Here is a 211,430-nt window from a genome sequence, read left to right as displayed (position 1 = left end):
CGCTCAGGAAATCTCCTCTGGAAGAGTTGAGAGAAGCTGGAGCAGAGGCTGCCACCCAACCTCTCCTTAAAAGGCTCCAGGGAAGGAGAGTTAGTCCACCACCTCCCGAGGAAGTCCGTTCCACTGTGGAACAGCTCTTATCGTCAGAAAGTTCTTCCTGATGTTGAGTTGGAATCTCCTTTCTTGTAACTTGAAGCCATGGGTTCGAGTTCTACCCTCCGGAGGAAGAGAAAACAAGCCTGCTCCCTCCTCCATGGGACAGTCCTATGAGTCTTCTCTGTTCCAGGCTAAACAGACCCAATTCCCTCAATGGGTATTGTTCCAGGAACGCCAAGATGTGCCCAACATTGGGGGGAGGGGCCAACCATCGCTCATGCATGACATCACACACACAATGCCATCTCGCCCTGCTGGCCACCCCCCCCCCAGCAGCCTTACCTTTTGGGAAATGATGCTCGGGGCGAAGCATCTTCACTCTGCGCATCCCTGATAGAGATCTCCAGAGCACCTTCCAGGAGGGCGTTCTGGCCATCTTCCAAGAGATGCACAGGGCCCTCCACTCGTCCCACCCTCACCTGTCTCCTGGGCACTCACCTGGTGACAGCAGGGGATGGCAGCCCTTTCAATACTGGGAGGTCCTCAGCCCCCTGCACACCAATACTGAGGGGCCTGAAGCACCTTCTGCCCCCTATATTTGGCACCCCTGCCTGGGACTCTGGGGCCACTGGTGCTGCTGGCACCCTGGGCAGGCCCCTCCCCCGTGTCCCTGATCTGAAGATCCCTCGTCACCCACAGGCCTCATTAGTGGATCCTGTTCTTCTGGCTCTGCCTGAAACTGGCTGTGACAGGCTCCCCGAGATCCCGGGGGTGGCTGTGGAGCAGTGACACATTGGCCAGCCTTCTTCCTCAAGAAGCCAGCCCTGGGGTAGATGGGTCAAATGTCGCTGTTTTGAAAACCTCCGGGAGGCCTGAGGGCAGGTGTCAGCCTTGATCCTGGGCATGTCTAGACTTAACACTGTTTTCGGGTGGGATCCAGTCACATACCAGCAGATCCGGGTTGTGCAACGGAAGCGGATTTGCAGCTCTTGTGCCCCAGAGCCCCTCCCTTGAAAGAGCAGGCTCTCTTTTTTTTGCCACAAGGACTGTGATGGGGAAATGCCCTGGGAAGTGCGGGGTGTGTGCCAAGGTCATCTGGCCTGCATAGCCCAAAGGCCAGCTTGGGCAGGGGGCTGACCTGGGCTGAGGCAAGCGAGTGGTTGGCACCATCTGCATTGGCACCATCCTTGGCGAGCCACAGCTGCCAGCCAGCCAGCCAGCCAGCCAGCCAGTTCTTCCTGGGCCAGCTTGGCACTCTGGCGCACAAAGCCGGGCTGAGCCAATCACAAGGCAAAGGGAGGCCTCAGGCAGCAGGATCCACAGGAGCAGCAGATCCTGAGGTAGAAGATCGTCATTCCTCCTTTGCTCCTGAGGTAGATCTTCCTCTGCCCGTCTTCAGCAGAGGGATTCGGTTTGCCAGAGTGGAAGCAGCAGCCTCTCGGCCAGGGCCGTCCTCTGGCTTGCGTGGGGAACCGGTTGTGCTTCCATGCTGGGGGAAGAGGGTGGGGCAACCTACATACCAGCCAAACACGTCCCTCCCAGAGCCAGCTGGGCAGAGCGGGAGCCATCATCCAGGGCTGCTGTGTCCCAGAATAAGAAGCAAAGCACATCAGAAGAGTCTGCAGGATCAGGCCAATGGCCTGTTCTCACAGAGGCCAACCAGATGCCCGGAGGGGAAACCAGAAAGCAGGATTTGAGCACAAGAGCAGCTCTCTTTCCTCCTGCCGTTTCCAGCACTGGGGATCCAGACCCTTTGCTGCTTCCAGCCACGGAGGCCAAGGTGGCTGTCCCTGCTAGTAGCCGCTGGCCGCCTTGTCTCCTGCCCTTTTAGAGTCACGCGTGTCGGTGGCCCTTCTTCTCTGCCCCTTCAGGGCAGGCAGTCTTTGCAGAGAGGGAAAGGGATCCCATGTCCCACTTGGCTGTGCTGTCTCACTCCCCCCCCCCCTCCAGAGCCCCACGTTGTTTGTCTCTTCCATGAGCCGCAGAAGGAGGAACTGGGATTTCCTGTTTTGACAGCGATAGTCCCAGCTTTCCCTCTGTTATCGAGAGAGGGAGATAAAACCCAGGCCAGTCTGGAGACTCCATCCCGGAGGAAATTCCATTCCTCACCTGCCGGCCTCTTGGCGGCTGCTCTGCTCCCCTGAGAGTCGCTTGTGGGGCAGAGGCAGGGCAGCAGAGAGCAAGCAGCCAGCTCTGAGATGGGGAACTGAGCTCAGGGCTGGCCATGGGGCAGGAGGCCAAGGCCCGGCTGCAAGCGCCACCAGCGAAATGGGTCAAGGGCCGAGGGCTGCCTGTGGAGGAGAAGGCAGCGGGGGCTTTGGGAAGAGAGCCTGGCAACTGGCATTGGCACCAGCCTGGCACAGCTCTGCCTTGATGGTGGCATTGGTGCTGGCTGGCGATGGGCATCCTTCTGTCTTCTGGTTGCTGCCTGTGAAGATGGCCATGATCCTAGACCCCGCCCCAAGCTGTGAGGCTGCCTCCTCTTCCTCTGAAGAAGTGGTATCTGAAGAAGTGTGCATGCACACGAAAGCTCATACCAAGAACTGACTTAGTTGGTCTTTAAGGTGCTACTGGAAGGAATTTTTTTTGTTTGACTATGGCAGACCAACACGGCTACCTATCTGTAACTACTCCTCTTCCTCTGTAAGGCTCAGTCTGGGGTTGTACATATCCCATCCACGCGAGAAGCTAAGATGAGCCTGCTAGAGACCATCAGGTCCAGCCTCCTCTTCTCACAGGGGCCACAGCAGGATTCGAACACAAGAGGACTGCCCCGCCTGCGGTTTCCAGCAGCTGGGATTCAGAAGCGTTTCTGCTTCCAGCCGGGGAGGCAGAGCAGCCCCCCATAGCCACTCCTCCTCCGTGAATCTCCCTAGTCCTCTTTCAAAGCAAGCCAAGCTGGTGGCCATCCCTGTCTCCTGTGGGAGGGAGTTCCACAGGTCACATCAAGGGTATCTGAGGAAGCTTCTCAGGCAAGAGACCCCCCAGTTCAAGGAGCTCCTTCTGCTCAGATCCTGCCCTTGGCAGCATTTCTGCAGGGGCTTTCTGGGGTGAGGGGGGAAACTGAGCTTCCCAGCTGCCTGCCCAGGACATCTCGGCTGAAGCTGCCAGGGTTGGCTTTGTCCCCCCCCCCCCCCGAGGAAGGGGGCTCATTCCTTTTGCTGCAGGTCAAGGCAGGGAGGGAGGCAAAAGGTCAATGGAGCCAGCAGGAGGAGGAAGAGGAGAAGCAAGCTTGCTTAACAGGATCATCACCAGAGAACAATTAACTCTGGAGGATCAAGGCCGAAGCTCATTACCCTTCCCAGGTGCCAAATTTAGCTCTGAGCTGCCTCAGGAACCCCAAGGCAGAAGAGAGGCTCTCCTGGAAGAGGGTTTTGCCCAGGGAGGGGCTGGAGCAGGCAAGAATATTCCCAGGGGGGAGAAAGCGGGCAGGGGGGGGTTTCCTTCCTCTCTTGTCACCCCCCCAAGGGAGATTCAGGACAGGCCAAAGGGAGGAACTTGTTCCCAGCTGAGAGGGGGAGGAAGGGGGCACTGGCTTCCAGACTTAGGGATGGGAGACATTCTTGGAAGAGGAAAGTCCATCAGAGTTGGTATGGAGCCTCCGTGGCCAGAGGCACTCTATCACTGAGAACCAAATACCCCCCCCCCCGAGCATCAGGGGGCAGCTCTTGCCTTTAGGCGCCTGACCAGCAGCTGCCACTTGGGACCACTAGATGTGCAGATGAGGAGCTTTAGCCTGACCCTGTGAGACGGCTTCTCCTCTCCTTCACCCTCACCCCCCATGGCTTGTCTTGGCCTTCTGCTCCCTGCTAAGCCAAGGGGCTGGCTGAGGGTGCTCCTTCCGCCAGGGGTTCTCGCCTTGCCTGCCAGGCTGCATGGGGGCCACGTTATGCAAACTCCTCCTCTGCTCCCCCCCTGCTGTGTCACATCCACGCATCCCAGGAAGGCTAAGGAGATCAGGGGACTTAAAGGCGCTTTGTGGCAATGGATGCAAAAGGCCAGTCAGGCCCTCTTCTGCCCAGCTCACAGGGTGGCTGGGGGCAGAGGGTGTTTCTGCCTCGCAGGTGGCAGAAGGTGGCACCTGCTTGCCAGCCGGACATCAGAAGCATGGTGTTGGCAAGCTGCCAGGCACATTGATTCCTGTCCCCCATCGCAGCCCACGGACTCCTGCCTGTGACTCAGGGCTGCTTCAGGTGTTGTGTTTTTCTGCCCAGAAGTGGAAAACACTGGGTTTTTCAAAATGGGTTTCTGGGTGAGAGAGGTGCCAGCTGGGTCTGAGTGGGGTTCCAGTGTCATGTTCCCTGCGTGGAATCTTTTTGCATGGAATAACTGCAGCACCAAAAGCGACTCCAAGATTCTGATAGGTCCCCCCCCCCCCGGATGTCCCTATCTGCCCCATCTTCCCTCCTCCTGACACCAATTCTCTGTTTACTCAGGAAACTCCCTTTTAGTCTTGTGTTGCACATTCCAGAACTGGAGTCACCAGCCGTGTGTCCTACTTAAGAGAGGCTGCTCGGTGATTTGAAGGGACACAATCCCCTCTGCTAGGGGGAGATGTATTTAAATTGCAGCCGCTCTTTCTGAATCTGTAACTCTGCATGCAAATAGAGACTTGCAAATATTACGTAAGTCCTTGTCTGTTTCCCCTCTGGCCATCTGTCCTTGCCATCCCTCTCCAGAGCCCTCTGACCTCCCCCACCTCCCCACCAAGGCCAGGTCAGCACCTGCTTCCCCATCACATCGCCATGAATTTTCCTAATCCTGCCTTAAAGCCATCCAAGCCTTCACTGCCTCCTGAGGGAGGGAGTTCCATAGGTTAACTCCGTGCTGCACGAAGGAGGACCTTCTTTCCTCTGTCCTGAATCTTGAGTGGCTCTTTTGGGATCTCGCACTGTAAGAGAGGGAGAAGCAGGCGCTTCTCACAGCGGCATCGTAAGAGAGTTTGTTACAGAAGACTGGAAGGATTTCGTCTCAAATCACACTCAGTCATGGGTTTTGGAGTCAGAAAAGTACACACACGGTTTGCCACTCCCCCCCCCCCCTTCATCAGGCTCACCCTGGCATTGGGGGAAGAATGTTGCACGGTTTTTATTTTTGGCAAATGTCCGTAACATGTCTGTCACTTACAGGGATGTTGCATGATGAGGCTGCGCTTCAGATTTTCTCCTCTGAGGATCCTTAGCTACAGTAGCTGCCCCCAATAAGCCTCCCAGGTGTAGATTTTCATCCAGACGTTATCTGCATTAGACTAGGTATTGTATTTATACATATTTTCATAGCTGGGATAAGCTCCCGGATGTTTCATAGAACCCAATTCACGAAGGAAAATAAATAAATAAAATTGCTCCTAGTTATATTTGCTCCCTATTTATACCCCACATGTTCATCGAAGGTGCTTGAAGCACTGACCTCCCCCCCCCCCCTTTCAGCTTCTCCCGCTGCCTCCAGCCATCAAAACCCCACTCCAGTCCATTTGTTTTGGAAATTAGTTGTTTTTCCTGAAGGGGGAATCAACCACTTAGAGATATTTTGTTGCTCTGCTTTTTCATCCTGCTTTGTTTTTCATTTATTGCTGGTTCGTTTCAGCTTGTATTATATTGTGTGTGTTTTAGCTTGTGATTCTGAAATTCATATGAAAAAGCGGCTTATTGCTGCCTAATGCAAGAAGGTCCTGAGCCAGGAAGGGAAGTCTCGGCCTGAAAGAGCAGCTGTCTCTTGTGGGAAGGGGGTGTCCAAAGGAGCCCCCATCTCCCTCCCTTGTCCCTCCCCCTCCTTCCCTCCCTTTCAGTGCCTTGTGGCACCTGAAAGATGAGCGCATTTATTTTTATGTGCAAATGTTCCTGCTCAGTCTTGAATGTGCTGCAAGATGGCAAAGGTGTGACTATTGGAAGGGTTTCTTTAAGGCAGGCATGGGGAGCCTCCATCTTGCCCCCCCCAACCCAAATGGCCCCACTGGCCTCTTCAGGCAGCAGCCCACCCTCCCTGCCATCAGGAGGCTCCAATGTTCACCCAGCCCCCATCGCAGTGTCCTTTGGAGAGGAGGGGGAGAAGCCATGTTGTGGGGCAGGTCAGTGCCTTTCCAGCCTGGCAGGGAGGGGGCTGAGGGCCCCCCCAACAGCTGGGCCAGGGTGCAGATGCAAATCCTCCCTCTCAGCTGAGGAGGCCGGAGGGTGTGAGAGAAAGATCCTCTCTCTGGGTGTTGGGTCTGGGTGTCCTGCCAGTCTCTCTCTTCCCCTGCTTCTAAGGGTCTTTGGGGTCATGGGGGGGGGGGCGGGACCATTCCTCTCTTTCCTGCAGCTCAGCACTTCGCCCAAAGCTGCCCTTGCCAGGCTGTTGCCCTGATTCTCCCCACAGCCCCCCAGAGCCCTGGCCCCTTCCGGGGTCCTTCAGCGGAAAAGGCTTTCCTGCCAGGGGGTCCCTGAATTGTGCTCTTGTCCAGCCAGGGACCCCCTCCCTCCTCCGCTCCAGCACTCGGCTGCAGTGACACTCGACTGACCTCAGGGACAAGCGCTGCCGCTGCTGCTGGCTGGCTTTGTTCCTATTTTTATCTCATCTTTATCTGTTTCTTGTAGGTCTCACCCCTAAATCCCTCCTCCTGCTCCTGCTCTCAGCCGCTCTGACGCTGGCGAAAGCACAAGCTCAGCCTGCACGTTAGGAGCCCCCCCTCGCGCCCCCCAGGCCTTGCGGAGGTCAGAAATGTCCCAGGAGTCTTATTCCTCTGAGAAGGAGAGCTGTTATTTAGGCAATGCTGTGTCCTGCACACATAAATGTGACGGAAGCAAAACACAAATATGTGTGAAGGCAGCACTGGAGAAAAGTATTCTGGAAAACCAAAGAAGGGATCCTTCTTTGGGTGGCATATAAATAAAACACCAAGAACAACTCTATGGGAAGAGCTTGCCAGGACGGTTCTCTGAGCCCCAGGCTGCCTCTGCAAGAGGAGGAGGGAAGCCCAGGGAAGACGCTCCCAGGGGGGTCGGAAGAGCAGGGGGCCCATCTAGTCCAGCCCCCTCTTTTCAGGGTGGGCAGCCTGGTGCCCCAAGAAGTCCAACAGGGGCACCGAAGCCACACAGCTGCCCTCTTCCTCCTGCACATCCCAGTGACGCCTCTCCCAGGGGAGGCAGAGCATGGCCTGCAGAGCTGGCAGCCTCCTCCAGCCCTCTCCTCCTCCTCCTCCTCCTCCTCCTCCCGGAATTTGTCACCATCCCTGCCTCCTGTGGAAGGAAGTTCCGTAGATTAACTCTGTGCTGCATGAAGGACTTTCTTTCATCTGTCCTGAATTGCCCAACATTCAGCTTCACAGGATCACAGAATCCTGGCATTGTAGAGCTGGAAGGGACCTGTGGGTCATCTAGTCCAACCCCCTGCAAAGCAGGAACAGGCAGCTGCTCCAGATGGGGATCGAACCTGCAACCTTTGTGTGCACCACGCTCCAACCCACTGAGCTACGCCCACAAATTGTTATGAGAGAAAAAATCCTTTTCTCTCTCCACTTTCTCCTTGCCAGGGTTGATTTTATCAAGTTGTCTCATGTCGCCTCTTACTTGTGTTTCCTCTAAACTGAAAAATCCTCAACACATGGAATCCGTTCCTCAGAGGGGGGTTGCCCTGGATCACTGGGGGGGGGGGCTCTTCTGAAGCTTTCCCAGCTCTGCAATATCCTTTTAGAGGCAACCAGAACTGAACGCAGTATTCCCAGAGTGGTTTCACCACAGATTTGCATAGCATTTGCAGCTTTGGTTTCTGTCCCTGCTTCCAGGGCCTGGGCGACGCTCCCTCCCAGCTGCTCTGCCCCCCCTCCTCCCCAGCCAGCAGCCTCTGCTTCCAGGGTCAGCCTTCGGCTCTGACGACAGCCGTGTCCTTTCTCTGCCTTCCAAGGCTTCTCCGAGGCGGGAGCACCGAGAAAGATGCCAGGCAGGCCTGATTCCAAAGGAGGGAGCTGGGCTCGCGCTTCCTTCCTCTACTGTCCTCCCTTTGTTCAATCCGGAAATGTAAACCAGGGAGCTTAGGCGTAACCCCCTGGCCAGTTCAAAGTGGGCGGGCTGGACTGGTGCCCGGTTGCCCCGTGTCTGCTTCATTCGGAGTCAGGGTCCTCAGTCCAGGGAGCCCAGGATGGCCTGTGCCAGCCTTGCCCAGTCTAATGCCCTACAGATGTTCAGACAATTCACATCAGCCTCTGGGGTCAGGGAGTCCAACTCCTTTGGAGCTTTGTTTGGGTGCAGGTGGAAAATGGCTCCCTTACACCCACGGCTTCTCCAGAGAAACTCTATTCAGCAGCCAGCCCTGATTCACTTGCATGAAGCTTGTGAGATGGTCAGACAAGCTCCTGTCTTTGCTGAGTCTTCTTTGGTCAGACATTTGTCCCAAGTTGCTTATGGGCTGATTATATGTCTCCCCATTAAGTCTTCATTCCTCCCACACTTTCAATGCATTCCCCTCCCACTTTCCTAACTGCAAAAAGTCATTTTTAAAAAAGTGGATATGTAGTGTTGGGGCGGCAGGGGGCTTCGATCCCCTTTAAATGTGTCAGCCTAAATTTCTGGGAGAGAGAGTTGAACAGACACAAAAATCCCTACTTCCAGTCATGTTTTATTACATATGCAACATTGATAGAACATGGTCATAGGCCATGGGAGAGGGAGATGCTGGAATCCGCCTGCTGCCTCCATCACTGTAGTTCTCCCTGACACCTTCTGTGGACCTTGGAAAGCCTGCTGGGGGGGGGGAGGCCCTTCCTGGCTAAGAAGAGCCCCTTCTTGTGATGTGGAAGGGGGGGGGGTGATAACCAGCCTCAAATAACCAACATGCTTAAGTCTAATTAATGCATGAAAGAGTTAAGGCCATAGAGTCAGCTGTCCTGACAGGCTTAGCTCACCTTCGCCTCCAGTCTCCCTGATGAATTCAACATGCAAAGAGGCTAAGCTGGTTGCTCCAGCTCAGACCACATGGCTCTCACAAGCCACTCTTAAGTTCCCATACCAATAATTTCGGGACTTTTACCACTTTGAAAGTAAGCCAAGTGTTCCTGCCTGTGCAACCTTTCCTGAAGAACATGAGCCTGACTCTTAACTTACCAGACGTGGGGTCTTTTCCTGTGCTAGAGGAAGAGGGAAGCTTGGAACCTCCCTGGAAAGGGCATGTTTTCAAGATCTATCAATCTCTATCTCCACATTTTGCTTCACTATATAGTTTTTGACTTCAAATCTCTGCTGGAATTCTCTCACTGAAGAATACTCATTCATTTGTTTTATTAAATTTCCATACTGCCCGTCATCCGGGGATCACGGGGTGTGTGTGTGTTACAATATAAAAACACAAAAATACATAACATAGTAACAAACAAAAACAATATTCCCCTCCCCCACATAATTTTATGTTGTTTCCTTGCCCCAGAATTGGATCTTGATATCGAGGAATTCTCTTCATGTATCTCTTTTTCCCCTTGAATTAATGGTGGCGGGGAATATACACACAGCATCCAGCATGGGAAATAGTCCGGTGTGACTCGGAGATTGTTGAAAGGACACTTGCAGCTGCGTCAGGACACTGCCCCCCCGCCTTTGTCATTTGGACACGGATGCCAGGACACCCCTCTTGCATTTGAGACCTTCCCTACCCGCCAGAAATCTTCTTTCTCCCTTTGAGCAGCCAGCCTGCAAATAGATCTCTCCTGGGCCCCACCGTGAAATTGGCCACATGCACATATACACACTGCAAACTGGATTTCAGCCCTGCAAATCTGACCCGGTTTGGAACCCGCAGCCTGCCTGCTTGGAGTCCCAGGAACAGACCATATGGGCTCAGCAGTCCTGCAGCTGCCGCCATCCGTCCGTCCAAACAGATCAGATTTCCTTGCTGGAATGAGACTGTCTGAGGAGGGCGAGAGAGACACCTTCTCCCCCACCTGAGCTGCCTGCAGGGAACCAGGGTGCTTGCAAGGGGGGGGGGTGGAGAGAGAGGGGGCCTTTCGGGGGGAAAGGTGCAGGTTTTCAGTGCTTCTGCAAAACCAAGACACTTGCAAACTCTCCCCTTCCTTGTCCTGCACCTGCAAGGCCTCATCCTGCCTGGCACAGAAGACTCCATGGGGCCCCTTCAAAGGAGTCCCCCAGGGGCAGACATGAAACTATGAAACTGAGCACCCAGCCATGTGCTCAGGGTGAGCATGGCACCTGAGGCAGCCACACTCTCTGCTCAACACCAGCCAGGCCAGGGCAGAGGGGCTGCCAGCAGGGGCTGGGAGAGGCACTCGGATGTGGGGCCTCAGTGGGGCACCCTTCACACTGTGGGAATCATCGTGTTCCCCACATCTGTCTCCTGCCTCCCCCTTGAGCTCCTCTCTGTCTCTGTCTCAGGGGTTTCTCCTCTGAAGCAGCTGTGCTCCTGATCCTTGAAACACCCAGGAAGCGCTTGCAGGATCAGCCCAGAGAGCCCCTCAAGGCCAGCATCCTCCCAGTGCCCCTGGGAGGATTTGAACCCAAGAGCCCTCTCTCTCCCCCTCCTGTGGCTTCCAGAAATTGGGATTCAGAAGAAGCCGTGAATCTGCCTAATCCTCTTTTGAAAGCCATGCAGGTTGCAGAAGGAGAAATGTCTGTGTGTCTGTCTTTCCTGCCTGGGCTGCTTCCTGACTCCTTCCAGAGGGGTTTCCTGTGAGCAGGTCCAGATCTGCCCCCCCCTCCTCCCTCCTCCTGGCCCAGCAGCTGCATTCTTGACTGGAAGAACATCTTGTTTTTGTTTTGAAAGGGCAGGGCGGGATCCTGCGCCCGCCTGGGAGGCAGCAGCAGCACCGTCATCCCGAATGCTCCCCAGCAGCCCTTTCCAGCTGCAGGGCCAAAGCTCTCCGGTTTCACAGGGCCAGGAGGTGGACCTGCTAGCAAGCCCATTCAGATGCCGCCTGCTGTTTTGCCTCTGGCGGATCCTGGGGGGGAGGAGGGCGAAGAGGAGCTCTGGGTCCCAGCACCCCCCTTCCTGCATCTGCTCCTAAGGCGGAGGAGATGCCTCCTTGGATCACAGCACCGTAGAGTTGGAAGGGAACCCCAAGGCCATCCAGTCTGACCCCTGCAATGCAGGAATCACGGCCACCACCTCTCGTGGGAGACCCTTCCCCTGTCAAACAGCTCTTACCGTCTGAAAGATCTTCCAGGTGTTGAATCGGATTCTCCTTTCTGGTCAGTTGAAGCCCTGGGTTCGGGTCCTACCCTCCGGATCAGGAGAAAACAAGCTTGCTCCCTCTTCTTTCCCATTTGGGGCAGGGGGTGGGGCTCCTGCATTGCTGGGAGGGGGCTAAATGGCCCTTTCGGTCTCTTCCAGCTCCACCATTCTAGGATTCCGCCATCCTTTGGGGAAGTTGTGGAGGGGCTGGGAAGATCAGGCCGTGTTCCTGGAAAGGGGATGACAATGGCTGTGGGCGCACGTTTCAGACACTGGGACTGGTCTTCCCTCAAGGTGACAGGAGGACTCCACAGGGTGACGGTTTTCTCAGGGGCCAGCCAAAACCATTTCCCCATTTCCCCTGCTCCAGGAAGAAGCACCAAGGAGGGCCGGTAAGCCCTTGCACAAGTGAGAAAGAGGAGTTGGCTGTGCATAGGGGTGACTGGCAGGCATCAGAGAGGCCACTAACTCCCCAATTCCCAATGCAGGTTTTGTCTTGAAAAAATAAGTTTAGGATTTTTTAGTAATATAGAAACAAACAGATGGATGGGTGCACATAAAGGGTTTTTTTCCCCAAAGGGGGGGGGGGCAAGACTGGCAGATGAGCTTCTGCCACCACAAGTGCCTGCCATTTTTCTGGGGAAGCAGCTAATGACTCTGCAGAGAGCGCTCCTTTGATTCCTGCATCTGCAACCACCCAGTTGGAAAACCGCAAACGTGTAGCTGGACAACTTGAAAAGAGAATTAGACAGATTCGTGGAGGAGAGGGCTACTGACAGCTACTAGCCCCCAAGGCTGTGCTGTGACTCCCCCCTTGAAGGCAGCAATGCCTCTGCCAATTGCAGGAGGGGAGAGGGGGCTCTTGGGCCCAGGACCTCATGGGGGGCTTCCCAGAGGCCACTGTGCGAAGATGCTGGACTAGATGGGCCATTGGCCGGATCCAGCAGATGTTCCTCTTATGCGCCACTTGCCTTAACTTCCTCCCTCAGCTAAAATGAGAGCTGGCCCTCTTAAAAATGGACCGTGAGGAGGAGGAGGAGGAAGGAAGGACCTGCCCAGAGGCCCCCTGCCTTGTTTGTGCTCCTTCCTTGGCCAAATTTAACTCCCTCGCCATCTCCCCAAGGAGGATTTCATCATCTCCAGAGCCTGGACTTGAGTGACACTTGTGGGCTGGCTTGTTTTCAGACGGGGCTTGCACACCCTTGCTCAACTTAGAACTCCTTAAAATAGAGGCCATGGTTATAAATGAAAGGCCAGACAGACAAAATGCAGGTTTTTAATTCTGTCCTGGAGGGGGGCCTTCAGATGAACCAACGGGGAAGAGCAGAAGCAGCGTCTGCCGGATCAGGCCAACAATATTGTTCTGGGGCTCAGAAAGGACTGCGACTGAGAAACGGTTTTCTGTTGGACTTAGAAGGGTTTAATAACACTTTTGGGTGGCATGCATATTTGTGGTATGACAAGCTCATAAAGCTTTCAAAAATCATATTGTCAGGAAAGCATTGTATAACGTCTGGATTAAATATAAAGATTTGTTGGAAAACAAAACTCCCAGGTGGTTATCCCCAATGGAGGCGAAGGCCGTGAAAAAACTTAACATGGAGTCGAAATGGCTGAAATATTGGGAAATAGTGGAACAAGAGGGGGATAAATTGAAATTGCAGAGTTATGAGAAATTGAAAGATAAAGTGCGAGATTGGCTTCACTATTATCAAATAATGGAGGTTTTTAAGGCTGATAGGAAAAAGGGTTTTCAGGTGGAAAAATCGAAATTGGAGACAGAACTGTTAAGAGTCCAAAACTAAGAACTTGTCAAAAATGTATAACTTGCTGTTGGAATGGAATACACAGGATGAAACTGTCAAATCAGCTATGATTAAGTGGGCACAAGATATTGAGAAAAGAATAATTTGGGACGCAAGTAAAGCCGTGATGCGAGGTTTCCTAATACAACAGAATTCATTAAAGAGGAAGAAACAAAATGAGAAGAAAGATAAGATATTGGAAAAGATGAAAGAAGGAGAAAAGAAACTGAGGGCAAAACCAAAGTCTCATGAGATTCTGAGAGAAATTAAGTTTTATCAGATGCAATATATGGAACTGATGAATCAAGAGATAGAATGGAAAATTAAGCGAATGAGACAAAGGACATGTGAATCAGCAGACAAATGTGGGGAACTTCTGGCATGGCAATTGAAGAAGAGACAAAAACTGAATACAACAGTTACAAGCCTGGAGGTAGAAGGAAGGAATATTTATAAACCAAATGAGATCAGTAATTGTTTTCAGAGTTATTTCAGAAGACTATATGCACGAGGGCCGGAGAACGAAGGAGAAATAGACGATTTTCTTAAGAAATATGGATTACAAAAAATTTCACAACAAAGTACAATGATCTTGAATGAGAAAATAACAGAGCAAGAAATAGAGGGTGCCATTCAAAATATGCAATTAGGGAAATCTCCAGGACCAGATGGACTGACCTCCAGATACTACAAAGCTTTGAAGGAATGGCTAGTACAACCGCTGAAGGAGGTCTGGAATGAAATTTTAGAGGGGAAAAAGGCGCCCGAATCGTGGAAAGAAGCATTTATCACACTTATACCAAAAACTGAGACTGAAAAGAACCAGATTAAGAACTACCGCCCTATATCATTACTTAATGTGGATTACAAAATATTTGCTGACATTTTGGCAAAAAGACTAAAGAAGGTGTTGGTGGAGGAGATTCACAAGGACCAGGCCGGCTTTCTCCCAGGGAGACATATGTCAGATAATGTTAGAAACATAATTGATATTATGGAATTGCTAGAAGTTAATATTAATACGAAGGCTGTATTAATATTTGTGGACGTGGAGAAAGCCTTTGATAATATTTCTTGGAGTTTTATGAAGAAGAATCTCCATGTCATGGGGGTAGGCCAAAGGTTTGAAAATGGTATAGGTGCAATATATTCTGAACAAAAAGCAAAGTTAATTGTAAATAACGTGGTTACTGAAGAACTTTCATTGGAAAAAGGGACATGACAGGGGTGCCCAATATCCCCACTACTTTTTATATCTGTCTTGGAGGTATTGTTAAATATGATTAGGGGGGACCAGCTGGACAAAGGAATCCAGGTCGGAGCCAAACAATATAAACTGAGGGCCTTTGCAGATGACCTAGTTTTGACTTTACAACAGCCAGACACTAGTACGAAAAGAGTTTTAGAACTAATTCAAGTTTTTGGTCAGGTAGCAGGATTTAAGTTGAATAAGCAAAAAACTAAAGTTTTGGAGAAGAATTTAACAAATAATGAAAAAGAGAGGTTTCAAAGTGAAACTGGATTAATGGTGGCAAAGAAGGTGAAATACTTGGGGATTAATATGACATCTAAGAATGTGAACCTATTTAAAGACAAATGTTGGGCAGAGGTAAAGAAAGACCTAGAAATATGGTCAAATTTGAAACTTTCCTTGTTAGGCCGAATTGCTGCAATTAAGATGAATGTATTGCCTAGAATGCTATTTTTGTTTCAGACATTACAGATTGTGGACAAGGTGGACTGTTTCAAGAAGTGGCAGAAAGATATATCCAAATTTGTCTGGCAGGGCAAAAAGCCCAGAATAAAATTTAAGATATTAACTGATGCAAAAGACAGAGGGGGGTTTGCCCTGCCGGACTTAAGACTGTACTATGAAAGACTGGCTACTTCTTGAGAATACAGACATTTTGGACTTGGAAGGATTTGATAATAGATTCGGTTGGCATGCATATATCTGGTATGACAAGGTAAAAACCCATAAAGGATTTAAAAACCATATTGTCAGGAAAGCATTATATAATGTTTGGATTCGATATAAGGATTTGTTGGAAAATAAAACCCCCAGGTGGTTGTCACCAATGGAAGCTAAGGAGGTGAAAAGACCTAATATGGAATCCAAATGGCCAAAATATTGTGAAATCCTAGAGCAAGAGAGTGGAAAAATTAAATTACAGAGTTTTGAGAAAATAAAGTCTAAGGTACGAGATTGGCTTCATTACCATCAAATAATGGAGGTGTTTAAACAAGACAGGAAAATTGGCTTCCAGATGGAGAGATCTAAACTAGAAACAGAACTGTTAGAACCCAATACTAAGAACTTATCAAGAATGTACAACTTGCTGCTGAAATGGAACACACTAGATGAGACCGTCAAATCAGCTATGATTAAGTGGGCACAAGATATTGGTCATGACATGTTTGCGGATTGGGAACAGTTATGGACCACCGGTATAAAATTTACGGCATGTAATGCCTTAAGAGAAAATATTATGAAAATGATTTACAGGTGGTACATGACCCCAACCAAACTCGCAAAAATCTATCATTTGCCCAGTAATAAATGCTGGAAATGTAATGAGACTGAAGGTACCTTCTATCACCTTTGGTGGACCTGCCCGAAGATTAAGGCCTTCTGGGAAATGATCTATAATGAAATTAAGAAAGTACTTAAATGTACTTTTCATAAGAAACCAGAGGCATTTCTCTTGGGCATGGTCGGCCAATTGGTGTTAAAGAAGGATAGGACGTTTTTATGTATGCTACCACAGCAGCAAGGATCCTTTTAGCAAAGTATTGGAAGACACAAGAACTACCCACACTGGAAGAATGGCAGACAAAGGTGATTGATTATATGGGATTGGCGGAGATGACCGGCAGAATCCGGGACCAAGAAAAAGAGACGGTGGAAGAAGACTGGAAGAAATTTAAAGTTTATCTCAAAAATTGTTGTAAAATTGATGAGTGCTAAAATGTCAAAGGAAAGGAAAATATAGAATTACAGCTGTAAATGATTATGTATGAGAAGAAGCGTAAAAAGAAAATAAGTGATTAATTAATGGGTGTGAAGAGTTGCTGAAGAAATTTAAAACAGGGATGCAGAAAAGGGGAGGTAAGGGGAAGTCCGAGAAATAAGGTTTAGGAAAAAGAGTTTTTGAAATTATACATGTTTATATGTTTTTGTTTGTTTATGTATGTGTGTTGTTTTGTCTCTAATTTGTGTTGGAAAATTAATAAAAAATATTTTTTTAAAAAAGATATTGGTCATAACATCATGTTTGAAGACTGGGAATGGTTATGGACCACCGGTATAAAATTTATGGCATGTAATGCCTTAAAAGAAAATATTATGAAAATGATTTATAGGTGGTACATGACCCCAGTCAAGCTTGCAAAAATTTACCATTTGCCTGATAATAAGTGTTGGAAATGTAAAGAGACTGAAGGTACATTCTTTCACCTTTGGTGGACGTGCTCAAAGATTAAGGCTTTTTGGGAGAAGATTTATAATGAAATAAAAAAGGTATTTAAATATACCTTTCTGAAGAAACCAGAGGCCTTTCTCTTGGGTATGGTCGGCCAATTGGTGTTAAAGAAGGACAGAACATTTTTTATGTATGCTACAACAGCAGCAAGAATACTTATTGCAAAGTATTGGAAGACAGAAGAACTATCCACCATGGAAGAATGGCAGATGAAAGTTATAGACTATATGGGACTGGCAGAGATGACCAGCAGAATCCGAGACCAGGGGAAGAAGATTGCGGAAGAGGATTGGAAGAAATTTAAAGACTATCTTAAGAAATACTGTAAAATTGTTGAATGCTAAGACGATGTTGATTTTGAAATTAAGGGGTTGCTAGCTGTAACATTTATGTGAATATGGAAAGTAAGCTTAAAAATCTAATAGAAATTAAGGGAAGGATTTGTTGAAGAGACTTAATTAGAGAATGGAATACAGTAAGGAGAGGTATGAGGAGGTTGGGAAAGTAAGTTTCATGCATATAAGGGAATGAAGTTATACATGTGGTTTTTTTTCCCCTTGTATGTATTTTTGTTTTTCTTTTTTGTGTCTTTTTTGTGATTTTTATGTTTTATAAAATTTGTGAAATTGCCAATAAATATCTTTTTTTTAAAAAAGAGAAACGGTTTTCTGTCTTGCAAGTCTTAGTTATCTTAAGAATCTGAATTCTGAATTCAGAATCTTGTAATTCTGAATTGCTGCAGGGTGCCCTGCGTGGTGCAGAAGTGCCAGCAGAGCAAGGCAGAAATCTGGATATAAAAATGAATCTTTAAGCTGCGATTCCTGCATTGCAGGGGGTTGGACTAGATGACCCTTGGGGTCCCTTCCAATTCTGCAGTTCAGATGTCAAGGAAATAAACAACTATCTGACTTTTAGAAGACATCTGAAGGCAGCCCTGTTTAGGGATGTTTTTAATGTTTGAAGTTTTATTCTGTTTTTAGTGTTCTGTTGGGAGCAGGCCAGAGTGGCTGGGGAAACCCAGCAAGATGGGTGAAGTATAATAATAATAATAATAATAATAATAATAATAATAATAATACCACAATTGAAACACGCTGGGAGTTGTGGGTATCAAGAGGCAGAGAGCAGTGTAGAGTGTGGAAGGAAAACCTCCCTTTCTGCACAGGCTGCCTGGGCAGAGGAGGGTGACCGGGTGGCCTCCTTTATGGAGGAGTCTCCTCTACCCGAAGGGCCACCTAGTTGAAAGGGGGAGGCCACCAGAAAGGAGTGGCTCTGCCATGGCTGGGGGGAGGCCCTTGAAGTTGCCCACCCTCCTTGGGCAGCCCCTGGCCAAGGGGGATTCCACTTCATTTGGCTCCCCCCTCCATGGGGGCTTCATTCGCACGCTTTCCGTGGCCTCCTGGGTGTTCCCCACAAGGAAGCACTTTGCCCACCACTCCCCCCCCCCTTGGCTTTTTCTCTGGCTTAAAAGATGGGTCAGAGGCAGTTGGGGGCAGAGGCTTTGCTCATATGCACAGACAGATAAATCCTAAAAAGAAGCACACCGAGATTAAGAGGGGATAATCTCTTGGCCATCTCAGAGAAAGGGATCAGGAAGGGAGCCCAGCCCTGGTTTGGCTCCTCTGGCTGGCACCAGCCCCCCAAGGCACCAAGAGGAGGGCACAATGCCCCACCTACGAAGAGGCCTCTGGATCAGAGCAATGGCTTATCTGCCCCAGCATCCTGTTCTCCCAGGGGCCGAACGGATGCCCAGCCGGGGAAACCTGCAAGGGGGATGCGAGTGCAAGAGCCAGCTCTCCCCTGCCTAGGACTGCGGTGAAATCTCTGCAAGAGCTTTACAACAAATAATAAAATGTTTCCCCTACCTCACAGGGTTGTTGGGAAGATGAGCACCAGAGGAGAGGGGGATTTAAATGGAAATAAGAGCAGATTCCCTGCAGCCCCCAGCTGGCTTCCCCTTGAACCCCTGTGAGCCTCCCCCCCCCCCCCAGGCCCTTCCTGGGAGCAACAAGGGAGCTGCCTCTGCCAGCCCCCTGCCTCTGAGGCTTCCCCTGTGCAGGCAACAGACAAGGCAGGGCCATCGCTCGCTTCCTTGGAGGCAGGAAGAAGAAAGGCAGGCACTTGTTCCAGCTTCCCTCCCGCAGTGGAGGAAACTTGCCACCTACTGAATGGGCCCACCTTGCTCAATACTGGCTACACTGACTGGCAGCAGGGGATCTCTAGGATTGCAGTCAGGAGTGCTCTGCAGGGAGATGTCCACAGGAGTTGAGGCTGGGACCTTCTCAGCTCTGCCCCAGAGCGACAGCCGTTCCCTGGGTGCCAAGTGGACTCACTCTGGTGACACAGGCCTTGTGGCTGCCTCCTCTTGCTTTTCCTCCAAGAGGCACTCCTGGCTCTCAGAGGCTTAGGAAGTAGTTTCTTGCTGGTGGCCTGGGAGAAGCCCAGGTGAGCTGATGAACTAGCCCTGCTCACGAGGAGGCTCACCACACATAACCTGCTGATGGAGTCTTTGCCACATGCAGGCAAGAGCAGAAGACTCTGTGAGGTGAGTGGGGCTGAGAGACTTCAAAGAAGTGGGACTGGCCCAAGGTCACCCAGCAGCTGCAGGTGGAGGAGCGGAGACGCGAACCCCGTTCACCAGATTACGAGTCCACCGCTCTGGACCACTACACCACACTAATATTTAGTTTGAATCACTGGTGGAAGGCAGAACTACAAGGATGGAATTTCCATGCCCTGCTCCCTGATGCACCCCTGCTCCCCACTTCTGCTCCCTGATGAGAGGCAACGAAGCAGCCCAAGCTCTTGGGGGGGGGGCAAAGAGGGAGGGAGGAAAGTGCCTCTCGGGCAGGTGCCAAAAGAGGCAGGGGGAAAGAGCTGCCCTTTCTCTACCGGCTCACCAGCCCCATGGGATCCCTGCAACCCCCCTCCCTTGCCTGGTATATTATAGCTGAGGAATCTGCTTGGCAGAGGGGGAGAAAGGGGCCCCTCTTCCCACTAAGGGATCTGTTATATTGGGGGGGGGGTGCTCCACAAACCCTGATGCCTGATGATCGTCTTCCAAAGCAACTACTCTATTCCGAACTTACAAATGGAAAGCGTAATGCTGGTGGTCAACAAGAGAGGTTCAAAGATTGTCTCAAGGCAAATCTAAAAAAATGTAGTATACACACTGACAGTTGGGGAACACTGGCCTGTGAGTGCTCCAGTTGGAGAACAGCCTTTCCCAAAAGTGTCATAGGCCGCGATCAACTCCCGCCCGGAAACCAATGTCCCCACTGTGGAAGGATGTGTGGATCCAGAATTGGCCTCCACAGTCACTTATGGACTCACTGTTAAAACCGTGTTTATGGAAGACAATCTGACTTGGCTACGAGGGATCACCAAAGAAGAATAATCTTTGGGGGGGGTGCTCCACAAACAGCCCCTCCTGCCTGCTGCTGTCCCCCTTGTTGCACTTTGAACATGTTCCTGCCAGAGCTTTGAGGCGGCAGCCGTAATCCCACAAGACTGGGATCTTGAATTAATCATGGGCTTTTGTCACCGGAGCGGCTTTGCCTGCCAAGGGAGCATTTCTCGCTTCAGGTGACTTTCTGAGCTACTTTCGTATGAAATTCAAAACTTTCAGCTCCTAATTCTGCACTCCTCCTGCCGTTTAGGGCCTGAACCCTGGAGGCTGTGTGCTGGGGAGGAAGTGGCCTTCTATGGGGGAGGCCTGGGCTCAAAGCCCACCCCCACCCTCTCTCTTGGGAGTGGAGAGGGCCTTGCAGGACATCCTTCCCAGGGACTCTGTGCAATGGAGGCTGTCAGCTGCCCAGGTTGGGCCTGAAGAGGTCTGGCAAGGGAGAGGCCACGGCTCTCCCTATTTCGCTTGCTCTTACGCTTGCAGAGTTGATCACTCTTCTCCTGCAAAGGAAGCCCCCCAGGCCTGGCCCAGCATTCTGCTTCTGCAACAAAAGCAAGCCAGGGAAACCACCTCTCCGCCTGGTCTTCCTCACACGGTTGTTGTGAGAACAAAATGGGGTGGAGGCGAAAACCCTGCATGTGACCCTCAGCTCCGTGGAAGATGATGGCAGAATAGGAGCGCAAGAGAGGGAATAAATCAGTCCCAGCTGTTGCTTGAGCTGCAGCCCAAATGACCCTCACTTGGAACCAGACCATTTCTGGGCTGCAAAATCAGACGGAACCAGGCCTGGTGGAGGAGAGGGCAGGGCTGGGAGAGGGGAGCAGCCAGGCTGCCCAAGAGCCCAGCGGTGGCAGGGGGGAGGCGGTGACGCCATTCCCAGGGGGCCAAAATGTGGGGCACCTCATGAACTCTTTCGTGTAGCATCACAGAGGAGGCAGCAAAAGCAACAACAATGGTGAGGTAGGCAGGGATGCCAATGAGCAGCCAGGAAGCCCCAGGGCCCTGTGCAGAGCTGCTGCCCTGGCCTGGCTGGGCAGAGAGTGCCTTGAGCATGTGCAAAGGTGCTCTGCTGCTCCAGAAGGCAGCTGGGAGGGCCAGTGCGGGCACCCACTGCTGCAAACAGGTTGCTTAGCAAATGGGTGGGGAGCCATGCGGCTAAACCCTGCCCTCTAACCACGTCCCCTACTGAACCCAGCCACCCCTGTCAGCTGCTGTTCAACCAGCTGAGGGAGGGGCAGGTAAAATCCTGGCACCTGTTGCTCTCTGCCAGCACCAAGAGGAGGCTTCTCATCCCTCCTAGTGCAGTTACAAGCACAGAAACCCACCTGCTTTTGAATGTCAAGAGAAGGGTGCTGGGGGGGGGGGCAGTGGTGAATCTCCCCATCCAGTTGGGCCCAGAGATCCTTGCTTGGCTGGATATTGGAAGGTGGGGAGGGCTGAGCCATAAAGAGCCCCTTACCACATTTTCCCCCCAGGATACCAAAGAATGTCAAGCAGCTCCAGCCAGAGAAGATGTGACTGGGCGGGGGGGGGCACAGGCCTGGGGGAGAGCCATGGGGGCAGCACAAAGGCAGGCATCCTCCTGCTCAGCCGGCAGCAGCAACTTCCTCTGTGAGCATCCCCAAATACGGGGAGCAAACCCAACCAAGGAGGCCAGGCTCCTGCTCCAGAAATTAAGAAAAATAACAACAGCAACTAAATGTATTAGATATACATTTGTGTTTTCCATGGGTTGAAGTGAACATCCACATGTACAGTTTCCTTTTGCACAGCAAAAGATATAATAATAATTATAATAATATATCTATACATATCTATAGAAACACTGAGACTGGAGAAGAAAATGGATTTGTGGAGAATAAAAATAATATTCGCCAAACCTCATAATTAAAAAAAAAAACACCCCAAAAAGGTCTCCATGATCTTCACCACAGTGCAAAAGAAAGAAAAACAAAACCAAAAAAATCTCTTAACACAACATGGAATGGAAGGAACCATGGAGGGAGACACACGTTTTTTCAAAAAAGGAGGAAGGGTAGAAGGAGAGTCAGGCAGGGAAGGAGGGATGAAGACCCCCCCTCCCCCCTTGGGGATCTGTAAACAAGACACACCCCTCCCCCACCCCCAGGGTTACGGAAAAGCATTTGGCAAGTCTGGGGGTCCCGAGAAGCTGGGGCGTCATCACCCCATTCGGGAGCGGGGTGGTCCTACCGGCGAGCGGGCGGCCGGCCGGGGCTCCTTCTCTGAAGACCGGCCGCCGGGCCCAGGAGGAAATGCGCCGGGGCTTTTCTGCCTGGAGGGGGAGTCTCGCGTGGTGGCCCGGGGGGGGGGCAAAAGAGGGTCCCACCTGGAGGGCGCCGGCAAGCGTGGCCCGTCGTCCCTGCGCCTTGGCGGAGCCTCCCCTGCCTCCCGCCCCTCCGACGGCTCCGTCAGCCGCTGTCTCCTCCGGGCTCGGGGCTGTCCGGTCCGCGGCACGGCTGGAGGGGCGGCGGCGGGGACCCTCCGTCGTGGCCGTTGCTCTCGATGGACGACTCGCTGCCGGTGCTCTCGCCCGAGAGGAGCCGGGTGACGCGCAGGTCGGCGCGCAGCAGCGCCACGTCGTTGCCGATGGCCAGCTCGCCCAGGTCGCAGATGAGCTGCCCCAGGCTGGGCGCCGCGTCCGCCCCGTCGTCGTCCTCGTCCTCGCCCAGCGGCGCCAGCAGCTCGTCGTCGTCGCAGTCGCCCTCCTCCTCGTCCTCGCCGTCGGGGCCGCCTCCGTTGGCCAGGCCGGCGGCGCGCTCCTCCAGCTCCTCGCCCAGCGCGTCCTCGGTGATGGAGCCCAGCTTGGGCGCGCTGCGGCTGCGCTCGACGGGCGGCTTGTAGCAGCAGCCGGGGCCGTGCAGGAGCAGCTTGCGCAGCGGCACCAGCGGGATGGCGCCGTCGGCCGCCGCCGCGCCCGCCTGCTGCAGCTGCTGGTGCCGCGCGTCGGCGCGCTTCTTCAGGCGGCGGAACTCGGCCAGCGCCGCCGCCGACGTCTGGTAGAGGAGCAGCGCCATGGCGCGCGCCTTCTCGGCCTTGGAGACCAGCACGGCGTGGCAGCGCAGCAGCACGGCCTTGTGCTTCACCTCGTGCCGGTAGATCCAGGCGAAGAGGCGCGGCAGGCGCGGGTCAGCCACGCAGTAGGTGACGCGGTGCAGCAGGTAGAGGTGGCCCGGGCGAGAGGCCGCCTCGGAGGGCGCGGCGGGCGCCATGCGGATGCCCTGCGGCCCGATGGTCAGCTTCATCTTGGTGCCGTGGCGCCCGGCCTCGCTCTTGGCCCAGATCTTGCCCACCGCCACGTCCGTGCAGCCCTCGCCCTTGGCCTGCAGCGTGGTGGCGTTGCCCAGGTAGAGCACCGTGTAGGTGGGCGCCTCGCTGCTCACGCGGAACTTCTTGCGCTTGCAGCGGAACAGGTTGCCCATCCTGCTGAGGGCGCCCTCGGGCGGGCACGCGCGAGCCAAAGAGCCCAGCGCCGCCGAGCAGGGCAGGCTCCCCGCGCCCGCCGCGCAGCAGCTGCCCTTGCCCTTCCCCGACGGCGCGCTTGGCGGAGGAGGCGGCGGAGGAGGAGGCGGAGGATGCCGCCGGTGCTTCTGCTGCGTCTTCTTGTGCTGCTGCTGCTGCGTCAGCTGCTCGTCGTCCACGGCCAGCAGCTCGAACTTGTGCCTCTTCCAGGGCAGCATGGCGTCGCCGCCCGACGGCGCGGCCGGCCCGGGGCGCTGCTGCTGCGGCTGCTGCTCCTCAGCTGGAGGCGCCCGCCGCAGCCCCGGCCGCCCGCGCATCCCGAGGGCGCCCGAGGGGGACAGCCGGGCACGGGCCCCCCGCCTGCCACCGCCGCATCGGCGCGCGCGCCCGCCGCCCCTCGCCGCGCCGCCGCCGCTGCCCGACCCGCCGCCGCTCCGTCTCCATCGCCGCCGCTGCAGCGCGCTTCACATCCCGTCCGCGGCCGCTGCTCGGGGCTCCGCGCGGGCGGCCGCGCCGCTAAATATAGGCCGGCGGCGCCCAGAAGCCCCGCCGGGGAGGAGCGGAGGCGGCGCCGACGGAAGCGGAGGGAGGGACCGAGCCGAGGCAGGAGGAGCCCGGCGCCGCCGCCCTCCCCTTTCCCGGCCGGGGAGCGCGCTCGGCGGGGAGATGCGCGTGCGGCCCCGGATCGACGCCGCGGCTGAAAACGGGGAGCTCAAGGCGGAGGGAGCGAGAACCGGGGGGCGGGCGGAGGGGGAGGCTTGGCTGGCGTTCCCGGCTGCGTTTGCGCGCTGCTGCCTCTCCGCCCACCGCCGGTCGCATCCTCTGCTGGGCAGCCGGAGAAGCGGCAAGGACGGGGCGCAGCGGGGAAGCAGAGGCACAAAAGAACCGCGTCGCAAAAGGGCGAATTCGGGCCAGATCCCGGCGGGGGAGGGCGAGCCGGAGGACGGGGCGCAATACGGAAACGGGGAGAAACGGGATAGCAAACAGAACTCCTCATCTCTAACCATCTTAGGAAACGGAGCTCCCGGGTCCTGTTTTCTGTTTCTTTCTTTCCATGTTTCTGCATTTATGTCCCAGTCCCCCCCCCCCCAAGGAGCTCAAGGTCCAGGGGTCTCTCTCTCTCTCTCTCTCTCTCTCTCTCTCTCTCTCTCTTCCCGTTTTATCCTCACAACACCAGCCCTGGGAGGGGGCTTAGGCTGAGAGGCAGCGACGGGCTCCCAAGGTCAGGCAGGAGAGTTTCATGGATGAAGTGACCACTTGAACCCGGGTCCCCCAAATCCCCCTAGTCTGTCACTGTAACCACTATTCCACACTGTCTTTTCACGCCTTTGATGTGAGAAGAAGAATGCTGCATCTCCCTGGCCAAAGGCTCCATCCAGGGAACATCCCAGCATCTTGACTCTGACAAGGTGGCTTTTCCGTCTCCCACAAGCAGATGCCCCTCTGGCAGCTGCTCCCCTTGCCAGGGCTGGCTGAGGGGTAGACTGCTTTGGAATATGGAGGTTGCACCGAGCTGCCACAATGATTACTGCCCCTCCCCTTCTAAGCCACCAGGGCTAATGGTCAGGAGAGCATTGTCTAGTACGGCTTCACATTTAGGTGGTGTGTCAAGGAGCATTTTCTTCCGTTAGGTCTGCTGGCTTCACGTTTAGGTGATGTGTCAAGGAGCTGTTAGGTCTGCTGGCAAGGGCCGTGGCTCAGTGGCAGAGCACCTGCTTGGCATGCAGAAGGGCAGTGGTTCCATCCCTGGCAGCCTCCTGAGGGAGGGCTTGAAAAAGACTCCTGCCTGCCTGAAACCTTGAGAAGCTGCTGCATGTCAGGGTAGTGCAGGCAGTACTAGGCTGGAAGTGAAAAGCAGAGCTTCCTGTTTTCCGCTCAGTCAAATGAGAATATTCCCAGCACGGATTCCAGCTGCTTCCCCCAGTGCCTTGGCTTCACGGATTTCTCCCCACAGCCCAAGATCCCTCTCCCGGTCAGCTGCTGCCAACGCGGACCCTATCTGTGCACATCTGAGATCAGGATTCTTTGCCTCCATGGGCATCACTTGAGACATCATTTCTTAAATATGTATCCTGGCCTTCATCCGAAGATCTCGGGGTTAGGGCACAGCAAAAAGACACAGAAATAAAACCACAAAGTACATAATGAAAACAAGGATGAAAGCAAAGCAAACCAAGAACCCGCCCAGCCTTGGACATGTTGCTGCCCAGTCACCCAGTTTGGAGAACTCCTTACAATCTGCTCAAGTTTTTGCTGCCCCAAATGCTGAGTTTTCCCCTTATACCATCCTGGCTCGGGCAGTGCAGAAAGAATCCCCAATATAATTTGGTGTTATGCAGATGTGAGCAGCAGGCCTTTGTAATGTGCCATTACTCACTTCCCTCCATTGTTCAGGGCCTGTTTACTCCTCCTCCCTTTCTCTCTCTGCCTCCGGTTGTTTAACTGACAACAGTCCCCAAGAGTTCCTGTCTGTCTTTGTCTGCCACGACTGCTGAGTTTTCCCTGGAGGCCGAGGTGCAGTGGAGTTGGAAGAGGGTTCAGAAAAGGGCAACCAAAGAGTCCCCTACAAATAAAATCTGCAGCATTTGGGACATTTTCGTTGAGAGAGGCCCAGCCACACTTCCCCTTAAGCCCATACCTCTTTGCCCCATTTTCCATTAGGTCTGGGCACAGTGATTCCGCTTGTGTTTTTTGCCTCAGACCCCCAAAGCCCCATGTTTTCCTGTTCATACTTCCTATAATCAATAGTCTGCTTTTTGTGTTGTCTCTACCTTCAGCTCTCCCCCTCCCCCATGGCAGAGAGCCAGAGAATCAGAAACCCAGAAAATCAGATTATCAGAAAACCAGCTTTTCAGAAACCTGAATAATCAGACAATCATTCAACATATACAAAAGGAGATTCTCCCAATACATGTTTTGGGCATACAGTATACTGTTTGCTTGCGATTTCTGTAAGAATGGTAAGGAGAGAAAAGTAAAATAAAATTTAAAAATTAAGCATGCTGAGAAAACTGGGAGTGCTGCTGGAGAGAAGCTGCAGAGACAACTGGAAAAATTATCCTGCCAGGGTAGGCAGGGAGAGAAGGAGAGAAAGTGGGAGCCGACTGCCCCCAACATCACTTCCAGGAAAGCACAGGAAATCTCATTCAGGAGCTATTTTAGGACCACTTCAGAAGAGGGACAAGTGTCCCTTTGGGTTTTTCACAGCTTGATGTTTGTTCCAATTCAGCAGTAAACACAGGGCTTTTCCAGGGAAAGTGGTGGGCCCAAAAGACAAAAACCAAACCATCTTGGACCCCTAATAACATATCAATACAGAATACTAGAAGGGCTTGAGGGTTCATTTTGCACCTTGGTTTCCTTCCTTGAAGACTGCGTTGAGGTATAATCTTGATAGCCATCGTGGAGCGTATTAGTCTGTAATCTGTCCAGCAGTCGTCCGCAGCGATGATTCTTCAACATCAACTTCGTTGGACTGGTCATGTTGTTTGGATGCCTGATTATCGTCTTCCAAAGCAACTACTCTATTCCCAACTCAAGATTGGAAAGCAAAATACCGGTGGACAACAAAAGAAGTTCAAAGACTCTCTCAAGGCAAATCTAAAAAAATGTAGTATAAACACCAACAATTGGGAAACACTGGCCTGCGAGCGCTCCAGTTGGAGAACAGCCTTGACCAAAGGTGTCCTGGGCTTTGAAGAACTCAGGATGCAAGGGAGAAATATGCTAAGAGGAAGGCATGCTTGGCAAACCCTCACCATGATCAGCTCCTGCCCAGAAACCAATGTCCCCTCTGTGGAAGGACATGTGGATCCAGAACTGGCCTCTACAGTCACTTACGGACTCATGGTTAAAACCGTGTTTATGGAAGACAATCTTACTTGGCTACAAAGAATCATCAAAGAAGAAGATCAGAATACTAGCAGTCATAGGACAAGCAGTAGTTATGGCTTTGCCCTGAAGGTGATGTGATAGAAGTTTATAAAATTATGCCTGGCAGAGAGAAAGTGGATGGGGAGAAGTCTCTTCCTCTCTTCTGACAGTAGAATTTGTGGGCATCCAATGAAGATGAACCTGGCAAGATTCAGGACAGCACAGGGCAAAAACCCCAATTGGTAAAAGTAAACAAGAAGAGTTAAATACTTTACAGGATAGCAATGTTTAAAAGTCTGAGAAAACTAAAGGTCTCCTGGCAGCACAAGGATAACAAAGCAGGTGCCCAGCGAGCTTCCCGGGATGTTGGGAAGGGTGTTCCATGTGCAGGAGACACCACCAAAAAGGCTCCACCTGTTTGCCACCTGCTGTCCTGTCAGTGGCCAGGATTATTGCCGCAGGTGCCAACCTCAGGAATAAGTGGGGGAAAGGATACGGGACAACACTAGAATCAGGGCAAAAAGTGGGCAATTGCCTGGTTCTCAGCAGCCCACTTCTGAGATCTCTTTGGAGAAGTAAATGAGTTGTTACTAAAGTGTTCTCGTTTATTTGTTTAGTCGTTTAGTCGTGTCCTCCTCTTCGTGACCCCACGGACCAGAGCACGCCAGGCACTTCTGTCTTCCACTGCCTCCCGCAGTTTGGTCAAACTTATGCTGGCAGCTTCCAGAACACTGTCCCACCATCTCGTCCTCTGTCGTCCCCTTCTCCTTGTGCCCTCCATCTTTCCCAACATCAGGGTCTTTTCCAGGGAGTCTTCTCTTCTCACGAGGTGGCCAAAGTCTTGGAGCCTCAGCTTCAGGATCTGTCCTTCCAGTGAGCACTCAGGGCTGATTTCCTTTAATTCTTTAATTCTTTAATTCCTCCTCACTTTCTGCCATCAAGGTTGTGTCATCTGCATATCTGAGGTTGTTGATATTTCTTCTGGCGATCTTAATTCCGGCTTGGGATTCATCCAGCCCAGCCTTTCGCATGATGAATTCTGCATATAAGTTAAAAAGCAGGGAGACAATATACAGCCTTGCCGTACTCCTTTCTCAATTTTGAACCAATCAGTTGTTCTCGTTGATACTATACTGTAAAAAAAAAGTATTAAAATTCTTTATTATTATCATTCTCATCATCTTCATTTCAATTCATCTGTTGCCTGAGGAAGGCCCCATGCAACTTACCCACAATAATTAATTTTTTTAAAACCTATAAAATGTTGTCATGTCCCAGTCATCCACTGAAGAGACAGATTTTTGTAACACTGTGCATGTATTTGTAAGGAGAGTCTGAGATGGAAAGGAGAGTCTGCCTTGGAAAGAGGTGGACTCTCCTTTGTTGAGTTTGCTCAGCAGAGGTCAGGTGGCCATCCATCAGGGAAGCTTCAGCTGGGCTTCCTGCATTGCAGGGGTTGGGCTAGATGACCTCTGGTGACCCTTGCGACTCTAATTCTGTTTCACATAGGAGATATTTATGAATGGCCTGGTGTCCATCTGGACAGACATGGCTATTGATTCAATTTGTCATTTGTCCCCAGAACTTCCTCTCTTGTTACTTCCATCTAACCCAAAACAAACACGGTGGCCAGTGTGAGTTTCTGAAGACGATCTTTCACAGTTAAGACCAATGTAAATGATTAAGTCAGCTTCTCTGCACCCTTTGTGGAAAACATTTCCAGTAATCTGTTCATTCTTTTGTCACCTTAACAGTCTAATCATCCTCCTTCCTTGTTGCCTTCCTGCTTCTGATTTTTTTTCTTTCTTTTCAAAACACTTGTATTGTTTTTAGTGATACCCAGCTCAGTGTTTTCTTTTGGCCAGAGGATGTGCTCACTTTGTTCCTCTCATTCTGGTTAGATTTCCAGTTTGCAAGGAAAGCCTTTGGGTGGTCACTGTAAAAGCAGGACTTTGAAGTATACTTATCTTTTACAGCTTCCCTGACTCTGCTGACATCCACTTGGAGTTGAGGATGCCTTTTCTAACCTGTGGTCTGCGTTCTCAAACTGAGTGAAGGGGCAGCAGGCCAATGGGGGCCCAGCCGGTTCATCCTCCTGTTCTCCCAGCAGCAAAGCAGACGCCCCAGAGGGAAACCCGCAAGCAGGATTCGAACACAAGAGCAACTCCCCCCTCCTGTGGCTTCTGGGAACTGGCCTTCAGAAGCATCTCTGCCTCTGACTAAAGTCTAATCTCTTTTAAAGTCATTCAAAAGAAAACCATTTCCTTGATCATTTGGGTTGCCCTCTTCTGAATCTTTCTGAAGCCCACAGTATCTTTTGGGGGTGAGGAGACCAGAACAGGACACAGCATTCGAAACGCAGAGGCACCATCAATTTGTTTAATGGCCCCACGATGACCGGCAGTTTTGTTTTCGGAATTCTAGATAATATATGAAAAAAAAAGTTTAGAAGCCCAGATCTCAATATAGGAACAATCCCCCCCCCCCCCCGGCATCTGGTCAGCCACTGTGAGAACAGGGACTAGAGGAGCCACTGCGATTTTAAATAGCCTCCAACTGTCCTGAAGAGATTGTGTGATCTTCTCTGCTTTCCCTTTCATCTTCCTTTCATCTAATACTGTCATCATGAGATGTTTCCTCTTTTGTAGCAAACGTGGTGTCCAGACTGGGCTATTCAATATATGGTCCAATTAGTTATCTAGCACAGGAATAACTTTGTAATGGGAAGAGCCGTTCAACGGAGGAACAGGCTCCTGTGGAAGATGATGGGCTCTCTTGCACTAGAGGTTTTGAAGCGGATGTTGGATGGCTGTCTGTCAGGGAGTCCCTAGCCAGGACTCTGGCATTGCAGGGGGTGGGTAAGACCTCGGGGGTCCCTTCCAACTCTGCAGCTTTTGTCCAGCTGCTTTGATTACATCTTGCACTAGATTCAGAGGGGATCTCTGGCAACCTCTGCTCTAGTCAGTTTCGTGGCTCTCTGTTCTAAGGCAGCCTCATTTAGGGGATCTGCCTAGTTGGCTCTGTTGCAAGGGCACTGCTCAGGCAATCGGGGGAAGTCAGAGTCACCAAGTATTGCAGCACTTGGTTCCTGGGCTCGCTCGCTCTCTCTCTCTCTCCCCCCCCCCCCCAGTTTCATTTATATTTGCAGAAGTTTTCATGGCCTATTTTCAGAGCCCCCTTTGCCAGGTGCACAAAGTGTTCTTCTCGCTTGGTGGCAGCATGTAAATGAACCCGCCCAAAGATACAGCCAGTGCTGGATTTACATATAAGCTAAACAAGCTCTAGCTTAGGGCCCCACTCTCTTGGGGGCCCCCCAAAAAACAACTAGATGTACATTTCAAAAATATAAGATAAAAAAATGAAATAAAACCTACATCCAGCAACAGTGTTTTGTATTGTGTAGGCTCCTATGATGTAAGTCATGGGCCCCGCCTGCTAGCCTGTTCCCTCAAAGAGCCCTGGTTTGCTCATTTCTATATATAGGGTGCCTACATTCTGCATGGCCTTTGCATTCTGCATGGACTTCTCAACAATTACTTTGATAAAATACATATTTTGTTATGTGCAAATGGCTTTAGATACCTATTATGTCCATAAATTACCATAGAGCATATATTCAACACAAAAAACCAGCGACAATTTGTTGTTGACAAAGGACAGCTGGACATATAAATGGCCCCATTACCTTCAGTAGCTTAGGATCTTATCAAACCTAAATTTGGCCCTGGAAGCAGCCCTGACGAGGGGGCTCTGCATCATGTCCCTTTCTGTTGCCTTGAGACGCTGCGCATCACTGAGCTGCTCTGTAGTGTGCTCAAGGCCAAACAACACGTGTCACTGAGAAGTTGTACAAAACTTTTTGCAGCTGCAAACAGAAGTTGTGTGTGTCTGTTACCAAGACTGGAGTCACTGTGTGAGAGAAGGGGCGTGGGCCTTTATTTCCTCCTCCATCCTGAAGAAAATCTGTCTGTAATTCTTGCTCCAAAAAAAAGGAAGGCACATTCATTGAAGTAATTTACTAAACCCCACATGCAATGCTCTGACACATGATGTGGTTCTGTGCTAGAATCTCAGTCTTTGGCCCGAGGTCAATATGGCTTTGGAAACTTTAATAATAATAATAATGATAATGATAATAATTATTATTTATATGCCACCTGTCTGACTGGGTTGTCCCAGCAACTCTGGGCAGCTCCCCACAAAAAAATACTAAAAACGCAATACATCAGACACTAAAAACATCCCTGGGCAGGGCTGCCTTCAGATTTCTTTTAAAAAACACAATGTTTATCTGTTGACATCTGCTGGGAGGGCGTTCCACGGGGCAGGCATGACTACAGAAATTGGTATTTACAGGTGTTGATGTTGTACTGAGTTATTCACCCATCTTTTAGAACCTGGCAGAGGAACAATTTGACTGGCTTCTAAGGAAACACAGTGGCTACATTCTCAATTCATTGGTTCTCAAAGTGGGTGGTTTTGCCCCCTGAGGGTTGTGGTGGCATCACCGGGGGGTGGGGTGGGTGGGTGCTGAGGTAGGGGTGTGTGTGCAGGAGAGCACTGGAGGTATAAATAACTACCAGACTTTGAAAAGCTCATATTACTGGATCAAGATCATCAGTTTTGTTGAACTAACTGAATAGAACTGAATAGTTTAAACTGGATATATATATATATTTTTTGGGGGGGGAGTGCAATTAATTGTTACTGTTCTGACTTTTACTTAGTGGCCATGCAAACCACTATTCTGGATATTGCTTTCTATAGGGTGGGGGCACTTTAATAACCGGATGCACAAATATAGAATGGGGGACACCTGGCCTACTAGCAAGATATATGAAAAGGATCTCAGAATCTTAGTAGACCACAAACTGAACATGAGTCCACAGTGTGATGCAGCAGCAAAAAAAGTTAATGCTATTCTAGGCTGCATCAGCAGTCTAGCCGCCCAGAGTGGCTGGGGAAACCCAAGCAGATGGGCAGGGAACAGATAATAATAAAAATAATTAATAATTATAATAATTATAATTATAGTGTCTAGATCAAGGGAAGTCATAGTCCCACTCTATTCTGCCTTGGCCAGACCATACTTTAAACACTGTTCAGTTCTGGGCACCACAATTTAAGAAGGATGTTCATAAACTGGAACATGTTCAGAGGAGGGCAAACAACATGATCCAGGGTCTGGAAACTTTTATGAAGAATGATTGAAGGAGCTGGATATGTTTAGCCTGAAAAAGAGGAGACTGAGAGGAGATAAGATATCTCACCATTAGAGGTTATGAGTGTAAAAAAAGTAAATATGAGAGGTAAATGGATCACATACGGTAAAATGATAATTAAAGAAGGAGGAAAATGGAAACTAAAACCATATGAACAAGTTAAAGAACATGTATATGATTGGTTGCACTATTTCCAGGTAAACGAAATGTTTTAAAAAGATATTAAAGAAAGGGGTCATGTTGAAAAAGACTCAAAGTTTCAGACAGATGTGATAAATAATAATTGTAAAATTTTGTCAAAAATGTCTAAAATATTGTTGGAATGGAATACCAAAGATGAGGAAGTCAAATCGGTAATGATACAATGGGCCAGAGATTTCAGTTATAATATCCAGTTTGAGGACTGGGAAAAACTGTGGAAAGAGAATTTAAGATTTACTGCATGTACAGTACTTAAAGAAAATGTCATGAAAATGTTTTACAGATGGTATATTACTCCGGTAAAATTATCAAAAATGTATAAGACGTGCAACAAATGTTGGAAATGTAAAGAAAAAGAAGGTACGTTTTATCATATGTGGTGGGAATGTAAGAAAGTGAAGGGTTTCTGGGAGATGATCTATAACGAAATGAAAAAGATGTTAAAATATACATTTGTAAAGAAACCAGAGATCTTTCTTTTAGGAATTACAGGGAATGAGATTAGAAGAAAAGACTGTAAACTTTTTCAATATGCAGCCACAGCAGCAAGAATATTACTAGCCCAGAAATGGAAACAAGAGGAGATACTGACAATAGAAGAATGGAGACTGAAGCTGACTGACTATGCAGAATTGGACAGATTAACCGGAAAAATTAGTATCTTCAAGACCAAAAGTTCATCGAGGACTGGGGGAAATTTGTTGAATATCTGAAAAGAACATGTGATGTACAAGCAACACTGGTGGGATTTCAAGAAGCACTGTGAAAACAGAGATATATTGTTAAAAAAACAAATAGGAGTGGGAGGGAAGTTCAATGGCAATATAAACAGAGAAATGCGTAAACTGAGAAATAATTATGGATGATTGTCAGAGAAGCCGAAGGAAGTCTAAATAGAATCAAATTTGTGAGAATTTGACATAATTGTATTTTTGTGTTGGAAAATAATAAAAATTATTTATTTTAAAAAAGAGAGGAGATAAGATATCCATCTTCAAATATCTCAAGGGCTGCTACATGGAGGAGGGAGCAAGCTTTTCTCCTGCTCTAGAGCATAGGTCAGTAAAAGTAAAGGAACCCCTGGACAGTTAAGGCCACTCACAGACAACTCTGGGGTTGCGGCGCTCATCTCGCTTTACTGGCCGAGGGAGCCGGCGTACAGCTTCCAGGTCATGTGGCCAGCAGGACTAAGCCACTTCTGGCGAACCAGAGCAGCGCACGGAAACGCCGTTTACCTTCCCGCCGGAGGGGTATCTATTTATCTACTTGCACTTTGACGTGCTTTCGAACTGCTAGGTTGGCAGGAGCAGGGACCGAGCAACGGGAGCTCAGCCTGTCGCGGGGATTCCATCCGCCGCCCTTTCAATCAGCAAGCCCAAGAGCAGGGGTAGGCAACCTAAGGTCCGGGGGCCGGATGCGGCCCAATCACTTTCTAAATGCAGCTCGCAGACGGTCCGGGAATCAGCATGTTTTTACATGAGTAGAATGTGTGCTTTGATTGAAACTGCATCTCTGGGTTCTTTGTGGGGCACAGGAATTCGCTCATATTTTTTCCTTCAAAATCTCGTCCGGCCCCCGCAAGTCCTGAGGGACGTGGACCGGCCCCCGGCTGGAAAAGAGGCTGAGTGGTCTAGTGGGAGGCGGGTGGTGCTGGGGGACAGGGGAGGGGCTGGCCCCCTGTCCTGCCTTGCAGGGGCTGGACTAGATGCCCTCGGGGGTCCCTTCCCCTCCCACCGGGCGACTCGCCCCATGCGCGGCCCCGACCAGGCCCGGGAGGAGGTCACGTGGCCCCTGGCCCTCCCCGCCGCCGCCTTTTCCCCGCGGCTCGGACGCCCCCTGGCGGCGCGCGGAGGAAGCCGCCCGGAACCGCAGGTCGCCGCCGGAGGTTCCCGCCGGAGCCTCCTCCGCGACGCGCCCGGCCGCGCCCTCCTACTGGCTCAGCCCGGCCACGTGACGCGGAAGGAGTCCCGCCGATCGCAGTCCCCTTCCGGTTGGTGGCCGAGGGGCCCCGAGCACAGGCGGCATCATGGGCAAGAAGAAGGCGGCGGCGGCGGCCGGGCTGGGTCGGGCGCTCATGCGGGAGCGCAGCGGGGGCCGCGGGGGCCGCCGGGCGGCAGAGGGATGGGTGAGTGGCGGGAGGGGGCTCGACTAGATGGCTCTGGGGGACCCTTTCCAGCTCTAGAGGGTCTGGGACTCCCGGCGAGGTGGGCTGAGGCTGCCCTGGGTCGGGCAGGGAGGCTCCGGTGGGTGTGACCGCCCACCTCCCCGGAAGCTCCCCTGCACTAGGAGCCTATACAAAGCCTGTGTAAAAGAACATTGTCAAAACGTGAATCGGTTGGCAGGTATTGATTGAGCTGCTGTATGCAAATAGGATAATTTTATAAAACATGAAGTTAAATAATATGGAGAAAATGAAGTGAGGTGCGTATTCAAGAAATCCAATTTGAGAACATAATGGGAAGATCAGAGGTCATGTCAGAAATAGCTGCAGAATGATGTACAAAGCAAATACAGTATCAATTTAGGAACAAATGATTGTTTATTTTGTATTCTTTATTTTGTTTTTAACAATTACTGCTTATTTCTTTTATACAACTTTTCAACTAATTGTTGAAAGATTTGTTGTTGTTTAGTCGTTTAGCCGTGTCCGCCTCTTCGTGACCCCATGAACCAGAACACGCCAGGCCCTCCTGTCTTCCGCTGCCTCCCACAGTTTGGTCAAACTCATGCTGGTAGCTTCGAGAACACTGTCCCACCATCTCGTCCTCTGTCGTCCCCTTCTCCTTGCGCCCTCCATCTTTCCCAACATCAGGGTCTTTTCCAGGGAGTCTTCTCTTCTCATGAGGTGGCCAAAGTCTTGGAGCCTCAGCTTCAGGATCTGTCCTTCCAGTGAGCACTCAGGGCTGATTTCCTTCAGAATGGAGTGGTTTGATCTTCTTGCGGTCCATGGGACTCTCCAGAGTCTCCTCCAGCACCAGAATTCAAAAGCATCAATTCTTCGGCGATCAGCCTTCTTGATGGTCCAGCTCTCACTTCCATACATCACTACTGGGAAAACCATAGCTTTAACTATACGGACCTTTGTTGGCAAGGTGACGTCTCTGCTTTTTAGGATGCTGTCTAGGTTTGTTGTTGCTTTTCTCCCAAGAAGCAGGCATCTTTTAATTTCGTGACTGCTGTCACCATCTGCAGTGATCATGGAGCCCAAGAAAGTAAAATCTCTCACTGCCTCCATTTCTTCTCCTTCTATTTGCCAGGAGGTGATGGGACCAGTGGCCATGATCTTCGTTTTTTGGATGTTGAGCTTCAGACCATATTTTGCGCTCTCCTCTTTCACCCTCCTTAAATGGTTCTTTTATTCCTCCTCACTTTCTGCCATCAAGGTTGTGTCATCTGCATATCTGAGGTTGTTGATATTTCTTCTGGCGATCTTAATTCCGGCTTGGGATTCATCCAGCCCAGCCTTTCGCATGATGAATTCTGCATATAAGTTAAATAAGCAGGGAGACAATATACAGCCTTGCCGTACTCCTTTCCCAATTTTGAACCAGTCAGTTGTTCCATATCCAGTTCTAACTGTAGCTTCTTGTCCCACATAGAGATTTCTCAGGAGACAGATGAGGTGATCAGGCACTCCCATTTCTTTATGAACTTGCCATAGTTTGTTGTGGTCGACACAGTCAAAGGCTTTTAGATAGTCAATGAAGCACAAGTAGATGTCTTTCTGGAACTCTCTAGCTTTCTCCATAATCCAGCGCATCTTTGCAATTTGGTCTCTGGTTCCTCTACTCCTTCGAAATCCAGCTTGCACTTCTGGGAGTTCTCGGTTCACATACTGCTTAAGCCTGCCTTGTAGAATTTTAAGCATAACCTTGCTAGCGTGTGAAATGAGTGCAGTTGTGCGGTAGTTGGAGCATTCTTTGGCACTTCCCTTCTTTGGGATTGGGATGTAGACTGATCTTCTCCAATCTTCTGGCCACTGCTGAGTTTTCCAAACTTGCTGGCATATTGAGTGTAGCACCTTAACAGCATCATCTTTTAAAATTTTAAATAGTTCAGCTGGAATACCATCACTTCCACTGGCCTTGTTATTAGCAGTGCTTTCTAAGGCCCATTTGACTTCACTCTCCAGGATGTCTGGCTCAAGATCAGCAACCACACTACCTGGGGTGTACGAGACATCCATATCTTTCTGGTATAGTTCCTCTGTGTATTCTTGCCACCTCTTCTTGATGTCTTCTGCTTCTGTTAGGTCCGTTCCCCTTTTGTCTTTTATTATGGAGATCTTTGTACGAAATGTTCCTTTCATATCTCCAATTTTCTTGAACAGATCTCTGGTTTTTCCCATTCTATTGTTTTCCTCTATTTCTTTGCATTGCTCATTTAAGAAGGCCTTCTTGTCTCTCTTTGCTATTTTTTGGAAATCTGCATTCAATTTCCTGTATCTTTCACCATCTCCCTCGCATTTTGCTTGCCTTCTCTCCCCCGCTATTTGTAAGGCCTCGTTGGACAGCCACTTTGCTTTCTTGCATTTCCTTTTCATTGGGATGGTTTTAGTTGCTGCCTCCTGTATAATGTTACGAGCCTCCATCCATAGTTCTTCAGGCACTCTGTCCACCAAATCTAAATCCTTAAACCTGTTCCTCACTTCCACTGTGTATTCATAAGGGATTTGACTTAGATTGTATCTTACCAGCCCTGTGGTTTTTCCTACTTTCTTCAGTTTAAGCTTGAATTTTGCTATAAGAAGCTGATGATCTGAGCCACAGTCAGCTCCAGGTCTTATTTTTGCTGTCTGTATAGAGCTTCTCCATCTTTGGCTGCAGAGAATATAATCAATCTGATTTCGATGCTGCCCACCCGGTGATGTCCATGTGTAGAGTCGTCTCTTGTGTTGTTGGAAAAGCGTGTTTGTGATGACCAGCTTGTTCTCTTGACAGAACTCTATTAGCCTTTGCCCTGCTTCGTTTTGAACTCCAAGGCCAAACTTGCCAGTTGTTCCTTTTATCTCTTGACTCCCTATTTTAGCATTCCAATCCCCTATAATGAGAAGAACATCCTTCTTTGGTGTCATTTCTATAAGGTGTTGTAAGTCATCATAGAATTGGTCAATTTCAGTTTCTTCAGCACCAGTAGTTGGTGCATAAACTTGGATTTCTGTGATGTTAAAAGGTCTGCCTTGGATTCGTATTGAGATCATTCTATCATTTTTGAGATTGCATCCCAGTACAGCTTTCGCCACTCTTTTGTTGACTATGAGGGCCACTCCATTTCTTTTACGGGTTTCTTGCCCACAGTAGTAGATATGATGGTCATCCGAACTGAATTCGCCCATTCCCGTCCATTTTAGTTCACTGATGCCCAGGATGTCAATATTTATTCTTGCCATTTCATTTTTGACCACATCCAACTTACCCAGGTTCATGGTTCTTACATTCCAGGTTCCTATGCAATATTTTTCTTTACAGCATTGGACTTTCCTTTCGCTTCCAGGCATATCCTCAACTGAGCGTCCTTTCGGCTTTGGCCCAGCCGCTTCATCAGCTCTGGATTTATTGTACTTGCCCTCCGCTCTTCCCCAGTAGCATGTTGGATGCCTTCCGACCTGAGGGGCTCATCTTCCAGTGTCATAACTTTTATATGCCTGTTGTCTTTGTCCATGGAGTTTTCTTGGCAGGGATACTGGAGTGGCTTGCCGGTTCCTCCTCCAGGTGGATCACGTTTGGTCAAAACTCTCCACTATGACCTGTCCATCTTGGGTGGTCCTGCATGGCATAGCTCATAGCTTCTCTGAGTTATTCAAGCCCCTTCGCCACGGCAAGGCAGTGATCCATGAAGGGGGTTGAAAAATTAGTTGTATAAAAAAGAGATAGTCTTTCTCTCCCCCCCCCTCCCTTCACTTCCTCTGCTCCCTGCAGCTCAGCCATGAGGAGTGGAGGCTTGAGGAGGAGGTGGTGGGGATGCCAGCCCTGTTTGCCCCCCTCACCCCCTGCCACTCCCAGACCCCCTTTTCTGCTCCTGGGCCACGTGGGCCTCCAAGGCTCCGCATGCAGACCGCCCCAGGCTCAGCCCCCAGCAGCATCTCCAGGCAGGGTGGGGAATCACCTGCCCCCCCCCCATCTGAAACACTGGAGAGCTGCTATGTTTGGGAAGCAGCTAAAGCAGAACCTCCTTGTGCCAAGGCAGCACTGGAGAACAGGCGGCGGTAGCCATCTTGCCCTGCCCAGAAGCTTCCTGGAAACATCTGGCCAGGTGTTTCTGGAAACATGAGGCTGGCCTAGGTGGGCCCTGCAGCTGGCCTGGCGAGGGGGTTCAAATGCTCTGCTCTGATGACAACTCAAGGAAGTCCTGGGCTTTTCCCTCACAGCTGCACACCAGCGAATTGAACGACGGGTACGACTGGGGACGGCTAAACCTTCAGTCCGTCACTGAGCAGAACTCACTGGAGGAGTTCTTGGCTACCGCTGAGCTGGCAGGAACCGAATTTGTGGCAGGTGAGTCCTTGGCGAGGATGTTCCTGTGTTCCATATCCTGACACTTTTGCTGCTCTTGACAGCTTCTGTTGCTCTGCAGAGAAGCTGAACATCAAGATTGTTCCTCCTGAGGCTCGGACTGGTTTGTTGACAAAGGAAGAGACCCGGAAGATCCAAGAGTTGCATGAGCAGAACAAGCACTTCTTGTGCATCCCGAGAAGGTGAGTGTCGCAGAGTTCAGGGTGCTGGCGACCTTTCACGTTCTGTGCTGCCACCCACATCCCCTGTGTTATTTGCAGCCTGAGGGTGCTGCCGGTTTAGTAGCATTTCTGTGCCACATAAAACATGAGAGTGGAAAGTCCAAGAACCAGAGAGACACAACCTGTAGTGTGGTTGTAATGGCAAGAGATCTCTCTGGTTTGAAAATGCTGTTTGCAGTCAAAGCTGTAAAAGAGAACATAATATTCATAGCTTTTGATATTTCTGTGCTGATGAGCAGAGTATGGAAATATGAGCTTCATCACTTACTACAAGGAAGTAAAATGTGGCTCGTTAAGCTAAGCTCAGACTTGGTGGGATGACTCCTGTGATTGGGATGTAGGAATTGAATCCTGTGACTTGATCAAAAAGAATGGATGCAATAGAAAGGGAAACAAGGAACGAGTGACTTAATTATCATTTGTTTGTTTATTACCAACCCTTCACTCTTCGGTTGCAGGGTGGGATACAGCTTTATAAACAATATTAAAAAACTTAAAACAATAGAAATAAGTTGTGTCCTGAAAACATGCACCTGTACAGACTTCTGAGAGAGTGAACATGGTAGTTCTGTGGAGAGCAGTTGGCTAAATATAGAAGCAAAAGTAAAAATACACAAAAAATATTGTGTCTGGAGCCTACCACAGACCACCAGACTAGGGTGTGTGTGTGTGTGTCTGTTCTGAAACAAACAGCAGATGCTTTAGGGAAGCAAGAATTTATGGTAACGTGGAATTCCACTATCCTGATATCCGCTGGGAGGCAAGCTCTGCAAAGCATGAAATCTCTATCCCTCCACCACCCCATACTAATAAACCCCCATAATCTGCCTTTGCTGATGACTTCCCCTGTGTCTGGTGAGAGCAGGCCACGTTGGGACAAGCAGACCAGTCCTGAGATGCTGAACCAAGCAGAAAGAGACAGCTTTCTGGAGTGGAGGAGGCGGCTCGCCAGGTAAGTGCCCCCTGCTGCTGCTGCTGCTTCCTCTGGCGGGGCCTGGGCCTCTGGGGGCTTGCATTTCCCCTGACGCCACCTGGGAGCACAACAGCTCAGGTTTTTTTCTGTCAAGGATTTTCACAGGGTGGAGCCATGAGCCAGTGTGGGCAGGGATCAAGAAGCCCACCGGAGCAGCAGCATTATTCAACAGGCGGTTCAGTACGCCTCCCTCTCAAATGCTGTTGCCTCAGTTAGAAAGCTGTTAGTCCGGATCAGAAGCCTCTGACCTGGGGAATCATCCTGGCCTCTAACACTCTCCTGCTTCCTCCTTTCCCGCCTTCCATTCCAGTCTGGAGGAAGAACAGAAACTCCTTTTGACCCCCTTTGAGCGGAACTTGGATTTTTGGCGCCAGCTGTGGCGAGTCCTTGAAAGAAGGTACATCTGGTCCTTGCCCTGTGGCTCTCCCTCGCTTGGAAGCCGCTTGCTGGTGCTGGTGGTGGGAACGGGTTGGAATCCTGTTCCAGAGACATGGGAAAAGCTTAAAGAATATTAGGAAATGATTTATAATGAGTTGCAAAGCATGTTTAAAACAACATTCCCAAAAGGTCCAGAGGCCTTTCTGTTATGAATAGTTCAGACTGAAGTTCCCAGGTGTCAGAAAAAATTATTTATGTATGCAACAATGGCGGCTCAAGTTTTGTTAGCCCAAAGATGGAAAGTGAGGGAGATCCCAAGTATGGAGGACCGGCAGCTTAAGATGATAGAATTTGCAGAATGAGCAGGTTTGAAATATAGAATAAGAGAGCAAGAAGAGCATCTCTTTAAAGAAGAGTGGCAAATCTTTGCTGAGTACTTGGAAAATAACTGTGCACAGCTAAAGATGATGGCAGCATTAAGATAAATTCAACAGTGTGGTTAATGTTCGAATAAAGTAAGTTGCAGAATTGACTAAAATGGTTACAGTAAAATATGCAGGAATGATAGATAAGCAAAATGAACCATGGAAGGAGGAGGAGATGTCATTGGATATATGGTATTATGTAAAATGTTTAGTTTGAGATGTATAAATTGAAATTTTAACTTTAAATAAACTACTGTATTTTTTGCTCTATAGGACGCACCTTTTCCCCTCCAAAAATTAAGGGGAAATGTGTGTGCATCCTATAGAGCGAATGCAGACTGCGCGGCTAAGCCCAAAGCCAGAACAGGGAGACGGAGCACTGCGCAGCGCTACATCTTGCTGTTCTAGCTTGGGGTTAGCTGCGCAAAGCCTCCGTAGGGCAGCGGGGTGCCTTCACCCCGCTGCCCTGCGGAGGCTACAAACGCTGTCCCCGAAGCCTCAAGCCTTTGGAGTGCAGCAGGAACTCGCGCTGCGCTCCAAAGGCTTTGGGTCAGCGAAAGGAACCCGAAGCCTTTGGAGCTCAGCGCGAGGTCCTGCTGCGCTCCAAAAGCTTCAGGGATCTTTGAGGCTGGCGGTGGGGGAAAGCAGCGCTTCCCCCCGCCAGCCCCAAAGAGCAGGTCGAAAGGAACCTGAAGCCTCCGGAGCCCAGCGGGAACTCCCGCCACCCTCCAGAGGCTTCGGGTTGCCTTCACTGAAGCCTGGAGAGCGAGAGGGGTCAGTGCGCACCGACCCCTCTCGCTCTCCAGGCTTCCAAGGTAGCTGCCTGAAGCCTCCAGAGCACAGTGGTAACTCCTGCTGCGCTCCGGAGGCTTTGGGTGAATGCACCTTGAACGCACCTTGTTTTAGAGGGGGAGAACAAGAAACAAATTTTTCCCACCTGCTCTCCCCCTCCTATGGTCCAGTGCGTCCTATTAAAAAGAAAAAGATTCCCATTCCAGAGGCCTCAATGTGAAGGCAGCCAAGATGCCTTTTGGCCGCAAAAGCCCTTGCCAGGGGCTGCTGTGTGAAAGTGCCTGAATTGCTGGAGCTGGGATTCCCCCATCTGAATAGCTACATGCTATTGCTATGGTTGTTTCTCCAACCTGGGCTGCTCCTCCCTGACTGAGGCGAGGGGGGAGCTAGTGGCTAGTGAAGCAGCCGCCCCTTCCCTTTCCTCTTGCAGTGATATTGTGGTTCAGATTGTGGATGCCAGAAACCCCCTTCTCTTCCGATGCCGCGATCTGGTAGGTGAAGCGAGTCGGGGAGCGGGATTTACTGGGCAGCTGTGGGGGGTGGGGTGGGGGGTTGTCCTGTTCCCTGCTCAGTTGGGTCCTTGCTCTGTGCTGCAGCTCCCAGGTTAGATGGCTGATGGCATCTCCCGGGAGGGCTGGGAGAGAGTCCCTTGCCTGGAAGCCTGGAGAGCTGCTGCTGCCAGTCAGTGCGGGCAATACTGAGTCAGATGGACCAGGCGTGTGACTCAGGATGAGGCAGCTTCCTGTGTTGCTGTGTGCCAAGCAAACCCAGACTCTGCCCAGACTCTTCAGGAGCACAGGAGGCTGTTTTATCCTGGGGGAGACCCTTGGTCCATCAATGTCTACACTGGCTGGCAGCAGCGGCTCTCCAGGCTTCCAGTCGGGGCAGTCCCAGTCCTTATACGGAAGTTGGGACCTGGGAACTCCTGGTTGCAAAGCCAGTGCTCTGTCTCTGAGCTCCTGTCCTTCCCCAGCATCTGGGGGAAGGGGAAGGGGAGCATTCTGGACCTGAGAAGCCCATCTAGTCCAGCCCCTCCCCCCCCGGGAAAGGAGAATCTTCCAAACACCCTTAAATAGCGCAAAGCACCCTCCAGGGAGGACAGAGGGGCCCGCCTGTCAGTCGCCGCACGTCCCAAGGATGCCCAGCCAGCTGCTTTGGCCTGCCGTTCTGCATGGACACTCCCTGCATCTCTCCCATGGGCCCAGTTGTTGTGGAGTGTGGGGTGGGTGGGGCTTGGCCATGCAGGGAGGCATCAGGAGGCCCCTGGGACGGAGGTCGCCCCTTGCAGGGAGAGAGGGCCCTCCCCCCCTCCACGGGGCTCTTCTCCCTCTGCTTTTCTTCCCTGAGTCTGGAGGGTGATTCTGCTGCCTCCTCCCAGGAATGCTACGCCAAAGAGATCAGCCCCGAGAAGGAGAACCTCCTCCTGCTCAACAAGGCCGACCTGCTGAGCGAGGAGCAGCGCTGCGCCTGGGCCCGCTTCTTCCAGGACGAAGGGGTCCGTGTGGTCTTCTGGTCCGCCCTGGAGGAGGCCAGACGCCTGGCAGAGGACAGCTCTCAGGTAACAGACGCCTCGGGGGCAGGCGGCCGGGGCGGAGGGAGCAGCTTCCACAGGGGCAGCGCTCAAGGCTTTGGCTTTTCAGAACGTCCCTTTTTCTAAAGAGCCTCCCTCCCCCTGGGCATGCAGGATCCTTTCCTTGCAAATGCTCCCAGGATCAAAACACTTTCTGTGGAAGAGAAGTGCTCAGGCTCTTAGAAAACTCTCTAGACACCCTGCAGCACAAGAGAAGCTCAGCCTTCCATGGGGTTTAAGCAGTGGGGTTCCACTTTAACCTCCATGGGGCATAAGCAGTGAGCCGGTTCTGTCACAGTCGGCCTCCAGCCCAGCAGCCAGAAGATCTGGAGGGCACCAGGATGGGGAGGTGGCTCTGTAGCCCCCCGCTCTTCTCCCTTCCAAGTTGGGCTTCATGTACCTGTGGGTTTTCTTTTGGCCTCCAGAGGGAGGTGATCAGGCAGGCATTACTTGGTATTTCATAGAATCCTAGAGTTAGAAGAGAGGGATCCCAGGAACCATCCTGTCCAGCCCCCTGCAATTCATAAATCTCAGCTGAAGCACCCCTGACAGATGGGCACCTCAGCTCTGCTCAAAAACCTCCAAAGGAGGAAAGTCCGCCACCTCCCCAGGGAGACTGTTCCACTGTCAAACGGCTCTTACGACCAGAAAGGTCTTCCTGATGTTGAGTCGGAATCTCCATTTTTGCCGTTTGAATCCATTGATTTGGGTCCCACCCTCTGGATCCGCAGGAAACAAGCTAGCTCCACCTTCCAGGTAACAGCCATTCTGTGTTTCGTGCTTCTGATAGCCTTTTTGTTGCCGCTGCAAGAGGTGCGATTCTAGACTTGTTTAATGAAAACCAGTGTCAGGGGTGGCTGTGTTCTGCTGAGCCTGCAGGCAGAGGCACCTGCCCTGAATTCTGTCCCATTTACTCAGGGGTCAGAAGCTGCGCAAGAGCCAGGCCTGGACGAGGACCATTCCAGTGAGGAGGAGGTGCAGACCTCAAGCCGCCACGTGGAAAGGGGACCTGGCGCTCTCTCGTGGCCTCCAGGGAACAAAGAGCCCAGCAGCAGCGAAGAGGAAGACAGCGGCGACGTCTATGAGGACTGTGCGGAAGAGGAGGAGGAGGACGCCTGGCTGACCTGCTCTGAAGACGAGGAGAGCAGAGCCCCTGTTGGGTCCGTGGGGCAAAGCAGGACTGATTCCCCCCAGAGCCAGAGGGCAGCAGGACCCCCTCAGGGCCTGCCGCTCAGGAACAGCAGCCACTTAGTGCAAAAGGAGGAACTCCTGGAGATCCTGAGGACGCTTCACTCTGGGAGGAAGGCCAGGGAAGGCGAAGTCACTGTTGGGCTGGTGAGTTGGGGGACCGACTTGGAGCTGGGTTGCTTGTCCCTCCTCTGGTTCTGCGGGGAGGAGCCGGTGCGCCAGGCCTGCCTCTGTGCCAGCCGCTTCCTCCCTTCCTCTCCCTAGGTGGGCTACCCCAACGTTGGGAAGAGTTCGACCATCAACACCATCCTGGGCAAGAAGAAGGTCTCTGTGTCGGCCACGCCGGGTCACACCAAGCACTTCCAGGTACTCCCTGGCTGACCGGCTGTGGAGGGTATGGCTGCTGGTGCTGCTGCTGCTGCCAGGCCGGGAGGGGTAGGGGTGAGGCTGGACCCGCTTCCATGGGAGGAAGTTCTCTGCACCTGCCAGGGCAGCTCCCTCGCCTTTGGGGAAATTCCAGCTGTGGCAGAGTGGACGTGGCCCCAGCCCCATAGACCTCCCCATCTCCTAGGAGCAGGTTAGGGGGGCAGTGGGTGGGGGTGGGGTGGGCCCCAGAGTCTCTGCTCTTGCCTTCTTCCTGGACTCCTGCCCTTGTGCCCCCTCCTGCAAGGAGTCCGGAGTCCTGCCGGCCTCTCATCCTGGCCTTGCCCTCCTCCCAAGGCACCTTCCAGTTTTTGATTTTACCTTAAGAAGCGGAGCAGGAGCTGGAGGGGAGGCCAAGAAGAGCCTCCAGGGAGCAGGGCCGGGAGCTTCCGGCAGCCCCAGCTGCTCTCGCCCTGCCTGGTGCTGGTCCTTCATAGCTGCCTTCTCTGCTCAGCAGAGGCTACTTGGGCTCTAGGGGGCTGGTGCCTGAGGGGAGCCGGAGCTGAGCGCCTCTGCTGTTCCTGCCCCCCTGTAGACGCTGTACGTGGATCCGGCGCTCTGCCTCTGCGACTGCCCTGGCCTGGTGATGCCCTCCTTCGTCTCCACCAAGGCGGAAATGATCTGCAGCGGGATCTTGCCCATCGACCAGATGAGGGACCACGTTCCCCCCGTCTCTCTCATATCCTTTGCTTTTTTCTGGGGGGTCGGTGGGAATAAACTCAGTCAGTTCTCCATCTGCAGAGCAGCCAAGTCTGGCCAGGGGTCCTCAGCTGCAGCCCTGCCCCAGACAGGAGTTGGCTATACAGTGGTGCCTCGCAAGACGAAATTAATTCGTTCCGCAAGTTTTTTTGTCTTGCAAGTTTTTCGTCTTGCGAAGCACGGTTTCCCATAGGAATGCATTGAAAATCAATCAATGCGTTCCTAGGGAAACTGCCTTCAGACCAGGTCCGGGGACAGTCTGTCCCCCGACCTCTTCTGAAGGTTGGGGGGGGGGGGGACAAGGGCTTTTCTTCCCACCCCCAGCATTTTAAAAAACCCCGGGACAGCAGAGGACTTCTCCGCTGTCCCGGGGCAATTTTAAAGCCCCCGGGAAGGCAGGCGGGGGGGAGCAAAGACTTTCGCCCCCCGCCAGCCTTCAGAAGAGGTCCAGGATCTCTTCTGAAGGCCGGCGGGGGGTGAAAGTATTTGCTCCCCCCCGCCTGCCTTCAAAAGCCGTCCGGGATAGCGGGAAGCGCTTCCCTGCTATCCCGGACTGCTTTTAAAATGCTGGCGGTGGGGAGCAAAGCCTTTCGGCCCCCGCCGGCCTTCCTGGACCTCTTCTGAAGGCTGGAGTGGGGGGGAAAGGCTTTGCTCCCCACCGCCAGCATTTAAAAGAGGTCCCCGGAGATTTCTTGCGAAGCAAGCCCATAGGGAAATTCGTCTTGCGAAGCAACTTGCAAACGGAAAACCCTTTCATCTTGCGGGTTTTCCGTCTTGCGGGGCACCACTGTATTGGGGTGGGGGCTTTCTAGTCGCCTTGAGTTCCCCTCAGTTGCCTTTGGGTAGCTTTGCTGGGAAGGGCAGTTGGTCAAACTGAGACGGGCAGGAGATGGGCAGCTGCACCTGCTCCCCTTCACAAAGACAGGGCATCTCCTGATTCGCTGCTGTTTCAGGAAAATGCCCCTCCAGATGCAGCAGAGGGGCAGGGCAGAGAGAGGCAGCCTCAATTGCAAGGGAAAGAGCTGTCTTGGGGGATGAGGAGGGCAGCTGCCGAGGTGGGGGGCCTGGTCTCGCTTTGGGCACCCTTCTCCCCCCTCCCCACCGCTTGCTCCTTCACTGGCCCACGTCTGCCAGCGCATCCCCCGGCCGGTCCTGGAGGCCACCTACGGGATCAACATCATCCGGCCTCGAGAGGATGAGCCGCCCGATCGGCCGCCCACGTCTGAGGAGCTGCTGACGGCCTACGGATGTGAGTTGCCGCTCTGCGAGGGGCTGCGCGCTGGGGTTTGGCCCCCTCCGAGGGGGTTACTCCTCCTTTGGCCCAGGAAGGGCTGACCTGATTATGGATTTAGAAAAGTAACTTCTCTATAGCTTTGTCTCAACAAAACATAAAACAGAACACTAAAGATCCTGTCTGTCTGTCTCATGGGACCAGGGCCCTGCAGGATCTGATTTCTTTCCGCTGGGCCTGTAAGACAGAGTTGTTCCGCCTGGCCTTTGGCTTGGAATCAATTTGATTCCCTCCCCCTCTTTCTTTTTTCCTTTCTCCTTCTGTGTTGGAACTCCTATTTGGGGACTTCCCTGGCTTTTTTCTGGCTCATGTAGGACCAGTCTGGAAAGTTAGCCTTGGTGAAGACTTGACGTTTTTATCCCCAAAAAGTTTTTGAGTTTCCACTGAAATGAGGCTGCATTTTAATGTTTTAATGTTGTATTTTAATCTTGTTTTCTAAGCTGTATTTTATTCAATTGTTTTTATATTTGGTGTTAGCTGCCCTGAGCCCAGTCTTGGCTGGGAAGGGTGGGGTATAAATTATTATTATTATTATTATTATTATTATTATTATTATTATTATTACAAAGTTAAAAGTGGACAACGGGATGTCTTAGCCGCCTGCATAGGCCTGGTGGAAGAGAACCCTTTTCAGCAGCGCTTAGGCGTTGGCACAGAATCCTCTGGCGCAGAGAGCCCTTCTTCTGCCAGAGCTGCTCCGGCTCATTTCTGTGGCAGCCTGCCCTGTCCCCTCCATACAAACATCAGAAGAGCCTGCAGCTGGATCAGGCCCAAGTGAACCCGTCTCTCCCAGCAGCCTCTTCTCCCAGGGGCCACCCAGATGCCCACAGTGGGGAGCCAGGGAGCAGAACGTGAGCACAAGAGTAGCAGCAGCAGCAGCAGCTGGTATTCAGAAGCATGGCTGCCTTCAGCCGTGGACGTGGCACATTACGGCCGTGGCTCGGAGCCTTCAATAGGCATCTCCTCCATGAATTCATGGAATCCTCTTGTAAAGCTGTCCAAGGGGGTGGTCATCGCTGCCTCCTGCAGCAGGGAGTTCCAGGGTTCCACTATGCGCTGTGTGAAGGAGGAGATTGTTTTATCGGTCCTGAACGGTCCTTTCAGTTTCATGGGATGCCCCTGAGTTCTCGTGTCAGGAGAGAGGGAGGAAACCTTTTCTCTATCTGTGTTCTGCATGCCATGCCTCATTTTATAGATTTCTATCATGTCGCCTGATACTTGCCCTTTCTCTAAGCTAAAAAGCTCCTTGTCTCTTTCCTCCCTTCCTTCCGCCTGGACCAAGACATGAGAGGCTTCATGACGGATCATGGACAGCCCGATCAGCCCCGCTCGGCCCGCTATGTGCTGAAGGACTACGTCAGTGTAAGCGCTGAGGACTCCTGAGCCCCCGCCTCAAGGCTCTCGGGAGGCAGGGGGGCGTGCTGGAAATGGAGCAAATAAATGTGTTGGGGGGGGGCTGGAATCCTTACCTTCTCATGTCTTGACTTTCATTTCTCCCTCTCCTGCTGCCTGCCTCTCCCCCCCCCCATTTTCTCACAGGGCAAGCTGCTCTACTGCCACCCGCCTCCTGGCACTGACCCCCAGGACTTCCAGTTGCGTCACGAAAGATGCCCCTTGCAGAGCAAGGCCGGGGGGCTGCGTGAGGCCGGGGGGCTGCCGGGCAGGAGCCCCAGAGCAAAGCAGATTGAGAATGTGGTGGACTCTGCCTTCTTCCACCAGGTCAGGGGCTGTGTGCATGCATGTGGGGGGGGGGGGACAAACCAGGCACCTGCTCTGCTCCGACGCCTGCTTGTGTGAAATATAGTGCACCTGGCCAAATCCTGCTTGGCCTCTTGGGCTGCCCCCTGCCTTTCTCTTTGCCCACACAACTTGGCCTCTTGGCTCCCCAGGTGGGCTTGTGCTCCTCTGGACATTGCTTGTCCGTCCGTCCCCGCCCCCCCCGACACCTGGAGGCTCCCCCTTGACATGGCCTGCCTCTTTCTCCCAGGAGAATGTCCGGGCCCTGACCAGAGGCAGCCAGTGCCTGATGGGCAATCGACTGGGAGGCCCCTCTTCCGCGACCGGCGCTGAGGACGCCCGAGGCAAACCCTGGAAGAAGCACGGCAACAGGAACAAGAAGGAGAAGATCCGCCGCGTCACCAAGCACCTGGAGGCTTGACTCTGTGCGCCTCTGCCCCTCTCTGGGCAGGATCTCACCTCCACCAGAGAAGAGAGGCAAGAAGAGGCGCCCCGCCCCTGTGGCTGAGCCTCCCCATGCAGGGGACTGTCCCTTGGTGGGCCTGACCAAGGAGAGGCGCTCCGGCCCTGTGAGGCTCTCTGGTCAAAGCGCCTGGAAGAGGAGGAGGAGGAGGAGCTGCTGCTTGGCACCCACTTCACCTCGTGGCCCAAGCCCGGAGCAGGAGGCCGTTCTCCACTTGCTGGCAATAAATTTTTCTTACCTTTGCCATCATTGTCTTTCTGCAAGTGTGGCAGGTAGACCGAGATGCACCCCTGTCCTGTCCTGACCATTCAGGTGCACTTTCTGACACCTCCCCCCCCCCCCCCCCGTGGCACCAGACCCCCTCTCAGCCCCTGTTTCCAGAACCCTCGACAAACGCAGTTCCAAGGCTTCTTAGAGGGAAGCTCTGGTTCTGCTTTGCCAGCCTGACAGGGCTCCTTTCTGGGCACTGCCCATTCCCGCCTGGCTTCCTGTTGGGGGTCCCACTCTGCAATTCTGGGGTGATGGGTGCTTTGGGTAGCAGCAAAGGAAGAGGAACGATGCATCTCTCTACGGCTCAAGGAGACTCAGCCCGTCTCCAGCAGGAGAGGGTGCTGAAGGCCGAGGCTTGGGCAGTGGGGGCTTTGGGCGCACAAACAATCCTTGCAGCCCTCCTTGAATTTGTGGGCATCAGGGCCCCACCGTTGATGCTCAGGGGCCAGGAGGGCAGGAGCAGAGACCTGGCTCTCCTTTGCTTCCTCTCCTCCTTGCCAGCCCGGTCGTGACTTGCAAACCTGCCTTGGAAGCCCCCTTCCTTCCTTCCTTCTTTGCTGTGGGGGGGAAATGCCTTCTGCAAGTTCTCTTCTCCTTGGCTACCTGGCATGGGCATGGGATATGGAGGGGCATCAGGGCTTGTGGCAGCAGCTGCTGCTGCTGCTGCTGCTGACAGTTCCTTTCCTTTTTCAGCCTAGTGGGAATTTGTGGGGTGGTTGTGGTGACAACATATTACTGAGGTCCATCAGAGAGGGAAGAGCTTTGTGTTTTTCAAATGAGCAGGGGTTTTTTTTGGAGCTGCTCCCAGTTGCCTTTGCAGGCAAGACTGGCAGGGGGCTTCTCCTGGGAAGCTGGAGGTTCAGTCTGGGTGGGAGTGGAGGAGGGAGCTGGTTCTGGGTTCCCCTCTCCAGGGGGTTACGTACGCCAGGCTATTTGGGGGGCAGTTTTAAGAAGCACTTTTCTGCAAGCGAGGGAGTGGCAGTGCAGAGGGTAGGGGGCCCAAGGAGACGGGGGACTGGGCAGCATTGCCCCCTTTTTAACATGTGCCGGGGGGCATTCTGGGGGGAAACTGATGCTTCCATTTTAAAAAACAGAACAATGTAATAGCAACCTTGGGAATCTCTTCCAGTTTCTCGCTTGTGGGCAATTCTTTGCCTAAATCAGACTTACATTCCTGCTGCAAAAACTGTGGCTGCCTATTTCAGCCACTACGAAGCATCTGTGGTTGTTCCTTATTCACCACACGGGGGCACCTTTATTTAGGTATTAATCAGGAGAGAACTTCAGTGATCTGCAGTGTTAGGGGAATGCTTTGCGAATGAGCCTCAAAGCTAACTTCTGTTAATCGATCTGGAGTAAAAAGATGGGGTTCCAGACCCACCCCCACTTTATGACTGTTAACAGACACCCAGAGCAGGAGGAGTTGGAGGGGGTCCCAGGGGTCATCTAGTCCAACCCCCTGCAGTGCAAGAATCTCGGCTACCAGGATGACTCTGTGCTCCTTCCACGATGTGCCAATGTGGACCGGCTTCTGGGAGTCGCCATCGCAGCCTGTTGTGCTCCAGTTCTGGGCTTTTCCCCTTGGGAGCGTCTGCCTGGACACTAACCAGAGGCTGGACTGGATGAGGTCCTGCTTGGCCCCATCCTGCTGCTGCTGGGCTCTTTTTGGAGGTCCGCTCCCTTCCTCCTCCTCCGCCTCCTCTGCACCCACAGCAGCTGGGTGGGCGAGAAGCCCATTGATCCCTGCCGGATGCCCTCCTGGGAGACCGGGCTGATAAGAGGCCCCTCCAGTCGCACAGCAGAGATGGACGTCCCGGCCAGCGCCTCCCGGCAGCAGCAGCAGCAGCAGCAGCAAGGGCCAGTGGACAATGGAGCAGCCGGGAGCCTCTCTGGAGAGAGGAAGTTCTCCTCCTGAATTGGCTTTTCCTATTGCGATAAGGGAGCGCACAATCCAGCCCGCGTCTCCAGGCAAGGCAGCCTCCGTGGCGGAGCTGTGGGGGGGTCGTCTCTGGAAGGGGCGCAGGTTGAGGGGCGTGGGGGGGAGGCCTTGGGGGAGGACTTTGCTTGCAGCTCAGCAGGATCTTCACGTTGTGCTTCACCTGGGGGCTGTGAAACGGACAGAGCAGCTTGGTGGGTGGCATCCATTTTGCTAGTCATACAATCATGGAGTTGGAAGGGACTCCCAAGGATCATCTAGTCCAACCCCCCGCAATGCAGGAATCTCGGCTCAAGCATCCAGGACAGATGGCCACCCAACCTCGGCTTAAACACCTCCAAGGAAGGAGAGCCCACAACCTCCTGAGGGAGACTGTTTCACAGGTGAAGGCAGAGCTCTTGCTGTCAGAAAGTTGAAAGAAATAAAAAAGTTGTCCAGTAGCACCTTAGAGACCAACTATGTTTGTTCTGGGTATAAGCTGTTGTGTGCATGCACACTTCTTCAGATATGAAAGCTTATACAGTGGTACCTTGGGTTAAGAACTTAATTTGTTCTGGAGGTCTGTTCTTAACCTGAAACTGTTCTTAACCTGAAGCACCACTTTAGCTAATGGCACCTCCTGCTGCTGCCATGCGATTTTTGTTCTCATCCTAAAGCAAAGTTCTTAACCCAAGGTACTACTTCTGGGTTAGCAGAGTCTGTAACCTGAAGCGTCTGTAACCCAAGGTTCCACTGTACCCAGAACAAACTAATTTGGTCTCTAAGGTGCTACTGGACAATTTTTTAATTTATTTCGACTGCGTCAGACCAACACGGCTACCTACCTGCCAGAAAGTTCTTCCTGATGTTTAGTTGGAATCTTCTTGTAACTTGAAGCCATGGGTTCGAGTCCTACCCTCCGGAGCAGGAGAAAACAAGCTTGCTCCCTCTTCCATGTGACAGCTCTTGAGAGATTTGAAGATGCCTCTTCTATCTCCTCTCAGTTTCTTCTTTTCCAGACTAAACATACCCAGTTCCTAGATCACCTTGGTTGCCCTCCTATGCACACCTTCCAACTTTTCAATCTCCTCCTTAAATTGTGGTGCCCAGAACTGGACACAATATTCCAGGTGTGGCCTCACCCCGCAGACTGTTAGTTTCCTTGCTCTGGATACCAGAAGCCTGTGGGTACCGTCTCGGTCATGTGTTCGCTTTTTCGCTGCTGCTTGAATTTCACCTCCTGAAGAACAGGCCTCTGTGCCTCCTGGCTGACCTGGACTCTGAATGTTCCCACTGAAGATGGGAAGAAGTTTCTGAAGCCCCCTTCTGCAGATCCAGGGGCTCCACAATGAAGGCCTGCACCTCGCACTCCCCACTTCCTCCCTCTTCCAGCCGGGGCTCCCCAGGCAGCCTCTGCCCCTGAATGGGGTGTGTGCATGTGCAGAAACTGGTTTGTTCCAGGGGAGCCTGGCTGGGGCAGAGCTCCACACCTGCGCAATGGCAAAACGGAGCTTTGCTGGGTGGGGGTGGGGGTTAGAGTTGGCCCAGAGTGTGCTGGTGCCTGTCATGTGCAATTGGGGAGGTGGACAAGTCAGCCAGCCGCTCTTGCAGGGGGAGGCCAGAAGGGGCCCTCTTCCCCTCCCCAGTCCAGAAGGGCCCCTTTTGATGCTGGACAGCCTGGAAGGATTACATCTCTGATCTCACCGCTGGCCCAGCCACATTGCATCTAGACAGGGGTCTTATCAGCTCTGCAAGGCTGGTGATAACTCACCGCCCCCAAGCCTGTGGCCTCAGGCCATTGTGTCTGCCCACTGGACAATGGGGCCGAGGGAGCCAAGGGAGGGGTCCCTGGTTTGCCCTCTCTGAGAGTCCACACGGCTCCTGCCCAGGGGAGGGGATGCACATGGCCCAGGACAATGAGCAGTTCTGCTGAGAAGTCACATGCTGTGCTGCAGTCCGTTTTGTCTCCCCTTTTGTCCCCCTTTGTGGGGTGGTTTGTTTCCCTCCTGATAAGATACAGGCCTGGGAGCCAGATAATGTTTTCCATGAGACAATGCTCACTCCCCTCTTGTCTTTGCCCTTTGCAGAGTCCAGTGGGGACTTGAGGCTGTTGGGATCCTGAGGCAGGGCTCCTGGCCTGGGGGGTCCCGGTGAGATCCCAGAAAAAAGGAAGGCAAGGAAGCAGCCGGGTGTTCCCCAATTCCCTGAGCAAGAGGAGAGGAGGAATAGATGAGTCCCTGAAGTCCAGTGGCGCAAAAACAAATTGGGAGCTGGGGACAATCTAAGGAAAATACTTGATCAAATTCTCCTAACCCAAAATTATCAGCAGAGTGTTGAATTTGGAGAAAGAGCGACACCTGTCTGTCTGTGAGCAGCCGGTTCCCCCATTGACTACTCCGCTATGGGGCGAGAGGCCCCCCAGCTCTGATATTTGCTCCACTGCAGGAGAAGCTGGCTCTGCATCAGGGCAAGGCAGGCAAAGGGGAGGGATCCACCAGATCCTGGCAGATCCCTTGCGGCACTTGTTAAATGCAGAAACCGGCACTGTCATGCTCTGAAGGATACATGGACCTGTGTGTTATCAATGAGTGAAGCATGAATGGCTACAGATTATTTGTAAAAAGGGGAATAGAAATACATTTCACATCCATGAGCCAACAGTGTGACGCGGCAGCTAAAAAAGCCAATGCAATTCTGGGCTGCATCAATAGGAGTATAGCATCTAGATCAAGGGAAGTAATAGTGCCACTGTATTCTGCTCTGGTCAGACCTCACCTGGAGTACTGTGTCCAGTTCTGGGCACCACAGTTCAAGAAGGACACGGACAAACTGGAACGTGTCCAGAGGAGGGCAACCAAAATGGTCAAAGGCCTGGAAACGATGCCTTATGAGGAACGGCTAAGGGAGCTGGGCATGTTTAGCCTGGAGAAGAGGAGGTTAAGGGGTGATATGATAGCCATGTTCAAATATATAAAAGGATGTCACATAGAGGAGGGAGAAAGGTTGTTTTCTGCTGCTCCAGAGAAGCGGACACGGAGCAATGGTTCCAAACTACAAGAAAGAAGATTCCACCTAAACATTAGGAAGAACTTCCTGACAGTAAGAGCTGTTCGACAGTGGAATTTGCTGCCAAGGAGTGTGGTGGAGTCTCCTTCTTTGGAGGTCTTTAAGCAGAGACTTGACAACCATATGTCAGGAGTGCTCTGATGGTCTTTCCTGCTTGGCAGGGGGTTGGACTCGATGGCCCTTGTGGTCTCTTCCAACTCGATGATTCTATGATTCCACCACCCTTAATTGAGAATGAGACCTGCCTTAGATGCAAGAGCCTCACAGCCTTTGTCAGCTGGGGCCCTGGAGGCTGTGGCAAGAGGGAGCCACCTTGGAAGCCCAGGGCTTGAGGGCATTGGCTTCTTCGCTTTGCCATGGCTTCCTCCTCTGCCTCCCCCTCCCTCCAGCTGCTGCTTCTTTGGGCAGGGGTCTGCTCAGACACAGCAGGCAGTTCCTCAACCAAGCCTGGATCCTGAACCGAGAGCTGCTTAGGAGGAACAATGGCAGAGCGTGTGTCTCTCGCCTGTTCCTGGATCCGTCTGTTGGCAGGTGGCCAGAAAAGACAGTGGGTGGGCAAGGCGGTGGGAGAGCTCCGAGGTGCCATGGTCTGCCTCTCACCTCTGAGAGGAGGGCATCTGACCCTTGGCTGGGAAGTGGCATGGCCCTGAACACCTACAGCAAGGGGCCCAGAGGCAACCGGTGGGCCTGATCCAGCTGCTGCTGCTGTAGGGTCCTCCTTGTCCTCCGGAGCCTCTGGTGCCCCACAGCTTCCATCCTTGTGCCACGGGGCAAGGGGGCAGCAGCTGTCCATCAGCACTGGCAGAAAACCGACCCACTGCTTGCTGTGGCTCCTTCTCCCTTTCCCTCTTGGGGCCAAACTGCGCAGGGAGCAGCCCAGTTGGCAGGGGGGAGTTTGCAGGCCACAGTGCAAGGGAACGTGTGTGAGATGCATCCCTGCTTGGAGTCGCCTTCATTGCAAAGACATTTCGAAGGAGACGTAGCTTAGAATAAGAAAGCCGCTGTTTGTTATTGGAAGTGCGTTCTCGGCTAGGCAAGAGGACCAGGCTGGCTAACGGGTTGGAGAAACAAAGGCCGCTGTGTTTGCCCACTTTGTTCCCCGAGGGAAAGGGATCCAAGGTGACCTCCTTGCCACTGGTGCTCCAGAAGAGAGCAGGAGGCAGAAGGGAGAGAGGATGCCCCTCAGCCGACCAGCCTCCACTTTGCAGGACAGGTCAGCACGGAGACCAAAGGGACAGGAGAGGCAGCTGAGGAATCGGAGTTCCCTCCTCCAGCTGCTATTTCACCCAACCTTCCCCCGCAAGCCAAGTTTGCTTCTCACTTTCAGGAGAAAACCCCTCTTGGGAGGCAGCACCACTTTAATTCTGGAAGGTCGGGTGCAGAAGCACCACTTGTGGACCCAGCGGGAGATTTTCTTGTGTTCTGAGGTCCCTTTTTATTTCCCTGTGAGAAAAAGACAGCATCAAGGAGCCCCTTCACAGGGAGCTTGGAACATCAATTAGCAGCCCAGCAACAAGGACGTCGTTTGTCTAACTCCTCTTTGCCGCTGAAAGACTTTGAGGGGAAGCAAAGAACAGTCCTGGAAAAGGAAATAAACAACCACCCTGGATTTGCTGGTTGCAACACGTCAATGGCCAGAACCATGTGAGTAAATATTGAAGCTCCCCATCAAAAGCAGGCCCTGCAGGGGGCTGGGGGGCACTCACAGCGCACTTGGAGGCCCCGGGGGGAATCCTTCCCGGGGCTTTTTAAAGGGTCCCTGGAGGGATGCCAGGCAAGAGGCCAGAGAGAAAACATGACTCTCCGGAAGACCCCGGGGGGGGGGAGGAGCAGGCAGTGGCTGGAGGGTGGGGAGGTCTTGCTCCAGTGGACAAGAGTCCATCCCGGGAACTGCTGCAATGCTGCAGGCCAACTGGGAGGGATCCAGCCTTAAGCAGCTCAATAGGCAAATTACCGTATTTTTCGCTCTATAAGATGCACCAGACCATAAGATGCACCTAGTTTTTGGAGGAAGGAGGAAAATAAGAAAAAAAATATTCTGAATCTCAGAAGCCAGAATAATGAGGGGTCGCTGCGCAGTGAAAGCAGCAATCCCTCTTGCTGTTCTGGCTTCTGGGATAGCTGCGCAGCCTGCATTCACTCCATAAGATGCACACACATTTCCCCTTACTTTTTAGGAGGGAAAAAGTGAGTATTATAGAGAAAAAAAAAAACGCTAATTCTCCACCGCTGCTTAACCTGCACATCAATTCCCTACACAGTTTTAATTGCACATTACCTTCTTTGCTCTCAGACTGATTCATTTAGGGATTTGTGTATTCTTTATTTAAAAGATTAAGATATCACCCTATCCTATGCATAAGATTGCTTAAAACAATTACCGTATTTTTCGCCCTATAGGACGCACCGCCCCATAAGGCACACCTAGTTTTTTGGGGGGAAATAAAGGGGGGGAATTATTTCCCCCCCAGGTGCGGGGCTGGGGCGGGGGAAGCCCGAGCTTCCCCCGACCCCAGCCCCCAGAACAGGCAACTCTCCGTAAGGCGTGGGAGCCCAGCGCCGGCTCCTGCTGCTTGCGGAGAGGTGTGCAAAGCCTGGACGTGTTGAACTCAGTGTGCGCAGGCTTCAGCATGCAGGCAAATCTCCGCAAGCGGCGGGAGCCCAGTGCCGGGCTCCCACTGCTTGCGGAGAGGTGCGCGAAGCCTGGAGAGTGAGAGGGGTCAGTGCGCACTGACCCCTCTCGCTCTCCAGGCTTCAGCAAAAGCCTGCATTCGCCCCATAGGACACACACACATTTCCCCTTCATTTTTGGAGGGGAAAAAGTGCGTCCTATAGGGCGAAAAATACGGTAAGTTCACAACCAACAGCAGCACTCTCTGCCTTATGCTCATAGTAGCTTTACAGACCCCAGCATCACTTCTGGAGGGAGCATTTGCTGGGGGAAACAGAAAATGCCCAGATCTGCCAGGATATCTCTGGGCAAGTGTGAAGTTTGAACGGAGGCCTCCAGAGGCGAACGTGATCCCTGTCTCCTTGCCTGAATTCCCAGGACGAGAGAAGAAAGGACGGCCTGTTGTCTCTTCTTGCTGGGCATCAGGTTCCCGGAAGAGGAAGCCCCTGATCTTCAGCTGGTGTTCTTCCTGGTTTCAGTGCTTGGAAGCTAATCTGGAGCGAGTCCAGCATCCTGTTCTCACAGGCCCCTGTGGGAGACCAGCAAGCAGGATTTGAACTCAAGAGCAACCGGTTTTTGGAAGCCTTGCTGCCTCCAACTGAGCAGGCAGAGCAGAGCCCTCCTGGCTAGTAGCCCTCTGTAGCCCTCTCTTCCTCCAGGAATCTGTCTAATCCTCTTTTAATGCCATTCCAGTTGGTGCCCATCATTGCCGCCGGTGGGAGGGAGTTCCACAGTTAAACTATGTGCTGTGTGGAAAAGTTCTGTCTTTTATCCTCGCTGAATCTCCTGACATCCAGCTTCATTGGACGTCCGCCAGGTCTCGTGTGTTGAGACTGTGTGGTCCAAGATTTGAAGGTGGAGAGTGGGAATGGGACGGACCGCTTTGTCTTGGCTGCCCTCGGAATTGGCTTGCTGAACCCAATGGCTATTTTCACGGAGCCGCTCTCAACCTGCCTGCCCCAGAAGCCTTGGCAGAAAGAAAGGCGGCCATTGGGAGACGGGCGATGCCCTCCTTCCGACGCCAAGGACATCTGATTAACGGGAAGCGGCTCCCATTCATCAGGCCGGATTCTGTTTCGCCCCAAGGAGAGATCTGAGAGCTAACCTGGTCAAGAGGGGCTGAACCGGGTGAGGAGGAGCCAGCGGTGGGAGAAGACGAAAAGCCTTTGAGACTGGTGCCCCCCCATAAGATGGGTTCCCCCCCCATAACAACCCAGGCTGCCCGATGAGGATGCAGTCAGGCGTCTCTTATAGTCTGGGTTTCTATTGTTAATGGAGAAATCCGAGGGCTCCCTTGGAAAAAAGCAAGGACACCAACCAGGAAAATTGGAGCAAAACAGCAGCCAGTAGGCTTGGTCTTTATTGAAACTGTCGCGACAGGACTCCAACTCACTGCAAGACGAAGCAAGATGGAAGCCCCGAACAAAAGAGCCCCAAACCTTTATTATTTTTTAATCCCCACGTTACACCCCCCCCAAACTACATCCCTAATACATCATGAAAGGGGAGCTCTGGTAGCAGTAATCTGAGCATCCTGGACCCTGCCCCATGGTTCCCCTTGCCCTCCACCAAACACCCATCGAGTGTAACAAAAGAGATATTTACTGTATTTTTTGCTCTATAAGACTCACTTTTTCCCTCCTAAAAAGTAAGTGGAAATGTGTGTGCGTCTTATGGAGTGAATGCAGGCTGCGCAGCTATCCCAGAAGCCAGAACAGCAAGAGGGATTGCTGCTTTCACTGCGCAGCGATCCCTCTTGCTGTTCTGGCTTTTGAGATTCAGAATTATTTTTTATTGTTTTCCAAAAACTAGGTGCTCCTTGTGGTCTGGTGCGTCTTATAGAGCCAAAAATACGGTACATTTCCGTTTCCCAGCCAGGTTCACCACACCCTTTTGTCTTCATCTGGGTTTGTTATTTCTGGAATGGTTACCTGTCTGGCACTCAGGTATCAGGATGCCAGGGATTATCACTCAGGCAGAGCGGCTGCTGAGGAGCTGAGCTCACAGGTCTATAGGAATTTCTGAAGTTTTCTGAGCCAGTATATAGATACATTTATCAGTGAATTCTTACATTTGGTATCGTGGGTTGGTGCAGATCTGCCGCTGGGTGATCCCTGGCAGAGTGAATGCCTGGCCACCCCCAGAGCCCAGAGATCCCCCCCAAGACTCTGCCATGGAGACAGGAGTTTGCAGCTGGCAGGAAGCTGGTTGGGCTCCATGACTCCGGGGTTGGCATCCATTATTCTGCGATTCTGCATACCATGGTTGCTGTTGTGCCAGCGAGAAAAGAAGCATTCCGTGATCCCTTTCCTCTACTCCATAAAACTGCTTATGCAAGGACCTGTTTATGTGACCTGCTTAGCATAAGGACAGTCCGTTCTTCTGGGTCAGACCACAGCAGGCCCTCCCAGCCCATTGTCCCGTTTCCAAGATTCCCGCCGGGCGTCACAAATCTTCACCAGATGCTGCACATGGAGTTCCCTGTTTGGAGAGCACACGGAACCCGCGTGGGATCAGGCCAAGGCAGGTCCACCCAGCCGGGCAGCCTATCGCCTCCCGCCTGATGCTTCCAGGGAGCCTGCAAGGCGGACGAGGCCACAGCGCTTGCCCCGCACATGGCTGGTGTGCAGAGGGACAGGCCGTTCCTGAACATGGAGGATGCACTGGCTCATGGCTGAGAGCTGCCACCTCTACTTCCTCGGGGAGTTTGTCTCATGCCCCTTCCAAGCCCTCCAGGGCATCCTTAGGCCAATATTGCGCGGGGGGGGGGGCAGTGCCGGACAATGACCGATTCACGCAGGAGGCAGCAGCCTTCATGGGAGAGGCCGCCTGTTGTCCGGAGAGGCCACTTCCTGGTTTGTGTGGAGAAGCTGTGGTTGTGTGGAGGCATCTTAAGGATGTAAAAAGGAGTACTTAAATTGTAAAACAGAAAATTTAATTGAGGTAGGTGGCCGTGTTGGTCTGACGCAGTTGAAATGAATAAAAGAATAAGAAAACTGTCTAGTAGCACCTTAGAGACCAACGAAGTTTGTTCTGGGTCTAAACTTTTGTGTGCATGCACACTTCCTCATCAGTCATACCTCATGTTACATTTGCTTCAGGGTGTGCATTTTCAGGTTGTGTCTCACGGCAACCCAGAAGCACTGAAAAGGGTTACTTTTGGATTTCACCACTCGTGCATGTGCGGACATGCAAAATGACGTCACACACATGCGCAGAAGTGGTGAATAGTGACCCACATGTGTGCAGGTTGTCTTCTTTTCAGGTTGCGAACGGGCCTCCAGAACGGATCCCGTTCACAACCAGAGGTTCTACTGTACCCAGAACAAACTTAGTTGGTCTCTATGGTGCTACTGGACAAATTTCTTATTATTTTTAGAATATTTAATAGAAATTACACACACACACACATATATATATACACACACACACACACAGTAATACCTCCGCGAACATCCGCCTTGCCTAACATCCATTCCGGCGAATGTCCGGGGCAAACCTGGAAGTACCGGAATGGGTTACTTCTGGGTTTGCTGCTCATGCATGCACAGAAGCACAAACTGCTCCATGTCTGCGCACAGATGTGGCACTTTGCCCAAGGTCCTTTTCAGCTAGCGGCTGGGGCTCCAGAACGGATCCTGGTTGCAAAACAAGGTATGACTGTGTATGTGTGTGTGTGTGTGTGTGTATATATATATATATATATATATATTTGCTTTCGTAGATTTTCACGGGTACAGGAATGCAGGTTTTGGTGTCCTCGGGTGTCTTCCCGTGTAAAAGTTGGGGTGTCTAGGCGACGTTTCGACGAGGTCTCACTCGTCATCTTCAGGCTGGTGCTTTCGGCTTCTTGTTACTGGAACAGAGCGGGATCTCAATGTTTGAGTTCCTATAAATACTGTAGAGGGGGTGTGGTGTCTAGCCTCCAATGTTCTGGGCAGAGAGGAAGTTCCCAGGCTAGTGTGCCTTTTCTTCTTTTGTTCCTTAATTACTTGAGAGATACCTTGAGTGATTTCTTGAGTGATATCCTGAGTACCACTTAGGTGGGTCATTAGGTGTGGATTAGTTGCTAAAGTCTTTGTGTCTTGACCTCTTGAACTCTGTGAAGAGTTTTCCTGAGAAGATGGCTGTATTGCACTTAGTTGTGCTTTGGCTTGGCTTCGTGTATAGGGGCGAGCTGTGGTTTTGTGGCTTGTGTCAGCCAGATCTGTGTAGGGATTGCAGGGGGGTGCAGCATCCGGAGGTGCCACCATGGATTGGCTACTGGATGGTGTCAGTAATTCACCTCAAAATCTGTAACAAAATCCACCCTGCACTCTGGGACAAATGCAAACAACTAGCCGTCTGGAGAGCTGAAACGGAGACCTCACATAAGACAGACACACACACCAACAAACTCCACAAACTAGAGAAACGCCAGAAGCCCGGCCACCCTCCACAGCAACCCATGAAACAAACAGTACATAACATATCAGACAGGATCCTCACCACAACTGAAACCAAAGTACTCTCCAAAGGTTTCAACTTTGCAGTCGCCCCGAGACGCATCCCCACGGAAAACATCATATGCGGAGTCGAAGCTAGCCTAACCAAATTCAACCCAGATGAAGCCAATAAAATCAGACTTGAAGTCACCAACATCCTCTGCTCCAGCAAACCACCCAGAAGCAATTTACACAAAGAAGAACAGAAAGCACTCACCAACCTGAGGAAAGACAACAACATAATCATTCTCCCAGCAGACAAAGGTAATGCCACAGTGGTGATGAACACATCGGACTACCAAGCAAAACTATCAAAGCTACTCCAAGATCCTGCCTACAAACCTATAAAAACAGATCCCACCACCTATCTGGAAAAAACCACCAAATCCAAAATAAAAGCCTCTCCTATCAGTGAAGAAATCCAGCTAAGAATCATCCCCAGAGAAAAATCATCCAGATGCCCCAAACTCTACGGCCTCCCCAAGATACACAAAGAAGGAACACCACTCAGACCAATAGTCAGCTCCATAGGCTCACCTCTACAAAATCTCGCTAAATTTCTCGCCAAGCAACTTCAGCCCTATGCAGAATCCATCTCTTCACACGTACCAAACTCCTTCCAGTTCATAGAAACAATAAAGAAGCAAAACCTACATCCTAATGACCTACTTGTGAGCTTCGATGTTGTATCTCTCTTCACACAAGTGCCCATTAATGAAGCCTTGACAGCTATTCAAAACAAATACAATCCCCCCGAATACATCTTGGACCTGACCAACCACTGCCTAACCAACACGTACTTCATCCACAATGGACAAAGATACAAACAGATAGAAGGAGCACCTATGGGATCACCCCTCTCACCGGTCATCGCAAACCTGTACATGGAACACTTTGAAACCAATGCTTTAGACAAGTCAGAACACAAACCCAAACTTTGGCTCAGATATGTTGACGACACCTTTGTAATTTGGCCACACGGGAAGGAAAAACTGGATAGCTTCCTCACACATCTCAACAACTTACACCCCAAAATACAATTCACTATGGAAATAGAAGCCAACAACCAACTTCCCTTCCTTGACGTCCTAATCTACAAAAAACCTGATGGCTCCCTAGGACACACTATCTACCAGAAAAAAACACACACCAACCGCTACTTACATGCACAATCACACCACCACCCTGCACAAATAAACTCCGTAGCCAAGACTCTCATCTCCAGAACCAAACGCCTGGCTGACAAAGACCACTTGACAACTGAGTTACAGAATCTCTCAAATGTGTTAATTGCCAATGGATACCAGCAAAACAGGATTACGAAGCTAATCCAAAAGGAAACACCCCCCAAAAACCAAGACACAGAAGAAAACAATGGCATGGCCCTCCTTCCTTATATCAAGGGCACTACAGATAAAATTAGCAAAATCCTCCATAAACACAATATCAAAACAGCCTTTTGCACCAACCAAAAAATAGCCAATATCCTCAGAAACCCCAAGGATAAAATCCAGTTGGAAAACCAAGGGATCTATGAAATACCCTGCAAAGTCTGCCCAGCCACGTACATTGGACAAACAAACAGACGAATAAATGCACGTATCGCAGAACACAAGAATGCCGTCAAAAAAGAAGAAAAAACTTCCTCTCTTTTCCAACACATGAAAGAAACAGGACACGAAATTAATTTTGCAGATTCCAAATTGCTCTTTAACACGGAACATCACCACAAGAGAATAATCATGGAAGCCATCGAGATAGAGAAACACCCTCACAACATGAACAAGCGTGACGACACATCCCGCTTGCCAGACATCTGGAAATTAGCCCTCTCCACAAAAACTGACACCAGATCCAGAGGCACACAGAACGCCAACACCAATCAACCACACCAGACCCAAACCCAGACCCTCTCCACAGATGAATTACTGACACCATCCAGTAGCCAATCCATGGTGGCACCTCCGGATGCTGCACCCCCCTGCAATCCCTACACAGATCTGGCTGACACAAGCCACAAAACCACAGCTCGCCCCTATACACGAAGCCAAGCCAAAGCACAACTAAGTGCAATACAGCCATCTTCTCAGGAAAACTCTTCACAAAGTTCAAGAGGTCAAGACACAAAGACTTTAGCAACTAATCCACACCTAATGACCCACCTAAGTGGTACTCAGGATATCACTCAAGAAATCACTCAAGGTATCTCTCAAGTAATTAAGGAACAAAAGAAGAAAAGGCACACTAGCCTGGGAACTTCCTCTCTGCCCAGAACATTGGAGGCTAGACACCACACCCCCTCTACAGTATTTATAGGAACTCAAACATTGAGATCCCGCTCTGTTCCAGTAACAAGAAGCCGAAAGCACCAGCCTGAAGATGACGAGTGAGACCTCGTCGAAACGTCGCCTAGACACCCCAACTTTTACACGGGAAGACACCCGAGGACACCAAAACCTGCATATATATATATATATATATATACACACATACATACATACATATACACATATATTTATACACCCACACACCCCCACACATGTATATATATATATTGTTGTTTAGTCGTTTAGTCGTGTCCTCCTCTTCGTGACCCCATGGACCAGAGCACGCCAGGCCCTCCTGTCTTCCACTGCCTCCCGCAGTTTGGTCAAACTCATGCTGGTAGCTTCGAGAACACTGTCCCACCATCTCGTCCTCTGTCGTCCCCTTCTCCTTGTGCCCTCCATCTTTCCCAACATCAGGGTTTTTTCCAGGGAGTCTTCTCTTCTCATGAGGAGGCCAAAGTCTTGGAGCCTCAGCTTCAGGATCTGTCCTTCCAGTGAGCACTCAGGGCTGATTTCCTTCAGAATGGAGAAGTTGGATCTTCTTGCAGTCCATGGGACTCTCAAGAGTCTCCTCCAGCACCAGAATTCAAAAGCATCCATTCTTCGGCCATCAGCCTTCTTGATGGTCCAGCTCTCACTTCCATACATCACTACTGGGAAAACCATGGCTTGAACTATACGGACCTTTATCAGCAAGGTGATGTCTCTGCTTTTTTTTTTGCTTTCCCCCCTGCTTTTTAAGATCCTGTCTCTCTCTCTCTATATGTATATACACACACACACACACACACACACACACACAGATATAGATATACAGTGCTAAAGGACCCCTGGCAGTTCAGTCCAGTCGCAGCCGACCCTGGAGCTTGTTCCGCCCCCCCCCCCTTGCGCGCTTTCCCTCGCGCGGGTCCGACTGGATGCCCCCGGGGTTCCCTTCCGGCTCGGCCATTCCGGGGCGGGGCGGGCGTGGGCGTTGCCGGGCAACAGCGAGAGGCCGCGCTCCTCCCCCCCGCCGGCCGGCGAGCGGAAGTGGGCGGGGCCGGGCGACGTCGCATCCGGCGCGGCGGGTTGAGGCGCTTCCGGCGGCCGGGGGCGCAGGCGGAGAGCTGAGGCGAGGCCCCCCCCCGGCCGGTCCCTCCGTCCGTCGCGAAGGGGAGCCAGGAGAGGCGGAGGCCCGGCAGGGACGCGGCGGCGGCGGCGGCGCCTGCGCAGAGGGGACCCGGCCGGCGGCGGGCGTCGCGTGGGAAGCGGCTGACACGTGGAGGCGCCTGGCTCCCCTCCGGGCGGAGGCCGCAGGTGGGTGTCCCGGGGCGGGGGGGTCCCGCGGGGTCTCGGGCGCCGCCTCCGGGGTCCTGGCCGGGGCCCGGGACTTCCCTCCCGGGGGTCTTACCGCTCCCAGTCCGTCCGGGGCGCCTGTCTCGCACGTGGCCCCGCTGGGGGACCTGAGTTCGGACGCCGCGCTTCCTTCCCTCGCCCTTCGTCTCCTCGATCGCTGCCTTGCGAAGCCCCCGGGGGGAAGCGGCTTGGACAGGCGCCCCTCGGGCTCTCCGACTCGGCCGCGTTTCCCTTTGCAGGCGAGGGAATCCAGCCGGAGGCCAGATCGGAAGATGGCTGCGTCTTCCAGTGCCCGGCCTCATCCGCTGTGCTCACGTTCAAGTGCAGCAGAGCAGCAGCAGCTGAACGCGGGGTTTTCTTAGGCGACGACAGCTTGGCGCAGGTGGCAGGAAAATGAATAAATCGATAGATGGATGGATGGAGAACCGGGGAGGAGAGTCTCTCCTGCCCAGAGGACTTTTGAGGGGATGTTTGGCGAGGTCGCCCTGCCCTGGTGTGTTTGCCCCCAGGGCTTTCCCAGAGAGGGCACGGAAGGATATACAACATTGCACAACTTAGCTGGCACAGATCTGCTTCTTTCCCTAGATCTTGCCGTGTTGGGAACTCATAGATCTTCGTATGCAGAGTGGGCACAACGAAATTGCAATTGAACTGCATGATGGTGAGATGTGGGAGCACCAGTGGCTAGAAGCATCTGGGTAGAGAGCCCAGAGTTGTTGTTGCTGCTGGTCTCCTTGAAGGGCCTGCATGGAGGGGGGAACTGTGGTGGCCCTTCAGACGTGGCCAGAGGGCAGCTCCCATCATCCCTAGCCATTGACCACCCTGGCTGGGAGTTGGGAATCCAGCCACACCTCTGAGCGACATATTTCTCTCCCCCCCTGGCTTCAGGGGGAAGGGCGGTAGCTCAGTGGCAGAGCTCCTCCCTGCTCAAGGTGTGAAGGGCGCCAGGCTCCCCGGTATGGCCTGGGGAGACCCCCAGCTGAAAGTCCAGGCACCCCAGAGGTAGCAGGACCAATATAGAAAGAAGGCTCTTTCCTTCTCTCCTTGTGTTTAGATGGGCAGCTGAGGAACCTAGCAGGTCCCCCCAAAGATGGTCTTCCACACCCTGGGTGCCACCAGAGGTTGGCACCGATAATGAAGAGGGCAGTTCCACAACCAAGGTGGGCACTGAAGAGGTCCAAATACTCTGTTTCATCCAGAAACACTTGTGCCCGGGGTGCCACAACAGGCTTGGTCACCTTGATCTAAAGCAGCCTGTTTGGCACCAGACAACCAGAATTCACTGAGGTCCATCCAGAGCAATTCTGGTTTCCCCCACTGCAGGAGGGGGTCTTACTAGGATCCTTCCTGTGGTTTCAGGAAGTGCCCCTTCCCTTAGGGAGGTACTGTCTGCTCCCACCACCCACAAAAGCCAAGGGCACCCATGGCCAGCCTCTCGCCCCCAAGGATTCTGTAGCCGGGCTGCGCAAGAACCTTGACCAGAATCTGTGGTCTTGGTCAACGTGTGCTTGAGCTGCTTTATTTGCAGAGTGTTTGCAGTGGGTCGCAAAGGGGAAGGGCCCCGCCTTGCACACGAAAGGTCCAGTGGTCAGGCCCCAGTGGCAGCATCCCCAGGCAGGGCTGGGAAAAGGCTCCCTGGCTGAAATCCTAGAGAGCTGCTACCAGTCAGTGTAGGCAGTACTGAGCTAGATTGTCAGTGTAGCTGCCTGTGTTGATTTGCAAGAGATTTCAGAAGTATGGTGTGTTTATTTTGCTCTTTATGACACCGTGAGCTGACTCTGGCAGGCCCTGTCCAAAAAGGTGGCAGCATAAATGATTTTGTACATATATAAAACGTTTCTATCAGTGGAGGTGCAGTTTGGATAAAATACCAAGATTCCTCGCAGCTTCGCATGTACGCCTTGGGTGGTTGTCTCAGCGCCAGAATAATCAGCACCAGCCCTCCAAGCAGCCGCTGTGGAAAAAGCTGCTCAGAGAGGCTGTGGAATCTCTTCCTTAACCCCTTCAGAGGCTGGGGGAGAGAGGCTTCAGGATCTTGGGGATTGTGCTCCTGAGCACACAGCTGGTCTAGGTGGGCTCTTGAGTCCCCACAAGAGAAGCGTCCCTCCCTTGGCTCCCACCCTCCCGCCAGGGCTTTCCTTTTCATTTGCTTTCTGCCAAAATGCACTTGCAGCAATTAGAGGTGCTTGTTAGGGGTGGCCGCTGGGATCCTGTCCAACGGGCTCTACTGGGAGCTTGCAGATCCTTGCCAAACTCCCTGGAGATTTTCCTCATTATGGGAGTTAAATTTACAAGGAATGGCAAAATGCAGAGGGAGTGATGACATACTGGGAGCAGGGGCATTCCATTAGGCTCCCCCCCCCCCCCCCCCCGTTGCTAAAAGACCTGCTAGTTCTCAGGGTGGGGGTCAAGTTATTAAATAACTTCTGAAGCCGATCAAAGTTTACTGGATTTCTGTGACTCACAAGTGCTAAGTGCTGCTTGGCCTTGAGTTGAACCTGCCCAGGAATAACAAGGGGTAAAGTGCGGGCTGAGGGACGCTGGTGGCGCTGTGGTCTAAACCACAGAGCCTAGGACATGCCGATCAGAAGGTTGGCGGTTTAACTCCCCGCAATTGGGTGAGCTCCCGTTGCTCGGTCCCTGCTCCTGCCCACCTTGCAGTTCGAAAGCACGTCAAAGTGCAAGTAGATAAATAGGTACTGCTCCGACGGGAAGGTAAACGCCGTTTCCGTGCGCTGCTCTGGTTCGCCAGAAGCGGCTTAGTCATGCTGGCCACGTGACCCGGAGGCTGTCTGCGGACAAATGCTGGCTTCCTCGGCCTATAGAGCGAGATGAGTGCCACAACCCCAGAGTCGTCCGCGACTGGACCTAACGGGCAGGGATACCTTTACCTTTAAAATGCGGGCTGAATGCAAAAGTTTGGGTTGCCTTCCTGTGCAGCATTCACAGTGCTGGACCACAAGTAGTGTTGTTGTTTTTTTAAAAAAGGACCAGACAGATTCATGGAAGAGGAGGGATGTCTGGCCTAGTGGACGCCGTGATGTGATGCCTGCCAGACATCACCGTGGGTGAAGAGGATGTGGCAGCATAAGAGCTTCTGGGGGCATCTGCTTGCTGGAGTTGGATTTGGGGCAGGATGGATCTCCTGGGTCTGTCCAGCAAGGTGGCTGTTGCACAGGTCGGCAAGGCAAGCGCTGGTGCGCCTGTGGGTCACGTGTGGCTAGCAGATGGGGCAGAGGACCCTTCCGTGGTCCCTGGTGTGTAAGTAGAAGGGGGCATTGTGCTGTAGTTATAATTTGCGTGGGAAAACATGGTGAGGACACCCTGCCGGGGCTGTCGAGTCAACCCTTCAGCGGTAAGCAGAGAGGATCTCCTTCGCACATGAGCAATCCCACCCTTGGGTGTGTCATTGTGCGGGAAAAGGTCCAGTCAAAATCTCTGTGTGTTTTTTCTTGGTGTGCCCGTCAGAAGTGAGCCCTGCCAAGTCCGACGAGGACTTGCTTCCAAGTGTCTGCTGGACTGCAGCCGTAACGCGTGACCAAGGATCACAGATCTAGGCACCAGCAGTTCCTGGGATTGTCACAATCTTTGCTTTCAAATCCAGCTCGGTCAACCACCAAATGCGGCATGCTTTTCGCAACAGAACATATATTTATGTAAAGAATCCACTTTTTACGAATGTAAATACCATTTTGGTTTGGTGCTTGCTAGATACAATGGTCTTCCTTAAGCCTAAACTCTGAAACAAAAGCCCGCATTATACCAGAAAGCCCAAGATGGGAAGTGATAAAATGGGCATTGAGAGGAGGGCTTTGTTGAACCGATCTGGTATGCTTGCAAGATTTCCAGGTATTCACTGAGCAGTGATGTCATGCTTATTGTACCAGGTTTGTTAGTGGAGTAAAGTGTGAAGCTTTGTTTGCTGTTCGGCAACTGAGCCATTCTAGCAGCAGAAGTAGTTTCTTGGGAGGAGGGGGGGGGCTTGTCTGTACCAAGGCCAGGCAGAGAGACAGGGAGTATAAAGTTGGACGGGGGTGGGATGGGGGCTGGAAGCCCAGGCTGGGAGCAGCGGCAGCAGTAGCACCTCCAATTTGGCTAGCTAGACTCCAGCTGGAGGAGTCCAAGGCGCTGGGAGGTCACTTCCCCCAGGCATGAGCTCCTTTGCACCTTCTGTCCACAAGAGCCTCTTGCAAAGGGCACTGGAATTAATCTTTGTTCGCAGGTACAAATAGTAACTTTTCAAAGATGTGCTTGTGTGGAAATTCAGTAGTCTCTTTGTATATACTGTACAGGAACAATATTTGACATTTCAGGCAAAGCAGAAATCCCGAATAGCAGCACCTGGAGGCATCAGTTGGGTGATCTGCTTAAACTGGAAAGGTCCACCACCCTTTCCCCTTGTTCCTGCACTCTCAGCATCACGAGGTCTCCTGATGACCTGGGCAGGTGCCTGCTCAGGTGGCCAGGCGTCTTCCCAGGGGGTTTGTCCCCGTGCCTTCCAGCACTCTGGGTGGAGGTGGAGCCGTTGGTTCCTCCTGGAGCGTTCTTTTTGGAGAAGAACCGCAGGAAGAATAATATCTGTTATTACACAGCGAGATGGACAAAGCCTTTTTGGCCAACAGCTAGCATAGCAGAACGAGGGAGGAGGAGGAGAGAGGCACCAGCCGGGTAGAGGGGGCTGGTTCTTGCAGCAAGCCCCATGGCGTGTTTCAGAAAGGCCATCTCCCTTGGTGGCACCGCGTCTCTTCTGTGAGCGGAGCATTGCTGCGTTGGAGCATGACTTGCACACGGATGAAACTTTAGTGGTGTTCAGGGAGCTTGGAGCCAAACTAGCTGTGGAAAAGCAGAACCGAAGATCCAGGCCATATTTCAACTCATCCCCAAAGGGTTCTAGTTGTTTGGCTGGCTGACTGCAGTAGCAGAAAAAGTGCTTATGGAGTTAATCCGGGCTGGACTCTTGATGGAGTTGACCGCCTGAAAGGGATCTGACCAGGGAGCCAGTGGCTGCTCAAGGAGGATAAGGAGATTGTAGAAAAGCTGCATCTGTCTTCACAGCAGAAGATAAAGGGCAGCTCCCAGTTGTGAACTTGCTTTTGCAGGAAGGGAGTTTGAGGAACTGAAGTAGGTGGTGGTTCGGCTAGTGCTGAGCTGGGGAGGACAGGTGTAAAAATTGGGTTTGTGGGGGGAGAAGCCTGCTTCTCGTGTTATAATAACCCACTTGGTGTGTCATTCAGTGAAGCTGAATGTGGGGAGATTCAAAAGAACGGACGCATTCATGCATAGGACCTGGAAGATCACATAGATCACCTGGGGAGAGTCTGCTTGCAGTACTGCACCCCACGAAAGGTCACAGGGTGGTGACCCCAAAATGGTCATTTTGTGCTCTTCCCCATTTTCCTTCCTCTTCCCCGTTGCTTCAAGTGCCTTGTAGAAACAGCTGTTTCCCCCCAGGCCCTGTTTTTATCTGTAGGAATTCCCTGAATTCCTGTTTCTGTCTGCTTTTGCACAACCTCTTTACTGGTTTTGTGTTGTCTTTTTGTTTTATTGGTGATGCTTCCTACTTTTATACTATATACCCCTTAGAGATACTAAGCCATTTAGAAATGTTTTAAGTAAATAAATATAGCACGTAGCTGAACTACCAAGAAGTGTGATGATGTACACTAACTTTAAAGCGCCTTTCGCAGAAGTTTAGACAAGTTCATGAAGAAGGAGGAGGAGGGTATCCATGACTGCCAGTTATGACGACTCCACCTGACCCCCTGCGCCAGAGCCACTTTCTGGGGAGTGAGCAGGATGGAGCTGTTGTTCGGATGTGTTTCCTTGCTGTGGCCTTGGCTTCTGGCTGGTTGTGGTGGGAGATGCAGCGCTGGACCAGTTGGGCCTCCTGGCGTCTGACCCCCTCGCCAGACTCTTGTATCACATCCCTGTTTATGTGACTCCCCGTAACAGTGAGGTCTAGAAAGATTGCAAATTCTAGAGATATTGCAAATGGAGACCCTGGAATCCTCGCGGCTCTCTTCTTTCTCCTGAAAGTCACGAGTCCAGGCCCTCGGTTCAGGTTCCTTGCCTCCGTTGACTCTTGGCCTCTTCCAGGAGGGTTGGTTCTCCAGCACTGACCGTGCGGGGCTTCATATTTATTCCACAGAGCAAATGATAACGGACAGTCGGGCTGACTTCATCTGCGAAGTGCTGGCGCCCGTTTCACCATTTTTGCGTCTTGCATTGTGTGTTTACTCCGGTTCCGAGCACAAAGCTGCCCATTGTGTGAGCGAGGAAGGGTTTGGTCGCCTGCATAATGTCCTCAATGCTTTTGGCGATGGAGATAACATCGGGGCGAATGTGCCGGGGCCGGGGGCTTGGCCCCTCGCGGGCCGTTAGGGCACTTTGAATAGAGGGGGCTGCGCAGACACGTCCTCCACCCCAGCCCCAGACCGCCTTGCAATTGTTGTGGGGGATGTTTTCCTTTTTCCTTTTTCCAAACAACCCTCCAGGGCGAGGGGTGCCAAAGGCGCTCTTGATAAGGCAGCCCAAGCTGCCCTCTGGGTGCTTTCTTATTGAAGGGTTGAGACAAAATAGTTCATTGGCGGGGCTTCCCTTGTAGATAGGGGGCTGGCTGTCAGGAAGGGCTCCACGCAAGCCCCACTGATAAAAGCAGCTGCAGCTCCACTGAGGCCAGTCCTGTCTCCTCTGGCTGCTGGTCCAGCGAGGTGCAGCCGGCCGGCCTGCCTCTGGCCCATCTTCTTTCTCCCTGGCTGGTGCTGTCCAGATGCTGCCCAAGAGAGGAAGGGCCCAGCTGGGGGCAAGAGAGGCAGCCAGGTGTGTGTTGTGTCTTCTAGACCTGGAAGCAGCGGGAAGCGTACCAGCAAACTCGGGGGCTGCCCTGAAGGGGCTGGCCATGCCATGTGCTCTTGCTTCACCTGAAGGTCTCGTGAGGTTTCTCCTGCCTTGTTGTGCAAAGTGCCTGGCTGCTGGCCAACAGCGGCTCCTGGGTTTCTGAGGTCCAAGAGATGGTGGGATTGTCTTCGTTTTTGGGGATGGACTGTTTTCTTCCAGAGCTCAGGCTTATAGGGAAACTTTGTTTTCATTTCTCCCCCTCAGCCTTTCAAGTTCACAATTTCAAAAGTTGGTGCTCTATTTAAGAATACTCAGCGGTGAAGCCCTGTTGCTTATGGGGCAGGTGTAACGTTATTTCAGGAGGAGATTGAAGTATTATTAATTTCCAAGTATTTTCTCTCTTTTCTCTACCAGATGGTGGTGATGATGATGATTTTTAACTTCCTTGTTGCTTTCTGACTTGTCCTCTGCTGGGAGCTTGTCGGTTCTCTTACATTTGAGTGGATCTGGGGAAATGGCTTTCTGGTTACGGGGCAAAGCAGGGCTGGCAACAAGACCCTGTCTTATGGAATTTCCCTGTGCCAGCCAGTGAACTGCGCCCTCCTTCATTCCATTCCTTCTTTTCTGTTTCCCATCCGACAGTCAGCCAGAAATCTGTGGCTCAGCCTTCTTGGGCCGATTTGGGGGCGTTCTTAAAAATAACTTTTGTCCTTCTGCAAACCTTGGGGTTCTCCTACACTCACTGGGGCCTCTTGCTATTCTAGATTCATAAGGCTCAATTGGCACTTATGCCGGAGGCGGACATTGTTGGCCTCGTGTGGCCTGAGGTGGGAGTCTCTGTCTGTTCTTAAGCGCTTTGTCTTTCCTTTTCCGGTTCTCCCCTTTTAAGGGTCAGGTGAACTCATATTCTTCGCTCTTTGTTCCGTTAATGCTCTTGTCAGCCTTTGCAAACAGCTGTTCTGGCTGCGACTGGTGGAACCGCGGCCCAGAGCATCTCTGTCTGGGGGACCAGGCGGGTGAAGGCTGCTTGGGGAATTCTCCGTCCTCCATGCAGTGGAGCTGCTGCTCTCTGGCTGGCTTTAGGGGTGACCTCTGCAGGGGGCAGAGTGAGGCCAGGAGTGCTGCTGCTGCTGCTGCTACCTGTCATTTGTGCGGTTGCAGCGCCTGTGGCTGGCATCCGTGAGAGATGCGGGCTCCTCTTGGGCTCACGATGCCCCAAAGCCTTTCTCCTCCTCTTTCTCCTAGCCAGTGTCAGAAATGAGCCAGATGCCAGGCACGTCTACTGACTGGCGCGGGTCCACTTGCTGCGCCCAGGTGGAGGTCTCTGGATGCCTGGTTGGCAACTGGGGAAGGCCAAAAGTCACTGAGAAATTGCCCTTAAAGCTTTGGAATGGTTGTCTTCTGGATCGTTTGGCTTGATGTTTTCATGTGCTGTAAACCGCTTTGAGATTTCTTCTTTAAAATTGTGCTATTGAAATGAAATGAATAATAATAATAACTCCATCATTCCACTATGGTGACAGCAACCTGGGTTTAAGGTCATTTGGGGATTAGATTATATATCTGAGTTTCTAGCCCTGCTGCTCAGTCCCGTGGCCTCCCCTCGACTGCTGGAAAAGGAGCAGCCGAGCTGTGGCTGGGTGCAGAATAGTTGGTGGGTGAACACTTGGCAGCCGGGAGGGAGGGTGTCTGGTTGGGAGTTTGTGCCCCTCTGGAGGCCTTGCTCTCATTCTCTTGAAGAACTTCTGAGGGTGGGGATGTTCAAAGAGCTGTGGGCAACTTGTGAACGGAAGCGGAGATGCTCTCCTGCCAGCTCTGTGAGTCCTGCAGATGTACTGAGTGAGGTTTGCCCAGGAAGGCACGCAAAGATACCCAGGGATGGAATGGGTTGATTCTAGTGCCCTTCTCTGAGCCGGCTGCTGCAAACTTTGATGTCGCTCTTGATTCTTGAGGCATCTGAAGCCTTTGATTTGCAGAGTGAAGAGAGGGGCATTTGCCTTGGCTGGGCGTTTGAGCCCAAAGGGCGGCAACTCACGCATCCTGTGCAAAAACCCCTTTCATAAATTTAGGGCAGTCAGCAAGATTTATAGAGCTATTTCATCTGGTGGGGAGAGAGGACCGTGTGACCCTTTGATTCCAATGCAAATGCCTGGTTACAAGATGACTTCACTCTCAAAAGGCAAAACCCATGTTGACTACAGAACATAGTACACCCACCCTTTTATAACATCACCTGCAAAGAAACTCTTCACTGTTTTGAAGCTAACAGTTAAACTCTGGAGGCTTCCTTCAAGGGGCGGCACCTTGGTCACTTGAAAACACTCAGCCACAGGTAAGTAAGCACAGGAAGTCAGCTATTTCCCACGGAGGCATTTTTTGCCGTTTGGATCAGCTTGTGGACGCTGTGCCAGGTTTCATTCTGAAAACTCTTGTCTTTCACAGGAGAGGAAGTTGTGGCCTACAATGAAGGCATGGGTGGCCTTAGGCCTGTTCAGCATTTTGTACATATTCTGAGCTTGGTTTTGTGGTGTAGCAGGGATTTCTGAATACTGATGGGGGCTGGTCTGATATATTCGTAAGATAGAAATTCAGCATGCATTGTGGAAAAACTGTATGAAAGCAACTCTCTCTGTCTCTCTCTCCCCCCCCCCCCGCCCCACTTGCAGCTCCAAGTATATGTGGAGCCCAGCTGAGCTCTTGAGATGTTTCCAGAGGGGGGGAGTGAGAACAGGGATTTGGCTGAGTGTCTCTCAGGGCAGTCTCAAGATCTTAATAACTTTATTATTTATAAAGCACCTGAGATTAGGAGGCCCTATACAAGAAATTAAAATACAGCAGCCCCTGCCTGCAGGTTCCTCATTCCCCTCTGTCTGGAAACAGCTTTCTGCTCTTCTGGAAGGGTTGTGCTGCTTAGTGTTAGCTGGTTAGTGATGGGGGTGCATAGTTAAACTCTGGAATTCACTCCCCCAGGACCACCATCTCAGGTGGCTGGAAAAATGTTTTGGCAAATGCATGGAGGATAAGGCTGACAGGCTTCCAGGCCTGGTGGCTGTGCTCTGGCTCCCTAGTCAGGGGCAGATGACTCTTGTGCTCAGTCCTGCTTGCAGGTTTTGCGCACGGTTAGAGCAGGATGCTGGCCTAGGTGGGCCACGGGCTTGATCTAGCCCCAGGGCTCTTCGGATGCTCTTGCGAATATTGCTCATGCAGTGGGGATGCAGAGCTATGCAACGTTTATGGACAGACTGAAAGTAATTCAAGAGGTTATAGGAAATGTTTGCCACAGGTGGAAACATTAAATGAGGTGTTGGTGGGGAATTTGCTAGGCGAGCTGGAATCCACGGTGACAAGAAACAGGAAAAGTCCTGTGAAACCCTCAGCTGAAGAACTCATGCATTAAGATGTGGAGAGTCTGGGTTCTGCTGCATTAGCAGGGTGGTCAAGGCATGTGTGGGTCAAGAAGGAGCATGCTGGCCACTCTTGTGTAACAGCTCTGGGTGGGTGGAGAGGAGGAGAGTTTGAGCTGCTTGGCCTCGTTGGAAACAGCGCTGGCTAATACTTCACCTCTTGGTGTATCTATCTATATATCTATAGACAGATAAAGATATATAGGTATAGAAATATTTGAAGAAATGCTTGTATGTATCATGGGCAAAGCATTACAAGAACACACAGAATACAAGGTATGCTTAGGAGTTTCACTCTCAAATTCTGCTGCATCTGTTCTGTTGGGATCTAGCTATAAACCTCCAGTTCTCCTGCCATGGTTTTTCTTCTGTGTCAGGGCTGCAGTTGGCAGCTGACACTTAAGCAGACTTGTGCACAGAGCTTTCCGTAGTGTGTCACACAAGCGCTCCTCCAGGGTCTGGAAAGGGGTTAGTTTAACCTCTGGTTTGCTCGTAAAACTGAATTACTGTGTTGTGAAATGATTCATGTCTGAAAAGTTTGGGAAGCTGTTCTTGTGCTTGGTGTGCGCCCTTTGGTCTGGGGGGGCGGGCGTCCTTGGCGAAAGTGTCGGCAGTGGCTGCAGGCTCCCCAAATCTTGGTGACATGTGTCTTAAAGGCTTCTTTTCCCCTCTCTTTCTCAGCGCAGGTCCGCTGGTGTCTGATCCCGTCACGCTGAACATGGAGAATGAGGAAAAGCTGGTCAACAAAGGCGAGGAAGATGAAATGGTAATTGGCTTTATGGTTTAGTAGCTTCCTTTTCAAACAGGGAGCGGAGCCTTTCCTTGCTCTCTGGAGTCCTCCTTGTGAGGCGTCTCTGTCTGCAAGCCCAGGACCTATGAGGATAGAAGGGCTTTTCTTCCTTGACTGAGAAGATGCCAGGAGCCCCCCTGCACTGAAGACTGGCTGCCAAGCTGTGGTGTAGTGCTTAAGAGCGGTGGACTCGTAATCTGGTGAACAGGGTTCGCTTCCCCGCTCCTCCACCTGCAGCTGCTGGGTGACCTTGGGCTAGTCACACCTCTGAAGTCTCTCAGCCCCACTCACCCCACAGAGTGTTTGTTGTGGGGGAGGAAGGGAAAGGAGATTGTGAGCTGCTTTGAGACTCCATAAAGGGACTGAAAGGCTGGATATCAATCCAAACTCTCCTTCTCCTTCTCCTTCTCCTCCTGGTTCCCGTCCCCACAGGCTGCCCTCGAGGGTCTGGGGCATGGTGCCTGCAGGATCCTACCCCCTGCCCCTCCCTCCATGGAAAAAAGCCTCTTTTCACCATAGACAACTTTAGCCTGTTTTTGGCATGTGTGGTTTTGGGGGTGGGTGGGGTTATTGGCTGGTGGGGGTGGGGAGGTTGTGGCATGTGTGTGTTAGTGCCCACAACAGTTTCCCTGGTTTGCAAATGTGCCCACGGATCCCACAGGGTTGTTGACCCCTGGTGTGGGGTTTTCGCGGCAGCTTTGCCCACACAGAAGTACTTCCCCTGCCTCTTTCCTCTCCTGACTTTGGTGTTGGGATCTGAAGGATCTGGCCCAGCAAGGAGGGAGGCGATGACAAGGCCAGGGAGGAACCCAGTCAGAAGGCAGCGTATAAGTAACATGGTGTTGTTGTTGTGAGCAGGTGAGAAATGATGTCTTTAGTATGGCTGACCAGGAAAGGGATGGCAATGTCAATCCCAGCTGCAGCAGCCGCGGGAAAGGCAGATTCCATCTCCTGGATCTTTAGGGAAAGGGGCGGGAATCAGCCTGCCAATGTCATAATCCCGTTGTGCGCATCTGTGGTGCGGCCCCCCTTGGAGTGCCATTCATTGTGCCTCAAAAAGGAAACCGTAGAGCCGGAAGAGCTTTTGAGCAGGGCAGCTGAGAGGGGCTGGAGCAGCCGCTCTAGGGGGAAGCTTACGGCACATTGGGCTTTGGGGTGTAGAAAGAAGGAAGGGGGGCCTGGCACAAGTTTATAAAATGAAGCCTGGTATGGAGAAAGTGGGCAGGGGGATTCCCAGGCCGACTTCTGGTCAGTATTGAGGGTTTGCTTTGTCAGGACTGCCCCACCTTTCCCACCCCCTCTGTTGCTGTCGGAGCTCACAGAGCCTCCCTGCAGCTGCTCCGGACAGAGTTCTGGCCCCGATTTCTTTCCATCTTCCTGTGGGCTCCCGCTGCTTCTGTTTCCTCTGCCGTGTGACAGTGGAAAGAACCCTCTGGCCACCCTCCAAGTACCTGCCTGATTGCCTCCCTCCCTTCCCTGCCACTCCCCCCCAGCTCTTCCAGACAGTAAAATTCTGCCCAAGTTGAAGAGAGGAGGGTCAGATTCATTTGCGTCGTCATCTGTTCCCTGGCTGTGTGTTTCATCTCAGCTGGGCCTCATCCAGAAGTTTCAAGTAGGCTCCTCTTCTGAGGCTCAAGGTGGCCAGGCCAAGGCAGCCCCCTCTGTTCTGCCATCCGTCATGGCCTCTTTCTGTGTGGAGGGGTCGGAGGGGTCTGGGAGCTGCTCAGGGCCTCCTCACTGGCTTCCAGTGTCCTTGGATTTTCTGGCAGTGGAGAGCAAACCAGAGATGTGGAATTTAAATACAGAATTGCAGAGTTGGAAGGGAACCCCAAGGGCCATCTAATCCAGCCCCTGGCAGTTACGCCCTGTGCCTTTACTGCATGTATCTCATGTGCAGAAGTGTTTCACTGGCCTGGTGTCACAGCCCTTGGCAGAAGGCTCACTGTCTTCTGCCAGTCAGCCCATCTGTGGGTTTCTGGGGTTGAGTGCACAAGCTGGAGCTTGCGAGTGAGTAGGTGGGTGCTTAGAAACACAGCTGGTGGAGAAATCTTGAGGGTCTTTTCCCCTGGGGAATCAGCAGTACTTGAGCACAAAAGCAAACTCCCTTCTTTTGCCAGAAGAGATTTTCCCAAAATGTTCTCAGTTGCCTCCCAGTAACTGTGCTTTGGAACTCAGGCATAGGCTGGAGAGAACTCACTAGGGACAAGTTCCTGGTCACATTTTGCCGTTGGTGTTTTTCCCCCTGTCACCTGGTCAGCAGCAGGACAGGGTGACATGTGTGGGTTCTTTGTCCTGCTCTCCAGTGGCCAGCAAGAGTCTGATAGGACCTGCAGCTCTTGCAGCAGACAGTGTCTGTGTGTCTCACAGTTGCCCTTTCTCCTTGGCATAGATAGCTGGCTGCCCCTGGGCTCCTGCTGTCAAGCGAGCGACCTCCAGGAACCCCCCTGGTCCTGCCACAGGGAGGGAGAGCAGAGCAGAGGAGAGGAGAGGAGAGGCATCCTGAGGCTGTTCTGCCCACGCTGCCAGCTGTGCCATTGCCTTGGTCTGATTGGTTCCCCTTCTTCCTTGCAGAAGATCTACGGCTACACGTTTTGCCGGTGGAAGATGGTCCTGGTGGCTGTGGGGGTGCTGTGCACGGGCGGCTTCCTCCTCCTCCTCCTCTACTGGATGCCTCAGTGGCGGGTGAAGGCGACGTGCAGGAGGACTTCCCTCCGAGGCAGCAAAGTGGTTCTGCTGCGGACAACAGTGAGTGCCGCCCTCTTTGGCGGGGAGATCCCCAGGGAGGCGTGGAGGACCAGGCTGGCCGTGGCCCCTGGGCAGGACAGGCTTCTCCCACAAAGCTTTCTTTGCATGGCAGGAGGAGCGTCTGATCCAGAGGCTCATCTCCCTGGTTTCTGCCTCCCCGCCCTGGGCTTAAAAACTGGCAGGAACTATTTAATTCTTGTGGAAGCTTCCGAGGGGTCAAGCGGGCTTGCTCTTAAAAGGCTCTGAAAGCCTGGACCTTCAGTAGCCCCAAGGACCCTGGGCTTTGGACTTCCCATGTGATCTGTGCAGAGATCTCCTCAGCTTAGGGACTGAGCACCACCCAGAAATGACCAGTTGCATGTCTGTCCAACTTCGTGCAGTTCTGCAGTCTGGCCAAGCGGTGCCTTCGTGGGCCGTATTCACAGCCTGGAGCTGTCACCTGTTTTTAGAGAAGCGCCGGGTGTTGTAGAAACACAAAGTGGCCTGGCCCTTCCTTGCAGGCTCAAGAGGAGAGGGGCAGACTTTGCTGGGGGAGGTGGGAAAAAAGCAGAAAGTAAATCCTATACAGAAGCCTGCTAGAGGTGCTAAAAGGCATCTCATTATTAAATCTCATAAATCACAGAAATGTAGAGGGGACAGCAAAGGTTGCGCATGTGCAGAATGTCCCTCTCGCTGCCTTCTGCGCGTGTTTGGGTCCCTACAAGGTGTGGAGGAAGCTGGAAGCAAGAGGTCTTGCAGACACTTGGAAAGAAAGGCGAGTCCCTGTGTCTGTATCATAGGGTCTTGGTGAACTCTCAGCGCCTGAGGGCAGTCATCTCCTGAAAGTGCCCCCCCCCCGCTTAGCCCAGTGGTGTCATCCTGCCCCCCCCCTTGAGAGGTGTATTCTGCCCCCCACTTCTGGGCTGGGGCTCCCTTTACACACCTGCCTAGAGTCATGTATAGTTAAGCACCTGCTTTGCAGATATCAAATTGCCAGTGATGTTTGTCAGATCATCCGAAGGCGCAGAAGCTCCCTGTCAGACTTTTGTTCTGAAAGCGCTCCCTCTCCCTCTCTCTCTCTCTCTCTTTTAAAGGATGAATTCCAGACGTGGTTTTGTGCAAAGGTTCGCATTGTGCTATCTTTGGGGCCCAATCTGTTGCAGACTCCAAAATATGCATCGGAGAAGATGACAAATGGCTGCAGTGGTCATTTGGACATCAACCTGGCTGAAGAGGGCGACAATGATTTGAACAGACGTTCCCAGGCTCACCTACAGGAGGTAGGAAAGTTGTGGGATCGTCCTCTGCATGGCAGCCTCCAATGGGCAGCGTTTATCCATGTGCCTTTGCCTCCGCCTGGTGGTTCCTTGGGAAGGGCTGCACAAAGGCAGCTTGGGGGGAGGTGGTGGGGCTCTGGTGCGTGAGCAGACCCTGAAGAGGCCTCCCCCTCCCCCTCCTCTCAGCTGCTCCACCATTCGGGGCTCTGATCCCCCAAAGTGCTTGGAATGCCAGCATGCTGCAAGGGGTAGCAATGAGCCGGTGCCCCAGGCAGGTTTATGGCCACAGGAGTGTGAGGACCTCTGATTTGAGAGCCAATGCAGTGGGCATAATTAGATTATTAAGCAATAAAAGTGGCAGTGTGGGGCAGCTGGGACTGCACACATTTTTTTCATTTGACTTTCAAAATGGTCAGCAGCTCAGTTTGCATTTATGAACAGTCGCTGTCAAGTCACACACTCTGACGGCCTCCTTGTATTTATGTGTCTTCCAGATCCGTTATTTCACCCACCACAGCGTGAAGTATTTCTGGAATGATGCCATGCAGAACTTCAGCTCCATAAAGTAAGAGCCACCGGCTGTTTTTCATGCCTTTGCTGAAAGGACTTTGGCTGGTGACACCTGTTTGTGTGTGTGCTCACGCTCCGTTGGATATTCTCCCTTTCCTTTAGGGGTCTGGATGGTTCCACTTCCTGTTCGGCAATCCATAATGAACACAGCGCAGGGCTGACCAAGGGGATGCGAGATTACAGGTACACTCGAACAGAAAAGTTGGGCGGAGAGGTGCACTGGAGCCTCTCAGGCAGCTATTTCATGAAAATTGAGCAGTTACTCTCAGTAGTGGTTTTGTGTATGGCAGTGCACTGTATTAAGAGCGGTGGACTCATAATCTGGGGAACCGGGTTCGAGTCTCCGCTCCTCCACCTGCAGCTGCTGGGTGACCTTGGGCCAGTCACACTTCTCTGAAGTCTCTCAGCCTCACTCACCTCACAGAGTGTTTGTTGTGGGGGAGGAAGGGAAAGGAGAATGTTAGCCGCTTTGAGACTCCTTAGGGTAGTGATAAAGCAGGATATCAAATCCAAACTCTTCTTCTTCTTGTTTGAAGTGCAAAAGGTGTGTGTGTGTGTGTGTGTGTGTGGAATTTTGCAATTAAATCTCTTCCCCCTGCCCCCGATGCAAGGCCTGCCTCGCCTTGAGCCCCTGGGCCTGGGGGCCTCCCTGCCTGCCCTTCAGCTGGGACTGGGGAGCCATTCTGGGTCGCTGGGTTTTGCAAAACACCAGGCTGCCTTCTCACCATTCTCCCCCCCACCCCAGCCGCTGCCGCCGCTGCCCCCTTCTTAGTAATTTATAGATTGCTGTTCATGTTAGCAAGCAAAACACTTTTGTTTTTTAGAAATATTATTTTTATTTATTTGGCTTCTGTTTTTCATACAGAAAATTATTCTACGGAGTAAATGAAATTGCCGTGAAAGTGCCTTCCGTTTTTAAACTTTTGATTAAGGAGGTAAGAATTGCATGTGTCTTTGTTTGCGAGAGAGAAGGAGAAGGGGGCTCCCACCTGCTGCTCTGTGGGATCTGGCCTGGGGATTAACTGTGCATGAAAGGGTTAAAGGCTATGGAGGGGAAACCTGCCTGGACTTGCAAGTGCACCTCTAGGTTTCACCAGATAGGTTGGAGCAATTGTGGCAGTTTGTCTGCTTTGGGGGGGTGGGGGTGGGGGGGGTGGTCTGTCTGTTTCTGTGCTTTACGTGGGCCCTTCCTTCTCAACTGGCAAGTGTCACGTCCGCTCTCCGTGAGCCACAAGCCTCTTAAGGAAAGCCAAGCAGACAGCAAGGCCTGACATTAGGCCAGGGCATTCAAGTGGCAGATGGTTGTGTGCTGCAGTCTCCAGGCCTTGATGCCACGGAAGATCCAAGGCAGCTGGTGGGGATGGGCAGCGTTGGAGTGGCACCATTTGACCGAGGTGGAAACTCTCTTGGGGCCTCGGAGAGATAGGAACCAGCAGGTGGTGCCAGGGTGCTTAGCCCCTTGCTTAGACCACTCCTGTGCCCCCTCTGTGGCTTGTGGGGCCCACTTCCCCACCCCCCACTCCTCAGTTGGGGACACATTTGAAGGGTAGTCAGAGCCCCGCTTGCACAACGACGCTTCTCCTCCTCCTGTCCCTGTGTGGCTCCCAAATCTGCTCCAGAGGAACCCTCAACCCCTGGAGCGGATTTTGACGGGGCTGCAGGGCAATCGAGGGGGAGGTTCCAGCGCACAAGCGGAACAGCCACGTTGAACGCAGCCTTTCGATCTTTGCATGCACCCAGAGGTGTGTGTGAAAGTCTGATCCAGTCAAATTAGCCTGAACCTCAAAAGAGGGTGTTCCTCTTCCGACTTCCTTCTTCGGTTCTACGTGCTTTTCAAGGGAGAAGCACCACCTGATGGCCAAGGGGAGAGGAAGGGGGCGCAGAGGCTTCTCGGGTGAAGTCCTCAAGGGCACCATTAGCGTCCACTGAGCTGGCCAGCCCTGCCAGGAGAGGAGGGGAGCTCTGAATCCTTGCCATGTGCTCTTCTGGCACACTCTTCACTCCCCTCCCACGCAGACCAGGATGGGTCTGAATTCTAAAAATGTATGTAAGAGGAGGCCCTGAAATTCTTGACCTTCAGCACCAGAGAGAGGAGGGCGGCTCCTTCGTGCAAGAGGCATAATCCGTTGCTTTGTTTTGTTTTCTCTCTCTCCCCAGGTCCTCAATCCTTTTTACATTTTCCAGCTGTTCAGTGTGATCTTGTGGAGCACAGATGAATATTACTACTATGCAGCAGCCATTGTGATAATGTCTCTGATCTCTGTTGTTAGCTCACTGTATACCATCCGGAAGGTGAGTTCCAGGGCTGTTTTTGAGCACCTGCCTGCCTGCTTACCTGTGGCAGGTGAGCTGCTGCCTCGGTACTCCCCTGGGGCTGGCATCCCAGCGTCAAACTTCCGCTTCTGTGGCCTGTTAAGGTTTGCTGCTCTTGAGTGCAACTTGACCCCCAGCGGGTGGGGTTGTAGTTGGATGTTGACTCTTCTCCTTCCCAGCTGAGGGTGCGGCTCTGGAAACGCTTTGCAGCCTGCAGAGCTGAACCAACGTAGCTTGAAATCTCCTCACGTGTTGTGACAGCTGCACATGGCGACTAGCGGAGGGTGGGAGGGGGGGGTCAGAAGGGCAGCCGGGTCTTCTGAAAGATGTGTGACTCTGGTGGTGCAAAGTGCTGGTTGGGGGTGAACTAAGGAGCAGAGGAGGCCTTGCCCAGTTCTGCCTAGCCCTCTCAGAGGGCGGCATCCAGGAAACAAGATCCGTCAGTGCAAGGATATAGGTGGGTGCTGTGGAATGTCCCCCCACTCCTTTCCTGGAGTACCCCTCCCCACGCCTGCCCCAGTCCTGCTCTGGGAGGTTTGGGGAGGAAGAGGAGAGGGAGGAGACGTTCTATGGGGCAGGTGGAAGCCCTTGCACTGATGGAGCTATTCGTTGGGGGCTGCCCAGAGTCCTTTGGGCAGCAGCGGTTGGGAGGAGAGAAGATTCCAGCACACACAAAAATGGTGAAGATACCCACGTTGGCCCTAAGAAAAATGTCAAAATCCATAGCCGGGCAATACATCTGTTAGGGCAACCGAAATAGGGTGGGAGCTTTTGAGGATCCCAGAATGGAGCAGGGGGGAGGGGGAGGCAGGTGCGCCTCGATGGCACCCCGGGCCCTGCAAGCCACTCTGTGACGTTTGGGTTGGCCTAGTGCTGGCAAGGCAGAGGCGAGGGAGCTGGAGACTGAGCCCGCGACTCCTGGAGTTCAGTGCCAGGGCAGGGGGCAGTTCTGCTGCCTGCAGGCTGCTTTCTTGCTCCGGGGCTCCATTTCTCCACGGTGCTTGTGGGGTGGAGGGCAGTGATGCAGCTGGGAGTCACTGGCTCCTCCCCTTAGGGCCCCTTGTGCTGCTGACTAACGCCCCCCCCCTTCTCTCCCCAGCAATACATGATGCTTCATGACTTGGTAGCTGCTCACAGCGTCATCCGGGTGTCGGTCAGCAGAGCAAACCAAGGTAGGTCGGGGGGGGGGGGGGACTGTGCTTATTTGAAAGGGAAAGTGGATCTGCCGCCTTCCTTGTGGGGAGGGGGGCTTCCTTGGAGGGAGGGGCAAGTTCTCTCTGGACCTCTCTCCCAGGGGACTGTCCTGGCTGGGCCCAGGGCTGGGGTCTGGCCATGCTGGGCCTCCAGGAAGCACCAGTGGAGTCCAACAGACTGCAAACCCAGTTCTCCCTGTCTAGGGAAGTTTCTAATGTGTGATGTTTTACTGTGGTTTACAATTTTTTGGAAGCGGCTGGGGCAACCCAGTGGGGGGGGGGGCGGTAAGTAAGTAAGTAAGTAAGTAAGTAAGTAAGTAAGTAAATAAATAAATCTGCAATCAGTTTTACTTGCTGGTAATGCATTGTAATGAATAAGCAGGACTAAGTTAGGTCTGTTAATAGCAGAAGGTCTGTTCCGAGTAATGCTTCCTTGCTCACCGGCCGGGGTCTCCAGGGAGAGGCTCTGCAGTGCCCCCTCCTGCAAAGGTGTTTTCAGTCTGCAGCCACCCTCCAACCATCCTTTCAGACTACAGTCTCTCTCCCTCTCTCTTGCACGGGCCCCTGGGCCCCTCTCTGTCTCTCTGTCTCTCCTGCCCCTTCTCCTGGCTGGGGTGTGTCTTGTGCTCCAACCTTGAATAGCTCTCCCTGTCCCAATCCCTGAGGGATCTCTGTGGGCCAGGGGTCGCTCTCCTAGCAAGTAGCTCCCTTGGAGAGACGCCAGCCATCCAGCCGCTCTGGCCCTCAGCTGAGCAGAAGAGCAGCCAGAGCAGCTGCCGGGCCAGGATCTCACCCTTTGCCTCTCCCCGGCCTCCAGGCGTGGAAGAGATCCTTTCCACGGAGCTGGTGCCTGGGGACGTCATTGTGGTCCCTCTGAACGGGATGATCATGCCTTGCGACGCGGTGCTCCTCAGCGGGACCTGCATCGTGAACGAGAGCATGCTGACAGGTAACGGGGAGGGCCCGGCGGGGCCCCGATCCGCAGCTGGGACCTGGGTGGTGCTTCTGGGGCTTGGGATCTCCGCCCTGTCAGCTGTGCCCTCGTCTCGTTGAAGGCGAAAGCGTTCCCGTCACAAAGACCAACCTGCCGAACCCGACTGAGGAGCCCAAGGGGGGCCTGGCGGACGAGGTGTACAGTCCCGAGGGGCACCGGAGGCACACCTTGTTCTGCGGCACGACCGTCATCCAGACCCGCTTCTACACCGGGGAGCTTGTCAAAGCCATCGTGGTCAGGACAGGTGAGACAAAGTCTTCTGCACAGGCAGCAAGTGTGTGTTCCCCCTCCGTCATGTTCCCCTGGGTATCTCTGCAAATATCCTGCACAGCATCTGTAGGAGGCCATCCTGGGCACGGGGCCCAGCTCTTTATTTGATTGATTTTGGGATTTCTCTCTCTCTCTTGCTAAGCTGTGATGGCTCACGACAGGTTGCAGCATCCGACCTAGTCTAGCTTTGTGCAGTGCTGAGGCTGAGGTGTCCCTCTGGCCTCCTCCCTCCTGCCCCTCCGATGCTGCCCTCAGGGAGTCTCTGCAAACACCAAAGGCAGCCTTTTATTGGCCCATGAGCTCAGGGCTGCCTGCCCTGAACGTAAGAAGGTGCTGCTGGATCAGGCCAACAGTGGCCCATCTAGTCCTGCATCCTGTTCCCACGCTGGCCAGCAGGATCTGACCCTAAGAGGCCTGTCCCCTCCTGCAACCAGTTGGCAGAAGCATCGCTGCCTCCGACCACCCCATGCCCTCTCCTCCATGGAAGCTGGCAGCAGGGTCTCCCCAGGGCTTCAGACTCGGAGGTCTCTTCCAGCCCTACCTGCAGGTGCTATTTGGGGCCAAGGCTGGGACCTTTGCACGCAGAGCAGGGGCGCTGAGCTGCGGCCTTGGGCCTGATCTCTCCAGAGGGCACTTGCTTTCTCCCTCCCTCACCTCCTCACCTGAAGGGTTCACCTTTGGACGATCCGCATGTCTCCATTGATGAAGCCCTTCCTGCTCTGTTGTGGTTCTGAGTGACTTTCTTGTCCTCAAAGGTGGGCTTCTGCTGCCTGGCCAGCCGGCCTCGAGGCGGTCATAAAAAAATGCTGCCTTGGTTTTCTTGGGACTTGTAGGTTTGTGCTTCTGATCCCTCCCGTCTTTGAAAGCCTCCCTGCTTCCTCCTAGGCTTCAGCACTTCTAAAGGGCAGCTGGTCCGCTCCATCCTGTATCCAAAGCCAACGGATTTCAAGCTCTACCGAGATGCCTACATGTTCCTGCTCTGCCTGGTGGGGGTGGCAGGGGTCGGCTTCCTCTACACCATTGTCATCAGCATTCTCCACCAGGTAGGAGGAGTCCCACCCCTTTCGTCTCCTTGCCAGATCCATCACAGGCTGGGAGGGGGGCCGGTTGCTTCAGCCCCCTCCTCCTTCACGGTCTCTAGGCAGAGCCGCATCTGAGCAAACACCAAGTGAAGCTGCCTGGGGACGTGGCTTGTTCTTTCCCCTTGCCCAGTCCCATATGCAGCACACCTGCCTGCCGCGTGGTCTTCTTGACCCAATCCGGAAAGCTCTCTGAGGAAATTGCCGACTCACATAGTTCCCAGTTGGTTGTGTTCAGCATGGATTGTCAGTTGTTAGTTTTGCTAGGGCTTCCTTTTGAAATACGGTGGTACCTTGGTTCCTGAACAAAAACAAAACAGCTCCCAAAGGCTGCAAACCCAGAAGTGTTCTGGTTTGTGAACGTTTTTCAGAAGCTGAACGTCTGACGCAGCTTCCGCTTGAGTGCAGGAAGCTCCTGCAGCCAATCAGAAGTCATGCCTTGCTTTTTGAATGGTTTCGGGAGGTGAATGGACTCCCAGAATGGATTCAGTTCTAGAACCAATGTTCCACTGTACCAGAAAGCAGTGCTACAGCCCCTGGCCCTCGGATGTCTCTGGTGTGTGCAATGCTTGTTGCAAAACCTGCATCTCAGGAGCATGGGAAACAGCCTTCTCCCAGGTTTGCATAGCTGCCTGTCTGCTCCGGCAGATGGTGCTTCCACAGGACCTGTGGCGGGGGGGGGGGGGGCGGCTTTGTGCCAGCAGCTGCCTGGTTCTGGGACATTCCACGCTTAGAGGAATGCTCTCCATCCCAGCTCCCAGTTCCCCTCCTTCCCCTGGTACAAGGTCTTGCCTGGGTGAAACGGTGCTGCAGGTGTCCAAAGGCAAGGCAAAAGCCTTTCTCGGAAATGCCTCTGGCGAAAGAGGTGGGTGGTTCCCACAGCACCTGCGGCAGGAATCTCTCAGCGCAAGCGTTTGGAGGGCTGGCTGAACTGGAGCCAGCCTGGCCTCTGGGCAGCCAGCGGAGAGTGACCCTCTCACTCGTGGGTAGGCAAACTAAGGCCCGGGGGCCGGATCCGGCCCAATTGACTTCTAAATCCAGCCTGCGGATGGTCCGGGAATCAGTGTGTTTTTACATGCGTAGAATGTGTCCTTTTATTTAAAATGCCTCTCTAGGTTATTTGTGGGGCATAGGAATTCATTCTCCCCCCCCCCAAATATAGTCTGGCCCCCCACAAGGTCTGAGGGACAGTGGACCGGCCCCCTCTGCTGGCTCCTGCTCTCACTCATCTTCCTCCTCTCCTCCCGCAGGTCTCGGCCGACATCATCATCATCGAGTCTCTGGACATCATCACCATCACGGTGCCGCCCGCTCTTCCTGCCGCCATGACGGCGGGGATCGTTTACGCACAACGGCGGCTGAGGAAAATTGGCATATTCTGCATCAGCCCTCAGAGGATCAACATTTGCGGCCAGCTGAACCTCGTGTGCTTTGACAAGGTGCAGATCCTTTGCCATTTTCCCTTGAGAAATTCTGAGCTGAGTTCAGGATGAGGCTTCTGAGAGCCTCCTGCCACAGACTTCAAGGGGGGGGGGGGCTCGTGATGCTCAGTTGTGCGGAATAACGCAGACGGGTGTGTTGTCCTGAGCCGAGGCCAGACCCAGGAAGGGGCAAATGTTGAACCTGGCGTTTTTCTCCTTGCTTAGTGCCCCTCGGGAAGGTTCTGGGCAGGAGATTAATTCAGTAAGATACCTGCAAAGAAGCAAGTCACAGAGAGAAGGCACTTGTGTTGGGCGGGGATTAGAAGGGTTTCTTCAGCTTCGTTGCCCAACAGATGTGAAAATCTTTTAATAAGCATCAGGAGAGGGTTGATAACTTTTTGGGAGGCTTGTGCAGAAAGTAGCCAGGGAATTCTGACGTCACCCAGTGAAGAATTCCTTCGTGCATGACTTTGGCCGGGGCCCAGATTCCCTCACAGCCTGTAGATGCCTGGCTTTGCTGAGGTGGGTGTTCTGTGAAGCTGCTGGTGGGCGGGAAAGGCTCTTGCCGTGCCCAGTTGGAAAGGGAGGAAGGAAGGAAGGAGAAGTTGCTGGTCTCTGGTGGAGAGGCCCTGCAGGCCCGTGACTTCCTCTGGGATGGCTGCTGTAGGCGACTGGAGGGGAGGAGCCTAAGCAGAAGAAACAGCCAATAAGAGCCTGAATAGCTGTTGCATGTAGAATGGCAGCGTGGGAAGGGACCCCAAGGGCCATCTAGACTGACCCTCTGCAGCACAAGCGCTCCTTCCCCTGCCTCTGGGGGGGTTGCCACGTATGCAGTCACTCAGAAACAGCCCTCCCCTTTCCCTGGGGCCTGCAGGTGTTTGGCTTCCTCCTCTTCCCCTTTAAGCCCAATCCTTCATTCCGCTTGAGCGCGCAGGCGGAGTGGGAGGAGGACGGAGAGACCACAGAGCCATCTTCCTTTTTGCTGGGGGGAAAGAAGAGCGGAGTTTGAAGTGGCACAGCTTAGAGGGAAAGGTTTTCGGTGCTTTTGTAAAACTCTTTGATGACTCCTCCTCTGAGGCTATTATAGCCACAAAAGCATGGCTTTATTTTTACTTTTTGGTTTTTGTCCAGGGCCCGGTGATCCTGCCCTGCACCCCTTCCCTGCAGGGTCAAAACAAAGCATGAGCAGCCAGGCCCTCTAATCTCTGAATGCCTTGCTTTTTGTTTCTAAAATTGTTTTTCCTCCAGAGCTGATCACAGACCTCCTTTGATTTAGGAAAAAACAACAAAGCGAGCCGAGGGGCAGGAGATGAGGGAGGGTTCACTGGGGGGAACGGGCCTTGGAAAGCAAATCCTGCAGGGAGCTTGAATTCCTCTGGCTCTTCTTACACAAGGCTAATTAATTTTAACGAATTGCACTTGCGTGCTCTGAGGGGCTTAGAGCTGGGCAGGTTGCCTGGGGCGAGTGCGGCGATGTCAAGGAAAGCCTTCCCTTCTGCTCTGCAGAATCTCTCCCTTCCACCCGCTGCTGCTTTAGGGGTGGGAGGGAGGGGCAGGCCTTGCCAGGCTGACACATTCACTGCCCACCGGTGCCAGGCGGCAAGACCTTTGCCGCAGTCCTGCTCTTGGCCTTCTGTAGTTGCACAGGGCCAGCATTTGGAAATGCAGCCACTGCTGTTGGCACAGGGTGATTCCTGGGCATGGAATGTGATCCCTCTAAACTTGACTGGGGCAGAGGGGCGTCTGTCTGGCTCCCTCCCCTCCGAGGGTCCTGGCTAGTAGTTTCACAGCCTTGCAGCGGGTGCGAAAATAATTGAAATGGAGGTGTGAGGAAGGTGAAGAAGTATTTGCAGAAGCTCCCCTCTTCCTTCTCTTTTGGCCTCCCGCTAGGTTAGCGCACAGGGCCAGGGGCTCCCTTCTGGTTTCCAGTCGGCCTGCTCCCTTGGGGTTAGTCCTGTGCCTCTAGACGCATTTTGAGACGGCGCTCCCTGTGCTTAGGCCAGTGGCCAAAGACTTTGCTCAGTATTTCTGGCTCTGCTTTTCACGTGTTCCTTCTCTCCTCCACAGACGGGCACCCTTACCGAAGACGGCCTGGATCTCTGGGGAATCCAGAGGGTTGAAAATGCTCGGTAAGCTGCTTCCATGGAGCGTCGTCCGCCTTGGGGGCTTTCTTACTGTTAAAATAGGGTCATCTGGCCAAACCAAAAGGGACTCCGTGCGCTCTCCTCTTGGCAAGCACCCAGTTCCTCTCCCAGGCTCCTCAGCTGGTCCTGCTCTGCTCTGCCAGGTGCCAGGGCTGCCCATCAGAGGATGCCAGGGGAGCCCCTGTTCGGAGGGGCTTGCAGCCCTCCCTTGAAGTTGCAAGGCAACAAGGCAGTTTGCAACATAAACAAAACAAAACGAATACACAGAATATGTAATGTAGTAACAAAAAAAGCAACACCCCCCCCCCCGGCCAAAAAACCCCACAATTAAAAAGCCATAGATTATTTAACCAGCCCAAGGCCTGGGAGAAGAGAAACATGTTCACCTTGCTCCTAGATATGTAATGAAGACTCCAGGCAAGCCTCCCTGGGGAGGGCATCTCACAAGTGGGGAGCCACTGCAGAAAAGGCCTCCTCTTGCCACCCCATGGCCCCTTGTATCTAAACCAGCGGTGCCCATAGGGGCTGGCAGGACCTCCTGGGGTGGGATTCCCTGGGGGCGCTAAGCGGCTGGAGGTGCAAATGACTCTCAGACCTTGAAAAGCTGGCAACCCTAGATCAAGTTCATCAGTTTGGTTGACTTGATTGAACTGTATAGCTTTAGATGGATTTTGAATAAATGGGCAATTAATTGTTACTGCTACAAATTTTACGGTGTTCATCTCTTCCTTAGTGGGAATCATGCTTTTTATAGGGTAGGGGGCACTGGAGATGAGTCTGTGGAACTGAGGGTGTGGCGGCCCCAGAAATCTTGGCAACTGAACTCCTCTCTAATGCTTGCATTATCAGTTGCTGGAAGCTGCAGGAGGGGAGGGTGCTGCTCCTGTGCTTAAATCCTTCTGCCTGGCCCCTGTGAGAGCAGGATGCCAGAGAATGTGGGCCTCCTTTGCCTGATCCTGCAGGCTCTTCTGGTGGTCTCAAGTTCAGCTGGTGCCCTTGCAAATGTTGGTTCCAGATAGAATTTGTCCAGCTTTTTTGCTGAGTGGAATTTGGCTTTTCTATCGGTCTAGTCTGGAGGCCTAGGGAGAGAATTGGACCTTCCCAGAACCAGCTCACCTGGCTTGTGAATGACGCTGTCTTCCTAATCATCTTCTTTTTCGGCTTCTAGTTTCCTCTTGCCAGAGCAAAGCGCCTGCAGCGAGAGCCTCGTCAAGTCGCCTTTCATTGCCTGCATGGCAACCTGTCACTCCCTGACCAAAATCGATGGAGTCCTTTCAGGAGATCCGCTTGACTTGAAGATGTTTGAAGCCACTGGATGGGTGAGAAGCTGGTAGTTCTCCTCTTGCCTGCAGTTTGGTTTGGGGTTTCAGACTCCGCAGGTGCAAATGAGGCATGGGTTTTCAGTGTATGTCTGTGGCTAAGGGGCAAGATGTAGGTAAAATGAATAAATATGCAGCCAGTTCTCCTTGCGGTCCACTTCTTGGGATGCATGAAGTTTTGCAAGGCAGCAGGGCCACCCAAGCCATTGATTCCACCCCTGAAAGGCCATAGGGTGGGATTCACCTTAAGGAAGTGGGCTCCCACACCTACCTTGGGGGGGGGGGGTCAGAGGAACCCGCCGAGCAGCACACAGTGGGAGGAAGTGGTGGGTTGTTCCATCTGGCAAGAGGAAAGGGACGTTCTGATGGAAAATTCCATTCCACCTTCAGTTGCAGACATGGAACTGTTGCATGTCACATGTCTGTTTACATAGCAGCACAGCTTGCTGGGAACTTCCGTTGTGTGTATAGCTTTTGCTTTTCCCTGTCTCGCTGCAAAGACAAAGAGAGAGATGACATGTTTCTTTGTCCTGATTTATGATGAATAAATCCGTAGTTGTGGTATGCTTCCACAAGCCTCACGCCTGTTCTGCGTGCGCAGTTCGCTCTGCTGGTATAGAGTGCCCTGGCTTTGAAGCCCGGGGCGCTGATTTACATCAGAGCAGAGGCAGATGGGTCTTTGCAGCGGGACGGCTGGAAGGCTAGCCAGCTGGCCTTGTGACCCTCTGCATGCCGACACTTTCTTCACGCAGCACAGAGTTAGACTGTGGAACTCCCTCCCACCGGAGGGAGTGATGCCACCAACTTGGGATGGCTTTAAAAGAGAGAGGATTGGACCATGACACGGAGGAAGGGGATTGCTGGCTCCCAGCCAGGATGGCTCTGCTCTGCCTCCATGGTGCTTTTGAATCCCGGATGCTGGAAACCCCTGCAGGGAGAGAGAGAGAGGCTTTTGGGCTTGGCTTGCTGCTTGCAGGTTTCCCAAAGAGGCACCTGCTGGGCCAGAACAGGATGCTGGCTGGGAGGCGGTTGGGGGTCCCCCCCTGGGGGGCCTGATCTGGCTGGGCTCCTCTCTTATGCTCCTCACACTTGGAAGAGGGCATCTCTCACACATGCGCTTCCTTCCTTCAGAGCCAGTGTGGTGTAGTGGTTAAGAGCGGTAGTCTCGTAATCTGGGGAACCGGGTTCGCTTCCCCACTCCTCCACCTGCAGCTGCTGGGTGACCTTGGGCCAGTCACATTTCTCTGAAGTCTCTCAGCCCCACTCACCTCCCAGAGTCTTTGTTGTGGGGGAGGAAGGGAAAGGAGAATGTGAGCCGCTTTGAGACTCCTTAAAGGGAGTGAAAGGTGGGGTATCAAATCCAAACTCTTCTTCTTCTTCTTCCTTCAGATTCTTGAAGAAGCGACGGAGGAGGAAACCGCCCTCCACAACCGCATCATGCCCACCGTGGTCCAGCCACCCAAGCAGCTTCTTCCCGACCCAAAACCGGCAGCTGACAAGGAAATGGTAGTTCTGCGCAGAGCCTGCCCCCACCTTGCCCCCTCCTCCCTGGAGCCGGAGGCCTGCCTTGGCCAGGGAGCTGCAGTCGCCCAGCAGACCTGTGGTCTGTTGTCACACGGCTGACCAGTCAGGCTGTGGGGGGCGTTGTCAAGGGGGTGGGCCTTTCCCTATAGATGTCTCTCAGAGGAACCCGATGCTTGGAAGATGGGGGGGGGGGAAATGCTGGTTGGGCATTTGGGCAGCTCACAGGAAGCTGTTTTGAGCGTCCAACGCTGGAGAAGCCGAGCTGCCTTCGCATTCTTCTGCAAAGCTGTTGTCCCCTTTAATGTTTAATAGGTTATTGTATTTTAGTGTTTTGTTGGAAGCCGCCCAGAGTGGCTGGGAAACCCAGCCAGATGGGCAGGGTATTATTATTATTATTATTATTATTATTATTATTATTAACATCATAATCATTATTGCAGATAGTAATGATTTTATTTTTTCTGTCCCCTCTCCTCCCACCCCCTTTGCAGGAGCTCTTTGAACTTTCGGTGAGTGTTCTCTCTCCCTCCCCCCCCCCGCTTCCCTTTCTGCCCCCTTCCCTTCCTCTCCCCCCTTGTGCAGGCCCTGACTCCCCCCTTCCTCTCGCTCGGTTAGGCCAGTTACGAGATTGGCATCGTGCGGCAGTTTCCCTTTTCCTCCGCTCTGCAACGGATGTGTGTGGTGGCCAGAGCCCTTGGGCAGAAGAGGATGGATGCCTACGCCAAAGGGGCTCCGGAGGTGGTTGCCGGACTGTGCAAGCAAGAGACAGGTAAAGGGAGAGAGGGCTCCTTCCTCCTTCCCTCCCCCCCCAAACCTTCACTTGAAAGGGGCTTCTTCTGATCCCTTTCCTTCCAATCCCCTTCCAGTGCCGGTGGATTTTGAGAGGGTGTTGGAGGAGTACACCAGGCAGGGCTTCCGTGTCATTGCCCTTGCTCACAGAAGGCTGGAATCCAAGCTGACCTGGCACAAAGTCCAGAATGTCGCCCGGTAAGTTGTCATCCCAGAGCAACGCAGTCCCGCCTGGCAGGAGCGTTGGGAGTGAGCGGGGGCAGGTGCCCATTTGAAGCCGGGTGACTCCCCAGCCCTGTGGTGGGTCACAGGCGGCCTCTTCAAACACTCTTCCTTTGGGCTCTTGGCCCTGGTCCCTCCAGGCCTGGCTCTTCTTCCCCTTTACACCTTCCCAAGCACCTCGTGGGCAGCCTCTGATCCCTGAGATTTCGCTTTTAACCAAAAAGCCACCAACAGAGCTGTTTCCCACCAATTTGTCCAGTTAATTCAGTTTTTGAAAGATGCCTAAGCTAGTCTTGAGTGATTTGTGCCTTTTTCTTGAGCCTGCGGCCCGTGGTGTTGCCTTTCTCAAGAGCCACCACAAGGCTCGGCCTCAGGCATTGGCGGGCAGCACTGCTTTGCATAACGCCCTGCTTGTGGGATTCACACCCCCGGCCCATCCGCTTCTAGGCCAAGTTCAAGGTTTTGGGATTTAGGACGCAAGTCCCTGCGCAGGTTCTTTAAGGGACCTCCTTTTCCCTCAGCCATCGGGTCCCATGGGGGAAGGTCTGTCCTTGAAAGGCCTAATGTGGCAGAGTCCCACTTTGCAGTAGCTGGGAGGGAGGCTTTCCGATGCACCTGCCCCTGGTCTGTGGAACCCTCTTCAGAAACAACGGGAGACATGTTTGTTCTGTCCACCTTGTCTAGCTCATGAAAAGGTCTCTGCCACTTTTGTATTGTTTCTGAGTCTTTAGGGTGGTAATACTACTTTTTAAATTGCCTTTTTATTTTTAACTTTTATGATATGCTTGTAGATCACAATGAGATGCATGTAAAAAATAATTAATTATTATTAATAATAATAATAGTAGTAGTAGTAGTAGTAACAAGTGCAGTTTTACTGCCTTTTCACCCAGTTTGGACGGAGCCTTTGGAGCTGTTTGTGGGCTGCGCAGGATTTTGCTGCCATGAATAATGTGTTGGCCCTTTGCAAAGTGTCCCTGGAGTGACTTCTTCCTTGCAGTGCATCAGGTCCTGGGGGGAACTGTAGTTTTCCTAATGGTGTTTGTCTGCACCCCCCCTTTCTCTCCCCCCCCCCCCGCCGTTTTGCTGCAGCGATGCCATTGAGGGCAACATGGATTTCCTGGGTTTAATTGTCATGCAGAATAAGCTCAAGCAAGAAACCCCAGCTGTGCTTGAAGTTCTGCACAAAGCCAATATCCGCACAGTCATGGTGACAGGTTGGTGAGCTGCTCTTATGAAGCCATTTCGGGCTGCCAGGGCCTCTGTGTTGTTCTTGTTGTTGTTGCTGCTGCTGCTGCTGGAGTTTCTATTCCAGTGCAGCCCCCTGCAGCTGAGCTCCCTGGGTGGCCCCCTCCCCTAGCCAGACTCAGAGCCCCTCCGCCCCCCTCCCCAAGCATCCCCATCTTCTTCTGTCTACAAAGGCAGAAGTAGGAGGGGTGGAGAGCGGTCCTTGGGCAGCCGCTGAGCAGGGCTGTGTAGTCCAGAGAGAGGTGTTACACTGAGGTGAATGGAGCAACCTTCTGAAGAGCAGAGGTTGGACGGCCACCTGTCAGCGGTTCCTTTCCTGTGATACCTGAATTGCGGCGGGTTGGGATAGATGACCCCCAGGTCCCTTTCAGCTTTGCAATTTTGTGATCCTTCGAGATTGCAAACGGAAACGAGGAAACAGCTTATCCAGAAGGCGGGGGGGGGGGGGGATGGCAGAGCGCGAAGAATGAGAAGGGCAAGGAAGGGCTGGCCAGGAGGGGAAACCGAGGCCCAGCGAATCATGCTGTGCTTTTTCTCCGCAGGTGACAACATGCTGACGGCCATCTCTGTGGCCAGGGACTGTGGGATGATTCTACCTCAAGAAAAGGTGATCATTGCTGAAGCCCTGCCCCCCAAGGACGGCCAGACCGCCAGGATCAACTGGCATTACGCAGATGCCCTCGCCAAAGGCACCGATTCCCCACCAGCCATTAACTCAGAGGTAACGGCAGAGCTCTGTCGGTCATGGGGGGGTGTGCTGTTCTCTCCCCCACCCAACCCATACTGTGCTTGTTTGCAGCCCAGCGTTATTTATTCATTCATTTATTCCACAACATTTAAACACAGCATGATTGTAAAAAGAACTCAAAGAAGTTTACAAAAAACAAACAGACCAAAAGATCAAGAAAAAATGCAGCAGTACTTTAAAATGTACAAAAAGTTAAAACAAGATGAAAATGTGATCAGCTTTCTAAGTATATCTGGCTAGGCTTGCCTAAGCAAGGATGTTTTTAGTCCAGTGAAGGCGTCTGCCTGAGGAGGTCCAAAGTGTAGGAGCTGCCAGACTAAATGATCGGTTTCTTGCAAGTGCAAACTCAGTCTAAGGTGCCCCGGTAGAGCTGCCAGGTCTGTGGGTCAGGCCGCTCGAGGGGGCGCATGTGGGGTCAGGCCATCTCATAGGTGAACTGGTCCCAAGTTGTGAAGGGCCTTCTGTGCTAATCGTAATGCTGTGAACTTGGCCCAGTAGCAAATGGGCAGCCAGGGCAGACCTCTGAGCCCCGGGGTTCTCTGCAGACAGGGCCTCCCTCCTGACAGCAATGGTTCTGCAGCATTCAGCACGGACGGCAGCTTCCGGCTCCAGCACAAAGGATGTCCCGCATGGAGCGCATCCTGAGTGGGGAAGGCACTGGTTTGACTCCTTGGAAGGGAGGCGGGCAGTGCTTTCCACACCGGGGCCACTCCGAAGAGACATTCCCTCCTGCCTGGAGGACGAAGGTGGAAGGCCTCTTTTAAGGCGGCCCTCGGCCCTTGCCGCTTTTCCTTGTCGAAAGCTGTTCCTCGTAGCATTGCTTAACTGTTTGCCAGAGGAAATTGGCAGCCGTTTCTCAGGTGAGCCTGCTAGCTGATGACCGTTGCTGTTTTGTCGCAGGATATCCCCATCAAATTGCCCCCCGAGAGACTCGAGGACCCCCACGTGACCAAGTACCACTTTGCGATGAACGGAAAGTCCTTTGCTGTCATCCAGGAGCATTTCCAGGACCTCGTCCCAAAGGTCTGTATCTGGAGCAGCTCTCGGGGTGGCCAGAGTCAGGGGCAAAACTCCCATCGCTGGGAGATGAGCGGGAGGGGGATCATGAAACGTCTCTTCTAACTTCCTATTTCACTCTGTCGTGGTGCACAGACAACCAGAGGGGCATTTCCCCTGCTCCCCCCACTTATCTGACGTCTCAAATAGAAAAAAAACAGATGAGATGCTGACTTTTGCAGAAGAACATTTAATATTCTGTTTCCTCCCAGGATGAGCAGGAGCTTTTGAGAGCTCTGTTCTGCTGTTTCTGCCCATTGCAGCGTCGCATGAACCTCAGTATTGCTCTGACAGCCGTCTTGGCTGTGTAACCAGAGCTGAATGCTAACCAAGTTCATGTTTCCTAACTAAAAGGCAAAGTTTAAGTTTGGGAGCTGCTAAGAATAAGCTAACGCTTCTGCATAAAAAACTGAAGTTCCCATGTCTCCACCATGTGCCCCCTATTCTAGAAACCTTCAGGAAGCTTCCAGGCGAAGCGGTTGCATCACAACAACACACTTGCCAGGCCTCCTGTGTGGCTTGCCACTGAACAGCCGTGTTGACCAGTAGCCACTGATAGCCACCTCCCACCCCCAGTTTGTCTCACTCTTTAAAAAGCCACGCAACTAAGCCGCCAGCTGGCCTGTGGCAGCAAGAACTGCAAGTCCATGGTGCATTTTGCATGTAGGAAATTCCTCTTCTCCCCCCTGAGTCTCCTGCCAGCCCCGTTGCATTGACCAGCCTCATTCATTCATTTCTTTCTGTCCCACCTTGAGCTCCTTGGAAAACGGGTGGGGTAGAAATGAAAGAAATAATAATAATAATTTTACTATTTATATGCTGCCCACTCTGGGAGGCTCCCAACAAAATATTAAAAACACAATAAAACATCAAACATAAAAAACTTCCCTATACAGGACTGCCTTCAGAAATAGTAATCACTATTTTATTATTTATATGGCACATGTCCTTCCTCCCCCCAAACAAAAATTAATACAACAACCCTGTGAGGTGGGCTAGGTTGAGAGGCAGTGGCTGGTCCCCAAGGTGGCCCAGTGAGCTTCATGGCTGAGGGGGGATTTGAACCCTGATCTCCCAGGTCCTAGCCTGACCCTCCAGCCTCTACACCCCACAGAGACTCTCTTTCCCTAAACGGAAATGCCTTAGTCTTTCCTCCCTGGAATAGTTTTGGTTCTCCTTCTCTGCACTTTCCCCAGCGATCTCCTTTGGAGGCACCAGGGGTGTGCATTGCAGGAGTTTCCCAGAGTGTGAAATGTGTCCCTGCCCTTGAAATGCTTCATCTCTGCCCCCCCCCCCATTTTAATTATGTTGCTGAGAGCCCCCCTCTCCTGTTTTTCAGCTTGTGTTGCATGGCACAGTGTTTGCCCGCATGGCACCGGACCAGAAAACCCAGCTGGTGGAGGCTTTGCAAAACGTAGAGTAAGTACCCCTCTAATTTTGACGCTGCTGCTCTTGCTGCTGCTTTGACCCGACTCTTCAGGCGGCCCCAAAGCTTCTTAAAACGCCGAAGCCGCAGTTCTCCGGTTTAAAGGTGAGGGTTGCCCTGCAGGGAGAAACCACGCGCCGAGTTTGGGGTATTGCCCCTGCCCTCTGGGCCAGGGAGCCAGGAGCCAGTCTCCAGAGGTCAGCCCAGGCCACACCCCTTACCTCTTCCCAGTCGGGGATCAAGCTTCAGCCTGCTTGGGGGCCGGCTGGCCAGTCCTCTTGGCACCAAAGGGCCACTTTTTAAGAATCTGCCCCTGCCCTTCCCCACAGTGCCTGCCCCCTGAGTTGTTGTGTCCTGCCTCTGGGGGGCGGGGGGAGCCAAGCTGGATCTGCTCTCCCCTGGACAAGTGCAATGCGAAGAAGAGGGCCGGGGGGTCTTTCTGGAGTCAGGAGGGTCAGGCAAAACATCTTGCCCACCACCAGCACGTGGTGCTTGCTGCCATGCAGAGCTCTCTGGCGCCCTCTGACGGGCACAGCAGCCCAGGCCTCTGGGGGAAAACGCTTCCAAGTTTCAGTTTCCTACTGAATGAGGCATTACCCAAAGTGTAAGATGACATTTTTGTGAACTGGAACTTGCTGTGGAACTGATGTCAGAAGCCACATTCAGCCCAGCTCCTTGAGAGCGTAGTGAGAGCCTCCAGGATGAGGCTGATGGCCCAGCCAGTCCAGCGTCCTCTTCTCTCAGAGCCACCCAGATGTCTCCAGATGCCATCGAGATTGGCAGCCATCGCTGCCTCCGGGGGGAAGTGAGTTCCTTAGTTTAAGTCTGTGCCGTGTTCTGAATCCTCCAGCATTTGGCTTCATTGGACAGAAGGAGAAAACTCGTCTCTGTCCACTTTCTCAATGCCATGTTATACTTTTTGGCCCCCTCCAACGCTGTAAAGGCTCCTTGCTGTGAAGGGGGGGTCTGAGGGCCTTGCGTCCCGGCCTGTGTTGCAGAGAAGGCTTGTCCCTCCGGCAGTGGCTGTGCCAAGCAGCCGTGCCCCCTTGCCTGGCTTTGTGGGAGCCTGGAGCAGCGTGGAGGCCTCTCTCTCTCTCTCTCTCTCTCTCTCTCTCTCTCTCTCTCTCCATGGGGCACCAGCGCTCTTCCTCCTGACCATCTCTGGCTGCCCGGCTGCCCCTCACCCAACGATGCCAGGCAGCCCTGCTTCTTCATCACAGCCAACAGTGGTGATTTCTTCCCACTGAGAGTAATGCCCTGGCACCATCTTTGCTGCAGCTCAGGATTCCCAGGCCCTGGCCCTCAGCCCAGATGCCCAGACGCCAGGCAGCAGAAGCAGGCGCTGCAGGGTCCTGGCTCTCCCTTGCTTCTTCACACAACGCATGGTGAAACTATGGAACTCCTTCCCACCAGAGGATGAGGCAGAGTCATGGAGAGGGCTACCAGTTGCTCTTGTTCTGGGCTCCAGCTTGCGGGTTTCCCATTGAGGCCCTTGTGAGGAGGGGTGGGCTGCCTTGGGCTGGTGCAGCAGATTCCTCTTGCCTTCTCATGCTCTCCCTCTCTCTGCTCTTGCAGTTACTACGTGGGCATGTGTGGCGATGGAGCAAACGACTGCGGGGTGAGTAGCCTCTTCCGTTTCCATGCAATTCTCATCCGCGGCTCATTCGCTGCACCGGGAGAATTAACCCTTTCCTTTCTGCTCCGTTTGCGACTGGGCAGGCACTGAAGAGGGCGCACGGTGGCATTTCCCTTTCGGAGCTGGAGGCCTCTGTGGCGTCTCCCTTCACCTCCCGGACGCCCAGCATCTCCTGCGTGCCAAGCCTGATCAGGTAAGGGCCGCTTGGAGGGTCTTTCAGGTCCCACCTGGGCACAGCTGCCCCCCTCCCTGAGAGGTGGGGGTGCCGCCAAGAGGAGGGCCTGGTGGAGGAAGTCCTTTCCCTTTGGGGAAGAATGCCAGGTCAGGGTGAAGGGCGGCAGCAGCAACCGAAGCTCAGCACAGAATGGCCACGGGTGATCAAGCCCCACTGGGGGTCCTGTGTCGAGTTTAAGAAGAATATCATTGCGGCTGCAGGATCCCTGACAGGTGGGCACCCGGCTCCTGTTTAGAAACCTCCGGCGAAGGAGAGTCCCGCCTTTCCAGGGAGTCCATTCCCCTGCCCACCAGGAAGTTCTTCCTAAGCTCTTACCTGGCCTCAGGTATGCAGTTCTTGACTCGCCTGGATTTTGCCATGTGGATTTCTTTGTCTTCACAGGGAAGGTCGGGCTGCTTTAATAACCTCCTTCTGTGTGTTCAAATTCATGGCTTTGTACAGTATTATCCAGTACGTCAGTGTCACCCTGCTGTATTCTGTGAGTATTTGAGTCCCCGTCCCCGTCCCCCCACGGAGGGGCTTCGCAACATTGAGTTTGTCTGTGAATCTCTTCTCCTCTCCCTCTGATTGGCTCTGAGGCACGAGCTCCTACCCCCTCCTTCCTCCACTCTCACCTGATAGGCCCTGAACAGGTGAGGAAGAGGAGGGAGAGTTTCACAGCCATCTTTCCCCCGCAATGGCTCATCCCTTGTGCAAAGTCTGTGGCATTCTTTGCTTCTCTCTCATCTCCATTTCAACCAGGAATGCTTCATGGCAGGTGGCAAAATGGGTTGGGGGGAAATCACCTTGCTGAAGGCCTCTGAGTAGGTTCTTGGTGGAGGTGGGACGTGAGCCCCTGAGCTTCCGAGAAGCTCTTTAGCTGGCCTTCAGGGCATAAAAGAAACCTACTTCCATCCCCTCTGAAATCCCCCTTGCGGTTCCTTTGCAGATCCAGAGCAACCTGGGAGATTTCCAGTTCCTCTTCATTGATCTCGCAATAATTCTGGTGGTGGTCTTCACCAGTGAGTATCCTTCTCCCCGCCTCCTCCAAGGCCGCCCTCCCTTTCTGGGGCAGCTTTGGCTGGCAGGCCTTTCTCCTTCACCAGCCCCAGCAGCTTGCAGAGTTGGGAGTCCTGCAGAATTCATTGTGAAGCTGATGCACAGGAAACAAGTGATACCCTTAGAAAGGGGGAGGCAACAAGCGATTTTGCAGCTGTAGATCCCAAACCCAGAATCCCGACTCCTTGCCCAATTCTGGTGTGTAGTTTCAGGGGGGAAAGGGGGCTTCAAAATTCAAGTTTCTACGCATCACCATAGCTATTTCCAGCCCCGCCCCCCCCCCGGCAGGTAGCCTTGTGCAGAATGAGCAGCTTTGTGCTCCTGAGTTTGCCTGGTTTATTTGGTGCAGCGCTTTGCTTGGTGGCTGTGTGTTGGTTCTCCCTTTGGCTCTCAGCTCCTTCTCTCTCCGCAGTGAGCCTGAATCCTGCCTGGAAGGAGCTTGTGGCGCAGAGGCCGCCCTCCGGCCTCATCTCGGCTCCCCTCCTCTGCTCCGTCCTCTCCCAGATCCTCATCTGCCTTGGCTTCCAGACCCTGGGCTTCCTGTGGGCCAGGCAGCAGCCCTGGTATGAGACCTGGACCCCTCACTCAGAGTAAGTTGCCCCAGGGGGCAGGAGAGTTTCCCTTTGGAATCTGTAGGACCCCACCTGCCCTTTGCGGACCACATCCCTTTTGGTGATGGAGGATGTGTGTGTGGGGGGGGGGTGCTCCAGGAGGAACCATCTCAAAAGCGCCTGCCTCTTAATTTTGTTTATTTCTTATTTCATAAAATTTATGTACCACTTGATTGTATATATAAGAAAAAGCCTCAAAGTGGTTTACAGAAAGAGAAAACTCATTCATTCATTCATTCTGTCTCAGAAGATAACGGAGGAGTGGGCCTCTGATTTAAAATACTCAAACAGATTAAAATGACCACAACTTTCCAGGCATCTGGACAGGCTTGTCTAAACAAGATGGTTCAGAGTCCAACAGAGGCGCCTGTTTGATCTCGATAGGCAGGGAGTTCCAGAGGGCAGCTGCTGCCACACTAAATGATCTGAGTTCTTACAGAGGAAGAGTGGGGCCCCTGTAGCAGCGCCAGCTTCCACCGAGCGAAGCGATGGAGGGGGTGCAGGTGGGGTCAGGCAATCTCGCAGGTAGGCCGGTCCCAAGTTGTTAAGGGCTTATGTACTAATAGCAACACACTGGGTCCAGTAAACAGTAAAAGTAGCTATCATAGTAATAATAATACTTTATTTTATTTTGTCTTAACTAGTGGGGGCATCTTTTTACCTGCTCAAAGTTGTGATCTAATATAGTTAATTGCAGCCCCTGAAAGGATAGACTTCCTTTCTTTAGGGACATTTAGGAGTGAGTTTGAGCTGGCAGCTCTCTGGGCCCCGCTGGCCTTGTCTCCTCTTGCTGGAGAAGCACCGAGAGATAGATAGATAGACAGACAGACAGACAGACAGACAGACAGACAGGCAGAGTCTGTTAAAGATGCTCTAATTCCACGCCCCCCACCCCCCAGACCAGCCCATCCCTGTAGAAGGAAGAAGCCACTGCCAAAGAAGATAAAGAAGATAGGTAAAGCAAATTAGTGAACTATGCAGGACATACTAGATACCGTATTTTTCACACGATTGGACGCACCGGACCATAGGATGCACCTAGTTTTTTTGGGGGGGAATTTTTTTCCCTTTATTTCCCCCCCAAAAGCAGGTCAGGGAAACCGAACCAGGCTGAGGAACAGCGGGATAGTGGCGCTGCGCCTCCCTGCTGTCCCCCGAGCTTGTGGGGCTGGCTGATGTCTGCCTGGCGCGCGGGGCGCTCTGCTTCAGGGCGCCCCACCCGCCAGGCAGCAGGCTGCTATCCGCAGCGTGGGGAGCCCTGCGGGGAACTCCTGCAAGGGTCCCCACGCTGCGGATGTGTTTCCGAAGCGCCGGGCGCTCTGCTTTCAGGGCGCCCGACGCTCCAGGAAGCAGGCTGCTATCCGCAGCCTAGACACGGCTAGCGGAGCGCTAATCCCGAGTGCGGAGCTCAGCGCGCGCCAAGCTTCTGGGTGCCGGCAAGGTCTAGACGGCTAGCGGAGACCTTGCCGGCACCCAGAAGCTTGGGGCGCACTGAGCTCCGCACTCCCCAAGCTTCAGGATTAATGCAGCGCTCCGCTAGCCGTGAGAGAGCTGGGTCTCCCATGGCTAGTGGATAGCTTCCTGAAGCCTGGAGAGCGAGAGGGGCCGGTGCGCACCGACCCCTCTCACTCTCCAGGCTTCAGCGAAAGCCTGCATTCGCCCCATAGGATGCACACACATTTTCCCTTGCTTTTTAGGAGGGAAAAAGTGCGTCCTATGGTGCGAAAAATATGGTAATTTGAAACCCAAGAAAGAAAAAGGACATTGATTTTTAAAAGAGGAAATTCTTAATGCATACCTTGCAGGCTTGGTGTATAGGCTTTTACACTGGTTGAACTTTTAAAAGTCACTTGTAACAAGATGAATAAGGTTTTAAAAGTGGACTGTTAAGAATGTAAGATTTTATGGATGTGCATGAATGAGCATAAAATAATGGAACCAGGAGGGGGAGTGGAGGGAAGTCAATTAAGATGTATGATTTAAATTTTTGATTGTGATTTTTTTTGTTATTATAAAATTAAAACTAATTCCTCCCCCCCACTTGGGTTTTGCAGCGCCTGCAACGTTTCTAGGGGTCCCTTTGCCAACGCCTCTCAGCACAAGAACAAGACCCTCCACGACGAGCACAACATCAGGAACTACGAGAACACGACGGTCTTCTTCATCTCCAGCTTCCAGTACCTCATTGTCGCTGTGGCCTTTTCCAAAGGGAGGCCCTTCAGGCAGCCTTGCTACAAAAACTGTACGTGTGCCAGAGTTTGGCCTTGGAGGGAGAAGGGGCCCCGAGCCAGAGCAGCGCTGATGGGCAAGCAGGATGGGAGGGGGGCTCTGTAGGGGGGCATTTCCTGCAAGCGCCCTCACCTTCCGTGGGGTTCAGCTTCCTGGCAGAGGAGGTGCTGCCATTCTTTGATGCCCCCTGCCCTGGAGAGAGAGAAGCAGCTGGGCTCTTGCCTCTCTGCTGGCGGAATTGCTTGCAGGAGAAGGGCAGAACATGCCTGGGATTAGAGGGGCAGAAAGGAGCTATTAAAGGGCCTGTCAAAAGACCCTTCTCTCTTGTATATTGTGTATTACTGTGTATATTGTGTATATTATCTTGTCAAAGGCAAAAAACAGCAACCTCCAGCCAGCCAAGACTCCACATAGAAGCAAGGGGGGCAGGAAATCTAATACATTAAGAACACCCCACCCACATCTAAGAGGCCACAGATACAGACTAAAGGCCTGGTTATAGAGTAATTTTTTCTCCTGGCGTCTAAAGAGAAATAGGGAGGAGCAGCCCACAAGTGGGGAGCCACTGGAGAAAAGGCCCCTTCTCGTGTTGCCACCCTCCAGACCTCTCATGGAGGGGGCTCTTCTACACAGTGGTGGGTGTTCTGGGAAGATTCTGGTTGGGCAGCGAGGGGGAGGGGGGCTCTAGGGCTGGCAGTGGCAGGGGAAGCTCCTTGGCTTGGAGGGGGTCAGGATCGGGAATGGGCTCTGGGAGATGCAACCTCACAGCCTCCAAATGACGGCACAAGGAGATAGTTTTGCCAAGCGAGACTGCAGGGCTTTGTATGCTCAAAGGTCTGTCTCTTCTCCCCCTTCTCCCTCCCCTGCAGATCTCTTCGTTATCTCTGTGATCGTTCTGTATGCCTTTGTCCTTTTCGTCCTGCTGCATCCCCTGCAGCCCATCGACTGGTTCCTTGAGGTAAGCCCAGAAGAGGCCGCCCTTCCATTCCCCGGTGCCAGTCCCAGGGCCTCCCCCCCCCCAGGGTGGGGCAGTGAAACCCCATTGCTGTTGAATCTTTGGCGGTTTTTACAGTAAGTAACACCATCAGTAACTTTGCATGCATCAGGAATATCTTCTCCCTGCAAAATCAGATCAACCCCTTTGTGTGAGTGAGGGACCAGTTGCTCCTTAGAGGCCTTACAGAATCCCCCCCCCCCCCGCAAGACATCTGTCCCTGCTGGCTTTCCAGTTCCTCCATGCGCCAGTGACTGTGTCACAAAGTGCCATGTAAAGGCTCACTTCTGTGAGAGATCTTTATAAAGATCCGAAGCAATTATGGGGTGGTCTGAGGCAGCGTTTGAATGTATATTAGTCTCTCCCACTTGAGTCCACACATCATTAGAAATTTAGAAAATCATCTGCCTGGGAGTGCTTTCTAAGCTGATGCGAGAAAACGGTGTAATCTTACTCTTGGGGATGTTTTCTCCTGCCAAACATCTCTTAAGACTTAAGTCCTAGTTTGAAATAATACCTGAGGGATCCTGCTGTCGTCATGTGGCCTCAGAATCATCCCCAATTCTCTCCATTTGCACATTCAGAACACGCTCAGGATCCCACCAGGAGCCTTTCCATGAAGTCATACAATTTTTTAAGAGTAGATGGTAAAAATTTGGCCGGGCCCAAGTTAGGGACCTAGGGAAGCACAGAAGCTGGATTCCTGGGCCTTCCATTGTGTGCATCGTCTCTGCTCGCCCTTTTCACGCTTGCACACGCGTGTCTTTTCTGCGTTGCAGCTGGTCTGCGTGCCGTATCCGTGGCGAGTCCGGATTCTCCTCATCGTTGTCGTCAACGCCTTTGTCTCCCTTCTGGTGGAGGTGAGTCCTAGCAGCGTTTGGAGTGTTTTCTCTGGCCAGGTTGGAGGCAGTGGCTGCGTGTTTTCTTCTTAAAATCTCAGTCCAGCAGGCAGGGTTCTGATTTGCACAAAGCCCCACGAAGGGAGGGGGCGTTTCTTTCAGACCCTCCTTTGTCAGTGCCAGTGTTCTGGGATGGCGGGTGTTGGTGGTGGACCCTGTGAGGTGTCTTAAGTATGTAACGTCTGCGTATTTGCTCCATTATTCTGCCCTCCACTATCTGCTCAAGAAGGGTGTGGGGGGGGAGCAGGGCACTTGAAATCCGTCAGCCCCCACCTCTCTCTGGCTTCTGGATCCCAAAACATCTAGCGTATCTGTGCAGCCACCGTGACAAGAAATTGCCCCAGGGACCTGCCCCACACGCCACATTTCTCCTGCCCTCCCAGAACATGCTGCTCTTCCCTGTGCCCACTCCCGGCTTCGCCAGAGCCCCAGTTCTGCCCACGCTCTGGGACTGGGAACAGCCAGTCAGCCCCTCCCCATGAGTTGGAAGCCCCTGGCAGATGGAAGCATTGTACGGATCTCTGCCTGATCTCTGTCAGCCCAGTTGTCGGAAAACATCAGGCCAATCAGTCAGGAGAAGTGCAAACAAGGACACGGTGCTCAGTCCAGATCTGACCAACAGAACTGAAAGGATAGTTTGGGGTCTCCCCTATAGCGAGGGGGAGAGTGTAGCTCTGGGGCTCCAATCCCACTTGCAGGTTTCCCATTTAGCTGGCCACTGTGAGAAGAGGATCCTGGGGCAGGTGGGCCATGGGCCCGATCCAGCAGGCCCTTCTGATGTCCTTCCCTCGAGGCCTGGGCCAGAGACCCCACCCAGGCACCCCCCCTTTCCCAAGAGCCGAGCGTTTGCTAGTCCTGCCCCGAGAGAGAGAGAGAGAGAGAGAGAGAGAGAGAGAGAGAGGCCTTTGTGCTGCTTTCTTCTGCCCCGCCTGTGCTGTTGTTGTGACCTTTTTCTCGCTGACCTGCAATGATGGCTGCTCTTCCTGATTCTTCCCCGGAACACACCACAGAATTTCCTCCTTGACACCATCCTTTGGAAAGTTGTCTTCCACCGAGACAAGCAAGGGGAAAACCGCCTAGGCTCCTCCTCCTCCTCCTCTTCTTCCTCCTCCTCTTCCTCCCACCCATCACAGGTTGGAACACTGTGCTTTACTCTCCCTTGTCCACGCATGACACCCTCACGGCTGGGGACGGGGTGGGTTTGTATGCTGGGGGGCGGGAGGGCCCACGGAGTTTGCCAGCCCCGGGGCCCGCCGGGTGCCTTGGCCCACAGCTCCCACCAGTCCCAGACACGCTGCGCTGGCTGGGGGCAGTTGTAGCACAGTGCCTCCTCCAAGCCCTCTCTGGAGCCCCGCAGAGCCAGGACTGCCAGTCGGGAGCCCAGCCTTCCTCGCCCTCGGGACCCCAGAGGTGGTCAGACTACAACTCCCATCATTCCCGGCCAGCACGGTCAGGGAAAACGGGGGCTGTAGTTCAGAAACATCTGGGGAGCCAAGGCCCAGAAAGGCTGGCATAGGGAAGGCAGAGCCCAGGGTCTGACTCTGTGTCCATCCACTTCCTCTTCAGAGGGTATCAGGTTGGGCAGGTCTGGGGGTCTCCCTTTCCCTAAGCCTGTCAGTGTCTTGCCAGTGTCCTTAAAGGGGGGGGGGGGGGCTTTAAACAGCCTCCTTGTGATGCTCACTGAAGGCCAGGGGGTGCAGGGGAAGGGGGCTGTTAATTTGCATCAGGGTCAAGTTTTGGGGTGTTGGGCTTCTCCTCAGGGTCTCTACCGCCCCCTGCCCCTTCCCCCAGAAAGTTCATCACAACATCCCTGTGAGGTAGGTTAGGCTGAGGAGAGCAGACCCTGACGGAGGCAACGTTTCGAACCCAGGTTTTAATGATGAAGTGGGGGAAAGCTCAGGGCAGGGCTGCCCATCTCCCTCCCCAAGGAGAAGAAGGAGGGGTGGGATGGTCCCCAAGGAGATCCCTGAAGGGGGAGATCTCCTGGGCTGAGGAGCAAGGAAGCTCCGCCCGGCTCAGGCTGGACCACAGCTGCTGCTGCTGCTGCTGCTGCTGCTGTTCTGGGTTCTGACTGGGCCGCAGCGCAGGTTATGTGACCCCCGCCCTCCATGTCAGCCACAGGCCTGCTCCCAACTGCTGAAATTCAGCCAGCCTGGGAGCTATAGATATATAGAGACAGGGAGAGACATGGCGGCTGGGCAACGTGTGTTTGGTGGCACCAGGCGGGCACAGGGAGTGATGCTTGACCCCATGGCCTGCGCCCTCCAGCCCTGTCGTGGGGCTCCCTCAGGGGCATGTTTCTGGGGCATCTGGCACTGCCCTGCTGCCACGGGGCCCTGCCTGCCCTGGGCTGATGGGGGTGCATCTGGCCTCGGCCCTTGGCTGAGGGGTCTCACCCTCTCTCTCTCTCCCTCCAGGAGGCCTTGGGGTGCTGCCGCGGCTGCGCCCTCCCCTCGGTGCTGGGCTTCCGGAAGAGGAAGAAGCCCCCGAAAGCCAAATACGTTCACTTGGCCCAGGAGCTGCTGGTGGACCCTGAGTGGCCGCCCAGGCCCTGCACCACGACGGAGGCCAAGGCCCCCCCGGCCCACCAGAACGGCGCCTGCCAGGTCATCACCGTCACGTAGCAACGGCCTGGCCGGGCGCGTCCTCTTGCCCTCTCTGGAGACACTTCCCCCTGCGGAGCACGTGTTCGGGGCCCTCAGGCCGCCCCCCTCCATCCCTGGAGTTCAGCGTCCTGTCGAGAGAGAACTTTTCACAAGCAATGCAAAACGTTGGGTGTTTTTCCAGCCGGCTTCTCTGATCCTCATTCCGCTGGCCAGTTCTGGGCTCAGGCTCTGCTCCTCTCGCCCCTGGGGGAGATCTGGGCTCAGGGCAGCCCTGGCATAGCTCTGGTTCCTTCCACCTCGGAGGCTGGCCTGGGGGACTTGTGGAGCCCAGCAAGGAGGGGGTGAGTTGCCCTTACCAGGAAGTGTGTGTGTTGTGTGTGTTTGCCAAACTTGGTGCTGGGTGCCACTGGTCTGCAGCGCGCTGCGGAGCCTGACCCCGGCCACCTTGTGCAGAGCAGAGGGTGCCGGACGTCACGGTTAGTTTCCAAGTCCCCTCCGGGCACCCCCCGCTCTGTGCCAAGGCTGGCAGTCCCTGCGCCCGACTCGGCTTCGCTACAGGCTCCGTGCAGGAAGCAGGCAAAGAATCTGCCCCCTGGCTCAGCCATGCTCTTTATTGAGAAACAGGAAAAAGAATTGCTCCACCGCCAGCACCAAGTGCTTTAAATCTGCTGAGGCCACGCTAGGTCTCTGGCCTGTTTACACACGCCTGTGCGCGCACACCGAGTTGCTCCAGGGGCCAAGGATCACTTGGCTACTCCTGGCTCCTGGGTGCCAAGGGCTGACCCCCCCTCCCCTCCCCAGGCTCTGCCTCCATCCTCAGAGGCCCCTTGGCTTCTGTGGCTGGGCCTGCCTCCGGCCGTGGGGCACCCACCCCATCTGTGTGTGTGTGTGTGGGGGGTCTTTGCTTTGAAAGTTCAAGCCCAGGGGCCCTGATCCTGCCCTGGGGCTGCTGATGCCCATGGCAGAGAGGAGCCTTGCAGAGGAGGCAGCCCATGCACTGGGAGGGGCACCTGCAAAGCCTTCAAGGAGGAAATGACCCTCTGCGGACAGCGCCTCTTGAGCGGCAGCAAAACAGCCGGGTCCAGTTCCTGCCGTTTTATACCTCAACAAAAAGGTGTTGTTGGAAGCAGCGTCTGGGAGGCTCCTGGCCCCAGAGTCCTCCTCCTGCTGCCATGTCTTGCAGGGGCCTGGCCCCCAAGGGGGCAAACGCCTTTGGCCTCTGCCACCTGCTTCCTTCCCACCGTGGTGCTGCGTCGTGGAGGGTGGTTGGGATCCGGCACTGTGACACCTCGGGGTGCGAGTGCGAGCCTCCTCCTCTCCCTGGAGCAGGCTGACGGAGCCTGCAGCAGCAGCGACTTCTCTCTCTCCCCTGTTCAAAATGCAGGGTTGTTTTGCTTAAAAAGAAGGAAGAGACCCATGAAGCTATGCATCTTTTGACCTTGGGACTGTGACCTGCCAGCACTTCATCGGACTGTACAGGAGCTCCGTTTGTGTGTGAGAGAGAGAGAGGCAGAGAGAGCATGTTGCGTTTCAGGAGCAATGCAGGAGAGGTCCTGGCCAGGGGAAGGGAATGTGTGTCTCTTTCAAGGAGTCTCCCTTGCTGCCCCCGTGTTTCCCAGTGGAAATCCGCTGGGACTGTCCTGGGCAGCTAGGTCTCTCTAAGGATCTTTGGGGCTGGGGGAAGCCATTTGCCAATGTGGTGGCGAGAAGTGATCTGGCCTGGAGTTTGGGGCGCATTTGCTTTTGGCCTCCCTGAGACCTGGGCTGGGGTTTAGCCGCAGTTTCTCTTGGGGCGAGCTGGAAAAAGAGGTTCGTCTTCTGGCCTCTGGAATCCAGCTTGCACGCCAAAATTCTGAGTTGGTATTTTTTAAAAAAATTAATAAATTGAGGACTCCTTTTCTTGCTGAATCTTCCTCAAAAGCTTGTGAATTCAGGTGAACAAGATGGTTTAATGGGGGGCCTCCAACACTCCGGAAAGTTGTTTTGCCTTTCTGCAGTAAAATCCAGGGTCATGTCGAGAACTTGGAATCTGAGTTCCTTATTAAATTATTTGCGTTTTGTGGACCTAAAGTCTAAATTTGTCCTTCTTTGTGTCAGGATTGTAAATATGGCCAATTAAATATTTTTAATTTAATTTTAATTATTATTATTTATGCACATATCTAAAGGACTAGCTCAAGAGAAGAATAACCAGATTTTAAAATGATATATATAGATATATATCGGTATCCCTCAGGGTTATTTTTAAAGCTTTTATCTTCCTCCCTTACCAGGTAGCTAATGATACAGTCATAGGATCTCTGGGTGCCCCCTTCCATGTGTCTGTATGTCTTTGGGAGTAGCGATGGGGCACATCTCTCCCCAGTCCAGGCTTGCACATGTGACTGGGGACGGCTCCCTGGGGCTCCAGCCTTCACGGTGGAGCCTGAAAAGTGTGTGTGTGTGTGTGTGTCTATTTGTGCGTGTGCCCTTCCGGTTATTAGTGCTAAAATTCTACTGTAGAATACAATGCAAAAAAAGCCACTTGATTCGAAAGTGGAGAATCAATTTCTTATTGCAATCTTCACATTGGATACTTTTGAACAAAATTGCACTCATTTTAAAATTTATTTATTTTTAGTAGAGAGCATTTATGAGGATTGCCCTCCTAACTGGATGAGTTAATCTACTGTAGTTATCAGGACTGTGTCTGCACAGGATCCGAGTGAAAGAGATGAAGAATCCTTTTTCTTAAATGCTGCAAGTTCCTTCTGAAACGGTTTCCTCAGTTGTCTCAGGCCTCGAGACTTGAGAAGAGCTCCATGACTTTATCCCTCAAAAATCCCCGTTCCGAAATGAAATGTTTGTATATTACAATACAAGTTTTCTTTAATGGCTCCGTCTGACATGCTAGCTTTATGCCACATAATGTCAGGCTTTTAAAAACCCCATTTCCAATGAACCTCTAAACTCTGGGGTCGATGACGCAGCCCCACCGCCAGCTCCTCAGGTTCAGTTGATGGATGAGACCCGGCGGTCTCAGAAGGTTCCAGAAACCGGCCCCTTCGTTCCAGGGGCGCCGGCCATCTTCCTCCAGGAAATGTCTCTTTGTGCTGCTTTTATAATGGTACCGGTTGTCATAAAGGCATTTTGTGTCATTGTACATAGTCATAGCCCTGTAAAATCTTTTGTGTGCGTGTGATTTAAGCTACTTGAAATAAAGTTGTGATTTGCTTGCCCTTTCCATCCCCTGCCCCTTCATTTCCCGCCCACCACGGAAAAGGAGTTTCCTCCACTCTCAGGTCCTCCCGTAACCCGGGACTCTCTCAAGCCGTTCTCGAGAGGAAACCTGTTGGCTGGCCTTTCCGGCAAGCTGAAGACCACGGTGTCGCATGGCTCCATTCCGGGGGAAAGAGATGAAGTCATGTGAAGTGGTCAACGCAGAGATCTTGCAGAGATCTTGCAGAGGAGGGGAGCGAGGCCAAAATGAGCCGCGGCCGATGAAGTCACTGCAAAAAGGGCCAAGCAATGTGATTGCGGACAAATGAAAAACCCAACTTTGCCTGCCTTGAGCCGGGTGGCGGTGGGGAGGGGGGGAGACTGGTTTGGCTGTTGCTCAACCTGGGGAGGAATTTTGTGCCTTGTGAAAATTACACCCAAAGAACACAAAGTTTGAGGTTTGCTGAAAAGCCTCAGCGAGCCGTTCATGGGGCTTGTGCAGGAGAGAGTGGTGGGCACCCACAAACCCGTGGAGGGGGAGGGCTGTTGGTGGCTGCTGGCCACAGTGGCTCTGCTGTGCCATCATAGATGTGCAAGGTTGGAAGGGCCACCCAGGGTCATCTAGTCCAACCCCCTACAAGGCAGGATCTCCTACCAGACGCTGCTCTGCAAATGTGCTAGCACTTCTGTTGCTCCACAACTAGATGGGCTGGAGGCGGCAAGGCTTCTGGATCCCAGTTGCTGGAAGCCGCGGGAGAGAAGAGGCTCTTGCAGTCGCATCCGACTTGCCGCTTTCCCACAGGCTGCTGTGAGAAGAGGATGTTGCATTAGATGGGCCCTGGGCCCTGGGCCTGATCCAGCCGGCTGTTACGCTCATCCCTGGATCTCGAAGGCTGCAATGTATGTGTGCATCCCTCCCGTTCTGGAGCGTTGAGCCTTGGGCACAAGAGTCCGGCAGTTTTCTGAGTGCTTGGCTGATGCTACAGTTTTCAGAAGACCTTTGTGGCTTGCTTCCTCTGTTGGCGGCTGAGTGGAGCCAGCTTCAGATTTGGCGTGGCGGGTTGCTGACTGGGGGGGGGGAGATTTGTGGGCTTTGGGCTGGCTGAATATATTCTACCTCGCCCCACCCAGCAGAATTTGGGTTTGGTGACTTGTCGGTTCCTTTCCACCTTGGGCCAAAGACCAGCTTCTTGACAATGCTTGGGCTGAAGGGGAAATGCAGAAAGAGCCTTGCTGAGAAAGTGCTTTTTGTCAACTCTCACATCCCCTTTCCCACAAATGGCCAACCTGGTGTCCTTGGGAAGCCCCCCAAGCAGGAGGCGAGCCATGGGGGCCTTTCCTCCCAGACTCGGGAGTCAGAATTGTAGGGTTGGAAGGCACCAAAAGGGTCATCAAGACAGGGATGACCCCAGAGAGCTGGAAGCCACGACCAGGTTGCTTTTCTCCCTCCCGCTTGCCTAGGTTCATCCAATCCCTTCTAAACCCCACCAAGTGAGTGGTTGCTGCCCCATCTTGGGCTGAGGGGTCCCATTGCCCAGTTGAGACTTTCAGGTTTTCATTTCAGGGTTTATTCCCAGAGCCGCTTCATAGCTAACCTTCGTGGAAAGGGAAAACACGCCTGGAGCTGGCCGGTTTTGGCCCAGAGTGAGAGGCCATGTGGGATCTTGTGGTTCACGGCTGATTCTTCCCCCATGATGCGATTCCTCCTTTGTATTCATTGCTGGGTCTTCAGCCAGAACCGTTTATAAGAAGTTTCACTTAAATGAAACCTGAACCCTCTGAGCTGAAAATCTGAGGATGTTTCCCTGCTGGGATAACTTGGTCCTGGCATCAACCGGAGGGAGGAAGTGTGCTCAGCAACCTTCTGAGCATCAGATTAGCTCAGTGCTTCCCTAAGTGGGTGGTGGCGCCCCCTGAGGGATGGGTGCCTAAAGGCAGGGGGGCAGGACGGTGCTGGAGGTGTAGGTGATAGCCATGTTCAAATATATAAAAGGATGTCACATAGAGGAGGGAGAAAGGTTGTTTTCTGCTGCTCCAGAGAAGCGGACATGGAGCAATGGATCCAAACTACAAGAAAGAAGATTCCACCTAAACATTAGGAAGAACTTCCTGACAGTAAGAGCTGTTCAACAGTGGAATTTGCTGCCCAGGAGTGTGGTGGAGTCTCCTTCTTTGGAGGTCTTTAAGCAGAGGCTTGACAACCATATGTCAGGAGTGCTCTGATGGTGTTTCCTGCTTGGCAGGGGGTTGGACTCAATGGCCTTGTGGTCTCTTCCAACTCTAGGATTCTATGATTCTAGGTGTCTAGCAGACCTTGAACAGCTTGTATCACTGAATCAAGCTCATCAGTTTTGTTGAATCAATTAAATAGTTTTATTCCTGCATTGCCGGGGGCTGGACTGGATGACCCTTGGGTCCCTTTCTGCGATTCTATGTATTGGACTTTGAATAAATGTGCACTTAATTGTTTCTGCTTTGAATCTTAGTGCCATGCAAAGTGCTGTTCAGAATAAAGCTTTTTATAGATTAGGGCTGTGGGTGCCAGGGAAGAGTTTATGGAGGAGCCCAGGGGGCGGGGGCCAAAATAAGTTTGGGAACCACTGGCTTATCCTGAAGGAAAGTCAGCGCAGGTTGAAGGGCAGTCTAGGAAGCCTGGGGTTCCCCACTCCTTTTCCCCAGGCAGACGCGTCGGCCTCCAGCGCCAGCAGAGTTACAAACATCCTCAGTTCTTTCCAAGAGGGATGAGTCCACTTCCGTGCGTGCATTGCATCAGGCAAGTAGGAAATTCCAGCGTCCTGCTAATTTTTACCCATTGACCTCCCAGGGCAGGATTTGGCCCCCAGGGCTGCTCCTCTGCTCCCCCTTTCAGCCAAGAGGAGTATTGCAGGGCCACTGTGTCCTTAGAGACGCTGCTCCAGAATTAGCACCCATGACCCTCACTGGGCACCCTCACCAACTGGACCCAGCAGGAACCAGAATCACAGACCTGGCAGCTGGGCTTTTTGTTTCTTGCTGATGTCTTGCATCTCGCAGCTTGTCCTTCTTTCTTCCAAGAGACCCTTCAAAGGTTTTGTAAATCTAAAGACCCTGAAGAACAAAAAGTTAAGGCATCTGCCCAGAGGTGGGCTTGATGAGGAAGACCTGCAGTGCAGGGCAGAAGAATAAGGCCCTCGCTCTTGGCCTCCGCCTCCTGGCAATGCTCTCTGTGTGGCTTCCTGGGAGTAAGTGCCACAGCGTTCAGGGAGGCTTCTGGGTGCAGGAAACACCACAGAGGTAGAGTGAAAGATCTTCAGGCACCTCAAATGCACCCGTTTGCTTTTAATAATACAGTGGCACCTCGGGATGTGAACGGGATCCGTTCCGGAGCCCTGTTCGCATCCTGAACAGAACGTAAGACACAACAGCGCGTCTGTGCATGCGCGGGTTGCGTTTTGCCCCTTCCGCGCATGCGCATTATGTCATTTTGAGCGTCTGTGCATGTGCAAGCTGTGAGACCCGGAAGTAGCGCGCTACTTCTGGGTCACCACGGAGCGCAACCCAAAAATACTTATCCTGAATCGTATTTATCCCAAGGTATGACTGTAATAATAATAATAATAATAATAATAATAATAACAATTTGTTCTTTATACCCCGCCCATCTGGCTGGGCTTCCCCAGCCACTCTGTGCGGTTTCCAACAAAATATTAAAATACAGTAATGCATCAAACATTTAAAGTTTCCCTAAACAGGGCTGCCTTCAGAAATCAAACCACCCTGCAAAGAAGCTGCTTGCCCAACAGCTGCTGGCATGAAAAGGAGTGAAAGGAGAGAAATTTCCAGCCTGGGCTTGGTGAGGTTTCTGATTCTCTTGCTTCCTCTGTGCTAACTTGTCGCAAACACATGTAAAATCTTCCTCATCCAAGTGTTGTGCTGCAGCGAATGTCCTCATTTGTTCCTCTTGATGTGGTGAGGAAGAAAAACGCCAGCCCTCTGGAGTTTGTGCTCTGCTGCTTTCCTCTCCCTGCTATAATGTAACAATAACAATAATTTATTATTTATAACCCGCCCATTTGGCTGGGTTTCCCCAGCCACTCTGGGCGGCTTCCAACAAAATATTAAAAATACAATAAAACATCAGTCATTAAAAACTTCTCTCAACAGGGCTGCCTTCAGATGTATTCTAAAAGTCAGGTAGTTGTTTATTTCCTTGACATCTGAAGACTGGAGAGCAGCCAATGTCATCCTGGGGGAGGAGATGCTTCACACCCAAGCAAGCCCCATTCAGCTGCGAGAAAATTGGAACGGTCGCCAGTAACACACTGGCAAATTCAGCCTGCACAACTGGAGCGACTTTGGTGCTCTTGCACAGCAGATGCCCTCGTGTTTCCCCCTCCATCAAACCTTTCATGGTAAGGGAACTGATGGCAAACAACTTAGGAAAGGGATGGCATGAGCCTTTGTTTGACATGATTTCTTTAACCTCCCTGGACACAAATCCGAATGAATTCTCAGCGATGGGTGTCATCTGACCTCCTGCACTGCAGCGGGCTGGACTGGATGACCCTTGGGGGTCCCTTCCAGTGCTACAATCTACAATTCCAAGAGAGCTGTGGGTGGGATCCGGCACTCTCCTAACAAGCCCCTGTTGCCTGCACTGAAGTAGGGTTCACCTGGCTGCCCAGCTGGCATATGATGGCATGGCACAGGAGAGGAGAGATCCCATCCTCAGCCATGGATGTTTGCCTCCTGGCCTGGCCTGATCCTGCTCTACGGGCTCCCGTTGTGCGTCCAGAGGAGCCCTGCTGGCCATCCCTGTGTGGTCAAGGCAGTGTGCAGCCAGCTCTCTCCCCCGGCAGCTGATTTTAGCAGCTGTTCTCATGCAGAAGGCAGCTGGCTCTCCAAAGGGTGCCGTAAAGCCGTGCCGGGGTGGGGGCTGCTGGGAGGGAGCCAGGCGTGGGAGGGTCCTGATGGAAACAGGCAGGTCAGCTGGCCGATGGTCAGGCTGCCCCAGACCTCTCTCTTCAGACAGAGAGAGGAAGCACGAGAGGATTGCTCATTGCTGGGCTGCTGGGCAGGTGGGATTCTCCTGAGCAGAAAGAGAGAGCAGATGGAGGAAAGTCCTTCCTCATGCAGTTCAACTGTGGAACTCCCTCCCACTGGAGGCAGTGATGGCCACCAACCTGGATGGCTTTAAAAGAGGATCAGGCAAATTCAGGGGGGAGAAGGGGCCCGGGATGGCTCTGCTCTGCCTCCCCAGCAATGAAGGGAGCGATGCTTCTGGGTACCAGTTCCCTGAAACCGCAGGAGGGGAGAGCTGCTTGTGGGCTGGGATCCGGCTTGTGGGCTTCCCTTTGAGGCATCTGATTGGAAGGAGAGCGAAGACATCTTGCCGGTGTGACCCCTCCACCTCGAATGAACCCCCAAAAGGTGGACGCCATAGCTTTGCTTGGCAGCCCTGGGCAACACCTGGCAGGATTCTTGTGGCTTAGGGGGCACCTGGTGGGGTAATTTTAGCCACTTAGAGAAATGCAGCTGAAGAATCCCTGGCAGATGGCCATCCAACCTCTGCTTCAAAACCTCCAAGGAAAGAGAGTCCACCAGCACCTCAGGGAGTCCGTTCCCCGGCTGGCCGGCTCCTGGTGTTCTTCCTTAGAAAGTTCTTCCTGGTGTTCCTGCAGAATCTCCTTCCTTCCCATTTGAACAGGTTGGTTCCTCTAGTAGAGCAGCAGAAAGCAAGCAGCCTTTCAGGTCTCCTGTCGCCTCTTGGTTTTCCCCAGGCCAAACAGCCCCACTCCCTCAACCGTGGGGGTCCCACTCTACCATTCTGTGGTAGATCCTTTGAAGGGTCCCAGCTACTAATCTCACGAGTAATCTGGCAGCTGAAGACATCTCCCGAGCACTCTGATCTCAAGCGCTGCTGGAGGGGATCCCCTGTAGGCAGACCCCGAGTCTCCTGGAATATTCCTTCCCTCTCCTCCTTCTCCTGGCAGTCTGCGCTTTGCACAGCTCCAGGACACTTCTGGGTAGAAAGTTCTTCCAAAGCCGGGCCCTCTTGCTGGAAGAGCACGTAGTTTCATCCTTGGTCAAACAACGGCTTGGCAACATGACACAGAACAGAGCTGCTCTGGAGAATGTTTATTTCCTCCCCCCCCCCAAGTATCTCCAGATGTTCCTGTTCCTGACGGGCCCGGACCACCTCCGTCTCTGCTGAAGGGGAACAGGGTCCTTCTGCGTGGAGGGAAGGGTGTTTGGGGGCTGCCCTCCTGCCTCCCCCAGTCACTGCCCCCGCCTGCAGCTCCCAAGGGGAGGCAGGTGAACAGATGCTCTCATGGAGAGGAGCAGGGATGTCTCCCCCTGAGCCGGCCTGGCCCTTCTCAAGGCTGTGTTCCAGAGCCCAAGGCACAGCAGTTGGGGTGCAGCCTGGGAAGGAGTGCAGCTCACCCTCAGAGCATATGCTTGGGATGCAGAAGGCCACAGAGCATATGCTTGGCCAGGAGAGAGGCTCCTTCCTGAAATACGGGAGACCTGCTGCCAGCCAGTCTATATGCCACTGAGCGAGAATCACAGAACTGTCGAGTTTGAAGGCACCTTAGGGGTCATCTAGTCCAACCCCTCGCAAGGCAGGAATCAAGCTAAAGGGTCTCTGATGGACGGCCATCCAACCTCGGTTCAGAAACCTCCTGTGAAGGGAGCCTGTTCCACTGCCAAACAGCTCTTGCCCTCCTGATTTTGAGTCAGGATCCCCTTCCTTGCCATCTGAATCCATTGGTTCAGGTGCTGAAGACCAGCTTGCGCCTTCTTCTGTGGGGCAGCCCTCCAGATACCTGGAGGTGGACCTTTGGTCAGACTCAGGACAAGCCAGCTCCCTCTGCTCTCTTCACCAGCTCAGGCCGGCAGAGCAAAGGGTGCCTGGCCAAGCCCTGCTTCCACTTCCCAGTCCCCTGAGGGTGGAGAGAGGGGTGGGAGACTGGGAGGCAGGAAGAGAGTGGGGGTGGGGGGGTGGTCAGAGGGGCAGGCTGGGACCTGGGAGACTGGGGCTTGCATCCCCACTTGGCCTTGAAGCTCCCTGGGTGTGACCCCAGGCCAGTCCCTGCCTCTCAGCCTAACCACCCTCATAGGGCTGTTGTGGGGATTAAATGAGGAGGGGGAGAAGGGAGAAAGGTGGGAGATAAATATAGCCATGAATGAAGGAGCATCTCCACCCCCCTCGTCCAGCCCAGACACTGAGGTCCAGCTCTGAGGGCCTTCTGACAGTTCCCTCCCTGCAAGAAGTGAGGCTACAGGGAACCGGGCAGAGGGCCTTCTCGGAGTTGGCACCCACCCTGTGGAACACCCTCCCATCAGATGTCAAGCAAATCAAAAACTACCTGACGTTTAGAAGACATCTCAAGGCAGCCCTGTTTAGGGGAGTTTTTGATATTTAATTCTGTTTTTAATCTGTTGGGAGCTATCCAGAGTGGCTGGGTGGGGTCTAAATAAATTATTGTTGTTGTTGCTGCTGCTGCTTCTGCTGCTTCTGCTGCATTGGCAAACGGCGTCCCGTTGAGCATCATTGCGTCTGAGCACTTTCCCTCTGTGCCTGGATCGCACCATCATTGTGGTGACGGCATCTCCTTGCATGGATTGTCACATGCCGGCACCTCCGTTTGACTTGTGTCAATCCCCAACGCCCACTGAGAAGTGCGTAGTCAAATGAGGAATTGCTGCCTTCAGCAGACATTAACTGCAAGGGTGGGGCGGTCTGTGGGTGACACAGCAAACCCTCCAGGAGGACCTTTGTTCTGTCCCACAACCCCAGTGATCCCAGGGTCATGGTTTCCAAAAAGGGCTGAGATGGGCCAATCTCAGGGGGCGGGGATCAGCTGCCTCCAAAACTCACGCGAAGGAGATCTGGCACGGAGGTGAGACAATCATAGAATTGCAGACTTGGGAGGGACCCGGGGGTCATCTAGTTCAACCCCCTGCAATGCAGGTTGAGGGTCCAAATTTCTTCTTTGCCACTGGAAGCCCCACAGCCACAAAATCAGGCCTTTAAAAGTGTCCCTCCGCCCAGTAGGGTGAGCCCAGCCTGGAAGAGATGTAGCACCCTGGCTGTGGGTGCATCTTAAATTGAAAGCACTCCACCAAGAATTCTGGGAACTATGGTTTGTTAATTAATTAAGGCTGGTCAGGTGGCCACCTGTCCGGGATTCTCTAGCTGTGATTCTTGCAGTGCTGGGGGGTGGACTAGATGAGCCCTGGGGGTCCCTTCCAACTCTTAAGGTTCTATGAAAGTAGAGGCAGGGACAGGTAAAGGTGTCTGAGGCTGCCTTCAGGCGGGCTTAACTCCTGCCTCCCCCATGATCTAGTAACCAATTGCAGATTTGCATACCACTTGGTCACTACACACACACACACACACACACACACACACACACACCAATTATCCAATTGATGAAGATGGTCAGGCAGAAGGAACAGCCTCAAGGAAGTGGGCTGGCAGGAAGCAGCAAACAGATGGCTTAAAGTTGTGCAAATATTTTCAGCAAAAGAACAAGAAGAATTTAGCACTAATTAGATGAACATTGCTTCTGAAATGATGTGACAATGTGTCAAAGCGCCAAGCAGCAGCCATGGGCTCCCCTGCCGAAAAACAAAGCATCCCTGTGCAGGTCCAGGCCCTGCTTCCAGAGAGGAGCACTCAGGTGATCTCAGGTGATGGGGGGGGGGGAGCAGGGCAGGGCAGGGATGGCTGCTGTCCCCTTCCCCCCAAAAGGGAGTGGGCAAAATGCGGCTCTTTAGGCTCTCTGAGCTTATAAGGTCTCTCTGGGGGCTCTTGACAGCTCTTGAATGGCCTGAAAGAGGCAGACCATCAGCCAGGCAGGGTTCTCCTTCCTTGGGCATCACAATAGTTGTAAGAAAATGGAAGATGGAGAAAGGGGGGAACTCTCCTTCGTGGAGGGAGGTTTTTAAACAGAGGTTGGCTGTCCACCTGTTGAGAATTCTTTAGCTGTGATTCCTGAATTGCAGGGGTTGGCATAAATGACCCTCTGGCGTCCCTTCTAACTCTACAATTCCCTGAGTCAACTATTCTATGCTACAGAGACACCTGGTTTATTCCACCTGACCCACTGTGGCTGCCGGACGGTCCGGCAGAAGTTCTGGAGCATAATTACATTTGGAAAGGCGAGCTCCCCAAAGCCATTTGCCTCTTGCAGAAACCAAGAAAGTCTGCAGAGCCGTCTTTTCAGCCTTTGCCTTTGCTCTGCCAGTCGCAGGGTAAGCAACATGACCACCATCCTTAGTTGAGTCTCAGTTAAGCCATGGCCTGAAATGGAATTCAGCCCTGCTGGACATTGACTCCCCAAGCAGAGAAGTCCTGGGAGATCCAGAATCAGAGGGTGATGGTTTCCCAAAGATGAAGAGGTTAAATGTGCAATGATTAGGTGGGTGCAAGATTTAGGACATAAAATACAAATGGAAGACTGGGGAAAATTATGGAAAATGAACCTAAAGTTCACTGATTGCATAATGCTAAAAAAGAGAATTATATGAAAATGATGTATCGATGGTATATTATACCTGTAAAAATGGCAAAAATGCATAGAACAGGCTGTAACAAATGTTGGAAGTGTAAAGAAAAAGAAGGTACATTCTTTCATATGTGGTGGAATTGCAAACTAATTAAAAACTATTGGGAAATGATTTATAATGAAATGAAATGAATCTTTAAAATGACCTTTGTTAAAAGACCAGAAGCCTTTTTGTTAGACATTAGAGGACAAGACTTGCCAAGGGAACAGAAGAAACTATTCATGTATGCTACAGCAGCGGCTAGGATAATAATAATAATAATAATAATAATAATAATAATAACAACAACAACAACAACAACAACAACAACAACAACTTTTATTTATACCCTGCCCTCCCCAGCTGAAGCTGGGCTCAGGGCGGCTAGGATATTACTAGCCCCCAAATGGAAAGATGACAAGATACCAACGAAAGAAGAATGGCAAGAAAAACTGATGGACTGTGCGGAAATGGCGAAACTAACAGGAAAAATTAGAGACGAAGACAATAGAGACTTTAAAAAAGACTCTGAACCATTATGTTGACTTTACAGAAATATTGTATAGAAGTGGACTCACTAGCAGGGTTTGATTAAACACAACGTACAAAACAGATAATCTGAAAACAATTATAATATAAAAATGACAGAAAGGGAGGGTGATGGGAAGGGAAGGTGTTTGGCCCCTTCCTTGTTGCCTCAAGGCTTTGTGCAAAACCAGATGCCCCAAAACCAGCTTCTGATGGACCTCTTACATGATGGCATGGGGGCCAGATCCCTGGGACCCCGGGTGCCCAAGCACCCACATCATTCCCCACAAAGGGGTTGAGCAGCCACACATTTCAGGGCCAGGGCCATGCATGCTGCATGACACCCACGGCCTCGGGTACCCACAGTTGTGGGGCCAAGCTGGCCCTCCTGCATGATGGTGGGGCTGGTCCTCCAGTTCATCCTGCAGGACGTTGGGCTGGCCTTGAGCTGTCCTGGGAGAACAACTCTGCTTTGCCTGCCTGGTTCTCCTCTGCAGTAACATCTGAACCTTTGAGCTAACAAGTCCCATCACTTGGCTCACGTGGGGTTTGGGGTGAGGTGGGGAGATCTCCCCCCCCCTTCTGTTATTCAGAATCTCCATTCTTGAAGACAATGACTTTGGGGTGGCCAGACTCGGCAGGAGGGTTTTAAGGTTCCTGGTCCTGCTTGGCTGTTGGCTAAGAGGTGCTTTGCAGCTTGTGAATTCCCTGGAGGCCCCGTGTTCGCTGGGTGTGAGAGCAGACCTGGGCCAAGAGAGAAGGGCCACCCACTCCCCTCTGTCTGGCCCTTACTCCTCTCCATCTTGTCAAAGACAGATAACAGCCACAGGAACAACCTTTGCTACTTCCTCCCCTCATTGGAGGGGAATTTGCGGAGGAAGCTCTTCAATGGAATGACTGGGCTGCAGGAAAGCCTCTTGCAACACAGCCCATATCCTGAGATTTGGGTTGCATGGAAAGGTTGCCGACGTCAACATGCTTAGCCAGGAAGAAGCCTGGGGAAATCCAAGGTGGGCTGGAGGTGACGGGGGGGGGGGGGGCTTGACAACAGGAGGAACTGATGGAGCCTGTCATCGAGTAGCCCAGTTCATTTGCAACTCTGCACATGCCCCAGAAAGAGGATGAGTAATTTGGCTCATTTGCTGGGTCAGACTCAGTGAGAAGAATCCCCTTTTGCATTCAGGATGAGACAATCAGATTTTCCTATCACTGGGTGAACAAGCATCCCTCACTTTAGAAGAACATAAGAAGAGCTGGCTGGATTCGGCCAATCCTGTTCTTCCAATGGCCATTCAGGTGCCAGCCTTGCCTGCCATTGTTATGAGGTCTAAGATATAAAATAAATGTTCACAAATGTACCAGGCAAACACAAACATAAATATATAAACCACATGTCTGCAACAGTACAGGAAAACAGTCCTAAAGTCATTTTGACTGTTTCAGTGACCTCAAATATTCCTCTGCAGTTTGGATGGAAATGGGAAAAGCCTCCCCACTGTCTGTGTGCTCACGAATCCTGCCTTTAAGGGCACATTTGGGTATGAATAGGGTGAGCCTGTGACCTGGACTCAGGAATCAAATATTGATCATCACAAAAGAATGGCCAGGCTCTCCAGGTAAACCCATCAATAGGTTTCCTGCCAGACAGGATTCTGCTGTAGACCCGCCTCCTTCTGTGATGTATGTATGATGTTTTTGGGGGTGGTCTTGGGCTACAGGGTGGGCAATTTCAAAAGTCTATATAAGGGCTTGTGCACCATTGTTCTGGGTTCCTCTTCCCTCCTGTGTGTGGTGAGTGGGGGACCCTGTTGCAACAGTTTAATAAAGATCAGGCTTACTAGCTGCTTTGCTTCTCAATATTCTCTGCTTGGCCTCTGTTATTTTTTCCTATCAATAGAGAACCTACATAAGGACTCTATATGGGCTCTTGGGTACCCCGTTAGGGAAAAGGAGCAGTTTTTTCTTATTTTCTTATAACACCATGAATTTATCTCTTTTAATGCCATGGACCCCGTTGCACCAAGTGGGATGAGGTGGGAATGGCAGGAACTGCCAGAGGAGGAGGAGGAGGAAAGGTGTGGAGGCAGCTCAGGTGGAGAGATGATACTGCCTCAAGGCGGTAGGAGGCAACAGAAGGAGGAGGGTCAGTGGAGAAGCCAACACAGAAAGCACTGACACCCCCTTTGTTTCCAGGGATGCCGGGCCCTCCAGGGACCTGAAGAAGCCACAACTTGTTTGGGTGTGGCACTGTTAATTCCTTCTCCTTCCTTCCTTCCTTCCTTCCTTCCTTCCTTCCTTCCTTCCTTCCTTCCTTCCTTCCTTCCTCCCTCCCTCCCTCCCTCCCTCCCTCCCTCCCTCCCCCCCCTTGCAGGACGGGTAATGCTTGCACCCCAACTCTTCCATCGTCCTCTGTCTCCTGTCTCTTTCCTTTTCCCCACAGCAGAGCTGGAACTTCCAAGTCTCCACCTGACACTTCCTCACTGGGGGATTCTGCCCCCCGCCTCCCCCATCATTTCTCTGCACAGGAGATAAGCCAGTGGTGCAGGTGACCTGTGGGTGGACTCACCTGTGCAGGTGGCCTGAAGCCCTTCCCTCTGGTGTGTTCCTACAGTGGCATTTCTCGTTGCAAAACTGTTTTTGTTTTTCTGATAGTTCCCTATGGGCATGTTGCCACCTTTAAACCTCCATTCATTCATAAATGCATATTTTAGTTGCAGCTACTGTCTGCTTATTTCGGACTCTCTGGAACAAGCCCACCAATTCTGGCCCATGCTAAGTTTCCCAAACAAAGTGAGGCTATCAGAACTCCAGCCTCCAGTCAAAAAATCAAGCTTAGTATGGCTGATTCTTTTGTAAGACATGCGAGTGTGTGGATGAGGGCACTAGCAGATCACCAACAAAGCGGCCCGGTTCAAAGCAAGTCCTGGTATAAAACAATATGCCGCCTTCTCCCCCTTCTCTCCTCCCTCCCCCCGTCCTGCCGTGACTTCTAAAAGTAGGACTTGCTGATCTCATCCAAGTATGTCTGTTCAACTCGTTCTTGTGGAGCCTGTGCCAAAATGAAATTCATTGCGCCTGCTGTGATTTGCAGCATCTCCAGTGAAACATCTGGAAATCAGGACAGGAATGCATGTTCAGCTTGTAAGGAGGCAAGCAGAGAGGAAGGCCAGGGGGATGCTCATTTCCTTCTGGCTTCTCTTCCTCTTTCTCACTAACCCATCAGCCCCGTGGGCTCTGTGCACCTGGCCGGGCAGGTAGGCAAGCACCTTTGCACCTATAGGTGCTAAGGAGCGTCTCTACTCCCATCGTTCAGCCCGGACACTGAGGTCCAGCTCCAAGGGCCTTCTGGCGGTTCCCTCCCTGTGAGAAGTGAGGTTACAGGGAAGCAGGCAGAGGGCCTTCTCGGTGGTGGCGCCTGCCCTGTGGAACGTCCTCCCATCAGATGTCAAGGAAATAAACACCTACCTGACTTTTAGAAGACATTTGAGGACAGCTCTGTTTGGGGATGTTTTTAATGTTTGATTCTATTTTTAATATTCTGCTGGGAGCAGCCCAGAGTGGCTGGGGAAACCCAGCTGGATGGGCGGGTATAAATAAATAAATAAATTGTTGTTGTTGATTTTAATTATTATTATTCAGACCGGAGAGCCTGAGGTGGGTTGGTTGGATGGCTGGTGTTGGCTTTGGGCTGGGAGAGGAAAGCAGCCCTTCCTGAGTCCACTCACGGGAGTCAGCAAGGAGAGCCCAAATCTCACCAGACACATTTAGAGCAGAAAAGGTGCTTTGGGGCAGAGGGGTCCTGCTGGATGAGGACCAGTGTGCTGCTTCCCAGGACATAGCGGAGCACCTTCCCTTGCCCCCTGCTTGGCCCTGAATGCCAAGGCACAACTGCTGAGCTTCTCTGGCTGACCTTCCCTCCTCCTCTTACTCATTCCCCAGTTCCCTCTCCTTCAGCGTGCAACCGGTGGCTCCTCTCCACTTCTCTGGGTTCTGGAATGGGGCGATGTTGCTTCTGTTGGGCTGCGGCTGCCAGGCCTTGCGCTGGAGCCGGAAGACGCAAAGTGGTGCAAAGAGTGTCCTGCTCCCCCCCCCAGACAGGCCGGCCTCCTTCCTGCCTCTGGCTCATCCTCCTCTCCAGCCTCTTGGCTGCCCCATCGCCTCCCGTTGCCACGTCAGCGCATGTTGCGCCAGCCTCTTCCAGGGTTTAATGAGGCCAAAACAGCTCCAGCGAAGCTCATGCCTGCTTTCTATTTTTGTTTCCACTCTCGGCGATGAATAAGCCACTGGGGGCTGTTTTTGAAAGGGAAGGGAAGTCTGTTGTGTATGTGTGTTGAGAAGTTTGAGGAATGTGACCCCAAGAAAGAGATTGGCTCTGAACTGGAGCTGGGAGTCTCTGGGAGTCTTGTCTCCTTTTTCCCCGGCTGCCAAGAAGAGAGAGGAGCACATCCACCCCGAGGGTCAGCCAGGACTCTGCTCTCCAGGACCAGAAATTGGCAGCCCCAGGGAGCTCGCTTGTTCCCAGGGACTCTTGGCTGCGGAGCCCGCGTTGGGAGACGAGCCCTTCGTCTGGTCCAGGGACACCCCCCTTGCTGGCGAGAGCAAGCCGGTCCTTTGGGTGGGGGGTTTGCTCTGGAAGCGGGTGGGGCTGGCTGTCAGAATTCAGGGGGAGAAGGGAGAGGGACGGGGTCTCTCTCTCTCTCACATCCAGATTTGGACAGCCTTGCGACCATCCTCCCACTTCCAGCTTGTTGGAACAGGGCTGATTCCTCCAATTGGCCCCCCAGCCCCTGCTGCTCTCCCCTCCAGCCCATGGAGGGGGGACCAGATGACCCTTTGGGTCTTTTCCAACTCTACAGGGTTGCATTTTAACTCTCTCGCATCACTCCGCTGGAAGATGAAGAATGAGGCCACCTGGATCCGCACTCTGGTTTATACTACATTTGCTCTTGTAAGCAAAACCCAAGTGCAAAAATGTCCAACTATTTATTCAGCTGCGGCGATGGAGGCAGAGAGAGATGCAGATGGGAAGACTGGGCCCTTCAGCTGAAGGAACAAGGGCTGGGCAAGGGGACCAGCTGGGCCCTAGAGAGGGGGGGGGGAGGGGGAGATGCTCTGCTTCCTCTCACAGGGCAGTAGGAAGAAATGCCACCATGAGTTTTAGGAGCAAAAGTTCAACTGGCTGCTGTGAGAAGTGCACAGCAAGCCCTTAGCAAAACAGGGTGCTCAGAACATAGACAAACTGTGGAACTCCCTGCCACAGGAGGCGGTGATGATCACCAACTGAGATGACTTTCAAGGAGGGTTGTGTGGGAATGTTAAGGAAGGTAGGAGAGGATATATTGTTTTGTCATTATCCCTCCTCACTCACGCTAGTGAGTAAACAGCAGAGCACATTCCCTTTGCAACTTATCGAAAGCAAGTTGATGATTCGTTACATTCCTTTAATTAAGCCACCCAGTCTGGCTTGTCCAGTCTGGATTGTTCCTGGTAAGTTTCTCCTTTTATTTCCCTCTTAAAATAATAACAACACAACACAGTCTTCTTTAAAAATAAGAATAGAGTTTGGTACACATTCAGTTCACAGCAGTAATCTGAAGGCAGGTTTTATCTTGTGGTTAAAGTGAAAAGAAGTGTGAGCTACATCTCAGGCTTTCTGCTTGTGGGCTCCATCCCATGTGAAGGTTGAGCCATGTGCTGGCTAAGAGCCAGAAGAGTCCAAGAAGAAGAACGCCAGGGGCCAAGAGGGAGATGGTTAACAAATGAAACTGATCTGTAGAAAATGTAACTTGAAAAAAGAGATATACTTTTGTAAACCAAGAAATATTTAATGAAAATACATTAAAAAAGAGAGGGAGATGGTTGTGTGGCCAGCCCTTTTATCGGGTCAGCTAGGGTCACGCCCATCTACCTGGTCACACACAGGGGGAGGTCACGCACAAGAGGTCCTCCCTGTCTGGAGCCCCATTCCCCTGGGTGTCCACTCTAGGCAACAGGAAAAGGTTGCACTTGGCTGCTCTAGTCATAATACATCCCACAGATTGGACAAGTTAATGGAGGAGGAGGAGGAGAGGGCTATGGTGGCTACCAGACGTGGTGGCTGCGATCCTCCTTCAGCCGGAGGCAGGGATGCTTCTGAACACCAGTTGCTGGAAGCCACCGGAGGGGAAAGATGCTCTTGTGTTGGAATCCTGCTTGCAGGTTCCTCACAGGATGAGGCCAGGAGGCTGCACTGCCCCCCACCCAGAGAAACTCAATAGAAGGTTGCTGTTCTTGCAGAGGAATGGTCCCATAATCTGCAAGATGGATCAGCCCACACACTGGGGTCCTTTGCTCTTCCCTCTCTGTGGGGGCTGCTGCATTGCACAGGACCTGGGGGGGGGGTGCAGGGGCTGCCCCTCTCTCTTTCCCCTCCTCCTCCTCCTGCTCTCCTCTTCTCAATCTCCTTTCCAGCTGCCCCTCCCATTCCCCTATTCCCTAAGCCAGGACCAGCCGTGGTGTTGTGCAAGGTCACGCCCCGAGTTTGCTGTGCACCCACACTTCTCCAGGCGGGGAACCTGGCACCAAATCAGCCACGGGTTTGAGTGTTGGACTAGGACCAGGGGGGAGACCAGGGTACGACCCCCCCACTCACTGGGTGACTTTGGGTGCCAGTCTCTCTTTCGAACCTACCTCACATGGATGTTGTTTTTCCCCCACAGGGGGTGGGGGAGTTGAAGGTCTGATCCATTCACCCAGCTCTGAGGCAGACCATACACCATCAGTTTTAAGCCATTAGCTCCAGTGCTGCCATTTTCCCCAAGCTAAAAATTTCTTTTTATCGTTACTTGACTTAACTAGAGGGGCCCCTTTAATCTGCGTCCCCAGGAGATTTGCCTTTGCCCTCAGAATGTCTGGAACTTCCTTCCCACATTGTAGGAACATCAGAGCATGGGAGGAGCTCTGGAGCTCAGCATCCTGCTCTCACAGTGCCTGCCCAGATCCCTGTGGGAATCCCACAATCAGGATTCGAACGCAAAAGCAATACTCTCCCCTCCTACGCTTCCCAGCAACTGGGATTCCGAAACATCGCTGTCTCAGGCTGTGGAAGCAGAGCATGGCCAGGGTGGCCAGCAGTCATGCGCAGCCCTCTCCTCCTCCATGAATTTGTCAAATCCCTTGTTTAAAGCTGCCCAGGTTGGTGGCCCTGCTGCCTCTTGTGGGACGGAGTTCCACAGCTTAACTCTGTTCTGCATGATGAAGGACTTTCTTTTCTATGTTCTGAATCTTCCAACAGCATTCAACTTCCTTGGATGTCTGAGGTTTCTGGTGTTAGGAGAGTAGAAGAATGACTTTTCTCCGTGACAGGCACGATTTGCACACTCCTCTCCAATTCCAGAGTTCCTTGGATGAAATGAATAATAATAATAAATTTATTCTTATTATTATTGATACTGTATCCCACATATCTGGCTGAGTTTTCCCAGCTACTCTGGGGGCTCCCAACAGAATATTAAAAACACGATAAAACATTAAACATTCGAAACTTCCCTAAACAGGGCTGCCTTCAGATGTCTTCTAAAAGTCAGAGAGCTGTTTCTTTCCTTGACATCTGATGGGAGGGCTTGCTGTCCTTCTGCCGACACCATAATAGTTTCTTTGGGGAGGCCTTTGGGGAGCGGATCAGTACTATTGTTTTTTTAATGTAAATGGCTTTAAAACAGTGCTGTGTTGTTGCCATTATCTATATTTTAATAGCTGGGGTTTTTTTGGAAAAAATATATTCTCTTTCATTCTAACCCTTTCTACACTTTTTCCAGCTTCACAATATCCTTCTCACAGAATCGTAGACTTGCCATCTAGCCCAACGAACACCTTGCAATGCAGGAAGTCCAGCCTCCTGCAATGGGACAGCAAGACCAGAACAGGATAGATCTTGCTTAGGGCTGCTACTCCTTTGGCTCTTTCATGATCTACACATGAAGGAGGCAACCTAAGGCCCGGGGGCTGGATCTGGCCCAATCGCCTTCTCAATCCGGCCCACGGACGGTCCGGGAATCTGCGTGTTTTTTTAATGAGTAGAATGTGTCCTTTTATTTAAAAATAACCTCTGGGTTATTTGTGGGGCATAGGAATTCATTCGTGTGTTTTTTTCAAAATATAGTCCAGCCCCCCACAAGGACCGGCCCCCTGCTGAAAAAGCTTGCTGACCCCTGATCTGAACCTTTCACCTGTTCACCTACTTCCAATCTTCTGCTCGCAGACACACTTCCAGCCTCTTCCCAGAGGACCACCATTCCTTGGACGCTATGGGAGTTATTGTTGCTGTTGTTAATAATAATAATAATAACAACAACAACAACAACAGCCACACAAGTCCTGGGTGTGGTTATGGGTACAAAGTCACCCTCAGAAGAGCAAGCAACACTCAAACTCATGCATATCCAAGGAAGCAGAAGGGTGGAAGATTGAGGGGGGTGTTATTGGGTTGTTGTTGTTGTTTTTATTTTGATTATGTATTTTGTGGTTTTATATTCTGATTTTATTCTGAGACCTGCAGGTATAGAGCGATATATAAACTAGAAGAAGAAGGAGGAGGAGAAAGGATTTTTCCATGCAGCACTTAGTTAACCCATGGAACTCCCTCCCACCAGAGGCAGTGGGGGCCACTAACCTAGAAGGCTTGAAAAGAGCATTGGGCAAGTTCATGGGAGGTTAAAGGCTATCTGTGGCCCCCAGTCCCAATGGCTGCGCTTGTCTCCACATCTGGAGGCAGCGGTGCTTCTGAGACCGCGGGAGAGGAGAGCTGCTCTTCTGCCTGAATCCTGTTTGCGGGTTTTCCATTGAGGCCTCTGCTTGGTCTCTGGGAGAACAGGATGCTGGTCTGGGGTGGGGGCTGGGCCTGATGCAGCAGCAGCCTCTTGGTCTGCCCTTCTGTCTTTGAGGGGGGCCTGTGGTCACGGCTGCGCTGCCCATTTCAGCTGGGTGGGGAAGGTCTGCTAGGATCAGGCCGGTGGCCCCTCGCCGAATCCTCTTTCTCTCTCCCGGAGCTGGGTTGGAGCTGGTCCCTCGACTTCATCCCTCTTTGCCCTTAAGCGAAGGCGGCCCTCGGGGGGGGGGAGATCAAGGAGGGCGTCCCGGAGCCCAGCAGGCGGGGTGTGGGGCTCCGGGAGGCGGCAGTCCCCTCCTCAGTCGCTCCCACCCACCCAGCCCCCAAACGCCCACTCTCCTCCTCCCTGCCTCCCTCCCTCCCTCCCTCCGTCCTTCTCTTTCTGTTCCAGAAAGGCGAATTCAGGAACCTGTGACGCTTCCCCCCTTTGCTGATTCATTGGTTTGGGGAGTTTAAATACAGGGAGGAGAGCGCAGAGAGCCGGAGAAGCAGCCCCAGCCCGGGACCGGGAGCGCATCCTGCTCCGCCTCTGCACCCGCCTGAGGAACCACCGCCGGACTCCGCCCTCCTCCTTCAGCAGGTAAGGGGCGCCTCCCCTCCCTAAGGGGAGCTGCTGTGGGGGAAGGGGACTGTCCCGAGATGGAACCTGCTGGATTCTGTAGCAGCGACTCCTGCATCGCAGCGGGTTGGACTGGATGACCCCTGGGGACCCCTACCCGCTCTGCGATGCCACTCTGCACCTGGCAAATGGAAGGGGCGCAAAGAGAAGCGAAAGGACCGGGAATATCCGCGGAGCTCTAGGCGGCTGCAGGCGCGGGTCTGAATACTCGGAGCGCCCTCAGGCTCGACAAGCAGCGAAATTCCTGTCTGCAGCGCTGCTTCTCGCGTGTCTGGGATGCTCCGAGACTCCTTCCCGAGGGAGAGCCGCTGCCTTTTGAAGTTTTCCTCCCCGGGGAGGGCTCGGCTCGCTTTGCAAGCCCTTTCTCTGTAAACAAGGCTGTTCTGCAGGGAAAACCGTTTCCAGATGTGCCAGGGAAAGGGAGCCTGCGGTGGCGGGGCGGGGCGGGGGGCTGACTCTGCAGAGATTCCTTCCTCCTGAAGCCACTGTTTGCTCTGGCAGAGGAGCCGCGGAGCAGAAGTGCCCCCCATTTCCGCCCCCTTCTTCTCGCTCTGGGGAGCTCAGAGGCGGCGTGGGCGACGGAGCAGCTCCCCGAGGAAGAAAGGGGGCAGCGGTTGGAGGTGTTCACTTTGCAGGAAAGGTGAGCGAAAGAGGAGGCAACAGAATCATGGAATCGTAGAGCTCGAAGGGCCCACCAGGGTCATCTAGTCCAACCCCCTGCGATGCAGGAATCTCGAACCCACGACCCTGAGATTAAGAGCCCCAAGCTCTACCAACTGAACTTTCACCGTGGAAGTTTGTAAAACGTTGCCTGGCAAGGAGGAAGCAGGTAGAGAGAAATTTTTCTCCGACCTTCATAAGGTGAGAAACTGCTGGGCACCCCTGGAAGCTGGAAGATTCAGGATTGAAGGAAGCACAGAGTTAAACCATGGAACTCCCTCCCACAGGAAGCAGGGATGGCCACTGACCAAGGTGGTTTTAAAAGAGGATGAGGCAAGTTCCAGGGGCTGCATTGCAGGGGTTGGGCTAGATCAGTGTTTCCCAACCTTGTGCCTCCAGATGTTTTTGGCCTACAACTCCCATCATCCCTAGCTAGCAAGACCAGTGGTCAGGGATGATGGGAGTTGTAGGCCAAAAACAGCTGGAGGCACAAGGTTGGGAAACACTGGGCTAGATGACCCTGGAGGACCCTTCCAGCTGTGATTCAGGGAGGAGGAGAAGGCTAGCCTTGGCTGCCAGTCACAAGGGCCCGGCTCCTGCTTCTGAATAGCAGCTGCTGGGAGCTCTTGGGCTCGGATCCTGCTTGTGAGCTCCACTTTGGGGCAGAGAATCCTAGAAAGGGAGAGTTGGAAGGGACCCCAAGGGCCATCTAGTCCAACCCCTTGCCATGCAGGAATGGGTGAGCATTGGGGGAACAGGATGTTGGGCCAGGTGGCTCTCCTATTCGTCTGCCTCTCTAACCACTTGGAAAGCACTTCAAGGTGAAGAGGGGGAGCACAACAGCCCAGAAAAGGCACTTCCAGGTCAAGACGCCCCTCCATTTGCTCTCCAACTTGGGTCTCCAAATGTTGGACTACAACTCCCATCATCCCTAGCTAGTGGTCGGGAATGATGGGGGTTGTAGTCCAGCAACAGCTGGGGACCCAAGTTGGAGAAACACTGCCCCACACTGTAAGTCCAGAAGAGGAAGGGAGGGGGGTCCCTGTTGCTCCAGCCCCTGTGGGGAAACTGCAGCTGCCCCGCCTGGTAAGCTGAGCTGCCCCACGGCAGAGAGAAAAGGCTGGGGCCACAGACGCCTGCAAGTGGGGTGGGGGCCACACCAGCAGGCAGCAGCCCCACCCACTGCAATGCCTCCTGTGGCACCAGTTGCGCCCACCAGGCTGTCTGCCAGCCCAAAAGGATCCTGCACGCTTTTCTTTCCAAGCTGGCAGGTGGCCACATGAAACTGCTGGCTCTGGCCTGGCTGAGTTTGCAGCCCTTCCTTCTGACGAGCGGCTGCCTTGAAATGGTCTGTTGCAAGGAGAAAAGCACTCAGCATGAGAGCCCTTTGCAGAACTGCAGAGTCGGATGCCTCAGTGGAAGGCCTGCAAGCGGGATTCGAACACAAGAGCAACCCTCTCCCCTCCTGATGTTTCCAGGAACTGGGATTCAGAAGCATCGCTGCCTCTGGCAGCGGAGACAGAGCAGAGCCATCCTGGCTGGGAGCCCTTGGCAGCCTCCACCTCCTCCTCCTCCTCCTCCTCCTCCTCCTCCTCCTCCTCCTCCATGAATTCCTCTAGGTTCGCAGGCAGCACTGCATCCTGCAGCAGGGAGTTCCAGAGTTTAACTAGGCGATGTGTGAGGGAGACCTTCCTTTTACATGTCCTGAAATCTTCCAACTTCCAACTTCCTTGGCTGCCCATGAATTCTAGCATTGAGGAAAACTCTCCTTTCCACCTTTTCTTTTTTAAAAGTCCCGGGTGCTTTTTTCACAGGGGCTTCACCCCCTTGATCATTTTGGCTGCTCTTTTCTGAACCTTCCCTGTGTCTGCAATATCCTTTTTGAGGCGAGGCAACCAGAACCGTACACCATATTTACCCTGCCCTTCCCAGCTCTCTCCTGCAGGCCTGGGGCTGGCTGGCTACTGCTGGTGCTCCTGTGATGGGGTCTCCTGGGCATCATGCGCTGGTCCTGCCAGCGAAGATGAGCTCCTGGGCCCTGAAGGCAGAACAGCAGCCCATGCGCTTGCCAAGACTCAGCCCTCAGCGCTGCCTCCAGAGCATGCCTTGGCTGTGCGCAATTACTGCAGCCACAAAGCCTTCTCTGACCACCAGCCTCACTCAGAGTTTCCAGCCAGGAGCCTCACCAGCGAATATTATTCCGCTCCGAGCCCTCAAGCGCGCCAGACACTCTGGGGAACATTTCGGCCTCAGGCGCTAATGAGGAGCACATTCAGGCCCAACCAAGGGAGGCAGCCTCGTAATTTTCTCATCTTGGAAGCGCTGAGCTCCGCCGGACTTCCTGGTGGATCATTTGTGAGAATGTTGAGGGTGGCAGGAGAGGATATATTGTTTATTAATATCCTTCCTAACGTGCACTAGCAACTTCCTTTACTTAGCAGAGTTTACATTCCCCTTTTTACATGCACAGCAGATAGCTGGTTGCAGGCTTGTGTAAGCCTCTCACTATTATACAATTCAGTCTGTCTCAGATTGAATTGCATGTTCCTGGTAAATTCCCTTTAATCCCTCTTAAAAAGAACAAAGACACGGCAATCTTATTTAAAGTCAATAAAAGAAGTTTACTCACATCAGTTCACAGTTGGATTCCTGAAGGCAGACTTAGTGACAAATATGTACATGTGAATCTACCTCATATGGGGGAATAATCCCAGTGCTTCTGCTATCTGAAAGCATAGCAGTCCCTAGCTAAAAAGCTGGTCCTACAATGAAGGAAGTCAAAAAGAGAGAGAGTGCTGCGTGACTCGTTCTTTTGTTACCTGGACAGCTAAGGTCACGCCCACCTTCTATCACATGCAAAAGGAAGGATGCTCCAGCCAGGAGGAACAGGACGTTTCAGCTGGCTGGACCAACATCCCCTTGCATGTCCACTCTAGGAATACAAGGAATGTTGTATTTTGACTGCTCAAATAATATCGTAATAAATAATATTGGGGGGAAAGGTTGGCCCTCGTGCATGTTCACTTCATCAATTCTGGCCCTCTTTGAAAAGGTTTGGGCACCCCTGGCTTACGTCCTTCTGCTCTTAACGCCTGACCTGTCTTTTCCCCGCAGGCCCCATGGATCCCAGAGGCCGTGCCCCTCTTCTGCTGCTGGCGGGCTGCCTGGCGCTCGCCCTGGCGTGGGCTCAGTGCCCCGAGGAGTGCGCCTGCTCCCGGACGGCGCAGGTGGAGTGCTCGGGACCCCACATCTCGGCCATGCCCGGCCCCCTGCCCGCCAACGCCATGAGCCTGCAGGTGATCGGCACCCAGCTGACGGAACTGGGGGCAGGGGCCTTTGGCAACGCCTCTCTGCTCATCGCCCTGCGGATGGAGAAGAACAGCCTAGCGCGCCTGGACCCAGACACCTTCCGGGGCCTGGGCTCCCTCCGCTACCTGAGCCTCTCCAGCAACCGCCTCCAGGAGCTGCCCGCCGGCGTCTTCCGCAGCCTGGACAAACTGGAGTCGCTGCTGCTCTCGGGGAACCAGCTCCTGCGCCTCCACCCGGCGCTCTTCAGCCGCCTGGGCGCCCTCAAGGAACTGCAGCTGCACGGCAACAGCCTGGCATCCGTCCCTCCGGGGGCCTTTGACCACCTGCCCTCCCTCCTCAAGCTCAACCTGGCCAAGAACCACCTCTCCCGCCTCCCGCCCGCCCTCTTCGCCCAGCTGGGCCGACTGCAGGTGCTGCGTCTCTATGAGAACCAGCTGGCCGAGGTGGCCCCTCGCGCCTTCGCCGCCCTCCCGGACCTGCAGGAGCTGGGCTTGCACCAGAACCGCATCCGGCGCCTGCCCGACGGGCTCCTCTCGGCCAACCGCCGGCTGCAGAAGCTCCACCTGTCCAACAACCGCCTGGAGACCCTCCCACGGGGGCTGCTTCTGGAGCTCCCTGAGCTCTCCCGCCTCTCGCTCTTCGGCAACGTGCTCCGGGAGCTCCTGCCGGCCACTTTTGGCCCCATGCCGCGGCTGAAGGAGCTGTGGCTCTACGACAACCAGCTGGCCCAGCTGCCCGCTGGAGTCTTTGCCAACCTGACGCAGCTGCAGCTGCTGGTGCTGAGCAGGAACCGGCTGCGCTCCGTCTCCCCGCTGGCCTTTGAGGGGCTGGGGGAGCTGCTGGAGGTCTCCCTGCACACCAACCAGCTCCGCACCCTCGACGGGGAGACCTTCCGGGATCTGGGCAAGCTGCAGAACGTCTCCCTGCAGAACAACCGGCTTGTCTCCCTGCCAGAGCGCCTCTTCCACAGCACGCCACACCTGGTGAACCTCCAGCTGCAGAACAACTCCCTGGAGAGCCTTCCCGCGGGCATCTTTGAGCAGCTGCCCCACCTGAGGGAGGTCAAGATGCATGACAACCCCTGGCGCTGCGGCGCCGCCCTGCTGGCCCTCGGGCGCTGGCTGAGGGAGAACGGTGCCCGCCTGGGGGGCAGCCGCCCTGTCTGCGCCTGGCCTCCCCCCTTGCAGGGGCAGCCCATTGCCGAACTGGAGAAGGAGCACTTTGGTCTTTCCCAGAGCCCAGAGGCCACCCAGGGGCCGGCCATGGCCACCTCCGGCCAGGCGGAAGTCCCTGACCAGGACGCGAGCCCAGAGACGGTGATGCCCACGCGTGCCCAGCCGCCCCTGGACCAGGAAGGCGGCAGCGCAGAGGCAGAGCAGGAGTTTTCCACGGCAGCCCCCAGGGTGCTCACCCCAGGTGTTGCGCCGGCCGAGGGGGGCATCTGGGGCTTGACGCGCACCCAGACGGGGGTGGTGGTCACCTGCCTGGTGGTGGGCTCTGCCTTGCTCCTGGGGACGCTGCTGGCAGCGGCTGTCTACGGGTACAGGAGGAAGGCCCGCCGGGACCTCGCCAAGGCATAGAAGGGCGCTCGGGAGAGCTGGCCAGCCAGACTGATGGATGGGGTCAGGGGGGAGGGCAGTGGGGGTGGGGGGAGATGCCGGGCTCTGTATCCCTTTCCCCAGACTTGCCACCCTCCTACCTGCTCACACCCATGCCCTCCTGAAGCAAGGGGCCCATGGATGAGTCAGAGAATTGGAAGGGGTCAACCCCTTGCAACAAAGGAAGCTCTTCCATAGATCCACTCATGTGCGCCCCTATGTGGCCTTGGCAGCCCAGGCTAGCCGGGCAGGATGAGGCCCTTGTCTGTCCTGCTCCGCCAGATGCTCTGCATCCTGTGGTCATTCAGCCATGCAGGCAACCCTCCGTGGCTGGAGAGCGGGGCTGCTCTTTGGGCAGCTTTGCTGTCCCTGCCCTTCGGGAGAGGCAGCGGTGGCATAGTGGTTAGAGCGCTGGACTAGGAACCCGGGAGAGTCCAGGGTTTGAATCCCCTCTCGGCCATATGATGCTCCCCTTGGGGGCCAGTCTCTGCCTCTCAGCCCCGACTGCCTTGCAGGGCTGTTGTGAGGAGAACCACATTCACTCGCTGGAGCTCCTTGGAGGAAAAGGTGCTATATAAATGCAATGAAATATATGAAATGTAACGGGTGACACCCCCTCAGGGTTCAGTCCTGCCAGAGGAGAGAAGGAGACTTGGCTCCTGGGCCTGCCTTTTGTGGGCCGCTAGCCTGGGCTGAGCCGCATGCTGCTTGTGCTGAGGGAGGGTCCTCAGCCCCTTGGGGGCAGGAGAAGCTCAGGGGCTGGTGGGGGTTGCAGCAGGGGGAGGGGAGGCCCCTGCTGGGAAGCCAGACTGGGATCCCTGCAAAGTCAGGGGGCAAAAGAAGCCCGGCCGCTGCTCTCCATCTAGCTCAATGCTGGCAACTCTGGCCTGCAGCATCTCCCTAGGCTGGGGTCCGAATCCTGCCTGTGGGTTTCCCATGGGGCATCCGGTTGGCCACCTGCTTTGGCTGCTCCAGCCGGCTCCTCTGATCTTATGGAACCTCCCTGTCCAGAGCAGTCTATCTCACTTCCCAGGTTCTTTGGCGCATTCAGCCACTGGAGGACGGCCGCCACTCCTTTCTCGGTAGACGAAACACTCCGGACGGATTCACTTTGGGGGCGTCAAATTCCCTGGAGAAAGACCTCTCTCTCGAAGCCACTCTGTTTGTGGAATGCTCAATAAAAAACACATGTGGTTACGGTTTTAGCCCCGGCTACGTTTTGTGAACTTTGGTTGGGACTGAGGGATCCTGCACTTCTCTTCCCCTGAAATCAAACACCCTGATCAGTGGGGGGTGGGGTGGGGAGTGTTGCACCCAGTGACTCTCAGGTCAGGAGGATGTTTTTAGGTCTGCTTCATGACATCGGTGTACATATGGTGGTGAATTGGGTGCAACAGCCCTGCAGTGTCGGCCACATTTGCAGGTTGGAGGCAGGGCTGAGGCTGGTATTTCCAGGCTGAAACTCACTATATATAAACTGCTTCTCAGGCAGCCGTGAAGTTCAGGGTCCTTAAATTGCCCCCTCCAGACCAAAATCTCAGAGTGCATCAGCCCTATACATTTAAAGCACATCCAGCACACATGGAATTGAATAATAGAATTGTAGAGTTGGAGGGGACCCCCAAAGGACATCCAGCCCAGCCCCCCGCATTGCAGGAAACTCAGCTAAAGCATGACAGCAACAAACCTCTGCTTAAAAACCTCCAAGGAAGGAGAATCCCCATCTCCTGAGTTCTTCCCGATGTTGGGTCTCCTTTCTGGTTACTTGAATCTGTTGATTTGGGTCCTCCCTTCTGGACCAGGAGAGAACAAACTTGCTCCCTCTTCCATGGGGCAGCCCTTGAGATATTGGAAGACGACTCTCTCGTGCTGCCTCTAAAACACCTACTTCTCCAGGTTACTACTACTACGAATAATAATATTTATTATTTATACCCTGCTCATCTGGCTGGGTTTCCCCAGCCACTCTGGGTGGCTTCCAACCGAATATTAAAAACAAGACATCTGGTGGAAGGGCTTTCCACAGGGCGGGCGCCACCACTGAGAAGGCCCTCTGCCTGGTTCCCTGTAACCTCACTTCTTGCAGCGAGGGAACCCGCAGAAGGCCCTCGGAGCTGGACCTCAGCTGGATGATGGAGCTGGTTTGACTTCCAGTCCTGTGGCTGCTGTGAACTCTGGAGCCAAACAGTGGAGAATCTCCCAAGCCCCACACTTCTCACAGCAATGCGCAAATCCCTCCTGTGCTCAGGGGGCTGCTGCGGGGTCCAAGTCGAGGGCTCAGCATGCAGGCGGAGCAGCAGCAGCAGGGCTGGCTCTCTTGCCCACGGGCCCAGCCAAGAGTCCTCCGGAGGTGGCAGCAGGAGTGGCGTGGGGTGAGTGAATGAGTGCGTGACTGTCCTCGGTGCCCAGGCAAGCATGGCAACTCTGGCTCCCTGAGATACCAGGTATTGTGGGGTGGTTCCCCTCATCCCGCATCTGGTCCTTTGAAGGCAAAACAGCCCTGGGTAGTTTTAATTGAAGAGCAGCCCAGAAGTGTTTGGAGGGAAGGAATTAAGGAACGACTGGCGGTTTCTGCCGCATGCCAGGCCGGCCTCCGCATATTGCAAAATCAAACCTTCCTCTGTTATTTGCTGTTCTCCAAAAAGCGAAAAACATACTGATTAAGCACGGGGTGGGGATCCTCTTCTCCCTTTTATTTTCTGCACCAGATAAGGCAGGAGAGGCCCTTTGTAGGGGCTGCTCTTTAGAGGAAGGCAAAACCGCTATTAACTTTCGTGCTCAGAAGCAGAAGCTGCTCAGCCTCTCCCACTCGCTCCCCTCGAGGATTGAAGGCACCAAAAGTGGTTCCCTAACTTTTAGGCAAGGGTGGAGGAAGGGGGTGCGGGATGCCCCGGGTGTCACCACTGAGGGGTGACAAAATGCCAGGCGGCACTCACTGCGGGGCCTGCAGTGCGCCTGAGCCATGCGTCTCTCCTGGGAGTAATGCAGTGGCTTGGGCACCCGCAGGCTCCAAAATCCAATGAAAACTATTCAGCGTAATTAATTCAGCAACAAAGTCTCATTTTTACACCTCCAGCACCCCCTCCTTCCCCTCCTTGGTTCTCACAGGAGCTGACCAGATTCCCCAAAGGGAAACCACAGCATGATTCGAACACAAGAGCAACACTCTCCCCTCCTGTGGCTTCAGAAGCATCGCTGTCTCTATCTGTGGGGGCAGAGCAGAGCCATCCTGGCTGGGAGCCATCGACAGCCCTCTTCTCCTCCATGAACTTGTCCTAGGATACTTTGAGAGAGATCTTTTTGAGAGAGGCAGCTTGCCAAACCCTGGGATGGCAGGGCCCGATCTCGGCAAGGGCAGAGTCGTGCCCCCCCAGGTGCCTCTGCTCCCTCCAGGCAGTCCCTCCTGCTGCCTGTTTGCCCAGAGGCCAGTGCCCTCCCCGCCCCCTCTGAGGCCACCGGCCCTTGCCCGGAATCTGCGGGGACCCAGGACGGGCCTCCGATAAGCAGGACCGCCAGGTCCGTCCCACTTGGCGGGTCAGTGACTTCCCATCTTGGCTGGCAAACACCGCAGAGCGAGGGAGGACGGCACCATGGCTCTGCCTGAGGGCCTGGACCCGCCCAGGGTGAGTGCCCAGGGGTCCCCCCAAATGGGCAGGAGCAAACCAAGCCCCCCTTTTAGCAGAGGGTGGGGTGGGCAGGGCAAAGGGGTCTGGGCTCTCAGTTGAGGGGGTTCTCTCATTGCTGGGGAGAGCAATGGGTCTCCTCAAAGGTCGCTCCTCAAAGGTGGTGGAGGGTTTTAAGCAGAATTGGGGGGGGGGGATTCTGAAGCTGTGATTCCTCCATGGCAGGGCAATTGGGCTAGATCACCCTCCCACTCTACAATTCTGTGATTTGGGTGCGACTGCTCAGATTTGAGCCCTGCCAGCAGGGAGTGAGAATCCGGTCTAAGGCTGTTCCTGCACCAGATATGTGAAGCAGATCAGAGGATCCTGGGACCCGTAGTTTGTGAAGGGTGCTGGGGATTGTAGCTCTGTGAGGGCTAAACTACTGTTCCCATTGGTGTGTGTGTGTGTGTGTGTGTGTGTTTTAGGGGCGGAATGCACTTTGAACGTGCTTTAAGGGTAAGGCAGAGGCTGGTGCCCCTTGTGCCATTGCACAAGGACGGTCCAACATCCCGTGCCCCAATTTGTTATGGCAGGGGGGAGTGGGCAGAGGGAAGCCCCCAGCCACTGGCTTACAGGAGAGGCAGGGGGAGGGGACCTGGTGCCCTTGTCCATCGCTGGCATTTTTCTAAAAAATGAAATGCCCTCCTCGTTCTCTGTGTTGCGTCAGAGGTCTCTCCCAACAAAGAAATGAGGATTTTCCCCTTACAGCAAAAAACCACCAATAGTGTCTCTCACATATGTAGGAAGACACAGGACTCTTGCCAGCAACTGGCAGAAAAAGGCCCCAGTCAGTGACACTGATTAGCAGTCAAGGCAAATTATTCATTATCATCATTTCATAAAATGTCTACACTTCTTAACTGCAAAAAACACACAAAACCATCCACACCCTCAAAGTGGCTTACATAAAGATGAAACTATAAAATCAAGAAAAGTTTACAAGAACAGTTTTAAATCATATAAAAAGTTAAAATACTGAAAGAGCTTTAAATTCACACCAGCTTTTCAAGCATCTGGACAGGCTTGAAGAATGTTTTTAGGCAAGAAAGTTTTTAGAAAGGTGTTAAAAAGAGACCAGAGAAAGTGCCTGTGTGGTATCAAGTGGCAGGGAGTTCCAGAGGGTAGGGGCTGCCACTTCTACTTCTTTCTTTGGCAATCCCTCAAAGCCGAGTAAGATTGTCTTCCATGAACAGTGAGTCCGTAAGTGACTGTGGAGGCCAATTCTGGATCCGCACCTCCTTCCACAGCGGGCAGCATTTTCTCTTTAGCCTCCTGGGCCAGCCTGGCCTCAGAGCTCTCCTGCGCTCAGTGGTGGAACAGCACATCCTCTCCTGCCTTCCTGAACATCCCCACACTCACTGGCCTTCCTTTGCCTTCCTCTCCCGCAGGGCAAATGGGTGGCCGTCGGGCACGTCCTGCTGCTTTGCCTCTCGGCCCTGGCACAGCCCGGTGGCCCCGCCGTTCCCTGCCCGGCTCTGTGCCAGTGCTTTGGGAACCTGACCGTCTTCTGCTCGGATGAAGGTCTGGAGGACATCCCCGAGGGGGTGCCCGCCAGCGCCACCCAGCTCTTCTTCGTGGGCGCCCCCCTGTTCTCGCTTCAGAGCGGGGCTTTCGCCAACAGAACCGGCAGCCGCCGTCTCGCCAAACTCGCCTTCCTGGGCAGCCCCCTCGAGTCTCTGGAACCCGCGGCTTTCGAGGGGCTGCCGGAGCTCCGGGAGCTGGAGATCTCGTCCAGCCAGCTGAGCGCTCTGAGCGGAGAGGCCTTTCTGGGCTTGACCAACCTCAGCACCCTCGCCGTCAAGTTCAGCCCCATCAAAAGCCTGGAGACGGAGCTGTTCAGCAACACGCCGCGCCTAGAAGCCCTCCACCTCCAGGGGAACGAGGTCGGGTCTCTGCCCCAGGACGTCTTCCGCCCGCTGTCATCCCTCAAGACCCTCACCTTGTCCCAAAACCACCTCGCGGAGCTGCTCGCGGAGGTCTTCGGCCCGCTTTCGGCCCTGCGGGTGCTGAAGTTGAGCGACAACCGCCTGGCTGGCCTCTCCGCCGGCCTCTTCGGCCCCCTGAGAGAGCTCCGGGAGCTCTTCTTGGACGGCAACGCCCTGGCAGAGCTGCCCCCGGGCACCTTCGCCCCGCTGAGCGCCCTGACGCGCCTCCACCTCCAGCACAACGCCCTGGAGCGCCTGCCAGCCGCCGTCTTCTCCGCCCAGCGCAACCTCACCTTCCTCTACCTGGACGGCAACCGCTTGGCGGAGCTGCCCGACGGGCTCTTCCAGGGCACCCCTCACCTCGCCGAGCTCTCCCTGGCAGGCAACCATCTCCAGAGCATCCCCGAGGGGCTGTTTGGCGACCTGGGCAGCCTGGCGTTCCTGGGGCTATCGCACAACCGCCTCACCCACCTGTCCGCCGGGGTCTTCCAGGGCCTGAGCGCCCTTGCCAGGCTGCAGCTGAGCCACAACAACCTCACCGCCCTGCCGAGGGGCGTCTTTGCCAACCTCACCACCCTGGAGGCTTTAGACCTGTCCCACAACCATCTGGCCACCCTGTCGGAGGGGGTCTTCGAGGGCAACGTCATCCTGGCCAACGTGGCCCTGAAGGGCAACCCCTGGACGTGCGACTGCCACCTGGCCCCCCTGAAAGACTGGCTCCAGGACACGGACCCCCTGATCAACGCGCGGGCCTTGTGCAGGAGCCCGGCTCACCTCCAGGGGCTGAGCCTGCCGGCCGTGCAGAAAGAGCAGCTGGTCTGTCGGCGGGGCCCCGCGCCCTCCCGGTGCCGGGCGGAGCCGGGGATGGGGATGGAGGAGACCTCCGCGGAACCCAGCGCCCGCCCTCCGTGCGCCTACCAGGATCCGGCAGGTGCCATCCACATGGCGTGCGACCGTGACGCTTGCCACCAGCTGAGCCTGAGTCTCCCGCCGGGAGAGAGCCTGCAGGAGGCAGGGCAGCGTTTCAGCAAGGACTGGATCCTGGACTCGGGCTGCGGCGCCGTGAGGGTCCGGGTGGCTGTGAGCATCGAGCCCCTGCCCGGAGGGGAGGCGGTGGCAGACCCCTCGGAAGCCCCCTGAGGCCGGCATCCCCTGCCCCCCGGAGAGAGGGGGCTCCAGCCCCACCTGAGCCGTGCTGCATCCTCACTGCAGGGCTGTCGTCAGGACGTGCTTGGCATCATCACAGACGCTAACAGAAACCGACGCCTTTGTGACCCAAATCAGGCTTTGTCTATGTAGTTTGATCTGCGGGTCTCCCCAGGATCCCAAAGGTCACCCAGTGGGGATTCTGAAAGCATGGATCCACTGCCTCCCAGGGCAGGGTCGGGGTCTACGTCTTGTAGGATTTGCTGCCTGAAGCAGCAATTATATATTTTGTCACTTTCATTTCATATAATAAACCAAGCTTTCTTTATTCCTTTTGTGTGGGAACTTCTTGTGGGCATGGGGTAAGGGTAAGCACACATTCATACCTGGGCATAGGTTATAACTCCAGCAAAATATAATAGTAGTAGTAGTAGTAATAATAATAATAATAATAATAATAATAAAAATAATAATAATAAAAATAAAAAATTATGAAAATGGCCCACAGATAGTATTTAACACCTACCAGATTGGCGAAAATGTCTAAAAAAAAGAAAAAGGTATGTGTTGGAAGTGTAATGAAATTGAGGGATCTTTTAGTCACATGTCCTGTAAAATAATTAAAGAATCTTTGGAAACTATATATAATGAATTATAAAAGATATTTAAAAATCTTTCCCCCAAACACCTGACATTTTTCTCATGGGGATGATAACAACAGAGGTCCCCAAAAAAGAAGAGAGTTTACTACTATACACTACGTCCACAGCTAGAACCTTCTTGGCACAAAGGTGGAGAGGTCTAGTACAGCATTCCTAGAGTGGACATGCAAGGGGATGCTTTGTACCAGCCAGCAGGTCAACTTCCTGTTTCCTCCTGCGCTGGGGCAAACTTCCTCTGCATGTGCCTAGAGATGGGCGTGACCTTACCTGTCCAGGTAACACAAAAGGGCAAGGCACAAAGCCCTCTCTCTCTGTCTCTGACTCTGTTCCTCGAAGAAGCAACATCTCTTTAGCTAGAGATGCCTTGTTGCTTCCAGCCAACAGAGCACAAAGGGACTATCTCCTTATGGGATAGATTCCATGTGTATATACGTTTGTAACGTAAGTCTGCCTTCTGGGATCCATCTGTGAACCGACTGAATGTGAGTAAACTTCTTTTATACTTTTTACACAAGTCTGTGTCGTGTCCATTCTTTTTAAGAGGGACATAAAGGAATTACCAGGAATCTTATACCGAAAGGCTAGAACTAGCCTGCTGCAAGCTAACCAATGTGCAATTTAAAAGGGGGATGTTAGAACTCTGCTATGTTATAGAACTTGCCAGCACAAGTTAGGAAGGATATTATTCAACAATATATCCTCTCCTGCCACCCTGAACATTCCCACAGTACCCACTCAGGAAGAATGGCAGTGCAAAATGATTGAATATGCTGAACTGGCTGGTCTGAGGAACCGGATAAGAGAAAACGAAGATAAGGAATATAAGGAGGAATGGATAATATTTATTGACTATTTCAAGAACCAGTGTAGAGAAATACATACAGCTTAGCAGGTCTTGAGTAAATCCAGCAGAGCTGAAATAGAATATTTAATAGGTAACAAATTGGATGATTGAAAATATGTGGATTACAGGGAGTAGCAGAAAAGCAAAGGAATCAGGAAAAAGGCGGAAGGGAAGTCATTTGGTATATGTATACATGCTGTATTTGGTACGAAGTTTTAAGTGGGACGGGGGGTGGGAGGGAAGGGGAGGGGGTTAAATATGCTCTCTCTTCCAGTTTTGGAAAATACAAATAAAAAATAAAAAACAAGATAGGAAAAGGTAGTAAGGGAACACCTAGCTACTTTTAAGGAATTCAAATCTCCAGGGCCTGATGAGCTTCACCCAATGGTACTAAAGGAGCCTGCAGGTGTAATTTCAGAGCCTGTGTCTATGATCTCTGAGAATTCTTGGAGAACAGGCGAGGTCCCTACAGACTGGAGGCAGGCAAATGTTGTCCTCATCTTCAAAAAGAGGAGAAAAGGAAGACCCAGGTACCGTAACTACCGACCAGTGAGCTGGACATTGAAACCCGGAACGGTCCTAGAACAGATAATTCCACAGTTGGTCTGTGAGCATGTAGAAAAGCCTATACTATACTGGGACACGGGTGGCACTGTAGGTTAAACCACAGAGCTGGGGGTTTGCTGATCAGAAGGTTGGAGGTTCGAATCCCCGCAATGACGGGGTGAGCTCCCGTTGCTCGGTCCCTGCTCCTGCCAGTCTAGCAGTTCGAAAGCACGTCAAAGTGCAAGTAGATAAATAGGTACAGCTCCGGTGGGAAGGTAAACGGCGTTTCCGTGTGCGGCTTAGTCCTGCTGGCCACATGACCCGGAAGCTGCACGCCGGCTCCCTCGGCCAATAAAGCAAGATGAGCGCCGCAACCCCAGAGTCGGCCACGACGGGACCTAATGGTCAGGGGTCCCTTTACCTTATAATATACTGAGATGCTTAAATGTTTCTTGGGTTGTCCTTGAATCTTCCTGTTCACTTGCCACCTTTTCCTGCCTCTCCAGGGCGGCCTGCCCCACCCCCGGAGAACCCCTGTGCTGGAGGGGTCCCATCTAACTCTGCAATTCTATGGTCCCAGAGGGACCTTTCCAGTTACGAGCCAGGCCCAGGCCTTGGCAGATGCCCAGTTTTGTGACAAGAATTCGTCACCCGGGACCTTTATCTCACCAGGCAGACCTGCCCAACATCTGCGCAGGGCAGATCTTCGCCTCCTGGGCGCTGGAAGCCTCCCTCAGATAAGGCTGGAGGCGCTTCACTCGGCAGCCTGTGCACGACTCTCCCGGCTCAGCCAAATGTCCGGCAACCGATCTTGGTAAGTGCTGAAAGGCTCCCTGGGGCTTGGAAGGAGCTTCCTCCCTGACCTTCTCCAGCCCATCTCTCTGCCCACCAGGCTGCTGCTCTGCTCTGGGCTCCTGCTGCCTGGAAGGGGGCTCAAAGCTTCAGAACAGGGCTAGGCAACCTAAGGCCCACGGAGGTCGTTTAACCGGCCCACGAGCCGCCTGCTCGGCGAGTTCCCCCACGCTGCACTAAATCAGCACAGCACGGCACGGGGACTTGCTTCTACGGCGCCAGAAATAGACACAGACACTGCTGGAAATTGTGGGCATGTGCGCTCACTCACACGCACAATCCACCCCACAGAGGGATCTCCGCTGGAGGGAATCGGCCCAGGGGAGGTAAACCTTGCCGACCCCTGGTTCAGAGAGACCGGCTCACCCGCAAGCGTGCCAAAGCTCACCTGCATCCACTCGGCCGCCTCCAGCAGTGGAATTGGCACTGTAATCCCTGTTTGGCCTTTGCAAGATCTGATCTATTGGGCTGTGGAACTCCCTGCCTCTTGAGATCAAGCGGGTGCCTTTGCTGCCCTCTTTGGGGCACCTGCTAAAAAGCGTCCTTGTCTAGGCAAGCCTGCCCAGCTGTTTAGAAATGCTGGTAGGAATGTGAATCCATTTTAGCATTTTAACTTTCTGAATGTCTGCCTGATTTTCTTGTTTTATCTTTCTGTAACTGCTTTGAGGTTGCTGTTTTTTAAGAAAACAAAAACCGTGTATAAATTTAGTGAACTAAACAACGGATCCCCGCCTGTCAGCTCCCTTGCTGTGCACACGTGTGTGGGTTTTGTGTGTTTGTGCGAAGCTAGAGCAGCTGCTTTGCATTCAGAACGTGCAAGTTTCCGTCCCCTGGCTGAAATTTGGGAGAGCTTCTGCCAGTCAGTGCAGGCAGTATGGAGTAGGTTAGAGGGACGGCAGCTGCCTCTGCTCTTTGGGGAGGGAGGACCCAGCTGGAGGGAGGATCAGGATTCTTCTGAGTATTTTAAAGCGACGGTTGTTTCTAGTGGTTGGGAGGGAAAATATAAGAGAGCCGTGAGTCAGGGGCTCCATTTCTCCCTCCCCTGCTTAACCACCATTCTTCCTCTCTGCCAGAAGTCCTGCCTTTGGGGTCGGAAGGCTGCTTGTGGGGGGAATGGAGGCTCAGGGGTCTGGCTGGGAGAAGGCTTTGGCCGGAGGCAGGGGGCCGGGTCTGCTGCTTGTTTGGACTCTTCAGTGTTAACGGAGAAATCTGAGGGCTCCCTTGGACAAAAGAACAAGGACACCAGCCAGGAAACTATCTCATAAGGAGACCGTCCCTTTGTCCTTTCTTGGCTGGAGCCAAGAGAGCATCTTTGGCTAAGCAGATGTTGCTTCTTCAATGTCAAAGAGAGAGATGGCTGCCCTGCCCTGTGCTTTTGTCGTTACCTGCACAGGTGAGGCCATGCCTACCTCTAGTCACATGCAGAGGAGGTCTGTCCCAGCCCAGAAGGAAACAGGAAGTTGACCTGCTGGCTGGACAAACATTCCTCCCCATGTGCAAACATGTTCACTCTAGGGATGTTGTACTTGACTGCTCCCACAAAACAGCAGAGTGTGAAGGAGCTGGGGGACGTGCATGATTCAGCAGACCCCAGGAATCAGGGCGCTCCAGCTGCAGAGAGGCTTGCCAGATGTGCACTCTCTTGGTGAAAAGGCTAATGGGCACCTCTTGCTTTCTTCCAGGATGGTGCCCACAGTGGCCATTGTCGTCCTCCTCTGGCTGGCCTTTGGAACTGGCCAGAGCCCGCCCGCCTGCACAGGGGCCTACGACTGCCCCAAGGCCCACCAGGAAGTCTACACCAAACTAAGGGACGTGACGGAGATCCCAAAGGCCGCCAGCACCACCATCACCGAAATGATCTTTGTGCAAACCAGCCTAACAGAGATCAAGAGCGGAGCCTTCCGGAACATGCCTGGCCTGCAGAAAGTCCTGTTCATTGGCAACAAGATCAAAACAGTAGAGGTGGGGGCCTTTGATAACTTGGAGAAACTGGATGAGCTGGAAATCACGCAGGCTGAGCTGGACGCCCTCCCTGTGGGCACCTTCCGCTCTCTTCCTCGCTTGCAGAAGCTGAATCTGCGGGACTCTCAGATCAAGGGCCTCCAGAAAGGACTCTTTGAGGATCTCGGGGACCTGGAGGAGATCTACCTGCATATGAACGAGATCCCTGCTCTCCCTGAAGGCGTCTTTGATGGGCTCTCCAACCTGACCTTTTTGCACCTGGCCAGGAACAAGATTGCTGCCATCCCAGAGGACGTCTTCAAGGAACTTTCTCGGCTGAAGGTCCTCCGGCTGTACGAGAACGAGATCGGAGACCTCCCGGAGGGGAGCCTGGGCAGCCAGCAGGACCTGACGGAGCTCGGACTTCAGAAGAACAAGATCCGCATGCTGCCTCCCAGGGTGCTGAGGAACAAGCCCAACCTGGAGAAGCTTTTCCTGGAGCACAACCTCTTGGAGACCCTCCCGGATGAGGCCTTCTTCGGACTGAGGAAGCTGAAGCAGCTGACCCTGGCTTCCAACCGGCTGAAAGGTCTTCCCGGCCGGCTCTTTGGGCAGATGCCTTTGCTCACCCAGCTGGACTTGAGCAAGAACGCTTTGCAGGCTCTCCCAGCGGGGGTTTTTGCCAACCTCACGGGGCTCACAAAGCTCACCTTGTCCCACAACCAGCTGGCAGGCCTCCCTCTCGGTGTTTTCACAGGCCCCAGCAAACTCTCTGAGCTCAACTTGGAGGCAAACAAGCTCTCGTCTCTGGAGGGTCTCCTGCCACCTTCCCTCCTGGGGCTGAAGACCCTGAGGCTCCGCCAGAACCAGCTGGAGACCATCCCTCCGGGCCTCTTTGACAGCTTCACGAAGCTCACCTCCGTGTATCTCGGGGAGAATCTGTGGAGGTGTGACTGCCTCCTTCTCTACCTCCACCGATGGATGAGCAGCAATCCCAAAAAAGTGAAGGACGCCACAAAGGTCATGTGCGGAAGCCCCAAGGATCTGCAGGGCAAAGCAGTCAGTTCCTTGGCAGAAGATCAGCTGGTTTGCCCAACGACTGTGCCCATTCCAAGCACCGCTCTGCCCACAACCACTTTCCCTCCTCCTGCCACAACAAGGATGAGCACGACACTCCCCCCATCTCCTAAAAAAGCCACTGTTGCTGCAACCACCTCCGTTTCTGAGCCGGCCACCACCACAAATGCAGCCACAACCCTCCGAACCACAGAGGCTCTGACCTCAACTCCTCAAATCACCACCTCTGAGAGTCTCACTGAAACCTCACAGACCATGACCACCAGCGGGACATCCTCTGAAACCACCAGCATCACCAGCACAGGGGCTCCAACTCCTCCCATCTCCACCATCACCACTCAAAGTCCCACCTTAGCAGAGACAAGCCCTGAAATTGCCACCACCGCTGAGATCTCAAGCACAACCTCTGTGTCCATCACAACCCTGGCCACAACCCCCGAGGCAGCCACGACCATCGCTCACCTGCCACCCACAACCCCTCATATCACAACGACAACAAAGGTTCAGACCACGGCCCCTGAAATTACCAGCGCCAGGACTGTGGCTGCCACAGCTGTCTTCACAACTGGGATGTCACACACCACCCCTTCTGGTGCCACCACAACCACTCAGATCTCCACAACCATTGCCAGGGCAACCACCACAACTTCTGATGCCTCCACAAGCCGCCCTGGTACATCGGCCACCACACCTGTGCTCCCTGGGACAACCAGCAAGGCAGTCGCCACCACACCTTCACCGCTTGAGACCACCCCTATGGAGACATTCTCGTCGGTGGCAGCTTCCACAATGTGCCTTGACAACGTCAGTCTTCCAGGTAGATGCAGGTCTGGGTCTTTGTCTCCCGAACCGACAGCCAGGCTGGACCCGACTACACGTCCTGAGACGCCCCCGTCGCCCACCTCTGCTGTGACACAGGCTCCCCTGCCCACCACTGGCTGGGTGACAACCTCTCCAGCTGCTGCCAGCTGCACCTTTTGCTCCTCGGCTGTCACGCCAGCCAGGCCTTCCCTTCCTCTGAGCCCAAGGCCCGGCCGTCCAGCCAGCCCCCCTCAGCCCCTGTCCCAGAAAATCCAGGCCTGGGGCTCTTCGCTGAGTTCCAACTACCGGTACTGCAAGCTGTCTGCGATGATGTATTTGTCCATGCTGTGTCTTGAAATCTGCTGCACCGCTGCCTTGGCCAGGTTTGTCTACGCCCTGCACAGAGCCACACGCTCCATGGACTCGCCCACTGTGCCGGTCAAGCTGGTGAAGGTGAAGCCCAGAAGGATGAAGCTGTGATGGTGTTTGGCCACAGGAGAGACCTTCACTGTTAAGTTGTGGGTGAACATATCAGACGACACAGCGATTCTTCAAACAGCTCTTGTTTATTCACAGGCCAGAACAGAACTGAACTGAAGGGTTCAGCCAGCCTGCTTATATAGAGCTCCACTAGAACGCAACAGTAACCATTTTCTGTAATTATCCAATCACTGAACGTCACTTTCAGTCCCTTATTTGCATATGTGGACCTGAGTGAAAACTATCTACAGTATCCCCCTGCTGGCCCAGGGTGAGAACTTCAGTACATAACTTTCACAGGATGCTAGAATCGTAAGGCTGTCAGGGAGTCCAGGGGTCATCTCGCTCAAGCCCCTGCAATGCAGGAATCTCAGCTAGAGAATCCCTGACAGACGGTCCTCCAAGCTCTGTTTAGAAACCTCCAATGGATCCTAGATTGGCAGAGTTGGAAGGGATCCCCAGTGGTCATCTAGCCCAACCCCATGCAATGGAGGAATCATGGCAAATTAAATGAGGCAGGTGAAGCAGCAGGGGGGTGCAGAGACTTTGGGTTGGGGGGCTGACATTGCTTCAGGGGTGGATTTACACACAGGGGGAGATGCCATAAGTCAGTCAGAAATTCAATTCTTACAAAAGAAAAAAAAAGCTATGTAAATATCACATAGAAATAGTTTGCTCTCTGGCGTCATCTGGTGTTGCATGTTTATAACACATTCAAAATGTTGTTTTTCCCAATGAGTCCCAGGGGTCTCCCTCACCAGTGTAACAATTTGCTTAAATCGTAGGCTTATCTTAGGTATGACTATTGAAATAAAAAATTAAGGTCTTATATATATATTTACCAGGCAAACACGTACATAAATGTATGGGCCACATGTCTGAGGCAGCACAGGAGAGAAGCCATGGAGCCATTTTGGCTCCCAAACCGATCAGATGTTTTCTCTGCAAGGTCAAAGGAAAATGGAAAAGCCTCCCCATTGTCTTTTCATTCACAAAACCTGTCTTAAGGGTATGTCTGTCTGTGTATGAATAGGGTGAGCCTGTGGCCTGGCTCAGGAACTAAGTATTTATCATTACAAAAGACTGGCCAGGCTCCCCAGGGGACCCAATCAAGTGAGTATTAACAGGTAACCTGCCAGACAGGAGATAAACAACGCACTCAGATTTCTGCTGTAGACCGCCCTTTCTGTGATGTAAGTATGATGTATCTGGGGGGTGGTCTTAGGTTGCACCCCTTCTGTGATGAATGTATGATGTTTCTGGGGGTGGTCTTGGACTCCAGGGTGGGCAAAGGCTTGCACGCCTTTGTTCTGGGTCCTCCTCCTTTCCTGCGTGTGGGGAGTGAGGACCCTGTTGCAACAGTGCAATAAAGATCAGGCTTACGAGCTGCTTTCCTTCTCAATATTCCCTGCTTGGCCTCTGTTCTTTTCTCTGACCGATGGAGAACCTGCAAAGGGCTCTATAAGGGCTCTTGTGTCCCCATAAGGGAGCACCCCTGAGAATACACAAAGGGCGTCTCAGCAGTTCTCTCCCAATGACTCCTGCCTGGAGGCTTTAGCTGTGCGGCAGCGCCTCCCAGTGGACGGAGGACAAATTCCAACGAGGGAAGGATTACTCTTGTTTCCAGCAAAAGTTCTGGAGTTAGAATCAGAAAATCATGGAATTGTAGAGTTGGAAGGGGACCCTGAGGGTCATCTAGTCCAACCCCCTGCAAGGCAGGAATCTGTGTTAGTCATTGTTAAGACAATGCCCATCCCTGGATAAATATCTTGTTGAAGGACTTTTTTTTTAAAGTACAATATCCCTAAACCAAGCTTCTTTCTTAGAATTATTATGGGTCACTTAGCATGATAATGACCCTTTCCCACCTCATTGCAAGCTGTTACGGAAATTACGGGGGGGGGGGGCACATCTTTAAAGTTAAATGTTACATATATTATGCCTGAATGTATCCTTTCAACTTGACAGCTCAGGGAAGTTACCTAGCTTTAAAAATAATATAAAATCAACTCCTTTGCCAGCTTCCTCCATTCCAAAGCTATTTTCCCCTTGAAAAAACGACTCCAGGAAGTTCCCAGAGGTGACAATTACTGAGCTGATTGTTGGCCAAGGGAAGCCTCATCCCATCCCCAGACTTGCCAAGGGGCCAGACATGCAAAGGAAGTTCTATTGTACTTTGGGTGGTGGGACTTCAGAGGTGTTTGCCTAGGCTAGTCTTATACCTGAGTCTTGCCCTGCCATGTCTGCCTATGCTCATCTTGTACCAAGGACTTGTCTGGACCTGTTTGCCAAGGTAAAGCTAGTGTAACCCCTGACTACCCCTTCCCTTTTGTGTCATGTCAGAGATGTATCAATGATGCTGTATGAACTGTATTCTGGGATATGGTGGGAAAGTTTTGAAAGTCCTTGTCACCCCACCCTCGGGGTTCAAAAATTCCTCTTTGAACCTGTTGCGCAATAAACTTTGGTCTACAGCTATTTGCTCCAGTTGGTGGCTGGACTCCTTCCTTTATTCCGCAGGGACCCGCGATGAGCTGGGGGACTGAGCAGCCTCACACCTAGATTTTTCTGTAAGACAAGCTAAGCAACAAAGACTGTAATCAGATTTGAATTAACTGGGAAGAGACTTCAGCACAGGAGCATAAGAAGAGCTTGATCAGGGATCAGGGCAGTGGCCCTTCTAGTCCAACATGCTGCTCTCACAGGGCCCAACCAGATACCCCAAAAGGAAACCCGCAAGCAGGATTCAAATGCAAGGGCAACACTCTTCCCTCTTGTGGTTTCCAGCAACTGACATTCAGGAGCATCGCTGCTGCAGCTGTGGAAGCAGAGCAGAACCACTCTGGCTGGCAGCCCTCTCCTCCGCCATGAATTTGCCCAATCCTCTTTGAAAGCCATCTAGCTGGGTGGCCATTCCTGTCTCCTGCGGGAGGGAGTTCCGCAGGTTAACTACGACTCCCAGCTCTTCTATGGCTTCAAAACACACCAATGGGAAACACCTTGAGGTCCAGCTGCAGGATCAGTCCCTGCTCCAGGAGCACAGTCGCAAGAACAGGCTGGGCAATGACAGGACCCTGATTTGAGAATTATAAGGTCTAAGATATAAAATAAATGTACCAGGAAAACACATAAATAAATAAATAAATAAATAAATAAATAAATAAATAAATAAATAAACAAACCACGTGTCTGAAACAGCACAGGAAAAAAGTCCTGAAACCATTTTGTCTCTCCCAAATTGACCTCAAATGTTTCTCTGCAAGGACAAAGGAAATGGGGAAACCTCCCAATTGTCTCTTTGCTTACAAATCCTGTCTTAAGGCTCTATCTGTGTATGAATAGGGTGAGCCTGTGACCTGGACTCAGGAATTAAATATTTTCCATCACAAAAGAATGGCCAGTCTCTCCAGGTAAACCCATTAACAGGTTTCCTGCCAGACAGGATTTCTGCTGTAGACTGCCCCTTCAGTGATGTATGTATGATGTATTGGGGGGTGGTCTTGGACTACAGGGTGGGCAATTTCAAAAGTCTATATAAGAGCTTGCTCACCATTGTTCTGGGTTCCTCCTCCCTCCCTGAGTGGGGTGAGTGGGAGACCCTGTTGCAACAGTTTAATAATGATCAGGCTTACTAGCTGCTTTGCTTCTCAATATTCTCTGGTTGGTCTCTGTTATTTTCTCCTACAAATAGAGAACCTACAAAGGACTCTATATGGGCTCTTGGGTACCCAAGGGAAAAGGAGCAGTTTTTTTCTTATAGGTAAAGGTAAAGGGACCCCTGACCAATAGGTCTAGTCGTGGCTGACTCTGGGGTTGCGGAGCTAATCTCGCTTTATCGGCCGAGGGAGCCGGCGTACAGCTTCCGGGTCGTGTGGCCAGCATGACTAAGGCGCTTCTGGTGAACCAGAGCAACGCACGGAAATGCCGTTTACCTTCCTGCCAGAGCGGTACCTATTTATCTACTTGCACTTTGACGTGCTTTCGAACTGCTAGTTTGGTTCACCCCGTCATTGCGGGGATTCGAACCGCTGACCTTCTGATTGGCAAGCCCAAGAGGCTCAGTGGTTTAGACCACAGCGCCACCCGCGTCCCTTCCCCCCCCTCTCCTTCTTATAACAGACCCCAATACCAGCTGATGCAATGATTGGCACCCTAAGTTTGTTTGTTTCCTATCATTTCCTAACATACACTGGTTGATTGCAAGCAAACAGACAAACCTGAAAACAGGAAAATTAACAACAATACTTTAAAACATATGGAAATGTACAATACTAAAGCAGATTAAAACTCACCTCCACTTTCCAAGCATCTGCATAAAAAGGTAAAGGTAAAGGTACCCCTGCCCGTACGGGCCAGTCTTGCCAGACTCTGGGGTTGGTGCGCCCATCTCACTCAAGAGGCCGGGGGCCAGCGCTGTCCGGAGACACTTCCGGGTCACGTGGCCAGCGTGACATCGCTGCTCTGGCGAGCCAGAGCCGCACACGGAAACGCTGTTTACCTTCCCGCTGGTAAGCGGTCCCTATTTATCTACTTGCACCCGGAGGTGCTTTCGAACTGCTAGGTTGGCAGGCGCTGGGACCGAACAACGGGAGCTCACCCCGCCGCAGGGATTCGAACCACCGACCTTTCGATCGGCAAGCCCTAGGCGCTGAGGCTTTTACCCACAGCGCCACCTGCGTCCCTTAGCATCTGCATAGCCTTGTCTAAACATGAATATTTTTAGCAAGGAGCCAGCAGAGGGCGCCAGCTAGCCATGTATGCTGGCTGCCCCGCTCTGCAGGGGTGAATGTTGCAAGCCTGGGCCTGCTTGGGAACCCAGTGCTCTCCCTGCAAAGCCTTTCCTTCTGTAGTTTCCAGCAGAGTCGCCCTCGAATCTGGCTTGCTGGTTTCCATAGGCATCCTCTACCCAGGGCTGCAGGTGCACAGCATGTCCAGGGGTCCCCTCTTAGATGTTCACCCTGGGATTCAATTTGGGAAGCAGCCCCTGGAGCTGCTGCCACCCCCCAACCTGTTGTTATTTGCATCTGCGGATGCCTCTCAGAGAGGGGCAGGTCTCCTAGGTGGGCAGAGGGAGGGAAGGCTGCCTGAGCTCAGGTCCAGCTGCCAGGTGCTGTGGGCTGGAGTGCTTCTTGGGAAGGGCCTGGAGGCCGAGACCCGACACTCACCTGCCCTCCACCAGGTGGCAGGAAATGGTCTCAGGACTGCATTGCTGAACCCTCAGCTTCAACAACATCTGGAAAAAGCAGAAGCCAAGTTGGGGGGGGGGGGAGAAGAGGCAAGAGGAGCAGGTAACCAGAGCCAGGTGGGCTGATGCCTGACAGTTTATTCATCTGCCTCTAGAGCCCTTGGGGGTGGGTGGGTTGCTCACTTCAAGGGGCTTCTGGCAAGCGGAGCTGAACCCAGGTGAGAGAGGCCTGCAAGGCCACCTGGATTTTTGGGGCGGAGGCGGGGGGGGGGGAGCATTAGCACAACATCATCGCATCCACGGTGGGTGGGGTGCTCAGGGGGCAGGCAAGGACCTGTAAAGGCTGCAGGTGGGTGGAAGAGCATCTTTTCTGGCGGTCTGCAGATGGAATGACCCCCCCCCCCTGTGAGGAAAGGTGGGTGGAATTTTTTTTAGTTTAGAGAAAAGGTGAGGAAGGACTCCTCCTCAATTCTGTTTGCCCTGCTGCTTTCGTTCTGCGGTTTATCTCTGAATCGGAACAACTGCCCACTGGGCTTCTCGCAGACTGCTGTTTGTTCCGACTGAACGCTAAAGAGCAGGTTTTCCAGAGGCAAGTGGCAGGAATCCAGGCCTGGAAGCACGGGACAAACAGAAAAGGGCTCAGACCCTCCGCTTCCTGCACACGGGACAAGGGGAAGCGTAGACAAGCCCAGAGAGAAGTGACATGATAGGAGTTTATAAAATTATGCATGGCATGGAGAGGAAAGCTTTCCTCCCTCTCTCCTAACACTAGACTTGGTGGACATTTGTGGAATGTCGGACAATTCAGGATGAATACTTGGAAAGACTTCTTCACGCAGTGCAGAATTAGACGACGGAGCTTCTGCAGGAGGCAGTGACGGCAACCGACTTGGACGCCTCCGAAAGAGTCTTGCCCTCCGCCCCAGCCAACCAACTATTTATGACAACTAGTGGGAAATGTTGCTCAGGCATCTCTGATGATTGTGTAATGAAGCCGGGCGAAATGTCCTGCCTTTGTCCCCCCAGGAACCATGAAAGTCCCTCCCCTTGTTTCCAGGCAGCTCTGAAAGGGCACAATGGCAAAGAGGCCTAACGCTGGGGCGGGCGGAACGCCCCCCGGCCCCCTGGAGGCGGAGGCCGTGGAGGGGAGAAGAGATCCTGGGGTCATAAAGCGAGGAAGCCCTGGGATGCCCCGCCAGGGACGGCGATCTGCAGATGCGTGAAATCACTCCCCAAACCAGCGGTGCAGGGGAAACAGGAGCGTCTACACAGCGGAAGCTGATTTTTTAGAAAAGATTTTGGCAAAATGCATCCATAATTTTTTTAAAAGACAGGAAAAATAGCACAACATCTCCCCATTCTCCTCCCACAGCAACAACACTGCCATGTTCCAATAGTGATGTTTCTAAATGTAAAGAATGATACAGTTCTGATTGCTGTTCGGCAACGTAGCTGAATAAAATTATGTAGAGCTTGCAATAGATGGTTATGATAAGCAAATGCCTAATGTCACTCCTGGGAGTTTATTGGTTTATTGGTATAAGAAGTAAAGGACCACCATATTGCCAAAAATAATGAGTTTGGTTTTTCTTTTCCATGGGAACCTTTGGTTTTATGGGCCGTGTTTTCTGCAGTTGCTGTTATCCTTGCATTCTAATACCAGAGTTCCAATGCAAGGCCTTGCGAGTCTCTCCAGGGCAATTGAGAATCTCACGGTGGTTGAGGAGTTGTCTGTTGGCATCCTCCAAAGTGTTCAGGAGAGTCAGCTGTGGAGAGCATCAGTTGATTCTAGCTGTAATGGTGCATTATTTTTAAAAGCATGCCATTGACCTGTTACCGCACTGACTGGCAGCAGCCTCCCAGAGTTTCAGAGGAGAGGCATTCCCAGCTCAGCCTGCAGGTGCTGCTTGAACCCGGGACTTCCTGCATGCAGGGCAGGGGCTCTCCCACCGAGCGATGACGGCTTTTTACCCATTTTATGTCACCCAGGCCCCAAGGTGGTTTTCTTAGAAGTGTGCGTGGAGTACAACAAAATCTGTAAAATGCCATAAAGTACAATCTGGACACGCAAACGGATGCCTTGTCATTCCACTCCCTTCGTCAGCAGTATACAAAGGAGAGAAAACAAAAGGCAGTTTCCAAAGGCTTTGAGAAACAAAGGGGTTTCCAGCAAGTGGCAAGAACCCGTTAAGAGCCCCCCCCCAGCACCCAGTCCCACCCATTGACCCTTGCCTCTTGCCCGGCTCTCTCCAGGCAAAGGCCGGTGTGTCAAACTCTGCATCCGAGAGGGTTTTTGTTTCTGCCCTGCGAAAACCTGCTCTTTGGCGCTCATTCGGGGCAAACATTGATTCGGGTTTTCTGTCGATTGCTGTTTGCTCCAACTGAGCTTTAAAGAGCGGGTTTCCATGGGGAAGGCTACGGAGCAAGAAAAAGGGCGTTCAGACATGGAGTTTTAAATCATGGACCTTGCCTGGAAAGCGTGGAGGAAAGGAAAGCGTGGAGAAGGCTGAGGACAGTGCAGAAAACCCTGGAATGCCAAGTGGTAGGGGTGTGTGTGTGTGTGTGTGTGTGTGTGTGTGTGTGATGACGCCACTTGGATTCTCTATAAAAACCAACAGACTGATGCCCATTCCAGAGAAAATGCCAAGCTCAGCCTTTTCCAATTTGGAAAGGTTTCTTGTTGGGCCCAGTGTCCTCATACAGCTGTGCTTGCAGAGGCTGATGGGAGCTGTGGTCCAAACATCTGGAGGGTGCCAGGATGGGGAAGGCTGGGCTGACAGGGAAGGCAGCCACTCCCATCTCAGCCGGAGCCCCGGAGGAGAAAAATCAGGAACGGCCCAGGAATGCAACAGGGCGGTGGCAACTTTGTTTGTTGTTAACTCCTAAACTTAATTCGTAACTGACTGCAGGTGTCTTTTTGTAAATGGCTTGCATTAATGTTGCCTACTTTAAAATCATCATTATAACATTGAAAACCATCATGTTAACATTGAAAATGCACTTTGGTGGGTCAGAGGGCAGAGTTGACTTTGCAAATCAGCAGTAAATAGGGATTCAGAAGAAGCAAACCTCTCCAGGACAATAAATCTGAGCGCTTCTCTTACTGGACTGAGGAGACCAACATTCCCTAAGCAGGGCCTGCTAGGAACGGTTTTATTTGTGACCTTCCTGGGTTTGCTGCTTGGCCAGCACCGCGCAGAGAGAGCCCTCGTGGTCCCTGCGTCTGGGCTGAGGGCGGCTGAGAACGTGGCCAAGGAAGGAACGGGTGGCTAATTGCCACATAAATTGTGTCTGTTCCCCTGGAGAGGGTGAAGGGCCAAGAGCTCCTGTCGGCCTGCCATCGCCTTAATCAAGTTATCCCCGTGTTGCTCCCGTCTGGAGGGGGGAAATGCCCTGACAAATTCCTAGCAGCAGGAAGTGGCAGCTCTCCTGCGTGGAAGGATGAAAAGTACCTGCAACCTCGGCTGGCCTCCCTGCTCTCTCACGCTGGGAGAAGAACTCTGCGACCAGCTCCATGCTGCTTCGGAGCCTGGCTGCAGAATGGGATGCGCCTTTGAAGGGGAAGCCTCTTCCCAGGGACATGCGGCAGGCAGAGGCAGCACAATGGCGCTGGCAGTGAGGATGCTGGAAAAGGCTGCTTTGCTGCCCCCAGCCCCAGATGCGGCACTCTCTCTCCTGTTATGGGGCCCACGGGGAGAGGGGGCAGGTGCAGTGCCGGATTTATGTATAAGCTAAACAAGCTCTAGCTTAGGGCCCCACTCTCTTGGGGGCCCCGAAAAAAATTAAAGAAAAAAAATGGATGTACGTTTCCAAAATATAAGATAAAAAACAAATAAAATAAAAGCTACATACAGCGTTTTGTGTTGTGTCGACTCGTATTTGCTATGTGCAGATGGATTGAGATACCTATGAGGTCCATCAATTCAACACAAAAAACAGTGACAATTTGTTGTTGACAAAGGACAGCTGGACATACAAAGGGCCCCATTACCTTCAGGAGCTGAGGGCCTAAATCCGGCCCTGCAGCCTACCATTGCTCCCATTCCTGCCTACTCAGGCCCACTGGGAGAAGAAGAAGAAGAGTTTGGATTTGATATCCCACTTTATCATTACTCTAAGGTGTCTCAAACTGGGATGCGGGTGGCGCTGTGGGTTAAACCACAGAGCCTAGGACTAGCCGATCAGAAGGTTGGCAGTTCAAATCCCTGCGACGGGGTGAGCTCCTGTTGCTCGGTCCCTGCTCCTGCTCACCTAGCAGTTCGAAAGCACGTCAAAGTGCAAGTAGATAAATAGGTACCACTCTGGCGGGAAGGTAAACGGCATTTCCGTGCGCTGCTCTGGTTCGCCAGAAGCGGCTTAGTCCTGCTGGCCACATGACCCGGAAGCTGTACGCCGGCTCCCTCGGCCAGTAAAGCGAGATGAGTGCCGCAACCCCAGAGTCGGTCACGACTGGACCTAACGGTCAGGGGTCCCCTTAACTTTACCTTTAAGGAGTTTCAAAGTGGCTAACAATCTCCTTTTGAGAGTGGTTAGGTGGCAGAGTTTGTGGTGGGCTGTGGTAATCAGGGGTCTCTCTGTGACCCAGTGGCCTGCTTGGTTATCTGTGCCAAAACTGCTCCATTTGATGGGGATTCTGCTGAGAGTCTGGCCTCATCCACATGTCTCCTGCAACAGAACTGCACTTGAGACCAGCTGCTGCTTGCCAGGACCCCCACCCCACATAAGAACACAAGGAGAGCCCCCTGGATCCGGCCAGTGGCCTATCTAGTCAAGCATCCTGTTCTGAACCCACAAGCAGGATCCAAGCACAAGAACCTTTTCTCCTCTTGTGGTTTCCAGCAAATGGGATTCATGGCTGCCTCCAGCTGCAGAAAGCAGAGCCCGGCCCTCCTGGCTAGGAGCCATCAATAGTCCTTTCCTTACTCCTCTTTTAAAGCCATCCAGGTCAGGGGCCATCTCTGCCTCCTGTGGCAGGGAGTTCCATAGCACTGCATGAGGACAGACTTTTGTAGAATCATAAAACCCTCGAATTGCAGCTGTCCCAGATGGAGATTGCGCCTGCAACCTTGGCATCAGTGCCACACTCCAACCAACAGAGCTAGCCAACAGCCAGACCACGGTTTGCTTCTCTAGTCAAACGACGGCAAAATCTGATGGGCAGCAGCTTTGGATAATACAGGATAAAACAGGAAAGCTGTCAAACATGGTTGCGCACTGAAATTTGCTCCTTGGAGCGTTTCCTTTCCCATCTCTGGAGGAGTTAATGAGGCAATGGTTGTGCAGAATGATTGCTGGAGCGCAGATTTCTCTCCTAGCCCAAGAGTAGCAAAATCTGATGGGCAGCATTTTTGGACAGACAGGATGCCTGCAGACAGAGGGCCTTTGTGTGGGATAGTCAGGAGCCAGGAACATGAATTTCCAAGATGGGTGAGCATCTTTGCACCCCTCGGGTGGCCAATTAAGGGGAAAGCTGCAGGACCACAGGATTCCATGGGCTTAATGTCAGCGCTAATCAAGGCCTGAGCCCCTTTTGTCTCCAAAAGGTGATTCCAAATACTTTCCTAATGTTTAACTCATTCTAAGGGGCAGCTTCTTTTTCTTCTTGCCTCTCCAAAACAGGATGCTGTTTGCCAGCCCATTCCCCTTGTGCCACCCTCTGCAAGGGGGCTTCCTGAGTGCCCAATTAGGGGAGAATGGCCCCTTCTTAACAGCTCACTCCGGGGGAGAGACCTGGGCTTTCTCTCCTGGCTCAGGTGCAAAACACCCCAGACATCCACTAAGAGGCCACTCTCAGGTATCCAACATAGATAAGAAGGAAGTCCTTTACACTGGCTAATTGGGGACCAAAGGATCCCATTAGTGTCAAAGCACTGAGGGCATTAATCAGACCCTCAGATCAATTTTCTTTAAGGTAAAGAAAACAAGGCAGGAGTGACTCAGGCCTGCTTTTTACTGACTCTAGACTTCAGACTGGGTGATCCAGAACTCTTTTGAGGTGCCAGTTTATTAAGATCTTAGGGCATCATTTCAATGGTCCGTGGACCTTCACATCAAACAGAGGATGCAGAAAAACCCAGGTAAAGAACAAGGAACCAATTGGAGGTTTCTAAGCAGAGCTTGGAGGGACATGGGTGGCGCTGTGGGTTAAACCACAGAGCCTAGGACTTGCCGATCAGAAGGTCAGCAGTTCGAATCCCCACGACAGGGTGAGCTCCCGTTGTTCGGTCCCAGCTCCTGCCAACCTAGCAGTTCGAAAGCACGTCAAAGTGCAAGTAGATAAATAGGTACCGCTCCGGCGGGAAGGTAAACGGCGTTTCCGTGCGCTGCTCTGATTCGCCAGAAGCGGCTTAGTCATGCTGGCCACATGACCCGGAAGAGCTTGGATGGCCATCTGTCAGGGACGCTTTAGCTGAGATTCCTGCATTGCAGGGGGTTGGATTAGATGTCCTTTGGGGGACCCCTCCGACTCTATGATTCCATGATTCTAATTCCAAATGTCAGGAGAAGAGCACCTGGCTGCTGCCACCTCCTGTCTGCACATGGTCCAACTCCTGCACAACCTCAGAAATGGGGGGAAGGAGCGCAGCCGTGATCCTCCTGAGCTCTTGGCTCTCTGCTCCCCCCTCCCTCCCCCCCTCCCTCTCCATGCAGATGTTACAAGCAAGGCTCCTTCCCTCCTTCCCTCCTTCCCTCCTGCCCCAGCAACTGCTTTCCAGCAAATTATTTCTGTAAGATCTCTCCAGCTCCGGAGACAAAGGCCCAGGTATGGCGCCACGGCATGCGGCTGACCTTTCGCATCTCTGGACAAATGTGCAGCAAGTGAGAGGAGGCGGCACAAAGGGAGCCCCCCAGGGCTGGACGGGGCAGTGACCTTGCCGGCCGCGGCTACCTGCTGCTCTGCCACAAAGGAGACCTCGTTCCGGGGAGGGTGAGAAAGGAGGCCCCGCAGCATCGTGCGCCTGGCAACGGCCGCTCTCTTCATTATCCCAGGCCGGTTTCTTCAGAAGGGAAGACAACCCCCCCCCCCCCGGATAATAAAGAAGTAACAAACGCGAAGAAAGGGCTTTGGAAGACGTCTTAACCCAGGGAAAATGCCAACATCTGTGCGTCTCTGGGCTTCTGCAGAAAGCAGGCACAGCTGTAAGGAGTCAATTCTCCTTCCAAAAGGCAGGAGGGGAAGAGGCAAAAGATGGTGATTCTGGCCTTTCCCCAGCACTGCGGGACCGAGTGCTAATCATGCTCACCCCCTCCATCCTGCTTTATTAAAGAACTGGGAGCAGAAGGTGGGGGGGGGGGAGCAGTGGCCAAAGAGCTGGAGGGTCCCGGGACACCCTGCCTCGTCCGAAGGAAAGGCCGCCACAGGCTTCAGTGGGAAGGCTGCGGAACAAGAGTTTCTTTTGACAGCCCATTTGCAAAGAAAAGGGCAGGCCAATATCTCTAATCCGCTTAGCCCCACGGCCGGGGGTGTTGTTACAAAACAGGGGCACCTAATGCGAGTGTAATGGAGACTTTGTCCAACATGCGCCATCAAAAGGCGAAAGTTCTCTGTTTTGATCTTGAACTCCGATGGAGGCAGCCCATCCGTTTCTTTTTAAAAGCCATTTCGGGGTGGGGCAGGCCTGGCTTTAATGCAGGGGCTGCCTCTCCCCAAGGGGGTCCTTAAGCCACTGATTTTTCACACTGGGAAAGGGGGGGGGGGAGCTCCTACATCACCGGCCCAAGTTTCCAGGCTGAACGGCCACCTGTTTCTCACAGCTGGTCCCTTTTCGTCTTCCACTTCCAACAGAATAAGAGCCTGCCTAGTTCAGCACCTTGCGCTCGCAGAGACCCATTATGGGAAGCCAACAGGTAACACCTGAGCACAGGTGAAAAAACAAGAGACAAGCAGAAGTGTGGATGAGCCCTTAGATCAAGGGAAGCCACAGTCCCACCCCAGTCATCACCTGGAGTCCTGCATCCACTTCTGGGCACCACAATTTTAGAAGGATGTTGACAAGCTGGAAGGTGGGCAGAGGAGGAAGACCTTGTTGCAGCCAGGATTTAGGTCAGGGCGAGGCCTGCTTCATTTTAGGGGGCATCACCTCAGTTAGTGTTTTTATTAATTTACTGGATTTAGGGGGCTGCTGCCTCCCCGGCTACGCCATTGAGGGAGACCAAGAAGATCAAGGTCTGGAAACCAAGCCTTATGAGGAGCGCTTGAAGGCACTGGTTATGTGTCAGCCTGGAAAAGAGGAGACTGAAAGAAGATATGAGAGCCATTTTCAAATATCTCAAGGGCTGTCACATGGAGGAGGGAACAAGCTTGTTTTCTCTTCCTCCGGAGGGTAGGACTCGAACCCATGGCTTCAAGTTACAAGAAAGGAGATTCCGACTCAACATCAGGAAGAACTTTCTGACAGTAAGAGCTGTTTGACGGTGGAACAGACTCCCTCAGGAGGTGGTGGACAAGGGCATAGGAAGGAGGGGCGGTGGGGGCAGTGGGGGTGCCCCAGGTGCCCTCACTGAGGGGGGTGGCATTCCGTGCGCTGCCACCCTGCAACTCCCAAGCCCACCACGAGCCGTTGAGATAAGGGGGGAGCTGTGCCGCTTTGCCGGCGACATATCCCCCTTCATTTTGACAGCTTGGGGGAGGCTTGGAAGTCACGGGCACACTGAATGTCCACCATTGGCGGCTTGCTCTGCCCCCGGCTGCAGGGTGCGCGCGCCACTCTGGGCCCCCATGCTGCTATCCTGCGCCTGGGAGGGCCCCCTCGGGAGCGCGCCTGCCCTGGGCAGCGAGGGCATATGTTCTGCCACTGCTGGCGGCCTCTCCTTCCTTGGAGGTTTTTAAGCAGAGGTTGGATGGTCAAATGTCAGGGATGATTTAGCTGTGATTCCTGCATTTCAGGGCTTCAGCTTTTGACCTTTGGGGCCCCTTTTAACTCTAAAGTTCTATGATTCAAATGGTGGGAATGTATGGAGTGTGGTTGTGAGACACAAATATTTGAAGTATCAAGTGGAAGTAAATGATTGTCATTGGCCTCCATCCCAGCCTCTGTGTGTTTTATGCACTGCTCCAACTGTTCTTCCTTCATCTCAGGGCATCATCTTGTTTATTACCTGAGCTGCAATGACCCACCAGGTCATCAATGAGTCCACCTGCCCTCTTGTTCCTGACCAGGCCTGGAGTCCTGAAATCTGGCTTCAAAGAGTGTGGAGGCCCAGCAAGCTGAGAATTAAGCCGAGATGAGCTGGCTGGAGGGATTGGGGCCCCCTGAGGAGCTCCCTTTGAGGCTTTAGGTTCTTCTGGCTTAATCAAATCTACTCTTTTGCTCACAGGGAAATCCTCAAGGCAACCACAGGGCAAGTCAGAGGGGGAGGCCCTCAATATTGGTTTTGCGGGATGGGGGATGGGGGGGGGGAAGCAGTTGCTCCGGTGAGCATGTCTGGCAATTTGTAAACCCCCCCCATGCACACCCACCCACCCTGGTGTGTTCTTCTATGGGTATGGCGGCCCCACAGCCTGGGGCTGCTACGATTTCACACCCACCTGTTTGCAGATGAAATTTAATTTGCTCGATTCTCCGTGCTCCTTTCCTGACGGAAAAATCAACAATGAACTTCAGTAAGAAGAGGGAGGGAAAGAGCCGTCCTGGACAAATAAGGAAAGGCTTCTGGTTGTAGCCACTGAGAACAGCTGTGAAGGAAGGCGCCAGAAAGATCTATTCCGTCCAAGGAGGATTTGCTCAATTGCTGATTTGGAAGATTCACAACAGGTAAAAGGAAGTGCTTTTTCACTAAGCTAAACTGTGGCATTTGCTCCCATCGGAGGCAGTGATGGACAGCAGGAGGGCAGAGGGCTCTCGCATTTGGATTTCTCACAACAAGCATTTGGCTGGCATCCAAAAACAGATGGGCCCCCTTTGGCTTGATCCAACAACCTCTTCTGATGCTCCTCACCAAAAGCTGAGAGTCCACCACCTCCCCTTGTGCCCCGCGCATCTGACTGGGTTGCCCCAGCCCCCCTGGGACAACAGAACACAGCAGAACATCAAGCATTAAAAATCTCCTGCAAGTGGGGAGACTCCTGGAGGAAAAGTCTATCAAGCTGTTTTCTGTGGTGGCTAAAGGGAGCCTCCTTCTGCCCCAGCCTGAATCTCTTGAAATCACCTCCAGGGAGGTTCTGCTGTCCTGGGTTCTCACACCTTCTGGCCGGCCAAAGGGAACCCAGATGTGCCTCCTGGCCGCAGGAGGAGAGGCCCTCAGAGCCTGGCCTTCCTCACCCCAAGGCGGCCAGGAGCAAACGGAGGTCACATGCGGCTGTCTGGTGATTTCCTCCCTGCTAGCTCCTGGGAGCAAGTTCTGTTTGGAGGATTGTGAATGGGCTGCTGCAGCTCCTCCTCCTCCTCCTCCTCCTCCTCCCTCTCTCTCTCTCTCTCTCTCTCTCTCTCTCTCTCTCTCTCTCCTCTCCCACCCATGTGTGTGTGTTGGCTTCTGATATCTCCGCTCACCAGATGCTTGGCTTCTCCCAGTTGCAGTTGAACTGGACCTCCAAGCGCAGACTGCAAGAGGAAGGGTGTGGCGGCTCAGAAGGAAGGAAAGTATACATGAGAACACGAGGAGAGCCAGTGCGAGATCAGGCCAATGGCCCACCTAGTCCACTGTTCTCACAGCGGCTGAACAGCTGCATGTTGAGAACCAGCAAGCAGGATTGACACCCAAGAGCAACTCTCCCCTCCCACAGCGAGAGGAAAGTTGAGCTGAGCTGGGCCAAGCACGTTGGCATCTCTCCCTGGAAGATGGACGAGGAGCACAGCCTCCTCCCTTGTCAACCACCCACTTCCTTGGCCTCATGGGGCCCAGAGACCGGATGCACAAGGAGCTGAAGACTCTCATTGAACCCCATTCTCTCCCCCCCTCAACGCTATCTGCCCTGCAAGACTGGGTGCAAAGCAGGACTGGTCCTCCTTGTCTGCCTGTGAGCCTGTGTAATGTGCCAGGTTGATAAGAACATAGGAAGAGCCTGCCGGATCAGGCCCATGGCCCATCTAAGTCCAGCATCCTCTTCTCACAGGGGCCGACCAGGTGCCTGTGGGAAACCAGCAAGGGGCATCTGAGCTCCAAAGCAAGTCTCTCCTCCTGTGGTTTCCAGCAACTGGGATCCAGAAACATCACAGCCTCTGACTGTGGAAGCAGAGCAGAGCAAGAGTGGCCAGTAGTCAGCAGCCCTTGATAGCTCTCTGGCCAGTGGCATAGCGTGGGTTGCCAGCAGCCAGGACCACGTGGAGGGGAGGAAAACAGACATATGCGCATTCAAGTGCCTAGTGCAGGCATCCCCAAACTCGGCCCTCCAGCTGCTTTGGGACTACAACTCCCATGATCCCTAGCTAGCAGGACCAGTGGTCAGGGATGATAGGAATTGTAGTCTCAAAAACATCTGGAGGGCTGAGTTTGAGGAAGCCTGGACTAATGGCATCCGCATTGCCCAGAAGACCATAGCAGCAGAGATAAGAAGAGTCCTTCTGTTGTCTGTTGAGGTCACTTCCTGGTTCTCATGGGGAAGCCGTTTTCTACGGAGCCCAGCGATGCAAGCACAGAGCTGTATGGAAGCAGCCCTCGGGGTTGATGTTTTGTGCCTCTAACAATTTTGCGCCCAGGACAGCCACCCCTGGGTCCCCAGACTGGGCCTTTGTGCCAGGCCAGTCACCCTTTCTACGCCATGACCTTAAAGGATGCTTTGGGTGCAGGCTCAGTCCAGGGGCAAAGAGCTTAGGACTTCTAAATCCTTCAAAGACAGAGGTCCTCTGGCTGGGTCGGGATGGCATGGGGATGAGGGACCAACTCCCTTCTCTTGCGGGGGCCCAATTAGTGCCATTGCCTTCCGTTAAGAGTTTGGGTGTAATCCTTGATGCTTCCCTTTTCATGAAGGCGCAAGTTACAGCAACAGCCAAGGCGACATTTTTCCACCTTCGCCGCATCAAGCAGTTGGTCCCTTACCTTTCCCACCCCGACCTGGCCACAGTGATCCATGCGACGGTCATCTCCAGGCTTGACTACTGTAATTCGCTCTACGCGGGGCTGCCCTTGAAGCTGTCCCAGAAACTCCAGCGGGTGCAGAATGCTGCAGCGAGGCTCCTCACGGGGTCTCTGCCATGGGAGCATATTCACCCAGTGCTTTTCAAGCTGCACTGGCTCCCGGTGGAGTACAGGGTCAGATTTAAGGTGCTGCTTTTGACCTTTAAAGCCCTTCACGGCCTAGGACCCTCGTACCTCCGGGACCGCCTCTCCTGGTATGCCCCACGGAGAGCCTCAAGGTCCATAAATAACAACACCCTAGTGGTCCCAGGCCCTAAAGAAGTTAGATTGGCTTCAACCAGAGGCAGGGCCTTTTCAACTCTGGCTCCGGCCTGGTGGAACGCTCTGCCTCATGAGACCAGGGCCCTGCAGGATCTGATTTCTTTCCGCAGGGCCTGCAAGACCGAGTTGTTCTGCCTGGCCTTTGGCTTGGAGCCAATTTGATTCCCTCCCTCCCTCTCTTTCTTTTTTTCTTTTCCTTCTCCTCCTGCGATGAGGCTACATTTTAATATTTTAATGTTGTATTTTAATTTTGTTTTTAAGTTGTAATCATTCAACTTGTTTTTTATTATTGCTTGTAAGCCACTCTGAGCCTGGCCTTGGCTGGGGAGGGCGGGGTATAAATAAAAAGTATTATTATTAGTAGTAGTATTCTCCATCTCTGGTTGCCAAGGGCTTGGAGAGTCGTCCTCATTCCCAGCCTGAGTGGGACACTCCTGGGCTTCTGCAGATGGGAGCTTCCTCTTGACGCAGCCCTTGGGTTTTCTCTCCATGGGAGCATGAAGCAGTCATTGGAGAAAAGGTCTGCAGATCCATGAAATGGCAGAATTGGACAAGGTCATTCTGAAGGATTCAGGGCAGATGAAACAAGCCCTTCTTGATGCAGCTCATAGTCAAACTATGGCACTCCTTCCCCCAGGAGACAATGATCATCACCAATTTGGATGGCTTTGAAAGAGGATTTGGCAAAGTTTTGGAGGAGGAGAGGGCTATTGATGGCCATTAGCCCTGATGGCTCTGCTCTGTCCTCACAGTCAGGGACAACAATGTTCCTGATGCTGTTGTTGTTGTTGTTGTTTAGTCGTGTCTGACTCTTTGTGACTCCCTGGACCAGAGCACGCCAGGCACTCCTGTCTTCCACTGCCTCCCGCAGTTTGGTCAAACTCATGCTGGTAGCTTCCAGAACACTGTCCCACCATCTCGTCCTCAGTCACCCCCTTCTCCCTGCATCTTTCCCAACATCAGGGCCTTTTCCAGGGAGTCTTCTCTTCTCATGAGGTGGCCAAAGTCTTGGAGCCTCAGCTTCACGATCTGTCCTTCCAGTGAGCACTCAGGGCTGATTTCCTTCAGAATGGAGAGGTTTGATCTTCTTGCAGTCCATGGGACTCTCCAGAGTCTCCTCCAGCACCATAATTCAAAAGCATCAATTCTTCGGCGATCAGCCCTCTTTATGGTCCAGCTCTCACTTCCATACATCACTGCTATCAGTGGCTAAACAACACAGGAGGAGAGGGGCTGCTTGCTCTTGTTCTCAAATCCTGCTTTTGGGTTTCCTGGAAGAGGAATCTGGTTGGCTCCTGTGAGAACAGGATGCTGGGCTGGATGGGCCCTTGGCCAGATCCTGCAGCCTCTTCTGATGTTCTTAGGAGGAAAGAGAGAGAGAGGTGTCATTCTCTGGAAAGGCTGTGGAGGAGAAGGGGATCCAGGAAGGGGTGTGTGTGTGTGTGTGAGAGAGAGAGAGAGAGAGAGAGAGAGCGCGAGAGCGAGCAAATCTCCTGCTCATGTGTCTTGGCTGCTGCCTTTGGGACTGCAGCCCAGCTGTTCTCCAGCCAGGGAACATCCGCTGTGGAAACTGAGGAGGAGCTGACAAGGCGTGAGAGCCACTGGCGCACAGCCAGCCTTGGCGCAGCGCAGCGAGCGGCCACAGCATGTGTTTCGGATTTGTGTGCTCCGAGGGGAAGGTGGTAGCCAAGCCAGGGCAAGGCGGGGGGGGGGGGGGATTGGGAAGTTGCACAGCTCACACTTCCCATTTTTTTGGGGGGGGGTAGACTTTGGAATGGACCCTGATGTGGTAGAGCTTTGAGCTACCTGGAATCCTAGAACAGCCAAGCTGGGAAGGGACCCAGGATGGCTAGACACATTCCTGGTGTGGAGGCCTCAAGATGGCTTCTATCCGGGATGGCTCTGCTAGAAGCACAGAAGGGGAGAGTAGCTCTTGCACTCAGGTCCTGCTTGTGGGTTTCACACAGCTTGGCTACTTTGAGAAGAAGGTGCTGCACTAAAGGGGCATGGGGCCTGATCCTGCAGGCTCTCCTCATGTTCTGCCACTTCTGCAGAACATACTACATCACGGTGTGGTCCGCTGGTTTGACATCATCTGATAGGAAGTGCCTACAGAGGGTGGTGAATACAGCACAAGATATTATGGGCTGTTCCGTGAATCCCCTGGATGAAATAGCGGAAGAAGGTTGCCACAGGAGAGTGAGGAAAATTATCAGGGATGATTCACACACTTTCTTGATCTCCTGTCCTCGGGCAGAAGATATAGAAGCATGATTAGTCGCACCAACAGGGTAAAGAACAGCTTCTATCCGTGGGCTGTTAGGCCACTGAATGAAAAGATAACAATAGGGCAACTAACTTTCTGGTTTGGTGTGTGTGTGTCAGTAAACGAGGGGAATTAAGACTAAGAGAGCTGAGTGGGGGGGGGTGCTTGTGTAATCTCACTGTATACAAGTTGTACAAGGGACAATAAAGTATTTCAGTTTCAATTTCAATTCAATTTCTGCGTGAACATTTGAAATGGCAGCTTGGACGGAGTCCCCTGTGTGCTGCCTGGGGCTGTAGCTGGGCTTGTGTGCTTTTAAAAATGCCCTTCCCAAATTGTGTTCGGAAAGTGTGGCACAACGCAGACCCTCCTGGCATTAAAAGAAAAAAATTGCAGAAAGCAAACATAGTTCCTCGGGGCTTAATTAGCCAGGAGTCCATCACACACTCCTGGGGACACACACACACACACACACACACACACACACACACACACACACGTTGTCCCCAGCACCTGCAATAACATATTTTATATCCCCCTTCTCACAGGAGAGGAATGAAAAAGGAAATGACTGAGCAAAGGGAGCGAAAGCAACCCAGTGGGCTAGAGAAACAGAAACGCCTCCGCCCAGAATGGGCTCCCTCCAATGGGCTTTGTGGCCACTTGGGGGCTGCTTTTCTGAGGGTGAGGGGGGTGCAGGGGCCCCAAACCCCAGTACCTTGGAAGCCCCCCTGAGGAGGGGTGGAGCCACAGGCACATCCCTGCTGGGGGAGGAGCCAGACATCTTTAGATTTTGGAGTCAGGATGATGTAGAGGTTTGAGTGCTGGGCTAGGACCTGGGTTCAAATCTCCACTCTGCCACAAAGCTCACTCGGTGTCCTTGGGACAGTCACCGCCTATCAACCTAAACAGCCTCCCAGGGTTGTGTGGGGAGAATGGGGAAGGGAGAACCAAGGCGGCTGTGATGGCCTGGGACTGGGGCTCGGACTCAGAGCCAGAGGAGTCTCAGTCTGCACTGGATCCTTTGCCTCAGGCATCATCTGAACAAGTCTGGGGCCTGATCCTGAAGAGTCCCAGTCTGCACAGGTTCCCCTGCAGCAAACACCAGTTGGCCGAGTCAGGGGCCTGAGCCTGCCCTGGCTCCAGATGTGGGGATGACCTCGTTGCCTCCAGCTGGGCCATCACTTGCAGCTGCTCCACTACCAGTTGGGTCAGGGGAGGCTGAGGCGGATTCTGGGTCTAGTAACCCACCGACATCTCCCGAGCTGCAGAGACTAAGGTCTGGGAGAAGGAGAGACCTGAGTACTCGCAGGAGGAGTGCTCGCCTTCGGGTGAAACAGGGAGGTGAGTTGTCGGTGGATCAGAACCAGCCGTTACCCTGACAGAGATAAAAGGCTGTCAGATCCTGCCCCAGGTTGCGGGAGCAACATTGCTGTATGCCAGATCCTGCCTGAGATCCTGTACCTGACCTTGCCTGGTTTCCTGCCTTGTGTCCTGTCTTGGCCCTGTCGGACTGACTCCTAGTGGAATCTACGGATTCTGGACTGGACCTGGACCACGGTTCACGGGTTACCCCTTGGCCCAGCACAGTGGCATATGAATGCATTAAGTAAATAAATAATGTCTGTTACACTCAGTTGTTCCATTGTTCAGCAGTCAGCAAACCCAGAAGTGGGACCCATTTGCCCAATGCAGGTACCTTTGAATATCATCTTCCTTCCACCCATGACTAGGTCTTAGTGGCATGCCTGCCTTTTTGGGGCTTCCTGGGGCTTCTCTGTGTTGGCACCGCAAGCCTTTGCCTCCTTCCCTATGGTGAAGCCTGATGCAAAGGATTTGCTCCGCTTCTCCACCCCCCCCGGCTCCTGACTCTCCCGTGGGCGGGTGCCAGCGCTTTGGGCATCACAGTCTTCCAGATGTGCTCCTTGGACACCCCCGCCATGGCACCCATGGTCTGCCTGTGGCTGTGTGTGGAGGGTGTTGGGATGAAGCTCCCTGGGTGGCCACCCAAACCCCTTCCCCCCTCTCTCTCAGGCTAACCCTTCTCAGATGTTTGCCGTGGGGACAAACACCAGGAGATAAAAACAAAAATTCTTTGCACACCGATACAGTTGCTTCTACGGAATTTCTGGGAATGCTATAAAGCTGTCCTGGGCAGCTGAGAAGTACGCAGCAAGTGAAAACAGAGCAACTGTGGGAGAGGCATTGGAGGGTCTCTAATCCTTTCAGGCCGCACAGGAGCAGGAGGGGAATGAGACCAAGGCAGGGCGAGGTGAGGAGGATGGGAATGAGTCAGGCCGGGCCATCCCTCCCGCTCAGATCTCTCCTGCTCTGGGGTGAAGGTCCAGGGGGGGTGGTCTGCTGCTGCTGCTGCTGCAGTGGCCCCCCAGTGACCAAATTCCTGTTCAGTGTGGGTGCCCTTTCTGGCAATCAGTCATGTTATATTGGTGACAAAATATGTAGTCTGTCTGCACCTCTTATCGTGATTTTTTTAAAAAAACTCCATTTCCTGTCTTTGCCCAGACCTCTGGAAACAGATAACCCAAAAGGTGTACACAAACACCCACCCACTGCTGCTTTGTACAGCACGATTCTGGCTGTCAGTTGTCCTTGCTGTGGTGCCACGACCCAATTGTTTGGTGATTTGGCCTCTTGCAATGCAAAGGTGTAACTCACAGCCTCTGGGAGATTCTGGGCATTTTCAAGGAGCACCCAAGTGCCATGGTCAAGAGTGGGCGAGATCTAAAGTCCCAGGGGCTGCGCTGCCTCTCTGCCCGGGGGCGGGGGGAACAGTTCCACAGCTGCAACTCTTCTTCCTTTCCTGCAGGCTGTTTATCCAGTGGGTTTCCATGCCCTCCACATGTCCTGGGGTGGGGCGTGGGAATCCTAACTTCATAAGAGGAATCCACTGGATCCGGCTAATGGTCCATCTAGTCCAGCATCCTGTTCTCAGAGTGGCCAAGCAGGTGCCCCAAAGGGAAAGCAGCAAGCAGGATTCGAACACAAGAGCAACCCTCTCCTCTCCTGGCACTCAGAAGCATCGCTGCCTCTGACTGTGGAGGCAGAGCAGAGCCCTTCTGACTGGGAGCCATCGCTGGGCCTCTCCTCCTCCTTGTCTGCTCTTCTTCTAAAGCCATCCAGGTTGCTCCTGCAGGAGAGAGTTCCGCAGTTTAACGCGTCAGGAGGTATTGCGTGTGGACAGACTTTGGCTTAGATCTGCAAAGCCACAGCTTTTAAAAAATGTTGGCGTGGTCTCCACAGGCTCCCTGAGACCCCCCAGGGGTGGGCCTGCAGGGCGGCCAGGGCAGAGGGAGGTGGCGAATGCCTTGCTTCTCCTGCCAGGCCCAGAAGAGCTTTGGGCTGCCATGTGGTGAGCAGAAGACGCAGCGGCGGGGGAAGCATCAAAGCGAAGTCCTGGGAGAGAGCTTGCCTTGGCCTTGTAATCGCTTCCAGATGCAGAGCTTCGCCCGCCTCCTCTCACCTCCTCGGAGGGAAGGAGCTGCCTGCCTGCCTGCCTGCCTGACTTTCACATCCCGCCCAATTAGATTTCCATCTGAGCCCCGGGAGGAACAGCTGAGAACTTGCTGCTGCTGCTGCTGCTGCTGCTGCTGCTGCTGCTGCTGCTGCTCACCCCTCTCCTTCCTGGGAGGTTTTGAGCAGAGGTTGGGCGGCCGTCTGTCAGGGATGCTTTACTTGGGACTCCTGCAATGCAGGGGGTTGGACTAGATGGCCCTTGGGGTCCCCTCTGACCAAACAGTTCTATGAATCTAAGCCTTTGCCTCCACTGCTGCTAAGGTCTCCGAGCTTCGCTACAGGATGGCACCCTCCCTCCAAAAGAAGACTCACAGAATCAGAGAACTGCAGCGCTGGGGAAAACACCAAGGGTTTTCCAGTCCAGCCCCCTGCAATGCAGGAATCACAGCTGGAGAATCCCTGACAAGCCAGAACAGAGGGCAGGAAGGTGGGCCACTTGGCATGGACCCCCAACTTTGAGGGGGCCTACTTTGAGCCCCCTGGTAGAGGCAAAGGGGGACCCTTTGGTGAAGACTATTGAAATGGGCTCTACATTTTCATCTGGCTGGGGTCTCTTACGAACCATCCAACCTCTGCTTAAAAACCTCCAAGGAAGGAGAGTCCATCAGTGTGGTGTAGTGGTTAGGAGCAGTGGACTCGTAATCTGGGGGACCGGGTTCGCGTCTCCGCTCCTCCACCTGCAGCTGCTGGGTGACCTTGGGCCAGTCACACTTCCTTGAAGTCTCTCAGCCCCACTCACCTCACAGAGTGTTTATTGTGGGGAGGAAGGGAAAGGAGGTAGTGAGCCGCTTTGAGACTCCTTCGGGTAGTGATAAAGTGGGATATCAAATCCAAACTCTTCTTCTTCTTCTTCTTCTTCTTCTTCTTCTTCTTCTTCTTCTTCTTCTTCTTCTTCTCTTCTCCTGCAGGAGACTTTTCCACTGTCAGAAAGTTCTTCCTGATCTTCAGTTGGAATCTCCTCTCTTGTAACGTGAAGCTGTTGGTTTGGGTCCTCCCCTCTGGAGCAGGAGAAAACAAACTTGCTCCCTCTTCCATGGGACAGCCCTTGAGAACAGGATGCTGGACTCACAGGGTCATTGGCCTGATCCAGTCGGCCCTTCTGATGTTCTTATGTTAAGGTGGAGTTGCAGGGCCAACCTCTGGTCTTTTGGCACCTGAGGCAAGATATGCTATGGATGTTTCTTCCCACCCACAGATACGGGCCATGCCCTGGTGGGGTGGGAGGAGCATGCCGCCTTAGGCGGGTTGCCTCAGGTCGCCTCATTGGTACGCCAGCCATGCCAGGCAGCAAGCTCTCCTGGGGCTGCAGACCCTGCCCATCCCTCAGAATTGGCCACCTGAGGCAGCTGCCTTAGTCTGCCACATGGCAGGGCCAGGCCTGAGAAGCTGGCATTGCAGGGGACTTCTTCCACTGGTGGGTGGGGATTTCATCCCTTGGGGTGAGGAGGACACCCTGAGGGCCGTGGGGTCCTGCCCCTGCTCTGGGTGTTTCTTGAGGGGCATTCTCCTCCTGCAGTGTTTTGGAGACCCTTGGAATGACAGCAGCCTCAGTGAGGCCACATTGTTTGCAGGCGACAATTAAAAAGCCTCCCCAGACACATTAGAAGCCCCTTTGCTTTCCAGGGAGGGGACAATGGTGGGAGAAGAGAGACACCGCAGAACCCGCCTTTTGTTTTGTCCTCTTTGAGCCGCCTCAAAAGGCCCGTTCCAAAGGGGGGGGGGGTGCGCTTTGGCGTCTTTTCAGCCGCCTGCTCTGAACTCAGAATGGGGCCTGTTGTTTAGCAACACAGAAATGTGACCTTAATTGACTCCACTCCTGGCTGAACTCCGTAAATCATTCCAGCCCCAGACTGGTGTTTTGTGACTGGAACCTGATTTTGGCAGGGGGGGGGGAGTTCTCAGAGCAGAGGCTTCTGACCGGGGCAGCCGTGCAGTTGTGCCCAGCTGAGAGTCACAGCTGGGTGCTGCTTTTATTACCTCCCTGCTCCCCTGAGCTCACAGGACCCGCCTCAGCCTCTCGCACCCAGAGAACAGTCGCGCTGGGTGGAAGCAGCTGTGGAAAGCGGGTCTTGGACAAGGCGGAACGGAGGACGCATTCACACTTACCGTTTGCCCCGCACTTTCTAGACGCAGGTCTGAGCTTCGAAGTCCCGTGTCCAAACGCTCTTTGCTCTTATTCAGTGGTAAAGAGCAGGTTTTCATGGGGAAATTTTGTGGGCAAGTGGCAAAAGGGGAGGGGGAAGGTTCTCAGAAATGGAGCAGCGTTAAAGGCTGGACGTGTGCCTAGAAACACAGCTCAGAAGGAAGTCTGGATGAGATCTGAGCCTCAGGTTGTTCTGGGCAAGTTATCCCTAGTCACTGCTCCTTCGTGTGAGGCTGTTCCCAAGGCTGATGGTGCTCAGAGAGATTCAGAATGTAAGAGGATCCCTGCTGGATCAGGCCCATGGCCCATCTAGTCCAGCATCCTCTTCTCACAGTGACCAACCAGATCCCTGTGGAAACGTCCACGCAGGATCCAAGCCCCCTCCCCCCATAGTTTCCAGTCTCTCGGTCTCCCCTCAAAACTGTGACCCATATCCCCCCCTAAAAATGTTTATTGGTTTGAAATATTTACGAACTGCCTCTCTTTGTCCAATCCAGTGTGAAATACAAAATGCAATTCATTAAAACAATAAATGCACCAGACCACAGTTATGCAGGCCCTGGAACCTCCTTCCTTGCCCCCCCCCCCGGCCAGTGCTGCCCCCTCCCAAGTCCTGTGCGCCATCTCTCCCCCCACAGCCTTTTCATCTTGGAAAGGGGAGACAGGGTCTTCCTTGGGGTGGCCCCCTGCACCCGCCCTTGGCTCCAGCTCAGTCGCCTTTTCTGGATCTAGATGAGAACAAGGCTATTTCTGAATGGTCAGTAAGGAAAACGGAACCTTAAAGAAGTTGGAGAATAGTAATTCTGATGGGGCGGGAGGGAGTTGTGGACCCATTCGCATGGCCAAGCTAACCTGACATTCCTTCCGTAGGAGCAGAAATCTTTCCCCCAGATCCTTTCAGCATTTGTATAAACGGCACCAACGAGTCAGCAATGGAAAGAGACCGCAAAAGGCTTGAAGTGCACTGCAGAGCAGGCCTCCTTCATGTGGGTGACTCTGGCCCAACCTCCCTGCAGAGCAGACATTCCCCAGCCCCCGGGAAACTTCCACGCGTTAAAAGCGAGGCCACAAAGCCCTGCTGGGTGTGATGGATGTGCATGTGAGCGAGCTGGCGGCCGATTTGTCTGCATCCAGGGGGGCTCCTGCCTTAATGGATGATTTGCAAACTCCCGAGGAGAGGTTAAGGGCCAGGAGCACGGCTCCCTTTGAGGAGGTGGGCTCCGCTCATTGGTGCTCGGCCTTAATCAAGTTATCCCATCGTCCTCCGGGCTGCCAGGCCCCGCTGCTCTCCCACGTGGACAGGGAAAGGGGAAGACAAATTCGTAGCAGCGGGAAGGGGCCGCTCTCCTGCGTGGAAGGATGAAAAGTGCCGCAACCTCCGTGCCTCCTCACGCTGGGAGACAGCCCCAGGCAGCTTCCTGCCAGAGCTGCCCCAGCCCCTCCGACCTCCATCTTGGCAGGCACCTTCCGCGCATCCGCGAGGCATGTCCTAGCAGCCACGCTTTGGGCCTCGCCTATGGTTAAGCCCCATGGAGGCAGCAGGGCTCTTTGAGTCAGGGAGGAGGGAGAGAAAGGAAAAGAAAGGATTTATTCAAACAGTGGATGGTTGAAGTGCAAAAACTCTCTCTCATGTCTTGTTACGCTGCGGTTTCTACGGGGATATACACTCGGTATTTATCACTCCTGTTATACAAAAATCTCCAAATGGGTCTGAACTTCAATGTCTAAAACTCCTGGTAGAGGACAAGGATCTAGAGATCACGCTCAGGGTGTCCAAATTCTGTGCGTCTGCCATAAAGCTTAGGGAACAAGTTGTACTACCAAAATGATTAAGGTTTTAAATGATAATATTAGGTTATATTTTAGTGATCAAGATTTAATATATATTTTTAACTGCTGCTATATCTGAATTGTCTCTGTTATACCCAATTGCAATTCAATGTATCCCTGTTGTGTTTTATGATTTTCCCGATATTGTAAGTGACCCGGAACTGGTCTGTGACCGTAATAATAAAATTCAATTCAATTCAAGTGCAGAACTTGCAGCGCCTGGCTGAACGATGGAACTCGCCATGCAGAGTTAAGCTGTGGAACTCTCTCCCACTGGAGGCCACCTAAGCAGATGGCTTTGGAAAAGGACAAGAGAAGACCATCAATGGCCACTGGCCAGGATCAGGGCTGTGCTCTGCCCTCCTCAGTCGGAGGCAGCGATGCTTTTGAACACCAGTTTCGGGGGGGGGGGAACTGCTGGAAGGAAAAGTTGCTCTTGTGCTTGGATCTTGGATTTCCCAAGAGAGGCATCCAGTTGGCCATGGAGAGAACAGGATGCTGGGCTAAGATGGGGCCCCCAAGAGTCATCTAGTCCAGCCCCCTGCAATGCCGGAAACTCACCATGGCTAGTAGGCATCCATTTGGGAAGTGTAGGGGACATTGCTTTGCCCTTTACAGGGGAAGAGCATCTGCTCTCCAGGTTCAGTCCCTGCAGGTGGGGCTGGGAGAGACTCCCTGTCTGAACTGCTGCTGGCCTGTGCGGACAATACTGAACTGGATGGTCTGACTCAGTATACTAGGCACTGGGGATTCCTGAGGTCCTTCTGGGGAAGCTGATCTGAAGCCGCCATTTGCAGGATTCCAAAGGCTGCCTCTGCTTTTCATGGGATGCTTCAGCTGAGATTCCTGCATTGCAGGGGTTGGATTGGATGACCTTTGGGGGGCCCTCGGGAGTCTGCAATCCCAGGGTTTTGCGAAGGGCTCTCCTCAGACGTTCCCTGTGGAAGCAGTGGAGCTGGGTCTGGCTCAGCTGCCGGAGCGGAGCCTCCGTTCTCCCGCTCACGAAGGCCTTTCCCCGCCTTTGCGTCCTGGAGCCTCAACGGTTAAAGGGCTCTCGCTGCAGAAAAAGCAGGCGGTGGTAATCTGGAAATAAATGTCGCTTTGGCGAGGCGAGGCCTCGTCCACAAAGGCGCAGGTACGGCGCCCCGGCAGGGGGGTGACCTTTCCGAGCGGCGAGCAAAGCGCCTCTCCGTTGGTAGGCACAAAGGGAGCGTGGGGCTGGGCGAGGAAAGGGGTTTTGCCTGCCAGGGCGACCCGCTGCTCTGCCACAATGAGGACCCAGCGCTGGCCTGGCCCAGCCACAAAGAGAAAGGAGCGCGGACAATGCGGAGGCTGGGCACCTTCAAAAGGGCCGCCGGGGGCCGTGTTTCATCCGCCATGAATAAGTGATGCGGGGGCTCCCCGCCCTCTCCTCTCTCCCAGGCTGCGCTCTTTGGAGAGGATTTCGGGGCACCCCTCCCCTCCGACCCTGGAGGCGATGGACACAGCAGTCAGGGGGGCTGTGGGCAAACGCCACAAAGAGAAGCAACACATGATTATGGGGTGGGGGGGTGTTGGTGGGGTAGCTCCTCTGGTGGGGAGCACATTGTGCTGTTTCCGGGGTAGTTGCCCCACCTTTGGTCTAGCATTCAGCTCTCCCCTGGGGCTCCTAGAAGATGTCCCCAGGGGAGCTGATGGGTCTCAAACCCTCGGTGAGTTAAGGGCTTCCCCTGCATGTGAAAACAGGCTCTGGCAGGTGGGGTGGCTGAGTCCAAGGGGGGGTCCAGCAGTCAAGAAGGCGGTTTCTGCCCATGCTGTAGAGGGAAGTGAGGGGCAGGTTGGGCTGGGAACAGAGCCCACCTAGGAGAAGGAAAACTCTGACCCTAAACCTCCATTGCCTTGACTGTAAAACAACAACCTCAAAGTGGTTTTTTAAAAATGGGAAAACAATAGAATTATAAAAAAAACTTAAGAACACTCATTTCAAAAAGTTTTTAAAAACCGAATATGAAAACAGATTAAAACTTGCACCAACTTTCTAAACATCTGGGGAGGCTTTTCTGTTGGTTTCAAAATACAAGCCTACCTCTAAGAATGTGCAGAGTGCTTCTCTGGCTCTGTGAGAGCATATGACTGAAGATTAAGTCCTCCTTCATGCAGTAAATAGTTGAACTGTGGAACTCCCTCCCACTAGAGGCAGTCATGGACACCGAGCTAGAAGGCTTTAGGAGTGTATTAGACAAATCTGTGGAGGAGGAGGGGGCTGGGGGGCTGCTAGCCACAGAGGCTCAGCTCTGCCTCCTCCATGAATCTGTCTAATCCCTGTTTCAAAGCCATCCAAGTTGGAGGCCATCAGGGCCTCCTGTGGCAGGGAGTTCCATAGTTTAACTTTGTGCTGTGCAATGGAGGCGCCAGGTGAGGAGGAAGCAGCCAGCCTCTCCCTGGTCTCCAGAAGAGGCAGGAGGAGGGAGGAGGAGGGGGAAGGTGGTGAGTTGAGAAATATGGCCTGAGAAACCATCTCTCAGCAGCACCGCCAAAAGGGCCCATTTAATCTCTGCCTGCCTCTCTTTATCAGCTTAAAATATGACCTGCCAACTGGGAAAGCTCCCCGAGATAAGAGCAGTCTGGCAGCCAGCAGGGAGGGAGGACTCCCAGATAAGGAGATATTTATTGCTTCCAATTTATGAGCAGAGATGGGGAGGAGAGGACCACCCCCCACAGCCCGGCCCACCCTTTTCTGGCCGTCTGCTGTTAGGGGCTCAGCCTCCCCCCCCTGCTCTGCCCACCAGGGACCCAGTAGAGCAGCCACAAACACAGAGGCCCACACACAAACTCCCCACTTCACCTGAGCGGGAGGAGCAATGAGGGGTCCAGAAAGGCCTGGTCTGATAGTGAAGCCCACTGGGGAGATGGAGGGCTGTGCAAGGCTCCCGTCAGCAAGACCAGTTGGTTTGTAGGTCACCTCTGGGGCACCAAGAGGTACTGGAGGCACCAGAAGATGTTGCTCAGAGGAGATGGGGGACCAATTCCTGTTTCAAAGGTGCCATATTGACCATCATGGAAGATGGGAGACAAGAGGAAGGTCATAAAACTGCCCATCTGCCAACCTTCTCCCAGGGATGAAATGCCGCTCAGAACCTAGGGATCTTGATAGAGTGGCTCTGGACAGGGAGGTTCCATAAGAAGAGGTTCCCTGGCCAGTGGCCCATCGACTCCAGCCTCTTGTTCTCCAGAGTGGCCAACTGGAGGTCCCAATGGGCAGAAGTCCACCAGCAACAAGACCCGAGTGCAACAGCAGCAAAGCCCTCCCCACTTGGGATGTTATTCCGAGGTCTTGGAAGGCAAACAAAATACACTGATGGACGGAAGAGCAAATGAGGCCATTATCAGCCAACAAAGGACCTTTGAGTTTGTTAGCTGATGGGAAATACAAGACCTGAAAATTAGGCAATCGCTTCGGGACCTTTAGAGTAAACAGAAGCCTTAAAACACCTTTGGTGCTCCTTGACTCTGAGAAGTATCCCAGTTGCGGCCTTCAGGGCCAGTGTAGGGTCTTGAGGCTCCACTGCAGCCAGCCTGCTCTCGACCCAGGGGGGGCCTCTTGTCTTGCCCCACCCAGCCTCAGGATTACTTGCACGGCTGCAGAAGGCATCTGCGATTGCACAGGCTGCTCCATTAATCCATTGGTTAGATTAATCCAGAAATCTTAGAATTATAGAAATGTAGGGCTGGAAGAGACCGCTAAGGGCCATGCAGCCCAACCCCAGGAATCGCAGCTAAAGAACCACCTTCCCTGGGAGTCCGTTCCATTGTTGAACTGGAAGCTCTTCCAGATGTTTAGTTGGACTTGAAGCCATGGGTTCGAGTCCTACCCTTCAGAGCAGGAGAAAACAAGCTTGCTCCCTCTTCCATGTGGCAGCTCTTCAGATATTTGAAGATGGCTGTCCTATCACATCTCAGTGTCCTCTTTGCTGGGCTACACAAACCCAATTCCCTCAACCCTTCCTCATCAGGCTTGGTTAACCTGACCCTTGATCATCCTGGTCGCCCTCCTCTGCACACCTTCCAGCTTGTCAACATCCTTCTTGAATTATGGTGCCCAGAATTGGACCCAGTATTCCAGGTGTGGTCTGACCAGGGCAGAATAGAGTGGGACTATGACTTCCCTTGATCTGAACACTCGACTTCTGTTGATGCAGCCTAGGGTAGTGTTAGCTAAGATGAGAAGCCTGTGTGTGGCCTTGCAAATATTTTTGGGACCTCAGCTCCCCTCTACCCCAGACAACATGGACAATGGTCAGGGATGATGGGAGTTGTAGTCCACAGACCCCCCATTGCTGTGTTAATCCATCAGCAACTTTTCCATTAATGAAAAAGTGCCCAGATTGATTATTCACAGATTGTGTGGCAGTTTTTGGAAAGATCACCTGCTGTGCGTGACTGCAGGACCACCTGAGAGGCCAGACCTGTTTGTTATTTACAGAGGAGTAGCTGCCACCAGGTAAATTTATTCCCTAGTGCTCAGCAGGACCTGCTGCAGAGCTAAGGGGATTCCTTGTGAGTAGAGAAGGAGGCCCCCTGAAGCTCATCACCAGCTGCACTTAACCTTACAAAAAATATGACATGGCTAGACACCTTTGCAAGTGGGTTGGGCAGACTGTGTGTCCAGTGCACCACTTCTTACAGCTTCAAGGAAATGATGTGAAAGGGAGATGCAGGAAAGATGCTTTTTTAAAACAACAACAGCAGCAGCAGCAGCTGACCAGAGGTTATCATAAAGCCTAAAGTAGTTGGCTCCCATCAGTTGATGAGGACAGCAGTTATCTGGGCTGATAAAGAGGGGGCAGAACCCCCCTCCATCTTTTAACGCTGCATTCCAGGTGGGGGTGGGGTGAGGGACAAGGCGGGGTTCAGCCAATGGGAGTGGGGATGAAACCCTGCTTGGCCCAACACACAAGAGATCTGCCATGATCCCTCTCAATTGACCCATTAAGTCAGACAAAAGGTGTGAATTGGAGGGTGCTTTTCTGGGTTTCCTGCTAGACGGAGGAACCTCTCTTTGTATATTTGGAAGAGGAGACAGCGGAGGGAGGGGCCTGTCAAGCTGTGGCTGAGGAGGCAGCAACAGGGAGCCTGGGCTTGGGTTTGTGGTGCAGGTCCCTGATCCCAAAGAGCTTACAATCGGAAACAGACAATACTAATTGGTTAGTTGGTGGAGAAAGCACTGGGATGGGAGGAGCACATGTCAAAATGCAAAATAAAGGAGGGGGAAAGAAGAAGAGGCCCACCAAGTCCTGGGTCAGAAGGAGACTGAGCCAGAGGAAACCTGGAAGAGGCAGCATCTGTGAAGGGACTGGGCAGGGGAGGAGTGGAATATGACACATTCAGAGGCATGCTGGGAATTCAGAAGATTCTAGGGTGTCCCTGCTCCCATGTTCCCAGGCTTCCCAGAGTGAAAAGTAGCTGCTGCTGCTGCTGCTGCTGCTGCTGCTGCTGCTGGTGTATTTTTTCTGACTGTCCACACATTACAACTGGGTCTCTCTTTTTCTCCATTTCGATCAAAGCTGGTTTGGGGACCAAAAAGCAGCGTTCCTGAAGTCACAGCAGGAAAGGTGGGTGCCAACAAAAAGATGTGGATCGGGGCTTCTCTCTTGTGTTCCCCAGTCCCAAAGGGGAGTGTCTACACTGCCTGTCTTCTTGTCTCCACAGCCCCCTTGGGGTGAGCTCTGACCCTGCCTCTCCCTCCCCCTGAAGACCCCCTTCAGAGAAGCAGCAAACAGCGCCTCTGCCTGCCCTGCCTGAGCTCAGGGTAACTTTTGCCAGGCTCTGAGCACCTGGTGCCAGGGGGTTGAGGTGGAGATGGTCCTCAGGAACAGAGAGAAGCTGGCTTATCACAAGTGAGGCCAGTAGTCCACGCAGCCCAGTGTTGTTGGCACTGACTGGTATCAGCTCTGACTGTGTTCTTAGCCTTGGCTCCAAGCAACATCCACACCCACTCCAGTTTGTGGAAACTGCAGGGCAACCCTAATGTGGGAGGAGACTGCTGCTGCAGAGACCGGCCTGTCCTGGAACGGTGGGGTCCCTGTTGCAAACTACAAAACGGACCCTTTACTTGGCCCCAGGAAATCCATCCTCTCTTAGCCTCCAGAGAGCCAGTGTGGTGTAGTGGTTAAGAGCAGTAGACTCATAATCTGGGGAACCGGGTTCGCGTCTCCGCTCCTCCACCTGCAGCTGCTGGGTGACCTTGGGCCAGTCCCACTTCTCTGAAGTCTCTCAGCCCCACTCACCTCACAGAGTGTGTGTTGTGGGGGAGGAAGGGAAAGGAGAATGTTAGCCACTTCGGGTAGTGATAAAGCGGGATATCAAATCCAAACTCTTATCCATCTGTGCAATGGGTATGAAAGCTGTTTGCTTCTTGGGACTGTTCTAAGGGCAGACTGCTCAGTCTTCCAGCTGAGGGGCTGAATCAAGACATGTTTTTGCCTGAAGCAGAAGGCAGGGTGCCGTTGCCACAGGAAAGGGCCTCCTGCCCATGCAGCAAACCTCTCCAGGGGACCCTGACCCTGTTTGCATTCAGATGCACCAGCAGGTGGAGAAAAACTCCAACAGCAGGTCCCTTGTGCAGTTACAGGCCTTCTCCCACCGGGTGGTGCTACTGATGAAAAGGTGCCCATTCAGAGTCCTGCAGGCATCTCAGGCGGTTGCCATCCTGGTATACAAACAGTGGGAACTCGATCAGATTTTTCTCTCTGTCCTGCCTCATAAGAACATAAGGAGAGTCTGCTGGATCAGGCCGAAGGGGCCCATCCAGTCCAGCACCCTCTTCTCACAGTGGCTGGCCAGAAGCCCCAAAGGGAAGCTGGCAAGCAGGATTTGAACACAAGAGCAACTCTCTCCTCCTGTGACTTCCAGAAACCAGGATCCAGAAGCATTGCTGCTGTCAGAAGATTTCACTGCCTCCAGCTGTGCAGGCAGGGCAGAGCCATCCATAGCCCTCTCCTCCTTCATGAATTTGCCCAATCCAACATCTAGGCCACCCCTGCCTCTTGTGGGAGGGAGTTCCATAGGCAAAGACACACAAACCCTGGCACACTTCCTGGAGGGCCAGCCACAGCCTTCTCTTGGTGCATCTCCCGTGCCTGTTCTGAGTCCCCCAGGACTGGGCTGCTTCCACTGCATATTTGAGGCTTTGCTCCCAAACGGAGCCATCATGATGCCCCCCCCCCCCTGTAGGAAGGGCTTGTTCCCCTGCCTGCCTCCCCGGAATGCAATGAGTCCCCCAGGCACTCTGCTGCGATGAATGGAGCAGGGGCTGCGTGGCTCAGAAGGCGTTTCTGCCTGCCTGCCCGCCCAGGCCTCTTCCTTGGAGGACAGCCGCAAGGTCCCTGCGGGAGGCTGAGCACGGGGGCCATTAAAGGGTGGGGAGAGGGACAAGATCCAACCTTCCAGCCACAGACAGACGTGAACTGAGCCTTGAGCCAGCCAACCTGCTTTCCAAAACCTGCCCCATCTGCAATCTGGATGGTTTTGTCCTTCTAAGGGTTGGGGAGGGTGGAGAGACCCTCGGCTGACTCTTTTCTTGACCTGGAATCCCACCAACCAGAAATACACCTTGTCCAAATGTTTCCCGACATTGTTTTGGGATGGTGAGTGGGTGGTGATCCTGTTCCCTTGGTGATTTCCCTACAGATTTCGAGACCCAGTTCAACTCCCTTCTGTTTTCAAAAACTGCTCTCCACTGCCACTGGCCCTCATCCACTTGGCTGGTCAACCGGACCTGGGGGTCAACCTGGCCCCCCCCCAAAGCCTTCTGTGTAGCTCTCAAGCCTGCTTCTGGAATCCTGAACTCCATTGGACTACAAAAGAATTCATCATAGTGGCTTTCTGTCTCTTCTCTGGCTACCAAAAACTCTGGGATGGCGTGTGGGGCTACGTTTGCGGCATGGATGTACATTTGTTTCCAGGGGTAAGATTTCGGGGGTCTGGCAGTTGTGCTGAGCGGTGAAGAGATAAAGGCCAGGTAACCTGACTGCCCTCCTCCAAGTTGCTTTGTAGAAACCAGATCCCCCCTCCTCCTCCTCCTCTTCCTCTCCCAGCCAACCTGAACCTCCTTCTGTAAACTTCCTGCAGATAAGTCCCTGTGGGGGACTCTGGCAGATTGCCTGCCGGATAAAACGCTGTCTAAATAGGTGGGGAGTCGCAGAGCAGAGAGGGAATTCCTCCGCCCCCCCCCCCCCGGGCGTCTCCAAGCTGGGCAGGCAAAGGGAATTTGGAAGCACTGATGGGGAACAAATTCTCCAGCAAACGGTCCTGGCTTGAGTTTACTTGCAAAAATAATTAATCTCCATCTTCCCCATCTGATTCACCCATCCATCCCCAAATAACATTCTGATCTCAAATTGAGAGCTTCCAGAAGAACAAAAACAGGAGGCACATCATTAAAGCCACTGCTTCACACTTGGTGATTTATGCAAAAGATGCCGGATTTAGATTGCAGGGGGTAATACACAAAATCTAGGTTTAAAAATTGAAGCGTGCAGAAAATTATCTCTTCGCCTAGAAAACGGCTATCAGAGCCTTTGAGCACAGGATGGTTTTGCGGCCACGCGGTGCAGCTGCGTACAAAGAACCCGAAAGCCAGCTCTGGGGAGTTCAAGGGCCACGGCAGGGGATCCCTTCCCCGTGAAAAAGACAGGCGAGGGCAGCAGCACCCTAAAAGCCAGGAAGAACCCCTTTGTCCTTGGAAAGCAGAATGCCTTGGGCCAGTCTGGCAAGGAAAGCAGAGAGGCGGAAGGAAGTACAGTGGTACCTCGGGTTACAGACGCTTCAGGTTACAGACTCCACTAACCCAGAAATAGTGCCTCGGGTTAAGAACTTTGCTTCAGGATGGGAACAGAAATTGAGCAGCGGCGGCAGTGGGAGGCCCCATTAGCTAAAGTGGTACCTCAGGTTAAGAACGGACCTCCGGAATGAATCAAGTTCTTAACCTGAGGTACCACTGTACTTCTCTCAAGGAGGAACAGAAGGCAGGCCAATCCTGCATGCTTCTGAATCATTAGGAGTAACTTTCTGAGAGCTCTTCCACAGTGGGGTGGAGGGTCTCTCCATCTCCTGAGATCTTCCACAGAGGCTCTGTCCAGGATTCTTGAGCTGCGATTCCCGCATTGCAGGGGTTAGCCTAGATGACCCTTGGGGATCCCTTCCAACTCTACACATCAGTGATTTGTTGGAGAGCTTTCAGGCAGAGGCTGGATGATCACCTGCCATGAATGCTTTAGCTGAGATTCCTGCTTTGCAAGGGGGGGGGGGTTGGGCTAGATGACCGGGGGGAGTCTCTTCAGACTCGACCATAGTAGGATTCTGGGGCTCTGGGCAGGGGCTCGAGCGCTGTCAGCCGGCTGCCTGCCTGCCGGCCGGCCCGGCATAACTTCGCGTGGCGGGAGGCGCTCACTCCCTGGCCGCCTGCCCGTCGCTCCTTTCTCACGACCTCGCCCGGGACGGAGTTCAACGCGGAGCACTTAGCAGGCGGCCGGGCGCAGCGACACACAGAGAGGCTTCCTGGCTCCTCGGCTGCCAGCGCGCACAGCCCAGAACCAAAAGCTGCGCCGGGGCTGAAAGCGGCCGGAGGGAACGGGCAGGTGGGCGGGGGGCAGCGGGAGCCGGGCGGGCCAAGGGGGCGCAGAGTCCCCGGCGGAGTGAAGCCTAGAGGCGGGGGCAGCTGGGGCAGCAGGGGCTCCGGGCGCCCGGATTCTCCGCCAGGTGAGCGGGAAACGTGGGCAGCAGCAGGCGTGCCCTAGTGGTTCGCGTGTCTGACTAGGGCCTGAGAGAGACCTGGGTTCAAATCCTGGGTTGCCCTGAGCCAGTGGTGAGATGGGAGGAAGTCCTCAGCTGCTTCCATCCAGCCTGCTGGGATGGGACACGACAGGGGGGCGACCTCCAAGCTCAGGCCGGCCCCCTCTTCATAACGCCGCCACCTCGAATAAAGCGGTTTATTTTAGAGAGCAGGGGTGCAACTGGGCAGCCCAGGGCCTTCCTGCGTGGCCCCCTGGGTGCTGCTAATGCAGCGGTTTGGCTTCACCCTCGGAGGCAGACTCCATTGTTTCTCGCGGTAGACGGATGCCAGCAACAGGGGCCCAAAACTGTCCAAAAATGCACCCTTGACAGGAGGGGCTCCTTTGCCTGGGCGCCTGGGGCCTTTCCAAGGAGGGAGGCCCGTGGGCCTGTGCTGACAGGGGTCGGAGCCCCCCCTCTCCCCCCGCCGCATTCCTTTCCTCAACACCTGAGCGCAAGGCAGGCAGGCACCTGGTCTCTCCAGCGGGAATTCGGCCGCCTTTGTTGGGGGGGATTTGCGAGGAATTCTCAGCACGGGCTGAGTTATTAAGGGGGGCGGGGGCGGGGGGGCACTGAAACGCAAGCCTGCCCTTTATCCGGCTCTCCCCCATCTCGCCTGCAAATGGGGCATGACTAAGGGGCGGGGGGAGGGCTGCTGCTGCTCCGAAGCCAAGCGCCCCTCTCCACATGTTTTATCCATTAGGGGGGGGCAAAGGAAACGCCAGGCCTGATCACAACCAGATGTGGCGGGTGTTAAATCATCGCCGCCCGGCCAGGCCCGGGGGCGGAGGAAAGGAGCGTGCAAAATGACTTAGGGGAGGGGCGGCTGCCCCTACTTTCCTGGGAGGTCCGGAGCTGCATGGAAGTGGGGCGGGCCAAGGGCCGTGGGGCGAAGCACACAGCAGCCCGGCCTTCGCCCAGGAAGCATTGACGGGGGGGGGGGGTCGAGGATGAATGGGGGGGAGCAGAGGTACGGCCCCTGCTGGAAAATGTTGCTCTTGGTCCGGGCAAATCCTCTTTTGCTTTCCCGCCCCGCAGGGATGCTCCCCCGCTTAAGCTGTTCTGGGGGGGGGGAGTGTGTGCTGCTTCCCCGCCCCCCCCAAAGGGAGCATTGCAAGGGGGCCTGACAGCTGCAAAGAGATCCTCAGTCAGGAGAACCCTTTTCCCTGCTGGGGGCCGCATTCCCTCGCAGCTAGCCTGTCGCGGGCCACACCGGGCAGTGGGTGAAGCCGGAGGCTAAAAAGTCAGCAGGCCACCCCCCCCCCGTTTTCCCTTTCTGCCTCTGTTTCCCTGCAGATGGGCTTCCCACTGCTCCACCTGTTTCCACACTGCCTCCCCCACCTCCCTTGAGTCACCAGTCCAGCGACCTCCATCTCTGTTGTTGCCTTGGAGGCTTTTTAGCAGAGGTTGGGTGTCAGGGATGAGTGATTCCTGCGTCTCAGGGGGTGGGACTAGATGACCCTCGGGATCCCTTCCAACTCTACATTTTTATGATTTGATGGACTCCTGTCTCAGCATCCCAGACAGCAGTCCCTCTAGCCTCTGATCCACGGGGAAGGGGAGGTCGCCACCTCCCAGGCAGGCAGCCTCTGCCCCTGGTCAGACAGGCCCAGCTCTAGGACCTTCGGATGTTCAGCCAGAATCTGCCATTTCCTCTCATTGAGAGTCTGCCCCTCTCAGTGGCCACTAGCCTCACCCCTTTCCTTATCTGAGAGCAAAGGAGAACAAGTCTGCCCCTGCCAGCCCTCGGGTTTTGGGAGAACAGAGACATGGCTCCTGTTCAGCTTCTCTTCTCCAGCCTAAACAAGTTTCCATCATTCCTTGGAGAAATAACTTTATGCCTGATCCCAGACCTGGACACTCTTCATTTGGGCAATGTCCTGCTGGAATGCCCTGCCTGGAAAGAACCACCACACTCTGGAGGTGGCCTGACCAGAACAGAAGGGAGAAGGAAATGCTGGACTTCTCTTGATTTTGATACAGCCTAAATTGATGCTTTTGAATTCTGGTGCTGGAGGAGACTCTGGAGAGTCCCATGGACTGCAAGAAGATCCAACCTCTCCATTCTGAAGGAAATCAGCCCTGAGTGCTCACTGGAAGGACAGATCCTGAAGCTGAGGCTCCAAGACTTTGGCCACCTCAGGAGAAGAGAAGACTCCCTGGAAAAGACCCTGATGTCGGGAAAGATGGAGGGCACAAGGAGAAGGGGACGACAGAGGACGAGATGGTGGGACAGTGTTTTCGAGGTTACCAGCATGAGTTTGACCAAACTGCGGGAGGCAGTGGAGGACAGAAGTGCCTGGCGTTCTCTGGTCCATGGGGTCACGAAGAGTCGGACATGACTAAACGACTAAACAACAACAACACGAGTACCTGAGGGACGCTTGTGGCACTGTGGGTTAAACCACAGAGCCTAGGGCTTGCCAATCAGAAGGTGAGCGGTTCGAATCCCCGCAACGGGGTGAGCTCCCATTGCTCGGTCCCTGCTCCTGCCAACCTAGCAGTTTGAAAGCACGTCAAAGTGCAAGTAGATCAATAGGTATCGCTCGGCGGGAAGGTAAATGGCATTTCCATGTGCTGCTCTGGTTCACCAGAAGTGGCTTAGTCATGCTGGCCACATGACCTGGAAGCTGCACGCCGGTTACCTCAGCCAATAAAGCGAGATGAGCGCCGCAACCCCAGAGTCAGTCACGACTGGACCTAACTTAGGATTACCTTACATTGAAGTAGGCCTCCCTACTCCTATGATCTTTTGCAGCCAGCTGCAGTTTTTTTCCTTGATCTGTTGAAATCCATCTTGCTGCTTGCAGTTCTATGTTCCAACCCTGATGAGATCATTGTTTTTTTTCCACCTGGGGTTGATCTCCCAGGGTGTCAGCCAAACCTCCCAACTTTGTACCACCTGCAAATTTGAACAGCAGCAGCACAGGGCCAAGACAGAGGCTCCATGGCCCTCCACATGGTGCAGAATCCTCAGAGGAGCATGCCAGAGTTGGGGTGCAGATGTTCAGCCAGCTGTGGACCTTGATTTCTGGATTGCAAGACCCTCGGGGGGGGGGGTCCCTTCCAACTCTACAATTCTATGACCCACCAAACGTGCCATGGTCGAGCCAACATTTTGCCAGTGTCTGCCAACCAGACAGGGCTGTCTCCCCTTCCCACCCAGGAACTTGCTAAAGCTACACAGGAAAGAATCAATATACCCAGCTTCCTGACCTTTTTTTAACACAGACTTAACACAGCCGCTAGTTCTAGCTGCAAAAGGCTCAGTCTTGGTGCTTTCACAAACTCCAGGCCCTAGTAAGTGTTTATCTGCAGGCTGTAGTCCATCCCTTCCCCATGTTTAGTCCAGGGCATTGCTGCTCTCCTCCCCACCTTATACAAGGGAGTATGATAGTTGCTTTACATGGAGAGCAGCCCTTAGGATCCACTGTCCACTCTAGAGCAACAAGGGCTTCCCAGGATCCCAGGCAGACTTAAAAATCTGCTGTCTGAGACCCTTGGAACAGAGATGCACAGTCCCTTTAGGGCCAAGCAGGGAGCAAAGGCTATACTGCCATTTTTGTGCCGATTGGGAAAAATTAGGAAATCTGTGTGTGTACAAATGTGAGACACATCAGAACAGGAGGAAAAGGTCTTTTTTGCACATAGCATTGATAGGCGGCCTTATCATGACCTCCCTCCCCTCTGCTACTGTGTGGATTAAATTCAGGGGTCACTTTTGAAGATAAAAGGGAATTGGCAAGGAACTTATCAGGTTTGCAGGCCATGTGATTTGGCTCTTTATGAGCAGCCAGGCAAACAGAGTGAACTCATGGCCGCCAGGAGAGCCCCCAGCTCAGGGTCCTGCACCCTCATCCCCCCCCAACCACACCGCCCAAAGGAGAGAGCTGCACCCACACCAGGCTATTGCAGCACACGCAATACCTAATGTCTTTTTTATTTTTATCAAATAACTTCCAAAAGGAAGGAAAGGCTGTCCTCGTTGTTAAGAACAAACAGGTCTTTGGTGTCACTGAAAAGAAAAGGAGTTGGGCAGAGACAAAGCCAGAAAGAGGGTGGGGGGGGAGAGGTGGACTCGGAAAGTGGACTCTCTCACAAGCGTGTGCACACTTGCACAGGCCACGTGAAAAGCCACAGGAAAGAAAAGGGAGAGATTTGCTACGGTACAAATGAAGGCACAATCCAATATGAACAGTAGACAGCTATTTACAACCAGAGAACCAGACGAGAACCCAGAGCCCTGGCCACAGGGGCGGGGCACTCCAAGTCCTGACCCAAAGTCCAGAGGCCGAAGGGTGGGTGGGCCGCCAGCCCCTCGCCTGCTTTCACCAAGGCCTCCACACCGAATCTGCCGAAAGTGATGGGGCGCCAGACGCAGGAGAGACTGAGACAGCGGGGGGCAACGCCGACCCCATGCCCCCGTCAGCGTAGAGGGGGATGACGGCGTTGCTGTGCGGGGGCCCAAAGGCCGTGCTGGGGATGAGGAAGGCGAACTGCCCGTCGGATGCTGGCACCAGCTGGAAGCCTCCGTACACCTTGGTGCTTTCCCCGGCCGGGCTGCCCAGCTTGCAAGGCACAACGCCGGCCGCAGGGGGCACCGCACCCGCTGGGATCTGTACCAGGGGCTGCCCGAAAGAGGGGCCATGCTGGCCCCCGGGGGGCGCAGGGTGGGGTGGCAGCGGCAGTGCAGCGGAGGACGGCTGAGGGGCGGGATAGTTCATGGCGTTGATCTGGCTCATGCAGCTGGCCAGGTGTCCGAGGAGTCGGGTTCGCACCTCAGCGTTCACCCCCTCGCAGGTGGAGAGGAAGCGGGTCACCTCGTTCATGCACTCATTGAATCCGGCCCGGTATTTACCCAGCACAGTGGGGTCTGTATTCAGTGCGGCTGGAAGAAAGGAAGGAAAGAGGCAACCTCAGAAAGAGAGAGAGACACACAGAGCCCAGAGCGTTCAGCCTTGGGAAGGAGGGAGAGAGAGCCAAGAAAAGTGTCACCGGCCTTAACAGCGACACACACACACACAAACTGCAGGGGGTTGGTCTAGATGATGCTTGGGGTCCCTTCGAATTCTACCATTCAAGGGCATAGATCTCTGCAGCGCAGAAGCACCCTCCATTCAGAGGCTGCCTGCCAAGGTTGCACACAGCTTTAAACAAAGGGAAGCCTTAGCAAGGAGAAGGGGGGGGGGCTCTCGCCTCCTATGGCAGGAGCAGCAGGATGTGTCCCGTTTGCTTCTCATTATCCCGTCCCCATTTCCTCTGCCTGCAAGCTGCCACCCTCTCCCTTCTCTCTCTCTCTCTCTCCCCCCCCCCACCTCTTTTCCGGAACAGTAACAACTTGGAGTTGTGGCTATAAATAAGACCCAGACCGTGGGAAAGGCCGCCTTCGCCAAGTCAGTAAAACACAGCTTGAATGGCATTCAAAACCGCAGGCGGAAGTCTGGAAGAAATCACCTCTGGAGAGGGAGGGGGAGAGAGGGAGGGGGCAGGGAGGGGGGGACACACACGCGCTCTCTCGCGCGCACGCAGCCCGGCCAGCCACTCACCCGTCATCTGCGCTCGCTGCAGGTTTCTCAAATGCTTGACTGTCATTTCTAATATGTCCGCTTTCTCCAGCTTGGAGTGCCGGGAGCTCTGCAAGACAAGGGGGGGGGGGGGGAGAGTGAGCACCAGGGGGCGACACGCTGGGGGGGGGGGCCGAGGGAGAGAGTCTGGGCACAGGAGGATCTCAAAGGAGGGAAAGAGGGATGAATCTCAGCTGGAAAGCGAAGGAATACCCTCACCCCCAGGTCCCAGAAGGGCAGCACATGCTGGTCGGCATTTTCCCAGAAAAAGGGGGCTGGCAGGTCGCCCCCCGGCAAGTCCATAAGGTTATCCGCACTAACTGTGAGGGTGGGATTTATCGTCGGGATGTTAAGATATACTACTTGATAAATTTACAAAGAACATTTAATTAATTGATTGATATTTAATAAATACTAATTAATAATAATAGCAACAAGGACATGGGAAGACTTGGACCCTGGAAGGCCACGGGGCTCCTGGCTTTTTGAAGTGGGGGGAGGGCACACCTCACAGGGTGGTTGTGAGAATGACGTCCCGCAGCCTTCCCGGGCTGGGGGGCGTCCAGCCTCCTTGAATGCACAGCCTGCCTGGGGGTCGCCCGGCCTTCGGGAGCCGGAGATGGGGCACCCTTTCCCGCGAAGGCCGATGCCCCCACCCGCCGCTCGGGCCACTTACGTCCTTCTTGAGCGCGTCCAGGATCAGCGTCTTGAGCTGCCCGAGGCTCTCGTTGATCCGCGCGCGCCGCCGCTTCTCCATGATGGGCTTGGACGACTGCAAGAGACAAGCGCCCGTCAGACCGGCAGGAAGGAGGGAGGGAGGGAGAGACGGGGAGGGGAGCGGAGAAGAGCGGCCCCCACGCCCCGCCGGCTGTTACCTTCCGGTGGTCCGAGGCCGTGCGGGGCTTGTCGGGCGTGGCGTGGACGCTGGCCGGGGTGGCGGCCACGGGCGACGAGGAACTCTTCTCCATCAGGTCGGCGGGCATCCTGGCCCCCAGAGAGGCTTGGCGGGGCAAGCTGCTAACGCCGTCGCCAACCCCTCGAGTCCTGGGAAAAAGCGTCCGCGGCCGTCGAGGGTGCCAGGCCAGCGGCTCTCGGGTGGTGGCGAGTCCAAAGGAGCCGGAGCGGCGGCGTCTGCTTCCCAAGCCGCCCTGGCAACCGGGACGCGCACGGCCAGGCGGGCGGGCGCGCGCGGTGGAGCAGCCCGGAGGGACGGGGCGGGTCACAGGCGGCGGCTGCCTGGCGCGCGCTCTCCGTCGTCGTCTGCTGCTGCTGCTGCTGCTGCTGCCTCCCTGCGCGGCGCAATCCCGGCCGCCTCCCCGCCCGGCGGCGCCTATTTATAGGCTGCGCTGCACGCGAACGGCTCGTGTGAAACTTCCCAAACTTTCTTTCCCACAGTGACTTTCAGCCAATGGGAGCCGGAGGCACGCGGCCCCGCTCGTGGACGGCGCGCACCCATTGGCCGCCCGGCGCAACGCCCGGCGGCCAATGGCGCGCGCCCGGACACCCCCCCCTCCCCGCCACCGCCACCCCGGGCACCAGGGGCCGCCCTGTCAATCACCAGCCGCTCGCTTGGCTTTAACCCTTGCCGCGCCGCGCGCCCGGACACCCGACGGCTTCGGGGCTCCGCCTCGCAGCCGGGTCTCGGGGGCTCGCTCTCCGGCGGCTCTCCGGAGAGGGGAGCTTTTCCCCCGAGAGCACCCTGTGCGGCAGTTAAATGGGGATCCGCTAAGGATCCCCAGCCGCCCACCGACGGGGCCGGAGAGGGTCGCTGGCGGGTGTGTGTGTGGGGGAGGAACCCCCTTAGCTGGTGTCCTGCTCTCGTAAATGCAGGATGCGGAGAGTTGGGGAGGAGGCGCACTTGCCCGTCCCTGCACCTCTCGAAGATGCTGTCGAGCCGGAGCGCAGCCGCCTCTTCGCGGCCGGGATCCCGACGGCGAGGAGAGAAATGTAGGGCGCGGGGTCGCCGGAGCACAACGGCCTCTCCTCGCGAGTAAAGGGCAGCGGGGCTTTCGCCAGCGGCAGCTCCGAGCCCAGCACGTGCCAGGAGGTTTTATTGCGGCCGCCGCCCTCTCCTCCTCCTGCCCCCCCCCCGGGGACTTCAGCGGCGGGCGGTGTGCGCTCCTTGGCGCGCGGCTTGGACGGAGCCGTCGGGGAGGGAAGCCAGGCGGGCGGCAAGCAGCAGCAGCTGCCGCCGACGCCCCAGAGCCTGGGAAAACCCAGCCTTCGGGGAGCGGGGGCAGGAATGCGGCCTCAGAGAAGGCGGGGGGGGGGCTCCTCCTCAGCCTCACCCCTGAAGAATGCTGCCCGGCCCTGGCCGAGGCGAAGACCCTCGTTCTGGTTCGGGGAAGGGGGCACATCTGGGTATCCCCATCTCCCAAAATGTTCGAGGTGCCCGCCTGGCTCAGCGCCCCCCCCACACCTTGCGGGGTTGTGGGGGGGGATCTGAAAATTCGCAGGCCCCTTTTCAGGGGAGGGGCGAACTTAATTGCTTTCAACTACCTCGCCCCTCAAAAAAATAATAATAAAAAAATTAGGGGGGCATTATTTTCTTGGCTTTAATGTTAGACGGAACTGAACTGGGAGGCTCTACAGAGCAGTCTGCAGACGGGGACGGGGCTCTGGAAGCCGCGTCTGGGGAGCGAGGGTTTCCCCCTCTTGTGGGGGGCTGCAACTCTCTTTTTGGGGGGACGACGCCTCCCACGGACCCTTCCGGCGACCCAGAGGAGCTGCGGGTGCGGGGAGGCGAGGGCGGACCCTGGGGCAGAGCCCAGCGGTTCTCCTCGAGGTCCCGCTCCATCCTCCGGGGGTGGAAATGTATCTTGCTTAGAAATGGATATACTATGATTTTGGATTTTTAATTCATACCGCTGTTACTGACAAGCTCCCTCTGTGAAAACGTGTCAGGGAATCTGCACACTTAGGCGGGACCTCACTAACTGTTAAGTATTGCCTCAAAGTTACCTTGGCAGTGTAAGAAGCTTTCAATGCAAAGCAGGCCATCAGTATCTAGACGAGTGAGCGATCTGTGTACTGAAAAATTTGAAAGAAGGCTGTAACAGTGACAAACTTTCTCCATTTACATGGAGTGAGGAGCTCCTTTTCTTCTTGGCTATTTGCTTTTTTCTCGCTATGTATGAACTTCACCAGCTTCTCAACCTTTCATTCGATTTGCATGTTTTGGAAAAAAAGAGCAAAAAGTCCCGAATTCTTCTTGCTGCTGTTGATTTCTTACCTGCCGTTCTCCCAGGGAGATTTACAGGCATTTAAAGTTCAGTATCAAAAGAGGTTGCAGCAGGGGGCGCCACCCTTTTCCGAAGTGGGGGGCACTTTGAATTGTGAGTGTGTGTGTGGGGGGGGGGGAGACAGTCAAAAAATGGTTGCCAGGGGTGGGGTGGGGGAGGGGTGGCACAACACAGAATGGGGGAGAGAAGCACCATGGGGAAACTTCCCCCCAAATGGCATTGCCATAGGGAGAAAAGGTTTAACCTGTGGAACTTCTGCCTAGAAAATGAAACAGTAACGGCGAAAGTACATTAAAAGGAAGAGGAGAAACAGCAGCTCTTCAGGACCCCAGAGAGCCCTTTAAAAAATTGTTTAGCAGTTTCCATTTTTTGATTGACATGTCATACTTTACCATCATGCATAATTTCTGTGCAGAATTCCCAACCTGACCTTCCATGGCATTCTCAACATTGCTGCATATCAGTTTATTAGCCCACCCTGAGCTAATAAATAATTTTCCTGTATTTAACTGCTGTTCATAGGAATACCCCTAATTGTAAATCAATTTTAGTGTAATTTTTTTAAACTATTCCCCCAAACTATCCTATTCACCCTTTGTCTTTTATCCCATTCTGATTCCTTACTTTGGCCGTCATATTTGCAAGTTCTGTAAATTCTGACAATTTGTGCAGCCGTTGTCTCTCTTTGGTTGAGGTTTCTCTTTCTTTCCAATTTATGCTATTCTGGCCGCTGCTGTTGCATAAAGAGTTGTGTACCTTCATAGGGATCTCATCACCAATGGTCACTAACAGAAAGGCTTCAGGTTTTTTTGGAAATGTGAGCTGAATAATGCTTTTGAGCTCATAATCATAATAATATAAGAATAATTTATTTTTTATACCCCGCCCATCTGGCTGAGTTTCCCCAGCCACTCTGGGCGGATCCCAATTAAGTGTTAAAAACAGTACAGCATTAAACATTAAAAGCTTCCCTAAACAGGGCTGCCTTCAGATGTCTTTTTAAAGGATAGCTGCTTATTTCCTTCACATCTGAAGAGAGGGTATTCCGGGGGGGGGGGGGGAGCCACCACCGAGAAGGCCCTCTGTCTGGTTCCCTGTAACCTCACTTCTCGCAATGAGGGAACCGCCAGAAGGTCCTCAGAGATGGACCTCAGTGTCTGGGCTGAACGATGGGGGTGGAGACGCTCCTTCAGGTCTACTGGGCCTTTGAGGCCATTTAGGGCTTTAAAGGTCAGCACCAACACTTTGAATTGTGCTTGGAAACGTACTGGGAGCCAATGCAGATCTCTCAAGACTGGTGTTATGTCGTCCCGGCGGCCACTCCCAGTCACCAGTCTAGCTGCCGCATTCTGGATTGGTTGTAGTTTCCGGGTCACCTTCAAAGGTAGCCCTGCATGGAGCGCATTGCAGTAGTCCAAGCGGGAGATACCTAGGCCACCTCCCTGTATTTTGGAGCATGTTTGCACTGCCATCAGAGTCCTCTAGTCTGGTGTCCAAGCAGCTCAGCCAACAATCACAGTCCCTTCATTCATCTGCTGGTAAGCACTTGGCAGGCTGCTGTCACAGAAACCACCTAGAGGCTTCCTGCAGGTTTTGCTTCATGTTGTTGTTGTTGCTGCTGCTGCTGTTGTTATAGCCTGCCTTTCCCCGAGACTGGAACGCAGAGTCACTTTACACATCAAAAAGGAAAAGCTAAAATCATGGAAAAGATGATCATTAAAAAGTTATTAAACACAAATAGAATTAAAACAATGTATTAAAAAGATCTATTAGAAAGACCCATAAAGAAGGCTGATCGCCGAAGAATGGATGCTTCTGAATTCTGGTGCTGGAGGAGACTCTTGAGAGTCCCATGGACTGCAAGGAGATCAAACCTATCCATTCTGAAGGAAATCAGCCCTGAGTGCTCACTGGAAGGACAGATCGTGAAGCTGAGGCTCCAAGACTTTGGCCACCTCATGAGAAGAGAAGACTCCCTGGAAAAGACCTTGATGTTGGGAAAGATGGAGGGCACAAGGAGAAGGGGACGACAGAGGACGAGATGGTTGGACAGTGTTCTTGAAGGTACCAGCATGAGTTTGACCAAACTGCGGGAGGCAGTGGAAGACAGGAGGGCCTGGCGTGCTCTGGTCCAGGGGGTCACAAAGAGTCGGACATGACTAAAAGACTAAACAACACAACATTAGAAAGACAGATAATAGCAACAATACAAATATCACAGCGCCAGCCCTTTCCTCAAAACACAGTCAGTTCCCATCTGCCAGTAAGGAGGCAGCCCATCTAGCTTCCCTAGGCAGGGAGTTCCAAAGTTCTCTGGGAGGACTAGAGGCTTTTTTTTTAAATGAAAGCTCAGTGTCTGGGGTTGGGGAAGAGGTTGGGCTGGGGGCAGCCATGGCAGCAGGCTCCTCTTCATGGGGGTCTGTCTGTGGCTGCCCAGAGGGAGGCTTTGAGAGAGGGGATTTATTTGGAGAGCAGATTTCAGAGCTGCAGCAGGAGCCCCCAGCAAAAGGATTGCCCTTTGGCTCGAAGAGGAGGGCTTTCTCTTGCAGGGGATGAAAGACCCATAAGGCAGGCAGACACCCCCCCCCACACACCCACACAGCTGCATCTCCCAGGATTTGGGGGCATTTAGAACTTCAGGGTTGGCCAGAGATGACATGCAGTTCCTTTGCTCCAAGACAGCTAAAATAAGAGCCTCAATGAAGGGCTGGGCAAAGGGGGCAGCGTTGGCAGCCCCGGGGCACTCTTGAGGGTGCTGTGCGCTTTTCCCCCTTGTGTTTTTACTTGTTCTTATTTTTATCCATAAGCCACCTTGAGTCGTCGTCAGGGGGGAAAGCGGGTATAAATACTGTGATTATATAATCATGATAAAAATAATTCTGGAAGGGTTTCCCAGGCACCCTGAAATTGGGGAGGGGGTGGGGTGTCTCCGGAGCCTGTTTCCCTGCTTCCTCCTCCCACATGGGGGGGGGGGGCTTCCTGGACAGGATTGGCTGCCTGATGGTAGAAGCTGAAGGGAGCTTTGGAATCTCACCTACAAGTTGGAGGGGGGGCGGTAATCCTCTTGCTTCCTTCCCATGAAATTGGCTTGACAGTCATGAGAATTTGGGGGGGGGGGGGAGAGACAGTGGCAGCCCCTGGGTGCCTCATTACTGCACAGCACAGCAGCATTGATGCAAGGAGCATCTCTGCAGCCTTTTTTCACACACACACACACACACGCACACACACACACACACACACACACACACACAGAGAGAGAGAGAGAGTCGTTTGCTTTTAAGCCCGGCATCTTTGGCTGCAAGCGGCCACTCTCGCTGCTCAGTAATGATGGCTCCATTCAGAGACATAAATTGCTTTCTTTCATATTCATTCCCTGACACAGAAGCCAACTCCAGGGGGTGGGCTGGGGGGCTGGCACCCACACAGTCAAGGAGAAAAGCCTGCAGGATCTTGAGGTGTTTAGCAATATCATTAAAACACCACCACAACCCTCAAATTCAGCGGAAGGGTCCCGATATGCTAAAGGTTTTGAGCAGCTGCTGAAGAAGGCCAGGGGTCCATATCTGGGAAGGGCTTCCCCTGTTGTTTAGAGACCAGGCCTTTGAACTGTCTGCCCAGAAGCTGTTTGGGAAAGGGCCGAAGGCTGCAGGTTCAACCATATAATCAGAGAGGAGGAAGGGACTCCAAGCGGTCTTCTAGCCCAACCAACCGCAGTTGCAGGAATCCTGGCAGCTGTTCCCTGGCAGCGACTCCAGGCAGGGCTGAAAGCTGGCAGCTGCTGCCAGCCAGTGTTGGCTGCACTGAAGGAAATGGACTGGCCCAGGATCTGGCAGGCTCCTCTGCGCCTCATCCTGGGGAACAGGCCCGGCATGTCCTCTCTGGCCAGCTGCTACCCAGAGCCTGCCTGCGGCGCTCTGTCACCTCCCTGGGGTCCTGTTAGGGGCTGGGGGTGCAGCTGCCAAGGTGGCCCTTCAAAGCTTCAGGGGCCAAGCCTGCCTCAGTTGTTGGAGGAGGAAGAGGCTCCTGGCTGGGCCTTGCCAGGCTCTCTCTGCCCTGCCTGCTACCTGGCTCCAGCCCTGGCATTTTGTGCAGGGAGGCAGCGGGGGAGTGGAGTGTTTTGCCGGAGGCCTAGGAGGTGTCTCACCCCCCCCCTTCTTTCCCTTCTCTCTCTCCCCCCCCCCCCCCCTCGCTTGACTGACTTTCTCACACTTGGATTCCCACAGTCTGCTCTGCCGGCTTTAGACTGACTCACTCGCCTGCCAAGGACTGGGCTGCTCTCTCTCTCTCTCTCTCTCTCTCTCTCTCTCTCTCTCTCTCTCTCTCTCTCTCCTTTGCTGCAAGTACGCACAGCAGCAGCGACGGCGGCACAAGTCCACCACCCGCTTCCTCCTCCTCCTCCTTCCCCACCTGATCTGCACCTGGCTGGGGCCAGTCCCACACCTATCACCTGATCTCGCCTTTTCAGAGACCGTGAGAAAAATAAAGTCCAGGAAAGAAGAGACATGTTTGCAGAGCTCCCAGAGCCAGAGCGTTCCCATCCCCACACCTCCTGAGACGCAACACACACACACACACACACACACACACACACACACACACAGAGAGAGAGAGAGACAGGCAGCCAAAGTGGGAACCTGGCGGGGGGGGGGGCTGCTCCTTTTGGCTTTGTTCAGTGGCTCTCCCAGTGTTTTGCCCAGCTGGTTTTTGAATGGGATGCTCCCCGGGGGCTGGATCCGGCCCAATCGCCTAATCAATCCGGCCCGCGTACGGTCTGGGAATCAGCGTGATTTTGCATGAGTAGAATGTGTCCTTTTATTTAAAATGCATCTCTGGGTTATTTGTGGGGCACAGGAATTCGTTCATATATTTTCTTCAAAATCTAGTCCAGCCTCCCACAAGGTCTGAGGGACAGTGGACCGGCCCACGGCTGAAAAAGTTTGCTGACCCCTGGCAGAGACCTTCCCCACCCACAAAGGAGTAACAAAAATGGCCTGATCATAGAATCACAGAATTGGAGACAGGTTATATGGGGCACAAGGGGATTCTGTCTCCTCAATATTTTGAGGCAGGGGGAAGAGTCCCCACCCAATATTGAGGGGGCTGCCATTCCCCGCCATCCCTGGGCACGGGCCAGTAGGGCAGCTTGGAGGGCCCAGATGGGGAGGGGGCATCAGGGGTGTGACATCATGCAGGTGAGACAGCCCTCCTCCATTTGGGGCCCTGCTTGGCGTGCCTGATTGTAAGGGACCCCTGGGTCATCTAGTCCAACCCCAGCAATGCAGGAATCTCAGCTCAAGCATCCATGACAGATGGCCACCCAAGCTCTGCTTAAAAACCTCCAAGGAGAGCCTACAACCTCCCGAGGGTTTTAAAGGTTATCCCTTTAAAATACCCATATGTTATCACTGGGAAAACATGAAGACCCCTCCCCACTTCCTGGATTTTGAGCATTTGCAGGGAACCCACTCCTGGGGAGGGGCCTGGCAAGGGCCTTGCGTGATGTGGAAGTGGGGGCGAAGAGGTTTGCTTTCCTCTTTTTGCAAACTTATTCCCAGCCTGACCCTTGTTGCTGCCATGTGGCGTAACAGTTAGAGTGCAGGACTACGACTTGGGAGAGACCTGGGTTTGAATCCCTACTCAACAATGAAGTGGACCAGTCACTGCCTCTCAGCCTGTTGTTGTTGTTTAGTTGTTTAGTCGTGTCCGCCTCTTCGTGACCCCCCGGACCAGAGCATGCCAGGCACTGTCTTCCACTGCCTCCCGCAGTTTGGTCAAACTCATGCTGGTAGCTTCGCAAACACTATCCAACCATCTCGGCCTCTGTCGTCCCCTTCTCCTTGTGCCCTCCATCTTTCCCAACATCAGGGTCTTTTCCAAGGAGTCCTCTCTTCTCCTGAGGTGGCCAAAGTCTTGGAGCCTCAGCTTCAGGATCTGTCCTTCCAGTGAGCACTCAGCGCTGATTTCCTTGAGAATGGAGAGGTTTGATCTTTTTGCAGTCCATGGGACTCTCAAGAGTCTCCTCCAGCACCAGAATTCAAAAGCATCCATTCTTCGGCGATCAGCCTTCTTTATGGTCCAGCTCTCACTTCCACACATCACTACTGGGAAAACCATGGCTTTAACTATACGTGGACAAAATCAACAGGCCTCTAAGCCAAATCTACCTCAAAGGGTTGCTGTGTGGACAGAATGGGGAGGAGGAGACCCATATGCCATATATGAACTCCTTGAAGAAAAGGCAGGATATATAGGTGCAACAATTCATCACCATCATCAGCTTCTCATGAACCACATACTCCTGAACCTGCCTCCAGAAACCCCAGTTGTCTGCTACCTCACAAAGGGTCTCAGGGTCTGCCCAGTCAGCTTCCCACCTTAAGTAGGTGCCTGGGGAAAGGGAAGAGGGAGTGGGGTCCCTGGTCTCTTGCTCCTGTGGGTTACACCATGCCAGGGCTGCCAGGGTCATGAGCTGATCACAGCCTGGAAGCCCCCTTTCTCGGAGAAGCCTCCCCAGGCAGCTTGCAGAGCCTGCCCAGTTCTCTTCTGGGGAGCCAGATGACCCTGCCAAGTCTCCAGGGCGGAGAGGCACAAATCTGTCACAAGGACTGTGACTGCTTTATTTGTTTATGGAGGGCGTAAGGTAACTGCTCCGAGATCGAGAAGCTGATAAAAGGCTGCCTGAGTGGTTGCAAGGGGTTTAAGGGTGGATGTGGTCTGGAGAAGCCGAGCCCAGTGGGACATCCATCTGGGTTTCACAGGGAAGACCTCTGAGCCAGCAGGAATCACATGCCACCCGCCACTCGAAAGCAACAGCAAGACTGACAGATTGGTCATGGTATCAGCGTTTGACTGCTGCAGCCTCCTCCTCCATCAGAAGAACTACCCTGAGCTTCAGGTGTTGTATGTGGGGTTGGGAGCAGGGCAAATATTTTTTTTGGAAGCCACCCAGAGTGGCTGGGAAAACCCAGCCAGATGGGTGGGGTATAAATAAATTATATTATTATTATTATTATTATTATTATTATTATTATTATTATTATTATTATAACGGTAAGTGGTGTGGAAGAAAAAAAAATGCATGAAAATACACACACCTGCAGGAAAATACCTGCATTTTTCAGAAACTACAGAAGACATTTGCTGGGCGAACAGGTCCCTATCAGGGTTGTCCTTTCTGTATTATTATTATTATTATTATTATTAAAAATCCTGTTCTGATTTCATGTGGAGCATTGCAGAATGATCCATTTGATTCACTAAACGTCAGTTTTGGGCCACTGTGAGCAGGGGATTCTTGGCTGCTGCTTCAGGGCTTCTCCTTCTGTTCTTAAGGTCTTCTGTCTGGCCAGCCTTCCAAAAGAAACAGGGAGCTCCCCCCAGGAGCTGTTTTGCAGACTGTGGCTCAGCCTTGCAGCACACAGAAAACAGCACCCTGAGTGTGTGCAGAGTGCTCTTTCACACGGCTGAGCAACCCCTGGCAGCTGCTAGTGAATGCTTCTAGCCCAGAGATGGAAGGAAGAAGAAGTACCAACAGAAGAAGAATAGCAGACGAAACTGATGGAGTAGGCAGAGATGGCGAAATTGATGGGGAAGATCCAAGACCAGGAAGATCAAGTGTTTTCTAAAGATGGGAGTAAATTTGTAATTTATTTAAAAGACCACTGTAAACAGTTAAAATCATTGCAAGGGATGTCATGACACTTGTAATGTGGAACTAATTATGGTAATTATGGATATACAACAGACGGACAAGGGTAAAAGATGCAGTAAATTTAATCTTAAATATGGAACCCATGGAGGGAGGGAAGGAGGTCTGCAGCTTCAAAAGAACCTTGTATTTTAATGTTTCAAATGGTTAAGTTAAAATGTATAAAATTGTGAAAAAACCATTAAAAATTTTTTTTAAGAAAAAGTTTTCAGGGCAGAGACCGGCTGGCCAGTCACATCCCACACTTCTAAGAAGAGATCCAGTCCCAGGCTCAATTCTTCCTGCTGCATCCTCCTCCTCCTTCCTCCAGCTCAGCCCCCCCCCCATCTCCCACTTACTTAAAATCATTCTCCATTCAAGAGTGAACATGCTTTTGCACGGCTGCCTAGAGAGAGCCTCTCTGTTCTTCCTTTAAGCCCGAGGGAGTCAAGAGGCCAGGAGGGTTTTGTTTTTCTTCCCTTGTATCCTTGGGAAAGGGTTTCTTGGCTAAGTCCTTTTCATCATCAGGCAGGATCAGAGAACTGCATAAGCCTTGAGTTGGAAGGGACCCCGAGGGTCATCTAGTCCAACCCCCTGAAATGTAGGAATCACTGCTAAAGAAACCCAGACAATTGGTCAACCATCTCTTTTGGGGGGGGGGGAAACTCTTCAGTGAATCCTGTGGATCCTTATGCACCCACTTCCTCCTCCTTACCTTCTTTGGAGTCACAGCAATCAGGTCTGTGATGTAGAATAGCCCCTGAACATGCGCAGAGAGTGTTTGTGTGCCAGAACCAGCCTCCAGAAAGGCCTAAGCATTGCTGAGCTGGGCAGACCCAAGTCTGCTTCCTGGAGTCAAGCCTTGGCATGATGGTGGGGTCCCAGCTGGGTGCCTGCCCCCTGCCCTGGCCAGTGAGATAAAAAGGATGAGAAACTCAACCAGTGCTTCCGCAAGTGGGCAGTAGGATTCCCTGGAGGCTGCTAAGGGGCAAGGGGGTGGCAGGGGGATGCCAGAGGCGTAAAGGGCTCTCAGTGTTTGAAAAGCTGCTATCACCAGATCAAGCTCATCGGTGTTACTGAATTAAGTAAACTAAACAGTTTTGATTTCGTCCTGAATAAATGTGCAATTCATTGCTGCTGTTTGGAATCTTATTCTGCTATTTGGTTGGGTCATGTAAACCATTATTCTGAATAATGCTTTTTATACAGTAGGGGGTACTGGGAATGAGTTGAAGGAACCAAAAGGTAAAGGACCTCTGGACGGTTAAGTCCAGTCAAAGGCAACTATGGGGTTGCTACGCTCATCTCACTTTCAGGCCGAGGGGGCTGGCGTTTGTCTGCAGATAGTTTTCCGGGTCATGTGGCCAGCAGGACTAAACCGCTTCTGGCACAACAGGACACTGTGGTGGAAACCAGAGCAGCGCATGGAAACGCCATTTACCTTCCCGCCGCAGCAGTACCTATTTATCTACTTGCACTGGTGTGCTTTTGAACTGCTAGGTTGGCAGGAGCAGGGACCGAGCAAGGGGAGCTCAAAGTGCTTGGGAGCCACAGCACTAAAGCAACAGCAAGCCCTGGGTGGGAGAGGAGAGGGCTATCGGTGGTTCCTTGCAAGATGGCTCTGTTCTGCCCTCCATCGTCAGAAACGTTGCTGGGAACTGCAGAAGGGGAGAAACACTCTTGTGCTTGGATCCTGCTTGTGGGTTTCCCACATGCAGCTGTCCAGCCACTGTGAGATCAGGATGGTGTACTAGATGGACTAATCCAGTAGGCTCTTTTTATGGGTGCCAGCTGCCCAGCTCTCTAGAGCCAGCCACCTCCTGAATGTTCTACATAATAATAATAATAAACCTTTATTGTCACTACACCACCTGTGTGCAGTGAAATTAAATGAACTCCTCCCCCCCCATACACTCAGTCTTGTTCGCGCTCTGTGTGCTTGTTGGAAGTCAGTTCCACCGCTCTTTTTCCCCATCCAGCAGCCCAACAGCCCACGGATAAAAACTGTTCTTTAACCTGTTGGTGTGGCTGACTATACTTCTGTATCTCCTGTCCGAAGGTAGGAGATTAAAGAGGTGCTGGTGGACTTGTAAAAGGGTAAAAGAGTTTTGGGAAATGATCCATCATGAATTGAAAAAAAGCGTTTAAAAGTACTTTCCCCCCAAACCCAGAGTCCTTTCTGTTGGGTATCATTCTACTGAAATTCCCAGCTGTCAAAAAAGGTTATTTATGTGTGTCACTACTGTGGCCTGTGTTTTGTTAGCCCCAAAATGGAAAACAAGTGAGGCCCCAACCACAGAAGAATGGCAACTTAAGTTGATGGAATACACGCAGCTTGCAGACTTAAAATATAGAATAAGAGAACAAGAAGAACATACTTTTAGAGACGTTTGGAAAACGCTTATTGAATATATGGGAAATAATTGTGTACAGCTGAAAACGTTGGCAGCATTAAGATAAATTCAACAGTGTAAATACCTAAGTTTTGATGGATGCAACAATGGAATACTGAATGGTTTAGTCTTTGTAAAATATGCAGGGATTTTTGATATGCATAATGAACCATGGAAAGAGAAGGAGGGAAGTCATTGATATTTTAAGGGTGTTTAAATGAGTATTCTAAATTGTAAAACAGAAAATTAAATAAAAATTATATATATATTAAAAAGAACCACCCTCCTCCTAAAAAAAACCCCTGTTTGCCCTGAGCTGCAGGAGCCTCTTTGCCCAGGCCAGCTGCTCCTCCTCTGCTGTCCTGCAACAACCTCTCTCTCTCTCTCTCTCTGGCCACTATCTTTATGGGAGGCTGTTAAAGCCAAGCCCCACAACAGCGCCAGTGCCAAGACAAAGCCCTTTGGAGAGGAAAGTACGTGGGAACAAGGCAGGCCCTGCAGTCCCAGGCAATTCCGGGGCCATCAAAGCCTCAGCCTCTTTTCATAAAGTTAATAAGTCAGGCTTCAGGTGCTCCGGGAGCCAAAGTCACGGGCACCTCCTTGGCACCACCTCCCCATGCCTGGCACAAGCTGCCCTGCTGGGAAAGAGCCTCTCCGGCTTCAGTGGGCAAAAGAGGGGCTGCTTTGGGAGCCAGATTTCAGTGGCGAAATGAACCCTAGATCATCTCCAGGGATTGTTCCCCCAAGGGAAGGGGGCAGCAGCAGCAGCAGGGAAGTAATGCTATGAGTTACCATGACTTTTTGGACCAGTATTAATTGTTTTGGTGAATTTGCTGTCTCTGTTTGCTTTCTAAGCTGTTGTGTTTGATACTATAGTGACTGCAGTGTTTGATGCATTTTCATGCTGCTGTGGTTATTCCGAGCTGGACATTTGTTGCTGCGAAAGCTGCTGGGAAAGTGGGATACAAATATTGAGTCAACTCAACATGATCGGAAGCCACAGCAGCACAGAAACAGAGAACTGTTGAGTTGAAAGCACAGCTATCAGATGACAGACTCCAGCCTCCATTGTAAAACCTCTGATGAAGGAAGAGAGTCCACCACTGACGACCACTAGCCAGGTTGGAGGCAGCGATGCTTCTGAATGCAAGTTTCTGGAAACCCAGGAAGAGAGAGTTGCTCTTGTGTTCGAATCCTGCTTGCAGACTCCCTTTTCTGGCATCTGGCCAGCTGCTGTGAGAACAGGGTGCTGGGCCAGATGGGCCATGGGCCTCATCCAGCAGAGGCTCCTCCTATGTTCTGAAAAGCGCCGGAGAAACCATGAAGGAGAGCAGGAGAAGTAGAAGAATGCAGTTCTGTATGATTCAACACCTAGCCACGTTTTTGAAACCTGAATGCAAAACTTTGAATTTTGAGGCTTGGAGGTACTTTGCATATTTCTTAATACTTGTCGCCCATGACCTGTAATCATCCTAAATCCATCAATATTTGTCCTTTACCGAGTCAAACCCTTTGGTGCATCTAGCTGAGTAATGTCCTCACCACCTGGCAGCACCTGCCCAAGGTTTCAGGCTGCAGGCATTCCCAGCTCTACCCAAGGACTGAACCTGACACTGTCTGCATGCAAAACGTGCTCAGCGACTGAGCCAAGATCCTTCCCCTTCTCAAGCAATGACCAGTTTAACGCCCCTTTTTAGGTGAAAAGAGAATACTGGATTGCATGGGCCTTGGTTTAATCCATCAAAGCAATACGCATGCTCTCTATTGATTTAAATGTCCATAATGTCCATTTACTTGTACATTATCTGTAATGATCCTAAATCCATCAATATTCATAATATTACACACACAAACACAATCAGAATGTAACCATTGTGTTTTCTTCTGCCCCCAAATGCCATTTTCATGAGATTTCTTCCCTTCATCCTCCAGTAACACAGGGAGGAGGAGGTCTGGGCCCATGCCTATGGAAGAGCAGAAAGCTGTATCTGGAAGGCAAAGAGCAGGGCTTGGCAAGGTTGACCTCACCTGGGCCTGTTCACTCCAGCGGAGAGCCCTCCGTGGGCTGGATCGTTTGCCCGCCCGCGATTTCCAGTGCCTGCTTTTGCGCAAACACAATTTTCAGTGCCGCATAAGCGAGTCCCCGCGCCAGGCTGTGCTGGTTTAGCGCAACGCGTGGGGGCTCGCCAAGCAGGCGGCTCAGTTGGGGGGCAGCTCATGGGATGCAGGTGGCGCTGTGGGTTAAACCACAAAGCCTAGGACTTGCTGATCAGAAGGTCAGAGGTTCGAATCCCTGAGACGGGGTGAGCTCCGTTGCTCGGTCCCTGCTCCTGCCCACCTAGCAGTTCGAAAGCACATCAAAGTGCAAGTAGATAAATAGGTACTACTCTGGCGGGAAGGTAAACGGCATTTCCGTGCGCTGCTCTGGTTCGCCAGAAGCGGCTTAGTCATGCTGGCCACATGACCCGGAAGCTGTACGCCGGCTCCCTTGGCCAATAAAGCGAGATGAGCACCGCAACCCCAGAGTCGGTCACGACTGGACCTAACGGTCAGGGGTCCCTTTACCTTTAGCATGGGCCGGTTAAACACCCCCGCGGGCCGCTTGTGGCCCCTGGGCCTCAGGTTGCCAACTTCTGACAAAGAGGGTTGAGAGGTTCATTGCACCGTTTGATGGAGGAAAGAACTTGTCAGCCCCCTGCTCTGGGTTGTCCATCGGTCCATTTGGGGCCAGCTTGAAGAGGAAAGGCCGTAACTCAGGGACCTCTCTGGGCAGGACTGGTAGACGCCTCCCTGCCTGAGACCTTGGAGAGCCACTGCTGCCAGTCAGAGCACGCAATATGCACTAGATGGGCCGAGGGCTTGACTCAGCCCAAGGCATCTTCCCTGGTCCCCATGGCCCTTGCAGCCAGCCCTGGGCTTTCACCCCAGCCTCCTACAGCCATTGCACATTCCCCACCCCCAACTGAAGACTCTTTGGGGCAGAGCTCCTGATTTGTCCCGGGCAAACAGACCAGGCTCGGGGCCACCGCTGCCGCCGGGGAAGGGCTCCCTGACCTGCTCCTGTTCTCCGCATTAATGATTAACACAAGACGGAGCAAGGAGCAGGGAGAGCGTTTGATGTGGTCTGTCTGGGTTTGTACAAGAGCATCAAGAGTCCCGGGGAGGAACTTGAAAAGCGCAAATATTTGTGCGGGGATAAAAACTCCAGGGAAGGAGGCTGAGGGGGATGAAGTTGCGAGAGGGGAGCTGGGGGTGGGGAAGGGGGGCCACAGAGGAAGAGGAACCTCACCTGCGGCCTCTGCCTGCTCCTCCCGGGCACAGCTCACACAGGCAGGCAAGCACGTCTCTTGTGGGGCTCAGTTCCAGCCCCCCAGGAGAGAATTGGGACAAACGTCTCCCCAGCCTTGAGGCTTTCTCAGCTCCTCATGCAGCACAGGGTCAAGCATCTTTGCTTGTGAGCACCCTGCCTGGCCAATTAAATGTTCTGATGTATTGAGAGTGCCTGCCCAAAGCACAATCCTTTGATTTTGATTTTTTTAAGAGAAAAGCAGGTGTGGCTTTGGTTAATCGTACAGCTATAGTCACTAGGCAATGTCAAAAGGTAGCTCTTAAAATCACAGAATCAAAAAATTATAGAATTGGAAGGGACCCTACAAGGTCCTCCAGACAACCCCCCCTGCAGTGCAGGACTCACAGGCAAAGTATCCCTGACAGACAGCCATCTGAGCTCTTTAAAAACCGCCAAGGAAGGGGAGCCCAGCACGTCGGCTGTGTTTAACTTTGAGTGCGTATAAGGGAGGGGCTTTTGACCAGTCTTCCCCAACCATGTGCCCTCCAGCTGTTTAGGATGTTCTTCTTCCTCTTTGGCAATCCCTCATAGCCCAGTAAGATTGTCTTCCATGAACACGGTTTTAACAATGAGTCCGTAAGTGACTGTGGAGGCCAATTCTGGATCCACACGTCCTTCCACAGTGGGGGCATTGGTTTCTGGGTGGGAGTTGATCACGGTGAGGGTTTGCCAAGCGTGCCTTCCTCTTAGCACGTTTCTCCCTTGTGTCCTGAATTCGAATGTTTTCAAAGCCCAGGACACCTTTGGTAAAGGCTGTTCTCCAACTGGAGCACTCACAGGCCAGAGTT

General features: G+C 53.1%; 7 protein-coding genes and 1 long non-coding RNA gene across 11 annotated transcripts; 6 read left to right on the top strand and 2 right to left on the bottom strand.

The window, feature by feature from the left end:
* Positions 1-21,633: 21,633 nt before the first annotated feature.
* Positions 21,634-23,862, bottom strand: FAM43A (family with sequence similarity 43 member A). Its single transcript, XM_083740190.1, has one exon. It carries the CDS (start codon positions 23,732-23,734, stop codon positions 22,367-22,369), a length of 1,368 nt encoding a protein of 455 aa, XP_083596316.1. The 5' UTR covers positions 23,735-23,862; the 3' UTR covers positions 21,634-22,366.
* A 3,260-nt stretch (positions 23,863-27,122) lies between these two features.
* LOC310845181 lies at positions 27,123-29,096 on the top strand. The gene is made up of 2 exons (XR_014564551.1): positions 27,123-27,893; positions 28,438-29,096. It is a non-coding gene; the product is annotated as an uncharacterized lncRNA (long non-coding RNA).
* Positions 29,097-34,683: 5,587 nt separating this feature from the next.
* LSG1 (large 60S subunit nuclear export GTPase 1) lies at positions 34,684-49,627 on the top strand. Its single transcript, XM_083739523.1, has 14 exons — positions 34,684-34,838; positions 39,081-39,207; positions 39,287-39,407; positions 40,312-40,398; positions 40,730-40,816; positions 42,445-42,505; positions 43,393-43,572; positions 44,503-44,919; positions 45,037-45,138; positions 45,731-45,874; positions 47,020-47,143; positions 48,468-48,547; positions 48,725-48,904; positions 49,173-49,627. Exons 1-14 carry the CDS (start codon positions 34,740-34,742, stop codon positions 49,341-49,343), a joined length of 1,980 nt encoding a protein of 659 aa, XP_083595649.1. The 5' UTR covers positions 34,684-34,739; the 3' UTR covers positions 49,344-49,627.
* A 15,660-nt stretch (positions 49,628-65,287) lies between these two features.
* Positions 65,288-112,274, top strand: ATP13A3 (ATPase 13A3). 4 transcript variants are annotated; one of them, XM_083739172.1, is made up of 33 exons: positions 65,288-65,414; positions 76,381-76,460; positions 79,056-79,229; positions 80,303-80,488; positions 80,980-81,050; positions 81,158-81,238; positions 81,921-81,990; positions 83,213-83,347; positions 84,468-84,540; positions 85,379-85,510; positions 85,617-85,799; positions 86,711-86,868; positions 88,155-88,343; positions 90,393-90,454; positions 91,638-91,788; positions 93,178-93,294; positions 93,804-93,821; positions 93,928-94,081; positions 94,179-94,299; positions 95,416-95,540; positions 96,114-96,292; positions 97,220-97,342; positions 98,715-98,794; positions 100,377-100,419; positions 100,521-100,630; positions 101,054-101,150; positions 101,601-101,673; positions 102,123-102,300; positions 104,376-104,563; positions 105,420-105,508; positions 106,324-106,404; positions 107,454-107,576; positions 108,861-112,274. In XM_083739172.1, exons 2-33 carry the CDS (start codon positions 76,413-76,415, stop codon positions 109,065-109,067), a joined length of 3,819 nt encoding a protein of 1,272 aa, XP_083595298.1. In that variant the 5' UTR covers positions 65,288-65,414; positions 76,381-76,412; the 3' UTR covers positions 109,068-112,274. The 4 variants fall into 4 exon arrangements, with proteins under 4 accessions (XP_083595298.1, XP_083595296.1, XP_083595295.1 ...); XM_083739170.1 differs by having other exon boundaries at positions 65,325-65,414; positions 76,376-76,460; XM_083739169.1 differs by lacking the exon at positions 65,288-65,414 and adding an exon at positions 72,208-72,272 and having other exon boundaries at positions 76,376-76,460.
* Positions 112,275-131,554: 19,280 nt separating this feature from the next.
* Positions 131,555-138,566, top strand: LRRC15 (leucine rich repeat containing 15). Its single transcript, XM_083739589.1, has 2 exons — positions 131,555-131,755; positions 135,569-138,566. Exon 2 carries the CDS (start codon positions 135,574-135,576, stop codon positions 137,341-137,343), a length of 1,770 nt encoding a protein of 589 aa, XP_083595715.1. The 5' UTR covers positions 131,555-131,755; positions 135,569-135,573; the 3' UTR covers positions 137,344-138,566.
* A 2,337-nt stretch (positions 138,567-140,903) lies between these two features.
* Positions 140,904-144,425, top strand: LOC310844871 (uncharacterized protein). The gene is made up of 2 exons (XM_083739592.1): positions 140,904-140,984; positions 142,415-144,425. Exons 1-2 carry the CDS (start codon positions 140,952-140,954, stop codon positions 144,089-144,091), a joined length of 1,710 nt encoding a protein of 569 aa, XP_083595718.1. The 5' UTR covers positions 140,904-140,951; the 3' UTR covers positions 144,092-144,425.
* Positions 144,426-146,859: 2,434 nt separating this feature from the next.
* Positions 146,860-151,595, top strand: LOC310844782 (uncharacterized protein). Its single transcript, XM_083739344.1, has 2 exons — positions 146,860-146,963; positions 148,684-151,595. The coding sequence occupies exons 1-2, from the start codon at positions 146,944-146,946 to the stop codon at positions 151,298-151,300; spliced, it is 2,637 nt and encodes an 878-aa protein (XP_083595470.1). The 5' UTR covers positions 146,860-146,943; the 3' UTR covers positions 151,301-151,595.
* Positions 151,596-192,325: 40,730 nt separating this feature from the next.
* HES1 (hes family bHLH transcription factor 1) lies at positions 192,326-195,272 on the bottom strand. The gene is made up of 4 exons (XM_083738630.1): positions 194,844-195,272; positions 194,645-194,740; positions 193,951-194,038; positions 192,326-193,292 (listed from the first exon to the last, which is right to left on the bottom strand). The coding sequence occupies exons 1-4, from the start codon at positions 194,949-194,951 to the stop codon at positions 192,733-192,735; spliced, it is 852 nt and encodes a 283-aa protein (XP_083594756.1). The 5' UTR covers positions 194,952-195,272; the 3' UTR covers positions 192,326-192,732.
* Positions 195,273-211,430: the final 16,158 nt, after the last annotated feature.

This window comes from Podarcis gaigeae (genome assembly GCF_964106915.1).
Source record: "Podarcis gaigeae genome assembly, chromosome: 5".
In the NCBI taxonomy this organism is placed as follows: domain Eukaryota; kingdom Metazoa; phylum Chordata; class Lepidosauria; order Squamata; family Lacertidae; genus Podarcis; species Podarcis gaigeae.
This window is presented reverse-complemented; position numbering and strand designations above follow the sequence as displayed.

Bases quoted from the DNA above. Each gene is read 5' to 3' on its own strand.
- FAM43A (XM_083740190.1), bottom strand. From the start codon at position 23,734: ATGCGCGGGCGGCCGGGGCTGCGGCGGGCGCCTCCAGCTGAGGAGCAG.
- LSG1 (XM_083739523.1), top strand. From the start codon at position 34,740: ATGGGCAAGAAGAAGGCGGCGGCGGCGGCCGGGCTGGGTCGGGCGCTC. The intron at 34,839-39,080 runs GTGAGTGGCGGG...TTTCCCTCACAG, and splicing joins GCCGGGCGGCAGAGGGATGG to CTGCACACCAGCGAATTGAA. The intron at 48,905-49,172 runs GTCAGGGGCTGT...TCTTTCTCCCAG, and splicing joins ACTCTGCCTTCTTCCACCAG to GAGAATGTCCGGGCCCTGAC.
- ATP13A3 (XM_083739169.1), top strand. From the start codon at position 72,223: ATGCTGCCCAAGAGAGGAAGGGCCCAGCTGGGGGCAAGAGAGGCAGCC. The intron at 76,461-79,055 runs GTAATTGGCTTT...TCTTCCTTGCAG, and splicing joins AAGGCGAGGAAGATGAAATG to AAGATCTACGGCTACACGTT. The intron at 85,800-86,710 runs GTGAGACAAAGT...GCTTCCTCCTAG, and splicing joins AGCCATCGTGGTCAGGACAG to GCTTCAGCACTTCTAAAGGG.
- LRRC15 (XM_083739589.1), top strand. From the start codon at position 135,574: ATGGATCCCAGAGGCCGTGCCCCTCTTCTGCTGCTGGCGGGCTGCCTG.
- LOC310844871 (XM_083739592.1), top strand. From the start codon at position 140,952: ATGGCTCTGCCTGAGGGCCTGGACCCGCCCAGG. The intron at 140,985-142,414 runs GTGAGTGCCCAG...CCTCTCCCGCAG, and splicing joins AGGGCCTGGACCCGCCCAGG to GGCAAATGGGTGGCCGTCGG.
- LOC310844782 (XM_083739344.1), top strand. From the start codon at position 146,944: ATGTCCGGCAACCGATCTTG. The intron at 146,964-148,683 runs GTAAGTGCTGAA...GCTTTCTTCCAG, and splicing joins ATGTCCGGCAACCGATCTTG to GATGGTGCCCACAGTGGCCA.
- HES1 (XM_083738630.1), bottom strand. From the start codon at position 194,951: ATGCCCGCCGACCTGATGGAGAAGAGTTCCTCGTCGCCCGTGGCCGCC. The intron at 194,039-194,644 runs GTAAGTGGCCCG...CTTGTCTTGCAG, and splicing joins TGGACGCGCTCAAGAAGGAC to AGCTCCCGGCACTCCAAGCT. The intron at 193,293-193,950 runs GTGAGTGGCTGG...CCTTTCTTCCAG, and splicing joins GCAGCGAGCGCAGATGACGG to CCGCACTGAATACAGACCCC.